Source organism: Siphateles boraxobius, unplaced genomic scaffold, assembly GCF_051911475.1.
Source record: "Siphateles boraxobius isolate OS27281-9 unplaced genomic scaffold, OSU_SipBor_1 5, whole genome shotgun sequence".
NCBI lineage: Eukaryota > Metazoa > Chordata > Actinopteri > Cypriniformes > Leuciscidae > Siphateles > Siphateles boraxobius.
In genome coordinates, this window is record NW_027509141.1 from 8,693,546 (window position 1) to 8,949,819 (window position 256,274).

Below are 256,274 nucleotides of genomic sequence, written 5' to 3' on the forward strand. Positions count from 1 at the left end.
TTGACGTAATGTAACAGCGTAGCGCTTCTGTGTTGTACGTCACACGTAGGCTCACTATTGGCCGACACTGGTCATGCGTGTGATGCGTGTGACGCACAACACAGAAGCTCTACACTGTTACACTATGTGAACTCACTCGAGGCCCACAGAGAAGGAAATGAATAGTTGAAATAAAGTCGTTATTTTTGTTTTTTTTGCGCACAAAAACTATTCTCGTCGCTTGAAAACATAAGATTAAGCCACTGTAGTCACTTGGACTATTTTAACAATGTCTTTAATAACTTTTCGGGGCTGGCAAGTTTCAGTCCCTTAGAAGCCTATGGAGAAGTGATCCAGCTCTCAGGTTTAATCAAAAATATCTTACTTTGTGTTCTGAAGATGAACGAAAGTCGTACGGGGTTGGAACAACACGAGGGTGAGTAATTACTGACAGAATTTTCATTTTTGAGTGAACTATCCCTTTAAGCCTTGTCTTTGAAACCGGACATTATGGCAGAGATGCAGGGTCACATTTAAAACCAAACATGTCACTTATAAGTATAAATACGGAGTTGATTTTGAGTATCTAGACAGTGTTTCAAGTTATTTGGTCTATATTTGCTTCAACAGCAAAAATATTTCCACATGAAACAAACAGGGTAGTTTCTGTTGCTGTATCATAGAAAAACACAGTAGTAGCATTCAGCACTCTTAAAAGCTGATTCATCTCACCACCAGTATATAAAATAATTGATTTTATTCAGCAAGGATTTATTAAATTGATCAAAAGTGACAGTGAATACATTTATAATGTCACAGAAGGTTTCTACGTCAAATAAATACTGTTCTTTTGAACTTTCTGTTCATCAAAGAATCCTGAAAAATATCAGAGTTTCAACAGAATATTAAGCAGCATATTAGAATGATTTCTGAAGAATCATGTGACACTGCAGACTCAAGTAATGGCTGCTGAACATTTAGCTTTGCATCACAGGAATACATTTGGAAAAATATATAGAAAAGGGTTATTCTAAATTATAATAAAATTTCACAAAATTACTGTTTTTTCTGTAATTTTACTATACTCAAATAAATGCAGCCTTGTTAAGCATAAGAGACTTCATCTTACCAAACCCACTTTTTTATACACTAGTGTTGGTATACTTACTCTTAAACAGATCATTTGTACAATACAACCAAGAACAAAAACAATGTATAAAATGAAAATTAAATTAGAATACAAAATCTGAAAGTCCCTATGTATACTTGAAATTTAAAAAAAATGCACAGAAAAACAAGAACGCATGCATACATAAATGTTTCCTATAGAAATTATCAACTTTAGATTTTCCTCAGTATTTCTTTGAAGAGCTTATTTTCATCTGAGAAATTCTGCACTCTTCACCCCCAAAACTGAGAAGACTAATCAATAAATGACAACACAGACTTTCAGGTTGAAATGGATAAGTCGAAATCTCATCTGACTAGAGTTTTATGTATTTCCCCAAACCCTCTCTCGTCTCTCTCATTCTCTTAGGCTATTATCTGAGGAAATCTTCATAGCATGTGCCTCGCTCGATATCTTTTTTTATTTGAAACTCACACCATTTTCTTTATTGCCCAAACATTTAGTCTATCTGTTCCTGATTAAGGAAGTTAACAGTCGTAACATCAGTCATGATACGTTCATAGGCTTATTTACAAGACACATGTCCACACACTAAAACGCAGCTATTAGCAGTTAGCATGTAGCCAAAGCTTTTCTTTAATACAATTGAAGCCACAGACTTGTTGGTGGCCCGGGACATAATAAATAATATAAATAATAAAAAGTTTTTAGGTTTTAATATAATTCATTGTTGGTTATTGTTTCAAGTTATGTTCTTGTGCTGTTTTATAGCTGGCAGTTATTTGCGTTCCTCATTTACTTTTAATCAATCGCAGGGCTTTCTGTTTTTTTCTCTCTCGCTCTCTCACTGGTAGAGCTCACAGCTGCCATATTAAAAAGCTCACTCTGAGCTTAATGCAACAAATGAGCATTTTTATTTTCCATCTGCTAAAACGTACTTTGAACTTTATTGATTTGCATGTGCTATTTTTACTTCTGAGGTGGAAGAGAGCTCTTAAACTGAGTTTAAAGCAGTTTGCTGCTATTTATTTTACCTCAGGGTTTGTTCTACAAGGAACTCCAGGTGTTTGTGGGTTGTGGTTGACCTCTGGCATACTGGCTCATTTGTAGAGTGCTTTCACTATTCTAGTCCATATGAATGCAATGTTAAACACAAAATGAGCTCTGTTTTAAAAAAAACTCACTGTCTACATTTTGCTAAGGCAAAATGGGAACTTCATAAGCAACTCAGTTGAAATTCTCTACATAGGCGGCTGGTCTCAGTAACAAACACACATCTTTTACTCTTCCTCATGTTTCAGACCTGAATAACTTCATTTCTTCTGTGGAACACAAAATCTTGGTAACAAGTTGAATTCTTGTTATAGACACACAAAAAAAACAGAAACATTTATCCTTTTGGAATGACATGAGAGTGAGTAAATGAAGACATTTTTTTTTCTTTCATTTTATGTGGTGAACTATCTCTTTAAGTTCCCTCCATTGTCAGTCTGATGTTGTTAACCTCACACAGTCTCTCTCTCTTCCTCCGGCCCTGACACTTTTGACTCCGTAATTTTTCACACACTTTGGCCGTAGCTGTCCTAATCTGCCAGTCCTGATACAAAAATAAAGAAAAATATCGATTTATCCATCTATCTATCTATCTATCTATCTATCTATCTATCTATCTATCTATCTATCTATCTATCTATCTATCTATCTATCTATCTATCTATCTATCTATCTGTCTGTCTGTCTGTCTGTCTGTCTGTCTGTCTATCTATCTATCTATCCGTCTGTCTGTCTGTCTATTTATCTATCTATCTATCTATCTATCTATCTATCTATCTATCTATCTATCTATCTATCTATCTATCTATCTATCTATCTATCCATCTATCTGCCTGTCTGTCTATCTATCTATCCATCTATCTGCCTGTCTGTCTATCTATCTATCTATCTATCTATCTATCTATCTATCTGTCATCTATCTGTCTATCTATCTATCTATCCATCTATCCATCTATCTGCCTGTCTGTCTGTCTGTCTATCTGTCTGTCTATCTATCTATCTGTCTGTCTGTCTGTCTCTCTGTCTATCTATCTATCCATCTGTCTGTCTGTCAATCTATCTATCTATCTATCTATCTATCTATCTATCTATCTATCTATCTATCTATCTATCCATCTATCTGCCTGTCCGTCTATCTATCTATCTATCTGTCATCCATCTGTCTGTCTATCTATCTATCTATCTATCTATCTATCTATCTATCTATCTATCTATCTATCTATCTATCTATCTATCTATCTATCCATCTATCCATCTATCTGCCTGTCTGTCTGTCTATCTGTCTGTCTATCTATCTATATGTCTGTCTGTCTATCTATCTATCTATCTATCTATCTATCTATCTATCTATCTATCTATCTATCTATCTATCTATCTATCCATCTATCCATCTATCTGCCTGTCTGTCTGTCTATATATCTATCTGTCTGTCTATCTGTCTGTCTGTCTATCTATCTATCCATCTATCTGTCTGTCTATCTGCCTGTCTATCTATCTATCTATCTATCTGTATGTCTATCTATCTATCCATCTATCCATCTATCTGCCTGTCTGTCTGTCTGTCTGTCTGTCAGTCTGTCTGTCTGTCTGTCTGTCTATCTATCTATCTATCTATCTATCTATCTATCTATCTATCTATCTATCTATCTATCTATCTATCTATCTGTCTGTCTGTGTATCTGCCTGTCTGCTTTCTATTTGTGTCATTCACTGTCAGTTCTTTATCTGTTGCTCAGATCTATTTGTCTGTCTGTCTGTGTTTGTCTGTCTGTCGTATGACATCGTTGAAGAGCAGTCTTTACGTTTTTGGACTGAAATCAAGGACTATTCAAGATAGTTGTTGTGGTGCAGACTTGTGCTGTTAACTTTCAGTGCCCACTTCCTGTGTTGAGCTTCTGGAATTCTCTGTCATGCAAGAAACAGCACAAGAGTGTTCAAAGAGCCTGGAGAGATTTGAGAGAGAGAGAGAGAGAGAGAGAGAGAGAGAGAGAGAGAGAGAGAGAGAGACAGAGAGAGAGAGAGAGAGAGAGAGAGAGAGAGAGAGAGAGAGAGAGAGAGAGAGAGAGAGAGAGAGAGAGTACACACACACACACACACACACACACGCACACGCACACAAACTCACCAATAGACCTCACCTCTCGGGTCCTCTCTGTCAAAGCCTGTCTCCTGATTCAACCCTATAGGGGCTTCTTAAAAGCACAAACCTGTATTTGATACACCTCCATCCAAGAGAAGCAAAGGAAATGTGCACCTGTTATGGATTTTACCTGATCTGTGCTTTTTGTAGGATCAAGATTGTTCAAATTATTTTCAAACCATTTTATTTTTGTATATTTTCAGCACTGAGCAAGCTATCAGTCTATTTTGCTAAGCCACATACACTCAGAAACACACATTAAAGGTCAGTACTATGGCTTCCCTCTGTCTGGTTTTATTGCGTACTGGAGTCTTTTGTCTGTGTTCAACAATTCAGTCAGTTCAGATGCTTCTCAAATACAGGCAGCTTTTAAGGGGGTGTGAGGCATAATGGGTTCTCTTATGTGAGTGTGTGTTTGTGTGTGTGATTGCCATCATTTTGCTTGTATGACATCAGCTATCTACCAGTTTTTTTCTGTATCAAAAATGATCTATCTATCTATCTATCTATCTATCTATCTATCTATCTATCTATCTATCTATCTATCTATCTATCTATCTATCTATCTATCTATCTATCTATCTATCTATCTATCTTTCTATATATCTATCTATCTATCTACCTATCTATCTATCTGTCTATCTATCTATTTATCTATCTATCTATCTAACTATTCTTCTATCTGTTTGTCTGTATTACATCCAACATGGATTGGAAACTCATTCTTTTTTATTTGTGTTCTTTCTCTCTTTCTCAGGTGGGGATGAAGGACAATCCTGCAGTAGATCCGATCATTCATGGTCTTAGAGGAGTGGTGCATCACGGTTAGTAGATGTTTCATGAATAGGCTATTTTAGGTTGAGGGTTTAGTATTGAAATTTATGATATGTTATTTTTGTATTAGTCACATGCATTCGTTAATCGTTCTGGCAACAACTCCTGTTAATTTGTTGATGACCAGTGTGTCTTCTACATGCTGGAATCAAATCAAACTCAAACTCCATGTACAAGCCACATGCGCTTACTGTAAAATAAAGCCTGCTCATGTTTTTGCACCTTTCCCGCAGCAGCTCGCTTTGTATTTTCCGTATGTGTTTCTATGTGTCCATAGAAATGTGTTATTCACTACTGTAAACCGTTGTGACAGGCAGATGGTCAGATAATCAAATTATTTTCATTATTGATTTTAACCGATTGGGGTGCAACGGATCAAAGTTGATCCGTTATCCGTATGGACCAGGCCCCACGGTTTGGTACGCAAGTGATTTGCAGATTAGTTAAGTTTAACCATCATGAGTTAAAGTTTATTATTTGCACGTGTTTTTTTTTTTCCTTGACAATTTACACATATAATCGCTTTTAAACCATTCAAGCGCAAGAAGAGGGGATAGAGAACTCGATCGAGCGCTGTTTCTGATGTGATACTTCAAAATGCACATAAAAACAGGCTGATGCAATAATAGCTACAGAAAGGGCCGCTTAGGATAGTTCGTGAACACCGAATTGATTCCTCTTTCGTCTCTCCTTGTGTTTGAACGGACACATACACCCAAATTTATGTTAAAATACCTGTCTCTGCAAGTATATATATATATATAGTGGTGAGATAAGCTACTACAGTCACAGTGGGTGTTGTGTCAGGCCTGGTAGAAGCTTTTATTCAACTTAAAAATAAACATAAAATGTCCAAAAAGGGGAATAAAGTGTCCAAAATAAACAGGGGCTCTGTTGTCCTCACTATGCTGGAGCACTTGAAAGAAAAGGTAGTGCTCAGGCGGGTTGATCCAGGTAAAGGGGGCGGGGTCCCGGCGGCCGCACGCGCTGCCCTCTTCGGTCCGGTGCACAAGGGGTGGCAGCTTCTTCCCTGGGGACGGCCATTCTCAGCCTGGAGTCGGCAACACATGTATCCCTGCACGGGCATATGGGTCCAGCTACTCACGGCTTGGCACGTGAGGAGTCCCTCCCCGTCCCTTCCTGGAACTACAAGGACACAAGTGTGCATGCATGGGGAAAAGAGACCGGTCTTCCGAAAAGTGGTTTGCCATTTAACAGTGCTGGTGACGAAGCTCCATTCGATTCAGGTGTCCCTCAACATGTGCCTCCAGTCCTGGTTGTTACGGCCCTCCTCCTCTCTCTCACACCCACTCTAGTTGTGAACCTGGCGACGCTGTTCCGTCACTATATATATATATATATATATATATATATATATATACTATACACACACAGTATATACCTGTCATGTATCCAGGCTGGCAAACACACAAACACCCATACATGCGTACACAAACACATTATCTACTCTGTGTCATTTTGTCTCAAGCTTTGTTGAGAATGTGTTTATTTTTCTACTTGTGTTTTTGATTGGCAATCTCTGTTGTCAGGTGATAGAAGGAAAGGTTGGCACTTAGATGAACAAAAGTGGTGCTAGTCTAAGGAAGTACAAGCTGATATACAAACAGAAAAGTACCAAAAGCTACTATTCGTCCATCATACTACTTTTTTGTAAGGGTGGGCTTTTTAACCACTTTCCAGGTAGCCTGACGCCCAAACTCACGCCATGCTCAGACACAGCATTAACCTACTCTTTATAGTTCTCTTTGTTTATTAAAATTATATTGGAGAAACTTTTTATAATGACATACTTCCCCTTTAAGATTTTATATTTTAACTGTGCTAGGGGCACCAAAAGTGATTGTACCCCCCGAAAATTACTTTTTTTATGAAGATGCTGTATGTAACTTTTTCACACTTCTAGAGCATAAAAATACCATAATATATTTGCAGATATTTAGGACACATGCTAAGTTCACATACTCATTTCTCTGAAAAACACTTCTACAGCCAGTTATTTTAATTATTATTTACACGTTCCATGTTGTCAGTCCGTTTTTTTTTTGGGTCTGTGCGATCTCGCCCACTGCCAGGTCACCCAATAGTTATTCGACACCCGGGATGCCAGTCAGCAGGAAACACAGCGTATTGCTGCCAGCAAACAAACTGGGTCAGAGATTGTAGATTCCACACAACCTAAAAAGCCTCGGTATCATCTAAAAATCTCTAAGAACAAGAGCACATTAAAACGCGGATAAATCAACACATCAACTTACAGTGTGTTAGTCTCCTCTGCAACAAATTGCGCTCGTCCATGTTGCGTGTCCTCAAACGTGCAACCCGCGTGAGTGTCGAGTCTGAGGAGGACGGGGCGGGGGAAACAACGATCTCCTATATTTTTTATTTGGACTGCAGTACCTCTTTCGACCACTAGCTGTCATTCTTACAAACTGCTCCTTTAACCTTATGTAAGTTGACCCCCTAAAAGTCATTGAATAGTTTCCCTTAATGTTCCTTCTGTCTGCTTCCAGACATTAAAAGCTCTGAAATGATGAAGACACCACCAACTGCTCCCAGCATGAACTGAACTGTATATTCTGGAATATTAAGATGAAACAGCGAGGTCTGTCCATGATTCAGACATCAGTAAATTGACATCTTTAAAGGTTTCTTAGTTAATATACTCATGTTCTGCCTGCTTTTTAGTCATCTCAGGAACATCTCTCTATGTGTCCGTGCGAAGTTTAAAGGCACGGCGAGGCTTTGATGGTAATTACCGGCCTGCGATTTGTGCTGCCCACTGAGACAGGCATAGAAAGTGAGCGCGAGAGAGAGAGAATGACGAAGTCGTGGTGTAATCCGGGCGCCGTGATACTAAAAGCATCGCACTGCCATTCTGACAAAGATCTCAGCTCTAATGCAGTGTAATAATGGCACTCACTTTAAACGGCTCCCACTCAAAAGGAATTCCACCAAGATAGTTCTGCTTCCAACTGCTGCCAAAAGTCGAAGATGATGATGCTAAATCTGATGACATTGATGAGGTTACCAAGATGTGATGATGGTGATTAACTCAATTTTTACATCTGATTTTCTGAGTTATCCACGCACTTGCAAAAGTCACTGCCATGATGCTAGGATGTTGCCAGGATGAGGTTATGCAGTTGCTATGGTGTTTTATGTGGTTTAAAGAGCCCATCCCCAAGCCCGTTCTGGTCTCGCAACGCGGCCCAGGTCTAGGGACACGAAAAATATAGTATTTTAAAATGTTTTATTTAAAATCTTGCTCTTAAACAGTTTCAAAAGGTGTATTTACACAGACTGTTTATTTTTTAATAATTTCTTTCTTTCGAGGTGCGATAAATGCAATTCAATAATTAGCCTTTGATATACAAATACTAAACAAGCAAAACTTGACATTTCATTCATTTATTTTTATAAATTACTACTGACAAGGCTTTTATTAGGGCATATTAGCATGAGAGCGCAATTCCAAAAAAACAAAAAAAACGCAGATGGGAGTGGAAAGTTCTGCGCTTGATCTACTGCAAATTAAAGAACACAAACCCAGCCGGATAATTTCCATAATGACCAACGCAATCTATCAAGAGCAGCAAAAATTAGCGTCTGGTTTAAGACATGCTTTTTTGGGTGGTAAATATTGCTGCAAACCTTAGTAAATAACCTTGCGTGATTCATTTAAATAGTCTCCTCCCATAAATTTTTACTCTGAATGGGAAACTCTTACAAATGCTTATTAAATAAGGTCAGCCGCAAAAATAACTGTCCATGCCTTTTCAGCGCTTATTTTTCATTGCGTGTCTTTAGTAAATCCTGACAGTAGTTTTTTAAAGATTTCTGAAAGACCAAATTTCGCAACCAGTTCAAGTTGGTCTCATCAGTTCAGTGCGTCGACCAACAGAAAAGCTTCTTGGTTTGAAAGAATCTTCTATGTGGACTGTGCTTCATACATCACTACGCAATTGAAATAAACCTTGCTGCCCCCAAATTTTCATCGAAATTTCGTTAATGTCGTTAATAACCTTTAGTTGCAAACTGGATGTGCTGAATTTGTTCAGGAATCAGACTACATTGGCTGTGCTATGTCTATGATTTACTAAAAAGAACAAGCTCATAAGAGTCATTCGTCAATTAAACTGCACTGGACTTGCTATGTTTCACACTGTAGATTTAGTTTATCCAACTGAATACAGTAAGTAGTGCAGGAAACTCTGTTAGAGTATTTTAAGATGGGGTTCTGTTCACATTGACAAACTCTTAACAGAGCTGAGCGAGAAATTCAGTTCCCAACCCTTCTCTGTTCCCTCTAACGTAAATCCACAGGATTTGTTGCCGGTTGCTTTCTAAAATTATATTTTCTGAGAATATACGGCTACTTTTGAATGCTCATCAATAAAGAAAGATGCTTTTTGTCCCATATTGGTGTAGTTACAGCGTCTACAGCCAAGCCTTGACCCTTTGTCTGCTCTCCTCTCGTAGAGTATCATTTCAATCAGAAGCGCATTTATTCTTCATTTTAATCAAGTCTTTCCACACCAGTCAGGCTACTGCGGCCTGTTTGCTGGAGCGTGTTGATCTTGTTTGCTCAGTAGGGTTAGAGTAGGGGGCGGTGTGAAGGAGTGTGTGTGTGTGTGTGTGTGTTCTCTGCGGGAGCTGGGACAGAGCGGTGTTCTCTCTTCTTATCCCAGACAGATAGGAGCAGGGGGTCTGCACACATTCAGAGCCGTGTCTCACGTGTCAACACTTAGACGGTTATAATTCTAACCTGCCGATCTTCTGCCACATATTTACACTACGCACAGGAAACCGAAACAAGTGATTTGCAGCTCAAATGACACTGATGCGGCTGTATGTGAATTCTTAAACCTGTTTCTCCACACTCTGACTACTAAAAATGAAGATTTTAAGCAGTGTCTGGGTAGTGTTGGCTCTTAAGAGGCATGCATCCATTTTGAGAAGCACAAGGAAAAAATTTTACACACTGTATTAAAAGCCCTCAGCTGGTGGAAGAGAAGAGCTGTCTTGTTAAGTGATCATCCATTAAGCTCCTATAAAGTAATTTCTCTTAATATTTAACCATATGTTAGAAGCGAACATGCCGTATGGAATGGCCCAGTGTGAACATCAGTGCATTTGCCTTTGCTTTAAACAGATTACAATGGAGTTTGAGTTGAGGCAACACATGCAGGCACATCATACAGGCCCTCTGGGAACATGTTACTTGCGAATCCTTAATTCAAGGATGTAAGCTTTTGTTCTTTCGCCTGACGTTAACATGAGCAGGCTTTAATGATTCTCTCATGAAGTTCATGCTTCATTTTAACGTCAGTGGCGAGGACAAATGAGGTCAGTGTAGAGCTTCGCTCACGGGTTCGCTCACGTCAGTAGTTTCAGAGTTATTAAAGATATTAAAGAGGATATATAATGGATAGCAAGGAATTACTTGCTTTTTCAGAGTATGCAGATGTAAAATGTAGATTGAGCTCCCTCTCCAGTCCACTCAGACTATTTATGGAAACAAAGCAACTTGATCAGAAATGTTCACATTTATGACATAGGAAAAGCCTGAAGGACACAGTCTTAACCCTATCACAATGGCGATAAAACACCAAGTAGTAAGTTGTTTTGAGTCAGGGACCGCGGCCAATCTTATATACCAAATTGTTGGATTGTTTACCAAAAAGTGCAGGGATAAACTCTCTAATGCTTGTTATGTCTGTGATTAAATCATAATATGCACATTAATATATGATGACCCAGACTGACATTTACATTTCACATTAGGGTCTATTTAGTATTCAGTAACTTGGCCTGCCCTCATGAACGTCATTGTAAATTACATTTTGCTACAATTCAATAGTTTTCACACGGGAAGAGTAAAGCCAATCATAATAGAGGTCAATCATAATAGAAGTTTTAAAGATGCAGTAACACAAAATGATGGTCAGAGAGATGGCAGAAAATGGGCATGTAAAACGTAATGATGTAGTTTTTTGTGCAAGAAACCTTGACTAATAGTATAAGTGCAGGGTTTTCCATACGTTCATTTATTTGTGGCGGCCCGCCACAATATCAACGCTGACCGCCACACTTTTTTTTTTTACTAAACCTATTTAAAATCGTATTTGATTGCAGAGCGCCGTATTAACGTTAAAGTGAGCAGCGTACGTGCGTCTCCATACGTAAATAGAGGCATGGAGGTGTACAACAGTGAGTGCAGGGAAGTTGTGTGTGACAAGGAAAAGTGCAAAAACAGTCAATAGTCAATTACACTCAATCAATTATTCAATAGATTCAGAATCCATCATATATTACGGTCCCAAAATCGACAACTCTCACAGCCCAAACTGAATTTTTTTTTAAAGTTGTCATCTGTACATCTGTACATAAACTCTCTCTTTCTGTATCAAATGTAACATGTGTTGTACAAGGTTTTTATCAGTCAAGATGAATTAAATTATAATAAAACTAAAGGCTAAAACATATAGAACAGCTAATATACTTACCATTGCCATTCTATTTGTAGTAAATGTCTGCACTTTACTTGCACAATGTTTGATTTGTTGTGTGTAATGCAGCCAGAAATGATGTGATCTACTTACCATCACCAATTTTATTACTGATCATTTTGTGATGATCTTCTATTACTATTAAATATTCTCTCTTGACTAATGTGTTGTCCCTTTCACCTACTCACTGTTCATTGTGTTCATTTTTTTCAATGAATTTGTTAATCATTTCATGAGGAACATGTGATGTTGTTACTGGTGTTGTAAAATTGTGCTGTATGAAAACGGGAGTTATCCCTAAAAGTTATTGGGGTAAATAAATAGCATATTTGACAGCTTCATGCTCTATGACGAAATTGTTTAATAAACCGATCCACAAGCATTATTTTGTTGTACATTATTCAACACGCCGTTTTAGTCTAGACTATAGAGATATTAAAAACTAGAAACTACTATTTAGTTCCCTTAACCGCTTTTGAATTTGAACCGCTATCGTTCAATTCTATGACAGCTGTGTTGCGTTCAGTCCAAGATGGCGGAGCTGCAGCTCTGCGCATGGGTGCGTTTGTTGCAATGGAACGTTCTATTGAGTTTCGCCTCTTGTTACTTCTATACTCTTTGCCCGTACCTCTCTCTCTCTCCCTCATGGAAAACCGCTGCACAAATCTGTCCAATACAGCGCTCTCAATGTTGGAGACCCAGCTTTAAAAAGTTATTAGCCAGCATGCAAGTGGCCTAGCTAATAATGAGAGCTAGGTTATTGTTAGAATATAGCTGGATTTTCGAGGTTAGCACGCTCTATATAGCTGGTAGTCAATATCCATGCATCGTGCACCCCATACTCGCCCCACAACCCCCTACGATACCCCCCCCCCCCCACCCCACCCCACCCCGCGCACCACAGTTACACTGTCTTTCTGTGGGAAACACTGAAGTGCATTTACAATGCTACAACAGTGTACAAAATGGCCTCTTTTTTTTCTAAAGTTTTGTTATTCTACCTACAAATGCAAAATCTCTCATCATATTCCCAGAATATTGATGTTCCTAAAAGCACATCGTGATGGTAATCCATACAACCCCAGTGGATGAATCAATGTCTTCTCAAGCAAAACTGTGTGTGTGTGTGTGTGTGTGTGTGTGTGTGTGTGTGTGTGTGTGTGTGTGTGTGTGTGTGTGTGTGTGTGTGTGTGTGTGTGTGTGTGTGTGTGTGTGTGTGTGTGTGTGTGTGTGTGTGTGTGTGTGTGTGTGTGTGTGTGTGTGTGTGCGTGTGTGCTCAACCCTCTCGTGAACATGCATACGAGAAATTATGGTTAATGGTAAAAATTGGTTTTACAATATTATTATTTTTAACACACACCTACCTTTCTGCTTCAAAATCCATTGATTCATCAACTAGGGTTGTACTGTGTGGGTTTACTGTCATGATGACTGTACTTTTTTCCATATAGTGTGGGCTTCCATTCACTGGCATTATATGGACTCAAAGAAATGGATTATTTTTGTAAGAATCTTTGTTTGTGTTTATCTGAAAAAGGAAATATGTAAACACCTGGGATGTTAAATGAAACCCCTTTAATAAACATTAAAAAAAGCATTCACAATAATGGGGCTTGATTTTAACCATTAGAAATTGTGCCTTAAAAGTAGCCCAAAATATCAACATTTCCTTACTCTTGCACTGGCTCTGCACAATCTCCCAGTGTGAGGCAGCTGATGTCCTCATGACGGACGTTTGGGCGGCGGGACTGCATGTGGCGGAGAGTCCATGGCGTGCTGGGTTCAGACACGGATGTGTGACTGGAGTGTTTGCCCTGTGGCTGTGTGTGCGTGTGACAGAAAAGCGCTCTGTGGCATCCATTACCATGCCACTGAGGCACAGCAAAAGCTTCTCTCTCTGTAGCTCTACATTCCCAGTCCAACCTTCAGGGGATTACCATTCATTCAACCTTAACTTCAATATACACACAACACAAGGCATGTTAGCCTTCCCATTTACACACTAGCCACCCAGCTGCATATAAATGAGCGCATGCTTCTGTTTATTTTGCTATCTCTCTCTTTGAGTGATAATGAGACGGCTATCAGATTGCAGTATCTCTAAACCCTGCTGTGATTTGTAGTGGCGTTGTGCGTCGCGAGTTCATGTTTGTCCTCTCAAGCCGCACCAGTCATCAAGTACTGTTCGCTCAACCAAGAATCACTTCTCTGGGGTGCATAAATCAAACCAGTGAATGAGGTCTATGTTTCTCTACAGAATGCATTACAATTCCATTGATTCAGTCTTCAAGGGACGTTTTGAAGTCTCCATTTACCTGGCCGTCGCCACTCCGATTGTCAATACAGAATCGCACAAACAACCCAACGGGACAGACGTTGTCAACACTGCATTTTTAAGGGTTGGACTGTTCAGGCTGTACTATTATCAAATGTGCAGAATTTGATTTCTAAATCAAATGCCATTTGCATGCTAAGCTCCTCTAAACAGGTTTCCCAATGTTAGGTTTGGAAAATGGGTCAGCAAGATACTTTATTCTTTGTGCATCATCCTCGCTTCGCATCAAACCAATCAGCGTTCTGCATCTGTTTATCTTGATTTCAGGCGCAATGTTTGAGCATTTGAAAATCAGAACAAGAAACACTCAAGTTGAAAGCGGTTTTGGTTTTATCATGTCGCCAGGCCAGCCATATGTTGGGCAGGCATTGTTGGATGGAACTGATAAGCGTTTCAATCTGAGGAAGATTATGGGTAGAAATCTGCAGATTGTGTCCTCTCGAGGATTGAGTGGCTTTAAAACGCTAAACGCACAAATCATCCACAGCTTGAACGTTTAGTCTGGCCCATGTCCCTTTTTGGAATAACAACAGACAACAAGTGGAGGAAAACCATTCCAGGACAAATCAGAGATTAATCGCAAAGTTGCAGCTGCTCCATTTCGCTGTTAAAATAAATAAATGAATAAAAAAAGTTTCATAACCTGAGTTTTATACTTTCTAAAGAAAATGCGTAGTTAAGGCTGATTATTGGATTCCATTCAATTCCAAGTCATTTAAATCTCAATTACTAAAAGACTTTTAGTAGACTTTTAACTAAAAGTTTTTTTTTTTTTAAGTTGCCATCAATTCCAGCATTTTGGATCATTTTCACAAAAGTTTCATGGCCCCCAGAATATTGTTTTTGTATAAATATATCTGAACATGAAATATATCGAAAGAAAGAACAGACACTCTTGCTTTTTGAGCAAAAAGCTGAGAAAGTCAGATTTTTGTCAAAGACCACATCCAGATCAGATTCAGAGCAATGATCAAAACACAGATGAATTAGATCGAGTCCATCAACACCCCCAAAGCTTCACAGTCCTAAAGCTCGTCCTGGGTTGACGTTTCATTCTGTAACGATGTATGCTGTTTAATGTTGATGATCACATAATTTTACGTATACATTTCCTCACATATCCTATCGCTTGTTTCTGCCCCTTCTTCACATGTGTTTTAATCAGGAGGTTCAGTACTCTTTCAGAAGATGTGTACAACAGTGAAAACACAGAAAGCCGGAAAATTCTGTCAATGGCTTAAAGAGTTAAGAAGGATCAGAATCCTGCTCAAAATCCTAACAATATAAGCATCAGCACTAATTATGACGTCTTTATACAACCACTGCTAACCAACAACCACTAAAATCCTTGTTCTCAACATGTTCTTTGTTGTTGTTGTCGTTCCAGAGAAAGAGACATTTCTAGAGCCCTTCGTGCTCCGAGACCTGTTGCCGTCTTCAATTGGGAGCTACTACCGTTACATCGGCTCTCTGACCACCCCACCCTGCAGTAAAGTGGTGGAGTGGATCATCTTCAGCCGGCCTGTGTTCCTCTCCTACAAACAGGTGAGTCTTTCTGACACACATATGTAGGGGGTTTGAAGTTATTCATGCTAGTCGAGGGTTTAAAAAAAACATTTATTTTAAGACATATGCCGAATTATACCAAACAAGATTGGGAACTTATTGTGCATCTTTATTCAAAGTAGAGCACAAAGTCAAAATTCCCATTAAACAGAGCGGCTGACCCAGTTTAGAAGTCTGAGGAATTAAAACCGTTACACATTTATTAGACAGAGTTCACGAAATGGACCTTAAAAGACCTCAGACTTTCACCACACTCACTCATGCCTCTCCATTTGTATGCCATGCTTGCGCACATACATCCTGTTCTCCTTCTCGGCAATGCTCCTGAGCTCTGATTGATAAGAAATACTCTCAAACTGAGAGTTTACACTGTGATAGAACAAAACCAACAGTCAAAAGTGGGGCATCTTCGTGCTAACAGGCTGCATGAACAGCTATGTGAAGGTCAGGTGAGTTAACTCCAAAGTGCAGAGGAAAGAAGCTTGGTTTTAGAGCAGATAATCATCAGAGTCTCACAATCACCACTGTTAGACTCAGATACCAAACAAAGAGAGACGTGATAAGCAGTGTTGTGCAAGTTACTCCCAAACTGTAATACATTATATATTACTTGTTACTGTTATTTAAAAGTAATTCATTACCTTACAATATTACTGTCTCAGAATTGTAATGCGTTACATTACTCCTGTATTACTTTTGAGTTACTTTCACCAAAATAACTATACAAGAGTAGAACTTAACACTCTAAAATGACTAGGGCTGTAAGGATATGCCATATCATATGAAACCGAAATCGCAACACTCAGATCCACGAACCTGCAGAATGGCGACACACCCCTTCCAACTCCCAGCGTTATCCATACCGTCCAGATCCAATGCTACCACATCTTTAAATTACTATTAGTATTATCTGAAGTTAACTTAACATTATAAAATACGTAGACCTACACCACAAAACTAGTTGAGGATAAATTATTTAAAATTTGGGAATTCCAGCGTTATGGACATTACATTTGCAGTCAAAACTTGAAATATAAATTCTCAGAAAATGCATTAATACCAAAATATTGAAACGTCTGTTTATCCATAGGCTCCTCCCTGAAAGGAGTCCAGACATTAAAAAAATATCAGTCTACACATGCGTTTTATATTTAATATTAGGGAAATAGACAGTCATGCGTGACAAAAAAAATCTTTAACTTTTAGGAGGCAACGATTTTTTTTTGTTGTAATTCTGTGAATTAGCCTACACTGCGCAAATCGGATGAAGAAGGGTTGGCTCTCCACAGAACATAAAATATTCATTTTATTTTATTTTTCGTGTTCGCATTTATGAGGAAAAAACAATGTTACAGACGTGACAGTTCTCCGTTATGGACGCGACCGCTATGAAGCGGCACTAAAAGACTGCTTTAAAACTTTCACAGAGACCTTACACACACAAAGCCTTTCTTTAAAGTGAATTTCGTTTTGTATTAATTGTATCTTAATTTTAATCAATGTTTCGTCAACCAATTGCCTGGATTTAAGCGCGTGAACTGGAGCGCGTCTCATAAATGAACCGAAACTCAGCGTATAAGGTAGCCTATTCACGGACTTGAAAAATATATCTATATTGAAATGTCTACTTGTAAACAGAACAATTCAAAACGAAAGAAAACAGACTGCTCTCTGCTTATGAAATGAAATGTGCATTTCTCTCTGGTGCATTCACTACTGCGAAGATCGCGAGTCAGCATCGTCAACTTCATCTTGACTTTATTAATAAACAATTAAAATGTCTCCTTGCTATATTTGACATATTCATAATCATTGCTTTTGCCGGTTCTTTGTGACAGCTTTTAGGTGCTTTATCGGCAGCGCCGCCGCCCTTACATGAACGCGTCACCACGGCATCAAAAACATGATTGCGTGATGAAAACATGAAAAATAGCACATAAACATAGCCTAACTGTTTAGAAAAAAAAACACAGAACGAATAGCCTAATGCCCATACGTCCATCTCGCGAATGTATAGTCTTCTTCATGCCATCTTCACCATTAGCTACTTTTCCACTGGCCAGCGCGAGCACAGAGGCCTAAATCATACCTCACGCCACTCCTGTAAAAAATAAATCGCTATACAAATATATCAGACGCTGCCATTTAGTCTTTATTTACAGACTTGGACACCACACGCGGCTATTGACTGACCACGAACAGGTAATTTAGCCTACTTGCATTTTTCATTCGTTATAATGTCTCGCGGTTTTGCTGTTTTTTGTTGTTGTTTGTTTTACAATTAAAACTAAAAGTCTGTTGTAACGCAAGCCTTACTGAACATGTACCGAGTAAAATATTACTGAAAATTGATAAGTAATGCCTTACACTACTGCGTTACAGCAAAAAGTAATATGTTACTGTAATGCATTACTTTTGTAACGCGTTACTCCCAACACTGGTGATAAGTGAGGACTAATGTTTATAATGTACAGGGAGGGAACACAGTGGCTGTTTATAAAGGTTGTTCTCCGTCAGAAACCAATCCATCTCTGGCCTCTCTGCGGCTTCTGATCTCACCGCGTGAGGGTTTGCTCTCACATGTGAAAGATCAAAGGACATCTGTACAAAACTCATCCGGCCGGCCATGTAAGATTCCATGTTATTTCAAAGTCATTTCAAGATTTATAACGGTATGGTGTTAGGCTGTAACGATAAAGTCAATATTTTAAAAGAAATAGACAAGCAGAGAACACATATTTAATTTCACACTCTAAAACGAGACGTGATGGGCGTAAGCACTAACTCTGTGTAAATCATTCCTAAAACCATTATTGCACAATTCGTAAATGAGTTTTAATTATTTAAGAATTATTTACAGATACTTTTGTTCTGCTCGTTTAACTTGAATAGGGCTTGATATGCCATTCTATTGTATTGTGATTGTTGAATGTTCAGCCAACGCAATACTGAAAATACATAATTTTTGTCCACTTGAAATTGTGGAAACTTGTCCGCAAGGTAGACAAGAGGAAGACACATAAAACGCATGACCGAAACAACAATTCTAAAAAAACATACAGTATAATAGGTGTACCTTTTCGTACAATCCAAGTCATACAATAACGGAATATTCTAGTTTTCATGAGAGTTCGTTGGTCACAATTGTTGACTAATGTACAAATTGTTAGTGATATTGACTATTTTGTTTATTATTGATATTACTATTATTGATATTTTTTACTGGCGCCACTTTAATTAGCACTCTGATAGCATATTGTGCTTTAGCTGCTAGCTACTATACCTACGCACCACTATTATAGTCACACACATTCAGACGAATGGCTATGACAGTTGTGCCATGTCTTGTGCTGTTTTTAAGTGTGCCCCCATGATGGGTTTCTTAGTGGTAATTATAACAGGTTAGTCCCCTTTTCCACATTGTTTGGACAATGGACAAAAGTCTTAAAGTTTAAACCATTTATGATGCATTATAAAGGCATTTGCATGACTTTACATATAGCCAAATGATCACTGGACAATCTGCTCAGTCATAGCCCAGATTTTGTCAGATGTGTGAGTCACTATCAGTATCCAAATGTTCTGAGCCTGTCAGAGCAAAACTGCAGGAAGTGATACGTGTACGGGTCACAGCTCACCGAGCGTTTAACAGGAAGACACAGTCCCTTCCTTAGAGCTGTAAACACTGCCCAGAGAAGCTTTCTGCTCTCATTTGACACCTCTAAAAGTTCTTTTGTTCCCTTTCGTCTCTAGGTGATTTTGTTTAAAAGGAAACACTGCTGAGGCAGATATAAGTGAGTCTATGGAGGAAGACAGTTGTCCTTCACTCCCCATTTTTCTTGCTCCTTTGTTCTTCATCAAAGCAGGAAGTAGGTCACAGAGACTGACAGACTGAGCTCTGGGGCGCTTTAAGACACGATCGATGCTCAGCCAGTCTACTGCATTTGCAACATCTGGAGCATAGGTGGACATCACACACACACACACACACACACACACGTCTTGCCATTTGCCCCTAGAATGCCCTGTTGCTGTTAGCCATAAGGGATTACTCAACCATCAGACTCCAACATGTCTTTTGAGCAGTGACGCACACACACACACCCAGAACGGCCCTGTTGCTGTGATTTCCCACCAGGGATTACTTAACCTTCATACCCCTGATGCACAGTCATTTCATAAACACACACACAAACACATCTGTCCAGGATTACTTCAGCGCTAAGAATTGTACACAATGAGAGACGTGCTTTTGTAGCCGACGCAAAATCCCAGTAAGCTGTTTAGAAGCAAGGTTTGGGCGAACGAAGGATTAATAGATGAGGATTGTGATCAGGAGATTATCCGAGAGCACCATATTGATGCAGCGGGATTCGGTGTGACCCTAAAGCACAGGAAATGATGTCACAGATCAGATTTGGTGGAATATTGGATCGGTACAGCATGTGGGAATGTAGGATTTGAAACGCTCGTGAGGGTGTGTGTCTGGAACAGATAATAAAACACAGACACAGATGCTCAGGCTGGTTTTTGTGCCACACATTTTCTTTTTTGTGTGCTATTTCACGTTTACCTAGCTATACATGACGACACCATAAACTTCTGTTGTTTTTATATAAAGCTAATTATGATTGCATCTATGAGTATGGATCAACAAAAAAATTTGATCACATTAATTACATGATATGCTTATTAATGTAGCTAATTTATTGCATACATCAATGTTTGCTGATATTACTATTCTAAATATATTTTTAATTAATTATACATTTACTCTTTATTATATTATTATAATATATATTTTATTATTAGAAATCAAATATATTTGTTAAATGTTAACCAATCAAAAGTTTAGGTCGATAAGATTTTTTACATTTTAGGTTGCATTTATTTGATCAAAAATAAAGTAAACACTGTAATATTGTGAAATATTATTACAATTTAAAATAACCTTATTCTATTTTAATATATTGTTGTTGTTATTATTCCTTTGATGGCAAAGTTGAATTTGACTCCATCCTTTAGTGTCACATGATCCTTATTTGTTCCTGATTTGTTGCTCAAGAAATGTAAACATTTGTACCGCATTTGTTTCAGTGCTTCGGTGTTGTTTTTTTCAGTTTTCATAAATTTTTAAAAAGTCTTTTTAAACAGTAATGTAATTTACATATATAATAATTATGTTTATCTTTTATATATATATATATATATATATATATATATATAATCACTCATTTTATCAACAGCTACAGTTACAGTTACTAATACACTCAAGCCCCTGCCCCTTTTGTCTCAAAATGTATTGTGCCCCTCTCTGATAATTGCAAATATAATATAGTTACGCTAATATGGAAAAGTTATATTTATCCTACCGTGCTACTGTAAAGGTTGTGGCAGCTTGCGAGTTATGCTTAACTAAAATAAAAGTATAACTCGATTTCAGCCGCATTCTGAGTCTGACAATGTCATTTGTTTATACTATCGAAGGCAAGTGTTATTAGCTTGGGGAATTACATCTAGTGAAATAAAATCTTAAGTCCATGTCCAACTCTAAATTATAAGGAATTTATATATTTGATTTCATAGTAACACTTAACAATAAGGTTCATTTGTTTATGATTCATGTATTAACTAACATGGACTAACCATGAGCAACACATTTGTTACTGTATTTGTTAATCTTAGTTAATAATAATATACCTGTTGATTGTTTGTTCATGTTATGTCACAGTCAGTGCATTGACTAATGTTAACAAATAGAACTTTTGATTTTAATAATGTTTTAGTAAATGCTAAAATTAATATTAATTAAGATAAATAAATGCTGTAGAAGTGCAGTTCATTATTAGTTCTTAACAAATTTAACTAATGAAACCTTATTGTAAAGTGGTACTGATTGCATGATAGCTAACACTATATGCATATAATACATAACATTTACAACATCAACAAAACTAAACATGAATTCCTCATAATTACCTTCTTGATTCTCACTGTTTTGTTTGGTAAAGTACATGATGATGCAACAATTTGAAGAGAATCTTGTTGAGGAAATGCACTAAAATCATTAGAGTGGTGCAGGGATGAGGTAATTTTGTTGGCCAAAACACAGAAACAGAAGATTTAGCATTATTAGCACTTTTGTTTATACTGTCTGGAAGTCAATGGGTTTTTTTTAATGGGTTTTTGGTAAATGCTTGAAATTAGGTCTGTGGCGAGCACAAGCTCAAGATATTTTTTCACTTTTTCTTATAAAATACATTAGTAGCCTAATACTCTCTTTTGATTTTTTTTTTTTAAAGCTTTCACTTGTCTTGTAAAAGGCGGTTGCTAACAAGTTGCTAAAAGGCTACAGAGATTGTCGTGGACATTAAATGTCATTAGTCGAACAGGTAAACTCATCTACTCACTAATTGGCTTTCACAGCCTCGTTGTGTTTATAATCACGCTCTTGAAAACTTTTCTAACTTTAACTTTCAGGGAAAATGTTTTTAAACAAAGACTGAGGGGCCGTTTACATGACACCATTTTCAACTGAAACGTTTTGGCCGTTCATTTACATGACAATGGCATTTTGGGGCCCTGAAAATGCAAACTTTTTTGGGTTTGAAAGTGCAAGATTTTGAAAACTGTGATGTTATGTGCACGCGTATTACATGTTCAGTCTATAGGCGTGTAGTGTTTCTTTACAAAGTGGCATCGCCAACTACTGGCCTGCAATGCATATACAGCGTTTTTAGTAGTTTTCGCAAATCCTTGTGAAAGGGGATTTTTTTTATGTTGTTGTCTGTTTGCGAAAACTTCTGTTTTAAGTACGTTGTCATGTAAACGTACCCTGAAAGAGTTGTCGGAAGCTTAGTGATGGAGACATTGAAGTCATGCAAACGTGGGGTTGTTTGAACGCTTCAAAATTCATAAAAGTTGTGTTCTAAATTATATTTAGTAATATTATAATAATTTCCCTATTTTCGTTTGATCAACATCTTTTCATAGAATGCCAAGGAATTAAAGGATAAAAAGACAAAAACAAGGAACTCTTCTTTTTTTCTTTTTGCCCTTTTTGGTCTTCCGCCCCTGCCCCTGAGGAGGTCTGTGCACGCCACTGGTTAGTGGTGTCATAAGAAGTGAAAAAATGCTGAAGATAATAAACAAAATTTAAATAAAATAAAATACAAAAATAAAATTTATCAACTTTTTTGAAACACTCAAACAATTCTGATCCAAACCTTATTTTTATTAGAACCTAAGAACCTTTACTCAAAAGAAAGAAAGATGGATGGACAGATCAAATTTTTCTTCCTAAATGAATGAACCATTTTGACATTTGAGGATGTTTTCCAATGGAGGTTTGACCATTTTTAGCTCTCTGTCCTCTAAAAACAATTCTCCAAAGTACTGTTTCTCAATGGTACAGCCTCAAACTCACACATTCCCAAACACTCAGCCTTGGCTCTTTCTTAGGGCCGTGACACCAACATCAGCCGGTCGGTGAGCGTAGGTCGTGCTAGTTTTCATGGTGTGTTCTACATGCCAGCTCTACTTAGCCTCAAGAAATATTGGCATGAAGAAAGTGATTAACATGATTGATATTCAAAATGTAAGGATGTGAGCGCTGCTTTGTTTACAGTTTGTATATCTGCAGTTAGTTTCGGCTTCTCTTTTTGAATGACGAACTATTGACACCCGCTGATATAGACAGATATTTACTGACACAGACGCAGAACACACATGCTAGTCCACAGCCGCCTTTCGTCCTTTTGGTGTGTTCAAGCGCAGCTTTTTGTCACACAGTCGGTTTCATCGCCGCTAGATCTTTGACATCGGCTTGGTGTGTCCCATCCTTTATACTAGCGTGTTTTAGTTTAAAGTGATCCATCAAATGACTTCAGATTCCACAGGATTTAATAAATGTTAAAAGGACGATGTTCAGTTTCGGCTTTCTGAAGTTCAGTGTTTTTGAGCAAGAGAGGGAAGGAGACAGAAGGTTAGTGAGGCATGGCTGAGGCAGAACTAAGACAGACAGTCGGTCATGTTTTCGGTTTTTGATCAGCCTGTGAGCTAAAATAACATTCCTCTGAGTCACTAGTTTTGAAGGAGGGAAAAGAGGGCATCTTGGGAGATGACTTACTTAAAAAATAAGAGACATATGAAAACATACTGAATTCTCTCTTTCTCTCTCTCTTTCTCTCACAGCTGGAGGCGTTCTACTCCATCTTCACCACAGAACAGCAGGACCATGTTAAATCCGTGGAATACCTGCGAAACAACTTCCGCCCACTCCAGAGTCTGGACAACCGAGAGGTCTTCAAATCCGCAGTCAAAGATGCTTGGCTGCCTGACTTGACTGACAGCCTGGGGAACCCGTACGGCACAGAGGCTTCCAAAGGTGGGCGGGCTCTCCTGACTGTCTGTTTATAAACCAGATGTTTTATATCATAGCTTTGCATCACAGATGCTGTATTCCTAAGCTTTAGACTCTTTTTAGATACAAGTTTAGATTCAAATAGATTCAGATTTTCCTCATTAGTGCTTACTCATAATGCATGGCACAACACGAGCGCGAACGCGTGCGCATCAGTGTGTGTGAGTGCGTGTGTGTAATGAGAGTGAGTAGGTGGCATATGGTGCTGTCCTCTGCTATTGTGTCATTAGACGCTCTGTCTTTACTTGCCCATTCTCTTGCTCATTTCTCTGCTCCGTGTGGCAGGAAATGCACTAGACTGCAGCTTTTCAAGGACACACTGCTTTTCTCACCTCTGTGTGTACACCCCAGATCTGCTTCACACGCTCCAGAAGACACCTGCTTTAATCGACAAATGATCAGACCATTCCATAAACACACATTTGTTTTTATATCATGGTGGGGACCACCTTTTGGCTTTTATTGGGGTTATTGTTTTTATTTTTTTTATTAACTTAAATTTAAAACAAATTACAGAAAGTATTAAATTAATAGGTGTGAATATTTTTCTACAAATATTAATATGAGATTGTTATACTTTATTTAATTATAGTAGATGTATCTAATCGAAAAGAGATGTTTAAAGAAATAAGTTGTTTGCAGGCTGTTAAATTAAATTGTTGCATTAAATTAATATTTTTGTGCATGTATTAATATGAAGTTATTGTACTATTTAATTATTGTATATTTGTACTGAGCTCAATTTGTCTTCATTTAATAAAAATGTAATATACACAGTATATAGAAGTGTATATTATATAATTGCATTATATATACATAATTCAATAATTAAAATAATTATTTAAAAAAATATATATATATTTCTAAATGTTTTGGCGTAAAAAAATGGAGATCACAAATTTTTGAATTATTGAATCTATTGACAGCTATGTTTATTTGTTACATAAGTTGTTGATTTGTTTTTTACGGGTATTGTAAGCCTAGATGTTTATATCCCACACTGCGTTGAGAAAAACACCTGTTGTATAAACTTTTCGTAGATTTCATCCTAAAAGTGTGTGTACGCACAAAAGCTAAAAAAAAACACAAAGCCAGAACCGGCACAAAATTCCCTTTATAAAATCCAGTCAGCAGAAGATTGTGTGTACATGCTCTCCCCCCCGAAATAACCATACATTGAGCTTACAATGCCTACTGTCCGTATGGTGTGCAAATATATACGCCTAGTTCATTTATTTATTATAAATCCTGATATGAGCGTGGAAATTACTTACACACATTTCTATACCCATTTTGTGCCTCACGTTTATACATCAGGCCCCAGGACTTTTTCCTGGTGTGAACTTCAATGTTACCCCTTTCTGTCACCACTTACTATGTACACTTCCCGCTTTTTTGCTGCCTAGCAACCTTGTAAAGTCACTTTTCATGGCGCTATCTGAACCACTTTTCATGTGGAGATCACAGCGACACTTGACGTTTGTGTCGAGAAGAGCATTGAAGTCTTGATGTGGGTCATGTGACAGGGATCCTAACATACTAATAAGCATCCTTACTGCCATTTCTACATCCCTTTATGAAGCTTTCCTCATAAAGGAACATTTGATCCACTCATGGATTGGCAAACAGAATTGAGTACACACACACACACACACACACACATATCCCTACTACCTCTCAATACAAACAAAGATTGTTTACCCATATTCACAAAACATTCATCCACACACTCTTTTTCTGTACGTTACCGAGCAGAATATCTTGAGGGCTTTCACAGATATTGATTGGCACTGGCATTATACCGCGGTAGCTCCTCTCATTTACAGTTCTCTCACATGTTCATAAAATCTTGCCTGGTGATCCATGGTCCAAGCACAATCCCTCATTCCCAACAGCTCTAATACAAATCACAGTGCACAAATTACAGGTCAGAAAGACCACACCGTCCTCATCACCTTGGTCAGGGTAAAGAGACGACATCTACACGTGGCCAGACTGTGTTCCTTAAAACCGGGACACACCAAGCTGATGTCAAAGATCTAGCGGCGCTGCAACCGACTGTGTTGTTGCCTCTCGTCGGCTGCGTCTCGGACAAAAAGCTGCGCTTGAACACACCAAAAGGACGAAAGGCGGCTGTGGACTAGCATGTGTGTTCTGCGTCTGTGTCAGTAAATATCTGTCTATATCAGCGGGTAGCAATAGTCTATGTTGGTCATTCAAAAAGAGAAGCCGAAACTAACTGCAGATATATAAACTGTAAACAAAGCAAAGCTTGCTTACCATTTTGAAAATCAATCACTCTGATCACTTTCTTCATTCCAGTCAGTTCATGTTATTATGAAAATATTTGTGCATTCGAAAGTGACGTAAAAGTATAACATCCTTCTGTCTGTACCGTCTTGACTTCTTTGCTTGCTTTCGTCACTAAGCTGAACAGCCAATCAGAGTTCTCCCTCTCACCAACGGCCCGATGCCTATTCAACATGCTTAATTGGCCCAAAAAAAAAAAAAACGTACGACTAGAGCCAACGGTGCGAAAACAGTCGACCGAAGGCTTGGTGTGTCCCGGCCTTAAGAGGAGATAAAGCTGGAGACAAATACTACACTTGTCCTTTCCTATAAAGCTGTAATATTGCTATTTGCTAGCTATAAAATTAGCCATAGCACGGACTTATTCTACAAAGGCATTTTATTCTAAATGTTATGGAGATTCAATTTTAAACATTGTGTTGGAATAAAATTGCTGTCTATTTGTTTTATAGATAGCATTTTAAATTGATTCAGGAAAGGAAATCAAAAATGCCAGAGTTCTTCTGTGACCGTGTATATCCATCCACTGTTGGACTTTGTTAATAGACAAATTAAATGTCGACAAGCCCAGAAGTGCCAGTAGTGGAAGGAACACAGAGAGCTGACCACCCGCACTCTCTCTGTCCCACCAGCTTGTTGACATGGGTCCAAATAGCTCCAGGTGATTTGGATTCCCAGAATTACACCCAAACTCCTAAACAGCTTCCCAGATTCCAGAGCCGTCTGAATCAGAAGTATAATTAATTTGGGTGCTTGGAAATAATTCTGTAGTACGAAGAGAGAAACGCTCCTCTTATCGTTCCCTCGTTATGCGTTTAATTTCAGCTCCGTGAAAAATTGATTGTGACACCGTCCACTGTTGTCGAAGAATAAAAAGGGAACAGAAAGGATAGAATAAGGGGAAAAGGAATGAAAAGGGTGGAGTAATAGTGTGATAGAGGCTGAGAACAGAAGCATATCAATGGTGCCTGCAGGCTGGAGCTGAACTTTTTGTCAGCTTCGATTAATTCAAAACACGTGCTGGATCATAGCTTTCCCTCATAGTAGACGAAACTGCCAAACTGGTTCTATCAGCACTCAAAATATAGTAGAGGTTCTGATTCTGATGCAGCACCAATCCCCACATGTGTAGGAACTGCGTCAACTGAACCTTTTTTTTTTTTCTTTGTTAAACATTCAATATTTCAAACTAAAGTAGACATAATCTGAGCTGTTCTTGTGTGGCTAATGCTTAGTTCTTTAGGTTTCATGATGAACCTGTAACATCCATGGAACTTTTCCATTCCACAAAAGGTTCTTTATAGTGGAAAATGTCTTTTGGAAAATGTCTTTTAAGAACGTTTTACTAAACGTTCTTACTAAAAGTGTTATGCCATTACTGCAAAAAATATATATTTTTAAGAGTGTAGGAATAGTACACAAAAATCCTGTTTATATTTTTTCGCTCTCATGTTGTTCCAAACCTTTTTATCCAGCCAATGGTATAGCATTTTCTTTTTCGGATGAACTGTTCCTTTAAACTGGTCTTATGTGTCAGCTTGTTCGAAAGAGCCGCTCAAGGTTAACGGCGTGTTTGCACTTTCTCTCTCTCTAATTTGACTTCTGCTCTCACCTTCTCTCCTTTCCTGCTATATCCCTCCATTAATCTCGCTCTCCATGGTCAACAAGCCGGAGGGCCAAAGATGGCCTTTTTATTAAACGATTCTCTGTGCATCTCTTAAGAGACCTGCACTCTTGCGCAATAACCTCTGCGACTGTGTTTCTGAGTGGGGCGAGCGAGCAGGAATGGGTTATATACTGTAGTGTTGCACAGACACATGGATGGAGAAAATGCTGTGATCAGGCTCTGCCTGTGATGATTTATTGGAATATATTTAAATCTGTCATTATAAAATGGGTAACGCTTCCTTTTACAGTACGTTAACTTACGTGTACTTACAGTGTACTTACCTAAGAAAGTACTGGGTAATATAAGGTAAGTACATGGGTTAAGATTAGGTTCAGGGTTAGTACCTAGTTATTACCCAGTGATTGTAATTACTATAATAAGTACATAGTATGTACATGGGGAACAGGACTGTAAAATGAAGCGTTACCATAAAATGTACCAAAAATATTTAACACGAATCATGCAATGGCATTGATAATGAAAAGCATTCTAGTTTGTACATTCTACTTCTACTAATTTGTAGTTAGTACTTTCAGTAGGAAGTAGCTGAAAAGGCTACAGGAAGCAATTTTTTGCGATTTAAAGGCCTGCTTACACCAAGACAAACATTCAGAGTGAAAATTTGGTATATTTGGGAAAAAAAATGTACATGTTAATACTAGGGGTGAAACGATACCCTCATGTCACGATTTGATACATATCACGATACTGAACTCACGATACGATATTATTGCGATATTCAAAGACATGATAAAAGGTTAACAAAATGAACTGTTGATTAAAATGTTAAATCTGGTATTACATTGGGGGTGGAAATGAAGAGGTTTGGATTTAGTGGTGGTAACCCAATGCACAGGACAATAGTGACGCCAGAATAAAAATATTCATGATTCTGAAGCTGAAAACAGAATTATTTTAGATGAATATTTGCACTCTGTCACTGACTAGAAATATTTAAAATAATGTAGGCCATTTTTACTGGTGCAATAAGACATTTGGCATTATCCGGACCCACAAACATTCCCCCATTGCATTATTATACAATATATTAAACATTACATATAGTAGTTAAATGGAGTACTGACAACAAAACTGTAAACTTAATGTTTTCTCGCACAGTAATTTTCATTTTGGGTGAACTGTACACAATACATATTGTCACTATCCATGATACGTATTGTTGCATTTTTGTATTGTGATATATTGTGACACGATATATTGTGACTATAAAGAAACAAACAGTGGTGCAGAACTGTGTACCAGAGTATTTCGGCTTTTCTGTAAGCATCATTTTTTATGCATTGGTCTAAACACAATTTGTATTTGAAAATGCATGCCCACGCATTGATGTTGGTGTCTGTGAACTTTCCTTTAGGGTCTTAGTGTCTTATTTTGTTAGTGATTGGAAAGTAAGCACTGCAGGTTTAGCACATATTATGACGGCAAAATCCTTTTTTACACATTGTTTGCGTTTATGGTTACAATTCATTATTGTTTATCTTTTAGGTATATGAATAAAAAAAACTGATGTGGCAGAATTGGCATCTCATTCCTAACTTTTGAAAAAGTCGTAAGAGAACATCATTAATTCATGGGCATTTATGGGCAGTATTAATAGTTCCACCTGGACAATTTTTTTTGATCACTATATTTGATGTACCATGATTTGAGACCCGCTGATTTTAATCGTGAATACCATTTAGGATGAAAATTGCAAATATGCAAATTGGGATGATCATGAGCTTTTGAACGTAATTCTTCCATAAACTGCAGGCTGTTGAAATGTCTATGAAGTCTTATTTTAAGGACAAGCTTCCATCCTCGAATGTCAAAGTCATGTTTGTGTGCTGTAATCATCAATGCATGCCATCTGTGTGAAAGCCAGTCTTTATGCAGTATGATTACGGCTGTAGTCACTATTACTTCTCTCATGATTAGAGCTAATAGAGGCTTCGGAGAGAGGAGTGATGGTAGAATTAGTTTAATTAGCATTGTTTTGGATGTAATAGCTCCCCTGTGGCTGTGGGAGGGAGTGTGTTTTGAGTGTGTGGAGGTGTGCTCTTGTCTGCGTTGCAAATGTGTGCATGCATTTTAGGAACACAAAACTAAAGAAAATGTGAGGCTTCTTCTGTCAGATTTCTCTCTGAATAGAAGCTCACCCCTACGCATCCTGTTAGCCGCCAGAAACTGTGGCACGCTCGGTGATTAAACACCTTCTGCTGGGGAGATTAACAGCAACTTGGATGATGCCGGTGTTTACAGAGGGCATGACACAATTCAGGACACGTGAAAGCCAAGTATATGTAGTCAGTAGTCTAACAGAGCCATCTAGTGGCTGTGGGATCTAAGGGCAACAATGGAGCTCAAGGTTAGAGTGGTGGCAAAGAGGTAAACACACACTTTTCTTCTTTTCGTCTTCCACACAGCATGCAGCAGTGCCCCGATCAACATGAACGTCCAGCACATGAACAAGACTGCGTTAGTGGTTCGATGGTCCCGTCCGGAGATCACCTACGATCCGCCCATCATCAGCTACCTCATTTCCTACAGCTGGACCAGAAACGACGAGTCATACGAGGAGACGTACGTCAAAGGGAGTGATCAGAAACTGGTGAGGAGTTGAATGTTTTTTTTTGTGTGTAATGGTCATCAATATGCTCACAAATGATGTTATTCGTGACGTTATACTTTAAAGAAAACATGGAGTAGCATTCGCAACACACTAAACCTCCGTAATGTGACATATTTCGGGGTTAACCCAAATATTCATTGGGAAAAAATATTGGTGAGGGGTTCTGTGTGCTTTTTGTGTTTGAATTGGTCATCTACACCACAATATCTCACAATAAACCCAGCAAATGATTAAATAAGCATCTTTAAAGACCACATGAAATGGCATTCTTATCACACTTAACTTTAATGAAATGTTTATCTAGTTTATTAGTGGGGTGTGAAATTTCTAAACTGAATTTTCAGTGTGAAACATGGTAAAGAGGAATTGTTTGGGGGTTTTTTTGTTGTTGTTTTTTTGATTATCTATACCACAATATCTCCCAAAAATTATAAAATATCCGACTTATACTTTAAAGACAGCATGATATAACATTCACAATGTGCTTTACATTCATAAAGTGACATATTTCCAATATTGTTGAGGGATTCTGTGTTTGTATTGGTCATCTATACCACAATATCTCACAATAAACCCAGCAAAGGATTAAATAAGCATCTTTAAAGACCACATGAAATGGCATTCGCAACATGCTCTACTTCCGTAATGTGACATATTTCCTAGTTAAGCTGAATTTCAGAAGGAAAATATATATAGGATAGGACCTGATTTTATCTTTCCTACTATTTTTATAAATACGCTTATTCAATTGTAATCCATTTTTCTGATTTATTGGTTCATTTTGAATTCTGCTTGTCCTTAAGCAATAACCATTCCAGGTTTCAGATTTGTGGCAGTCTGTTCTTGTAAAAACAATCTGAATGTGAGGATGTTGATATTACGTCTGTAAATGCTCGTGGATAATATCCTGTAATATCTCCTCCGCTAGAGCGTGTTTGCAGGAGCGCAGCGAGTGTGACTGTGAATAAAGTCAGTATTTTAGGTCGTCAGCAGGGGGTCGCAGCGGTAGACACTGACCTTGAGGCCCACCATTTGAAAATTCTAATGCACTAAAACTGTTTAAGAGGCGGAGATGTATTTTAGTCTCATTTCTCTTGACTTTCTATCACGCACACTCAGTGGGCTGTGAAATGTATAACAGGCTGAGATTTCTGATTCTCTAGTCCGTAGGGGGCTGCGAGGCGACGAGACAGTAGAAAGAAGCCATTTTTGTTCATTTTGTTCCCAAATATTTCAGTGTGCAATTTGAAAATGGCATTGCATCCCATTACGGAACATCATCATTAGATTCACTCCTTTCTCAAATTCCTCTCTATTTTTCATTGTTCCTCCCTCTTTTCTTTTAAGTTCTTCATTTCCATTTTTACTTCCCCTCTCGTCCCAAGATGTTGCTATCTGGGTCAAATTAGCGATTTTTGAGGGACTGCTTCCCAGATCAATAGAGAAAGAGTTTTTACTCCTTTCCACTTATAATAACCCAACACCACAGAGTAATATCTGAGTCGGGGTCATTTAAAGAATGAACTCGCATAAATCAGAAAGGTGTTGGTGCATGTGGAGAGGAACTGACGCCATTTACTTAGTGCAAGATTTACAAATCCCTCAAGCCCTCAGCACTTTTCAGCAGACCCCGGGGAGGTGAAGTGAGTTATGGTAATGGCTATTGCTCATACACTTAGGATTGTATTGAATCTTCATTTCTCAGAGATGAAATGAGGCTGCCTGCGCGAGGTTCAAACAGGCACCAATGAAGGAAATGGAGTTAAAAGGTGCCCATACCTGACTGTCGAAGTCGATTTGTTTGTCAAGTGTGTACCTGCTGAAGGCCTGCACTGCCATGCACATGTTCTTTCTTTTTTTCAAATATTTTGACTAATGTGTTTCAGCTACCAATAAGAATGAAGTGCTCCTAGCTCCTTTGAACTCATTTTAAAATATTTAAATTGAACTCTTTTCATTTACAGTCTTTATTCATAGTCCCACTTCAAACAGTTGTTCAGATTTTGTCTACTTACAGTTTCAGTAAAGCTGATTTATTATCTTGTCCTTCCTTTTACACATAATCTGTTAAAGATTAAAGGGTTAGTTCAGCCAAAAAGGAAAATTCTGCCACCATTTACTCACCCTCAAGTTGTTCAAACCTCTATGAGTTTCTTTTCTCCTGCTGAATACAAAAGAAGATATTTTGTAGAATGTCAGTTTCCAACAGTTGATGGACCCCATTGACTTCAAAGGTTTTTTCCATACTAAGTCAATGGATCCCATCAACTGTCTTATTACCCATATTCTTCAAAATATCTTATTTTATGTTCAGCAGAAGAATTAAATTCATACAGGTTTGGAACAACTTGAGGGTGAGTATTTTATGATTTTTGGGTGAACTTTCTCTTTAAAATATTACACTGAAGTGTTTGTTCAGTTCCCTAAAGCTGGGTATGAACAATATAATAAGCAAACACAGCTAATAAAGAAACTAATTAAATTTAGCGTCCTTTAATTTCATTAAACACTCAATTTTATATCAAGTAGACACTAATCTAAAGTGTACTGTGTGTTAATATGTTCTCAGAAAGATCCTAACAATGTTGCATAATTTATTGATAAAGGCGTACATTATATAAGCAGCCTTTAAAAATAAATCAGTGCCTCACTCACTGAATTCCAATGTGTTTGTGTCCCAGCTGAGCAGCTCAGAGGTGCTTTAGGTGGTAATGAATGTTATGTGAGGCAGAGACTGATAGAGACTGTCTATTTTCAATGCTAATGACTTGAGAAGAAAGGTGTTACCGTCAAGCGAAGGAGAGGAGAACAAGCTGTTCACCTTCATCCTCCTGACCTCTGTCAGAAGAGCTCACACTTCAAAGTGTATGTGAGTGTGTGTCGACCACTCATCTTTTGTGTTTTGACTGGACGCGTCAGATGATAACACACCTCCACATCACAGGCGGACTTTTTTGGAAGTATCCTGGCATGTATGTACAGTATATGTAACACTGTGTGTGTGTGTGTGTGTGTGTGTGTGTGTGTGTGTGTGTGTGTGTGTGTGTGTGTGTGTGTGTGTGTGTGTGTGTGTGTGTGTGTGTGTGTGTGTGTGTGTGTGTGTGTGTGTGTGTGTGTGTGTGTGTGTGTGTGTGTGTTTCAGGAGGTTGTCATCACACCGGTGTCGGCGGATGTGCTGTACCTGTTCCGCGTCCAGGCCGTGTGTTTGAATGACAAGCGCAGTGACTTCAGCCAGAGCATGCTCTTCAGAGGTGCAGAGCTACACTTACACACACAAAAAGATGTTTACCAATGATATTCTGGTTGTTGTTTTTAAACGTGTTGCATCTCATTTATATGAATCTACTTTGTTTTGGTAGCCAACACCACCAGGATATTCGAGGGCACGAGAATAGTCAAAACTGGGATGGTAAGTTTGCATCTGTCCAGCAGGGGGAAGCACTGTCTCTTTACTCTTTCTAATGGCAAATAAAATAAACCTGAATATTTTATTTGTATTTCTTGTATAATAATAATAGTTTATTTATTACAACGAATAATTTATAATAATTGTAATAATAATATAGAAAATGTAGAAGTATATTTATACAAAATATAATATTTTCTTTTTTTAATAATCTGAACTATGAATCAGTTATGCTTGGTAAGATAATTGCCCTAAACCTTTTAAAAGGTGTGCACAGATTTTATCTTTTAGAATTTATTTTATCTTTTTTTTTTTTACAAAATAATATAAATAATATAATGTGTTTATTACAAATAATAATTTTACAATAATTTAATAATAGTAATATATATTAGAAGGTATAGAAAAATATTTATTCAATAATTACATGAATTTAAAAAAAAAAATATATATATAGGCTAATCATATGTTTTAAAAACATTTTTTTATTTTTGAAAATAAATAATAAATGGATATATATAATTATAAATTGTAATTTATTTTAGAAAGTATTAAAATGCATATTTATACTACAATTACAAATCTGAAGTTTGGAAATAAATCCAAAGTTATGCCTGAAAACAATCATATTTAAAACAATGTCCTGAAACCTGTTGGGCCCATCGGACTCGCATGATGTGCACAGACTTTTAGAATCAATGCAGAGGTAAATAAAGTGTTTGTTTTCTTCTTCTTCTTCTTCTAGCCAACTGTCTCCCCAGCCTCCTCAGCAGACATGGCTCCGATCAGCTCCGGTTCCTCCACCTGGACCTCCTCCGGTCTTCCCTTCTCCTTCGTGTCAATGGCGACTGGGATCGGCCCCTCTTCCAGCGGGAGCCAAGCGACGGTGGCGTCTGTGGTGACCAGCACCCTCCTGGCGGGTTTGGGTTTCAGTGGAGGGGTCATCTCCTCCTTCCCCAGTTCAGTCTGGCCCAGCAGACCTCCTCCCTCGACCCCTGCACCTGCCTCCACACGCCAGACCCCAGCCACTGAACACACCTCCTCACCGGCCTCAGACACAGAGAGCCACGGGTCTGAGGACGGGGGGGAGAAGGGAGGGAAGGGCGAGGATGAGGACGGAGAAAAGAACGGAGAAGAGGAAGAGGAAGAGGATGAGGAGAAAGGCGCTGAGAGTAAAGACAGCAGAGTTCCAGACGATGTGGAAAAGCAAAGGAACAGCTCCGTGACGAAGGACCCGCCCACAGCGACACCAGATTCGACAGCCAAAGAGAAAGGAGGAAGCAGGAAGGCAGAAAACAGCACAGCGCCATCTAGTGTCCCGGAGGATGAGGTGGAGAAAAACACACACAGAACAGGGGAAGAGGACACACAGGTGCTGCCGACCGGAGAGCCAGAGAGTGATGATAATGTGACGGCGGTAATAGAGCCTCCAGACAGCATGACTCAGACCAGCAAACCCAGCAGAGGAGACCGCAACCACCTGCCACCTTTCTCTATTCACACAGGTTAGAGACTAGCAATATTTTGTTGTTGTCTGGGGTGGGGTGGGGGGGTTGCATTCGTATCTCAACCTTTTTGCCTCCAAGGTCCCCCATTGTCCACAACAATATTCAAAGGCCCCATGACTTTTTTTGCGATTTTATCCATTAAAATATTTTTATAGCTTTTATAAATAAATAAATGTATATTCATAAAATATATAAAAATGGCAATTGAGAAGGGTTACTATAGTTAACTAATACTTAAAACCATATATATATATATATATATATATAATGTATTTATATATAAATTTATATATATATATATATATATATATATATTGTATTTATAAATATATTTATATAAATATATATATATAGTTATAGTTATAGTTGATTTAGTGCTCAGGTAACTCACACACACATGCTCGCGCGCACACACACACACACACACACACATGCATATATATATATTTGTATGACTTAACTGCACCTCGTCTATGATGAGCATGTTTATATTGTCTGAATTAAAATTTTTGGTGATACAACTTTCTGTCCTGATATTATAATGAAGGAAAAAGCATCATCAGACAAATTAAATTCTTGAAAAGAAATCCTTTAGTTGTTAGAAATTATATTTTTTAATTATTTCCAAGATGAAGAAAATAAATGTTTTACAGCTTGTAAATATTTGAAAAACTTTATTAAGTAATGTAATGCTTCCAATATGCAGAAACATCATTCTTGTCGGTGGCACCGCATGAACTTTTTACTTTGAATGACGAACTTAAGCCATATCAGAGACTTGGAGGTGTACAGCCATCCTCATCACCACTTCATCAGCCGTGTGTTTTCATGTTTGCACGCGCGGCACCACTCATCTGTTCTGCAGGAAACACTGTTTAAACCCTTTTTCTTCACACTGTTTTGAGATGCTGTTAGTGTGTCCCCTGTGAAATGATAGTTTCATCTTACTCTCATTTCTTCCTTTATTTCCCATCTTCCTCCATTTCTCTGTCTCACCCTCTTCCTTATCCCCTTTCTTCTCATCCTTCCATCTTTCTTTCCATTCCCTCTGTTTGTTTCGGAGGCAGAGGGTTGGCCTAGTTTTCCGGTCCAGAGAGGATGAGAGCAGAAAACATTAAAGTAAAAAAAGTAGAAAGAAACAGAGCAACTCCCTATTTAGCTCTATGCAATGGAGTTATGTTCATCCGGGTGTGTGTGTGTGTGTGTGTGTGTGTGTGTGTGTGTGTGTGTGTGTGTGTGTGTGTGTGTGTGTGTGTCTGTGTCTGTGTGTGTGTGTGTGTGTGTGTGTGTGTGTGTGTGTGTGTGTGTGTGTGTGTGTGTGTGTGTGTGTGTGTGTGTGTGTTTGTGTGTGTGTGTGTGTGTGTGTGTGTGTGTGTGTGTGTGTGTGTGTGTGTGTGTCTCACAGTGGTGAAGCTATGGTGTTTTAGGATAACAGCATGGATTAGTTAGCAGCGTCTCTGGACAAGCCGATGGGAGCTACAGGTTTTCTGATCTCTCTGTTCTTACTTTCGGGATCTGAGTATGTGCTTTCTACTGGCAGTTTGGGACTTTTGGTGTGTGTGTGTGTGTGTGTGTGTGTGTGTGTGTGTGTGTGTGTGTGTGTGTGTTGTGTGTTGTGTGTTTTGGACTGGTCGGGTGACAGTGATCTTGCCAAGTGGGACGTGTTCCTCAATCAACACCCTTGTTGGTCCTGGAACAGCATGTATATTAACCAAGCAGGTTTTAGGGCAGGGGTTAGAGCAGAGGTCTTCAACCCCTTGGGGTCCCAGTGTCCCGCAGAGTTCAGCTCTAAGCCTAATCAAACACACCTGAACCGGCTTATCAAGCTCTTCAGGATCGCTTGAATATCACAATGCAGGTGTGCTGAAGCAGGCTGGAAATCAACTTTGCAGAACAGTGGCGTCCGCATCCCAATTCACCTACTTATACTAGGCCCTAAAAGTATGTACTGTTTTTGTGAAGAAAAAGTACATACTTTTAAGTGTGTAGCAGAATAGTAGGCTGAGTAGGACATACTACTGCATCATAATTGTGTCTTTAGCGGACAGCTCAGTTGCTTAGTTTAAGTGGATTCTGTCATCGTTTAAAATGCCCTGTCAATCATCTTGTCACAGTTAAAATCATCCACATTCAATTTAATTTAAATTCCTACCATTTCGGAAAGAAATGTAGTGGCACGTTGTTCTCCCAGTCGTGGGTCTTTTAACCCTCCTTCTGTGTTTGCAGTTTGCATAAAGATGCATTTAAAAGTTAAAGGCAGGGTAGGTGATTTGCTCCAGAAACATAAAATTTTTGTGATGCTAGTTTCTTCACAAGCAATCACTAAGTTAAGTGTTCTAAATGTATTCATATATATCTCGTCTGTGGAAGGTGTAGGACCATAAAATGTTCATCCAATCATTGCATTCGGTCCGAATGCTATGATACGATGCCCTACCTGCCTGTCAACGTATGTATTTCTACACGTCCACACACCTGCTCGCAGACATCACACGTCATCAGCGCGTTTCATGCTATTCAGAGTTAAGGTCCTTGCACACCGAGTCCGAAATTTTCATATGCGTTTTTTTAATTTTTTCGTTATTCGGTGGCTCTGAATGATCAAAACACCTATCAAAATGCTTGCTACAGATGCAAAAAACGCAGAAAATCGAACCCGATCTGAAATGTTTTATGGCGCGCAAAAGTTTCGCAGGCAGTGTGCAAACATGATTGACATAACGTAATTTATTTTTTAACGTGCGAAATTTTCGGACTGAGTGTGCAAGGACCTTTAGACAGACGTCAGTCACCGAGCACCACAACCGAAACAACTGCCACCATTTACAGTTCCTCCTGAACCAAAACAACATGCTGTTGTGTAAACTGGAAACCTGTGATGTTATACTTGGAGCGGTTTGCGACTCAAATTTATACGTTTCAAAGTCAACACTATAAACGCAGAAATGAATCTGCAGCAGTCAGGTGGTACCGGTCAGTGCTTTTTAAGTTGTTTTTGTTCATTATTATTGTAATGTTATGTGCTTTGAGACACGTGGTAGTTTACCGCCGTCTCTCGTGAAGCTTTTGTTCGCTCCCTGCTATACACCTTCATGTGTTTTGAAGGAGGCGTGTCTTTAGAGACGCTCTGAAGGGAGAGTGAGATCTCATGCTTTCAAAACCGGCTCGCTATTGCTAGCCTCTCTGAAAATGACCTACCCTACCTTTAATGACCAAATTTATCTTTACAAAAGTTCACAATGTTGTTGCAAATTAAATATAATGTGGATAACATTGAATAAAAATCTTTTTGTCAGGTTAGATACTGATAATTAATCACTCAAATCCCTTTATCTAAACCTCTCTACGAAACCGTCGGACTCGCACATCCGCCAGTTTGTTTGTAGTTTAACACTTTTTATTTGTGTTTCCTCTTCTTATCAAATCCTCATCCAACACGTAATGGGTTGTGGGCAATATTAGCCGTTAGAGTTTGCACGGATCTGCACTTCGGATTCTAACTGGAAAAAGTAGATTATCCGGGTATCTTTAGAATACTCATTTCAACATACTACGATTTGGGACACACTAATTCTAATTTCGAATACTATTTAGGATAGAGATGTGAATTGGGACTCATCATGGGTCTCCAGGAGCAGGGTTGAAAACCTCTGGGTCAGAGTTCAACTTAGAACTGGGTTTCAGGATTGTTATAGGATTCATATAAACCTAACACTTCTCTCTGTTTACTTATGATTAGGACAACCTGAGAACTGAGGATTGTTCTAGGACAAACAAAATCAATTCATCTTGAAACACTTTACTTGGCAAAATGATGGTGACCGGAACTAATATTTGACAATAACTTTAAGTATTTTTGCATTAATAGATGTTGTGTAAAATAAATATTTTATTGATTTTTTTATATAAATAAATTGAATATTATACTTTGAATAATTTTATCATATAATTGTTTTGTTAAATAATAATTATGTTGATATTTATAATTATTATAAATATTAATAATTGTTATTATTGTCTGATATTTATTTATTTATCTGTTTTTGCTTTTATTTTGAATGTTTAAAAAACAAGTTTTTGAATGTTGAGAAAGTGTTGTCTGAAATTTGTTTACTAAATTTCAGCAGTTTGTTGATCTAAATCAATTGAGTATGATTGCAATTTTATTAATGATAATAATAATAATAATTATCATTATTATTATTAGTAGTAATATATATTAATGATATATTATGATATATTAATACAAATGTGGTATCTGTAATTGATTGTTACAGTATGTTACTATATGTTATATGATACACAGATTTACATCTATATCCGCTTCATATCATCCCTGCTGAATACATAGGAGCAAGTGTTATTGAATTTTCATATTTATGCTAAATGTACGGTGTGTTCATATTAACGTGTGTGTGTGTGTGTGTGTGTGTGTGTGTGTGTGTGTGTGTGTGTGTGTGTGTGTGTGTGTGTGTGTGTGTGTGTGTGTGTGTGTGTGTGTGTGTGTGTGTGTGTGTGTGTGTGTGCGCGTGTGTGCGTGTGCGTGTGTGTGTGTTTCAGAGCGTACCGTGGTCTCCAGCATGCACCCTGTGCCTGGTTCAGGAAGGATGGAGTGGATCATTCCTCTGGTGGTGGTGTCGGCGCTCACCTTCCTCTGCCTCATTCTGCTGCTGGCCGTCCTGGTTTACTGGAGGTGAGACACTGATCCACACTGACAGATTCACTGGCGGTTTCTGTCTCAATGAATCGCTGACTACAGGAGTCTCACTGACTCTCACTGATTTCCTGAACCACTCTTTGATAGATACACGACTGATTCCGACTCTGATTGAATCATGGGGAGTCACATAGACGGATGGCTTTACCCTGATGCCACGCTCTTAAACACTTCATCTGTTTTATTGCTTTAGAGCTTGGCTACCATGTGTATTTTCGTGTACATCGGTGTGTGTTTGTGTCCGTTTGGATCCTGTAGCTGGTAGTTTATCACTCTGGGGCCCCTGGCGTCCCCGGGGCCCCGAGGGGTGGAATAAAAACCAGTTAGGAGTGTGTGTGTCGAGCATGTGTAAAGTGTGGGTGATGTGTCTCTGGTGACGGTAAGTAAGATGGAGAGAGGCCGTACTCTTCCCTTAGGGTGATGGAGGTGCTGAGGAAACTGCTGCCAGGGCCCTGTTGCCATGGTCACACCTGAGACTGAGTGAATGTGGCTTCAAACTACATATATATTGCAGTCTGTACACTTTCGTTCATACATTTGGAGTCGATAATATTTTTAAAATGTTTTTAACAAGACTCTTATGCTCACCATGGCTGCATTTATACAGCAAAAATATACTGCAAAAGTACAGTAAAAACCGTAATATTGTGCAATGTTATTATAGTTTAAAATGTAAAAGTTTCTATTTCAATATATTTTAGAATGTAATTTATTTCTGTAATTTAAAGCTGAATTTTGAGCATCATTACTCCAGCCTTTAGGTTCACATGATCCTTCAGAAATTATTCTACAACTTGAAATATAACTTTTTTTTGTAATATTTTTGACCAATGTAATGCATCCTTTATTAATACAATTATTAAACTTCTAATTGACCTGAAAACTTTCCAATGGTAATATTAATCAAGGATGCATTACATTGATCAAAAATGTTACAAAAAAATCTATTTCAAGTTATAGAATGATTTCTGTTTTTATATATACACTCACCTAAAGGATTATTAGGAACACCATACTAATACTGTGTTTGACACCCTTTCGCCTTCAGAACTGCCTTAATTCTACGTGGCATTGATTCAACAAGGTGCTGAAAGCATTCTTTAGAAATGTTGGCCCATATTGATAGAATAGCATCTTGCAGTTGATGGAGATTTGTGGGATGCACATCCAGGGCACGAAGCTCCCGTTCCACCAGATCCCAAAGATGCTCTATTGGGTTGAGATCTGGTGACTGTGGGGGCCATTTTAGTACAGTGAACTCATTGTCATGTTCAAGAAACCAATTTGAAATGATTCGAGCTTTGTGACAAGTTGCATTATCCTGCTGGAAGTAGCCATCAGAGGATGGGTACATGGTGGCCATAAAGGGATGGACATGGTCAGAAACAATGTAGGTAGGCCGTGGCATTTAAACGATGCCCAATTGGCACTAAGGGGCCTAAAGTGTGCCAAGAAAACATCCCCCACACCATTACACCACCACCACCAGCCTGCACAGTGGTAACAAGGCATGATGGATCCATGTTCTCATTCTGTTTACGCCAAATTCTGACTCTACCATCTGAATGTCTCAACAGAAATCGAGACTCATCAGACCAGGCAACATTTTTCCAGTCTTCAACTGTTCAATTTTGGTGAGCTCTTGCAAATTGTAGCCTCTTTTTCCTATTTGTAGTGGAGATGAGTGGTACCCGGTGGGGTCTTCTGCTGTTGTAGCCCATCCGCCTCAAGGTTGTGCATGTTGTGGCTAAACAAATGCTTTGCTGTATACCTCGGTTGTAACGAGTGGTTATTTCAGTCAAAGTTGCTCTTCTATCAGCTTGAATCAGTCGGCCCATTCTCCTCTGACCTCTAGCATCAACAAGGCATTTTCGCCCACAGGACTGCCACATACTGGATGTTTTTCCCTTTTCACACCATTCTTTGTAAACCCTAGAAATGGTTGTGCGTGAAAATCCCAGTAACTGAGCAGATTGTGAAATACTCAGACCGGCCCGTCTGGCACCAACAACCATGCCACGCTCAAAATGGCTTAAATTTTTTGACATTGAGTTTGGAGTTCAGGAGATTGTCTTGACCAGGACCACACCCCTAAATGCATTGAAGCAACTGCCATGTGATTGGTTGATTAGATAATTGCATTAATGAGAAATTGAACAGGTGTTCCTAATAATCCTTTAGGTGAGTATATATATATATATATATATATGTATATGTATAATTTTGATATTATTATTATAGTGGTGTGCACATTATTTATATTTTTATTATGTGTCCCTACATTAGTTGGTAGTTAAACGTGTGTTTATGGTTGGCCGTTTGCATTCATATGGCTCTCTGGGTATTGGTCAGCTGATAAAGTCTCTCAGGGGCCGTGATCACACCATGTCTCAGTTTAGCAGACAGCTCTGGAGCAGGACTGTACCAGGACTGGGCCCAAAACGGCCATCTGCTCCCTCCTGTGGTGCTCAAGGGCCATGCAGTAGCAGGGGACGTGAAATATTTTGAGATGTGTATCCATCGCAAAATACTGCATGATAACACACAAACATCCATGCAAACACACTTGACCAAGCCCAAAACCTCTCCAGAGAGAACATACATCTGTCATACCACTCGTAGCCATGATAAAGTGGACTATAATTAACACACACACTGAAAAAAACAGACATGAACTATTATTTGATGCTGTTTCTGGTTGGTCAATGCAAAGGATATTGGGAAAGTATTAGAACAGACATTAGCTGTAATATTCAGCCATTAATATGATCACAAACACTTCCCTATTGACTGTGTGTGTGTGTGTGTGTGTGTGTGTGTGTGTGTGTGTGTGTGTGTGTGTGTGTGTGTGTGTGTGTGTGTGTGTGTGTGTGTGTGTGTGTGTGTGTGTGTGTGTGTGTGTGTGTGTGTGTGTGTGTGTGTGTGTGTGTGTGTGTGTGTGTGTGTGTCTTTAAGGGTCTTTAAGTGTAATCTGCTCAGTAGACTGACTGAGATTACCCTCAGCACTACACGCTAATGTCTCAATATATCAGATCAGATATCCTTACCTTCTGTCAGTGTGTGTGTGTGTGTCTGAGTCTGACTCTCATGCAAGTGTAGATGCTTATATGTATGTCTCACCATATGTTCATATGACATTTTTACATTTAGTCATTTAGCAGACATATGAATGTCTTTTCACATATATTCTTAACATGTGTTCATTACAATCTGATTAATTATACATTATTATACAATTATATAAGATATTATACAATTTAATTGTAGCAGTAAATCATTGAATTGACATGATTTACACAGAAATATAGGCTTTATTTTGCAATTGACTTTTGGTAGAATCAGTGTTGTTATTGTTATTTCAACCTATTAAAAATCATTATTATTAATTGAAATAAAACTGGAAATAAAAAATAAACAAATTAATAAAATGAGAAAAGCACATAACAAAATTTTATATATATATATATATATATATATATATATATATATATATATATTTATATATATATATATATAAATTAAAATAAGTTTTAAAGTTAGTTTTAAAACATGCTATAATAGTAAAACGTGAAAAAAGTATAAATCTGACTAAAATAACACTGAATATATTTACTGGTGTAGGGGCATAATTAAATGTTATTTTTTAATTGACAGCCCTAGTGGAAACACTGTGTGTCTGTATATTAGTGTGATTGTGTGCAGTGTCGTGTTGTCTGAAGTCCACCTGGAAACATTAACTAGGATGTGACACTTCCTGTGGCAGTCTCAGGGAAAGTCAAATAATCATTTACACTGAAAAAGCAATGTCTTAATCAATACATTGCATAGACCTTTATTCAGAAAATAATATACATATATTATTTGAAGCAAAATTGCGTAATATATCTTGAATTATTATACATGCTTGCTAATAATTTCTGATAACATCAGAAATCAAATGTGTGTTGAGTTTCCCATGCGCTTTTATTTGTGAACCACGTGGAGTTATTGCCTATGGATTTTTCTAAATCAGTCATTGGTGAGGTTCTGATGAAACCTCATGATCTGCCCATATGTACACAGCAAAGCCTCCTGTAAGACACTTAGCCAAACAGTCACGTAACAGACTGAAACTTTTTTACTTTGAACAATTTAATGACAGTCATTGTGTTAAACAATGTGATTATTCATTTCAAATCACATTTACACCACAAATACAATCCTCTGACGCAATGTCCAGTTGGACTGGTTGAAGTGTGTGTGTTTTAAGTACCTGAAGCATTTCCTGACCGCCCTGGCTCTGCTTTTGTTCTTCGGATCGGGACTGTTGAGCATTAAGTTTCACAGTGCCTGCAGGGAGGGTTCCTCTTCAGACAGGACTTTAGCTAAAGATTGTTTACAGTGGAGAGTTGGATTTCACGAGCGCTAAAACATTACAGATCTACTACAAAGGCTGTGATTTTCAGTAAACATCTTAAATATTGGTTTGTTATTCACACCAGGGTTATTATCATTAACTAAAATTATTTAAAAAAATTCTGTCAATTGAAATAAAGCTAAAATAAAATACATTTTAGATCAATATTAGAGAAACTTAAACTAAACGGAACTTATAAATAAACTGAAATAAGTTAAAGCAGTAAAATTGCTAACTGGGAATAAATACAAATTTAAAACTGAATGCTGACTAAAACTAAGACAAAAAATAAATATAAATAGTAATAAAATAAATAAAAGCACATAGCAAAATTACTTAAAATTAAACCAAATTTTAAATGAAAATATAAAAAATTAAATAAAATAATAGATATTAAAATAAAAGGTAATTTGAAATATTAATAAGAACTATAATAGTATAGAAATTTTACAAAAATATCACATCACACAAAGGTATTGCATGGCTTCACAAGACTTGGAGGACTATAGTGCACGAGTTGCATGGACTATTTTATTGTGCTTTTTGTCTTTTTTTGGAGCTTAAGAATTGACTTCACAAATTCATAAAAAAATCCGCTTGAACTGAAGAAATTCGTGAGGGTTTTGAACAAGATGTTTGTGGTATTCTTCATTCTCTTGGAAGAGTTATTTGTTCAATACAAGAAAGGAGTAGTTGGACACAAAGGAGTGTCCATCTGGAAGGGTGTGTGTGTGTTTAGAGGGAAGGGCAGCAGGTGTCTGTGGTTTATCAAATCAGATGTGGACTGATCTGGGATCAGTGAACTGTTCACGTCTGACCCCAGCAGCTCTAGCTCTCGTGTAAAGCCTTGTGCATGTGATGTGTCAGGACCAGCCCTCTCTCCACCCCCTCTCTCTCTCTCTTCACACACTCATGGCTCTGTTTGCTCAGCGGCAGCATGCGGAGCCTACAGTCACTCACCTCTCCTAAAATCCCTCGTTCTTTGCAGGGATGAACAGCTTATGTTCTCTGCTGTGCATCAAGTACAGGTAGGACAGACGAGACTCCCGCTGGCTTATCGGGTTGGTGTCCAAAACTCCGAGTTTTTGTAACTCTAAAAACAACCTTCTCTTGTTGTCTTTCTCTTTCTGTTTGTTTATTTTTACTGGATGTGGATTTTGTTTTTTACCTGCTTGTCTATTCTCTTGCAAAGTGAAAGAAAGAGGTAAAACCAGTTTACGACTCTCAAACTTGAAACAACTGCCAATAATTCGTCCTGACAGTCTGGGTTTCTATGTTTACCTTGTAATCTGGTGTGTTTTGTTCTAAATGGACTTCATACAGATGGGTTATAGACATTTAGTTTGAAAACGTGTGTATTGTAAATGTTTCACATTTGATTTTGGGAGTAAAAGTTTCTGGGTTTGGAGACAAAATTGTCAAAATCTGTATACAGTATTATTTAATTGATTTATTTACATTCATTAATTTATTAATTTAATTCATTGTAATTATATAAAATAATAATTTTATATTTTAGAATTATGATAAAATTGTTAAATATGAAAATTTTATTAAAATATTGTGTTTGATCATTATAATAAAAAAAGTTAAATGGTTTATTTTATGTGGAGAGTTTTGGTTAGGCTGTACCTTTTTGAATAATTTTAATATAAAAACAATAACTATGACTTTAAATATATGTGTGTCTATATATGAGGAATAGTTAAAAAAAAGAAAAATTAACTTTATCATTCACTCATTCAGATCGTTCCAAATCTCTATGACTTTCTTTCCTACGTGGGACACAAAAGGGGAAGTTTAGCAGAATGTTCAAGCTTGCTATTCACTACAACAGAAATACATAAAAGTATAACTAAAAAACAACTTTTTGCATTTCACAGTAGTATATATAAATTTGTACTGTAAACACATGAGAGTGAGAAAATGATAAGATTTGCATTTTTGTGAGCTATTTCTTTAAGCAAGCATGTATATTGAGGGTCTAGTGTTTGAAGTGTGGGGCTCTAATCTATGTTGTGAGTGTTTGATTTGTTCTTTGAAAAGAGAGTTCAAAGTTCATCTTGATCCTGTCATACGTACCCAACAGACTGTGTGTTTACTCTGGTGGGGATTGTCACCTAAACCACACCTCCTGGAAACGCGCTGAACGGCCATTACGTCACTTGACCATGTCTCCTTGTCTCTCTTCCACAGGAGGTGTTTCCAAACGGCTCATTTTTACGTTGAGGACAGTAACTCACCCAGAGTTGTGCCCAATGAGAGCATCCCAGTCATCCCCATCCCAGGTAGGTGTCATCTAACAGATCTCAGATCAGTCAAATGCTTTTATATGGCCTAAAGATACAATACACTGGAATCCAGTTACATAAGGAAGAGTTCATAGATAACAAGTGCTTTGATATGATCTAATGTCAATATGATTAAACAAAACATTGTAAGTGTATTTCTTTGTTGCTTACCTGTTGCATTATAGGTTAAAGGTTTGGATTACATAAGATTTTTAACAGTGCCAAGATTGAACAAACTGTGGCTGTCGCCTTAGCATATGTGTGTTTGTGTGGAATAGACCTTATCTCTGTGTTCTCTACAGACTGTTATTCTGTGCGATTAGTGTGGAATCTAAAAATCCATTTCTGCATTGATTTTGACATGAAGTGGCTATAATGACATTTTCAGCTTATGGGAAACAGGGAGTAAACCAGCTGTGTTCACAAGCATGAGGCGTTGGGCATAGTGCCACCTTGTGGTTGATTTCATCAATATTTTCTCTTTCTTATATTGTATGGTACTTACAGTTGCACTTTTACCATTTGAACAAACTCTTAGCCTACTAAATAGTAGACTTCCTCTCACACCATGTGTTGTAGAATGATACGTCAAATCCTTTGACTTTCTAACCTAACTGTTAATTTTTACCTGGTGGTCAATAAAATGGGTAAAAAGAATCTCATAGACTTGCATTAAAAGGAACTTCCCAAGCTATATCTAATTATTATAATTATATTATAGACTTGGGGGTGGCTCATTTGACTTGGGTCAGTAAACAACCACCCAGAACACCCTAGCACTGCCTAAAGGCCAATTCACTCCACACAGACAAACGCCAACAAACATGTTTGTTGGGTTTCGTCGGATCAGTGTATTACCCCTGACGCCGTCTGTTGGCGTTGGTCGGGCTTGGTTTTCACCCAGCTAAACATGTTCAGTTTGTTGGTGTCTGTTGGGACATCCTATTAATGCCCTGACAAATACCCACAGCACCCCAGTAACAACCTAGCAATGCTCTGACGACCACCCAAAAGTCTTTAACAACCACCAACAATACACAAGCAATGTCATGACAACCACTCATAACTACTCACAGCTAACTATTCCAATACCCTAGTAACCACTCATGATACTCCAGCAACTACCAAGCTAGGACCTAACAACCATCCTCAACACCCCATCAATATTCTGGCAACCAACTACAACACCCTATGAATGTCCTAGCAATCACCTAGCAATTCCCTGACAACCACCAACAGCACCCGAGCAAATGCCTAGCTAGCAATGCCCTGGCAACCACCTAGAAATGTCCTGACAACTACCTGCATCTACCCATTGCACCTTATCAACCACCCATAACATTCAAGCAACCACCAAGCAAAGACCTAGCACCCACTCACAACACCTTATCAACACCCTGGAAACCATCCACGACTCCCTATTAATGTCCTAGCAACAACTCGCAACACACCCTGGCAACCATCCTCACCACCCTTGCATCATGGCAGTGTGTTTTGCACATATGTGCACTAGGGATGCACCGATATGAAAAATTTTGCCAATACCGATAATACTTCATATTTGTGATGTATGAAAATATCTATCTATAAATAACAGGAACGTCTGTCTGTGTGTCTGTTATTCGCATATCTCTGAAACCGTTAGTCCGATGGATTTCAAACTTGACAGGTTTCCAAGTTTGAGGTTGTTTAGATTAGAAATGCAAAAGATATCGGTAAATATATCGGTAAAAGAAGCACTTAGAAAGTTGTGGTTTAAAAATAAACATTCTGACATAAACACTCTGTCAGCTAAACATTAAGTCAGCTACACTGTTCACTTCTGAATATTATATTTTATTCATGGCCATCATTTGTAGTAGCCTATTCACAAACTGTTTGCTCAAGCGTAGCGTTTTTTCGGAGTTCACTGTGTAGCTGCTCTCTGAATCATGTAGTTAAAATTTCCATATTTATTGTATGTCATTATGTCAGTATCAGTATTTGCTTTCTACCATGCACAAATAAAAATGTGACTGAACTTTTGCTGTTTAATTGTAACAATGAGCACTCAAACACACCAAACCAACAATTACTAAAAACGCACACAAAAACTGATATTGCACGGGCACTTTGCACTAGTACTTTATGATTACAAAAACAAAAGTCTCACCTTTAAAAGCCACATCCCAAGCATTATGATGTTCTCATTATAATTTTATGTAGCCTATATCACTTGTGCTGCACATGTTGCACTTAACTGCATTTACCTTTTTTGAAGTGATTCCAGTCATATTTCAAACAATTCAAAACCATCATGGAAACAATGCGCATCTGAAGTGTCTCAGCTGAAGGAAATAATCCATTATTTATCGACTTTAATATATTGGCCAAATTTTCTTATCTGGCCGAAAATAATAACTTAAAAAATTAACATATATCAGCCGATACCGATATGATGGTTGATATAATTGACTCTTTTCTGTAGCTACATAAGTCTAGCTGCTGTACCCATGACACTCGAAGGTTGGGAATCTTGAAATGGAGTTCCTGTTTTTAAGAAAAGGTTTTCTGAAATGGCTGGCCATGTCATGTTTACTGTAAACTGGATTGGATGAGTGTGAGCTACATTTAAGAGTTTGTTGAAAAAGAAAGAGTAGATGTTTTGAGAGAGCTGTTTAAGGGAATGTGGTCTTGTTAGGTTTGTTCAGGTCCGGGTTAGTCAGTGAAGTGAAACCCAGATATTAATGCAACGAGAGCCATTGATTTGCTCGGGCTTTCCCATAAGCACTTCATTGGAACCCATTTTCATTGTTGTGTGGTGGCACGACTCACAATAACGGTGGCACAGTGCCCTCAGTCCAATTTAGGCATCTGTGTTCCAGCTTGGCGAGGACTGGCCTCGGTATTTACAAAGATCCATTTATTGTGGACAGCAGTCTCTCTCTCTCTCCGCTGGCTCCGGCTCATATGGCGCTTTGAGTTCACTGTCCTTTCAAACATGGACACTTTCCTGCTAAATAGAGCCTTCAGTTTCTGGCTGAATTTCCCAGTTTGTTTCTGGCGTCAATGGATGCCAACATTTGTTTGTTAGCAGTATTCAGCTGTAGACACTTCAGGGAAAAGACAGAAGGTGCGTGAATCACCTTTATTAGTGTTAAAGGGATAGTTCACCCGAGAATGAAAATTAGCCCATGATTTACTCACCCTGAAGCCATCCTAGGTGTATCTGACATTCTTCTTTCAGATGAATACAATCAGAGTTATATAAAAAATGTCCATGTTCTTCCAAGCTTTATAATGGGAGTGAATGGGTGTATGTCTGTAGAAGTCCATCAAAGAGCATCCATCCATGATAAAAGTGCTCCACAGGTCTCCAGGGGTTAATAAAGGCCTTCTGAAGTGAAGCGATGCGATCGTCTAAGAAAAATATCCACATTTAAAACTTTATAGACTAAAATAAGTAGCTTCCGGTAGACGGGCACAAGTAGATTTACTCCAAAAGAGTAACAAAAGACTTACAAGTTGTAATGTGGAAAAAAAAATCAAATAAATTATTATACACTAAAAAGTTTGGGGTAGGTAAGATTTATTTTTAAAGAAATTAATAATTCTATTTAGAAAAGATGAAATTGAAATTGATGTTACAAAAGATTTATATTCCAAATAATTGCTGTTCTGTCAAGGCAACTCTCAGAGAGATTGGGATGGTAATGGATATAGCAATGTTAATGTATTTGGTCTGGTGTAATAGATCTGATACAGCGCTCCTGCTGCAGAGCAAGTACAGATATTTGCTACTGCTAATACATTGACAGATAGTATGGCTGTGAGTATGTAAGACATGCTGCTGCTGCAGTCTATCAATATGCTCAGAGATATGGCGTAAAAGAGTGTTCACTTATCTTAGATGTTGTTTTCAGATGCTTTCTGAAAGCGTGCTGCAGACCGCTAACAGCTAACAGCAACACTACCGGTAGTTGAATGTTGAGCCGCAGCTCATTGGCTGCTGATACAACATCAACCAATCAGCTGTGCTGTGTAGATGATGATGCGATCGCTACCAAATAAGTTAAGGACCTATCATCCTGCGCCATCTAGAGTTTCATGCCAGAAGACAAGGAGTCAAACGAAAACAGTCTTTATTAAATCCAATAATAATGAGTTAAAGATGCTTTCAAGCCATGTCGGAATTACCGTAATTGTGGGATTCTGACTTGTAAAATGCGTTCACGTCCTTACAAATTTCGGAGAGCTCCAACCTCTACCACATGACCTCTGAGCCACCTGACCGCTGCAGTTTCATTTTGGTTTTGTCACTGAAACGCATAATTTGAGCCAGAGGACATAAACAGTTCTGAGTAGAACGTCACATGTGGTCATCTTGTAATTACGGTAATTACAACATGATGTGAAAGCAGCATAAGAAGATAATACGAAATGTTTAGAAATAAATAAAATTTTAAAAATATATTAACCTAGACAACAGTAATTTTAAATTGTAATAATATTTTCTTAAAAATCTTACCAACCCCAAACTTTTAAACGGTAGTGTGTGTAATTATTATTATTTTTTTTATTATTTAATTGTGTTATTCTAAAAGGATTAAACAATTAAATCACACCATTATTATATAAATTATTGACAACGTGATTAGTAATCATACTTGTAGTAATAATAGTCATTACATTTTTATTGTTTTTTTTAACCATAATTATACATTTTAGTTGGTACTTTGTTACAACCAAATTAAAATGAAATGATTACAGGCTTTTTTTCGGTCTTGATTTGAGTGAAAGGTTTTATCGTGATATGGGTGTGTACGTGTGTGGTGTGTGTTTTTGGTATGTTTGTTTATTTTTCTCTTTACAGGCTTAATCGTGTGTATTTTAAACTCAAGACAGATTTGAGTGACAGTTTGTTGGCTTATTGTACGTGTCTGTGGGGCATGTGAATCCGGTCAGTTTTTTGGGGGTTTTCACCCTGACTGAAGTTGAACTGTCAACTAATTGAGTTGTTGATTATCTTGAATTAAAACACAGGTGCTGTCGTTAAGGATCAATGTACCAGCACTGGAAACACTTGTATGCTTCTTTTGCTGCCAAAATTTATAGTTAAATCTATTGTTGTTGTTCATGTTATGTGGATGCAGGAGGTGAACCCAAATGCAGACCGAGTGCGATGAACACAAGATTTATTGGTAACAAAACAGGAAAACAAAACCCACGAGGGGGCAAAACACAACTAGACTAGACAATGACTGTGTGTACAATAAACTGACAATTCTTCAAATAAACGTTCACAAAGACAAGACTCTACACTAAGTACTCACGGGTAAGATATGGCAAGGTATAGCAACATAGATTCGACAACATTCCGCATAAATAGGCAATGAACCGACACTAGACAGCAAACACAAGGGGATTAAATACCAAGAAACTAACGAGGGGAACAGGTGACGCTAACAAGGCAATCATGACTAAACAAGGATAACAAGGGGGCGGGGTTTCAAGACAAGCACATGGCCTAAACAACAGACCATGCGCTTGTACATAAAACATGGGTCTGTCATGATCCTGCCACAATACTAGAAGAATACAAGGACATGATGGCAGAATCATGACAGAACCCCCCCGCTTAAGGAGCGTCTTCCAGACGCTCAAAGGGACACGAAGCACAAGAAGGGTTGGAACGAGACAGACAAAAACCAACAAAACATGGAAAACACTAATAACGGCATACATGAATAAACAATAACAGGGTTAGGGTGAAACATCAAAAACAACAGACCATGCGCTTGTACATAAAACATGGGTCTGTCATGATCCTGCCACAATACTAGAAGAATACAAGGACATGATGGCAGAATCATGACAGAATCAATGCTCCAGAACTCCGATTCGGTGACCGCCATAGGCTCTGAAACTGCACCCTCGGCGGCAGGCTCGGGTGCAGCGCTCTCGGCGGCAGGCTCGGGTGCAGCGCTCTCGGCGGCAGGCTCGGGTGCAGCGCTCTCGGCGGCAGGCTCGGGTGCAGCGCTCTCGGCGGCAGGCTCGGGTGCAGCGCTCTCGGCGGCAGGCTCGGGTGCAGCGCTCTCGGCGGCAGGCTCGGGGATTGAGGGCAAGACAGGACGGACAGGGACTTCGAGGATCTTGACTAGACACGACAAATAATCGGATATGGTCCTGGCAGCTAAGATGAAAGGCATGTCATGTTGTGAGGAAAAAGACTGCAAAACTGCAAAGCTCTCACGGCAGGCTTCACTGCATCAGATCTCGCCCTCTCAACCGCAGGCTCAGGAGTCGCGCTTCCAGCAGCAGATACAGGACAAGCGTTCACAGATGCCGCCTCAGAAACAGCGGTCACAGCTGCAGACTCAGGAACAGCGCTTACTGTTGCAGCCTCATTAACAGCACTCGCGGCAGCAGAATCAGGAGAATATGGCGATGGGAAACAGGAAGCTCCCTTCCTTCTTCTCTTTGGCCGCGGGGCAATGGTCACAACAGGGCTCGCGATCGGCTGGCCGGGCTCAACGGAAGACGAAACGGGAACAGGGAAGACCACTTCTGTTTGGGTGAGGTCAGATAACGATGACTCCGAGGGGGAATCCCAAGAAACCCATCTCCCTCGTTTACCACGGAGGTCAGCGGGTGTGGAAGACGCCTCTGGAGTCGAAACGAGATGAGCCTGGTTCTCTAGCGTGACCACCGCTAATACGCGACCCTCCTGGATCACGGGCAGCGTGCCGGGTGAAGACGACATGGTGGGAGCCTGCGAATACTTCCTTGACAAGCAGGCCACCATATCCGGGAACGGGCGGCGAACCAGACTCTCCCGTTCAGCCAGAGAAGGCAGAACGTTTAGGCCCGCGATGAGGTAGCGATTTACTAGAATCTCAGGCAAGAAGAACCGCCTCTCCTCCGCGACCCGGGCGTACTGTCTCAAGGTCCGCTCACCCTGGGAAGGAAACGGAAGCTTTCAAATGCAGACAGAGTGTGATGAACACAAGGTTTATTGGTAACAAAACAGGAAAACAAAACCCACGAGGGGGCAAAACACGACTAGACTAGACAATGACTGTACAATAAACTGACAATTCTTCAAATAAACGTTCACAAAGACAAGACTCTACACTAAGTACTCACGGGTAAGATATGGCAAGGTATAGCAACATAGACAGATTCGACAACAGTCCACATAAATAGGCAATGAACCAACACAAGACAGCAAACACAAGGGGATTAAATACCAAGAAACTAACGAGGGGAACAGGTGACGCTAACAAGGCAATCATGACTAAACAAGGATAACAAGGGGGCGGGGTTTCAAGACGAGACAACACAAGCACATGGCCTAAACAACAGACCATGCGCTTGTACATAAAACATGGGTCTGTCATGATCCTGCCACAATACTAGAAGAATACAAGGACATGATGGCAGAATCATGACAGTGCATCTTTCAAAAATGTGACACAGCATCAAAAATTATAATATTTTTGCTAATATTATCTATGCCAAAATATTCCCTCAATGCCACAATCACAATTTGAAAATTGAAAATCTAAAATTTAATTGAAAGGAACAGCATATACGTTATTGTATAATTGTATAAAATATTGAATAACAATTATATTAATAATTGTATTTATTGGTAAATCATTTTTATTTATCTTTTGTTTGTTGTTTTAGCCAAAATAATTAACACTGAAAATGAATAAAGGTCAAAATATTCTATATTTTTAATAGGCATACTAACTTCACTTTGATGGTAATTTGCTGTTTTCTTATAATAAGACAACAAAGGCGAAATGCATCTCTTTTTTGTGTCTGTTTCAGATGATATGGAGGCCATCCCTGTTAAACAGTTTATCAAGCATGTATCAGAACTCTACTCCAACAACCAACACGGCTTCTCGGAAGATTTTGAGGTAAGATCTGCACACACACGCACAATTTACAAGTGTGTCCCGTCTCTATATCTCTTCGCTCTCAGCAAACTCCCTCAGACTTTTGTAAACAGAGGTCCCATCTCATGTGGTTCCTCGGCCTCGCTGCAGTGGTTCTGTTGACAGGTTCTGGTGTGTGTCTGAGAACAGCTGGGCCGGGATCCCTCCGCAGATGCTGCTTTCTGCCAGGTGTCTGTACAGGACAAGCCAGTTGAACTCAGCCTGTGTGAGAATGAATTAGGCCATCTGAACATTGGCATCTTTTTCACACCGAGTTTGGACTCTCTCTGGTGTGTGTGTGTGTGTGTGTGTGTGTGTGTGTGTGTGTGTGTGTGTGTGTGTGTGTGTGTGTGTGTGTGTGTGTGTGTGTGTGTGTGTGTGTGTGTGTGTGTGTGTGTGTGTGTGTGTGTGTGTGTGTGTGTTAGTGCGGCGCACAAGCCAGAAAACCACAACAACATTCTGTCCGACTAATGTGATGGCAGTTTGTACAAGGATGACTGGTAATCAGTTAACAATTGAGTTCTGGGCCACAGCGTCTGCTTCTGCTTTCAGTTGCACAGGTGAATATCAATGAACGATCTAAAACGTTTGGCAAACGATGATCGCCTGCAGGTCAGAGCTGTGCACACACACATGCTGGGTTTATTGTGTCCTCTGTGGATCAGGATTCTGATAGCTTTGGCCGTGCCCACATTACTAAATTTTTGCTCAGATGCGTTTGCTGTTGCAGACAAATGTTTGAGGTCTTAGCCAAAATTGATATTTTCACCAATCATGGATGATTTTGGTATAAGCAGTTCAGCGATGAAATCTGGGCCGGTCTTCAGTTGAAAATATGCACCACAAACAGTACCTGCTTTTATTTATTTTTATTTAATTTTACGAGCTTGCTTAATGATTTATTTATTCTTTCATTTAATTTAATTTTATAATAAATATTAAGATTATATTGGGCAAAAATACTCCACAAATTATAATTTTTTTTTTTTTTGTAAAATCATTTCTTTATGTATAAATTATACAGATTTTGCTTAAATCTGTGGCCTGGCTAATTTTAAGTAGTTTAGTTCAAAGTTAATCTTATATTTAAAACATTTAAAATAAAAAACGAATATATATTTAAAAATTCATTTTGGAAGTTAAATTAAATTAAATTAAATTATTAATAGCTTGCTATGATAGGTTGGAAAAACTCTTTAAGTAGTTTAGTTCAAAGTTAATCTTATAAATAAAACATTAAAAATTTAAACGATTATATATTCAAAGATTCATTTTGGAAGTTTAAATTAAATTAAATTAAAAGCATGTTTTATTTGGTTAGAAAAAAAAATCCCAATAAAAGCAAAAATGTCCAAAAGATGGGGAAATGTAATTTCATAAACATTAATTTCTGACACTGATAAATTGCAAATAGCCAGCTGCTTGTTTTTTAGTCAGTTTGCATGGACAGTTGTCCATTTCTCACAATTTTGTATTTACGTGACAACTCAATTTTGCTACCTTAATTGTTCAAAATATAGTTCTTTAATTAATCAAAATATCAAATAAAACTTTGAATTGAGTGACAGCCCTATTGTTTTTGCCACGCACCTGTTAGTAAATACAGTTGTCAGTCCAGAACATTGTGTGAATGTAGCTTATGTCTGTTGTGTTTGTCAAAATGGAAAGGAAAATCTTTGAACTTAGTTTCAAAGTAGGTCTATACTTTCCCTCGTTCGGAGAAGAGAAATGAGTGGAGGAGAGAAGGGGAGGTGTGTGGGCCACTAAGGTTCCTCTGAGGGCCTCACTTGGCCACTTTGTTCCTCAGAGAGTGTGTGCCTGCGCTCATGTGGGCTTGATGGACATTGGGAAGTGGTTCCAGGGGGGTTTCTGGTGCTGTTTCCTCTCAATGGATTCCTCTGTGGTTCCTGACCCCTCTCTCTCGCCTCCACTACTCGAGCAGAGAAGAAGAGGGAGGACAGCTGAGCCAAACCCCCCTTTGGACGGAGCCCCCAGGCCCCTGACAAGTGGCTTTGTGCAACTGGGGCCGAAACAAGAAGCAGTGGCTGGGGTGGCAGTGATCATGAGTGATCATGAGAGCCAGGAAGGACAGGAGGGGCACAGGGATTATATGCGGCCCGGGCATGAGGGGCTAAGAGGGGGGAGAAAACTGACTCAAAGGGAAAAAGGGAAGAGGACACTTGAAGAAGTTTGGCATTCCGCTGAAAACGAGAGAGGAGTGAATGGAGAACACCAGAGAGGAAGACAGAGTCTGAGAAAAACAGTGGAGGACATGCTTATTTCCTTTTGTAGTTTTATTGTAGTTTTGTGTGATTTATTTTGTTTTAATGCTGTAAGATTCTTTAAAGACAACATAAAATCAATCATTTTATCTTTTATAAAAATGTGATTGGTTCCTTGACCCTGTTTTATGATAATATCAACTCTTTTAAGATGTTATTATTTAATTGATGTTTTTACTAAGATAGAATTACCAAATAATGTAATAGCCTAACAACATAATAACTGCACAGCTAAGTAGCAATTTAGAAATTATTGTTGTAGGTAATACAGCCTTTCAAATGTCTTAGCAACAAAAAACAACTTAATTTTATTCTGGTCAGTGTTAATGGAATAGTAAATAGCAAATAATGAATAAGCTAACAATGTTTAGTTCCCAAAACATTCTCAGAAACTTCCAAAATGTACATTTTTAAAGGGGTTATTATTTTTATATATTCATTGAGGTTCACTTTATAATGTTAATAAACGGAAGATGGATGGATGGACGTCAATAATCAATACTATACAAACAATGCCTAGTTTTGATCTTTTGCTTAATTTAATACAAATAATCCAAGCACATCATCATCATCATCATCATGTGGAGGATTGAATTAATATGTAATATTGAATTTGTTCATTAAGATGTAAGAATTTCCTAGATCATACCTATCACTGTACCACAGTAACCCCTCAGCACCAGACACTGATTCAATTATTCCAAATAAAAAGGACTTTAACCCATTCTAGAGGTTTTCAATTGGACATTTATTCACAGACATCAAAAAAATAATAAACAAATATTTGATATTTACTAAGATAACATTACATTATTTTCTTGACACTGAATTGTACAGTTTAGCATGGACTTGGACATTTGGTCAATAAAAAAACGTCTCTGTTGTCTTGATGTTCTCTTCATGTTAACCATTGAGAAACTGTACATCGAGATTGACTTTCAGCCTTCTCGTTCATCATCTCATTTCCCAGCAGGCTTCATGTTTACGTGTTTTGCATTCCGATCATGGAAAGCACACTTTTCATCATCCAATCAGTTCCCAATGTAACTGTTTTCTTTTTGAATACTTTTTCACTTAAGGAAGTAAAATGGGTTAGTTAATGGGTTGTTCATGCTGACTTTAAAGAAAAAAACACCAGCATCACATATGACATCACAGGTCACATGAATAGAATTGACAGTGGTGGACCATCCTCACATGCTGACTTTATCCTGTGACCTTATGTGAAGTAGCAGCTCTTCTCAGAATGTGAGCGGGGTTAGTTCAGGTAACCAGAAACAAACACAGTGTGTGTGTGTGTGTGTGTGTGTGTGTGTGTGTGTGTGTGTGTGTGTGTGTGTGTGTGTGTGTGTGTGTGTGTGTGTGTGTGTGTGTGTGTGTGTGTGTGTGTGTGTGTGTGTGTGTGTGTGTGTGTGTGTGTGTGTGTGTGTGTGTGTGTGTGTGTGTGTGTGTGTGTGTGTGTGTGTGTGTGTGTGTGTGTGTGTGTGTGTGTGTAAATCATCTTGTGGTTTAAAACGACCGTGTCCACACATCCTCCAAACACACAAACTAATGCACACGCTGCCAATTCTTGTTTCCTGGTACGTCAATTAAATTGTAAACTTCAACGTTTTTGTTGTTAACAGACTGCGTCATGTGTTCGTGTGTTTACTGAGAGATCTGTTAACAGCCTCGGGATGTTAGCAGTGCTGAACCTGCTGTACATGATACCGGAAAAATACAGAGAATTTGTGTAAATGCACAGGAATTGTATTTCACATGCAACAATGTATGAATTGTATCATTGTATTAGAGAACAAACTGTAAAAGCTAATTATAAATACTATTTATATTCAGTTCAAAATTAATCCAAAAAGTATTTGATCACTTTTTGGTTCATGTAGTAATTAATGTGATGAACTACGTCATCTACATCAATGCTATTAGATGAATCACTTGTTAAGCATCTGATGAATGAATAAATGTAAATGTAAACTACACCGGTGGTAACTCTGCTTGTACATCAATGTGAACTTGAGGATCACTGAAAATCTATTGTTTTGTTTAAAAAAAAAAGAAAAAGCTTAAAGGTTCATTTGTTTGCAAGCGCCACTTGGTTTGAGTATTGGGGAAAATTATATTTCTTCCTTTCCTGCTCTGTAAATGTTATGTGTATGAAAAAGAGTTTTTTGTATGATGAAAAAAATTCAAATAAAATGTATGGTGTCTTTGTGTGTGTATTGTAGGAAGTGCAGCGCTGCACAGCAGATATGAAGATCACATCAGAACACTCCAATCATCCTGACAACAAGCACAAAAACAGATACATCAACATCATAGCCTGTGAGTCTCACATCACGGAAGTCTGAGACCCCCTGTGAAAATTATTTTATTTTTATCTCTCCTTTTTTTCATTACAAATTATATTACAGCAGGGATGCATTCATTAGATCTAAAATTGCAGTTAAGACATGTATAATGTTACAAAAGATTTCTGTATCAAATCAATGTTGTTCTTTGGAACTTTCAATTCATCAAAGAATCCTGAAAAAAATGATTTCACGGTTTCCACAGAAATATGAAGCAGCACAACTCTTTTCAATATTGATAATAATAATGATAAATGTATCTTGAGATACAGCATATTAGAATGATTTCTGAAGGATCATGTGACACTGAAGACTGGAGTAATGATGCTGAAAAATTCAGCTTTGCATCACAAGGATAAATAAATTTTAAATTGTAATATGTCAAAATGTTATTGTTTTTTACTGTGCTTTTGATCAAATAAATGCCGCCTTGGTAAACTTAAGAGATTTCTTTAAAAAACATAAAATGAAATCTTGCCAAACGTTTGAACAATACTGTAAATTTCCAGCATTAGGTTTGTCCTCCTTTGCTTTATGAGCTGCATGAATTTATCAATTTAAATTCAAAATGTATATATAAATTCATAAAGAAGTCCACAATTTTGTAAAAACAAAACAATGATCTTGTTATCCTACATATTTTGAGGATGTTTCAAGTGAGCATTTTGTGCTTCAGTGGAGGCAATATTTTGTCATATTGTTCCCACAGTTTTGTTTTTGTTTGCATGTTTGAATGCGATTTTGAATTCCATATTTTGATTGTGGTCTCAGACTGTAGGTCAGACATCAGACGTGTCTCTCACTGTCCATCTCTCTTTCTTCCTCCAGACGACCACAGTCGAGTGAAGCTCAGGCCTCTGGCAGGCAAAGACTCCAAACACAGTGACTACATCAATGCCAACTATGTGGATGTGAGTGATGTCTGCAGATGTGAGGGCTTCAGTATTAATAATAACTTGACCGTGCGTGATATATATTTCTGTATCTCTCTCCTCTACAGGGCTACAATAAACCCAAGGCCTACGTCGCAGCTCAGGGTCCTCTCAAATCCACGTTTGAAGACTTCTGGCGGATGGTGTGGGAACAGAACACCGGCATTATAGTCATGATCACTAACCTGGTGGAGAAAGGAAGAGTGAGTTGTGACAACCATTACAATTTCTGAATCATCATTTGCTTCATATGGCCTCTTTAAACTCATTCATGTGCATCTCACAGAGGAAATGTGACCAGTATTGGCCGACAGAGAACAGTGAGGAATACGGTAATATTGTGGTGACGCTGAAGAGAACCAAAGTTATGGCGTGCTACACACTCCGCATCTTCACTATCAGAAACACCAAAGTAAAGAAGGTAACCATTTTTTAATTTGCCTCCCTCTCTCACGCTACTTAAACCAAAAAACACAATGAAAATGGATCATTCAACAAACTAGGTGTCATTATTTACTACGTATGTGTTAAAAAATAACCTTTGGTTAATTGGTTAATATAGACAATTTTTGAAACGCATAAAAAACAAAAAGCCAGTATTTGTTTATTATTTTTTTACCTTTCCCCGCCCATGTATTTCCAACCTCTCCTTGTTCTATTAGCAAATACTCAATTGAAATGGAAATGCATAGGTTTGACATGCAGGTACATTTACATTACATTACATTTAGTCATTTAGCAGACGCTTTTATCCAAAGTGACTTACAAATGATGAGAGCAATAGAAGCAGCTAAACTAACAATAGGACAACAATATGCAAGTGCTGTGACCCTTCACAGTTTAGTCTAACGCAATATACGTAAACTATTTGTATTCATTTCTTTTTTAACCGAACGCAATGATTAGAAGAACATTTTTTGGTCCCGAGACTTCCACAGAAGATATATGTATTTTTTTTTTAATATATATATTTAGACCACTTCCATTATTGGTTGCTATCAGGTTGTGAGAGTTTCAGGCAGTATAACAAAAAGTTTTCATGAAACACATTGCCTACCCTTACATTTAAACACTGAAAACCTTGTTAGTATCTATGGAGCACCTAATAGTTCCACAAGTTTGTCCACAAGACGTGTTTGTTAAATGTGTGTCAAATTAAACTTTCAATCCTGTTACCCTGTTTTGATTTGTTTTGCCTTCATGAGGAGTCCAAAGATCTCAATTAAAATAAATTTAGCTTGAGATGGTACAATGTGTCATATCACTTCTTCTTTGGACTTTTATGTATTTAGTGTTTGATATATAGTTTGATAAACTGTTTCTTTTGGGTTCCCCATATTAGTCCCTCATTGTTCTCACATGTGTCTTGTTGATCTAGGTCCCTGTGTATATACGCCCCAGTGTTTGCTGTGTTGGGTTGTCGGTTGTTTGTTGTGTTCCTGCCCTTTGTGTTCCTTGGTTCCTGTTTGCTTTGCTCGTTAAATATCATGCATTAGCTCCTCTTCTCCTCATGCTTTCTTTGCTCCCATGTTACACAATTCCATTTATTAACACTTCTACAATCTTTGTTTATTATTCAGATAGATATAGTTTTATAAATATCCATTTTAAAATCACCTCATCAAACTAGAAAAGGCACTCATTTAATATAATGATCCATAAAGTAATTATGCATGGTTTGACCTGCTTTCCTTTGCCTGTGTGAAGGATTGTGGCACGGTTGAGCATTAAAAGCCAGAGAGAAAAGTCTTAAGGAGCTTTTGCGAGGTCCTGGCCTTCACATCGTCAGTGAGAGTGATCTGCTTTCTCTGTAAATCTCTTTCATAATACGCAGAGCCACACCAAGGCCACCGGTGGCTCTTTTTATAGCAGCCTGTTAGATTTGAGTGTAGGTGCCAACTTTTTTATGCGACAAGGAAAAATGCATGTATGGTAATGTATGGTTTTAAAAAAGCTGACAGGCTTCTGTACAATAGTATCACACATCAGTGCTGCAAGTTTGAATGTCAAGTAAGGGTTATTTGAAGTTAGCTATTAATCGGGTGTTTGGGTTTAATGACTGTCAGATACAATTGCGCAAAGCATTATTATTTTTTTCGCTACTTGCCAGGGCCAAGTGTCTGAAAATATCCTCAAAAATGGGATATTGAGGACGATTCTCACTAGTAAAAAATGTATATAAATGGGTCAGTGTTTCAAATATATTAAGACTTTGATTATTAAATATGAAATGGATTGTCAGTTTAGAATGTATCCTTTGGGGGGGGGGGGGGGGGGGTTGTTTTTTACTTTGTTTTGTTTTACTTTGCTTTGTTTGTTTGTTTGTTTGTTGTTGTTTTTTTGACTTTGTTTATTGTTTTGCCTTGTTTTTTGTTTTGTTTTGCTTTTTGTGTCTCGATTTGTTTTGTTTCTCGTTTTGTTTTATTTCAAAAACAGCTGTGTTCTTCTTCTTTGTCCTTTTATGTTGAAGAGTCATGTGTGGTTGTGAGACTTTGGTCTGTTTATGTTTGCAGGGTCAGAAGGGTAACACCAAGGGCCGTCAGAGTGAGAGAACGGTTCTGCAGTATCACTACACTCAGTGGCCGGATATGGGTGTCCCTGAGTACACGTTACCTGTGCTCACCTTCGTCAGGAAGTCCTCTGCATCACAGACTCCAGAGATGGGCCCCATGCTTGTACACTGCAGGTAATACACACACACACACTTCCGCTGGCTCATTTAATGGCTAAAGAGAGCAGTTGTACATGTTATTAATGTGTTTTCCTCAGTGCTGGTGTGGGCAGGACAGGAACTTACATTGTGATTGACAGCATGCTGCAACAGCTGAAGGATAAAGGCTCAGTCAATGTGCTGGGTTTCCTCAAACATATACGAACTCAGAGAAACTACCTGGTCCAAACGGAGGTGAGTCACCAGTCCAAATCTGTCCTGTTTGTCTGTGTCATCTAGCATGTCTCTTAAGCTCTCTGCTGTTTTGTGTGTCTGTCTCTGTGTGTTCAGGAGCAGTATATCTTCATCCACGATGCCTTGATGGAAGCCATTCTTGGTAAGGAAACAGAGGTGCCCTCCAGTCAGCTGCACAGTTACGTTAACAACATCCTGACGCCGGGCCCTGGGGCCAAAACACGGCTAGAGAAGCAGTTCAAGGTGGGGACTATCTCTTTCCTTATGCAAAGTCATTTTGACAAGCAATTTCCGTCCAAGCTGATTGCAGAACTGCTATGCGCGACTCATTTTTAGCACATCAGAAGATATTTTTAATGCACATTTATGCGGAGAAGAATTTTGAATGAAATTGGTTCACTTTTATCGCTTAATACTTTATCATTTCATACCTGGTTTGCACACTGTGACTTATAGCCCAAGTCTGACAGGTTCTGTGTGGGTAAAATGTGTGATATGGGGTCTGCTTGAGTTTCATGAGTTTATAAAATGTTTTATTGAGCCTTGAAATTCTCACTTTTTATGGTTCTGTTTGGTACGGCTTTAAAACCTGCATATAAATCCTCATGGTGTTTTCTTTGGTAGGCTACAACTGCGGGGCATACTTCCCTCCTGTTCAGTTCCAACGATTGGAATTGCAGTACTTTAATGTCATGAATCTTTTGTTTTGTTTGTTTTGTGTTGTTTTTAACTAAATCTTTTGTTTTGTTCAGCTCGTTGTTGTTGTTGTTTTTTGTTTCGTTGTGTTTTTTTTGTTAATTGAGCCCTGAAATTCTCTCTGTTTGTGGTACATAGACTGCAACTGGACATATTTCCTTCCTGTTAAATTCTAAAGGTTGGCTTTGTCTTATGTGATGTATTCATGCTACTTTGAAATAAAGTAAAGTAAAATATAATTTTTCCTTTATGTACAGTTAGTGACTCAGTGCAATGCAAGATTTGTGGAGTGCTTCAGTGCTCAGAAAGAATGCAACAAAGAGAAGAACCGCAACTCTTCTGTTGTCCCATGTGAGTAACATAAACTAAAATATGTAAGATAATTAAGGTTTATTAGCATTATAGCATCTGTTGCCACCTAAATGTAATTGTACATCCAATTGATTAATTACTTATTGTGTACTGTGGTGTCTGTGGCCATTTTCTTTTCTTTTTTATTATTCGTCTCATACCTTGGCCTTTTATGATAATTATCTTTACTAATATTCTAGTATCCAAATTGCAACACATATTTCAAACCTGTGCTATTGCACTGTTTGAGCTAATGAGATCACATCCCTGACCTGCTCTCTTATTCTGCATCCTGATTGGCTGTTTCTGTCCCTCTCAGCGGAAAGAGCACGTGTTGGTCTCGCACCGTTGCCTGGAATGAAAGGCACTGATTACATCAATGCGTCTTATATAATGGTGAGTACTCAACACCCCCACTACAGTTAATCATTAACCTGTGCTGGATTTCAAATTAGCACTCAGTGTTCTGGGAAAAACTGATCTGTTTCACGGTTGTAAGAATGAACATTTGATTAGTTTCACAGCACCTGTGCACAAAACTTTTTTTCAAATGGTACACAGAAATGGGTTTACGCATGGCTTAAAGATGACAGGACAATGAGAAAACAGGCGTTAGGGAATCAAACGCAAACTTCACATTGTAATTAAGCATTTTTAACCACTACTAAGTGATATCCTAAGCCCTAAAGGTGATGATACACAGGGCAACTTTTTGAGCAATGTTGCTGGGCACAATGAGACACAGGGCCCACAACCGATCTAAATTATCCAGATTGAAAATTATTGCCCATTTTCAATGGGAAAGTGCTCAAGCAACAATCGCTCGGCAAGATTGCCCAGTAACATTGCTCAAAAAGTTGCCCTGTGTATCATCACCTTAAGGGTATTATTAAGGGTAACTAAATGTTGTATACTGCCTGCTGTATACTGAAAGCCAAAATAATTGATTGGTCCTTTTGTTTTTTGAACGTTTTCTTACTACTCCTAGGGCTACTACCGGAGCAATGAGTTCATCATTACCCAGCATCCCTTGCCTCACACCACTAAAGATTTCTGGAGGATGATCTGGGACCACAACGCTCAAATCATCGTCATGTTACCAGACAACCAGGGCTTGGTGGGTATTCAAGACCATCTGTAGAGTTCCCTGTTGCCTTGAGTGATATCCTGCCTCTAAGGAGGGAAGCTCAAGTTAATGTTATAGACTGTGCTCCTCAAGGTCAGCTGATGTCTTATTGTGAGCGGTGAATTGTGGCAATTGGTTGTAAGAGCATTAGTCTTACTGAAAGTCTGTGATTACTCTGTGTTGATGCTCACTCACGTTTGTTCCCGCAGGCGGAGGATGAGTTTGTGTATTGGCCGAGTCGAGAGGAAGCCATGAACTGCGAGGCGTTTACAGTCACTCTTATCAGTAAAGACAGACTCTGTCTCTCCAATGAAGAGCAAATCATCATTCATGACTTCATCCTGGAGGCCACACAGGTCTGTCTTTGGAGGAAAAGATGTGGATTGAAACTGTGTAGAATATATAAATAATAATTGTATGTATTCCATGTAATATTATGTTACTGTATATGATATAATATTATAAAATTAATTGATATATTATTTAATTTATTATTGTTATAATATCATTTATTAATTATATTGAACTATAATTGATATTAAATCATTATTAGTATGCACTACCTTTCTCTGTTTTGTGTGGGTAAGATTGTTTAATGTTTTTGAAGAAAGTCTATGGCCCTGTTTACACCTGGTATTAAGATGCGTTTTGGTCGATCGGATCACAGGTAGACGAGGGAGACTCATTCACGTTCACACCTGATGTTTTAATCCGTCTCTTTTGTCCACTTTCAAACACTTCTGTCCTGATTTCTTCGAGGGGATGGTCTTTGAGCGGGTAAATGTATGGGTTTTTTCAGATCTTTCTGTCTAATGGACAAAAAAAGCGTGTGCAATTTACATATGAACGTGCCCGGAGACAACAGAAAAACATACGGAGAGCATCAGCTTTTGTTTCTGCTCTGACAGCATCAAGATCAGCCGAACGCTGTGAGTGTGTGTTAGAAATCAGGAATGCTGAGAGAACGTTGTGCTTTGTACATTTTTATCTTCAAACCAAACTTGGGTCTTCAGCCAACAAAGTTTAAATCCCGTCTGGCTAGCACTCTTCGTGTAATGTTTACCCATTAGTTCAGTAGGCGGAGAGTCGGCGGTCTTCTGTGGCTGTTTGAACACATTCGACCACATAAGCGGTTACTCTACGAAAGCAATCCAGTCAGATGCGTTTTTGACTACTTCTGGAAATGGTCGAAAATGGACAAGCTCAAAGCATTTTAGACCCCATTTACACCTGTATTTAGCGTCATCCATTTGTGATCCGATCAACCAAAACACATCTTAATACCTATTATGCTCAACAAGCTGCATTTATTGAATCAAAAATACAGTGCATACAGTAATTGTGAAATATTGTTTCCTTCTTTGATATACACTCACCTAAAGGATTATTAGGAACACCTGTTCAATTTCTCATGAATGCAATTATCTAATCAACCAATCACATGGCAGTTGCTTCAATGCATTTAGGGGTGTGGTCCTGGTCAAGAAAATCTCCTGAACTCCAAACTGAATGTCAGAATGGGAAAGAAAGGTGATTTAAGCAATTTTGAGCGTGGCATGGTTGTTGGTGCCAGACGGGCCAGTCTGAGTATTTCACAATCTGCTCAGTTACTGGGATTTTCACGCACAACCATTTCTAGGGTTTACAAAGAATATTGTGAAAAGGGAAAAACATCCAGTATGTGGCAGTCCTCTGGGCGAAAATGCCTTGTTGATGCTAGAGGTCAGAGGAGAATGGGCCGACTGATTCAAGCTGATAGAAGAGCAACTTTGACTGAAATAACCACTCGTTACAACCGAGGTATGCAGCAAAGCATTTGTGAAGCCACAACATGCACAACCTTGAGGCGGATGGGCTACAACAGCAGAAGACCCCACCGGGTACCACTCATCTCCAATACAAATAGGAAAAAGAGGCTACAATTTGCAAGAGCTCACCAAAATTGGACAGTTGAAGACTGGAAAAATGTTGCCTGGTCTGATGAGTCTCGATTTCTGTTGAGACATTCAGATGGTAGAGTCAGAATTTGGCGTAAACAGAATGAGAACATGGATCCATCATGCCTTGTTACCACTGTGCAGGCTGGTGGTGGTGGTGTAATGGTGTGGGGGATGTTTTCTTGGCACACTTTAGGCCCCTTAGTGCCAATTGGGCATCGTTTAAATGCCATGGCCTACCTGAGCATTGTTTCTGACCATGTCCATCCCTTTATGGCCACCATGTACCCATCCTCTGATGGCTACTTCTAGCAGGATAATACACCATGTCACAAAGCTCAAATCATTTCAAATTGGTTTCTTGAACATGACAATGAGTTCACTGTACTAAAATGCCCCCCACAATCACCAGATCTCAACCCAATAGAGCATCTTTGGGATGTGGTGGAACGGGAGCTTCGTGTCCTGGATGTGCATCCCACAAATCTCCATCAACTGCAAGATGCTATCCTATCAATATGAGCCAACATTTCTAAAGAATGCTTTCAGCACCTTGTTGAATCAATGCCACGTAGAATTAAGGCAGTTCTGAAGGCGAAAGGGGGTCAAACACAGTATTAGTATGGTGTTCCTAATAATCCTTTAGGTGAGTGTATGTAAGAATGTCATTTATTTCTGTGATGGCAAAGCTTCAGTGTCTGAAAATAATTGGTTGTTCAAGAAACATTTATTATTATTATCCATGTTGAAAACAGTTATGCTACTTAATATATTTTGTGGAAATGGTGGTACTTTTTTTTTGTTTGTTTTTTATACAATCACTCTTTTCCTTTCTCTCTTTAGGATGATTATGTTTTAGAAGTTCGTCATTTTCAGTGCCCAAAATGGCCAAACCCTGACGCTCCCATTAGCAGCACCTTTGAGCTCATCAATGTCATCAAAGAAGAGGCCATGACCAGAGATGGACCCACTATAGTGCATGATGAGTAAGTAATGCTCTTTTAATCAAGATTTGCCTCTTTTAATTTACAGTTTGGCTTAGAAAACCTATATAAGCCTGATAACTGCGTCTGGCTTTAGGGGTTGGAGTGAGAGAAACATTTGCATACTAACTATCTGATATAGTATTATAGCATTTCAGAAATTGAACATACTACAAAAAAGTTTCATGTTTTGTGACTTGCTTCATTTGTATGCACTTAACATCACCAACATAATACATACTTTTTGTAGCTAGCAGACATAAGCAAATTCAGCCAAAATCAGCCTTATAAATTCTCAAACATTCTCTTTTGATACGTCAGCTTTTTTTGGCCATCCTTCATGTTCAGCTCCTTCTAGAAATTTCAAGGAGGCAGTCTCAATTTTCACTGAGTGGAAACGAAAGGCCTTCCGTTTCGAGACTACAAAGAGTTCACATTCCTTCAAGCCAGAAGTAGCTCTCTGTCAAACACCAGGGAGACAGTGAGCGCAGAAATAACTCCACAGGAGAGCCAGATCTTTGCGTCAACAGCTTCTGCAGGAGGAGCATTTGACTAGCATATCTTCACCGCTAATGAACGCAACGCTAATTAAGACTGCCATCTTTTGGAAAGCTCTTAGGGTGATACCATAGTAACATTACACATTTTGAAAAGCTCAATTAGTCCGCCATGTTTATCAGATGAGGCAAGCTAACCACATTAACATAATGAATAAACATGAAGGGGCCATTGTTAGTCGTTTTGTTGCAAAGTGATGTCTGTTGAAATTAAGGAATACTCGTTAGAGCTAATTGGATCACAGCACCTTAGTGTGTCAAACAATAGAAACCATAATGGATTCGATTCCCATAGACTTAAATATAGTGTTTATGGTGGGAGACGTTGCACTGCCGTCAGAGAGAGAAGAAATAACATAAGATGAAATGAGACAGTAAATGGCCTGTACCATGATCTATAAAAAGGAATTTATAACTAGAATCTAGGAAACTAGAACTTTGGAATTTGGTAAAATAAATAAATTACACTGTTGTATGTAAATATGGTTATGGTTATATTTATTTGTTTTAATTATGTATTTATTTTATTATTATCATTATTATTCAATTTATTTACTTAGATGCTTGGTTGAATTTATTTCTTTTTTAAAGAATTTTTTTTTTTTAAATGAATAAATACTACACTACACTTTAGTTTCATGAGAACATAAAGGTCTTAAAGTTATAAAAAAAATGTCCTCATGCACATTTTTGGTCATATTTTGCATGATTTTATATATATATATTAGATTAAAACTTAAAAGACAAAGTAAAGTAAAAGCTCTAAAATTTAAAACTGAAATAAAAATAAATGAAACCTAAATAAAATATTTAAAATAATACAAATGGCAAATGCATATAACACAATTACTAAACAAACTCAAATTGATTTGAATTGAATGAAAACTGAAAATATAAAAATAAAAGCTAATTTAACTATTAATAAATACTGTAATAGTAGTATATCAATAATACTAAAAAACCCTGTCTGACATCACCAATCCCACATTTTTAACCTCATCCTTTAACTTCTTGTCACATAGACATGACGTGTCATGTTCCAGTCAATTCTCAATGAAACAATAATAGAAATAAAAGTCCTGCCCTACACTTTATTTCTTGTTTAATATTTTTTAAACTTGGCATGACACATTATAAGGCTTTACTCACACTAGGCGATCTGAACCGTGCTGGAGGACGTTTGACCCCTAAAGTCTGGTTCATTTTCATGGTTTCACATGGTTTCACATGGTCCATGTGATCGCCCTGGCCCGCTTAAAGAGGTGGTCTCAGGCACGGCCCGATTGGGCTCGGGTGCAGTACGCATGTAGTGTGATGTACAGACTGTCGCTCTAACAGTAGAGCGCTGGCGCTTGTAACGCCAAAGTCATGGGTTCTATTCCCAGGGAAAGAAAGAACTGATAAGAATGTAAATGTGTGCGTCTGCCAAATGCATATATATAAATATAAATGTAGAGCACGAAACAGCAACTACTCTTCTGTGTCCACTACTGTTATCGTTACGACAGCAAACATCTTCTGTTACTACTTGGTTAGTATACTTTTCAATTGGAGTAAATTTAGGTTTATAATTGGTCTGTTTTCACCTTATTGATTAACATGAATTGTAGTTAGTGTGTAAAGCTGACTAACAAAGCGCTTTTCCTCATGTTTTCTTCAAAACAAAAGTGCCTAGTGTGAGTACACCCTAAGAGGTGAAATGGGTTGCACAGCATTTATGTTTATATATTATGATCTAAATGTTTGTGTGTGCACAGGTTTGGTGCAGTGTCTGCTGGGATGTTATGTGCTCTCACCACACTGTCACAGCAGCTGGAGAGTGAAGGAGCTGTGGGGGTCTATCAGGTGGCCAAGATGATCAACCTCATGAGACCAGGCGTCTTTACCGACATTGTAAGTGTTTATATTGAGCTTTATGTATTTATACTGGTCATATTTAAAGGTTTACTTCACACACACACACACACACACACAGCGTTGTTTTTGTGATTTGTGAGGACATTCTATAGGCGTAATGGTTTTTATACTGGACAAACTGTATATTCTATCCCCTTACACTGCCCTTATCCCTAAACCTACCCATCACAGGAGACATTCTGCATTTTTACATTTTTAATAAAACACTGCTTAGTATGTTTTTAAAGCCATTTGAAATATGAGGACTTAGGAAATGTCCTCATAAATCACGTTCAAGTTGTAATACCAGTGTAATACCCATGTCTTTATACACATTTGTGTCCTCACAAATCACAAAAACAAACACACACACATACACACTCACCCTCAAACCTTTATGACTTTATTTCTTCTACAGAATACAAAAGAAACCTCTGGCTGGGTGAATTTAATTTGCCAGTAAATTGACACTCACTTTAATGCTTAATAAGGCTTTACAATTTTTACCAAAACGAAATTGATCAGCAAGCATTATTTTACAGAGCCCCATACATAATATGCCGATAAAAAAACAGGATTTGATCCATGACTAATTGATTTGTTCCCAAATTAGAACAAAGTATTACAACGTGGCCACGATTTAACTAAAACAAGGAAACGGAGCCTCAAATTCATTCCCACGACTTAATTCCCAAATTAGAACGAATTAATTCAACGTTGTACTAATTTATTGCAGTTTGGGGGGATGGTGGGGGGGGGGGGGTGTTGGAAACAAATTAGTAGCAACATTTTATTAATTTGTTTCTAAACAAATTAATAAAATGTTGCCACTAATTTGTTCGCAAAACATATTAATTTGTTCCCAAATGGCAACAAGTCGTACAACGTGGTCACAATTCGGCTAAACTGAGGGAACAAATAAATAAAATGTGGCCACAAATACATTCACATGACTTCTCGAATTACAAGTTTGTAAAATGTGTCCAAAAAATTAATTCCCACAGCGTATTCATTCGTTCTTGAATTAGAAAGTATTAGTACAATGTTGTCTAAAAAAAGGGAAACATGGCCAAGATTTAATCATGGGAACAAATTCTTAATTTGTGGCCACAATATCTTTTTTTTCTTCTGGAAGTTATGCACGGGATCATATTATTTAATCCATTTTAACAGTAAAACTGTGATCCCTCGTATACCATTCAGCACTTCACACTCCAGTCCAGTAAGTGACGGAAATGTTCTCCTGCTTCTTCTGACATTTCTACGCACAAACATAAAAGTTGCGTTTCTGCCACCTACTGGACTGGAGGTGTAAGGAGGGAGCAGAGCCATGTCTACAGACCAGAATTCCATAGAGAACAACCTAGTCAAATCAGCTATCACTTTTTTGTTTTGTTTATTGCTTTCGAAAATGTCATAATCTAGTTTTCTAAAGGAAACATTCCTTTTCTCCAAAACTTCCCTCTATGCCCCATTCTATAGTCATGTTTTATGTTGTGTCCCTCTGTTTTTCAGGAACAGTACCAGTACCTTTACAAAGCTATGCTCAGTCTGATAAGCACGAAAGAGAACGGATCCAGCCCCATGTCCCTGGAGCGAAACGGCAGCATGGCCATGTCTGACGAATCGGACCCGGCTGAAAGCATGGAGTCCCTCGTCTAAAGCCCCCGAAGAGGCACTTAATCTAACTTTGTAAAACTTCAAGGACTAAGACAGACTTTTTCTGAGGCCTTTTTTGCCAGAACTCTTGGTTAAAAGAATAACCTGATTACTTTTTTACACTGATAAAAAGTTTTTGATATTTATTTTTTCGCCATTTTATGTCTTAATGTTATCCTACTGAACATTTGCACCGACGTTTTTTGAGTTCACGACAAACAAAACAAAATGAAACACAGTTCTGTCTAGTTTGCACTATGAAACTATCAGTGTTACTGCCTACTCTACCATCTCGACCACAGTCAGTCTCTCTCGCTCACTTGAGCTCTCACTGTCACGCCCTTGTTTTGACATTCCATAATAAAGCTGCTCTCCGAAGCTTGCGAAAATGACCTCCACAGAGGGAAAACGTTTTCCACGCACACCTCAGAAGCTGGAAAAAGAGATTAATCCCACGTCCAACTTGCGAAGACTCACCACAAAACGTCAGATTCACAGATGAAACGCCATATGAGTAATATGGACTGTTAGTTTTGGTTTGTTTATTTGCTTTCGCACCCCAAATAGTAGATCTATTCATTATGCTTCTAGTTAGACCCATATTTACTTTCGAAAAGGTGGTATTAAAACAGCTACTGTGAACTTTTGTATGATTCATATTCTGCTTTTAATATATATGAATATATGGTATATCATGATAACTTGTGCTTTTGTAAATGTTAACCGTCACAGTCAGTGCGCTCGGTTGAAGGACCCCCAGAGCTCATGACTTCTCTAGCACCCCCTGCTGGTTTGATTTCACCATTGCTTTATGCTGCAAGCTGCTACTTGTATCACTTGAGTCCAACCGGACAGGTAATGATATCATGTGACGCATTACCTATGGACTCATAATGTAGGAGTTAATTCTGTTATTTGCCCACTTCATTTTGTAATTTTATACTGCTTTTTTTTTTAATAGTTCTCTGTCACAAACCGTCCCATCACTTTGAGAATAATGTATACAAGTCTCTCGATGCCTTCTGTACAGTCTCATTTCACCTCGGCAGGTGTGTGTATGTGTGTGTGATATAGGTGTGTGTTGTGTTTGGTATTGGCTGGTTTTACTAGAAACCTGTAGACTCTGTCTTAACATTTCTTCAATAAACAGACTTCTTACAGTATCGAAGATCCTCAGATACGCTAGGAAACACGGTTACTGTAATATCATAAACTGTTCTCTCATGCCATACAGCACAAAGGCCTTGCTAAAGTAACATTAGAATCAGTCTTTAAAAAAAACAGGGGACCCGTGATTCATTAATTTTTACCAAAGACTAAACTGACATTCAAGAAACACGTGGGAAAGTTTTTATTTTTATTGTTGGGTAAAGCAGTTTTAAAAAGAATGTTTTTTGAAAGTGTCTGGGAAAAGGATGAAAAGGATGATTCCACAGGCAAAATAATGTTTTATGTTTTTTCTTTCTAGTTTGTCTTTGTCAAAATTGTTCCACTAAAAATGTTTGTTTCACTGGTCACCTTTATTTTTGTTCCGATTGAATGAGAATGTATACTTTTACTTATTTCTTTTGAAGAAGAAAGCTGTTGAATTTTTGTTTGTCTTTTGAAATGCTTTAGAAAGATTGAAATCGTTATGCTGTTCAAATGGAGAAGACCAACATTGAAGGTGTTTATTCTGTTAATGTCTTGTTTCTCCAAAGATGGAGGCCGAAAAATGAAGTCATATCTCTCCAACATTTGGGGTAATATTCTGACTCTGCCCGTACATCACGCAAGGTCATTGGAGCTGACAAGCTCGTTTCTAAATCTTTTCTTACCTTTATGTCCAGTGGTGTCCCCTTTTTTCCCTTTTCTTGACCTCGCATTATTTGTGGGTTGCATTTGCAAATATATTTACATTATCATGTACATATCTTTTGTTGCTTCACTAACCCATCGCTCTCTGAAAGCTTTGTATCCTGGCATATAGTCGCAAACTTTATATTTTCATATAAATCAACTTTATTTGTTTTTAGTTTTGTGTTTAGTTCTCATATTGATGGTTAACACAAAATGTCCCCAGATCCTTCAGAAGGTGGCTGACATCATATTCCAAACACACTCACAACAATCATACTAAGGCAGTGATTGTGGTGTTTCTCTTTTTTCCCCACTTTGAATCTAAATAAAATCTGTTTCATTGTCCAGAAGTGCAATAGAATAGCTCTTGTAAGAATAATCCCTCCATACAAAGCAGGTGGGTGTCACCATCATATCCTCTTTTTGTAATCTGGAATAACACACAATGGAATTTTTTCTCTTGTTTTTTTTGTTGTTTTGTTTTTGGTTGTTTTTTTCTTTTGTTAAAAGCTATATCAAAGCATTCTATTATAGTGTTATTTAATATGTAAATTGTATTGCTATACATAAAATAAAATATGAGTTTTGATGTACTTTAAGTAAATCTCCATGTTGTACATTGTGTGGAGTGAGTCTATGCTGTTTGATATTTGTTATTTGTATTTGATTGTTTCTTTACAATAGTGTTGTTGTCAAGAGACCGAGATCAAGTCAAGACTAATGCCGGCCGTACACCAAAGGATTTTCACAGTCTTTAGGAATCTTACTGGCGTCTCGGCGCGCTCCCGTCGCCTCGATCGTTAAATGTGAGGTGATAATCTCCAGTCGGCGACCCGATTTATGCCAGTCTTTCTCTAGTCTTTCATATCAAACATGTTTGATATTATCGCAAGTCTTTACTCTGACACTAAAAACTGTGAACCCAAGTCTTTAGATGTGAGCTGATAATCTTATAAAGTCTTTTCTAAATCTTTTCAAAGTCTTTAGGTGTACAGAAAGCATAAGACCAGTGTGTGTTAAGACCAAGACAAGACCTTTAGGGGTTAAGACCAAGACAAGACCAAGATTTTGAGGGGTTGAGACCAAGACAAGACCAAGACTTTTAGGGTTGAGACCAAGACGAGACCAAGACTTTGAGGGGTTAAGGACTAATACCAGTGTGTGTTGAGACCAAGACAAGACCAAGACTTTGAGGGGTTAAGGACAAGACCAGTGTGTGTTGAGACCAAGACGAGAGACCAAGGCTTTGAGGGGTTGAGACCAAGACGATACCAAGACTTTCAGGGTTGAGACCAAGACGATACCAAGAATTTTAGGATTGAGATCAAGACGAGACCAAGACTTTGAGGGGTTAAGGACAAGACCAGTGTGTGTTGAGACCAAGACGAGAGACCAAGGCTTTGAGGGGTTGAGACCAAGACGATACCAAGACTTTCAGGGTTGAGACCAAGACGATACCAAGACTTTTAGGGTTGAGATCAAGACGAGACCAAGACTTTTAGGGTTGAGACCAAGACGATACCAAGACTTTTAGGGTTGAGATCAAGACGAGACCAAGACTTTGAGGGGTTAAGGACTAATACCAGTGTGTGTTGAGACCAAGAAGAGAGACCAAGGCTTTGAGGGGTTGAGACCAAGACGATACCAAGACTTTTAGGGTTGAGACCAAGACGATACCAAGAATTTTAGGGTTGAGACCAAGACGATACCAAGACTTTTAGGGTTGAGATCAAGACGAGACCAAGACTTTGAGGGGTTAAGGACTAATACCAGTGTGTGTTGAGACCAAGAAGAGAGACCAAGGCTTTGAGGGGTTGAGACCAAGACGATACCAAGACTTTTTAGGGTTGAGACCAAGACGATACCAAGAATTTTAGGGTTGAGACCAAGACGATACCAAGACTTTTAGGGTTGAGATCAAGACGAGACCAAGACATTGAGGGGTTAAGGACTAATACCAGTGTGTGTTGAGACCAAGAAGAGAGACCAAGGCTTTGAGGGGTTGAGACCAAGACGATACCAAGACTTTTTAGGGTTGAGACCAAGACGATACCAAGATTTTTAGGGTTGAGACCAAGACGATACCAAGACTTTTAGGATTGAGATCAAGACGAGACCAAGACTTTGAGGGGTTAAGGACTAATACCAGTGTGTGTTGAGACCAAGAAGAGAGACCAAGGCTTTGAGGGGTTGAGACCAAGACGATACCAAGACTTTTTAGGGTTGAGACCAAGACGATACCAAGACTTTTAGGGTTGAGACCAAGACGATACCAAGACTTTTAGGGTTGAGATCAAGACGATTTCAAGACTTTTAGGGTTGAGACCAAGACAAACCAAGACTTTGAGGGGTTAAGGACGAATTCCAGTGTGTGTTGAGACCAAGACTAGACCAAGACTTTGAGGGGTTAAGGACTAATTCCAGTGTGTGTTGAGACCAAGACTTTGAGGGGTTAAGGACTAATTCCAGTGTGTGTTGAGACCAAGACTAGACCAAGACTTTGAGGGGTTAAGGACGAATTCCAGTGTGTGTTGAGACCAAGACTAGACCAAGACTTTGAGGGGTTAAGGACTAATTCCAGTGTGTGTTGAGACCAAGACTAGACCAAGACTTTGAGGGGTTAAGGACTAATTCCAGTGTGTGTTGAGACCAAGACTAGACCAAGACTTTGAGGGGTTAAGGACTAATTCCAGTGTGTGTTGAGACCAAGACTAGACCAAGACTTTGAGGGGTTAAGGACGAATTCCAGTGTGTGTTGAGACCAAGACTAGACCAAGACTTTGAGGGGTTAAGGACTAATTCCAGTGTGTGTTGAGACCAAGACAAGACCAAGACTTTGAGGGTTAAGGACTAATTCCAGTGTGTGTTGAGACCAAGACAAGACCAAGACCAGAACTCCTCAAATTCATCTGAAAGATCCACATGTACTGCTTGAGAAATGTCTTATAATCAATAAATACAGTTAGCATAAGACAATATATAGAACTGTTACCAATCACATGAAATCACTAACAGAAAAATACATCTTTGCATTGCAGAGAAGGCACAGAAGCTGCATCTGAATTGGTCAAATTACAACTGCATGAATAAATAATGTTGAGCTTGTTTTAAATAGATTTTTTTTCAAGATCATGTTTGCAATCGTGCTCATATTTGTGAAAACAGCTCTTTTGCTCTTGTGATATTGCTTATATGTTATAATAAAGCAATAAGCCTTGTGAGGCCATGGTTTTACCGTGAATTTAGAACAGCTAAGGGTTGAGTAATGCTTCATTTCTGATCAGATAATAAACCAGCAATTTAGTTATATCCCCGCAGTTGTGGCCTTGACTGGTCTTGAGATAAAAATGCTGAGTTCTTTGAGTCTGATGCGGACACGAGGTTGAAACTGAGACAAGACCTTCAGAAAATGGAGACCAAGACCAGACTCGAGTACAACAACACTAAGTTTACCACATTTTATGTGAATCAAAATTGCTTGCGCCACTGGCATCTTTTCATATCTGCAAATTCACATTATCTGTGATTAACCGGTGAGGGTTCAGTGGATGAAATATCCAAAAGCATAACACTGCCACCCAGCGTTCAAATTAGTTTTCGTTTTCTTTCTGGCAGGTTTGTGTTGTAGTCTGAATTTAAGTCTACTGTTTGTGACAGTAGTCTGAATGGTCCTAATTGCTGTAATCATTACAATGTCTGATTTAGATTTTCACAACTATAGATTTAAATCAAAACAAATGCTGAGCTCTGGGGCATAAAAACAATAATCACGAGGCACCAGAAGCAATTTAAGTTGAGTTTTTGCTGGAACTCATAAACAATACAAGAGACAAAGCAAAGTTAATTACAAAATGAAACAATACACAGAAGAAAGGACAGTCAGACTGAATGTCTTTAAAAAGTCAGTCACACATATACAGTAGCCTACAAAGTCTATCCATTTTTTAACCTTTTGAAATTGCATCCTATTATGATCACATTCACACAAGAAAGACTATTCTATTTGGATTTGTAGGCTGTGGGTTCCAAAAAGAAAACACCAGTGGCACCAGTTTAAGCCACAACAGCTATCACAAATGCCATCATGATGAAGTTTACAAAAATATACTAATTTTATGACAACATTTTTCAAATGGATAATTTGAAAAACCAAAAAAGTAACTTCTAGAGAAAATAAGCATTTGTGTAATTGGATTAGGCCTACATTTTTGCTCAAATCCAAGTTTTAATACTGTATAGTCTCCCAGTCTACGAAAACTGGGGGGAATATGCTTAACTACATACTTGCTTTAAAATAAACTTATTTTTATGCAAAATATAATTTTACAATATTTTTTTCTTTCTAAAATGAGGCCGTTACAATTAACATTTCCTAGCATCAAATTCATGCAACACACACGTGATACATGATATATACATGCGCCCCCACGTGCGCCCGTTTATGTGTCTCATTAGTGCGCATGCGCGGAGTCGTGACCGCGCACTTGTGTGAGACGTTTGAAACTTCTCGCCGGTGATTAGCACAGCACTGCAACCTACAGCTAACGGTGAGAGACTTTAAACCTTCTCATTATTAATAAATCCACTCTCTATTATCTTCTAGGCGTTATTACATAGTGAGATATTGAATTATCTTTTTTGAATTTTGACGCGCGAAGCGCGCGCTGTTAAAGTGAGCTCGAGAGTTAGCTCGTGAACTAATCACATCTTTAAAAACTAACCACAGTTTTCCGCCTTTCTTTTACTAAATGAACCCCGTTTAACGGTTTCTTCAGCGTTTTGCATGTTAAATAGAAAATGCTGAAACGCTTTTTACTTTGACTATTAGGATGACTAGCTAGCATTTTAGTATGCTAACAGCTTTAGCACGTGAATCATGGCCCGAGTTTCTGTCTTTAAACTCTTTCAGATACATCCAATCTGATACGGTGGTCACCATAAAACAGCAGTCGCTCACACACAGATCATAATTTAGTGTTTATTCATAAATTGTAGGTGAGATAACGTTACCTGTCAGGCCGTGATAGCGAGCTTCGGTCAGAGCAGGCCATGGATGTGTGTTGCCATCTGTCAAGATTATAGGTTTTACCAACAGTTTTAAATATCAAGGTACGGGATATGCAAAAGAAACGTTTAAGAGTAAGCCTTACGTCAAAATATACTTTTAATGCAGGTCTTTAATTTGTCAGATGCGTTCAAATACATCCGTTTACTTCATCATCAGCAGTGTTCTGTTCTCAGAATGACACAAGTGTTATAGTGATTGAGTTAGTTTTTACGGAAAGGCCTTGATGTGTTTGAATGTGTTCTATAATTTTGGAGGGTTTATTTTGAGTTATTAAAGATTATCTCTACTGCATCAGTTCTCATAGATGTTTTTATTTCTGTAGCAATCATGGAGCTCAATGATGCAAATCTCCAAACCCTGACTGAGTATCTGCAGAAAACACTAAGCCCTGACCCAGCTGTGAGACGGCCAGGTAACATTCACATTTCAGAATATTTAAAAATATTTATTGACTTTACTTTGGATTTGACCATGAGAACGCATGTTTGCAGGGCTCAACGCTAAGGATTTTTTTCTACTGGGCCAATGCATCAGGTTTTTTTTTTACTTGCCCTGCCACAAAAAAAGTTGTTGTTTTGTATCATTGACCCATTTAACCCTGTATTTAATATATATGGTTATGACACCATATTTTAAGATCCCTGGGAAATTTCTCAGTTCCAGTAGATAGGTTAATATTAGCCTAATATAAAGTTCAAACATTACTAAAGACAAGTTAAAAGTCAGTAATAATGAAGAGCAAAGAAACAAATTAGAAGCAATAGAACAAAAATATAGTTTGTTAGGTCTTCAGGTGGTATAGTGCTCAGGTACAGTAAATGGTGAAATATAAAATAACATTGCATAGTTTTCACTGTATACAATATAAATGGATCCTTATTAAAGCTGATTGACGTCCTAATGCCCAGATCTAAAATCCTGGCATGCATACAGTTGTGGGTGTACGTGAATACTTGCCAGGATGCCATTTTGACACAATTTTGCAGATAATAAGCTTTCGTGACGAGGCAGTCAGTGACAATTGTCAGTTGTCCCGAGCATAGTCCTGATTTGTGATGCATGTACAGGGCTCGACATTAAGCCTTTTCATTTGCTTGTCCGAGTAAAAAAGTTGCTTGTGTGTGTTAATTTATTCTGAAGCAATATTCTCATCAGTGTTCAATCAGCTTTGATATTTAAATCGGCATATTGTTATATCTGCACCTTTAAAGGGTAACTAAACTCTAAACCAACTTTTTTTAGTTAATGATCTGTAAGAATGGGGCTTTATTAGTACTGTTCATTGATTCAAGTAACTTTTTTGACATTTGTGTATAGTGTTTTAATTCTACAATATATGGTGTAAAAACGTCTGAGTGCTGCCCTCTTCGGGTTGAACGGTGGCTACTGCAGTTGAATTTTCCTATTGGATGGTTTGGGATGTTTGGGTGTTTGGTGACGTAAGGGGTTGTTGGTGAGGTAGGCAAGTTCCATACAGACAGATGCGTCTCAGGTGCACGCCCCCCTCTCCTGGGCTCTGCCCACTTTTCCAGCATTTTTCAAATATTGCCAGTGGGTGGAGTCAGGCTCTGACCAGGGGTTTAGTTACCCTTTAAAGGGTATCCCCTCCCCCAATCTTATTAAATGTATGCTTCATCTTTCATTTTGAATTCCTAAATTTGATCAATAAATTCAATTATTTAGAATAATAATAATATTATACAAATAAGATACCTTGCAAATGATGATACTACTTTTAAACATAACACTTAACCGCCAGTAGATGTTGGCAGGCGACCGTCTTAATGAGTGAGTCATTGATTCATTCAATCAAGCGATTCGTTCAAACGGCTGATTCATTCAGAATGAGACAAATGTTTATGAATGGGTCATTGAATCTTTGACTCAACCGATTCGTTCAAAATGCTGAATCATTAAGTAATGAAACAGGTTGAGTGTTCCTGTGAGATGCGCCATGGTTCTGCTGTGATTTTTGTTTGGAACTATTTTCGCTGCTGAAACGGAACAAAAACAGGCAATATTGCACCTAAAATGTAAGTGACCTAATTTTAACTGTTTATTGAACTGTTGTAGGAAATCAATGTCACATTTTCAATCGTGATGGTATTCAGGAAAATAATTCAGGTTGCTAAACATATGTTAAAAATATAAAAACTCCACATTTAGATTTTTTATAGGCAGTAAGTTATGTTGTTAACTGAGTGTGTGCGTGTGCTGCGCTCATTTGTGTTGATTTCTCCTCGAGAGGCTGCGCGAGCGTCAACAGGGCAACCTTACCGTCGTCAGTAATACATTTATTATCCACAATCGATCGCAACTTGCAATAATTGTAATAAAATCAGAATCATTCTCTCGGTTTAGTGATTCCCTAGTTATTCGTTTATTTTTGTTTTTGATGTTCTAATCAGGCTACTTGTCCGGTCAGGCAAGTAAAATTCTCTTTTACTTGTCCCTTCAAAAAATCCACTTGTCCCGGACAAGCGGACAAGCGTTAATGTCGAGCCCAGCATGTAGATGAAGAGGTGGTTTACCAGGTGAAGGAATTGATCATGTTTTGTTGGCTTCTCCATCTTTAGCTGAGAAATTTCTTGAATCAGTGGAGGGAAACCAGAACTACCCCATTTTACTGCTCACAGTACTAGAGAAGTCCCAAGAAGATGTCATCCGTGTGTGTTCGGCCGTCACCTTCAAGAACTACATTAAGAGGAACTGGCGCGTAGTGAGTATCCTGGTTAATATTACTAAAGCAGTCTGATGTGTGATAGGTGGATGTTCAATGTGGATTTGTGAATGTTCTCTTCAGGTTGAGGATGAACCAAACAAAATCTCTGATCCTGATCGAACTGCTATCAAAGCCAACATTGTAAATTTGATGCTGACCAGCCCAGAGCAAATACAAAAACAGGTACCCATTTCAGAAAACCTATGAGAAGCAGTGGTTAGAATAAAGTTGCTTTACCTACATACTTCTGCAGTTATTCTTCTGTTACCTGGAATAGATGCTGCAGCTGTAAAATCCACATTACTGGGTATTTAATAAACCATGTTGTAGCCTCTAGAGCAGTGGTTCTCAACCAGGGGACCAGGGCAAACTTCAAGGGGTTCTCCAGATTGCGACTCAAAATAATCTGCAACAACTAAAATAAAAATTTCAAGATACTTATTTTAGTTTACCCTTTTAACAACTGTTTCTGAATAACCAGGATTCCCCTCATTCTGCAGGGCTCACAAAATTTCTAAATCCATGATAGCCATTCGGCAGGCACTCTTCAGATTTTGGTAGCCTGACATGAATTTAACTAGCATGAATAAAAAAATAATTTTTTTAATGTAGAAAATAGGAGCCAAAACATCAATCAAAACCTTTTCAAAACACAAATATCAACAATCATAAAATAATCAATTTACAATTGTCAATACAAATATGTAGTTGGTTCTAACTGTACTTTCTATAAATTTCTATCTTTTCTAACTAAAATACCAGCATAAATCCATGAGCCTCTTAAAGTGTGGTGCTTTTAATGTGCATTAAGACAAACTATGTGCAAATGCATAAGTCAACACCATTGCGGAGTATTTTCTCCTTAAAACTCCAGTGAAAAAAATACAGTCTCAAAAACACGGTTGCAAACTACCTTGTTACCAATCACATCAAACGTGCTGACTTTATAGCATTAACTATGCTGGGGACTCTCAAGAGAAGCCAGGTAATCCCACTATATTTTTCTGTTGTTATGAAAAATAGGGTAGATATAGAGGGTGGATTATGATGTATATTACGATGTTATGATGAACTATATGCAGGGGTGTACATAAGTAATGCACATGTGACCAAAATAAAAAATGCGCTGGGTAAATAAGTTCAGACCGCTAATTTGTGTACCAACATGTTTGACAGCTGTTAATGAAAAAACAGTTTTAGATCGACACTGTAATACAGTATAAGATTTCCATTTGAACTGAATGCATAAATCTGCCAATTTCAGAGCAAAACGCGAAACTGTGACATTCACTGACTCGCCTCACACGGCAGTGCTGAAAACCGCCACTAAAGTACTTCCTGGCAACCTGCCAAAATAAAAGCTGGCTGATTTTAGGTTTGGGAATTCTTATAAAAAAATAAGATATATATATTTAATCATCCACGATCAAAAATGTCATCTCTTAACCCCTAAATGATATTATCGTGTTATCTTTGCTGACTATAAAAAATACTGTGCATCTAATGTAGGGGTGTGCGATATCCGGATTTTTTGAAAAACATATACTATGGAAGTCACTGGGGTACATCAACTGTTTGGTTACCCACATTGTTCCAAATAACATTTATTTTCAACAGAAGAAAAAAACTTATAGGGATTAAAACCACTTGGAGTAAATAACAATTTTATTTTTTGGGAGAACTATCCCTTTAATGTTAATAAAACAACAAAACACAGAGGAAATCACTCACTGCTCTTGACTGAGAACTTTAATAGTAGCTTTAATAAGAATCAATGTATCATTTATACAGTGAAGTCTGTTGTGTTTTCATATTTGTTCATTTAATTATTCTTCAATGCTACTTTTAAATACACCTACTGTAGCTGAAAAAATAAAGCAATGCTTATTTCATTTGTATATTAGGTTATGTATGAGTAATGTGTATCTTTGTTCTTAATTTTTAATGAAAAAGAAAATAATGAAGATTTTTATCCTTGCCACTTTGGCCTAAATTTCTGCCATTCTTTTTTATTTTATATTTTTTTACCTAATGCTTTGTTTTTAAAATAGGGACATTAGTTTGGCTGTAATGCTCAGACACTTGCAAAATAGTAAAACCAACATGAAAAAGAATCGTGAATTTAGTTTTTCCTGAAAAAATCGTGATATATTTTTGCCATATCTCCCACCCCTAATATAATTAATACTCAATGTAAAGCCTAGTCCTAATTGTTGTGGACCTGGAGTACCATTGCCTCTAGGAACTGGGTTGGGAAACACTGCCCTATTGATCTTCTGATGTAAATGCACACGTAGTAAGAAGCAGTAGATTTGACTTGTTTTCCCTTCTGCAGCTGAGTGATGCGATCAGCATCATCGGACGAGAGGACTTTCCTCAGAAATGGCCGGATCTCTTGACTGAGATGGTGAACCGTTTTCAGAGCGGAGACTTCCACATCATCAACGGAATTCTTCGCACGGCGCATTCCCTTTTTAAAAGGTATTTGAGACGCGAAGGAATGGATGACTGCAACGTTGTAGTCCTTTTACATAATGTGTTTTAATCTTCAGTGAATTATGTACTTTTTTAAACCTTTTTGAACTTGACCTTTACTTAAGTTTGATGTATCCAAAATTTTGTGCACTATCTCTTATCTTTCAGATACCGCCATGAGTTTAAGTCCAATGAGCTGTGGTCCGAGATCAAGCTAGTACTGGATACTTTTGCACAGCCTCTCACTGAACTTTTCAAGGTGAAGTCAATGAGCGGTTGTTATCCTGTGATTTACTAAATTCTGTATATGCTATGACCGTTACAACATATGTGATATGGAAATTTAAATGTCATTTGTTTTTTTCCTTTTAGGCTACAATTGATTTGTGTCAAACTCATGCAACGGATATCAACGCCCTGAAAGTGCTCTTCTCTTCTCTAACGCTTATTTCAAAACTTTTCTACAGCCTTAACTTTCAAGTAAGTCTGCACTCATTCCTCTCATGACACCTTTTTCATATTCTTTTTGTTACCTTTATATATTCTTTCTGTTTTTGAGAGTAACTTCTCGATTTTTCATATTTTTTTCAATTTCTTCAGGATCTTCCAGAGTTCTTCGAGGATAACATGGAGACTTGGATGACAAATTTTCATAACTTATTGACCTTGGATAACAAGTTGTTGCAAACAGACGTGAGTTTGTGTTCATTTTCATAAAATATGACAACAGCTGCAGAGGAGTGCTCATAGATCTGATTTCTTTAATACAGACTTAAAATAAGTAAAATTAAGAAAACAAAATGTAACTTTTGCTGTAGGATGAGGAGGAGGCTGGTCTGTTGGAGTTGTTGAAATCTCAAATCTGTGATAACGCTGCACTTTACGCTCAAAAATACGACGAAGAGTTCCAGCCCTACTTGCCTCGCTTCGTCACTGCTATCTGGAACCTGCTGGTCACAACAGGTCAGGAGGTCAAATATGACTTGGTAAGTGGATTGTATTTAACATGCGTATTGTTTATACATGTTTCAAGACTTTGAAACAATGTCTGTCACTAGATTCATTTTATTGTTCATAGATCTGTTAGATTTCTGTTAATGGTGCATGTTGTGTCTGTTGTAGCTTGTGAGCAATGCTATCCAGTTTTTGGCATCAGTGTGTGAGCGGCCACACTATAAACATCTCTTTGAAGATCAGAATGTTCTCACCAGTATCTGTGAGAAAGTCATCGTTCCCAACATGGAATTCAGAAGTATGTGTCAACTTGTTTTGGCAAGGTCTTCTATGTCAGTAGTGTACAAAGAAACTGGCTAATGAGATATAGTACAAATAGTTCAGAAGGATTTTTACATGTTGTAAATTGATATTTGTATGTGAATAGGTGCAGATGAAGAGGCTTTTGAAGATAACTCGGAGGAGTACATCATCAGAGACCTTGAAGGCTCAGGTCTGTTGATGCTACACTATATTGCTCAGGCACTTGGCTTTCTTGATGTGTGTAGTAAATGATGCCTACTGTCCTCAGACATCGACACAAGGCGTAGAGCAGCCTGTGATTTGGTGCGAGGCCTCTGTAAATTTTTCGAGGGCCCGGTGACGGGCATCTTCTCTGGCTATGTGAACTCCATGCTGGCAGAGTATGCCAAGAACCCTGGTGTGAACTGGAAGCACAAAGATGCTGCTATCTACCTGGTGACATCTCTGGCCTCTAAAGCTCAGACACAAAAGGTGAGATGCTATAGATAGTGTTTTGATCAAGTTGTTTTTAGCGATCGACCGATAGAGACTTTTTTTTATTACCAATACCAATTATTTGCATGTTTATGTGCCTGATAACCAATATATAGAACCGATATTTGTTTTATATCTGTTTTTGACAAAAGTTGCAAGCATGGTACAATTTACATTAATAATTGGGAATGTGCTAATTAGACTGGAGTGAGACCATAGACGTCTTTCGAGCTGTTGTGATCTTTTTTTTTGGCGCTCTAATGATGCGTGACAGTCACACAGATCGCTGTGAACCGATCACCTGTTCCGCTTTACAGCACGACAAAAAAACATGAATGAACTCAAGGGCTCGACATTAACGCTTGTCTGGGACAAGTGGATTTTTTGAAAGGGCAAGTGTAAGATAATTTTATTTGCCCGACCGGACAAGTAGCTTAACTTTAGTGACAAAAAATAACCAGGGAAGCATCGTAACGCAAGGATAATTGTGATTTTATTACATTCAATGTAAACAGCGATCGATAATGGGTAGTGTATTTCTGGTAACAGCGTCGCATTGTTTTTGTTCTATTTCACCGTCGAGAATAGTTCCAAAGGAAAGCAACAGCATTGTGTGTTTTGTTACTAAATGACTCAGCGTTTTGAACAAATCTATTGTATGAATGCCTCAATGATTGACTAATTAAGACGGTCACTTGCCGCCACCTATTGGCGGTTTAGTTTCATGTCTAAAGGTATAGCGGAGGATCTTTCTGAATTTTAGAGAAGAATTTCCAAATTTTTTAAAAATGCATATGCGCAACACTCTATTTGCTCCCTAGAGGGAACGCCTATTAAACGTGTTGAGTGACCGAGGACTCAAGACATGATATGCAATGAAGTAGCTTGTTGCATTTGCGTAATAAGTACTATGGTGAACACATTGTAATTATCGAAAATGAACACACAAGGTTTTAGAATATTTCAGCGTGATGCCGTTTACCATTTGGTCAAAAGGCTACTTTAGACAAATTGAGATGTTTACCGTGTCTTCGCGGTGCATGACTTGTGCCAGGGCTAGCATCGCTAATCATAGCTTACATTAACTTTTACTAGCAGTGATTTTAAATGGGTTTCTCCAAATAGCATGACTAACTTTACCTGTCTAGTAGAATCTTTGCGACTGCGGCATCAGTGGGAAGCCCAACCTGTGCTTTTAGCGCACGCCAGCGTGTGAAATATTCACCCAAAATCCCTCTGATCTTGTTTCTATATTCTGCGGCCTTTATCTTCTTATCATACACTTCGTATACATTTTTTCTCTTTCGACCCTCAGCCATTTTCAAAGGAATGGCTGAAACTGTAACTCATCACACATAATACACCTAAAAATTGTGCATGTGCAGAAAGCGAAAAACTACATAGGGATGAGCACGTGCGACGGCCTTACGTAAACATATCACCAGAATGATTGACACTTGGGTAGACCAATAGTATAGGCTACCCAACTGGAAAAAGAAAATCCTCCGCTATACCTTTAAGTATTGCATTTTTTTTATTTGTATATTCAAACATTTATTTAAAACATCAATCTCATAAAAAAAATTGTATTGCAGTTGTAATTTTGCAGTGCAGATTATTTAATTTGATGGGTAACAGGCCTATATTGTCTTATTATTATAACTGAATTTATTGATCATATGTAAGAATTTGACCAGGGTTCCTATGGATCCTTAAAAAGTCTTAAATTCGATTTTTGAAATATAAGGCCATAAAAAGTCTTAAGTCTTATTTTATGAAAGGTCTTAAATTTTAGATGACACTCTGACTTAGACATATCTAAATGCGTTCCGAATTAAAACTATCTAATTAGCGTATGTATATTTTAATTATTATATCTTTGTGGATTTGCTTGTTCACGTGACAATTCGCATCATTCGCGGCAGAATAACGTCTGTCTCTTAAATTTAAAGTACCCTTTATTTAAAACCTTAAAATTAGAAATAATTTCATTTAAATATTGATTTTAAAAAATCATCTCATAGCTTTATTTATGCAATTGTAAATGGAGTGTAAATATATTAATGCCGCTTCTGTGGCACCTCTGCACTGCAAAGATGGATTTTGATTGAATTGTTTAATTTGACTGGTAACAGTGGTACTGTATAGTTGTTAAATAATTACGTTTTATTGTATAATTACTGTATAATTTTATTTGAATTGTTAGTATTTGACGTAAGGTGAAGCATAACTCGAAGTTTAGAAAAAATGTCCATATATAGGTCAATCAATTTAAGGTGGCAAATATTGCCCCTTAATTAAAATAATAATTTCTGTCACTGCTGTGAACTGACCACTGCATAGAATATGAAGAATATGAATATCTTTGAGTCAGCTGTCAACAATAGGCCTAAACCAGCCATGGCACAAAGTACAAAAACACAATCAGTAAAATATCATCTAATTATGATCAACAAAACGTTGGAAAAATAGAGATTTTTTTTTAATATTGCACACCCCTAATGTACGGTATTAATTTTGATTTTATTCAGGTCTTAAAAAGCCTTAAATTTGACTTTAAAAAGTGTGCAGGAACCCTGTTGACATGAAAGATGATGCATACATTTAGTAAGGTAATAAATTCTCTTTAAAAAAAAAATAACACTCTGGGGTAAAAATCACAAATATTAGGATTTAAGTATGTAAAATCTGAAAATATTGCGATTAATGCTGCGTGCGTGCATCGATATTGACTACCAGCTATATACAGCGTGCTAACCTCGAAAATCCAGCTGTATTCTAACAATAACTAACTTCTCCTTATTAGCTAGGCTCCTTGCATGCTGGCTAATAACTTTTTAAAGCTGGGTCTCCAACAGTGAGAGCGCTGTATTGGACAGATTTGTGCAGCGGTTTTCCATGAGGGAGAGAGAGAGAGGTACGGGTGAGTGAGAGAGAGAGAGAGGGACGAGTGCGAGGTAGTGCTGGGCGAACGCGCTACGGTGCTCTGCAATCAAATACGATTTTAAATAGGCTTAGTAAAAAAAATATAAAGAATCGAGAATCAATGTGTGGTGATCAGCGATGATATTGTGGCTGTCCGCCACAAATAAATGAACGTATGGGAAACCCTGATACAATTTGCTATGTACTGTACCTGATAGTACCAGGACCCAAGTCCTGTCAAACACCCACACGATCTTATTTCTAAATTTCCACTTTGTCACAATGGCTGTTTCACATCATAAGCGTCAGCGGAGCGTGTTTTCAAAACGAATTTTGTTACCGCCCATCTTAATGATTGAGATTGTCGACCGTCACGCTTCGGATGTGAACTCTCATTCATTGAAATGGGCAGTGAAAACACGTTCTGCTCACGCTCCGCTGACACTTGTGATGTGAAACAGGCTTTAAACCAAAGACTTTAGGGGCTTTTTTTAACCTTTTAAACTACAATCATCGCACTGCAACATTCAAATCTGCGTTCATGCTGCCGCTAATCCAGAGAGAGCAGCTGCCATGAAAATGTACAGTGTGAAGCAGCTTCACAAACAGTCTTTTCAACCACACATTATTATTAATGTTACAAACATTAAAATAACGGGACAATTGTGTACTGGGATAAAAGTTTAATAGTTTGGGTATGAACATTGATATCTATATGGTAAAATAGAGCTAATCACCTTTTTGAAAGTGTTTTGACATTTGTATCTATTGTATCATTTATCTTGTTATCTTACGCCATGAGGTTGCAACAGAGACTGTTTAAAAAAAGTGTTTGTCATTGAATTATTCATTCAAGAGACTCATTCAAATGCTGATTCATCCAATAATGAAACAAGTCTTTATGAAAGAAACATTGACTCTAGTGTTGGGCGATATGCTCCATTTTCATATCGTCCTACCGTCAGCCTGTGAGATCGGCAATACATTATCGTGAGGGGGAGGGGCTTACTTATTTGATTATTAACTTGATTATTTACTCTTTAATTTGCTTGTTTTATTACTTCATTTTATACGAGAATATTTTTCTATTTTGCTAGCAAAGGTGGAGTGTTTATTACTAGGCTAGATCAGGTTATTTCACGGACCTGGTACAGTGAGGTAAAAAAAAGGTCCTAATCATTTTGTATCTGACTCGTGTATTTCAACATGTCAGCGGGAAATTTACGGACACACATGATCCTCTCATGCTGTTACAGATGCAGCATTTTGACTGTACTTCTGCACGAGATGAAAACACGTTTTAATAATTTCTAAGGTCAAGAAAGAGTCAGAGTTTGCGATATATGTCATCCCACCAGTGCTCTCTCTGTCTGGATGCACTTCAATAAGCCTAAGAACGCAGGTGTTTTAAATGCCGGGAGAAATCAGAATAAGGGGCAAAAATCTAGCTGAGTCGATCGGTTAACCATGACTTGACTTCGATAAAGGAAAACAGGTTAATGCGTTTACATGACCACATGCTTTGTCAGTTTATTCAGAATAATCGGGGTAAGAACGTGCATGTAAACGCACTCATTCTCTGAAAGTGAAAGTAGAAACTGAGCTTTCAGCATCTGTCGCTGCATTAACGCCGCGTTCTCTCAGAGACGACGATGGATATAACGGTATAGCAATGACTATCTTAATTTACTGGCTTAATATTTCTCTTGTGGACCTATATGATGACAGTGAAAAAATTAGAAGAATATTTCTTGTTAAACAAGTGTTTGAAGCTGCTTTTAATTTTCAAAGATGGCAGAGTTGTGCTGTGTTCGTGAACTAAAGACTGGCCTATATCATTTTAGTGATATTATTATTAATATTTAGTAATTGTATTGTTTTTAGAGTTATTAGTGTCATTAAACTTTTTGTTAATGTGCTATGGAAACAAAATACTGATGAACAACGATGCCGTTTTCATCTTGGATCTGTATAAGATATGCGTGTGTCTGTTAAAACAAGCACTCTTGACTATTTGTGAATGGATCACCTTGCAATTCAATTTTGATGTGGGATGTAGGTCTAGTTTTTTATTCTGTTTTAAAAACATTTTCTTAGAGGAGTCTTCTAATACACGCGTGTCGTGGTGATGTCGTTAGGAATTTAGGCAAGGCAAATTAATTGTAGTTCCTAATATTAATTTAATAACAATACTAGATTAATAATAATACTACAACTAATAATAATTTAATATGTTCATGGTAAAACGAGCCAATTATCATATTGATATTGTCAAAGGCATCTGCCATCTGCGAAATCTCAGACTATCGTCGATACACGATACTATCGTCTATCGGCACAACCCTAATTGACTCGATTCAAATTATTGTTTTTATTTTGTTCAAATTAATGTTTTGTTTTTTTAATCGACTGAAGCAGTGAACATTTTGTCAGGACATGTACATGTTATTTTTTTGTCATTTTTTTTCTTCAGAATCGTGGTAGAATCGCAATTCTTGTGATTCTCAATTTATCCGGAATTGTGCAGCTCTACTGACAGTAGGCCACAGAGAAAAATTTGTCAGTCAATGCTGATAATTAAAAGTTGGCAAATATCAACTGATATATCAACCATGGTGATTTATCTGTTGACCAATAGTCACAAAGAGCTGCAAAGCATCCGTAATAAATCGGAGGAATCAAGAGGTTTACATGTGTTGTCTCGCACCTTAATATGACTTTTTAGAAAACAAGCTGTAAAAATTATATTTACTTGGCAGTCAGATTTTTGGAGCCAGTTTCAAGAATATTTAGCATCTGATTTCTTTTTGTTTGTGAACTGTTCGTCTGAGGTCCAATCTTACAAACTTTCACTTCTGTTTTACAGCATGGAATAACACAAGCCAATGAGTTGGTGAACCTGTCTGAATTCTTTGTCAACCACATTCTAGTAGACCTGAAGTCTCCCAACGGTAATTGACGTCTCATTTAACCTTTCAGACAAATTATTTGTTACACTCACCTAAAGGATTCTTAGGAACACCTGTTCAATTTCTCATTAATGCAATTATCTAATCAACCAATCACATGGCAGTTGCTTCAATGCATTTAGGGGTGTGGTCCTGGTCAAGACAATTTCCTGAACTGCAAATTGAATGTCAGAATGGGAAAGAAAGGTGATTTAAGCAATTTTGAGCGTGGCATGGTTGTTGGTGCCAGACGGGCCGGTCTGAGTATTTCACAATCTGCTCAGTTACTGGGATTTTCACGCACAACCATTCCTAGGGTTTACAAAGAATGGTGTGAAAAGGGAACAACATTCAGTATGCGGCAGTCCTGTGGGCGAAAATGCCTTGTTGATGCTAGAGGTCAGAGGAGAATGGGCCGACTGATTCAAGCTGATAGAAGAGCAACTTTGACTGAAATAACCACTCGTTACAACCGAGGTATGCAGCAAAGCATTTGTGAAGCCACAACATGCACAACCTTGAGGCGGATGGGCTACAACAGCAGAAGACCCCACCGGGTACCACTCATCTCCACTACAAATAGGAAAAAGAGGCTACAATTTGCGAGAGCTCACCAAAATTGGACAGTTGAAGACTGGAAAAATGTTGCCTGGTCTGATGAGTCTCGATTTTTGTTGAGACATTCAGATGGTAGTCAGAATTTGGCGTAAAAAGAATGAGAACATGGATCCATCATGCCTTGTTACCACTGTGCAGGCTGGTGGTGGTGGTGTAATAGTGTAGGGGATGTTTTCTTGGCACACTTTAGGCCCCTTAGTGCCAATTGGGCATCGTTTAAATGCCACGGCCTACCTGGGCATTGTTTTTGACCATGTCCATCCATTTATGGCCACAATGTACCCATCCTCTGGCTACTTCCAGCAGGATAATGCACCATGTCACAAAGCTCGAATCATTTCAAATTGGTTTCTTGAACATGACAATGAGTTCACTGTACTAAAATGGCCCCCACAGTCACCAGATCTCAACCCAATAGAGCATCTTTGGGATGTGGTGGAAAGGGAAATTCGTGCCCTGGATGTGCATCCCACAAATCTCTATCAATATGGGCCAACATTTCTAAAGAATTTTTTCAGCTCCTTGTTGAATCAATGCCACGTAGAATTAAGGCAGTTCTGAAGGCGAAAGGGGGTCAAACACAGTCAGGTCTCCAGACTAACTTTTTTCACTAGGAGCACAGTGGCCCCCAACTGAAAATTTTAGGGGCACAACCAGAAAATTTAGGGGCACGCACAGTAAATCAACATGCTGACCAAATATTCACATTTCTACTAATTTCCACTGTATGACTAATAAAAATCTTTGATAATAGATGCAGAAATTACAATGTGCTGTTTCAAATTCAGTGTCACATTTTATTGTGCACTTTTGAAGATGCAACAAGGTATACCGACAGCACCATCGCTGTCATGTCAGTACAAATAGGAAAAAAATATACCATACATTCAGAATAAAATAGTGCTAAGTAACAAAGGGCTTAGTAACCTTTCGGTCATTTCATAGTTACAAACAATACTGCGCTGTCGGCAAACTTCGTGTTCCCCGCAGTTTTGGGGCAGCGACTGACTGCAACATTCGCAGTTCATGGAGTTCGTCTCCTTACAGTAACGTTACCTAAACAAGCTGAATTCTCGCAGCCAGTCTTCCCTAAAATGGTGAGTTCGGGCCTTTTTCGCCACACAAACCTCTGAATCACCATCCTACTGTGACACAGTAGACTGGTACTGGCACACTAGCCGCAGGTCGGAAGAACGAGTCAATAGTTCACTTGCTCATTGCTCAGACTAGGATGGGCATTTCAAGCAAAAATAATATTCGAAGATCGCTGGATATTATTCGAAAATCGCACCCCTCCATCACATGCACGCACACATGCATGTATAGGCCACACACCAGAGCATGTAAGCGGAGCGGTGTGACGCTTAAATATAAGTTAAAATCTAAAACATATGCCTACGTTTTATGTTTGTTTCATAATATAATGTTTTTTTATTTATTTCATCTATGTTGATTATATGAAAAGGGAACCGCATGAGATGAGTCAGATAGGAGCATAAGATGCCCAATATATCTGAAAACATTTTGAATGTGTCAGACATGATTTTGACCATTTATTAAGTTTTGTTTTGTAGAAAGCCTTTCTTTAAAGTGAATTTCGTTTAGTATAAATTGTATCTTCATTTTAATCAGTCTTTCATCAACAAATTGTCTGGATAAAATAAATAAGCAGCAAATATAGTAGACGATATAATCCGGACACGGAGGCACGAGCGCGTGAACTGGAGCGTGTCTCATAAATCAACCGAAACTCAGCGTATAAGATACTTGCCTCAAAGACCTGAGAAGTATATCTATAGAAAGCTTGAAATGTCTACTTTTAAACAAAATAATTCAATTCGTATGAAGTGTGCATTTCTTTCTACAGGCGCGTTCACTGTGAAGATGGCGAGTCAGCATCGTTAACTTTAGTGTTTTCTGTCAGTGTCGACTGCAAAGATAGTTTATTAATAAACAATTCAAATGTTTCATGCATAATCATTACTTTTGCCGGTTTTTTGTGGCAAGCTTTATGTATGCGTTGAGATGCGGAATAGGCAATATATTACGAAAACGCTCATTATGGTTTAGCGTTCTCTACCATATAGTATACATAACTTCAGCCGTGCACGGTAGGGCTTTGACTCCGAACTTCGTTATTCGAAGTTATATAAATTTTTTTTTAAAAATAATGATATTCGAACGAATATTAGGCAGACATTAATATTCGAACCTGTTATGGGCATTATTTTGTGTAAATGTGTTTGCTTGGAAACGTTGTTTTCAATTCAGATTCCGAGGCTTTCTCACGCCTGGTGAAGTTGTGAATCACTAGCTCATTAGCAAGGCAATTATTGGTCATCTGGGCTCCTGTAGGTGACGTAAGTCCTGTTTAGCGCAGCGCCTATTTTGTATATCAAAACAATGGCCGCGCCAACGCCTACAACAACAACTCCTGACGAGGAGTTCGAAATCTACACTCCTGACAATTTGAAAAGCAACGTGTGGTGCTACTTACATTTTACCAGGTATTCGTTCAATGTTAACATCCTTCTGTGAACGGTAAGCCCCGGCTTCTTTAATCATTTTGACATCGATGAGCTAACGTTAGACCGCTGAACTTTTAGTCATCATGAAAACAAACAGAGTATAATGGAGTGCATCAGAGCTGCATCAACAATATCAAATACATTGCTGAGATTCTCTTATTTGCATCTGAAGTTTATTACCAATAATAATGACAGGTTTGCGAAAAGTGTTAGAACTCGGTGACGGTGAGCTCGCGCAAAATACATCTTCAGCACAGGAACTCATTTAAACGCATCTGATTGGCCGATGCGTTCAACAGACATGTCTGTGATTGGCTACAATGCTCAACGCTGCAAAAGCACTTTGCAAGTACCTTTAATGAAAAGGTAAAAATATAAATAAAACTGTAATAACCTATGCACTTTTCATGATTAGGTAAGGTAATCGCGGCAGCTGTAATCTTATTCACATTTGTTTTTCTGATTAATTGTTTTGCTCGATGAGAAAGACAAGGTAGCAAAATATTTGGGGCTTTACTTAAAACATTCGGGGCTTAAGCCCCCTTAGCCCTAGCGCTGCGGCATTTAATGGTCAATATTAATAATATTTGAATATTAATAAACAAACGAACTTCGAATATGATTTTTGGGCAAAAGTCAAAGCCCTAGTGCACGGTTAGCCCTACTTATTTCACATATGTTAACCAGCGCGTCACTGCTGGGGTTCTGAGCGAGCGGCGCGTAATCTTCAGAAATGCGCTCTCGCTCTGGAGGAAATATTACCACTCCACTAACATCACATGCTCTGGTGTGAGACAATATGTATCATTTTCTGTTGTCTGAGAGATTGTCCGCTTTTAGATGCATTATTGGCATCGCCGACCTCTGGTTACATGAACGTGTCACCGCATCAGAACCAAAAACATGGGGATTTTTTTATAGACAATAATCGCACAACCTATTCGATATTCTATAATAAAATTAGGGCTGTAGTCAAGACCACCTTTGTCGAGTCCAAGACCAGGACTAGTCGAGTCCAAGACAAGACCAAGACCAAAGAGCTTCGAGTCCAAGACAAGACCGAGTCCAGGAAAGGGAAAAAAAGTCTTGTGCAAGACATTATCAAGACAATCATTTTGGGTTATTATTTGTTGATCTAAAAGCAAAAACAGTGTCAATACACCCAGTATTTTTTAGTATAGACATTCCCCTTGATATAATCTTCTAATCTAAAGAAAACAGAATGATGACATATGGTGATACCTCATAATAGCAGTGTTTTACTGTGGATCTGAAAGACGCACACTTTCACATTCAGATAGCCCCCCCCCCATCACAGGCCATTCTTGAGATACGCCTTCGAGGGGCAAGCTTATCAATAAACAGTTCTGCCGTTCGGTCTGTCCCTAGCACCCCATACATTTACGAAGTGCATGGCGCTTTCTCCCCTAAGACTCCGGGGAGTGCGCGTGCTGAATTATCTCGATGACTGGCTGGTTCTGGTGGAATCGCAGCTCACACCAGAGCAAATAAATGGCGCGCATATAAATGGCTTTTATATGTGCTTACTGGGAACATCATAAAGACACTTGGACTCGGTCGAGACCAAAAGGCATATTTGGCAAGACCAGTGGCCAAGACCGCCGAGGCAAGTCCGAGTCCAAGCCCGGACTCGAGTACTACAGCCCTAAATAAAATCAACTAATCGAATATTTGAAAATCGTGACTCATCCCTAGCTGAGACGCACATACATAGATGGTTGTTATATTTTCTCCGCCTCCTTCCCACAGACATTTACGCTCGCTCATTATCTCTAGGACCCTCCCCCTCCACACATTAGCCACTTACAGTGGCCTTTCCCTATTCTTCTCACATTCATTGGCCTGCCACACATTCCGGATTCTTTGACGCGCCCCTTCCGAGGTTAACTGTACAAAAAAAAAAGTGGGGGAAAATGAACTGGTTGCACACACTCAAATGTTGGTCGCAAAATGTCTGGAGCCCTGGCAGTATTAGTATGGTGTTCCTAATAATCCTTTAGGTGTGTGTATACTGTATATATACTGGAACTGCAGTGGGATGGTATTGCTTCGAATGAGTTTTCTTCTTCATCCCCTCAGTGAATGAGTTCCCAGTTTTGAAAGCAGATGCCATCAAGTATGTTATGACCTTCAGAAGTCAGGTAAGCACTTTTCCATTACATTGTGTGCTTTCCGTTACACAAGTGTCCTTCGTTGTGTGTGATGTTGTGTCTTCTGTCTGGTCCTCCAGCTCCCTAAAGAGCAGCTGTTGGAGGCGGTTTCTCTCTTGGTGTCCCACCTGCAGGCAGAAAGCATCGTTCAGCACACCTATGCTGCACATGCACTCGAGAGACTCTTCACCATGAGAGGAGCCAACAACTCCACCCTGTGAGTTTATACACTACATGAGAAGAGTGGTCATGCTCTGAATTTTGTGCCATTGTTTTTTGTTCTGAACTAATTCTGTTTTTCAGCATCACACCTGCTGAAATGGCACCGTTCACAGAGCAGTTACTTAATCATCTGTTCAAAGCTTTAGCAATCCCTGGCTCATCTGAGAACGAGTACATCATGAAAGGTAATTGGCTGTTTAATTTTCACAGACCATATTTGTCAACTTTATTTTGTTTACTTTAATATTCTCCTATTTACTCCTTGACCTTTTCTGTTTGACACACCTCCAGCCATCATGAGGAGCTTCTCCCTCTTGCAGGACGCTATTGTGCCCTACATCCCCACTCTCATCGGCCAGCTCACCCACAAGCTCCTCCTTGTCAGCAAGGTAAGCCAGTCAATAAATCTGCTGTCCACGAAAGGGGGCTTTAATTCAGGTTGGTGTCCAGTCAATGTGGTCCTTGTCTCACTCATGGCATTGGATTCACTGGCAGGACACACAGAAATATCCGTCCATTAAAGGGGACATTTCCCAAGCCGGACTTGATCCTAAAGGCAGGACGGAACACCTCCATGCAAATGTTTCATACACAGGGTGTCTTTCAGCATGGCACACTACCATACATTTCAGCATACTATTTTATTAGCAGAATTTCTGAAGCATGTAAATTATCAGAGAATAGCCACTCACTAAATAAAACGTGTAATATAGTGAGCTCATTTGCCAAATTTAAGACTTAACTTAATCATTTAAATAAACTGCTACTTTTTTCCCCCTTCCATTTTAAGGCAAGACACTACAGGTGAATGGGGTAATTCTTTTAACTAGCAGATATCACCATAAAACTTTCCAAATTGATTACCTACAATAAGATGAAAAAAAATGTATTACAAGTTTTCTGTAATTTAATGTTTAAATATGCAAATGAGGCAGTATCTAATTAAATATACACTAATTTGCATATATTTTAAAAAACAAAATGTGAGTATTGGATAAAGCCAGGTTCAAAATTTTTTCATTGTGTTCACATATTAGATGGGGGAAAATTACAGAGGGATTTATGGATATCTACTTTTGTTATCCTGTAAATCAGAATATACTGCCAATAAGCCTTAAATTATTTTCACCATGTTTTTTGGAATAAAATGTTATGTAAATCAGGCTAGTAATAATATATTTACAAATCCCTCTGTAAATGTCTTCATAATATAACTAGGTACAAGACTGGAAAGTTTGGTGTATATAGGTGCTACTGAAGTGGAGATTTCAGACTTGGAGTATGAGAGAAATGTCATTTTGAGAAAACGGGCGTTAAAGATTTAGCATCAGCCAATGAGAGTGCATATTTAGAGTAAAATCCCCCCTTTTACTTCACGATTGGTTGCTGATAAAAAGGAAATTTATTTATACCATATTTGGATCCAGCAGTATTGTACAGGAGAGAGAGAGCTTTCTAACGGTGTGTGTGATGACAGGGTGCAGATTGCGATTGCGGAGCAGAAGGATGATTTATAACGACAACTTTTGATGAATTTATGAGAAATCTACAGACGCGTGTAGTAAAAGAAAGACCTAAATGTGTATTTCAGACATGTTATTGACAAATATCCCAAAATCTCTAAATTGACCAGTGGGGAAAAAAAACAATGTTTTTTCCTGCCGTGTCTCGACTTAAAGAGCCACAACATTAAATGCTTTTGGGATATTTGGGCACCCTGTTGAAAGATGACTCTTTTATTATATTTTTTTTTTCTCTCTACAGAATCCCAGTAAGCCACATTTCAACCATTACCTGTTTGAGTCACTGTGCCTGTCCATCAGGGTCACCTGCAAGGCAAATCCAGACACCGTGAGCAGCTTTGAGGAGGCCCTGTTTCCGGTGTTTACCGAGATCCTCCAGAATGATGTACAGGGTGCGTTACACTGTTATAAAGTTGTTAAACTCTTAAATCTGTTTTCACACAATTGTGTGGTGACTTGCACAACCGTTCAAAGGTTAGCATTTATTTGTTAAAAACAGCAATATTGTAAAATATTTAGGGCTGCAACTAACGATTATTTTGATAATCGATTAATCGGACGATTATTTTTTCGATTAATCGATTAATCGGATAGAAATTAAATTATATATTTTTTTATTATAACTAAATAAAACCGTAAATCAGGGTATTTATGTGTAAAAGTGTACTTTAAAAAGTGCAAAAGCCACACATTGAGTTTTACTAATATCAATATTTGCATTGTTTTTAATGATAATTGCTGATGGCAAGTTGACAAACATGATTATTGTTAAAAAAATGATATCCAACATATTATGTTTTAACACAATTTTTGTTAAAACAAATTTACACAGACATGTTGTTCAGATGTGAATATCTGAACTAAAAACAAACTAAAAACATCTAAAATATATAATTCATTTAATTTTTATTTAAAATTAATTATATATAAGGAATATAAGGATAAAGAATATAATATATATTATATATATAATATATAAAAGAATATAATATAAGGATAAATTGATTAAATAAATATAGAAAGACTGAAAACAATTGTGTGAATGTAGAGCCGCAGTAGATCGCGTTTGAAAAACAATTAAAACTTAGTAGACAAATGCTATAAAAAGAGAACGGAATGGAGGTAACGTTACCCAGCAAGCTAACAGGCTTGAGTAAAGGACAGGAGAAATTATCCATTAGTGCACAAGCATTCGCTGAAAACCACTGAGTACAGTGACTAAAAAACAATATTTTACAGCTGCTGTTATTAACTGCCTTTATATTTAGTGCTTCGCTTTGTAAAGACCGTTTTAATTTAACCTATTTCTGCGGTAGCGCTATTTTAATCCATCACTTACGTTGCGAGCGAACTGATTGCGCAACCTGATGCTCGAGACAAAATACAGACATCCCAAGATCCCGGAAGTCCCGGGAGTCTCCCGCATATTGATTAGGGCTCCCTGATGCCCGCGAATTAGTTCAAACTCCCGAAATCTAGAGCGCGCAAGCAAGAGCGCGCATGCGAGACAGAGACTGCTCCAAACCGTGTAGCGCGCGCGCTCGGCAGAGCGCCTGAGGGAGAGAGACCTTGCGTGTGTGTGCGTACCAGTAAACGCTCCCCGTGACGTAAGCAGACCAACTAATCGATAATGACATTCGTTGACAACGATTTTCATAATCGATTATAATCGATTTTATCGATTAGTTGTTGCAGCCCTAAAAATATTACAATTTAAAAAACTTTTCATTTGGAATATATTTTAGTCAGGACCATTATCCAGTCTTCAGTGTCACATGATCTTTCAGAAATCATTCTAATATACTGTTTTGATGCTCAAGAAACAATTATCAGTTTTGTACGAATTTTGACCGATTAATACGATCTTTAAATGGTTTCAAATCTAATTTAAGTGATTTTTTTAAATAAGCAATTTTTCAAGATATTTAGAAAATGTTTGCTGCATGGTTAAATTACGCTTCACATAAAATTGAGCTTTTGAGGAGGAGAAAAAAAAACAAGTCACGTGCAAGTTGCATTTTTATTAGTAGGGCAATGTAAAATACTGGTAAATAAAGCAAAATGTTTAAACATTATAAACATAGCTATAAGCTATTTTAGTTTCCCTCACTCCACAACAAATTCTTTTAATTTAACTGTATTCAGAACAAAACATGAATTTGTTTCAGCTTGACGTTTATATAGCTACTTTTATTTTTTCATTAATTTAAAACGAAACTGAAACCTGATGTGAATCCAAGTGTGTCCATATCCACGATGGATGCTATTCTAATATTTAAGTAAACTAGGCTTTGCACTTCATTCGCATACCAATGTCCTCGTAAAACATCCTTCACATTCGCAAAAATGGGCTTGGCATAACACCACAGAGGCAGTGATTGTGCTGAACGGCACATATTCTACGACGGAATATTTAAATTGAGCAGTGTAACTTTTTATGTTTGGTTGACTATTTTATTTTGATAATGAACACGCTGTGATGTCACGTTAGCGATGCTAGAGCTGATATGTGTGTGAGGTGCGTGCACGTTCACTTGAATTATTTCCCTTACAACAGCAGAAACAACTTAAAATGGTCATACAGATATTCATTAGAAATGTTAAAGGGTTCACTTTTGTGTAGACTAAAAATAAAAACAAAACATTGCTTTTTAAAATAAAGAAAACAAAACAGGATGTGCTTTCTGGCTTCTCGGTTTCCTTTCCATTAACAATTTTTTGGAGTGTGTCAGAAAAATCCACTTTAATTTAGTTGAATTATAATTTTAACAAAATCTTCTCGTTCAATGGACAATAATCGGTTAAGGAACTTTGGTTGTTGGTTTGGGGAAAAAAACTAAATGAACATCCCTAGTAAGAGCAATGGTCTATATAATGTGTTAAAGGATTAAAGGCACACAAGGATTAAAGTATTAGTTCACCTCAAAATGAAAATTTCCTAATAAGTTACTCACACCAATGCCATCCAAGATGTCCATGTCTTTCTTTCCTCAGTGGAAGAGAAATTAAGTTTTTTGAGGAAAACATTTCTGGATTTTTCTTCGAATAATGGACTTTAATGACAACCAGCGTTTTGAAGTCCAAATCAATTCAGTTTCAAAAGTCTTTGAAGTGCTTCAACAGACTGTGCACGATCGCAGCTGAGGAGGAGAGTCTTATCTAGCGAAACGATAGGTCATTTTCAACAACAACAAAAAAAAAACGTTTTAACTACAATTGTTCGGACTGAGCTGATCTGCAACGCGCCGGGAACTATGTCGTCACGTTGAAAGGTCAGGCTCGATGTCATCGACGTCGGCGGAAGTTCCGCACCACTGTTTGCAAAGCGACCAATACAATTTGAACTATCCTCCTTCGTACGGTCGAGTGGGGCGGTACTTCCGCTGGCGCAGGCGATATCGAGCCTGACCTTTCAACGTGACGACGTAGTTCCCAGCGCGTTGTAGATCAGCTCAATCCGAACAATTGTAGTTAAAAAATTTAAATATAGTTTTTTTTTTGTTTTTTTTTTAAATGACCTATCGTTTCGCGAAATAAGACTCTCCTCCTCAGCTGCAATTGTGCACAGTCCGTTGAAGCACTTCAAAGACTTTTGAAACTACATTGATTTGGACTTCAAAACGCTGGTTGTCATTGAAGTCCGTTATTCGAAGAAAAATCCAGAAATGTTTTCCTCAAAACACTTAATTTCTCTTCCACTGAGGATAGAAAGACATGGATATCTTGGATGGAATTGGGGTGAGTAAATTATTAGGAAATTTTCATTTTGAGGTGAACTAATCTTTTAACCTCTTGATGATGAATGTATAGTTTGAGGACACAGTCCTGAAGCCATGTGTTTATGAGCCCTCCCTCTTGTGTCCCCTGGTCCTGCAGAGTTTGTGCCGTACGTCTTCCAGGTGATGTCTCTGTTGCTAGAGATCCACTCCAACTCCATTCCCTCCTCCTACATGGCTCTGTTTCCTCACCTCCTGCAGCCCATCCTGTGGGAACGCACCGGAAACATCCCTCCACTCGTCCGGCTGCTGCAGGCCTACCTGGAGAAAGGAGCCGCCACCATCGCCAGCACAGCCGCTGACAAGATTGTGAGTCAAGCAGAAACATCTCACAAGACAAATACCCATAATGCAGTTTACCTCACTTGAATACCCTCTCATTATAATAATTTTACCCCTCCAGCCTGGTCTTCTTGGAGTGTTCCAGAAACTCATCGCATCCAAGGCTAATGACCATCAAGGCTTCTATCTACTCAACAGTATAGTGGAGCACATGCCTCCGTAAGCAATGCATTATGAACACATGAATAAAAAACGTTGACATGTTTCTGTGCTCTATTTATGTTTTTGTTCTGTTTGTATGCAGAGATTCCATCACCCAGTACAGGAAACAGATCTTTATTCTGCTCTTTCAGAGGCTCCAGAGCTCCAAGACAACAAAATTTGTTAAGAGTGAGTGATTTCGGGCATTTCTGATTGTAGTTTACTTGCCACATATTTAGGTGGTCCCTGTGAACTACAAATCACTATACTGAACCATCACTCTTTTCCTCTTCACAGGTTTCCTCGTCTTTATCAACCTTTATTCCGTGAAATATGGTGCCATTGCATTGCAGGAGATATTTGATAGCATCCAGCCAAAGTAAGTTGCTTTATTATCGTAAATTTTAGTCGTAATTTTGCAGTGCAGATATTGTGGAAGTATTGTGTTGTGTGCTTTTGTTTAATTACTGATGTTTTCCCATCTAAGTATCTTTGTAAAGAGGGCCTATGTTTGTTTAACTTTTATTTATTTTTTTGCTGAGCCTTTCTATTTTTTCCATCTCCTTAGGATGTTTGGCATGGTTGTGGAGAAGATTGTGATTCCTGAGGTGCAGAAGGTCTCGGGGCAGGTGGAGAAGAAGATCTGTGCTGTGGGCATCACGAAGATCCTCACTGAGTGTCCTGCTATGATGGACACAGAGTACACCAAACTCTGGTAAGACATAACTCAGTCTTGTGTGCCAGCATATGTAAAATGATGAATATATGATGTCAGGGCTCGAAATTAACTTTTTTACTTGGTAGCAATTTCAAAAAGTTAGGAGCACCAGCAAAATTTTAGGAGCACTACAATTTATAAATATATATATATAAAGCATTTCAAACAATGAGAAATTTGAGAAATGAAAACGGTAGTGATGCACCTTTCATGATTTTTCATAGCAGATTCCTAATTTTTCCATTTTAAACCATGAAGGCGAGTCCGTGGATATCACACAAGCAATGTGCAAACTTTGCTAGAAAGTTATGCCGGTGAAGAACTCTCAAACCCCAGTCAATTATTCACTATACAGAAAGTGAAAGTAAAAACTGACAAGCTTTTGGCGCATATTCTCTCAGAGACGACAAGAGTTAAATCTTCAATGCTGATAACGGTTGGCCATATAGCCTAACTGTCTTAATTTATTTTCTTAATTCTCTTGTGGCCCATATAGGCTACAGTGTTGAGAAAAAAAAAGAGACAAGTAATGGTTTCACTTTATTTTGATGGTCCCTTTAACACATTCGGTTGTCTATAAGTAACATTGCACCTACATGTCTACTAACTCTCAGTAGAGTGTTAGTCGAGTATTAGTAGACTGGTAGGGTTAGGATAAGATGACATGTAGTTGCGAAGTTACTTATAGTCAGTATAGTGTCTGTTGGGGGAGCATCACAATAAAGTGTTAGCAGATATTAAGCAGACGGTCTACTAATACTCTAATGAGAGTTAGTTGACATGTAGTTGCAAAGTTACTTAAAGTCTACAGAATGTTCAAAAGGGACCATCAAAATAAAGTGTTACCAAAGTATTTTGTTTACCAAGTTGTTTTTGAAATAAGGCTGCTCTTAATTTTCATTGACTGATTATTGGAGTGTTATGACATATTATAGACTGTTAATAATTTTAATTATAGGCCTATAATTAATTGAATAATCGACCTAAGTGTTTTTAAATAATTTAATGAGGATTAAGCAAATCTGTCTAATCTTTTATTAGCGGTGATGCACTATGAAATAATTGTGGGGCAAATTAATTGTAATATCAATTTAATAGGCCTACCCTAATAATAATTGAATACATAAATTTGAAATGGAAATCCTCTTGATACCGATAGCTGATGCTTTTGACAATGTTTCTGCAGTTTTCGCTACATTCATTCTGCCGTGGTGGGCCGCCACACCAAAAATCATTCCGCCACAGCTGCAGCTTCTCAGTGACGTCTGATATTGTTATTGTTAAGCCCCACTAAAGGCATAAAACACATTGTAAAGCACCATAAAGTTTTCGTGCACTATATTCCAAGACTTCTAAAGTCATTCGATAGCATAATGTGAGGTAAAAAATAATATTTGAAATCGTTGAAGTTAATGGAAACTCATCTCTCCTCAGTCATTCTCCATTCAGCATTGAACTTTTCAATGCGAAGTGCTGCATGCTGTGACTGCGTTGCTTCAAGTGCATCATTCTGTGCACGGGTTGAGTGGCCCATAGGAATATCCCCCTCCCCCTGGGGAAATGGGAAAAATCCTAGAGGAAACACTGCTCTGGATACACATATTTCACACAGATTGTGTGAGCAGACAAGTCGCAGCTCGACCATCAAACCGTAATGTGTGAGCACATAAACCGTGAGCTGTGTTTATATCACGTGTTCTTCTAGTAAAGTACATTTATTTTTATTTGTCCCCGTGAGGAAATTTGTTTGCATGGCTATCAGGTAGGCATTACAACATACATCATACACCAAAGGAGAACCTTTAAACATACAAAGACACATACTAATACACTTAACACATATTTACCCATACCCCGCACTTTACTACCGATTAAATTAGGCATATCAGACCAGCTAAGTATCCTACCTATTTAACTTACATGTTTAAAAACTTAATTGCTTGAGGCACAAATGAAGATTTTGATCTATTTTGATCGATTCTCGTACACTGTGAGTTGGTAACCTTGCCTTAAGTGTGCATGAGTGCGAGCAATAAGTTGCTGGCTGCAGTTCACTTAACAGCCACTGCTATCGCTAATAACAAGGGTTTCTGAACTCTACATATAGCCCCTTCAAACAGAAGGAAAAGATTTCTTTACTGAAGACAAACTAATTTGCCATTGACCCAAACCTGGGTTATGTTCTTTAGGGCTCCTTTGCTGCAGGCTCTTATTGGTCTGTTCGAGTTACCAGAAGATGACAGCATCCCGGATGATGAACATTTCATAGACATAGAGGACACTCCAGGATACCAGACCGCTTTCTCCCAGCTTGCTTTTGCAGGCAAGAAAGAACATGACCCCATCGGAGATGCTGTCAACAATCCCAAAATCCTCCTAGCTCAGTCTTTACACAAACTCTCCACTGCCTGTCCTGGAAGGGTGAGTATCACTCATACAATGGTTTAGGGATCCTGATGTAATCACTAAAACGACTTCAGAATATGGCAGGAGCATGCTTTTCTTCCCTACCCAGAATACCTGCTAATTGAATGTTGAATGTTTGTGACAGGTGCCCTCCATGTTGAACACCAGTCTTCCAGCAGAAGCTCTTCAGTACCTGCAGGGTTACCTTCAGGCTGCCACTGTACAGCTGGTGTAGACACACACACACACACCAGGAAAGGGGATCTCTGACACTCTCAAGACACCCAAACTGAGACGACCAATGGGCTCAACATGAGTGGAGACGCACCGCCCAGTGATGCATGGCCAGACAGAAGGGCTTTTTAAGGGTTTGTTTTAATGGATTCTGTGCAATGAATTGGACTCAGAAAGGAATTATGGTTATGCTTGTGTGGAGGGGCCTGATCAACTCACTGGGTGGCCTCTGCTCATGTTGGCTTTTCCCCTCGTGTTAATTCAAGTCCATTCAACATTTTCTCTTATTGTTTAGTTTGCCGTCTCACCCAACTATTAATTTGTCAGTATTTTGAAATGTTGCCTTTTACAAACATTTATCATCACTTGGGAGTTGGCAGATATTTGGTGGCATCTTTAAAATCAACGGGAAAAGTATTTTCCGATTGTTCTTTTTCCTGTAGTTTTGAAGATGTTTTTACTGTAAAAAGCAAGTTTTTGCAACGCAGAAAAAAATAAGGATAAATGTCTCTTGTTGCATGTAATTTACCATGTTTTGTCTTCATGTCTTAGTTTTGCTGCTCTAGTTAATAAATAAAATGAAGCACTTGTGTAACATGTTGGTCACGTTTTTGCTTGAAAAAGGTTTATGTGCCGGAGGATCTTACACAAGCTGAAGACCACAATCACTGTATTGTGCTCAGCTGTTCATTGCATCACACGCTAAAGCTGATCTACCGTACTTCACAGATCACTGCATTCCAGGAAAGACACATGTATTGATTTTCCATAAAGCAAAGTCGAGATTTCAGTTAACAAAATGAGTTTCTGTAACATGCTAAATTTACCACTCTATCCATGGTTTATGTAAATTTCTGATTCCTACAAGCAATCTGATCAGATTTTCTTTTGCCCATTGATGATTTAAGGCATGGATTACATTCTTTCTAACACATCACATGCAATCCTTTCACAGGCCTTATACAACATGCACTATAGTAATAACAGTAGATTATGAATATTTACAAGCAACTAACCCTAAACCAAGCTCTGCATTTAACCCTATAGTAAGTACATGTAGTTAATTAAGTGTACTCTGTACTTATTTGTGTAATTACACTATAACACGTGACCAACACTAGTCGTGGGACTGCAGCTCACTGATTTAATATCCTGTCCTGTTAGTGCTGTTGTCAATCATCCTCATGCTTGAATGTGAGTGCCCATTTTAAGCCGTTTTAGTAAATTCCAAATATTTATAACGTTGAAAATGTATTGTTACATTAAATTGCAATGATGATGTCATATCAAATATAATAAATGGCTGAGTTGCATCTGTTTTGAAAGAGGACTATTGATCAGTTAGTTTGTTGTATGAACAGATTCATTATAAAGTTACAAAACAATGATTTGTTTTTTGGGTAACTTTAGTTTAGGGTCCAAATCTCACTATTAATTATGGCTTTTGTCTCAAACTCCTAATTACTGATTATTAATAGTAAAGTTTAGGTACTGTGTAGGATTAAGTGATGTATAATCTGGTCATGCAGAATAAGGCATTAATATGTGCTGTATAAGTACTAATAAACAGCCATTATCCTAGTAATATGCATGCTAATAAGCAACTAGTTAATAGTGAGAATTGGACCCTAAACTAAAGTGTTACTGTTTTTTGTTTTGGTACAGAAAAATAAAAAATATATTTCTGTCGAAGCCCATGAAGTACATTTGAAATGTTTTTTTTAAACATAGCAGGCAAAATACTTTTTTTTCCTCCTTGGAATGTGGATGGTGTGTGGAACTGTGAAGTATTATAGGATAGCTAAGAGGATTTGGCGTGACCGTTAACAGCCTGTTGGTGTTGTTTGGTCTTAATGAAGGAATACATGCACTTGTCGCCTCCCATAAAACGATATGTTGCAACATTAGCGTCCCAGGGGAGCAACCTAAAGAAAAGACACGACATAGAACGATTAATGCATAAGTTTGAGTTTTGTGTACGCTATCTCTCTTAATCCAAGTCTAAGCAAACTGGACTTTGCCAGGCTGTGTTTAGGACAGAGATGCTTACGCCCGTGAGAGGAATGCGAAGTACATAACGCGTGGGATGCAGACCATCTTCTGGTCAGCCAGAATGGCTTTCATTGACTCCTGAACACAGTATAGAGGATCCAGGGGTGGAATCAGGCCTTGAAGTTCCTTCCTGTGAATGAAGACACACTAGCGTGAACATTAGGACATTGTTTCTGTTGCGTAACAAGACGGACAGACATACATTGTGCTGTAGAGGAATAGTTTTAAAGGAATAGCAATCAAAAATAAAAATTCATTGTGAACTTGTCCTCATGTTGTTCCACTTCCAAAGCCATTTCCTTCTTCTGTAGAACATAGAAAAAATATTTTGAAGACTGTTCGTACAGCTCATTTCCAAAGCAAGCAAATGGTGATCACTGGCTCCCGACAAAAACGTATTCAGATGTGAAGGCACATTGCATTAGGTTTGGTGTTGTGCTATTTATGTTTATAGTTTGAAGTTAACTACTATTTTGAATGAGCTTTTATTTTTAAATCGTCAGCTTTCTTTTTTATTTCAGTTTTATTTATTTCCTATAAGTAATTTTAGTGCTTCAAAGTTTTTAATAAATTATAATAAACCTGGTTTGACATTAAACACCATGTCCATTCGCTGTAGGCCATATTAGGTGGCCTTAACTACAATGTACTTAACCATTTGATACAATAATATGTACATGTTGGTACATTGTAATGACATTTAAAGGTACACTATGTAACTTCTGGCCCTCTAGCGGTTAAAAACAAAACTGCATGCATTTTGAGGAACAACATTGTTTTGGTTGTGTTTTGGCATTATTGAATTATTTTTATTTGAGTTTTAGGGTGCTTTCACACCTACATTGTTTGGTCCGGACTTTCGGATTTTTCAGTTTGGTCCGAATCAAAATTACAGGTGTGAAACCTCCCCCGGACCACGGTCCGGACCAAACAGATGAAATTTGGTCCGACGAAAAGAGGTAGTCTCGGTCCGGATCAAACTGAACAAAGGTTTGGTTTGTTTCTACTGTGAAAGCATTTCTGTATGGTTCGGACTTTCAGACTTTCAGAAAAAACTGAAAAATGAGCCGTGGTCGCACGTGGGGAGAGGATGAGACAAGGTTTTGAATTGAAATATGGTCTGATGATATAATAAGAAATCAACTGGAAAAAACACACAAAAATGCAGACACTTTCCAAATATTATCGGAGAGGATAAGAGAGAGAGGGTATGAGAGGACGGGAGAGCAATGCCATCTGAAAATAAAAAAACTGCGGCAGCAATATACAAAGGCGCGCGATGCCATGAGAAAAAGTGGTGCATCGACAAATGCGAAGGACACATGTCCTTTTTATGACGACCTGGATAGCATTCTGGGCACTCGCCCAACAAGCTCACCCATTAAGGTGGTGGAATCTTCCCCATCAGCTTCAACTTCAAGTGCTACAGATAAGTCCAATACTACAGTAAACACTTCCGAAATTGGTGAGTAAGGGCCTGTTCACATACTGCGTCTTTTGCGCGCTCAAGTTCGTTATTTCAAATGTATGCGGTATGCACGCTCAATGACAGCGGTGCGATGCGCTCGTTTTTTCCAAGCGCATCCGCGCCACATCGAGATAGAAATCTTTTCAATGTTAATCAGAGTGTTTGTTCTAACTAACTGTAATGTATACTGTTGGTTTCGCAGGTAATTATGCCATAAAAATAACAATATAATTGCAACGATATACGTCTGTTCATTCATTTTGTCAAAGTTACCCGCCGAATTGACAACACGCTGACGTCAGACGCACGTCCATTTGCAAACCAATCAATGTCGAGATGCAGCCCACATAGATGATGACGACAGGACGCAAGAATATCACGTAAAGTTCTTCAGTGTGAAACCGAACCAAAACTTTCTGACAGTTTAAAATGTATCAAAACGTGAACTTTGGTTCGGACCTTGGTGCGGACTTTCAGGTGTGAAAACGCCCTTAGTGATTTATTTCCTGGTTCTCACCTGATTTGGCATCCAGCAAACATGCCAGTGTTGACGATGTACGGGCAGATCAGGGAGGTTTTCACCCCATCCACACCTTCCTCTGTTAACAAACTATGAGTCAGAGATTCATGGAAACCTACAGCTCCAAATTTACTGGCACAATAGTCCTAAAACAGGAAAGAGAACACGAGCAGTCAGTCAAAAAGCTTTTAATGTCATTGAAGGGTTGCAGACACAACAGTTTTACAACTTTTAAAAACTGTATATGTGTTTAACTTACCTCTACACAAGCAGTACTGAACAGACCAAGAGTGCTTGCAACAGTAACAATATGTCCGTGGTTCTTGGCTTTCATCTGTGGCAGAAAAGCTTTTGTCATCTGTCAAAGCAGGAAAACAGTATATGTAGCCTTGTGAAAAAGACGTGCTTAATTGTATTGACACTGCACTTGCTGATAGTTTAACTTACTGTGCTTTTACATAAACACGGGACTTACTGTGTGCACTTCAACATTTAAGATCTTCAAAAAATTCAGAGCCACCAGACCCTGAGTTGTATTGGGTCAATGACTACACATGTGATGTCCACAATAAAAATTTAAAAAAGAAAGAAAAATCTTTTCAGCAAAAGTTTGAAGTTAATAAATGTAAAAGTGTCATGTGATGTAAACATTATATATACACAAACAGTCAAACCAAAATTTATTCAGACACCGTCAACATTTCTCACATTATCACAGTTTATTCTGTATAGCTTAGAAAATGGTAATAAAATATGACAAGAACTCAAGAGTTATCAAATCAGTTGATATTTCACTGGTTTTGGCCATCCCTCTGTTAGACCGTCTCACAAATGAATTATGATGAATAGCTGTCAGATGTTCAATTTAAGTGCACAATTAGATAATACCAATTCAGCTCAACAAATTACCAAGAAATGCTTAATTCTGTTCAGTCTAGGGTCTGTAAAAAGGTTGTATTAGCAATTGAAGAAAAAACACTTAAGCAAAACATGGTCAGGTCAAAGTGTCTGAATTTTGGGTCCCAAAGTTTTATAAATAATTATTTTGGTGAACATTTTACAATATGATGTAGCCTTATTGTATAAAGGTCCAATCAAATCATCTTAACAGACTTACTGACCTTGACACACAGTCATGAAGGTCCTCTGATATCACTTCCTGTTTTATGTTGTTTTCTGTAGGTCTCTATTGGTCACTCCACATTACTTAGATTCAGCAAATGTTATATATATATATATATATATATATATATATATATATATATATATATATATATATATATATATTAACAAGCAGTGAAGCAGTTTAGTTAAATTTTTGTTGTAAGATAAAATAAAAGATTGTGCCAAACTACACCTCTAAAGCTGCGCACACATTTAGTGTTGTTTGCCGGATTTTCATTTCAATTGGAAGCGACACATTCAGTAATTTCACATTAGGTCACAAATTGACCGTTTATGTGACCGCACACTAAGTCTTTATGATATTCTGGTCTTTAGATATGACTTGGGTCCCTCCTTCAGTGTAAGTTTTTAAAACATACGTACATTGAACAATTCGTAAGTCGCATTTCTTCAAAACGTAATAATAACAAACTTCTCTCAATTTGACGTATAATTCATGCTCTTAACATGGGGTGAGTTATGCAACTAAAAATAGGGTTAAAGGTGTGCTGAAATGACTCAGGAAGCATCGTTTCGTATTATTGACCGTTTATATAATAACACTTATGCAGAGTTCTGAGCTGCTGTCATGATTAGTGACTTGATAATCTGGTTCATAATGTCCTGTTCCTCATTGTACATGTGATTTATGGTCATATGCACAATAAGCCATTTTTTTAAAACCTTTTAAATCAAGCAGATTACAGTCACTGCACTTTTCCACTCCAGCTTTAGACTGCCATTCAATATCTTGACTTTCAACAGCATGGAAACATCGCGCACAGTCACAGTCATCAGATGTACTTTGTCAACACAGGAGGCAAGAAATGCTGTCTTTCGTTCAGATGAGGCGCTCAATCCTCCTGGACATCAACCTTCCTGGAAAGTGCTCAAACACCTGAACCCACTATATAAGTTTACTTGAAAATTACTGACGGCCCTTACAAAAAATTACTTTGGTGGTTCCATAGTTCACTCTAAAAAGACACTCAGGAGACCCGTTACCACAACTTCCATAAAGTTCAAATTCAAATATATTGATTTAGCCTTTTAAGTTCCAAATATTATTTTGATGTTGACATAATAATGTTGGCCATTACATCAACTTTATATTGTATTTTAAACTTTCTGTGTTGATTGAGAAAAAAAAGCAAATATGTTGTAATTACTTAAGGAAATTGTCTTGATAACTGAAAATTCGGCAGTGGATTTCTAGTTGCCAGAATGCTTTGCTAAGCTGAATAAATGTTGACATTAAGTGTTATTTTATGTGTTTTTTAGAACAGCGCTGTTATGTTTGACATTTAAAGGAGCTTCTGTTGACATTTCTGTGGTTACCATTGTGCTGAAGAGGTTGTAGGTGGCTTCATAAACATTGCATTGATCAAATGAGAAATAATTGTGCTAATGCCATATAAGTAATATGACTTGTTCATTAAATGCTTGTGCTATATGAGTAACATTTATAGTGTGCTAGCTGCCAATTTGAACTAAAATAGATCAGATTAATTAGTCCCATTAGGGTTAGTTCACCCAAAAATGAAAATGGTCATTAATTTTTTCTTTGAAGCTTCAAAAAGTTCATAAAGAGATTGTAAAACTAATCCATATGAATTGAGCGGTTTAATCCAAATTTTGATAACCAGATTTAATTTAGCTTTTTATTCACATATAAAAATCATCAACTCACACATCGTCAGTTGTGGTAAATGGAAGCTCAAGCATGTTCGTTTGACGCTCAAGAACCAATGAGGTTCGTTCTCATGTTACGCAGCACGTTTGAGCTTCTGCAAGAACCAATGAGGTTCATTCTCATGTTACACAGCACGTTTGAGCTTCTGCAAGAACCAATGAGGTTCATTCTCATGTTACACAGCACATTTGAGCTTCTGCAAGAACCAATGAGGTTCATTCTCATGTTACACAGCACGTTTGAGCTTCTGCAAGAACCAATGAGGTGCGTCATTCTCGAGTGTCAAGTTTCGGTTGAGCTTCTGTTTATGTTTGCTGATCAATGTTTATATGTGAATAAAAGCAATACAATTAAATCTGTTCATCTTATAAAGTGATCTGAATCTCTTCAGAAAATTTGGACCCCTTGGGATGAGACGTTAAACTGAGGTCCTGATTCTCTGTGGTCTTCAAAAATCACAGGATATCCTTTGAAAAAAGAATAGGGGTGTAACCCCTTCCATGTAAAGTGCTTTGAGTACACAGAAAAACGTTATATAAATGTAACGGATTATTATCATTAAACCTCAATTCTTATGGATTAGTTTTATGATCTCTTTATGAACTTTTTTGAAGCGTCAAAGTGGTAGTTGTGTAGCTGTCAATGGAGGAACAGAAATCACTCAGATTTCATTAAAAAGATCTTCATTTGTATTCCAAAGATGAACGAGAGTCTTACGGCTTTGGAACAAGGGTGAGTAAATTATGACAGAATTTTTATTTTTCGGTAAACTATCCCTTTAGTTATGTTAAAAGTAGTTGAAACAACTTAACTGAGTAATCAAATGAAAAATTTGTTTATGCTGCAACAAATTGCGTTTCTAACTTAATTGTAGTTTGTAAATGACCTTGCAGGTCCCACTTTATATTAAGTGGCTTTAAGTACACTGTAAAAACTAAAAAGTGATCAATTGACTTAACTTAAAAATAATGAGGAAACACTTTGCCTTAAAATTATTAAGTAACTAAACTTCATGCATCAACTTCAAGTTCACAAAACTTATTTTTTCAATTAAGCATTACGTTTAATAATTTTAAAGCAACGGGTTTACTAGATTTGTTTAAGTGAACTGAACACTTTTTACACCTACTATGTACTTACATCGAAAAATAAGTACAATGTACTTATTCTGTTCATGTTGTATTGTAAAAACATTTTTGCTGTCATTGAGGTGTACGGGTTATGGGCTGGTGTGGTTGTATGGGTAGCTTTAGGGGTGGATTAAGGTGTAAGGGAAGGGTCAACAGTGTAATTACAAATGTAAACATTTATTACAGCTGTAATGACATGCAGGTGTTTTATAAGTACAATGTAAAAAAAATGTAGGCCTATGTAGCCTACACGTCCATTGTATCAAATTATTAATTTCAATGTAGGCTAAGTACTGTACATAGTAGGCTACTTAATATAACAATGGTTCATATCTAAAAACAAACACAAAAATATTAAAAAAATAGATATAACCTATATATGATATGGTTTTGGACAGTACAACATTTACATTAGGCTACAAATACTATGGTAAATTGTTTTCAGTCCTATCAAAGTACCACAAACATGTAAGGCACTATGAATAAGATAGTGGTGTCATGTCCAAAATACATAGCACTGCATGGTACTATTTGAGCACCATTGATTTAGAAGGTCTTACCCAGAACAGCGCGTGGCAGTTGACCAGAAGTGTCCTCTCCAGCAGTTCATCCGGGCACTCTAGGAGCCGCCGGCCCGCAACGACCCCCGCGTTGTTGACCAATATGTTGACGTCGCCCACCTCCTCCCGCACGCGGTCAGCGGTCTGATAGATGCTCTCGCGCTTGGACAGATCCACTGTGTACGCGTGCGCTTTGCGACCAAGTTCCCTCACTAGCCTGGCCGTGTGCTCGTTGGCTTCAGTGTTGCAGTCCCACAGCACTAGCTCGGCCTCTTCTCTGGCGAACTCCAGCGCGAAGAGCCGCCCGAGGCCTCCGCCAGCGCCCGTGATCAGACACACCTCCCCGGACACTGACTTCAGACGCGGCCGGAGAACAGTGCGAACCACCGCATGGAGGATGGTGTATGTCAGGTCCAAGAGCATCAACACTAGATCTATTATCACTATCATGTTCCTTTTATTAAAACAATGACATTCAAATGAACACAACTTCTCCAAGCTCCTTTGGTCCTGTTGAGCAGATCCAACTGTAGACTATGTGATTTGTGCATGTGGTTTATATAATCTCTGCTGGATTAACTATTGGATTTAAGAGCACCACCAATTGAGATCCTGCTCTGCTCTGTGTTCGTCATGTAAAGATACATTGCTTAGGCTATTTGCTTGTTTGATTAATTAAATCATCACCCCATCATTTACTCAACCTCACCTTTACCCATCTGACTCAGAAAATTCAGAATAGAATTTGAAACACTTTCGTAGTTTTCTTTCTTTTTCTTTGAGGTCTTGTTTATTTGTATTCATATGTTCTATGTTAATTCCCTGCAGTCCACATTTGATGTGCTACATTTTAATATCTATATATAATATCAGTAATATAGCATAAGTATGCACTGATTTAAAACTATCAAATCTAGAAAATGGCTTTAAGAAATGTTGTTTCACACAAGTGTCAAATTTCTGGGTTATGATGTAATAGATCACAATGGCATAACAGTAACAGAGAAAATATCTTTGTTTCTTGGGGACCATATGAAAGAGCACAGGAACATTTATGTCTGGAGATCATAAGCTGCCCGGAAAACTGAATCTCTGGTGCTTATACATTGGACTTATAGAGTAAATTCATTTGTATGGGAAAGGTACTAAGGCACTGTGCCAGATGATGACAGAAGCCCCTGACCCAGCTGTTAGCTGACTGCCAGAAGGAACATAGTGTTTGCAGCGATGGCTGGTGGTGGAAACACTGATCCCGGTGTCGTGCCGAAAAGTGAAGCTCCGCCGAAAATTGATTGCGCCCTGTCTCTTTACGTCTACAGCTGGATCAAACAGAAATAACGTGCAAACAACCATCAGTTTATGTCCGTGGTAGGCCTAATAGCAAAGGCATGTCTGTGTGATACTTTAACGTTTCTTTTAACATAATAATAACAATTGTGGCCAAATAAGGGTTTGCAGGTTATAGCTTAATCAGGTATGACATTTACGTGATTATAGGAAATAATAGAAGCCTGTTGTTGCCGATGGAATACGTGTTTGTATTCGGAAAACGGACTGTAGCCTAACATGACTTACTGCTGAGCTATATATAAAATAAAGACATGATCTCTTTTGCAATTATCCTTATGACTGCATTATTTTACCTGTACCAACCAATCAAGCCTTTTTTACCTGTTAAAATACCTTTAAATGTCGAAAACAACCCATAAAATGCAGTAGCCTATTGTATTAACAAGAAAATGATTGAAGCCTCTAGGCTACTTATTGCAATAAATAATGCAATCAATTTTCGGCAGACCATCACTTTTCGGCACAACACCGGCAATGTTATAGGTCAATCCCAGCATCAATCCCAGGTCGTGTTTGCGTTCACACAGAAGGCGTTCTGGCAAGGGGCTCTAGTGTCAGTAAAATACACGCTAGCCTATGGTCTAATTTTATATTTTTGTGGTTATGAATTATTTCAAAATTCTGAATTGTATGCTATTTTAATTAACAGTATTTTACCAATAATGATTCATTCACACTGAAGACGTAAAGTGACCTGAAGCAAAGTCCCTTTCAGGCAAGTCATTTCACTCAGCGGCCATATTTAAAACGCATCTCGGGCAGCTATTTCAGTCATGCAAGTGCAGCTCCCATCTCTTTGAATGGGGAAACATCATGTTCACCAAGCTTACGATTAAATTTTATATTTGAAATCCCCAATGAAATCTGAGAACAGCTGTATCATAAATGTGGTTTATTATACTCAAATAGAGTAAAAAAAAAAAAAAAACTTATTTGTCATGCTGCAGCAGCCAGTCCTAAGCGTGTGTCTCAGAACACTGACTATAGCAACCGGAACCGGAAGACAAGTTTACTTCGGCGATTGACTCTTTTATTTAGAAGGCGGGACTTGTATAGCGAATTGGACTTTCTCCCATTCATAATACAGTCTTTGCTTCAAGCGAATAAGTAAACTTTATCTTAACCATTTCACATTAAACATTTAAATTTGATGAACTGTGTGGGAAATCCCTTACGGAAAAAAAATATTTGGGAATATACTGCAAAATATAATGTGATATTTTACATAATAAATTTCCATATATGGGAAACTAGTGCCTAGCTATATTTTTTAACATACTGCAATATATTCATTTTCTTACAAATGACTGTTAATCAATAGCAAAATTATGCTGAAATCAAAATAATTTACTGCTGTTGTTTTACTGTGAATTCACATTATAAAGTCGTCTTTAACCATGCCACTGTAAGAAATTATATAGTTTAGTACTGTAATTGTTTCGAAGTCACCATTATGGTGATTAGAGTTCTATTTGCTTGAGATCTTGGACCTTGTTTATTCATATTCAAATTTCTCATCTAGCTTTGTTAGAAGTGTGACAAATAAAAACATTTGTTAAAACAATGCCAAGCTAGTAGTGATGGAAGTATTGAAGTCACGGTTTAGTATGGGTTTGGTACAGCAGGAAGGAAAAAATTACCGTTTTTTTCAACCAAATGTGTATATGTATTTAAATAAATTCTATATTAAATGTCATTTTCTCAAGGATAAAATAAATCTATCTTAGCTAATGCTGTAAACTATGGGGAGCCCTTGATTACACATTACTATAATATTAAAGGTTAAAATTAACAACAGAGCCCAAATTATTATATTCAGTTGCTATTTATTTTTAGATATGATAAAATATAATCATTTACACAATGGCTGTCATAACTTGTTTATGACTAATTTATTTAAACATACATTAATCAAGACATTACTGTCACGGGCTGGCTGAAACAGGCACGGGAAGCAGGATCAAAATGACTTTATTTAACTAGCTGCACACAAACAGGATCAGGAGAACAGGAACAGAACAACCAGGTATAAGCGACAACGACAGACAAGGAACAGACTGAAACACAGGACTTAAATACACAGGGAACAGATTAGGTAAACGAGACACAGCTGGGCGGGCGGAGCAGGCTGTGCAGGACAGGTGATCAGGGCGGAGATGACCCTTTGGGCGGCCACGGCGAGGACATACGACATACTCCTGATAATGAACAGACATAAATACTCGACATACAAAACACAACAATGGTGACACTCAACAAATAATAATTATAATAATGAAAAAGATAAATTTGGAACATTACAAAATAAACAAACAACACAAACTGCTAAAAGTGAACCAATAATAAGTTCAGCAGCACAAATAAAACCAAGAATTATGAAACTCCTCATCATAATCTATTCATGCAGCACTGCATGCTGGGTACCTTCATAGCACTGGACTGTAGAAATACAGTATGAAGTATGATATTCCAAGAGTGCGGTTAGATACAAGAGAAGTCCTACTGTGGAATTACTGTGAAAGTCATGCAATTATTAACCTGGAATATACTGCAATTTCACACTTACATTTTTAACAGTGTGGACTTTTGGTACCTAGGTCCAGGGAACTAGAACTAATAGTCGATAAAGATTTAAATCATAATTTTTTTTTTTTTACACGAACGCATCGCTTCACTTCAGAAGACCTTTATCAACCCCTGGAGATGCGTGGAGCACTTTTATCATGAATGGATGCTCTTTGATGGACTTCTACAGACATACATCTATTCACGCTTATAAAGCTTGGAAGAGCCTGGACATTTTTAATATAACTCTGATTGTATTCGTCTAAAAGAAGAATGTCAGATATACACCTAGGAAGGCTTCAGGGTGAGTAAATCATGGGGTAATTTTAATTTTTCGGTGAACTATCCCTTTAAGCAACAACACACACTCACACACACACACACACACATATATAAACAAAAAGATTATATATATATAAAACATTTATATATATATATATATATATATATATATATATATATTAGGGCTGGGAAAAGATTAATCACGATTAATCGCATCCAAAATAAAAGTTTGTGTTTACATAATATATGTGTGTGCACTGTGTATAATTATTTTGTATATATATAAACACACACACATGCATGTATATATTTAAGAAATATTTTCATGTATACTGTATATATTTATTTATAATTTATATTATATATAAATATAAATATTTTATATATAAATAAACAAAATTCTTATATGTATACATGCATGTGTGTGTATTTATATATACAAAATGATAATACACAGTGCACAGACATATATTATGTAAACACAAACTTTTATTTTGGATGCGAATAATCGCGATCAATCTATATATATATATATATATATATATATATATATATATATATATTATTTTTAAATCTAGACCTGTATCTCTTAAACACTATGCATCACCATCAACCAAGTATATATTACCTTCCAATCAGATTCCAACGAAGTGGGGTCACTTGAAATATAATATACAGTGCACACAGTGACGTCATTCGTGGCCTATAACAGTTAACAGTACGCCTTTACAGGTCTCCACGGGCGATTTAGATAAGTCATACTGTTGATTTCAGTCTTTACCGACGATTCACGTCAGTTTGACGATACACATACGTCGTTAAAGACGGTAACGTTACATACATAGGCCTACAGATATTTCAGGTAACGTTTATTTTATTGTAGTTTGTTCTTCACAGACATTTCTGACAACCCTTCAAACCCGTTAACGACTAATGTTAGACCCGACGTTACTCTCTGTAACAGCTGTTAGCGATGATTCTGTGAAACAGAAGTTACCTGCCCGTCTTCAACGACTTTACTCGTTTAATGCACACCTAATCGGTAAAATAAGCAATGAACGTACAATTGAAAAAAGTGTACGCTCCTCAGCCACCGGCCAACGTACAAAAACAGAAACACATGAAGGACGTTAGAAAGCAGCGGGTCCGGCCGATACCGAAACAGGTTTGTAATGTTATAACGTCACTTGAAACAGTTTGAGTTAAGTTTGAGTGAAGTTTGTGAACAAACAACTTTGACGTTGGCTTGAGGAAGCCTAACGTTAGTTTGAAAGTTTGAAGTAATTGTTAACGCTTGAAGTGTGAAATAGTTTAGATGTATAGAGAAAGATGTAAAATTTTTTAGTTTAAAGCAGTTTTAAAAGCTTGGAGTTTAAAGGATTTGGAATTGTACCATATTGATATATCAAAGAAAGAAAGAAAACACACACACACACAGTTGAAAGTTCAACGTAAGCAGAGATAACGTCTTTTAAAAATCAGGAAGTTTAATGCCTACAAAAACGACTCGAATGGGACTACAACGAGATACTTCCCGGGTTTTATACGTAACTAATCCATAAATTTACATCAACTCTCCCTCCGGAATATGGGAAAAAAGGGGGCATGGCCATATTTCTGCGGCTTTGTTGAAGAGGAAGAGTTAAAGTGGAGAGCAGTAGCCATGCTGTCAAAAGTGTATTATTTTCACCCAGCTGTCAGGTCTTCTGTGTTCGGGCTTCCTACGGACGCTGTAGTTCGTCAACAATGGCTACAATTTATGTTTGATTATGTTCCAGAAAATTACAATCGTAATTTAGCTCTCTGTGCTGCGCATTTTACGGAAGACAGCTTCCAGAATCTCCACGAATTCAATGAATTCAACTTCAGCTGTTGTTATCAGTCTACACGTTCTGTTGGCATTTTAACACAGTTGCCACATGTAACTTACACCTAAACAAAACGATACACAGAGTAAACTAAGTTTTGTGAATAGATAAACGGTTGTTCATTATATCGATAAAACAACTTTAAAAAACGGTATTACTCAGTCATTTATTCAGTTTTAAATGTTTAATCTGGAGAAAACCGTATCTCAAAAGCTAACAAGCAGCCATAGCATTTTCAAGTAACAGCATATCGAAATTCTTATATAGCCAATAATAGTAGCCTAGAATAGAATAGAATAGAATAATAATAATACAAAAAATGTACCATTCAGAAACGTTTTGTAAGAGCCGTGTTTGGGGAGGTTCTGGTTGACTCTCTTCATTGCCGCTTTCTGGGTCTGATTCTGGTTCAAACTGATACGGCACTATTGACACCATTATTTACATTTGACCAGAGCACATGCAACTTTCGCCTGTAAAGGTAATGGGCGTGAAGTTTCCGGACTACGTGCGCTACACAGTTTAGCCAATTACCACACACCGGCTCAACTAACCAATCTGAGCCCATTGCCTGTTTCTGAGGGAGTGGTTTCATAGAATCAGGAAGTCAACCGGTCGTTCAAATGACAGAGGAGAAAGCGGTTTACAATAAATGTGAAATTTATGAAAAATGTCATGACACAGACGGGACAGAAGATCCAATTTGCAGCAGTTTATTAATATAAGGGTAATCCAAATCGTAGTCTTCCAGGCAGGGGTCAAAATCCAAGTAATCCAACTAAACATGAAAACAAAACACAAACAAGCAAGAAAACCGACCAAGGAAGTGGTGACATCTAACAACGAATCCGTACACATACTAACACAGACAGGGAATATATACACAGATCTAACAAGACTAACAATGAACAGCTGGGAACAATGATGACAGGGAACAGCTGACTGCAATGAACTGATGAGTGACAGTGACAGACAGAATGCTGGGAAATTAAGTCAATAGTGAAGGACACCGTGATAACGAGGACCTCTAGTGACAAACAAGGGAACACAACCAGACACTGTGACATAACCCCCCTTCTACGGAGCGGCTACCAGACGCTCCACGACAACACTAAAACACAAGAGTTCAGGAGGGAGGTGGAATGGTGGAGGATCAGGGGGAGGGATGGTGGGCCAGGTCCATGAAGGGGAACAAAAACGGGAAATAACGACTAAGCCGGCGAACAGGGCGAAGCAGACAGTCCATCGGGCGGCCAGGGCGAAGCAGACAGTTCATCGGGCAGCCAGGGCGAAGCAGACAGTCCATCGGGCGGCCAGGGCGAAGCAGACAGTCCATCGGGCGGCCAGGGCGAAGCAGACAGTCCATCGGTCGCCCAGGGCGAAGCAGACGGCCCATCGGGCGGCCAGGGCGAAGCAGACGACCCATCGGGCGGCCAGGGCGAAGCAGGCGACCCACCGGGCGGCCAGGGCGAAGCAGACGACCCATCGGGCAGCCAGGGCGAAGCAGACGACCCATCGGGCGGCCACGGCGAAGCAGACGACCCATCGGGCGGCAAGGGCGAAGCAGACGACCCACCGGGCGGCCAGGGCGAAGCAGACGACCCACCGGGCGGCCAGGGCGAAGCAGACGACCCATCGGGCAGCCAGGGCGAAGCAGACGACCCATCGGGCGGCCAGGGCGAAGCAGACGACCCACCGGGCGGCCAGGGCGAAGCAGACGACCCATCGGGCGGCCAGGGCGAAGCAGACGACCCATCGGGCGGCCAGGGCGAAGCAGACGACCCATCGGGCGGCCAGGGCGAAGCAGACGACCCATCGGGCGGCAAGGGCGAAGCAGACGACCCATCGGGCGGCCAGGGCGAAGCAGACGACCCCTCGGGCGGCCAGGCCGAAGCAGACGACCCCTCGGGCGGCCAGGTCGGTGAAGACCTCTCGGGCGGTCAGGGCGGTGAAGACCCCTTGGGCGGCCATGGCAGAGGCTCTGGAACAGACACTGGCACTGGCTCCGGCTCAGGATTAGCAGACACCGGGTCTGGAACAGCAGACACTGGCTCTGGAACAGACGGCACCGGCTCTGGCTCTAGAACAGCCACTGGCTCCAGCTCTGGAACAGACACTGGCACTGGCTCAGGAACAGGCATTAGCTCAGGAACAGACACCGGCTCATGAAAAGACACCAAAACTGTAGCAGCCACAAGAACAGACACAAACACAGAAACAAACACTGGCTCTGGTGCTGGAACAGGCACTGGCTCTGGAACAGACATTGGCTCCAGCTCTGGAACAGGCACTGGCTCTGCCTCCGGCTCTGGAACAGGCATTGGCTCTGCCTCCGGCTCTGGAACAGCAGACACTGGCTCCGGCTCTGGAACAGTCTCTCGCTGGGCAGACGTGACGTTAACAGTCTCTCGCTGGGCAGACGTGACGTGAAGAGTCTCTCGCTGGGCAGACGTGACGTGAACAGAATGATGATCGAGAGAGGAACAGGCCTGTGTTTTAGTTTTTGAATTTGTGTTTTATTTTAGCCAGCAGTCGTCCGCGTGGGGCTGCTGGCAGTTCTTTATGTTTATTTTCGGTAGCCAGCAGTCGTCCGCGAGGGGCTGCTGGCGGTATTTTGGTTTGTTTGTTTTATTTTAATTAAAGTTTATTTGATTGTTCACCGGTTCCCGCCTCCTTCTTCCCTGAAAATTGCTACACTGTGCTTCTCCACTTTTCACATAGTTTATATGGGAGTTTGGATATAATCTGTTTAAGATTGGAAGGCAAATCAAGATCAAACATATTAGGAAGATCTTCCGCAGCATTGCAACAACCTCTTAAATAAAGTGCATAAGAATTAAGGGCCTTTCCATCATCTGTCTTGATATTACTCCAACTCAGGGCCTTTTCCATATAAGCATTGGTGATTTTAATTTCATCACCAAAATGACATTTGAGGAGCTTCTTAGCTTCAGCATAACCCCTTCTAGTATCCATATGCAAGCAGCTTCGGACAAGTTCCTTGGACTGTCCAGAAGTAAATTTTTCCAGATAGTGAAGTCTATCCCTATTATTGTCTGTATTATCTTCTATGCCATGTTCAAATGCTTGCATGAAAGGGCGAAAATTTTGTGGATCTCCATCGAACACTGGAATTTCTCTAGATGGGAGTAAAGTGTGTTTTTGCTGCAAGACCAGAAGTTCAGCAATGTCATTTTGCCTCCCCACCACGTTCGAAAGACTCATATTTGTAAGCCCCACGTCTGTGCAACTAACAGATGGATTTTGAAAAGTTGTAGCAGGATTATCAGATGTTGCTGTCGCATCCTCAACATTGGACTTTTGGTCTGCTACTTGGTTGAGTTTTGGAGGTTGAAACATTCTTTGCAACAGAGTTTTCGGGATAGCTCCAAGTTGAACAAATTCAAAAGATGGCGAGGGTCCTGGTGATGTCTGATCCTGTTTTGTTGATGTATTCTTAGAATTCTCAGCGCTGTACTTTTCAAGATACTCATTCATTTCGTCCTTATGTTCGAAAGATTGCTGCGAAATAACAGATCGAACTTGTAGACTTGGGCTTGCTGTTGTTGCATAGTCTTCAAAGACCTTCAGTTTAGCATCGTTTGCAGCAATGTCACATTCCAAATTTACTGTTTCCAAGGATCCACAAACACTCATCGAGCCAAGTGATAGTGTTTCGAATGTGTCCAAGAGGTCGCATAAATCTCGTAGTTCTCACAGCTCAAGTATATCATCATCGGTGTCATCAATGAGGATAAAAGTAACTGCTGATAAAGCAGCCCTTCTTGCTCGCAAAGCTGCATTAAACCAAAAACAGGCCCTAGAAATGGAAAAGGCTGCTTTGAATAGGCAGAAGATTTATTCAAAGCAGCCTTTTCCATTTCTAGGGCCTGTTTTTGTTTTAATGCAGCTTTGCGAGCAAGAAGGGCTGCTTTATCAGCAGTTACTTTTATCCTCATTGATGACACCGATGATGATATACTTGAGCTGTGAGAACTACGAGATTTATGCGACCTCTTGGACACATTCGAAACACTATCACTTGGCTCGATGAGTGTTTGTGGATCCTTTTGAACATTTATCCACATCTCATATTCACTCATAAAGTTCTCAAATGTAGCCATTATAGGCTCAAACCAGTCAATGCGCTCATTTCGATATCTCTGATATCATCAGATAGTTGTTCTTGCACAAGCCTATGAGCAGTCTTAAATTCTCCAAGTGACATAAAAAATGTCTCTGCACTTCTTTTTATTGATTCCACATCACAACCCTCAGCAAGCAATGCCTTTACTTCATTCATCCTACATGTGCACACACCAAGCCTTCCCCTACGCATAGAACTGAGGGATCCAATGCTTTGTTCAACTCCATCCTTTTCATTTTTGGACACTTCATCAGCCATGTTGAGCACAGAGTTTTGTCTTCAAGTTTTCACCTTTTTGTTACAATAAAGCTCAAGTCTTGTTAAAACAGGTGTAGCGTCAAACATACTTTCCCTCATAGCCCCTTTTATTATCTCGGAGTCATCTCAAGATATGGTCATTTGCTCCTCCGGAAAGCAAGGCCAGTTTGATTCAGGTAGTCAAAGGAATTCTGGACCATTCCACCATATTTCTGAACCAAGAAAGGAATCGATCGACAGGCCGCGTGATGCCGCATCTGCAGGGTTCAGTGAGCAATTCACATAATGCCACTGAGATTTCTCAGACAAATCACGTATTTTGCAGACTCTATTTGCAACTTATGTTTTGAATCGTGTTGTGTCATTAAAGATATATTTTAAGACAGATGTGCTATCTGTCCAAAAAAACGGATTTTGTGAGTGGAATTTCCATTTCTCTCTTGAGCATCCTATCAACAAATGTTGCAAGGACAGCTGCTGCCAACTCAAGCCTGGAGATAGTTACAGGTTTTAATGGAGCAACTCTGGCCTTGTCCAATACAAAGCCAACATGAACATCACCACTGATGTTGGTAAGGCGCAGGTAACTACCAATACCATACCCTGATTCACTCGCATCACTAAAGTGATGTAGCTGGGCAGTTTTTATTTTGCCGTAACTTGCTGGTTTGAAACATCTGCAAATACTTAGGTGGTTAAGTTTGTCTAAACCCTCAAGCCATTCCTCCCAGTATTTTGTTAAGTTGTCTGGAATCTTATCATCCCAACCACAGCTGACTTTGCAAAGTTCCTGTTGGATTCTTTTTGCAGGAAGAATCAATGGGCGAAAAATCCAATTGGATCTTAGATGGAATTCACAGTAGAAAGAATAGTCCTATTGGTAGACTGTTGCTCCTTTAAGTTAACCTTAAAGAAAAAGGAGTCTTTTTCAGTACTCCACTGAATTCCAAGAGCTCTTTCCACAGGGAGTTTATCAATATCAGGATATAAAGCCTTCACATCTTAGTCATTCTCCTCTACTGGAATTGAAGCTAGGACAGAGCGACTATTACTTGTCCACTTTGTCAGTCTAAATCCGCCGGTGGCGCAGACCGCTCTCAAGTCTCGAATCAGGGCAATAGCTGCATCCTCATTGGGTAAGGAAGTTAGGCAGTCGTCAACATAGAAGTTCCTTCGAATGGTACTAAGAAGCTCTTTTCCAATGCTGCCCTCATTGTCCTCTGCCGTTTTCTTGAGTGCATAGTATGGGAAAGGCTTGTCCGCATCATTAAGAAGTCTCTGTATTCCATCCTAAAACAACAAGCCTTAGATGAAGAGGGACTACAGACAGCACTCTGTGAGGTAGAGGCTATAGTCAACGATCGCCCTATCACCACCATATCTGATGATATCACCGATCCCGAGCCTCTTACACCTAATCATCTCCTACAGAAAGGAAAACCGATTCTGCCACCTGGATTGTTCATAAAAAGTGATTTATATTCAAGACGGAGATGGAGACAAGTCCAGTATATCAGTGATCTATTTTGGAAGAGATGGACAAGAGAGTACCTGCCACTGATGCAAGAGAGGCAGAAATGGCATGAAGTGCGAAAAAATCTTAAGCCGGGGGACATAGTTCTTATAGTGGACGATACATCACCCAGAAATTCTTGGCCTATGGGACGGATCACAAAGACCTTGCCTGACAAAAGAGGACATGTTCATTGTGTCTTGGTTAAAACAAAGTCCAACATACTGGAAAGACCTATTAATAAACTATGTCTTCTTCAAGAGGAACCCTAAATAGTAATTTCAGTTACTTGCAGAGTTGACATGCTCTCTTGATGAAGATAACGATCACCACTTTTGGCAAATATTTTTTGGACATATTTCGAACCTTTTTCATTGATTTTTCCATTGGATTATTTTTGAATCTTTTTCTTGCAGCCATCCATGCAGCATCCAGCCTGGTATTTGTGGTAGATCCAGCGGGACATGACGAAGACGCACAAACCCAAGCATTGGCAGCCAGTAGATTTAGGTAACATTTTTGCTTCTTATATACTGTTCCTAGAAAGATGCGTTACAAATGAGGAAAAAAGGCCTGAATGTTTTCCCCCTATTGTAAAGAGGCACACTTGTTATTTTTACTGTCGTCAATATACACAATGCAGCTTCTCCATCAGATGTTGGAATGTGGCTGAAGTCTAAAAGGCGTAAGACTTGTTGTAATACTGTTTTTTTTATTGCATTTTCTTGAACACTTACACAACAATGTACATCACATGGGTTACGTGGTGGTTGGAAGGACGAGGATGAAAATGAAACAGGATTTATTCTAACAGAACTGGCAGAAACCACAACACTCGATAAACCTTAACGAGAACGGACACTGAATAAAGGAAAACACAGGCTATATATACATAGACAAACAAAGGGACATAATAAGGTGATTAACTGAACACAGGTGAATGACGTGATGAATGACAAGGAGCAGGAAAACTGGGAACAGGACTGAACCAAATACACAATGAAGGGGGGAAACTCAGGAAACCAGATACAGGACAAACATAACCCTGACAACATGTCTGTAACAACACATATAATGTACAAAAATAAAACAAACAAACAAACACCGGGGCTCAAACTTACTTTGGCCTATTTATTTTTCTAGATTTAAATTTATAATAACATAGAAATTAACTTTAATCTGCATTCTTTTGCTATTAATATTAAAGAGATATTAATAAAAATACTAGTGACCAACCTGGGTTACAACTTCATGTGTTTTTTATGCATGCCTTATGATTGAACCACTAATTAATGCAACCCAAAATAATGTATGGTGTCTCATATCAAAATAATTGTCACTTAATTTTCTGAATGTTAATGTACCATGTCCTCCTAACTTGCATTTTCTTCATTTGTTACAATAATCAGAGTTTAGTGACAGAAATCCTTTCCCTCTCATATTTAGACATCCAGATTGGTCTGTCCACGTTCAATGGATGTGACCAGAGATTTTTTAACCAAATGGATTTTGAATGCAGCTTCCAAAAGTCAAAAATTAATTATATTTTTTTACATTTGATACGATCACACAGGTGTGATTAGAGCGTTCAGGGCGGCACATCATCAACTGCTAAATTCAAATCTGCGTTCGCGCTTTGGCTGGAGCTGAACCAGAGACAGACATCACCTGTTCAGTGTTTTCAGCCATGTAATGTTTATTTTATATTTCTGATATTTGCACATAACTAGCAAAAAAAAAAAAAATTTTAAACTTTTTACAGTAACAGATCATGTAACAGATACAGTACATGATCAAAGTTCGTCATTCTCTGCTGACCTCCAGAAAAAAATACAACTTTTACCACTACCTCCCTCAGTCATGCATCTCTCTGATGGTTTGCTCAGCCAGGTATGTAGTGATGTTTACACGACAACGATGTACATAACAATCCCCGTTTACATGGATCTGCGAAAGTGACCAAAAAAGGCTGTATTCTGCTGCCAGGCCACTAGTTGGCGATGTCACTCTGTCAAGAAACATCCCGCGAACACGTAATACGCATGCGTGAACGTGTAATAGCATGTTCTTGTGTTCCTCTGATTAAAGCTCCAGTAGGTAGCTTTTGTAAACAAATATTTGTTAAAACTCTCATTATGTCCTGAAAGTAGAATATGAGACAGATAATCTGTGAAAAAAATCAAGGTCCTCTGGCTCCTCCCTGTGGTCCTACTGCCATTTGCAGAAATACACCGCTCCCGGTCAGAAACAACCAATCAGAGCCAGGAGGAATGTCTTAGCAGTGTCAATTACACTCGTGTACGCGCTGATCACCCCTCTCTTGCACAGCGCGAGCGGGTATACCGTCGTTCGTGACTCTCCTGTTCAAACTCGTTCATCCAAATGAACGAATCTTTTTTCGAGTCATTTCGTTCATTCAACGAACGAAATTACACGAAAAAAGATTTGTTCATTTTGAACGAGTCTTTTTCGGAGTCATTTCGTTCATTCAACGAACGAATGACTCGAAAAAAGATTTGTTCATTTGGATGAACGAGTTCGAACAGGATCGCGAACGTGCATCACAGAACAGAGCAAGGCGAGCATTTGTGCTTATAAAACTAAAAGTTTTTTATTTATTTTTTAAATGACCGATCGTTTCACTAGATAAGACCCTTATTCATCGTCTGGTATCGTTTAAAGCCCTTTGAAGCTGCGCTGAAACTGTCATTTGGTCCTCGAAACGTTTGTGTCCTATTGAAGTCCATTATATGGAAAAAAAGCCTGGAATGTTTTCATCAAAAACATAATTTCTTTTCGACTGAAGAAAGAAAGACATGGACATCTTGGATGACATGGGGGTGAGTAAATTATCCGCAAAAGTTTTTTTTTAAAGTGAACTAATCCTTTAACGTTATCTTAGTAGCTATAACTTATAGAAAGAGTGCAACCTTATAAAGTTACATGTATTGCAAAATACATAATGATTTGAGGACCAACTTTGTAGTCAAAGTATGGGCAGGCCATAGTCAATGTAAAGCATATTGTTGATGTTTCGTCCCTATTAGTGAATGTTCCATAACTGTTTATAATCCGCCGTCATCGGTGGTCCTGCTTGCTAGCCTGCGCGTTCACGTCAGGCTCCGCTGTGGGGGAGGAGCTGTGGAGGGAGGAGCTGTGGAGGGAGGAGCTGTGGAGGGAGGAGCTGTGGGGGAGGAGCTGTGGAGGGAGGAGCTGTGGAGGGAGGAGCTGTGGAGGGAGGGGCTGTGGAGGGAGGGGCTGTGGAGGGAGGAGCTGTGGAGGGAGGGGCTGTGGAGGGAGGAGCTGTGGAGGGAGGAGCTGTGGAGGGAGGGGCTGTGGAGGGAGGAGCTGTGGAGGGAGGAGCTGTGGAGGGAGGAGCTGTGGAGGGAGGAGCTGTGGAGGGAGGAGCTGTGGAGGGAGGAGCTGTGGGGGAGGAGCTGTGGGGGAGGAGCTGTGGAGGGAGGAGCTGTGGAGGGAGGAGCTGTGGAGGGAGGAGCTGTGGAGGGAGGAGCTGTGGAGGGAGGAGCTGTGGAGGGAGGAGCTGTGGAGGGAGGAGCTGTGGAGGGAGGAGCTGTGGAGGGAGGAGCTGTGGGGGAGGAGCTGTGGAGGGAGGAGCTGTGGAGGGAGGAGCTGTGGAGGGAGGGGCTGTGGAGGGAGGGGCTGTGGAGGGAGGAGCTGTGGAGGGAGGGGCTGTGGAGGGAGGAGCTGTGGAGGGAGGAGCTGTGGAGGGAGGGGCTGTGGAGGGAGGAGCTGTGGAGGGAGGAGCTGTGGAGGGAGGAGCTGTGGAGGGAGGAGCTGTGGAGGGAGGAGCTGTGGAGGGAGGAGCTGTGGGGGAGGAGCTGTGGAGGGAGGAGCTGTGGAGGGAGGGCTGTAGCGCAGCAGAGAGCAAGGGGGTTGGACCTCTAAGTTGTGCTTGTTCAAATTTTCAGGCTAAGTCAACATTTTCTCAAAACTCCCTACTGCAGCTTTAACCATCCCTATTATTTATTGTAAAACCTAAAGAGTTACAAATGCCCATTATGCATATGTGTTAGTTAGTGGATACATGTGGTGCGCTACTGACCTTCATGGCCAAAATCTTAACTCTAGAACTCTTTATTCATTTGACTGCAATGTCGAATAAATTAATGACAATCAAATGTATTTTTACTCTCTGGAAGCCAGACTGAATGAATAAACACTGTTGCTGCATTCCTGACATGTTTAAAAAGTCACATAAGCAAGACACATCTACTATTAAGTGAACCAAATCATCATCCTCTCTGCCAATACAAATCGTGATGATTTAGTCTTGAAGGCAGTCGATGCACAAGCTTCACTTTTTTAGCACTTTGATAATAGCTACAGAACATTATGTTAATGGCTGCAGGGAGCTGAAGAGTCCCTGTAGTTTAGCTGTCACTATGCAGATCCTCAAGGAGGAAACAATTAAATAAAAGAAAATCGTCTAAAACTTTTGAGAACCTTCAGCAAGTAGGACAGGATGTTCTGAAAACCTGAAGGAATCGATTCAGGAACAGTGTCCATCTGACTCTCATAGTAAAATATTCTCTTTAGTTACTACATTGCCCACTGAATAATATCCATGCGGTTGCTGTAGGATTTAAATGTGGGCAAAAGTCATCTTTCATTATTGTCAAGCACTGAAAAGTTTGTTTTTTTACTTCGCAGTTGGGTCTAACAAGACATATACAACAAATAACACTAAATGTCCATGATCTTTGTTGTGTTTGAAATCTTTATTTCAGTAGAAATCGGATGTATATTAAGGAAAATGCTGATTTTAGGTTCTGTTAGGTCACAATAATATTTTATTATTTTAAATGCCTTTAAGTTTTTGTAGTTCACTTATAGCAATGTGGTGTGACAAAAAGTTTAAAAGTATTATATGTATAGTCTCTCAATGAATATGTGCTCAAAAAAATGTATATGTAATTATACAATTAGAAAACTGTTAAATGAATCAGTTTCTTGGATGCCTATGGGGTTGTCATCGACACTCACACAAGCTCTGTAGGCCTATATGAAAACACTTGCACCTGTTAGACCCTTTTTGGGACAGTTTAGTTATTTGCCTGCATGCGTGGACACGGACAGTTGAGCTCAAATGGGGTTGGCTGTAAAGTGGTTTCATATGAGTGACGAGTACATGTTTGAAGAGCTTTGCACATTGTGTTTGTTCTTATTGCTGCAAATCTATCAGAAGGTGTTTTTCAAAGCGTCACTGTCTGACAATGAAAAGAGCTTCATCGAGACCTCAACAACTCAAAGAGCAGCTCCTGCAGGCCGTCGATGCTCAACATAACGTGAGTAAATACCCATGTTGGATATGCATCACTGCTAGCAACTGTCACTTCATTTAGTCATGCATTTTAAATGGCATTTTCTACCCATTCATCCAATGATTAATGAGCTGTATGTACTTTTTTAATGCCTGTCTTTGTATATTTATCTCATAATCAAGACTTTTTTTATTTCTTTAATTAATTAAGGTAAATTAGATGGGGTTTTTTGTCATTGAGACGAATGACAAACAGTATTGCCTTTTACCTGAATAATTATTATAAGGATGCATCCTTTTATAACTGACATTTCACATTTGTTACAATAAAGGTTGGTTTTGTTTTATTTTAAATTTCGCTGAAGTGGTTTTTTTTTGTGTGTGTGTGTTTTTTAAACAAGCTCCCTGGGGACTTATTTCACAGATTTTAACAGCAATGAGTATGCAAGAATGTCACATTTGCATTTTGAACCATAACTGAGACCTGAAAGTGTCACTTCTCCAGGTGCATGTGTGAGAGTGGATTCAAATACACGAGGCCTGTTTACTTTCATGAATATGACCAACTTTCTGACTGGAACTGACTTTCTAGCATACAGAAAAATTACTAATCCATAATCAATGTAAGTCTTTTTTAATGAATAAAGAATATTATGAAAGCCTGAATTGACATTAGCAATACTTCTGTCAGCAGATACAGAACATGATGGCTTTATTGGATGTGATATGCTGTCTGGAAAGTTACCCCATGACTAAAGAGGCTCTAGTGGTAAGATGCTAACTATGTTTACACTGAGTTTATTATCACAACAGGTGTGTATTGTGGTATGGTGTGTCACACTGAAACTAAGAGTTAAAGACTGAAATCATTCTTACTGGAAGGAGATGCACAGGGCCTTCAGAAATGCATTATATATAACAAAAAGGTGGCATTTATATTTGAAGGAAAAATAGCACAAGCACACTTTTCAAATGAAACATTTAAAAAATATTGTGACAATTTGTGGTTGTCAAACAGTAGTGGCACATGTCATAGTTAATGCGATGAACTTCACCCGTGGTCATATGTCTTTTGGAATTTATACAAAAACGTATTCTATTTAATTTGATTATATTATTTTAAATATACATTTTTTTATGATTTTAAATATACATAGACTATTGCTCAAAGGTTTGGGGACGGTAAGAATTTCAAAATGTTTTTGAAAGAAGTCTCTTATGCTCACCAAAGCTGCATTTATTTGGATTCAACATACAGCAAAACTAATATGTATGAAATATATTTTAAAGGGGTGGCAAAACACAATTTCACTTTTCTAACTTTAGCTAGTGTGTAATGTTGCTGTTTGAGCATAAACAACATCTGCAAAGTTACAACGCACAAAGTTCAAAGCCAAGGAAGATATTTGCTTTTAAAAAAAATCAATTTCTAAGGACTACAGCAAACGACCGGTTTTGGACGACATTCCATGGGATATGCTGACGTCAGCAAATCCCATTATTTACATAAACCCCTCCTCCGAGAATACTTAATAAGCGGGGCGAGGCCATTTTATATTGCTGTTTTGGAGATGAGTTGTCGCAATGCCGTCGAAACGCTGCTGTTATTTTTTTATCCGGATTGCAGGTCCACTTTGTTCAGCCTTCATAGGGACTGTTGGAGTTAGGGATCAATGGTTAAAATTTATTTTTAACTCGGTCCCTCATAATTATTACTCAAATCTCGCTCTCTGTGCTGCACATTTTACGGAGGAAAGCTTCCACAATCTTCGCGAGTTCAATGCAGGATTCGCACAACGACTTGTGCTGAAAGATGGAGCAGTTCCAACTTTAAGAACAGAAGCTTTTGTTTACGAGCCAACCCCTGTAAGTATTTATTTTTCGTCGATGTGTTTTCCTGCAATAGTTCGTATTGTTAATTGTACGCTGTTTGGCTCTGCTGGTTTGTTAAATGCTCAATCATACTTCACGTTATCCGACAAACACCTAACGTTACAAACTGTTTGTTTTTTTATCTGAACAGCGAACTTGGAATTAGTGTAAATTATTCTTTGATTAGAGCTTTTATGTTTATCTACATGCTTGTTTATCTACAGGCATGCTAAACATGGTTCTGTGTTTGATTTGGCTACTGTAACGTTAGTAAAGCCAATGTTTCATGTTCATTTTGGGTTAATAGTTCTGGCGAGTGGCGACAGATATTTGGCTACAATCGTTCAAATCGTACAATCGTATTTGGCTAAAAATTCAAAAGTAACGGTGGCATACAGTCAGAAACGACCACTATAGATCCGCAGTCTTTACTCAAAAAAATCCCTTTGAGAGCTGTAGTATAATTTGTTAGAACGATTATATGAAATTCTTGTTTATGAAGCTTATTTTTTTGTAATTCTATAATAATTAGTACAATTAAATAACAGCATATCTAAAAAGTAATGAGAGAACAACAAAAAACAAACCTTTCTGAAACGTCGTTTAACAGCCGTTCTTGAACAGGATCTGCTCGATCATCTTCACTAACGTTTCCCCGGGTCCGATTGGTTTTACTGACGCCATTGTTTATAATACACCAAAGCACAAACTACCGGTAAAGGTACGGGGCGTGACGTTTCCAGGAGACGTGCACTAGACGGTTATCGAATCACAACACACTGGGCCAGCTAACCAATCTGAGCCCATTGCGTATTTTTGAGGGACTGGCTTCATAGAACCCGGAAACCATCCGACCGTTTTTACAAGGAGGGGAAGAGCAGTGTAGAATAAAGGTAAAATATTGAAAAATAATGCAATTTTTTAAAAAACGAAGCATGAACACATGTTACAGTGCACCCTACAAACACAATAAAGCCTTCGAAAAAATTCGTTTTACCACCCCTTTAAAATGTCATTTATTCCTGTGATTGTAAACCTGAATTTTTAGCATCATTACTCCAGTCTTCAGTGTCACATTGTCCTTTAGAAATCAGTCTAATATGCTGATTTGCTGCTCTAGATACATTTATTATTATCAATGTTGAAAAAAGTTGTGCTACTTAATATTTTTGTGGAAACCATGATAAATTTTTCTTTGATGAATTTCCCTAGAAACTTTAGAAGAAAAGCATTAATAAAATAAAAAAATTGTAATGACGTAAAAATTCTACAGTGTCTTTGCTACACATATTAAATGTACTAAGTGTCAACAGTAAATTATACATAATTACATGCAACTAACCCTCAACCAAACCCTACTCCTGACTATAACTCTATACATGTTGTTCATTAATCTTACTCAGTATATATAGGGATAGTTTACACTCAAAATTTAAATTTTGTCATCATTTACTCACCATCAAGTTGTTCAAAACCTGTAAAAAAAATTGTTCTTCTGAACACAAAGAAAGATATTTTGAAGAATGTTTGTAACCAAACAGTTGTGGTGCATCATTGACTTCCATAGTATTATTTTCCATAGGGTGAATTTAGGATGATTGGGACACTTTCCGCCATTGAGATGACTTGGAAAAAGTGTCCAAATCAACCTGAATTCTCCTGGAACAAGGTAACAAGGACACTGCAAAATTAAAGTGTAACAGAGACTATACATGATGATGATGATGATTGTATGTGAAATTGTTTTATTCCAGGAAACCAGGCTTGGAAAGTTGATCAACGATGTGAGAAAAAGAAGCACAGACGAAGATCTTGTTAAACGTTTAAAAAATCTTGTACGAAGTTGGCAGAGGTTGGCTGGAGTGAATGAAGTCACGGAAAAAGGGCTCTCAAGCTTTGTGGATTTAATTCCCACTGAACGTATTCCTGGATCAGCACAAACGCTCACGGGAAATTACAGCAGAGCTGTTTTTCACAATAACATGAGCAAGAGGGATGAAATGTCTCAGGGTTCTGTACCAGGTAATACCATTAAATATCCCACCAATTTTAGAAAGAGTAAAATACCCGTCCGTGCCAACAAGCATTTACAACAATTCACGAGTTTGAGACCATCGCTGTCCAATCAGCATTCCCACGACCGGCACATGTCCCAAAGCCATGCCACCTCTGCCAGTCACAGTTACACAAAGCATCTTATAGTGGCAGAGGAACCAGCTCAATTCACCTGCATTACTTCTAGTCTACCTTTAAACTCCTCCATCCAAGATTCACACATAAAGATGCAACAGCCTTCAGACCTGCTCAACATACTCAAGCCTGCTACGCTGAACGTTAACCTCTATGAGGTCTCCAGCACAGTGACAGACACAAACATAACGTCTGAGGTTACGAAGAATCAGCATAACAATCGTGGACGTCCTGCAGAGGAGGACAGAAACAAAACTACACAACCGCAAGCAAGCAAACCAACATATGACCCTCAGACTCCACAAATCATACCTGTATCAAGCAAAACATCCGATTGTCAGAGATCAACAGAGAGTGAAATCCAAGGCAGTGAGCATATGAAGCAAAACCTTTGTTTGGTCCAACAGACACACTGGAGAGAGATGATTCAGAGTAGCTTGCTGACTTCAGAAAGATCAGGGATGGGCTTTTCTGTGGCTGAGAAATTCAAGCAAGAGAAAAAGAATTCAAAAGAGTGCAGAAAAAGACACGCGTTTATACCAGATGTCCCTGTTACAGAGCTTCCCGGGGTCAGCCGAGAGATCACCGAGAGAGACCTTGTCAGGATACGCAGGCATCGATGGCATGGTGTGAATGGCTGTTATGATAATAGAAATAACTGGTATGACTGGACTCAGTCCATAACCCTGGATCCATATGGGAATGGGAGTAAACTTAAGATCTTGCCTTATGTTACCATAGATTACAGACGTTGAGTCTTCAAAGGCACATTTCTTAAATCTCCAAATGAGGATTCTCAACTATTTTAGACCAGTATTTTTCTCTAGTTGGGTTTCTCTATCCTTTATGGTCCATTGCAATGGTGTGCAAAAAATAAAAGTATGGCTCTATGACATGACGTGCATATTTTTGTAGTGTATTATTTCCTTTTAAAATAATTTGATAAATTCATGACATATACAATTTAATTCAATAAAACCTATTTAGTTTAAATTCATTTTTAGTACATTTAAATAATACATAATTGTATGTTTTGCTGACCAAAATGACAGGTGGCGCAACTGTCCGAACAAATGAAAAATAGACTAAGAAAAATATTTAAAATGGTGTCTTAATAATAAAAAAATTTAAACTAAAGACTATAGCATCATTTTAGGTTTAAAACCTTTCATATAAACCAATGTTATAAATATCAGTAGTTCTAAAGTAGTTGAGATAATTGAAAAACTTTTGTCCAGCAATTTGAATGTCAGGGTGGCACAACTGCAAACATGGATCTTCTTTTATTATGAATTTGTTAAGGTAATAATAGTATACATGATAATGCATCATCCAGAGGAGCCCGACTGATCCTTGAAACAGAGTGAAAAGGTTTGTAGATCTCTCTCAAATACTGGTAAAAACAGCTAATTTCAAGTATGGGTAGGTTGGTACACTTTCCATGTCAGGTGGAACAACTGCAGTATATACATGCAACTATTCGGTTGTACAGCCTGACATGAAAACAGTCAAAACAATTATTTAAACACCTTGAAAAGTTATTTTACAACTGAAACTTGTTTAAACATTGTTCATAAGTCCAAATTATGCATTTTGAAAATATTTTAAAAAATCAATGACCCATATACCATACTGGATATATACTATGAAACCTCTGTCCTGACTTTGAACAATGTATACATTTTTTATTCCTGAGGTAAAATATAATATGCTTCGAAATAATTTAGAGCATTGTTTACACTTTCAGTATACGAGACCGACAAATGAATTAGAATGAAAACTGCAGTTCCTTAATTTCTCCTGTAGATGACTTAATTTACCTACAAATTTTCATCGGTACAGAATAATAGAAGCGCCTTGGCTTTCATGCAAGCAAAACTATTTTGTACTGTTTTCCTCTCATAATAACTTTTTTAAAAATATATAATAGCAACCTGTAGTACGCTTTATAGGACTTTTTGTATTGCACTTTTCTGCAACTGATGACTTGCCTAGACCTAAATCTTTTTATGACGTCTGAATCATTTACATAATATATGTAGCCCCTAAAAGGACCTGTGGTGGTGATGGGAAAAATATAACTCTCGCAAACCTTCAGACAGTGTAAGGAAGGAGCTTTTAGAAGGAAGTAAATTTTGGGGGAAAGCAGACTGGTTTAATTAAATCCGCCATCCAAGCTTTATATATGATGCTGTCGCATGTCATTTACGCTGGTTTGCATTTTAAGAGAGCACAATATGTGTATAATTGCGGGAAGCTCTTCAAAATGAACCCCGTGTAAACAATGCAGACTGCACACCTCTAACAAAAAAACTCCAGGTTACCATGGTGAATTTTCGTAGGGGCGTGACTTTAGCGTTCTCACGTGACTCCTCCACCAGCGATTCCTCCAGAGTAGACGTCGCGTCGTGGCTTGCGCTGAAAGATGGCCGCGGTGGAGCAGCGTCCGCCCGTGCGGGAGGGAATGCGGATCGCGGTGCTGTGTCTGTGCTGGTACACCGTCAGCTCGGGCGGCAACGTGATCAATAAAATCATCCTCAACGGCTTCCCTTATCCGGTCACGGTCTCTCTTTTCCATATCGTCTCCATCATCGTGTTTCTCCCGCCGCTGTTGCGAGCCTGGAGCGTCCCGCGAGCGGAGGTACCGGCCCTCTACTACCGCTGGTACATTCTGCCGCTCGCCTTCGGGAAATACTTCGCCTCCGTCTCGGCCCATTTCAGCATATGGAAGGTCCCGGTGTCGTATGCGCACACTGGTAAGTAACGGGGGGCTTTCGGTTATTCTTATCGGCTGTAACAGGCCTTATTATTAGAAGTCAATGAAAGTGAACGCAACTAGCCAACCTGTTCGGATGTGTCGATTTTGCTCGGTTCTTTTAATCGAGTTTAAATCAATGTGCGTTATTGCTGTTTAACCCTTAACCACAGTTGGGATACTAACCATCTGCGTTCCCCCCGACATTTAAACGCCCACTTTCATCCAAACACAAAGAAACAAATTGAAATGATGATTTAATGATTCATCGGTAATTGCTTTACGATCGAGCATTGATAACATTACACTTTATTGAAGTATTCTTAGACTACGTCACTTCCGCACTTTTAATACGTACTGCCACATCATCCACCTGCGTGGCTGTGCAGACTAGTTTGGGAAGCTTCAATTCCTTTTGTTTATGTATGAGACAAGTGACGCCCATTCTTATCAAATCCTGCTGTAGTAATCATGATAGAAGAACAACTTCATCTGTCAAATGTACAATAACAGAGTATAGCTGTGTATAATGCCATGACCTGTTCAGAAAAGCATTGAAAAGTATTTAAATCTAACTTAATTCGCATTTCACACAGTGACAGTAGCGTCCTGCAAACTGTATTAAGCATGTTATCAGCATATATATATCCTATCTTTTATGAGCTCTTCAATTTTATCATTTTATCTGATTGATTGTCTTGACCATTGGCTTGTTGTGGCTTTTGCAATGTTAGGCTGCGTGCCTCCATTCATTTTCATCATCTACAATAACTTGGTAGGGAAACATAAAGTGATATTGAATTTTAGTTCACCGAATGTATTTCAAAGGTATGCAAAAACTTGTAAATGTAGACATCTGTGACTTTTGCCTGTTCTCTATCCCCCCCCCCCCCCCCCCAGTTGTTTGTGGTCTCTTAACATTTTAAAAGCATAACAACAAAAATGCACTGACTTTAGACATTTATTCAAATATATATATAGAGAGAGTACATTTGCCAAGTCATCAAAAATCTGGTTTTGTCTATGTATGCTAAAATGTTTTTACAAAAAAAAATTCACAAGGCTGCAAGTTTTTTTTTTTAAATCAGAAAGCAGGCATTAGGATATGCTTGTCATATTGCTTCTGGGTTATTAAACTCCTTGCTGATTTAAGTGATTTTCTACTTGGTTTCCATTTATGCAGATTATTTAGTCTAGTCAGCTTTTCTGTTGGAAAAACATTTGGTCACAGTTTAGTTTAGGGTCCAATTCTCACTGTTAACTAACTATTAACTACAACTTTTGCCTTAAACTCCCAATTACTGCTTATTAAAGGTGCAGTAAGTAATTTCTGAGAAACACTGTTGAAAGTGGATCGGACCAAGCACCACAACAAGCCATTCAGCAGTAAGGGTGTACTAATTAGGGAGAGGTGCATGTGTTGAATGATTACGCGTGCAAGCACAATTATCCATGAACTTGATAAATGTTGCAGGAATCTTCTACTATCCACAACCAAATGCCTTTCAACTTGCTTGTGCAAAATTAAATGAATGTGTAGCATTTTGTACAAATAGAGACATTTTTATTTGTGTGAAATTTCACTTTAAACATTGTCTTTTTAACAGGCTATAAGGAAGGAAAATGCCCTTAACGTGAAACTTTCCACGTCGCGTTCATATAGGCTCTTGTCTTGTCTGTATATAGTTTTCCTCCCATAGAGCATATTATAAAGAAAAAGCTTAAAGTTTATGCAGTTAGACGGTGATATTATATATTGCACATAAAGTGTTTTATAATGGTTTTCTATGGGAGTGGTTCTATAGGTGTTCATAATCTGATTTAATCTGTTTGCCTCTACAAAGTATGCTCTTTATTAATAAGGTAGGCCTATATTGTGTACTAAATATGGTGCTTCATTATCACTTTCTTAAGCCACATTAAGCGTATTATGGCGAAGAACGCTCGATTACGGTGCCGTTATCTGTTTTAGCAGCTACTGCCATCTTCTAGCGGTAGCAGGTTTTCTCAGACAGCTGTGTGTGGATCGTGCAAGGCTAAACCGGCGAAATGAAAGTCTCAAAATCCAAATGAATCAAATGGGATCGGCTCAGAAACGAGTCAATGAATGAACGCTTGCCACCTGATCCACAAATGCACATCTTACTTGTTAAATGCACAAATTCTGACCTACATTAATACAAAATCAAGGTTTTTTACTAACAACTATGTGTCTATTTGTACAAAATGCTGCACATTCATGTGGTTCTGGATTTTGCACACAAGTTCCTAGTTTGAATGTAGTGACGCACATTTGTGAATTTGTCAAATAGATGGATAGTTGTGCCCACGTTATACTATATTCATCCCATAGTATGGGTACAATCCTTTTGGGTTGGGGCGTGTTTGTTTTGGTGATTTCAAATATCAACAGCATTTCTCAGAAATCGCTTAACGCACCTTTTAATAGTTCGTAAGGTAGTTGTCAAGTTTAGGTATGGAGTAGGATTAAGGGATGTAGAATATGGTCATGCAGAATAAGGCATTAATATGTGCTTTATAATTACTTATAAACAGCCAATATCCTAGTTGTAAGCGCTTTATAATTACTAATAAGCAGCCAATATCCTAGTTATATGCGTGCTAATAAACAACTAGTTAATTCCGTTTGCAGAGACATATGATGGATTTGAGTTTGTTTGTTGCATATATAGCTTTAAACAGCTGTGTGTTTTAAATATGAAGCAGCATTAGTGCAGAAATCAGCAGGGAGAGTTAGAGCTGTCGCGATAATCGCAGTATTGTAGTTCCGCGCTACTGACAGGCCAACCGCAGGGATGCAAGTAACCGCAGCAACCATGATATTCGCATGTTTTCTTTTTTCATAAGGATTTACCCTTCTAGTTTTGAACTTCGTGCCATGTGTATTGAATGTTAAATACGTTAATAATGATAACAAGACTGTTTATCATGGTGATACAGAGGCTTCGTGGATTTGCACTTAAGCCTAATAAACAGACAGTGAATGAGAGATCGACTGAGGTTTTGCGATTACCTGCGTTTGTCTTTTAGGTCAAGTCATATATATTTGTGAAAAGGTTGCCGTGTATCAATTGAATCAATGCCATTTGTATGGGGTTAGGATTGTTGCATTATTCCAAACAAATAGATTGAGATTCATAAACAAATGTAGAGAGATTCACAAAAAAATATCAAATTCACAAATAAATAGATTACGATCCACAAATATATGTAAAGTGTTTAACAAAAATGTATAAAACTCACATATAAATAAAATGAGATTTGCAAATAAAAAAATATTTACAAATGTGTATTATATCACAAACACAACTCTGCCTAGCATTTATGTGTGAACCGCTTTCTGTGCATTTGTAAATCACTGCACGCATTTGTGAATCTCTTGTGCATTTGTAAATCCCCTCGCGCATCTGTGGATTTTAAGACACTTCTAGCGTCGACGTGCTGACAAATCCACAAATAAGTAACTCCACCCATCGTTTACCTAAGCCAATCAGATAATGGCCACATTGAGCTGACCAATCGTAGCACGTTCTCGCTACAACCAATAGCGTTAGGCTTTACACTCAGGGCGAGAACTAGGGTTGGGTATCGTTTGAATTTGAACGATTTCGATTTCGATTCCTTGTTTCGATTCCGGTTCCTAACGATTCTCGATTCCGATTCTTTTAAGAGGCAGGGTCAAAAAAGTTTAGGATATTTTAAATGAGCTAGCTAACCAACGATCTTTCTGAAGGAAATAGTCTAACCTTCTCCATCAATTTTTATTCTATGAACTTTTTACTTTTTATGAATTTCTCACAGGATTGTTTTCAACTACAATATAAATATCAAATCTATGAACTTGAATATAAATATTATGAATATATTTTCACAGGGGTACACTTTCCTCAAGAGAGCTTTATTTTTGAAAACCTCATGATAACACATTTACACATGAGTGTATGATGCTGCAGGTACTTAAACATGTTACCATGCTCCCACTGATGGGCTAATCTAGTGCAGAATAGCAAATAAACAATAAGAAACAACTTGTAAAACCTTCGTCATCTGGCGAGGAGAGAGCAACCAGCGAAATAACCTGTGCTCCGAACAGCGTCGAGAGCCCTTTTGGAACATATCCATGCCTTGGTTTGATGCTACGTTCACACCAGACCCGAATAGAGCGTCTGGCGCGAGTGATTTCAATGCAAAGACGCGTTACGCGCGTAAAAAATTCCTGCGGCGCGAATGGGGACAGGCCCGCTTTTCAGTTTATAATGTCTATGTTTAAATAGACGCGAATATTCCTTTTTTACGTGCGTCAATTTCGCTCTTGACGCACAAATGTATTCAAAGTGTTCAAGCGTATAACTAGACGCGGTAAGCGCGCGGTAGGCGTAGGGGTCATCGTCGCCGTATTTGTGTCCACCATACCCTTCGGAGGCGAACCCAGTGTGGCGAGTTTGTGGTTAACGCGGCGCGAATTGACGCCAAAGTTCAGATTTTTCAACTCGGGCGGCAGGCGCGTCAATGCACAAAATGCACCATTCCACAAATTACCGCGCCTATCTGCTGCTGTGGGAGACTCGGATTTACTACAGGACTGCCACGAAGGTAACCAATATTATCTGCACATTTATTGAATGGAAATGTTTCCGATTCACATATGCAAATTATTCTTCAGATGGCACCTTTATAGCAATGTGTGTGCAGTCGATCGCTCCGATTACATTAGGAAAACCGGCTATCGCTGCAGTTGCGTTTTAATGTTTGGCTGGTCAACTGCATCATATGGGAACCTTATACCTGGTAGACATGCGGATGATCCTGACCCATACCGCTGGCATTGCGCGGCTCAAAGACGACTGGCTTATTCCTGAGGGGTCTGTCAGTTCCCTTTGGAAAGAACCAGTTGCCAGGAAACCAAGTGTTGTCAGCACCTGCAAGGGAACGGTAATTGCGTGGCTCCTCGCTGTCTCTCTCTTTAGATTCGGACCCAACTCCGCACAGAGCTACAAGAGGATAGCCCTTGGAAATCTGAAACTGCTGATAAGCCAGTCATCATCCTGGGCCAGAAAATCATTGTGGTCCCTAAAAATTCGTTCTCTTCGGATTCTGCCATTAGCAATGTCCTCTAATAAGGCCAAAGCTGCCATTGCCATAGATTAAGGGTTGTATCAATTTGCATATGCTTTTATATGTTCTTACTTAATTGCATAATTGATAGAATATTCCCATAAGGCTCGTGTGACAATATATGTAAATTATTTTATAAATTGCAAATTAATAGCAATGCTTCCCACAGGTGGTAGTGCGATAGTCTTGTAGAACAATTCGCCGTGTAATGTTTGCAACTTAACTTCATTGCCTATAAGAGTCGCCAACGGACAAAAACTATGAGAAATGTATGTATGCCAGACATGAAATTGGCGTGGAGGAACGCACATTCTCACAGTAATTTCACTGTTAGTACATCCGACCGCGAGCATGAAAGCTGGCGTAAGCAAAGTTTTTGTGCGTACGCAAGATTGACACATGAGGCCCCAGGTGCAATCACAAAATTTTACAGAAGAATATGACTGTGACAAAACTTATGGCTGATGTTATTAGATGAGTGAATGCATGTCTTCTTTCCATTGTCTACTTCCTAGTGAAGGCCACCATGCCCATCTGGGTGGTTCTGCTGTCACGGATTATCATGAAAGAGAAGCAAACCACAAAGGTCTGTCTTCCTCTAAACAGTTAGAAATAAGTCATGTATTTACTGGATTTATAATGGTTTTAATAGTCACTGAAGTTTGGATTATTTATTTGCATGTTTCTTCGACCAGGTTTACGTGTCTCTAATACCCATCATTGGAGGTGTCCTGTTGGCCACTGCCACTGAATTGTCCTTTGACGTCTCTGGATTGATCAGCGCTCTGGCAGCCACGCTCTGCTTCTCGCTACAGAACATATTCTCCAAAAAGGTTCCTATTTCTATTAGGTGATGTATTTAAGTTAGAGAAATTCTGGGATGAGTTGCTGTATGAAATGATTTTTGTGTTTGTTTTAGGTCTTGCGTGACACAAGGATTCACCACCTTCATTTACTGAACATCCTGGGATTCAATGCACTTTTGTATATGCTGCCCACGTGGATTTTAGTGGACCTCTCCTCTTTCCTGATGGAAGGAGACCTGGTAAATATGTTTTTTATGAATATGAAAAAAGAAGGTCTTTATGTGTAAATCTGTCCAGAAATGTCCAGGTCATATCTGTCCCAAAATCAAAAGAAAAATAATTTTGTCATTGTCCTCCTAAACCATTGTAATGTAGAAATTAAATTACAATGGGTTCTGTTCGAACATCATGATTTTAATGCAATAATTTTATTTGTTTTAAAATTATCTTAATTTTAAATTCAGTAAAACAAATTGTACTTTACTTTTTTAAATTCAATATGGTAATATTTTTTTATCTTTACATGAAACAGTTAGGGAAGGTGGTGGTGTTTTTAATTGTGATGACATTTTTTGACATTCTTTTGATCAACAAAGATGCACACTGTAAAAATAAGTTGCTGTTCCCTAAATTTAAGTACAATGAACATGTTTAAGTAATTTCGACTTAAATTACATTAAACTGGCTTTAGAAAATGAGTTGGATCTTGTTGAATGCTACTTAACTTATTTTGAAGAGTTAAAGCAAAGTAAAAACAGAAGGCTGGAGTTGATGCTGAAAATTGCCACCCTTGCCATCACAGGAATTACGTCGCCTTGTAACATTAAGTTACATGTTGACAAGCCACAACCTTCACATGCTAGCATAAACGCTTCCGATAAATTATTTGTTAGTAAAGCATCTACATTAAAAAACCACTGTTAAAGCGTTAGTTCACCCAAAAAGTGTGTCATTAATTGCTCTAATTTTTGCAAATTCTGTCATTAATTACTCACCCTGACGTCTTTCTAAACCCATAAGACTTTTTTTCATCTTCGGAACACAAATGAAGATCTTTTTATTGAAATCTGAGAGATGTCTGTCCCTCCATTGACATCTACACAACTACCACTTTGACGCTTCAAAAAGTTCACAATTGAGCGGTTTAGTCCAAATTTTCTGAAGAGACTTGATCGGTTTATATGATGAACTGATTTAATTTAGGCTTTTACTAACAACGAACATGTCTGTGATTGGCTACATTGCTCACTGTTGCAAAAACGCGTTGTAAACAGAAACCTTTGACACTCTCCAGAGCACAAATACGCACTGGTGCGTTTGCCAAATATGATACTATTACAGAGAGCGCTGATCCTAGACCAGCAGTTATGGACCGCTTTTCCTTCTAGCAGCAGCGGGGGAAGGCTTACCCTGCATTAGATGCAAAACAATTTATACATTTTTTTACATATTTTATCTTTAGATATTTAAATGACAGTCCCGCAAATCATTTTATTCTTCTGCAATCCGCACACACAAGTGTTTTACCACCTGCACTCAGCCATCAAACCTTGTCCCGCGCCACACTGTTGCGTCGGGTCCTGCCAGGAGTGCAGGTGAATCTCCTAACTCACGCCCACGCTCATTTTTTCTCTGTTCTCTTCTACAGGCGGAGATTTCCAACTGGACAGGAACAATTGTGCTGCTCTTCATCAGTGGTATCTGCAACTTTGCACAAAACATGATCGCTTTCAGCGTTTTGAACCTGGTCAGCCCACTCAGTTACGCCGTAGCCAACGCAACAAAGAGGATCATGGTCATCAGTATATCCCTACTGATGCTCAGGAACCCCGTCAGCACAACCAACATTTTAGGCATGATGACAGCAATACTAGGTGTCTTCCTTTATAATAAGGTAATTTCCTTTTTTAGGCATATCATTACACAAATGATGTACAATTGCAATGCAAAAACTGATGTCAAATGAACTCGAATTGTTTTCCTCACCAGGCGAAATATGACACCAACCGGGAGGCCAAAAAGACACCGCTGCCAGTTTCAACACGGGATTTGGTGTCATTCGACAAGCCCCAGTCTAACGGGACCGGGCCCTTCACACACAGCTCAGACTTTCAGCACGGTCGGAGCACGGTACTCACCGACCACTTTCAGTACAGCCGACAGGCCTACACAACCAATTACAACTCCAGTCAGTATGTGGTGTGAGTCGAGCACTTCGAAGGACTCTAAAGACTCGTCTCAGACCCCCGTGCTTCAGAGGATGCATCTTTCATACGAACAAGGAAGAGTCGAAATGACTGGAAAAGGAATGTTTACTCACAAAATCCTACTGCTTTTCTTTTTCTTTGGTTATTTATTTCATCACAAACCTTTGCTTGTGTTTTCACATTTATTTTATGAGGAAATTCTCGGTGGTATGTGTAGATTACAGGAAGGTGCTGGGATTTTTGTTTTATTATTGTTTTTGCACAGGATGCATTTCAATGCATTTCAGAATGTAGCGTCTTCATCGCCATTATGTTACTATGAGTGAAGGACAGACAGACAAACAGTCATTTAACGTACACTGGGTCACTGCAAATACAACTGCGTCAGGGTATTAGTTAATGTTCGGATTTTGCGTTTTATTTGTAAATATTTTATTTATTTTTATAGGTGCATTGGTTGACCATATCATGGACTGAAAACACCCCCTTTGAATTTTAGAATGTCTAATGTCTGTGAAGGAGTCCCTTTTTTCTTTCCTCCTGGGGTGTTTAAATCATACAGAGGTCACTGTACAAGATCACTTGAATCATGGTGTACATTCATATGCATGATTATTATTTTTTGTATCTATTTTTTTTGTACTGAAGTGCTGACAGGACTTCTTCGATACAATGGCCATGACTTATGGGTCAGTATAATACATTTTGAATAGGAAGGTTCATAAAACAACTTAATATTTTTGGAAGCTGACATTTCAATTTGTATAAAATCTTAGTTCCTCAAACTGCAGTCTCATAAAAAGTCTGAGGACAGTTTCTAAAAACTGCTGATCCCTCGACAGTGAAATTTACGAGAATGCTCTTGTTAAAAGCTGCAATATTTGAGGGTGTAAAACCTGAAGTTAACAGAAACTGTTGACAAACTGGGGCTAAATATGCTCAAATGAGTTAGAGCTGAGAGTACTACACCTTTATTAGTAGCTGAAAGCATTAATAAAGTAGCCAGAATATATATAAAAAAAAAAAAAGGTGGGTTATTTCATAAAAACTGATTTTGAGATTTCTTGTGGGCCTGCTTTTTGGGTATAACTGACCCGTTATCGTCTTTGTTCCCAAAGTTATACCAATTTTAGCAAAATGTGTGAGGTGTTTTTTTTATTTTTATTTGTAAGCTAGCTGTTTTATTTCTCCATTTCTATGCTGTGTCTTGCTGCTGGAAAGTTAGACACATTTTTGGCTAAAAGCATGCACATTCTTGCATAACTGCTAAGAGAAAAGAACTTGGGGAGTTCTTTTTAAAATATATATTTTAAGTGTTGTATATTTTAAATGGCATCATGATATTTTTCACAAGGACAAGGTTCACGTGACATTCTCTCTCTGGATTTCGAGGATCGGTTCAGGCAGATTCTGTAGGCTGTGGGTGTGGTCTCTGCATTCTGTCTGTTTTTATTGGTCCACACCTTTTGCTCTTTCATTGTGACATTACTAGAGGTGTGCAAATTTCTTCTCTGCTGATTTTCCTACTTATTGCTTGTAGGTGATTGGTTGTAAATGTATAAGAAATACTGGGCTGACACAACACCGTTATTAACAAGATGCGAGTTAGCACTGGACTCTCAATGTCTCAAACTGAGATTTTAAAGAAATCTACATAACTTTTGATTTTTGTGTTGTATTATACAGTAAATAATTGTAAACTGAGCCAAAACCTTGGAAATATTCAGCTCAACAGAACCAATTTTACAATGACTTTACCTTCCCATTCAGAATATAATGCACTACTGTAGTATTTGATAAGTTTCCAATATTTAAGCTCTTAGACCTTTTCCCTGGGAGATTCATGTCATTATAATCTGACAGTCATGTTGTGTCACATTTAATAGTTTGTTTGTGTGTTTTTTCCATTTGTTTTTCTATGGTGTGGAAATGCATTGTCACACTTTCTGTGTTGAGATAGGTTTGCCTTCAGCCAGTGTTTATATGATTTGATTTTAAGATGCCTTGGTACGGTTAATGTTGCATTTTTTTTCTTGAAAAACTTAAAGGTTATAAGATGACATATTTTTAAATGTGAAAATAAAGAAGATTAATTGATAATGTTTGCTGTCATATTTGTTTGGTGCTTTGTAAAGCAGAATCCTAAAACTATTTGTTTCAATTAAATTTTGAATCTCATTTTTTTTATGTGGATTTGAATGTGTGAACGCCACTAGGCAGAAAATTGTACAAACACAAAAATAGCATTGTCCATTTTGTGTGTAATGAATGGCATATTAGCTACGCTATGTTTAAAATATCATACAGAGAATTACATATTCTGGGGTTTGAGCTAGAATTCTCAAATGTAGTTCTCATGTAAAAAAAAAACAAGTTACAAAATCAAGTTGCTTTATACAGGCTATAATTCCTAATTATGTTTAATGGCTTACAGATATAATTATTTTAGTAGTTGTTGTTTGCATTGGGGGGGTTTATTCCTTAATTTACCTTAAAACTGTTGGGTCAGAGACCATAGTGTGTGTGTTATTGGCCAAATCCTTCTGTAAAATGTGTATGTGTATATATATGTATAGGCTACTATATATATATATATATATATATATATATATATTAGGGGTGGGAATCTTTAGCCAACTCACGATCCGATTCCAAAACGATTCTTGATCTACTTTTTTTAATCAGTATTTTTGTTAGGTTTAAAAGAATAAAAAGATTGTGTTGATAAAATCCACTATTGTGTTATTTCCCCTATCTGACCGACAGAGGGAGATAAAGCTCTTTCTGGCTCAACTTTACTGTCTATGGTTTCGATAGGAGAGAACTTCACTGTAAACACAGACAGACTACGTTAGGATTTCTTTACTGCAACAAAATCAATGGGAGTCGAAGGCAATTTTGTTTTCCTTTATTTATATTTAAAAATGTATATTAAAATATTCAGACTAAAATAAACGACAGCCCAGGGCCATCAAACTAGAGACTCTGTACACCTATGCATGTCCGTCAGAAAAGGGAGTTTATTCAAGTTGTGCTATTGGTACACTTCTTTTAAAGTAAAAATAACTCTACTTTTTCTGTACTTTTCAGAAATATAGGCTACTTTATGTTGCTGCTACTCAGAAATATACTTAAAATTGCACGTATGCTTAGACAGAAATACTTGGGTAGACTGAGTACAGTTGAGACACTTTTTGCGTTTTGATTTTTCACAAAAATAGACACTGAAAAGAAGCGAATTTCTACATGACATGCCACATGACATTTCATTAGCTTGTAGACTAAGATATCATCAATCAATATAATGAACTGAACAGACTTGCATATTTAGCTGATTATTGCTGCTGAAAAATAGTCTTGTTTTGGTCTGTAGCCTATATCGGTCGCACCGAGAAAAAACATTTCGAGTTCTATAGACTGCCAAAAGTTAAAGACAAGAGTGCAAAAAACAGACAGGGATTAAAGTGAAAAAAATTCTTCTGACTTTAATTTTTTTCTGGCCAAGTCATATTCCTTTAACTTTATTTAAATAGTCGAGACCAATAGCGTTTTAAAGGAAGATGTTGTAAACCGCTTTAATATTGCCAGTTTGCATATTTTAAAAGCTATTTTAATCTATGAAAAAAATGACTTAGCTTGACAAATACTCAACCATCTACATAACTTTTTAGTGCATGTTTTTATTTATCTTATAAGACCAAACAATGCTAAACTACATTAATGTAGTTTGTTCCATGGCAAATCGTTTTGGCTGAGGGCAAAGTGAAGTTTCATAACTTTATATATTTAGGCTATTTAACTTTAACTTTGTAGCCTATTAGAGAGCTGACTAATGTTTGACTGAATTGTTTGCTTTATTGCTCATTGCATAGCTTCTTGAACACACAAATCGTATCTGAACAGTTGCGATACACAGTGTGGACATAATTTTAGATCAGATTAATCAACATTTTAGCCATAGTCAACGCTTCATTTACACTTGTGGCTATGCTGTGCCTCTCTCAACCACAAACGCCTTAATCTGTTTCCCTAAATGAAGCGTTGACTATGGCTAAAATGTAGACGTAAAGTAGTTAACCTTGGCTACATTCACACTGTCAAGTCCAAATACGATTATCTTTGTATCCGATTAATCTGATCTAAATTATGTCCACACTGTGTATCACAACTGTTCAGATACGATTTGTGTGTTCATGCAGCTCTTTGGCAATGGTGTTGCGTCGATAGAGGGGTTTGCATTTGCAATTAGAGACACCTGCAAAAGATTCCGAGGCTTTTAAAAACTCCCAGCCTGTTTCATTACTCAAAACCGCAATCATGGGTAAGACTGCCGACCTGACTGCTGTCCAGAAGGCCATCATTGACACCCTCAAGCAAGAGGGTAAGACACAGAAAGAAATTGCGGCGTGGCATGGAGGCAATCAGCCTGTGGCACTGCTGAGGTGTTATGGAGGCCCAGGATGCTTCGATAGCGGCCTTAAGCTCATCCAGAGTGTTGGGTCTTGCGTCTCTCAACTTTCTCTTCACAATATCCCGCAGATTCTCTATGGGGTTCAGGTCAGGAGAGTTGGCAGGCCAATTGAGCACAGTAATACCATGGTCATTAAACCATTTACCAGTGGTTTTGGGACTGTGAGCAGGTGCCAGGTCGTGCTGAAAAATTAAATCTTCATCTCCATAAAGCTTTTTAGCAGATGGAAGCATGAAGTGCTCCAAAATCTCCTGATAGCTAGCTGCATTGACTCTGCCCTTGATAAAACACAGTGGACCAACACCAGCAGCTAACATGGCACCCCAGACCATCACTGACTGTGGGTACTCCAGTGCTGCTTCTCTGTAGCCAAGGTCAGGCACTTCTGCCGCTGTTTCTGGTTCAAAAGTGGCTTGACGTGGGGAATGCAGCACCTGTAGCCCATTTCCTGCACACGCCTGTGCACGGTGGCTCTGGATGTTTCTACTCCAGACTCAGTCCACTGCTTCCGCAGGTCCCCCAAGGTCTGGAATCGGTCCTTCTCCACAATCTTCCTCAGGGTCCGGTCACCTCTTCTCGTTGTGCAGCGTTTTTTGCCACACTTTTTCCTTCCCACACACTTCCCACTGAGGTGCCTTGATACAGCACTCTGGGAACAGCCTATTTGTTCAGAAATTTCTTTCTGTGTCTTACCCTCTTGCTTGAGGGTGTCAATGATGGCCTTCTGGACAGCAGTCAGGTCGGCAGTCTTACCCATGATTGCGGTTTTGAGTAATGAAACAGGCTGGGAGTTTTTAAAAGCCTCAGGAATCTTTTGCAGGTGTTTAGAGTTAATTAGTTGATTCAGATGATTAGGTTAATAGCTCGTTTAGAGACCCTTTTCATGATATGCTAATTTTTTGAGATAGGAATTTTGGGTTTTCATGAGCTGTATGCCAAAATCATCAGTATTAAAATAATAAAAGACCTGAAATATTTCAGTTGGTGTGCAATGAATCTAAAATATATGAAAGTTTAATTTTTATCATTACATTATGGAAAATAATGAACTTTATCACAATATGCAAATTTTTTGAGAAGGACCTGTATATGCACAGCCGCGCTCTATCTGCGCCGGTTTTCAAAAATAATAATGTTCTGCTTGTCCGGCACTTTGCAACAACACAGCCTTGTTTCGGCAGCAACTTTCAGCATGTTTCCTATAACAACGTCTGGCGTTTACATTTTACATGGCGTGAGAAAGTCACATACCACGCGAAATCCGACCAGAGCGTTCAGACTGAAGCAGACTTCCTGATAAGTGATTTGAATAGGATTTCAAACCACATATGGATGTAGCACTAGCTTGAAACGGATTTCATGTGCTTTTTTTGGACTGACAATCTGAACGTATAGCCTATGTCGGGATAGGAAATAACGTTAGAAGGAAGGATAGCGGTGCGGTAAGGGCGAGAGAAGCTAGCTCGTTCGTTTTACCTCATATTAACATTAGTTCATCAAAATTCCGCGCTCCTTCCTGCTTACGAAGGCCTTCTCTATAAAATTTCGCAGCTTCCATGTGTTTTTTCTGTAGTTTAGAAATCATAAATTAGTGTAACAATGTGTATGCTACAGTAGCAAATAAACAGTGCAATCCATGCTGTTGTTTACATTCAAGTATCTCCAATATTAGGGGTGTAACCAGTGGTTAAAGTGGGATTTGGTAGGTGGGGGAACCCTCAAATTTTGTGTAGGTGCAACAGGGAAAAATGACTCACCGTGGGACAACATGTGTATCGTGGTATAGGAATACTTTTTGGGACAAGAGTGTCACTGTGGCACCACATATCACAATACTTATGTACTTGATATTAGATTATCATTAGATTTGATAGATGCATTAGATTATTTGTTAATACCTGCTGCTCTCTCATCTTAATCTTAATTTTTCTCTCAGTCTCCTTATCCTGCCATATTTCTTCCCCTCCTAAAGCTGAACTTTGATAGTCTTTTCAGTTTCGTCTGTGTCTGTGAAGAAAGTAAACATATAGGCCTAGCCTCAACTGATGAGTTTTATGAGTAATTTTCTTAGATAAGTTAATTTACTCAAGGCTTTCAGATCAGCATTGCCAATAGGTACCTTCTACAAGCTTTGGAATTTGAAAAGTAATTTTAAATAATACAAATTATAGGCTACGTTTAACGCAGTTAGTGGAATTGGCAGACGTTCCCTCAGGCATGCGTTGTGGAAACGCTTCAAAAAAGCATTCTCATGTGTAAATATGCAGCATTAATGCACGGCGATTTTGAACGAATATTTAATGTCGATAATGGTTACATAATATTAAAACTAATCCTGCTATTGATATCTTTGTAAGACTGCCGACCCTATAGAACAGTGGCAAGGGAAAACAATGTCCGTCTAAATATCGAACATTATACTAACTTTACCGCGCTCAACCACCGTGAGTGCATTTCACGCATTTAAATCACTCGCGTTCAGCGGGGAGGTTGGTCGGCCAGTCGGTCCATCTCGGGACCAGCGAGATTCGTTGAGATTAATGAATCTATTTGTTTAATAATTTATCTGAGAATTTAACTCTCATAATTTAACACAAAACTGACGGTTCGGTTCTTCCCACGGTTTTGACGTCTCGGTTCGGTTTCGGTTCGGTGGGGTGGAGTTGAGACACTGATTGAGCGATTACACGACTTGTCATGCCTTTCAGTAAGTATACTGTATCTTTCAACATACCTTCAGGGGTCCATTCATGTTTATTCTGTAACTGAGGAAGAGATGATTGCGTTTACTCACGCTCCGCACTGCCGCTTGAGATGAGGCGCTAGTAGGCCTACAGCGATCTGTCAAGCCACAGCAAAGAGTGCCAAAACGGCATTTATTGTTTGAATTTCGTGATCAGATAGACAGAATTTGAAAGATTACACCTTGCTTATTATCGAAAGTAACAAAACATGGAGCTTGCTATTATATGGTGTTAAGTGGTTAGGCTGCAAAACTGACTTCGTTGTGTACACAAGACATGAGGTCCGATGACCCAGGGCTGGGTGGTGGAGCGGGGAGCGGGGCGTGTTCGGTTTGCCATGAGAGAATCGCTATTCCTATTGTGGGTTCTGTATTGCGTTTTTTTGGTTCGGTTTGAATATCGTTACACCCTTATTCAATATGGCCGCGCATCCGGGTAACTGACCAAATCGTGACGTATGTGCAAACTGTTAATGCAGAGCCATGGATGCATTTACACTGCAATAACAATTGCGTAAATAATGATATGAGATTAATTTTTTTAATATAACATTTTGAATATAGAAATATGAAATGAGAGAATCGATGAAACATTTAAGTATGAAACGAAAACAGCCAGTAGGTGGTGCCAAGCCACCGTCTTAACCAGTGAGTTCAATCGTTAAAGGGTAACTAAACCCCTGGTCAGAGCCTGACTCCACCCACTGGCAATATTTGAAAAATGCTGGAAAAGTGGGCAGAGCCCAGCGGAGGGGGGCCTGCACCTGAGACGCACTTCTTTGCATGGAACCTGCCACGTCACCAACCACCCCTTACGTCACGAACCACCCCAAACATCCAATAGGAAAATTCAACTGCAGTAGCCACCGTTCAACCTGAAGAGGGCAGCACTCAGACGTTTTTACACCATATATTGTAGAATTAAAACACTTTATACACAAATGTCAAAAAAGTTACTCGAATCAATGAACAGTACTAATAAATCCCCGTTCTTACAGATCATTAACTAAAAAAATTTGGTTTAGGGTTTAGTTACCCTTTAATTCAGACGATTCGTTCAGATAGACTACTGATTCGTTCAGTAAGAAAACACCACGTGTTGCTTAGAGGCGCAGCGGTTCTGGGGAGTTTGGAACTTTTTTCTTCTGAAGAAGAAACAGCAAAAAAGAAAGAAAAATTATTTTTCAACACTCTTCCCATTTTTCTTCCAATCTTCCATATTTTTCATCATGTTATAATAAAATTATCACATATATAGGCTTTTTTTTACACCATTTTTAATTGGGGCATTTATTTATTAATTGTGTTGTTTGCAGGTGCATTGGCGGTGGTAAACCAACCAAATAAACCAATTTGGGGGTGTTGATGTACTCGATCTACTACATCTGTGCTTGGATCATCGTTTTGAATCCCATCCGGACGAAAATGCGATTTGCTTAGCCTTTTGTTTAAAATGTTGCTTTTTTTAATCAAACTTACCCACATACAAGAGTTGATATAGAAGGATGCACGAATAAATACTACAATAAAATGTGTTTTAAAATGGAAAGAGTTAAAGGTAGATTTCAGGTATAAAAATGAATACCTAAATAGGAACATAGTATACTTAAAGTGCAAAAATAAAATATATATAGTAAACTGTAAGTATGATGTTACTGATTCGTTCAGTAAGAAAACACCACGTGTTGCTTAGAGGCGCAGCGGTTCTGGGGAGTTTGGAACTTTTTTCTAATGAAGAAGAAACAGCAAAAAAGAAAGAAAAATTATTTTCCAACACTCGCCCGTGTGCTAGTATATCATATTATGTTATAATAAAATTATCACATATAAAGGCTTTTTTTACACCATTTTTAATTGGGGCATTTATTTATTAATTTTGTTGTTTGCAGGTGCATTGGCGGTGGTAAACCAACCAAATAAACCAATTTGGGGGTGTTGATGTACTCGATCTACTACATCTGTGCTTGGATCATCGTTTTGAATCCCATCCGGACGAAAATGCGATTTGCTTAGCCTTTTGTTTAAAATGTTGCTTTTTTTATCAAACTTACCCACATACAAGAGTTGATATAGAAGGATGCTCGAATAAATACTACAATAAAATGTGTTTTAAAATGGAAAGAGTTAAAGGTAGATTTCGAGTATAAAAATGAATACCTAAATAGGAACATAGTATACTTAGAGTGCAAAAATAAAATATATATAGTAAACTGTAAGTATGATGTTATATTTACTTAAAGAAAACTTGCAAGTACAATTGCAGTATAAAACTACTAAACTAGTAGTTTACTGAGAGTATGGGCTACTTCAAGCTATACTTTCATAAACTATAAAACAAGTATTTTACTTGTAAACTATCAGTATACACCTATAAGTTCACTTGTAGTATAGTTGCAGTACAAATGAAAAACATAGTTGTAAACTGTGTACTCAGAGTTTACTGTTACACTCAAAGGTGCTCTAAGCGATGCCGGGTGACGTCACTTCTTGTTGTAACGAGGACGCTGAGCCTGAGTGAGAATCCATGTGCGGAAGTTTATTAAAGACAGTTTCCACAAACAAATACAATAAGGCAGGCAGAGGGTCAAAACCAAGGTAGCAATCAGATCTTTCAACATACAAAGGGGAGTTCCAGAAGGCAATAGTGAGTAGGCAGGCAAAAGGTCCAAGCAAAAACATCAGTCCGATCAGGCAACCAAAACAATGGGATAATCCAGAAAATCGAGAAACAGATAACCAGGCAGAATCATACACAGTAGACAAGCATTTGTTCGCAATGAGTATAAGAATGGTCTCTGGTTAAATAGCAGTCAAACAGGAAATGAGTGCAGAAGAAGCAGAGGGAGGAGAACACAGTCAGTACTCAGGTGAGGGCGCCCTCTGCTGGTTTGGCATTACAGAACCCCCTCCTCTAGGAACGACTCCTGGAGCTCGACGTGGGCGTCCCCGTGGTCGGTCAGGTCTGGCTCGATGAAATTCCTCGATAAGAGATGGATCCAAAATGTCCCGGGCGGCTACCCACGATCTCTCCTCAGGTCCATAGCCCTCCCAGTCCACCAGATATTGGAGCCGACCCTCTCTTCGTCTTGAGTCTAGTAACTCATTCACTTGATAAGCAGGAGTTCCATCAATGTCCAATGGAGGTGGTGGTTCTGGGGTCTCATGACCAGGGTCAGCATTCGGGTGGACCAGTTTGAGGAAGGAGACATGGAAGGAGTAATTATTTAGGTAATTATCAGGAAGCTCGAATTGGTAAGTTACCTCATTAATTCTCTTGAGAATCTTAAAAGGGCCAACATACCTTGGACTGAGCTTCCTGCTTGGCAGCCGTAACTTGATGTTTTTTGTCGAGAGCCAGACCTGTTGTCCTTGTTGGTAGGGAAGATGTGGGCGACATCGTCTGTTGGCCTGGAACTCCTGTGTTCTCACGGCCCGCTGGAGACGGACGTGTGCACTGTCCCACACCCTCTCGCTACGTTGGATCCAGTCGTCCACCGCTGGGACTGAGGAAGGTTCGCCAGACCACGGGAACAAGGGAGGTTGGAACCCCAGGACGCACTGGAAGGGGGTCAGGCCTGTGGATGTGTGTGTGAGAGAGTTCTGAGCATATTCTGCCCAAGGTAGAAACTCAGACCATCGATGTTGTTCTCGACTGCAGTAGGTTCGTAGGTATCTGCCGATTTCTTGGTTGAGGCGTTCAACTTGGCCGTTGGCTTGAGGATGATATCCTGATGTGAGACTTACGTTGATATCCAGTTGTTTGCAGAAAGCTCTCCAGACTTGGGAAGTGAATTGTGTGCCTCGATCGCTGACAATATCTTCTGGGAGACCATATACTCTGAAGACATGGTGGAACAGGGCTTGGGCTGTTTCCATGGCGGTAGGTAGTCCTTTTAATGGGATTAGACGACAGGATTTTGAGAAACGGTCTATAATGACTAGAATAGTGGTACAATTGTCGGAGGGAGGTAGATCAGTGACAAAGTCTATGGATAGGTGGGACCATGGGCGTTGTGGGATGGGTAGTGGTTGTAGGAGACCGGAGGGTAATTCTTTAGGGGTTTTGGACTGGGCACAGACTTGACAAGACTTTACATGAGAGGCGACCTCTTTGGCCATTGCAGGCCACCAAAATGAATTTTGTAGCAGACGTATAGTACGAGAAATACCGGGGTGGCCTGCACTAATAGAAGTGTGGATCCATTACATGATACGTTGACGTAGACATCGTGGTACGTACTGTTTGTCATGAGGGCAGTGAGTGGGTTATGGTTCACGTTGTTGTTCTTGTTGTAATTCCTCCATGATGTCCCAGGAAACTGGAGCGAGGATGACAGTGAGGAAGGATGGGTTCTGTGGTGAGATGTTCTGTGGGAAGGTCGTATCGTCTGGAGAGGGCATCTGCTTTACAGTTCTTACTGCCGGGCCGATAGGTTACTGTAAACTGGAAGCGGGTAAAGAAGGGTTAGGGTTAGGGGTTAGGTTAGACCCCTAACCCTAACCCTAACACTAGCCCAACGAGCTTGACGTGGGTTAAGACGTTTTGCACTTTTGATATATTCCAAATTTTTGTGATCTGTGATGATTAGAAATGGGTGGACCGCCCCCTCCAACCAATGTCGCCACTCCTCGATGGCTGCCTTCATGGATAGCAGTTCCTTGTTCCCCACATCATAATTCCGTTCAGCGGCGGTTAGTTTCCTTGAAAAGAATGCGCACGGGTGCAGTTTGCCTGGTTGACCGTGTCTCTGTGAGAGTACTGCCCTGATTCCACAGTCGGAGGCATCCACTTCTACTATAAAAGGTTAACTGGGGTCTGGGTGTTTCAGAATGGGGGCAGAGGTGAATCTTTCTTTCAGTGTGATAAAGGCATTGTTGGCTTCTTTATTCCAGCTTAGCTTTGTGGGTTTACCTTTTAGAAGTGATGTTAGTGGGGACGCTATGGTGCTGTAGTTGCGGATGAAACGTCTGTAGAAGTTTGCAAAGCCTAAGAATCTTTGCAATTCCTTGACTGTTGTGGGTTGGGGCCATTCGGTGACTGCTTGAACTTTTACTTCATCCATTTTTACTCCATGGTGACTTATGTGGTAGCCTAGGAACGAGGTTTGATTAACATGGAATTCACATTTTTCTGCTTTGACATAGAGCTGATTTTCGAGTAATCGAGAGAGGACGATTTTAAACTGGTTGAGAAGGTCCTTGAAGATTTCATTGATGAATGACTGGAAGATGGCGGGTGAGTTGGCCATCCCATACGGCATAACTTGGTACTCATAGTGCCCCCTGGTGGTGAGAAAAGCAGTCTTCCACTCATCACCTTCTCTTATCCTAATTAAGTTGTAGGCACTTCTTAAGTCCAGTTTAGTGAAAATGGTGGCTTCCCGCAGCTGTTCTAGGGCAGAGGGTACTAAAGGAAGGGGATAACGAAATTTGACAGTCACATTATTTAGTCCTCTGTAATCGATGCAGGGTCTTAGTCCTCCATCCTTCTTTTCAACAAAGAAGAATCCTGCAGCTGCTGGAGATGTAGATGGACGAATACAACCTGAGTGCAGAGCCTCTTTAATATAGTCTCACATTGCTTGACTTTCAGTATGTGAGAGAGGGTAAACTTTGCTTTTGGGAGGCATGGCATTTGGAAGCAGATCAATAGCACAGTCCCAGGGTCGGTGTGGTGGTAGCTGTGTTGCCTTGGTTTTGCTAAAGACTTCAGAAAGATTGTAGTAATAGGCGGGGATGTTCACAGTTTTGTGGGTATCTGGACTTTCAATGCTGGTTGTGAGACATGGTTGGGGTTCAGTGGGGAAGCAGTGATTTAGACAAAATGTGGACCAATGAGTCAGCTCACCATGATACCAGGAAATGTCAGGGTCGTGAATAGATAGCCAGGGATGTCCCAGGATGAATTTCGAATTTGAGAGAATCAACGATATACAATGTGATAGACTCTTGATGCAGCAAACCAACATTAAGTGTGAGAGTTTTTGTTTGATGAGTGATCCCCTCTCCAATGAGTGTATCATCGATGGCCTTGATTTTGATAGGTGGGGTACATGGTTGCATGGGGATGTTATACTTCGTGACCATGTCCTTGTTAATCAGATTCAGAGCAGCTCCATATTCAATCATCGCTGTTAATTCAAGAATCAACGTGTCAATCTTGAGAGTAATGGGTAAGGTAAATGATTTGTTACTGAGTAAGGAGAAATGTTCGATATTTACCATGGGAACAGCTTGGGATTTGTATGGACATCCTAGACTGCGATGGCCTGCTTCACCACAGTAAAAGCATAACTGATGTTGCCGACGCCTCTCCCTTTCCCCTTCAGAAAGTCGGGAGACGTTGAGTTGCATAGGTTCATCGTGAGTGTGTGCCTCGATAGTGACTGGAATCTGTGAATTGCCCTGATTTTCTCTGCTGCCCTTGCGTTTCGGAGCTTGTCTCATGGCAAGAGTGACAAATTCAGAAAAAGAGGAATTCTCTCCTTTACAAGCTAGTTCGGTTTGCAGTTCCGTGTTGAGACTACGGTGAAAAATGGCTTTTAAAGTGATATCATTCCAACCACTCTGTGCAGCAAGTGTTCTGAATTCAATAGCATATTCAGCAGCGGTGCGGTTACCTTGTGTGATGTTAATGATTTGTGTTGACACATCTTTGCCTCCGGCGGGGTATTCAAACACTTCACGGAGTTGCTGGATGAAATAATCCACTGAATTTCTGAACCGTGAATCAGAGTCCCAAACTGCTGCAGCCCAGTCGATAGCTCTCCCCGTTAACAACGTCATTAAAAATGCACTTTCCTCTCCTCTGATTCGAATTTATCCCCTTGATGATCAAAGTACAGTCTGATTTGACAAATGAAGCCCTTACATTGTTCAGCAGTACCATCAAACTTTTCAGGAAGAGCAAAGCTTACCGTCTTTGGCGTTGTCTGTGGGAGTGATCGGATGTAGTGCGTTAGATGTTCGTTGACTGATTGGAGCTTGGTTAGTTGTTCCTGGTATCCCTTTAACATATCGCTTTGATAAGCGAATGCTGCTTGCAGATTCGAAACTTACGCTGGATTCATGGGAGGCGAAGTATTCTGTAACGAGGACGCTGAGGCTGAGTGAGAATCCATGTGCGGAAGTTTATTAAAGACAGTTTCCACAAACAAATACGATAAGGCAGGCAGAGGGTCAAAACCAAGGTAGCAGTCAGATCTTTCAACATACAAAGGGGAATTCCAGAAGGCAATAGTGAGTAGGCAGGCAAAAGGTCCAAGCAAAAACATCAGTCCGATCAGGCAACCAAAACAAGGGGATAATCCAGAAAATCGAGAAACAGATAACCAGGCAGAATCATACACAGTAGACAAGCAGGATCAACAGGAAATAACGCTCAGTAAGAATAGCTAGACCCTCCCCCCTCCTCATCCGCGCACTAACCCCCCAAACCCCACCCCCCAAATCCTTCTTGTCGGTTATTGGCTGGAACAGTTTGTTATGTTTTGTGGTGCTTGTTAGCCCAGTTTGTTTTTGTTGCCGTTTGTGGAGCCTGGGGTGTCTGCGGAGGCCGTGTTTTTTTTTTTACAGTGTGTTCAGGGGACAGACTGCTAGCGGATAGTGAGGAGATGTTTGCTGTATGTGACAAAAAATGTCCTAAAAAACGTGTGACATCGCTTAGAGCACCTTTAAAGTAAAGGCTACTTATACAAAGTGGGCCAATTTAGTCCCAAGTAGTTTTGAAACAGTAGACTTACAAGTAGCCTATACTTCTATTACATTAATATTAGTATAAGTACTACATAAAGTATACTTCAGCTTTACTTAAGCATACTTAACATGAACTTAAAGTATACTTATTTTTTTTGTAATGGTAACAATATTTGTCATGTTTTTGTTTGTAAATGGAAAGACATGTTTTTTATTTAAATGCGTCTCAGCCTCATATAACCCGTAGATAGGCGTATATGTAAATGCAGTAGCCCAATGGATTTGTCTTCATTCATTTATATTTTACTTCCTGCTGTAACAAGTGTGTTTGATCTGTCATCTGTGCTTCAGGAAACTGCTGCAGTCTGCCTCTCAGTTCAGCCGTACTCATATGACATGAAACTTTGGAGATAAAACACATGGTAAGGACACCTTGATCTTCTTTCTAATGAAACTACCATAAATGAGCATTTTCTATGCTCCACATAATCATTACTGATGAAATGTTTATGTTTACAGCGCATACTATCAAACCTATCATAAAATTTACAAACCTAAAATCTAATCAGTCATTGCTCATGTTATAAGTTATTTTTATTTTTACTATTATAAGGCTGTTATTTTTTTATTTTTTTAAAGCAGACCATTGCACAAAGGCTGTGTACATTGTACAATCACACAGTGATCTGTTGTCCAATATTTTTGTTCATTATTATCGGCATCAGCAGCTGAGACCCCTAAATACTATGTGCGTTTGTTTGAGTTATTCAGAGATCTGTTTGCTCTGAGAAGCAGTGAGTGAGGATACTCTAATCATTTTTTTATACCATAAGATAATTTCTAACCCTGAGGTAATGTAATTCAGTGTTGTCTTGTTACATGTTGTTCATTCTTTTTTCACACTGTATACCTTTAGCAACTTTCTTAATGTCCTTTCAAAATGATAATGAAACAATAAAAAGCTTTTAAATGTACCTGGAAAACTTTTCCATACCCTTAAATTTCACACTCTGCACATAATCAATTTTATATGATTATAATTTAGGCCTATTATAATAGAAAATATAATAGATAAACACACACACACACACACACGCGCACACACGGCTGGTTCACCATCTTTGTTGGGACTCTCCAGACGTAATAGTTTTTATGCTGTACAAACTGTATATTCTCTCCTCTTACACTAACTCTACCCCTAAACCTATTCATCACAGAAAACATGCTAAATATTTACATAAAAACACACACACACATATATTGAATTATTGAACTTTGGCCTTAAATAAGTGATTACTAAAATGTGATTGTTTATGTAGTTAATCAAACGCTGGGCAACCACCATAGACTAGAGATATTCTGATTAGTGGTCAGTTCATAATCGTATGGGGTTTTCAATAACTGATTCGTACAACTAGATTTTGGTAATAAACTCATGCCTCACTTGATGAATTTTAAAAAAAATGAAAACAAAAAAATGGACTTGTGCTTCCTTTCCCCTATAATATAATAGTGTGAATATTAAGAATATTATAGTGTTATTTTAACGGGTGAGTGAATGATAATGGAATGTGGCTGGAACGGATTAGACAAAACTTTTGTTTTTCTTTTGTCATTGACACGAGTTGCGTTTTTAGCAAGGCGTGCAGCTGAAGGCTCACTATTGGCTGCTGTTTCTATAGCAACCACTGTTGATTGATGTGCTGTGCAAAGGTGTGTGGTTGAAGACACTTCCTGTGCCTCACTATTGTTCTGAATCTGCTGTTCACTTCATGACAGTTCATTATCTTCCCTGCAATGTTTGATGTCGTGAAGCTGCAAAAAATATGATGCAGGTTAGCAGATGCATCAAATGTGTGTACACACCATTTAAAGAATGTAATAAGGACAAATCAGAAACATTCACTGCCCAATCTTAATGAATCTTAGAAGATGCTATGATAACAGTGTGTGGTCTGAGGTCTATTATAGTCCATTCTGCTAACACCACAGAGATGGTATAGTTCTGCTAAAAACTTCTGCCTTCCCCTACTGATTTTGAACAAACAAACAACAATGCATTCTATTGAAATAAAGTCCTCTGAGCTGAAGGTTTCGGGTTCATTACAAGTTAAACTATCCATAGCGTCTGTGGCCTACTGTCGATTACCACAGAAAATAATTTTGACTTGTCCCTCAGTTTATTAGGACAAACAAAGATGCAAATCAAAGAAAGTGATTGTATTAATGCGCTTACAATGGAAGTCTCATTATTTTTTATTAAATATGGTGTTAACAAAGGTAAACCTGAAGTGCTGTTTGGAACATTTATTTTCTTCAGTAATCTGAGTGAAACAGGACTTGAAATATTCAATTCAAGGCTTGGTCATATTAACGAAATTTCCAGTATCCACTATCAATAATAGTGATGGGTGTGCAATTTGCAATTTCAAACCAAGTAGCATTCGGAAAATTTGCATAAAAAACCTGATGCAAAATCTTTATTATGAAATGTTTTACCTTTACTGGATTTTGCTGAGCAATGTTAAATGTGACCAAGGATGAGGTTTGAGTTTATCAGTCGGGAATTGATTGGTTCTTGTAAAGTGGGCATTACATACAGTACTAGAACGGAGCCAGATGGTTGGATGGGGGAGTCTGATAAGCAAAAGGAATAGACTTTTTTTTTTTTGATATTCTGAGATTTTGAAGATAGACAAGACAAAGAATGTATATTTAAAAAGTAAAATAAAAGAAAGTTTAGCAGTGCAATGCCTTGCCCCATAGACTTCTTATAGTCAGTGAATTAATGCTAGTCAGTTTGTATGGGGTTTTCAATGACTGATTCCTATAACTAGATGCCTCAGTTGATGACTTATTACAGTGAATTATTGCTAGTTAAAATGTGTTTAAAACTTCGATCTATCCATCCATTCGTCACAAGTATTCATCACCCTTCATCGCTATTGCTCAGATAGTGATTTTATTTGAGAAAATTCACACCTGCTCTGTTGCCTGCACGCAAACTGTTTTTTCCATCTCACACTTGCTAATATTAAGTGGTAAAGCACCCACAAGGTCAGATGCTGTTTATATGGATGTTTATATGACAGAAGCCATCAGTGCTACAACCGTGTCATGTACTGGTTGTCCTAGTTTCTCTCGGCAGAAACACAACATTTCAGTCTAACAGTCTAACATCACAACATCTTACTGCAAATGATTAACTCCGAATGGTCGTTTTATTCGTAGGGTTGATCTGCTACTTATTTAATAACAGATTGAACAGGATGTATTTCTTTTGTATTTTCATAAGTGCACTTTTTACTTTTTTCATAAAGTAACACTTTTACCTTTATAATACACTGACAACCACCTTAAAAACACAAGTCACACAATGAATCAAAGTTCATCACATGAAGCTTCTCTACAAGTTAAGGTATAGAAGTTATTGTATAGAAGTTGCACAGTCATGCACACACATATAAAAAAAATACCATCATGGTAACATGACACTAAAATAATGCAATAAACATTAATTTAACAACACAGAACAAGAAACCCTAATGTACATTTAAAAAGTGTTTTAATGAAAAATCATCAAATGTGAGCACAGAATATTCAGGAAAATTTCAATTTATGTTTTTTCAGTGTAAATTATATGATGACTTGACTACATTTAACAGTATTTTACTGTAAAATTGCATGAAATGTCTCATTAGATCTATTACATTTATCACCATATAAAGCAAAGGAAGATACTGGTAACATGTTAACAGGTTTTTACCTGTGAAATGCACAACTCAAAAGGGAACTTGAATTTTTTTAGAGCTCTAATGAGAATTAATCTTATTTTCTTTATAGGAGGAAAATGTGGATGTCAAGGCCCTCCGGGCCAAATTTCACGCTCAGTTAGAAATGGCAAGTTCCGGAGGTGTATCCGCCATCAAACCTCACACGGTTGGTGCACTGCCAGAGACTTTAACCAATGGAGTGCTCCGAAACAAGACTTCAGTTGTGCCTCCAAGAGCAATCGTTCCTCTGAACTCTTTAAGTGAACCAAAGATGTTTCACTCGGGCCCTCAAGGAGTGTTTCCAAGACCTCCTCCCGCTTATCGTTTAGGAGCCCAGGAGACTCCTAAAATGGCCCCTACAGAGGTCAATGTGCCGAGCAGAGTCAAACTGACTGGAGAACTTCTTCAGAGCAAGATACTAAAACAGCAAAGTGACATGAAAGCGTCTTCTACTTTCAAACCTCCACTGCCGAGCCAAAGGAGCATATCGGAGGTAGTTCCGCTAAGAAAGCCGCTTCCCAATGTCGGGCCACGACCGTCGAAACCAAAGAGGCCTCCGTCTGTAAATCTGGATCACCTTCGGAAAAAAGCCCCCGTTGTTCTTCCCAAAAGACCAATAGAATCACAATGTTTGAAAGGTAGGAGCCAATGTGAATGGAAAACAAATGGCTTTTCAAACTTTTATTGCATACACATACAAACCAGTAATAAAAACACATCACTCATCAATAAATATTTGCATTTATTGGTCATTTTACCTATGATCTAGTACAGGAATTTATAATGTTAGCTATTGTTCATAGCCTTTTTCCATGACATGTTAAGCAATACTTTGTGTTGAATAAGTTTGAACAGAATAGCTGTTTTACTTGATATATTTGTGTTTGATCAGGACCAGCAAGACCCCCAAATAAACCCAGCCAGTGGACACCATCGTTTCCAGAATTGTGAGTAATATCTGGTTGTTCAATACGTAGTTGTCTAGATTGCCAGTTTGGAAGACAAGGGAAAGCAAACTGTAACAAATGTCGAATATATCTCAGAGGTGTAAAGTTTTCCATATCAGTATTGTATCTGTGAAGTATAAAGAGACAATAATTCTGAATTGCACAGCACAACACCTTCAATTCTATTGTGTCGCTTTATGCATGCAACTTACTGTGCAATCTTTCATCCTGGAAGTATGTGGGTGTAAAGCACGCTCTGTGGCATTTCCTGACTCTTTTTGTAGATTCTTATGAAACCAGCTCAGAAAAGCATGTATTGTGTTGCATTATGTTTTTCGGTTATTTTTATCCCACTGTATTGTCATTAGTGAGTGAAGTATGTTCGTTGTCAATGAGTCTGATTGGGTAAGAATCTGATCAAACTCATTTGCATTTGCATGTGTTGTCTGGATCAGAGATGTGCCCCCGGAGCAGGAAACGTATGATGACATCAGCGCACTCCCACCACCTCCTCCCCCACCTCCCAAGCCAAGAGGTAAACATGAATATATTCTTATGAATTTTGCTTGCTGGGCGATAAAGCAGAAGAAAGGAATCTCATAGAGTTATATTGAGCGACCCAAGCCATATCTGGAGATCAGATTATCATAGAGACTCGAGGGTGGGCTCTTTAAACTCATGCCAGTAAGAAACCACCTAGAAACCACATAGCAATGGGCTAAAAATAAAACCACAAAGCAGTGTGCTGGTGACCATTCACAACACCCTAGCGCTGTGGCGGGCAAAATATAATCAAATGTGTTGTGTGTGTGCGTGTGTATTTTTTTCTTTACTATGTGAAGCAGATAATTAAAGATTTATTTCTATACGAAAATGCATTCACCAATCCAGCATATATGTCTTCTCATGTTGCAGACTCATGGACTGACAGTTACCCTTCTCAGCACGAGGTGGGTTATTTTTGCGTGTATGTGTGACAGAACGAGTGAAAGCGAGGATGTATGTTTAAGGGTCTCCATGTGCTGTGGTTACAGTGCTGTTGTGCAGTCTTGCATGTGCTCTAATATGCTTTTTCTTTTTGTATTGTAGGACAGCGATCAAGATATCTATGAAGACCCAGACATGTAAGTCATGCATTGATCCCTCCCCACTCCACCCAGACCATTACTGAAACTGAACTGCAAAAACAGCTTGTTCACAAATGTTCATAATTATGATCCCACAAACATGAACACATTAAAATGCACCCCTATAGCTAAACTAAGGACTTCAGACGTATGTGCCCTCTGGAAGCTTGCGTTCTGCAAGTGAACGGCGCCTTGTGGTGCCATCCCGAAGTCTAAATTAATACCCATTTTTGTACTGCACATTATAATGTGGTGCTAAATTTATTTGTAGTGTTGTATTATTTGTAATGTATTTGCTAGTGTTTTAAGTTTAGGTTTGGGGGTCAGTAAATATGCAATGATGCATTAACCCAAAGTGACAATAAACTGTTTCAAATGAATGCTGTTCTTTTGAAATTTATATTCTTCAAATAATCCTGATTTTTTTTAAATCAGTTTCCACCAATAAATAAATAAATATACAGATCCCCCCCCAAATTGATAATAACAAGAAATGTTTTATAATAACAAGAAATCAGCATATTTGAATGATTTCTGAAGGATGATGTGACACTGTAATGATGCTGAAAATTCACCTTGGCATCACAGGAATAAATTAGAATTTAAAATATAATAAAATAGAAACAGTTATTTTAAATTGTAATAAAATTTCACAATATTACTATTTTACTGCATTTTTAAACAAATAAATGCGGCCTTGGGAAACATGAGAGTTGCCTTTTTTTAACTGTAGTGTATTGAAAACCACTTGAAATGGTTTATTTGTTTATCTTATTGACCTTTAGATGAAAATAACTACTGGCTTATTGGTATCTGCCTCAATTTTAATATTAGTGCATCCCTGTATAGAAATCTAAAAAGTACAGTAGCAAAAATACTGTAAAAAAAATACTTTCAATTGTAAGGGTATAAGATGGTCATGCAAATCTTTAGTTCAAGAAATCTATAATCTATAAATAAATAGCTTGTTATATTTCATTTATATGTTCTTACAGCCTCAGCCTGCCGAACAATCACTTAAATTATAACCTTTAAATTTAATGTTCACCCTAAAATTAACATTATTCGGTTACACTTTATTTTAAGGTGCCATTGTTACAGTGTAAGTATATATTTAAGTACAGTGTAATATTAATTAACTACATGTACTTACTATAGGGTTAGGGCAGGATTAGGATTTGGTTGAGGGTTAATTGCATGTAATTAGGCATAATTTACTGTTATTACTATGGTAATTACATGTAACATATGTAACAAGAACACTGTAAAATAAAGTGTTACCCATTATTCTTTACTCTAACTTAATTCACTCACCCTCATGAAATTACTCTTTCCAACAAAATGAAAGCAAACAGAGACCGGTGAGTGTCAAGCTCTTAAAAGAGTAGCATGAACATTCTTCAGAATTTCTCCTTTTGTGTTCCACTGAATTTGGTTTGAACTGTTCCTTTAATTTTAACCATAATTCTATATGTTGCAGACCTGTTCCTGCTGAGAGGAGAGTCTCAAAAGAGAATAAAAAGGTAGAGCTGGACAAGAAAGAACTGAAGGAAAAGCAGAAGCGGGAAAACGAGTATAGAAAAAGATTTAAGGTAACAATTTAGTCTGTTTTGAAGCTAAAAAGAGGCAGGATGTCATGAATGTGTTTATGTGCATTTTCGCATGCTTCCTGCAGACATTAGCATGTTCATATTAGCATGTTTGATCACACAGCTGAATGGACCTATTGAGGTGATCCACATGGCTTGTGTGCGAGACGACTGGCAGGGAGGAAAGAATGACCTGATGGTGCGACAGGGGGAGAGCGTGGAGATCATCCGTGTGAACAACAACCCTGAAGGGAGATGGCTGGCACGAAACATGAAGGGCAGCTGTAAGTCAAATAAACTTAAGTTTGCATAAGCTGAAGTTCTAACTGTGACATGATCATGTGAAAATCATGTTTACAGCAAAGCACTTACAGTGGAATTCTACTCCGCTTTAAATCAGACACAGAGCAAGTGACACAGAGCACCGTTCACACACCAAGAACGATAACTATAAAGATAACTATAAAGATAACATCGGGGTGGTGATGGCGCAGTGGATAAGACACATGCCTTTGGTGTGAGAGACCCCGGTTCGAATCCACTGTGAGACACCAATGTGTCCCTGAGCAAGACACTTAACCCCTAGTTGCTCCAGAGGCGTGCGACCTCTGACATATATAGCAATTGTAAGTCGCTTTGGATAAAAGCGTCAGCTAAATGAATAAATGTAAATGTAAATGTAAATAACTATATTAGAGTCCACACCAGTGGACTATATCGTCCTATTTATTGTAAGTGTGTTGTCTGTTACTTTAAATGTTCGAGCTCATTTCAGCAGGGTGGATTCTGATTGGCTGTCATTGTTTTTATTGTTTTTCAGCTGGATAAAATCGTTCTGAAAGTGATTCCAACGATATCATTTCTCTGTGGCATTATCGTTATAGCTGTGGTGTGCTCTGCTATTCATTAATATTGAAAACCATTCTTAGAACTATATCTTTAACGTTATCTTTATAGTTATCGTCCTTGGTATGAACGGGCCACTATCCTATCGAGAGAGAGAGAGAGAGAGAGAGAGAGAGATGTGCCAGAATTACCTGAGTATGTGCTGCGTCTCTCTACTAGCTATGAAGCTGTGACTTTAATTACTTCAAAAACAGCGACGTTATCACCTCCCGGCTGAGTAATATAATGTAGTGATTCAGTAGTGAAGCTAATTTATTAATAAAAAGTCACGGGGCAGCTTTGACAACCAGTTTCTGTGCTCCTGAATGTTTCTGTGTGTGCTCAGCGCGATTTCCGATCTGTGCGCGAGTGCCGTGTGTGCGCCTCAATGAGAGCAGCGCATTAATATTATAAAGGTGTTTAAACTGACTGGGAACTACATGTACATTAAACAGTTTTAATGCACACCCTCCAGCCAACCAGAATCGAGTATTCAGACAGACCATGGTATATTTGAACTGTAAATATTGTATAATTATCCTTTTGGCTGTGGGACTGCAGTTCTAGGTGGAAGAACTTTGGTTATTTGTTATTTAAAAGACCCTTTCTGGTATCTTTGCCCATACTGTGAGATTATTTCACAATAGTGTCATGTTCAGTTGAATAATGGTTTAGTCTGTACTTATGAAATTGCTTTTATTTCAATGTCTTTTCCCCCAAAGACTTCCATTGTAAGTGCATTACTTTAAACACATTTTTTTTTTTTTTTTTTTTTTTTTTTTTACAAATGAGTGGAAAGAAGAGTTTAAAAAACAAATTACTTGACATTACATAACTTACCGTTCCGGTAAAACAACAGACTTCTCTCTGGTGATGTATTCGGTGATCGTGATTTCACCAAGTACTACATGTTCCTGGATCAACATTCCAATTAACCAATCAGATATTAGGGACAAGTTTACAGTTGGAAATATGTCTTGCTTGGCAAAATCACGATGACTGTTGATTGTACTGAACCAAGTCCCCGCCCTACATTTGTTCTTTTTTCGATATTCCCATTCACTTGGACATATGTCACAATATGAAAAAAGGATCTGTTTCTACTTTCATTTTAGTCACAAATTTTTACATATATTTAACTACAATGTAACTCAGAATCTTCTTTTATAGTCTTTCTAGCCATCAACTTGGCTGAACATTTTCTTAATAACCAAAGAAAAAAACAGTAAAATATTAATAAAGTTATGAATGTGTGTTAACCATTGCAGTTGGCTACATCAGTAACTCCTGTGTGGATGTGGATTATGAGGAAGTGAAGCGTAAAATCCGTGGTCAATCCGCCCCGTCTTTCCACCCTTCCGATGGCCGGGCCATCGACCCAGAGTTTTATGATGATATCGGCTCGAGCGACCAACTGGACAGGTGACACCCCAAGCCTCATGTTGAGGGAAGACAGAGGTGTCTTATAATGATACTCATATTGTGTGTTTTTTTCTTCTCTTTGCAGCAGTTTTCACAGTGATGGTGAGTTAACATACACAGACTAATCTTTTAGAGGGGTTTTATGCATTGGTTCGAAAAGTCTTTTTCCAGAGATTTTTATGCATTGGATTGATATGTTTGGGTTCTGCTATTCTCAGATGTTTATGATGATGTGGACCATGAGTTTCCTCCTCCTCCCCCAGAGATCAGGTGTCTATTGTCTTTCTTTCTTTTGTATCAACAAATGGACCGTAGTCAGCAATATTTCATTTTACACAAATGAAAATGAGGCTGTGAGAGAACAGATTGCACTTAGAAAAAACATCTCTATATGGAACCTTTAAAGTCCCCATGAAATCAAAAGTGAAGTTTTTTGTCTTTTAGTTTGAATATGTTACAGTAGACTCAATGTTATCTATAAGCTAGTGTGCTGAAAAACTATGGCAAAATTTGTGTCCCGCCCCATACATTAAAAATTGACGCTGAAGCTGTGGCTAAAATCTGTCACTTATTCACACATTTACTACTTACTAAAAATTCAGACAGTGTTAATATACTTTCCATTGGGGCGAATGAAGTCTGGTTTCACGTTAGTGTCACGCGAACCCCTGCAGCGCACACACAGTCTGCTCCGGTCCGGAGACACGATAACACAGAGCAGAGTGTGAAAGATGTGCAAGTCGACGCGACGCAGACGCAAGTCGACAATGCTGTATTTTAAAGGTATATGGAGTATATTATGAGGAGAAACGGGTAGAGATTTGGAGGAAACTGGGGCTTTACTGAGCTCAATGGCTCTGGGCGAGCTTTGATATAAATCAAATGCTATTGGCTATTTTAAAAAAGGGGAGGAGCTGTTCGATATGTTATTACCTGTATTCCTGTTTCAGTGGAAATTAAGTCAACACTAAATGCTGCTTGTTTCAAGGCACTTCAGTGGGGCTTTAAGGGTTCTGTCAAGTGCTTCATTTATGGGTTTCTATCATGGGATCATTTTAGGGATTTAATTTAAATTATATAATCATAGTTTATTTTGAATAAAGTTTGTGAATCAAACAGCTCGTAAACATACTTTATGACTAGAAAAAACGAAACAATAATTCATTAAACATTATGCAATCATTTAAGACAGTTCCCCTTTTTTTCATAAAGGGATTTATTAAATCGAGTCAAGAACCCCAGGGTTCTATATAGAACCCCCATTTTTTCCGTCCGTTTAGTGCGTTCTAGTGTTGTGAGCCTTAGTGTCGATCACTCGGATGGTGGAACTACAAAATACGAATTGAAAATTATAATTTAAAAAACCTAGGTTGCCAATATTTGATGTGACTTAGAACATCACAGACTCATTTTCATTTACTAAATGTGCGGCCACACGTTATTTGGGGAATTTTCGCAGGTGAAATCCAGTCATTTCAATAGGAATCCACGCAATTTGTAATTTCGCTTGAGGGTGAAAGATTTCCCCATGCAGATTTCACAGTGAGTTCAAGTTGGTCACGTAGATTTGCTGCGTTAACCATCAGAAAGCTGCTTGGCTTGAAAGTGAGTTCTGTGTGATGTGTGCTTCAGGCCTGTACATCGCTACAGCTACACTTTTGACAACAGACAATGGACCTGCTTTTGCCTGCAAAATTTGCCAAAATTTCAGTGATGTGACTGCACCATAAGGCATATATGTCTGTGTTGTGTTTTTGTCTGTGAATTGTTTTCCTTTTATTTGCTATTTTTGTGTCATATTGTATGTATGAAAGCTGCTGAAGTGTCCCTCTTCAGCTTGATGTGCTTTAAACAAAACTTTCTGAACCCATTTGAATTGTATGTTAATGGTTAACTAAAGTGCAAACTACCACAGAGGATAAAGAGCTTTTGTTTTAGCTTCCTTAACCTGAGGCCAGTGGCCTAAACTTAGCCACTAAGTTAAGACTGACCAACTAGCAATTAGTTAGGGCTAATCAGTCTTACTTTTCGGATACCCTTTTATTTTACTGCCATAAAAAAGTTATAACCTACGGAGCTCCTAAAGGGACATGGTGAAGAAAAAAAATTAGATGGGAGGGAAACTTATTTGGCAATACTTTTGCATTCTCTCGCAAATGATTTTGTGTTCCCACAAGAAACTTTGCGGTCAAAGTTATTTTTCCTCCCATCTCATATTTCACCATGTCCCCTTAGGGGCTCAAAAAATAGATGGCGACTAGTCTAAGCAGTTTATGCAACTGGCAACTGGAGTACATCAGATTTTTTATTGACTATTAATCATTAATCATATAATGATCGCAATTTATATGCATGAATTATTTTTTTAAAAGCTTAATGTTTCTTTTGACTTCAGAATAAATCAAATCTCTTTTTCTTTCAAAATTAACTTCACACCCTGAATGGTTAGGTGTTTTTTTTAAATTATTCTTTTAAATGTTCTGTGTTCTAGTGAGCATCATGCATATGAGAGTTAATATTAATGCCATATGTTTTTGTTTAGCCATGATCCGAAAAAGGCCAAGCAGCAAGAGAAAGACTTTAGAAAGAAATTCAAGGTAAATCTATCTTACTTTTGTCCATGTTTTTCCATGGTTTAGCTTCAATTCTTGTTCTCATTGCCATGAGGAGCTGTAAGGTGTCTTAAACTGTAAAATATAAAAGATATCAAACTATTTAACAGTTTGAAGGGCCCATCCAAGTTCTGTACAGCATGATGGTGGACCCTAATGCCAGTTTGAAGAAGTTTGGGAACAAAGAGCTTCCGGTGATCCGTGGAGAGATTCTTGAGGTTATACAGGAGACCAGCAAGAAGCGAGTTCTGTGCCGTAATAAAGAGGGCAAATGTGAGTCAGACACCTCCTGCTGGGAAATATATGCTATTGAAGCTTTGTCTTCTGTCTTCAGTTCTATTAAAACCAAGAGCAGCACAGTGATATAAAGATCATATTTTATAATACAATCATTTACCATGATTCAGTTATTTTATACTCTTTCTCTTTGCACAGATGGATATGTGCCCTTGAATTACCTCCTGCATGAGTATGTATTCATTTATTTATATACAGTAATGCACAATCCCCCGGTTTCATACACAAGGCATAAGCTGTTTGAGCTGCCTTAACTGAAAGCAACTTACATAAAAATACGTCAGTGCCGTTGTTTTGTTTCAAGATGCACAGCAGTAATGTTTCTTCTCTAAGGCACATTTATAAAAGCTACTTAAATGTCCTAATTAAACTAATCCTGGCTTAATCTAATCAAATTGACTCTTTTATCCTCTGTTAACATTTTCAGGGAGAATGATGTTTATGATGACATTGACACTGCTTCAGGTACATCATTTTCTCCTAAATTAAATGTTTTACTTTTTAATGCTAGCTGTGGTAGTATAAAAAAATGTTTTATTTATTTTATTTGTAATTATAATAGCAAATGATTATAAAAAAATGTACATGATTTGAGTTATTAATTGTGTATTTGTTTGTTTAATGGCAGATATATATGACAATGATGACAGCTGACCTGTTTGAAGATGATGGGTCTCATCCATATAAAAGTGTTTTTACCTGAGAAAGTAAAAAGAGACTGAACCTCATCTGTTCCCTGTAACAAACTAATTAAATGGTTTGAACCTGTTTGCTTCAGGAAACTAAAGCTCAAAGTTTTGTATATTGTAGAAATAATTATTATCAAACATTATAATTATAAGAATTATTATTATTGATTTTTTTAAAGATTTGTAATTATCATAGGGATGATTTAATATTTGTTAGATTTGATACCTACTGTTAGATCTTTCTCTTTTGTGGTATTGACATTCCAGCACTGTTAAAAAAAGGGAAAAAAAGAAATAAAGTTTTATATTTCCTTTTATACATTTATTTACTTATTTATTGGTGGTTCATTATTCACTTGTAAACGTGTAACTGTACTGTGTCGCTGTGTAACTATTACAATAATGATGCTAGTCTTTCTTCTTCTTTCAATGCAATGCCAAGTGTTTGATTTGCCAACACATCAGCACATTTTTTAATTAGAATTTCTTTTTTTTACAAAACCCATATTTTTCTGAAGAACAAAATTGTATTGTTAATCTTTTAATTGTTTTGACAAAGTTTTACATGCACAAGACATACAAATAAAATAAAAATAAGAACACATATATATATATATAGCTAAAAATATATTACATTTTCTAATTCTGATCTCACAGTGTACTTTGAACCCCTTTCAAATATGAAAACACAAAACAAGTAACGGATTTTTCAAATGTATGTAAAGGACAAAACATTTATTTATAGCCTACTGTATACATATATGCAACTGCAGCCTACTAAATGTTGACTTTTTGTTATTGTTTTTTATTTTTTATTTCACATATTCTTAAATATACAAATATTTTGTACGTTTTCCACTGTGTTAAAATAAAGGCCCATGAGTCATGACGTAATTCCCCGACACAAGTCAAATCGGCTCTTGGTTGCTTTGGTCTGACGTGAACACTGAACATAGATAATTTCCTGTACGAAGTCCACTAACCTATTGCAACACTGCTGCTAAAAGGATGAATTTTAAATGAGTTTAAAAAACAACATCGCCTTAAATGTGCTTTATATTTATTACATTCTTAAAAGTTATTAATGGATGTACCAAATCACATCTTTCGTCTGAGAAATTTACAAAGTGTCTTCGCATGATTGCGTGTCTGCAGATGAAAATTTAACTGACGAATCATGCAGAGTTCAGTCGAGTCCTTCATAAATGTGTTAGAGTCATACAGAGGAAGAGATAAAGTGGTAAGTTTGTATTTACGCTTCATCAGAACCCCATATAACGTTAATAGACAAAACGTATTACAACGTCCATTGCCTATAAACTTCACCCCTTTTATTATGTAATCAAATAACAGTAGGCACTGTGTTACAAACAAACAAACTTAACAAAATAATACAAAATAAAATGCCAAATTAAACTGTAAAATACGATATTATTCCCATTTTTTTCTGTTAATTGTAGAAATTATATAATATGAGCCATTTCAACACACACACACACACACACACATATATATAGAACAACTGATTAAAAAAACAAAAGAATGAGAAATATAAAATGATAGGCTAAACTGTAAGATACAATATAATCCCTTACATTTTTTTATTCTCATCATTATTTATATGTTTAAGAGATTTTATAGGGGCAAATCTGGTTAAAGAATCCTGTCGGTTTGTGTTGGACGAATTTACAGTGCATTCTTACTCTTTGTAAATCTTGTTAGAAATGCACTATATACAAGGAATAAAGTAACCAGGCACATTACTCATTCCCAGTTATCCATACATGCTGATTGGTGACATCATATGTGATGGTATCAGTGCAGGATTTGCATTGCAATTATATTATCATTTATTTCCCCTGGGTCTAGATAAGGACCCTCTGCTATGGCTCTCAGCTGGTAGGTGGAGTTCTAGCTGAAAAGAACTCCCGGTCTTCACTGGGGAAGAGTCTCCTGCTGTTCTCCGCTCAGTTGAGTCACTGCAGAACCACACTGAGGCTCTTTGATGACCTGTCCATGCTGGCATACTCCACAAGCTATGGGTTAGGAGCCTCGGTGAGGACACAGGATGGCTCTGTTTAATTGAAACTGGAGTTTTGAAGGAAATTCTGACTTAATGGCCTTTTTTTTTCTCAGGAGGAGGACGCTTTGGTGCGCTGGATGTCAATTCTGAATAATATAGCTGATCAGTTGTATTACCCCTGCGAGCACATCGCCTGGGCCGCAGATGCAGAGCTCATCAAAACCAAATCTGACAAGTGGTGGGTGCTGAGCACGGGCCTCTGGGGCATGTCACTCATCCTCAACATACTCAGGTAAAGTGTGTAGGGTCCAGAGGTCTGAGAACACATTGAACATTTTTTTATTTTATCCGAAAGGATCAAATCACTGCACTCAACAGACTCAGGGTGCAGGGATCCGTGATAACAAATGTTTTTTTTAAGAAAACACAAAGATCCTGTATCAGATTTTCCCCTACGCACCGGACTTAAGTTTACCTTAAAGGGGTCATCGGATGCAAAATTCACTTTTATATGGTGTTTGCATATAAATGTGTCTTTGCAGTGTGTTGACACAACCACCATACTATGAAAAAAAACATTTACTCCTTTTTTTTAACCCTCAAAAAGTCGAAACACTCTCAATAATCTGGCCGTTTGGATTTTCTGAGCACTATGATGTCATAATGCTCATGCTCCGCCCACGACCACTGAAGGACTGTCCCTTATTAGCATATTTCTGCCCTCAGCCATTCGACACCCCCCATGGGGGGGTAAAAAGGGTGTTGTTTTACACATCCATTGAGGAATTTTAACCAAAGTATATTACAAACTTTACATGATCACCATAAAGAATCATACCAACTTGTGGAAAATGGCCATCCGATGAAAATGGCCATCCATTTAATAATATTTATACTCTCGTCTATAGTCGACAACTGGCTTAGAGTCGGATGACGTCTCGTCCCTATTTACACTAGTATCCGGGAATAAGATCTCTAGTGTCTTTTAACTTGCTGCACAGCAGTAACCAGACAGACTCCAGACAATGCCTTCGGATATGCTTTAATCACGGCCGGAGGATCTCAGACCAATTTCAGAGAGAATCCCACCAGCAAAAAGAATACAACAGTTTTTTATGAAATTGGATAATGACAAAGGTGACATGAGACATCACATCATTTTCATACAATATGATTGGTTCTTTATGTATAATCCACCAAACCCTTCTGTTACCAGGTAGAAGCTTTGTTACTCAAAGTCATGAGTTTACATATTAGACATCTGTCTAGTTTCATTTACCATTTTGTTATATTTGGAGATGATACACACACACGCACGCACGCACGCACGCACACACACACACACAGACTGAGTGTTTGGGGACATTTCAGGTTTCAAAAGCATATAATTGTTAATCCTGCAAGAAAAAGAAATGTTAGGTATGATTAATAAAAAAAAATTTAAATTTTTTATTAAAAAATCACCAAAGATTGTCAAATGTGGAAAACTACTCAATAAAGCATACAGTTCATTTTATTAACTTACAACATACAATTCACAAAAGAGTAAAACACATTAATCCCACACACGCAAAAATGGAAGGCTGTTTGACACATTAGGCAACAAATTCTGTTCATTATTCAGTATCGCAATTCACCATCATTAATTAGAATCAGTTACAGTATCAGTACAATATAATTCGTAAAAAGTAAGGATACAAATGACAATTCAGATTCCTAAAACTTTATTTAAACTTGGAAATAAAGTTTTAGGTTGACATTTCTTATATAGCCTAAGTTATGACAAAATCCACCAATGAAAAAAAAATTGTTATAGAAATACTAACCCTGTATCCTTTACCTCCTATATAGTAGGTGAACAGCAGTTTGTAAATAAGTTAACTTGTTAGCTGATGGTAATGGTTAACTGAAACTGAAACCATTTAAAAAAAAATTTTACTTGAAATATAATTATTTACAATTAAAAAATTTATTTTAAATAAAAAAATGTAATAACATTTCACAGAATAATATTGTTTTTACTATAGTTTTGATGAATTAATGCATTCTTAGAGAGCTGAAGAGACTTTGGTAACACTTTATTTTACAGTGTCCTTGTTACACGTTACGTTCATATCAGTAAAAAGAGTAAACTGATATGAAAATCAGAGTAATAATAGTAAATTATTCATAATTACAAGGAACTAACCCTAAACCAAAACCTACTAACCCTAACTCTATAGTAAGTACGTTGTTAATTAATATTACTCTGTAACAAGGACACCTTAAAATAAGGTGTAACAGAGACTTCTTTCAAAAACATTCCAAAAATGTATTTAGTGAGGAAGTGTTGTATTGTTTTTCTTTAAACTAGTGCTTACAGACTTTAAATTAATATGCGTTTGTTGTTGGTAAATTGCAAAAATCGTTGTTTTTAGATCCATTAGATCCATCCAGATTCTGAAGAGAAAAGTGCAGAAGTGTCAATGGTCTGGTTCAGCTGACAGCAGGTTGGTGTCAAGGTTTAGCTCTGCATGTTAATGTTCCCATATTCACTGCCTATTGCATAAACACAGAATGGCTCATTGTGCCTGATTACCAGGGAGGAAGCACTTTCTCAGAAAGCTGCGCTCCGGAGGCAGATCAGAGGGGAAGTGTTCAGTATCCTGAGCAGTTTGGCAGATCTCAGCAATGCCGTTCATTGGATGCCGCCTGGATTTCTGTGGGCTGGACGGTTTCCTCCATGGTTGGTGGGACTGATGGGAACGGCCTCCTCTTTGATAGGTCTTCTACAGATGAGCTCCAGTGATCAAGGAGCATGTACCTAAAGCATTACCTGACATATCTTCTACTGTTTGTAATGTATTATTTAATAATTGATAATTATGTTTAACAATGTGCAATTTATACAGACTCACTGATAAGTCTGTATTTTGAAATTCCGTTAACTTCTACTCTGGTGAATGGTTAAAAAACAATGTTATATTCAATTGTAGATGGACCTGGATAAATGTATTTGTGAACATTTTTATACAAGTAATGTGAAAATGCTTCAAGTATAATTGCGAAATAAATTGCTATTTTTTTCAATGACTCTGTAAAATGTGAAGAACCCTTTCATTTAACAGTTACATTTTTAAAAGTCTAAAAAGTTTTGAACGGTAAACTCTGTATACCTCATTTGACGACACGATGGATTGATTAGTCGTGTCTTGTTTGGATGCGCATGCGCAGTGAACTTGTTCTCAACTACGTTAAGGTTTTGAGAAGCTGCACAATAACACAGTGTTAACCGAATAAAAGTTTTTCGTTTTAAACAAAATGAATCGCGTCAGTTTGTAAGGATGTGTTACTGAAACACGACATCCTTTTGACCGGCTTCAAGTTCCAGCCTTTTAAGTGACTGGACAGGATTTGCTTGATGTTTAGTGATTATTGTCAGTGATCTAGTTGAAAGGTAAGTCGTTATTGAATAACTTAACACTAAAGTTAATTTACAGATACTTCTCATATGTGTGTTTATATCATCAGAAATTAGGTTTGCATGCTTTGTATAAATAGTGTCATGCACTTTGATCCATCCACGTACACAAAGTCAACCCAGCTGATGTGTGTGTCTTATGTTATTACAAAATGCACTTTATCTTTAATAATAACTTAAATTTTATATAGCGCCTTTAAAGCAGCTTCTTAAGGCGCTTTACATAACAGAACAAAAAAATGAAAATACAACACACACACAGGAGAGACGAAAAACAAGTCAGGAACTGTTAAAAGCTAACCTAAAAAAGCCTGTGCATCTCTGATATTTGGAGGGAGTGCATTCCAGAGCGTAGGATGAGAAAGCCCAGTCCCCTACAGTCCGCAACCGAGTCTGTGGGACTCCAAATAGACCAGCTTGTGAGGAGCGTAAATTAAAAGCGCAGACAGATAGGCCTACAGACTTTATAGACAACTCTGTGATTTACATTACCAAAAAGTGATTGTACAATGATGCATTGACTACCTTGATACGTGGGCACTATACAGGTCCTTCTAAAAAAATTAGCATATTGTGATAAAGTTCATTATTTTCCATAATGTAATGATAAAAATTAAACTTTCATATATTTTAGAATCATTGCACACCAACTGAAATATTTCAGGTCTTTTATTGTTTTAATACTGATGATTTTGGCATACAGCTCATGAAAACCCAAAATTCCTATCTCAAAAAATTAGCATATTTCATCCGACCAATAAAAGAAGTGTTTTTAATACAAAAAAAAAAGTCAACCTTTAAATAATTATGTTCACTTATGCCCTCAATACTTGGTCGGGAATCCTTTTGCAGAAATGACTGCTTCAATGCGGCGTGGCATGGAGGCAATCAGCCTGTAGCACTGCTGAGGTGTTATGGAGGCCCAGGATGCTTCGATAGCGGCCTTAAGCTCATCCAGAGTGTTGGGTCTTGCGTCTCTCAACTTTCTCTTCACAATATCCCGCAGATTCTCTATGGGGTTCAGGTCAGGAGAGTTGGCAGGCCAATTGAGCACAGTAATACCATGGTCATTAAACCATTTACCAGTGGTTTTGGCACTGTGAGCAGGTGCCAGGTCGTGCTGAAAAATGATATCAGATGGAAGCATGATGTGCTCCAAAATCTCCTGATAGCTAGCTGCATTGACCCTGCCCTTGATAAAACACAGCGGACCAACACCAGCAGCTGACATGGCACCCCAGACCATCACTTACTGTGGGTACTTGACACTGGACTTCAGGCATTTTGGCATTTCTTTCTCCCCAGTCTTCCTCCAGACTCTGGCACCTTGATTTCCAAATGACATGCAAAATTAGCTTTCATCCGAAAAAAGTACTTTGGAGCACTGAGCAACAGTCCAATGCTCTTTCTCTGTAGCCCAGGTGAGGTGCTTCTGCCGCTGTTTCTGGTTCAAAAGTGGCTTGACCTGGGGAATACGGCACCTGTAGCCCATTTCCTGCACACACCTGTGCACGGTGGCTCTGGATGTTTCTACTCCAGACTCAGTCCACTGCTTCCACAGGTCCCCCAAGGTCTGGAATCGGTCCTTCTCCACAATCTTCCTCAGGGTCCGGTCACCTCTTCTCGTTGTGCAGCGTTTTTTGCCACACTTTTTCCTTCCCACAGACTTCCCACTGAGGTGCCTTGATACAGCACTCTGGGAACAGCCTATTTGTTCAGAAATTTCTTTCTGTGTCTTACCCTCTTGCTTGAGGGTGTCAATGATGGCCTTCTGGACAGCAGTCAGGCCGGCAGTCTTACCCATGATTGCGGTTTTGAGTAATGAAACAGGCTGGGAGTTTTTAAAAGCCTCAGGAATCTTTTGCAGGTGTTTAGAGTTAATTAGTTGATTCAGATGATTAGGTTAATAGCTCGTTTAGAGACCCTTTTCATGATATGCTAATTTTTTGAGATAGGAATTTTGGGTTTTCATGAGCTGTATGCCAAAATCATCAGTATTAAAACAATAAAAGACCTGAAATATTTCAGTTGGTGTGCAATGAATCTAAAATATATGAAAGTTTAATTTTTATCATTACATTATGGAAAATAATGAACTTTATCACAATATGCTAATTTTTTGAGAAGGACCTGTAGAATACCTCTATACTTTCGTTTGCTTTTTTCATGCTTTTGATGACGAACTATTATTATAAAATGTGGAAATACTATGTATGATAAAAACCTTGACTGGTACAGTGTGGGTATGTTTCGAACTCTCCAGTTTTAATCCTGCACTTAATCTGTTATCTAGGTCGTTTTACATGGACCAAGGCTCTTCTGGAAAAATGAATGATTTTTAAGAGTTATTACTAAGGCTAAGAGTTAGGCTACTAGTAGTAGCAATGGCAGATGGTTTTCTTTACAATGGAGATTTGGAGTTGGAACAGCGTTCCCAACTTGCTTCTCCTGATTCCTCCAAGTCTCAAACCGAAGCTTCAGCGCCGGATGCATATTGGAATCCTGATGGTTCTGATTACTCAACTAACCCTCCTGAATCCACAAATTTGCTCAGTGAAAATCTACAGAGCCCTGAGTTGGAGGATCTGGATTCCTATAACCCAATCGAGCCCCCACCATTGGACTGGAGGTCCGACTCCTCCAGCGAGGCCGGTTTGTTTGTAGAAAGCTGTTCGTTAGGAGATTTTGAGGCTCCTGGATTTTTCAACACAGAGTTGAATGAAGACACAATGTCTGCAGCAAGTGATTGCGGAGCTCAAGACTTCAGCGAAGCTTCTGACAAAACCGAAGAGCTTTTGTTTCAAGAAATGTGTGAGAACAAGCCTGAAATGAGTGTTTTTCAAAAACAGGATGAGCAACGGGAAAGAAAAGAGAATTATGCAGAGGATAGAAAATTGTGGACTCAAGATACGAGGAAAGAGAAAAATGAAGAAAAAAGTATGAAACACGATATTGAACACTCACACATTCAAAGTCTTCTCACTCAACTGCATCTTTTTCATCCATCAACTCCTTTCGATAGTCCCAGCCACTGCACCCCTGATGACTCGGCCAATCACGGCGCTCTGCATAATTTGCATACTTCAGCGGGGGCAGCTGCTTCCTCCCATGGGCTTGAGTTTAGTGACCGATCAGCATGTGCCGATGCTGACAGGAGCATCCCTGAAGCTTTGCTCTTTTCCCATGAGTATCAGAAAGATCTGCTGCAGCTGCTAGAGGACCCAGAACCTGAGGAACCCAGAACTGGGTCGCTGTTCGTTCACACACCCCTGGTGACCCCTGAACATCAGTCAGGTCTCAGAAGGCAGAGCAGTGATGCAGATGAGATGATCTCCATATCTCACAGCGAGGATGCTTGGCACAGACACCTGCAGGATGAGCTGTTGGTCTCAAGAATCACAGAGGAGGATCAGTGGGCGGCGTCTGAAAAGCGGACAGTGGATCAGTCCGTCTCCCCAAACAATGATATGGTAACTTTTTAGTTCTTTTTAATTGCATTTAGTTAGACTGTGTTCCATTTAAGGTAGATGTGGGATAGGGATAGGCATAGTTCTTCCAAAACTTAAAAAAATTGTCATCATTTAGGCTACTCACCCTCATGTTGTTCCAACCCTGTGAGATTCTGTCTTCTGTTGAACACAAAAGAAGATATTTAAAAAATAATAATAAAAAAAAAACCTGTTGGTATCGAGAAAGTTGACAGCACCCATTGACTTCCATAGTTTTTTTTCCTACTATGGAAGTAGAATGGCCACCGGCAGCTGTCTGGTTACTAACATTCTTTAAAATATCTTCTTTTGTGTTCAACAGAGGGAAAAAAAACTCATACAGGTTTGGAACAGCTTGAGGGTGACTTAAGTACGATGAACCATCCCTTTAAAATCTCAGACTTTTGACCATAAAGGTGTTCCATTGCTTGACAGAAAAGCTAATTTAAAGCATTTTACACGGCTTTTTCTATAGAAGTCAGTTTGGGCCATAGAATAAAAAATTAAGGTAATTGCGACTATATATTTTTGACTTTATTTATAGCAATTCTGTGTTTATATCTCATAATTTAAACTTTATTTTTCAGAATTGCGTGTTTATAGCCAAAATTTAGACTTTTTTCTTGCAGTTTTAAGTTTACAGCTCTTAATTTTGAGTTTCTCAAAATTCTGATTTTTTTTTCTCTCTGAATTCAGATTATCCCCCGGTAACAAAGACAAGCGTAGTCTCAGACTAAAATGCATGTTTGAGCTGTTTTAACTGAAAAGCAACTTGCACTGCCATAAAATATGTCAGTGTCATTTGTGTATTAACTCGTATTTCTATAACATTATAAACTCAACATTGCAAGCAATACTTAAAATTGTATAATAAAAAAAGGCCAATTACCTTTGTGCATTTACCTCCATATGCTTAGATTACATAATGACAAAATCTGATCAGGTGCCTTAGATCTCCAACGTCATGTATGACATCATATACCCATATCTTGGGTTTGAGTTTTGGATTTACACATTAGTCGGAAATTGAGCTTTTGGTGGTATTTTTAATGCAAAGTTGAATGGAACACAGCATTGGAATCATCAAGAGTTTAGATGCTTATTTGATTTGATTTTTTCGTTTAACAGGAATCGGAGACACAGCCAGCTTATAAGAATGGTATGAAACTCAATGTAAAGTATTTACCTATTGTATTTATTTTCGGAGCTCTTGTGATGTAGATGGTAAATAATGTCATTCTGTTGTTGTTCTAAGTGCCTGGACCATGTGACCCTGAAGACCTCCTGGATGGGGTGATCTTTGGAGCTAAATATCTTGGATCTACACAATTACAGTCTGAGAAAAATCCCTCCACTAACGCCCGGATGGCCCAAGCACAGGAAGCTATGGATCGTATCAAGGTTAAAGAATATTATTTATTTAAAAAAGAAATTTTAACTTTAATGTTCAAGTTCTGTTTGCTAAAGCAAGTATCACAACAGGACTCAATGATAAAGATTATTTCTGCAGGCCACTGATGTGAATTTAAAATTATGAATTTATTAATTTACTAAAGCCTAATTTGCATGTATTATTTATTATTAATTTTAAAATTTAATTATTTATCAATTTTTCGTACATTTTTTTTCATAAAATGCTACGTTTTCTATTAAAGGAAATTCTGCAATAATAGCTGAAAATTATACAGTTATTATAATTTAACGGGAACTTCAAGACGGCAGTAAAAACTTAAACACTTCTGCTGGAAAACGATAACATACAAAACATTGCAAAACATTACTGATTGTTTTTTTTTATTGAATATATTAGTGGCAGTTTTACTTGGACCAGTAAGGAACGGCCCACAACACCCTTTCATTGGGGTTTTACACAGGCAACCGCTACTCGCGCTTTCTTCAAAAATTCTAAAAATCTAGTTTGACTATTAACATGGCTAATACAACATATATGTGCATTTATAATATCTAGGCACCTGAAGGAGAGTCTCAGCCTATGACGGAGGTGGATCTGTTCATTTCCACACAGAGAATCAAAGTACTGAGTGCTGACACACAGGTTAGACAAAAGACATACCTGACAGTCATATATGTCTTGACTTGAGTTCCATTCTGTGAGTGCTGTCTACTCTGACGTGTGGCTGATTTCTCTCTTGCTTCCAGGAGGCCATGATGGACCATCCTCTGCAGATGATTTCATACATCGCAGATATTGGGAACATTGTAGTTTTGATGGCCCGCAGGAAGCCAGCCAATCGCAAATCGGCGGACTCCGCCGCTACCTCTGCAGCACCATTGAAGAAGTGCTGGATGATTTGCCACGTCTTTTCTTCAAATGATGTGAGTCAAATATTTAGTCCAGAGCTCGTGGCTGTTCTGTAGTCAAGCACCAATGTCTTGAACTTAATGCGCAACAGCCGCAACTGGAAGCCAGTGCTGAGAGATAAACAGTGGTGACACTTGGGCTCATTGAAGACAAGACCTGCTGCTGCGTTTTGAATCATTTGAAGAGGTTTGATTTCACATGTTGGAAGTCACTCTTAAATGTTGCACATGAATTTGTGTGATGTCCACCTGGACAAAGAGTTGGTAAAAATGTTACATTGTCATTATTATAGGGTTTTCATTATGCATTTACGTGTAAAGATGTCTTTTGAGATTTTAATTTGATCTAACTTTCATAATCCCTCACTCTTTATGTGTGTCTTCTTTAGGCTCAGATCATTGCACAGGCCATTGGTCAGGCTTTTGGCGTTGCATACCAGCAGTTTCTGTACACTAACGGAATTAAAGCTAGTGATCTGAGGCCAGGCGAGTACAGCGATTACCTCGGCACTCAGGAACTTTATAACGGAGACCTGGTTCACTTTTCTCGCTCTGAAAACATCAGAGAGGTGAGGATGTCTTGCCCTCTATGTGGATCTGTGCTGAAAGCTGTTGCGCCGAACACTTTTTTTTTTTTTTTTTTTTTTACTTTAACATGGCATGATATATAAGGGTAGAAATTTGTCAACCGGTATAGATTTTGGATAACAGTCTCTAATGTGGTTACGCTCATGTGACATTGCAAAAAATCATATTATTTGAATGCGTTTTTAAGGCTTGTAGTTTAAAAACATGTGAATTCTTTTTTTTTAACCGTTCAAGCGCAATAAGCAGCGAAAGAGAACTAATTTATCTTAAAGGAAAACTCCACTTTTTTTGCAGCAGGCGCAATGATATTAACTGCAGCTACACAAACTAAGTGACGGTCACGTTGGAAGTTACCTAGCTGGGGACTATTTTCAGGTGCTGCGTAATATCATTGCGCCTGCTGCACCCATGGTTAGGCAGCAAAGTTCCTTGATTATTACGCAGGAATGAGAGTATAGTTCCTAGCCATATCGTCCTAGAAAATCGCAACTTTTCATTTTCCGTCAGTCTTAGTACACGATGAAACTACAGAAGAGTCAAGGTTTAAATAGGAGAAATATCGAAACTCTTTAGTAATTTTTTTGAGAGAGATGCTAACGGACTAATCAGGTTCAATGATCTATGCTAAGCTATGCTAAAAGTGCTACTGTCAGACCCGGAGATCGGCTGAATGGATACGAAAACGATACAACTCAACTGTTTAACTCTAGGGGAGTTGGAAAATGAGACTATTTCCCAAAAAAAGTGGAGTGCTCCTTTAAAGACTTTTTTCCATTTTATTGTGCTTGAACGGGCAAATTTACACACTTATTTTTCAAAATGCTTATCTTTGTGAGTATCTTCATGAAAGATAGGGAGTATGTTTTTTAACTTATGTTAGTTAGGCTGGAATTAGTTTTTGGTGGGGATATTGAAATTGGTGACAAATTATGAAATTTCATTTAAATAAACGGGATATATCGTTGTCATGAAATAAAATGACTCGTATCGTAATGAAAGATTTTGGTCATATTGCCCACACCTAGCTAGATAGCATGAATAAAACCCATTCCCCTCTTTTTATTTTTAGGTGTGCATTTCAAAAAAGGCAGGAGATATATTAGGCGTTGCAATTGTGGAGTCTGGCTGGGGCTCTATCTTGCCGACAGTGGTGGTAGCCAACCTGCTTCACGGCGGCCCGGCAGAACGGTCCGGCGAGCTGAGCATCGGGGATCGCATCATGTCCGTTAATGGCACCAGTCTAGTGGGCCTCCCCATCGCCACCTGCCAAAGTATCATACGAGTAAGACCAACCAGAAATGAAGCATTCCACAACAATTAAAACACTCTGCATCTCGTGCCAAAATATTGATTTTTCGTTTACACCAGGATTTAAAGAACCTGTCGATGATAAAGCTCAGCATCGTTCACTGTCCACCTGTCACAATGGCGATCATTAAGCGTCCAGACCCCAAGTATCAGCTGGGCTTCAGCGTGGAGGACGGGATTGTAAGCAACTGTTTACAACCACTATGTTGGTGAAGCTGTGTTGAGTATATGACATTCTGTTTCTGTTAACATGACTTCTGCAATAGATTTGCAGTTTAATGCGAGGAGGAATAGCTGAGCGGGGCGGCATTCGAGTCGGTCATCGAATCATTGAGATCAATGGACAGAGTGTCGTTGCTACACCTCACGAGAAGATCATCCACATCCTGTCCAGTGCTGTAGGAGAGGTAGGAGGAGTGTATTTCACTTTAAACAATATTGCACACTTTTTACTACAGTAAGAATGAAATGAAATGCTTCTAAAAATCAGGATCTAATCATTCAGATTTAAACACACTCCAAAACATCTTACTCCAAACGTCTTAAATCGGATTTGAAACCAAATATGGATGTGGTTTGGATCTGGTTTAGTTTGTTTTATTGCTGTTCATACTACATAAAACAAAAATTTTGTCAAAAACGTTCACCAGTATAGCTTTTTTTCTAATTATTAAATTCTAATTACATTTAATATTTTTTTTTTGTGCAATTTACTTTTTCACAATTAACGTACATCCAAGTCTAACAGATTATCGAAAAATAAATGTAGGGCATGAACTTGGTTGAATGGATCTGTTATTGATTCGATTTTGAGATGTGGACACACAAAAATGGAGACAGATGAACGTGAGCGGGGTTTTAGCTGACTAAATGATTGGAGAAGTTCTGCATATGTTCTGCAACACCAGACAGTTTCACCCAGAAGATCCAGTTATGACTTTTTGATTACGTGGATGAACGACTCGGTTACTAACGTAACCTCGGTTCCCTGAGAGGAGGGAACGAGTATTGCGTAATGCTTACGCTATGGGAAAACTCCTTTTCTCGAGAAATATTGAAGTCTTTATGTAAAACGCATTGCAGCTGCACAGCATACAGTAATGAGCGAGGCAGCTCGGTCATTGGCTGTGCTGCGGCAACTTGCACGAACCAATGACGGGGCGACTCTGAACCCGCTTCCAATGAGCGTGCTTCGCGTCCACGCGCGTCAGAGCCCGCCAGGATGGGCGTGGCCAAAGGCTATATATTGGGCGCCCCGTCGTCTGAGTTCTTTAGGTTCAATCGACTGAAGCAAATTGACCAAGCACAAGCACGGCAGATTACGCAATACTCGTTCCCTCCTCTCAGGGAACCGAGGTTACGTTAGTAACCGAGTCGTTCCCTTTCGAGAGGTCTCTCCTAATGCGTAATGCTTACGCTATGGGAACGCCATGTAAAACGCCGTGCGTGCTGACTTCGCATCTATTAAGCCGGAGGCCGGTGCCTGAGCTTTTTTTTTATTTTTTTTTTTTTTTTTTTTTAAGCGAAGTAATTATCCTACGAGCCAGCCGCAGGCGGGCTTTATAAAGGGACAACGTGGAACGGCCCAAAGGGCGTCCAAATATACACACAAGCACATTTCTATGTACTATTATGTATGAAAAATCCTCCATATCAGATGCAAAGATGTGATTTTATGAGGGAGGAGATAATGCTCAGCATGTACACACCTCAGCCTATGCATAGTTAGACCGACAGTATGTTAGAGTGCAATGAGGGGACCTGTAGGTTATAAAACCTGATAAATGTGGACGGTGAGGCCCAGCCTGCAGCCGCACAAATATCTTGAATGGGTATCCCACTCGACCACGCCCACGAGGAGGCCATGAGCTCTGATGCCCAAGGGGCACTGAAGGCCCTTGGCCTCATAAGCCAGTGCTATAGCATCAACTATCCAGCGCGATATTCTCTGCTTTGATACAGCCAGACCCTTAGTGCGGCCGCCAAAGCATACGAACAACTGCTCTGTCTGTCTGAACGGGGCAGAACGTTCCAAATATACTCTGAGTGCCCTGACCGGGCAGAGTAAATTGGCGTCACTTTTGTCTGCTGGGGACGATAGCGCGGCCAAAGATATCACCTGTGCTCTGAAAGAAGTAGAGAGCACTTTAGGAATATACCCGTGCCTTGGCCTGAGGACAACCCTGTTGTCGTTAGGTCCAAACTCCAGGCAGGAAGCGCTTGATGACAGCGCGTGCAGGTCGCCCACTCTCTTGACCGAGGCGAGAGCCAGCAAGAGAGCAGTTTTGAGCGAGAGCTGTTTAAGGTGCACAGTTCGGAGGGGTTCGAACGGGGCACGCTTAAGTGCGTCCAGGACCGTGGTCAGGTCCCAAATCGGCACCGAGGGGGGGCGTGGGGGATTTATCCTCCTGGCGCCCCTCAGGAAACGAACAACTAGGTAGTTTTTCCCTAGTGTGCGTCCTTCGACCGGCTCATGTGATGCCGCTATGGCAGCCACATATACTTTGAGCGTGGAGGGGGTGCGGCCTGCCTCCAACAGCTCTTGTAAGAAAACGAGCACACTCGGTACTTCGCATGTGTCAGGATTCAGGTTCCTGGGCTTGCACCAGTCACTGAACACCTTCCATTTCTGGGCATATAAGCGCCTCGTAGAGGGCGCTCGTGCCTCAGTGATGGTTCTCAACACTCCACTGGGGAGGTTCCCGGGAATCCGTTGAGGGGCCACGCATGGAGGGCCCACAGATCGGGGCGGGGATGGAGGATCGTCCCGTTGGCCTGCCTGAGGAGATCTAGCCTCAGTGTGATCGGCCATGGGGCAGATTGTATCATCTGCATCAGTTCTGGAAACCACGTCTGGTTTTTCCAGAGTGGGGCTACCAGGAGCACTGCACATTTCTCCTCCCTGATCCGACTGATGACCTGGGGTAGCATCGCAACTGGAGGGAAGGCATACAGCGGGCGGCTCGGCCAGACTTGGGCGAGCGCGTCCGTGCTCTTTGAAAAGAAGAGGGGGCAGTGCGTATTCTCCTTGGAGGCAAAGAGGTCGACCTCTGCTCTGCCAAAGGTTTGCCATAACCACTGAACCGTCAGGGGGTGGAGAGACCATTCTCCTGGGAGAACTTTGTCTCTGGACAGCATGTCCGCTCCCTGGTTCTGAACGCCTGGCACATGCGATGCTCTCAGCGAGCGCAGGTTGCGCTGGGACCATAGGAGGAGCTCCCTGGCCATCGAGTGCAGGGAGCTCGATCTGAGTCCACCCTGACGATTTATATGCGAGACTACCGTCATGTTGTCCGTTCGGACTAGGACGTGCTCGTCCTTCAAGTACGGGAGCAGGGCTCTGAGAGCCAAAGCGACCGCTTTCAATTCCAGACAGTTGATATGTAGGCGCTTCTCCGGGTTTGACCACAAGCCGGAGACAGGCCTGCCCTCGTAAACGGCCCCCCAGCCTATTTTGGAGGCATCTGTCGTGATCATTTTTCTCCTTGTGTTTACACCCAAACTCACGCCGGACTGATACCAGTCGACAGCTTTCCAGGGCGTCAGGGCTTTTATGCAGCCGTGATTTGCCCTGATTAAAAAGTGGCCCGAGCGCCACGCACGAGTGGGGACACGGCTTTTGAGCCAGCGTTGGAGAGGACGCATGTGCAACAATCCTAGTTGGAGTACAGCTGATGCTGAGGCCATGAGACCGAGCATCCTCTGAAACCGCTTGACGGGGGCGCGCGCGCCCGCTCTGAACGATGTTGCAAGGCGCCGGATAGTGAGCGCGCGCTCTGATGAGAGGCGCGCCGTCATCTGCACTGAGTCTAGCACTATTCCCAGAAAAGAAATATTCTGGCTGGGGGATAGCATGCTCTTTGCAAAATTGATTTTTAGACCTAGGCACTCTAGATGACTGATAATCCAAGACCTGTGTGTCACTAACTGGCTCTCTGATTGTGCTAGTATTAGCCAATCGTCGAGATAATTCAGTATTCGCACTCCCCGCTGTCTCAGGGGGGAAAGTGCTGCATCCATACATTTCGTAAATGTACGGGGTGCCAGTGACAGGCCGAATGGTAGTACTGTGTACTGGTATGACTGTCCCTCGAAAGCGAATCTCAGAAACGGCCTGTGATGAGGCGCTATTGGAATGTGAAAGTAAGCGTCTTTCAGATCCACTGACAGAAACCAATCCCTCGGGCGAACTTGCGCGAGGATATGCTTGGTAGTTATCATTCTGAACGAACGAATCATTAAAGCTTTGTTCAGATGTCTGAGATCTAGAATGGGGCGGAGACCGCCATCCTTTTTCGGGACGAGAAAATAGCGGCTGTAAAAACCTGCCTCGCTCATAGAGGGGGGGACTGTTTCTATAGCGCCTTTCTCTATCAGTTTGAGCATCTCGGTGCGTAGAACATGTGAAACATCTTTTCTCACTTTCGTCTCTACCACCGCTGTGAAGCGGGGCGGTCTGCGAGCGAATTGAAGCAAGTAACCGTGTTTTATTATGTTCAAAACCCACTTCGGCATGTCGGGGATATTTTCCCAAGCTTTCGCTCGCACAGATATGGGCTGACTGCTGGCTGGGGGCGTGTCGTAGTGACGTATGGCTCCCGTCAGCGAATCGTTCTGTGTTAACACCGAGCTTACAGCTCTCAGCGGCGCGGACGCGCGCTGAGCAGCTCTGCTGAATGCCGAGTGCAGGGGTGCGTGTGAGATTACAGGCACGCTCGCTGTAATGCTCACAGAGTGAGATGGGGCAATGTTTGACACTGTGTGCATAGTGCTTATGGGTGGGGGTGCATATACTGTGGTAGGCACGCGCGCCACTTTCATAAAACTTCCCGCTCGTGGCGGGGGGTTTTTGGCCATATAAACAGTGTTTGTGAGTTGGGGTGCGTACATAACAGCGGGCACACGCGCTACTCTTATACAACTTCCCGCTTTTACTGGGGAAGTGTTTATAACTGTGGGAACAGTGCTTGTGTGTAGTGGTGCATACGTAACAGTTGGCACACAATCTACATTTATGGAGCGTCCAGCCTGAGCTGGGACAACATTTGGCACTGCGTTGACAGTTTTGAAAAGTGGGAATGCGCACTTTGGTGTGGACACGTGACCCTTTAATGACACAGGCAGAAAATAGCTCTTTATGTGATTTCTGTGTGTCGCCGTAAAAACGGCGTTTGTTTGCAGGTGGGCGAGCTGTGTGGCTGGCACATTGACTGCTGTATAGACATTTCCAGCCGCCTGTAAGGGAACTGGGTAATGCTTTAGGCGTTTTGGAGAGAACGGTCCGGCTTTTGCGAGACACGCGCTCTCCCTTTTCCTCCCTGTGGCTAGGAGGACTTACGAGGCTCTGGGTTCAGCACAATCCTGGGCCGAGGTCCCCGTCGCTCGGGCGGTTGCTTCCTGTTGGCCGAGCGCGAGCGGCGTCGAAAATCCGTTTCAGGTTTGGGCTGAGAAACGGGGGGCGCCGTCTTAGCTCGCTGCTGTTGAGGCGGCCGTTGGCGGCTCTGCGATGAGCTAGATCGCTTAGGCAGGAAGTGACGCATAGCCTGTGAGTCCTTACGGGCTTCGGTGAAGCGCTCGGCGAACTCCTTCACCGCTGGTCCAAACAGGCCGTCTTGGGAGATCGGCGCATTGAGGAAAGACGCCTTATCTGCATCCTTCATATCCGTTAGCGTCAGCCACAGATGGCGCTCAAGGACAGTCAGGTTAGCCATAGCACGGCCGATGGATTGGGCGGTGGCTTTTGTGGCTCGCAGCGCTATGTCAGTGGCACTGCGCAGGTCCTTAAATGCCTCAGGCTCGGGTCCAGACTCGTCCATACTGCGGAGAAGTTTGGCTTGAAACACCTGTAGGACAGCCATAGAGTGAAGCGCTGATGCAGCTTGGCCGGCGGCGGCGTATGCGCGACCGGCGAGAGCTGACGTGGACCGGCAAGGCTTCGAGGGATGAGAAGCCTTAGCTTTCCATCCAGCGTTGGAGGGTGGACACAGGTGGTTGGCCACGGCCTCCTCGAGGGGTGGAGTCCCCTCATAGCCTCTTTCTTTTGCGCCGTCCACGGAGGAGAGCGACAAAGAAAAAGAGGGCTTCAGGCGAGCGGAGTGCGGGGCTTTCCACGACTTCGTGAGTTCGTCGTGAACTTCCGGGAAGAAGGGGGAGGGTCTTTGTCGAGGGGCCTGTCGGCGCCCCTGCAGGAACCACTCGTCCAGTCGGCTGCGGGCGGGTTCTTCCGGGGAAGACCAATCGAGCCCGAGGTCTTCCACGGCCTTGGAGAGAACGCGGACGATCTCTGAGTCCATGCTGGAGCCCGCGCTCGTGCCCGCTAGTGTCGACGGCGCGGGGTCGAAAGACGAGCCCGGCCAGTCATCGGATGCAGCATCGCAGGAAAAGCTGTCATCCTTGTCATCGTCATCCCCTGACGCGCCAAACGAGACGAGCCCCATCGCTCCGCTGGAGGGGTGTTGGTCCGCCTGTGTGAACTGGACTGGCGGCGGGGAATCTTCGGGTGGCGGTGAAGCACGCGGGGATTGACCCGGCGTGACATCACTGCAAACCACGTGCTCAGGCAGCCTCTGTGAGCGGCGTTTTTTCTTTCGCGGCTCGACCAGAGGAGATGGCAGCACGGAAGAGGTGGGCTCTTTCGCGGTGAAGACGGCGAAGCGAGCGCGCAGCTCGGTGAGGCCCAGGGCGTCACACTCGGGGCATCCGCCTCGAGTAAGGGCAGCCTCTGCGTGGTCCGGTCCCAGGCAGCGGGCGCAGATGATGTGGCGATCCCCGTCTTGGAGAGGGCCTCAACACGAAGCGCAGGAAGGCATTTGACGCCTTTAAAATTGCTCTTTTAGAATAAAAGTGTCGCGGGGGCGAACACTGATTAGCTTTGCAAAAAGGATATAGCGATGCGCGCCGGATGGCTTAGCAGAAGGGTGATCGAAGGCGGCTGTAGGCGCCGGCGTCCTCGAAGCAGTCCTGCTGTAGGCTTGTCGACGGCGGCGGCGGCGAAAGACTCCAACAATCCGGAGGATCAGCGAAGAGAAGGTTCTTTGCTGAAGGAGATTAAATCTAAAGAACTCAGACGACGGGGCGCCCAATATATAGCCTTTGGCCACGCCCATCCTGGCGGGCTCTGACGCGCGTGGACGCGAAGCACGCTCATTGGAAGCGGGTTCAGAGTCGCCCCGTCATTGGTTCGTGCAAGTTGCCGCAGCACAGCCAATGACCGAGCTGCCTCGCTCATTACTGTATGCTGTGCAGCTGCAATGCGTTTTACATAAAGACTTCAATATTTCTCGAGAAAAGGAGTTTTCCCATAGCGTAAGCATTACGCAATAGGAGAGACCTCTCGAAAGGGAATCGTACCTTAGCTTGCATTTAAAAAAGAGATGGGAACAGTTTTCATCAGTAGTAAACTTTTATCTAATTTTTAACAGATTCATCTGAAGACTATGCCAACATCAACCTACCGTCTCCTGACTGGCCTAGATCAGCCCGTGTTCCTTTAGGAGGCGGATCCTCTCAGGTTTTCTCGTCACATGCAAGTTTACCACTGAACACCTGACTGAAGTGTAGAGAAGTTATTTAAACTCTGTCCTTTAGCAGATGCATTAAAGCTGAACAGTGTAAAATGTTACAAAGATCATGGACCTATATTTTAAAGCTGTTTTACAGCTGATTATTTAACTGCTGGTTATTATGTGTACATTTGTTTTTGCTCTTGCTGCTAAGCCAATGTGCCTGAAGACAAGCCTTGTTTTTGAATGACTATGCATTAGAATCCACACATTTAAAATTACTCTTGAGCCTTCCATCTCAAGCTTCCAGCACTTCTGCAATATCTCATTACGGATTTGATGTTCAGTGGTTTTAAGGGTTTACATGCTCTTTACAGAGCTCAAGACTTGTGCCTGCAAAAATGAACGGACCTTGATTATGCCAGGGTTGTTTTTAGCTATATAGAGAAAGGTATATTTTAATAACTGCTGTATTGAATGTTTATTAAAGATACATCAAGACATTCTTTCTTGATTTGAGTGTTTAATTGTTTAAAGAGAAAAAAGATATAGTGCTGTTCTAAGGTACTGAAGGTATCTTATATTTTGGTAACACTTGATTTTACAATAAGGTCTCATTTGTTAACATTAGTTAATGTATTAACTAACAACGAGCAATACATTTGTTTCAGTATTTATTCATCTTTGTCGACTTTAGTTAATAAATATCCAACTGTCCATTGTTTGTTCATGTTAGCTCACGGTGTATTAACATATAATAATAATAATGTTAACAATTACATCTTTTTTTATTTTAATGTTTTAGTAAATGTTGAAATTAACATTAACTAAGATTAATAAATGCTGTAGAAGAATTGTTCATTCTTAGTCCATGTTAACTGATGTAGTTAACTACTAATTAACAAATAAATCTTGTTTTCTATATACTGTATATTATTGTATCTACTTCATTATGTAATATCTTAATTTTTTAAGATATTGAGAATGATAATTTTTCAAGATATCGACAATGCTCATAAGATATATGCAGAATTATAAGATGTAGAAAAATTTAACAATAATTACATTTCCAGACAGGCTCACTGTACAGGTACCGGAAATTGCGCAGGGCTTATGTAAAGTCTAAATGGGCGGGTGCTAAATGAACACAAAGAAAATGATTGGCTACATATTCTGAATGTAGCGCTCTCGATTGGTTACAAGCTCAATGTGGTTTCAATGTTTTGAATGGAAGCCCCGCCCATCTCGGTGCTTCCTCAAAGTGATCTTGTAACACCGGCAGCGCGCACGGCCACGGACTGCAGAAAGACTGCAGCAGACCAGCTAAATTCATGAGGCTAATGAAGTTTTGGATAAAACGAAAGGTAACAGCTTTCTACCCGTGAATAATGTGTTGTTTATTGACATCAATAGCGAAAGTTAAAGCTACGGTACTGTGAATGATTCGAAATGATATGACCTGCTATGGACGGTTCATTAAATACTAATGACAAATGATTGTATCCTAAAGTATATCTTGCATTATAGAATACAAGGGGAAAACTAACAAAATGATTTCGAATTAAAATATGTAGAATATACTGATCAAGTAAGGCCTTATTTCTGAAGGCCTATAATATTTCAAAAATATTTTGTTTAGTGTATCCAAATAAAGAGTGTGAAGATAATTATGTCAGTTACAATAAACAATCTATAGTTCTGTAGATATTTAAAGGATTTAAAATCAGCAGTGTAGACAATTATTTAAATGTTTTGTTCAAATAAAAGCAGCCCATAATAATTTCAGTCACTACATTACCATTATCTTTGTCTTACACAAGCTGTATTTTTCTGTTCCCATTTTAGAGGAGATTTATTTGTCTTGGCTCTGTTAAGCCAATTAGTATAATGAGGGTTTCAAGAAAAGGAATTTACAGTCAAAGCTGAGGAGATCATGTCTTTTTAACTTTCAACAACTCATCCATTCATTTAAAGGAGGTTGTTCACCCCCAAATTAACATTTTGTTGTAAGCAAGAAGCTCCAATTTGAATATGTGCATACTCAAATCAAACAATGAGATTTGAGAGCTACAATTAAACATTTTCATAGTAAAACTATTGTTTTAATTCAGAAGACTTGGAATATATTTATGGTACTTTTACAATGGTGTTTTTTGAGATTGACAGCCCCTGGTCACCATTAACTTTAATTGTATGGAGTGAAAATCTTGCATATCATCTCCTTATGTCTTCCATATAAGAAGCCTATTTACTGAATTGAAAGGCTTCTTGGCTTCGAGTGTAAAGTTAAGCCAAGTATACGTCATTGTATTTGCACGTTGGAAGAATAGAACCATTTTTTTTGTTGTAGGTTTCCTCTGTTACCATGGTTGCGTAGTTCTGTGCCGTCCATCATGGCCATTGGAACTCAGCTCTATCTGCTGCTGTGGAAAAACTTCACGTACCGCAGGAGAAACAAGGTGACGTGTCCTCCAGCCGTAAAACACTTACATGTCAAAACACTTGACAGTTGAGTGAGGAATGTCATTAAACATGATCTTTTTTGTCTCTTTATCTTTCCTTACAGATCCAACTGATTATTGAACTTCTGTGGCCGCTCTTCCTCTTCCTCATTCTCATTGCTGTCCGGCAATCACACCCGCCATATAAACAGAGCCAATGTAAGTGATGCCCTGTGAGCGAGAGTTTTGCCCTCCTCTTTTGGCAGGTGGCAGGGAAGCAAAGCTGATTAGCTACACTGAAAATCAGGACATTGTTGAGCCCTTGTGACATTGTTTATAAGCATTACCTTTCTGACGGCTCATCTGAAGAAAATGTAGTCCCAATGACGTGATTATTTTTTAAAATAAATGAAATGAATGTTGCACATTTCTCTAATAACTGGGTAGATATTATAGGTGATGGAAGTCATGGGTTTATATATTTTTTTATTTAACATTGGTCTTCTTAAGCATCCCAACCAGGCAGACACAGCAACACTGGCTTATGTTATATACTTAAACTTTAAATGTCCGTCCTATCGAAGCCTGTTTCCACTTCAGAGTAAAAAAAAGAAGGTATATGTGTATCTCACAACTGTGACTCTATCAGTAGCGGCTCCTGGCCGTGAATTTAGTTTAGGGCAGACTCTGGGTCTTAGCACTGGTTTATGAAAAACATTTTGAAAGTTTTATATTCTAATCGCTGAACACGTCAGACACACTTTTGGCAGAATTCAAATGTCCTTGTGTTGTTCAGCCTGAGAGTGGCGCTCGACAGACTTTAGTATCCACGACAAATGCATAGAATGCCATCTTAATAATGCCTTAATGTAGTATTTATTGCCTCCGAATGTTGTTTATGAATAATTCAAGTTGTGGAGGAATACCAGTGAGGAAAACAGTCACGTCTATAATAACAGAACTACTGTAGGCTATTCAAAGGCTATTCAGATGAGCATGTTTGAACTAAAGGATACTTTCATTAATTTCATACGCTGCTCCACATACGAAGAACAGCCAACTAGTTACTGACCTGATACAATTTGGAAATTTGTGGGGAGCTGTAGAGCTGGTGAGGGCTCCGAGACCGGCTGCCTCGCTTAGTGTCATGATACATGCGTGCTGAAGCCATGCCGCTCTAAATTTTGCTATTTAAACTTTACGACTTAAAATAACCTCAAAAATATTTGTTGCAGAATGCTGAACATATTTACAATTTATTATTAATTCAGTGTATATAGAGGTCTATGTCTGGATTAATATTTTGGTGCCGATACAGACGGGCCGTGGCTGGTTAGCGTTGTGACTTTATTTCTTATTTCAAAATAAGGATTTTTTTTTCTTTTATCTGAAGTGGAAATTAGCTTCCATCTTGTTAAAGTCACCATGCAATCAAAATGCACAGTTTGTTTTGGAGTATTAGAGTATTTATTATAAATGATTTATCTAACCCAGTGGGCATATGATATCAATTTAACATCAATATGACATCAAACATTATGTCAAAATGACGTCACGAAATAGGTCAAAAATGAAAGTCATATTGACATCAAAGTGTCGATGTCAATTTGATGTCAAGATTTTGACTTCTGCTGATGTGATTAATTGAGTGGTGATTGGCCAATATTGAAGACACCTGATGTTAACAAGCAGAATCAATGAAGGAGAAAATCACAATTTTAAGTCACCATTTTGGTGATCAATGTTTGCTTTAGTTGGGCTCTTGACCCTAAAGTTTTTAACTTTAGATTTTGTTTTGCTGCTGAGACTGAGTGTTGAACAGCCAGAAGAACAAAGAGTAAAGGTGATCTGATGGTGTTGGTTATGTTTTGACATAATCATCATTTGACTTGAGTCACTGAACTCATTTAGAGTCTAATCTCTGACTTAGATTTATTTTGGTCATTACAGCATCACAGTGATTCTACAGCATAAGATCCTGAGTTTTTAATTTAATCCAAAGGATTTCCTAAAAGTAATGATAAAACAAATATGTATTTTAGGCACACACAGACATCTAGAATCAGTGTACGAATCTCAACAATGGTGACAAACAAAATATTCAATTAGGAAAAGGAAATTACTAAAACAAATCAGATCATAATTTATTCATACCGCAATGCATGATGGGAGCCATGAATGAGTTTTGATTGGTGGCACCCAGAATGCAGTGCAACTTATTATTGTCACCCTTGTTGAAATTCACAGGCTGATTATTGATGTAAGTGTGTCTAAATAAGTCTTCCGATCAGAACAACTTTTAAGACATATTTTGGATTATATTGGAAAAAACTGATCATTGTTTGCTATAGAATCATAGTGTTGCTGTAACTAACAAGGTAAAGACACTCTAAATGACTTCAGTGATTCAGATCAGATTATGTCAAAACATAACCAACACCACCTGATCCCTTTTTCTTAATGTTCATCTGGCAGTGACATTTACATCAGCCAAACAAAATTGAAATATTAATAGTTTAGGGGTCAAGAGCCCACCTGAAGTAAACACTGATCACCAAAATGGTGGCTTAAAAATTATATTTTCTCCTTTGGTGATTTTGCTTGTTAACATCAGGTGTCTTCAATAATGGTTATCAAAAAAGCATTAAAATGCCAACAAAGCATGAAATCAAAATAACATAACATTTCAATAATAATATCAAAATGACATCAGCAGAGGTCAAAATCTTGACATCAAATTGACATCGACACTTTGTCGTCAATATGACTTTCATTTTCGACCTATTTCGTGACGTCATTTTGACATAGTGTTTGATGTCATATTGATGTTAAATAGATTTCAAGGTGCCCGCTGGGAACCATGTCATTAAATTTTTTTTTTTTTACTTTAATTTAAAAAAAAAAAACGCAACGTCTCTTCTCTGATGACAATGATAGCCAGCCGAGTTTCAGTTCTTTCCCTCCAGGAACCAGGAAACGATCGTAGCAATCAGCAATGATACGATGATCCAATCAATTCCTAGTGGACAAAACCAAGTCCTACTCTAAATTTTTTCTCAATCGAGAACTCGCAAAAAATAGGATCACAACTACCAACTTTTAACTTTATGATTACTTTATTAAACTATATACTGAAACCTAGTGGGGTGGATGCACGCATCACACAAAAACAAAAGTTTGAGAATATTTATACCTTTGTTCCAACCACACCCTACAGGCATTTTTGTCATCCATTATCTATTCGTTATGCAAATAAAGGTGTCCAATAAAATCATCTCATCTGAGTGTACAGTACACATGTAGGTAGGAGGCCTTTTACAAAGAAAATATTTTTGTTTTCTGTTGTGCTGCTTTTCCATTGTTTTTTTATGTAAATGTGCACCAGATGGACGTCTTTTCTGCATCTTGTGCATGACACGGCAATCTAAAAATGTAACACTCTTTTAAAAAAACGTGTCTCATGATTTAAAATGCAAGTAGCGCCCAAGTGTACATTAGAAAGAATACTTTTTTTTAATGTAAAAAAAAGTTAATTGTTTATTTTAGGTCATTTAAATGTCTTTATGTTTTGAATGTTTTGAACATGAAATGTTGCTGATCTTTTTTTTTCCATTTCAGGTCACTTTCCCAACAAGGCCCTTCCTTCAGCAGGCACACTGGCATGGGTTCAGGGCATCATCTGCAATGTCAACAATCCCTGTTTTCATCACCCCACTTCAGGAGAAACACCCGGACGAGTGAGCAACTTCGACAACTCCATGTGAGATGCTTTTCTGTACAGTATCTCAACACTGTATCATGATTTTTCTTTTCTTTGGCTTTGGTAATTAACGGAGGTTTATTCTCTCGTTTTCAGACTCTCTCGACTTTTGGTCGATATCAGGACTGTCCTGACAATCAGTGGCAACCGGACGGCCCTCTCCGGCCTTCAGGACCTGTCGCAGGCAATCCAGAGACTCGGGGAAAGACCAGATGCCTGGCCAAGTACGTCATGTTCATCAAATGTCTCATTGTAGAAGATGGTCAATATCCCAGTTGTTTCTCAAAGACATATGAAATGGAGAGAAAAATGGAGACTTGTTTAAAGACTCCAGTAATCTTACATGTGTCTCTCAGCTAGAGATCTCAACAATGTCTCAGGTTGTGCTCAGATACCAAACTGAGAAGGCTTCTCTGGCAGATCTCGCAGAGAGGAAATAAGGCTGTTGTTTTTGTTTTAAAAAAACTCCCATAATCCTCTTTTTTTAATGATAACAGCAAGTACACATTCTGTGCCTTGCACATACAATGCAGATCCTGAACAAAATGTGGCCAGTAGGTTAAACCATTTTCCTTAATGTATTATTAACAAAATTAAACTTTTTAATATAAGCCCACTGTACTTTGATCTTTGTAGATCTTCCAGTTGGAGAGTATCTCAGAGCCAATGAAAGCTTCTCCTCCTTCCTGCGGACAAACACCAGCATCTCCTCAGCATCTGTCGATCAGTTACTGAGGGCACGACTGAACCTCCAAGTGGTAAGAAAGAACCTTTTTTCCACTTTCTAAAGTTCTTATAATCGTCCTCTGGAAACCTAGATTCTGAGCTGGCCTAATGACCTGAATGTAACTTGACAGTGCAAGCATTGGTTTTTATTTGTTTTTGTATTTACCTGAAATATGTGATTGGATAACCTCTATTTTATACAGATATTTATTGTCCTGATACAAAGAAAAAATCTGAAAAATAAAACTAGCAGTTTATATTTGCAACAACAATGTTGCCCCCAGCCCAATTACTTCATTAGTTAGAGCTACAGATTTTTCATGTTTAAAGGTCAACATGAAATTAAAATACGCCCATCTGTTTTCTCAATGCATGTTATTGATCACAATTCATCCGTTTATATGTTTTATTTTTTCAAAAAATGTTGATCACATAATTCTTAATCAAATTTCATAGCTCAATCTGGTGAAACAGTCAGTGACATTTTTATTTGTGCATGTTAGAAAGCAATTACTGATACTGACATAATGACATAGAATAAATATGGAAAATTGAACTACACGATTCAGGGAGCAGCCACACATTGAACTCTGAGAAAACACTACGCTTGAGCAAACAGTTTGTGAATAGGCTACTACAAATGAAGGCCGTGAAAGAGACTGTGAACGCACTGAATAGGATGTGTTTAGTTGGTGAATAGCATAGGCTTCTATTAAACAGTAGCGATAACGTTAAGCGCACCAGAATTAAATATATAATATTCAGAAGTAAACAGTGTAGCTGACTTACAGATTCAGTTAACATCCACAAATGAATAAGCGCAATGATTCAGGGAGCAGCTACACAGTGAAAAAACACTACACTTGAGCAAACAGTTTGTGAATAGGCTACTGCAAATGACAGCCGTGAATAAATGCAATATTCAGAAGTAAACAGTGTAGCTGACTTAATGTTTAGCTGACTGAAGGTGATGATACACAGGGCAACTTTTTGAGTAATATTGCTGGGCAATGTTGCCGTCAACGGCCAACCAGGTGAGACACAGGGCCCACGACCGATCTAAATTATCCAGATAGAAATGTATTGCCCATTTTCAATGGGAAAGTGCCCAAGCAACAATCGCTCTGCAAGATTGCCCAGCAACATTGCTCAAAAAGTTGCCCTGTGTATCATCACCTATAATGTTTATGTCAGAATGTTTATTTTTTAAACCACAACCTTCTAAGTGCTTCTTTTACCTATATATTTACCGATACCTTTTGAATTTCTAATCCAAACAACGTCAAACTTGGCACTGCACTTACTCTTGCCCGTAGCAAGACACCTGTCAAGTTTGAAATCCATCGGACTAACGATTCGAGAGATATGCGAATACAGGCACATAGACACAAAGACAGACAGACACGAAGACAGACGTTCCTGTAATTTATAGATAGATTGACTGCAAGCTCACATTCCATCTGCCTCCATCCAATCAACAAGTAGATAGAACCAAGCAGCAACACCCCCGCACACACACTTTTTTTTTGGACAGTCTGTTTCTCTCGGTTACATGTCACATGAAAAAAAGGTCTGTTGCTACTTTCCTTTCATCATGACTTTAAAGTTGGCATGAAATTAAAATTTGTCCCATCTATTTTCTAAATGGGGTGGTGATGGCACAATGATAAGACACATGCCTTTGGTGGGAGAGACCCGAGTTCGAATCCACTGTGAGACACCAATGTGTCTTTGAGCAAGACACTTAACCCCTAGTTGCTCCAGAGGCGTGCGACCTCTGACATACATGGCAATTGTACAACGTAAGTCGCTTTGGATAAAAGCGTCAGCTAAATGAATAAATAAATAAATAAAAATGTATGCTGTGGATTTTATCAGTTTTTTTGTTTTTTTGATCTCTTAAAATTTAATAAAAATATAATAATGTCTTCCGGAGAAAAAACAGACTTTTTTCTGGTGATGTATGCAGGACTTCTCCAATCATTTAGTCTACTTAAAGGGGTGGTTGATTATGATTTCACTTCTTTAACTTTAAGTAGTGTGTAATGTTGCTGTTTGAGCATAAACAACATCTGCAAAGTCACAACGCTCAAAGTTCAAAGCAAAGGGAGATATTTTCTTTTAAAGAAATTGCTTTTTAAGGACTACAACAAACAGCTAGTAGGGTCCACACGACATTCCTCCCGGGTTAGTGACGTCACGAACCCTAAAATTTACACAAACCCTGCCCCCGGGAACGCGATTTATAGATTATCATGACAGAATATGATAATCAATGACTAGCAGATATCTACAAATAAGCTACATAAATTCATCAACTAACCATTCAGAAATGTTTTCTACAAGTTGTCACTTCTTCTTGAGTCTCTCCACCTTTGTCTGACTCCGGTTTGAACATGAAAGGCTAAAAGTTTTAGAAATTTTCAGGACACAAGCTGTTGAAGCTCCTCCCTCTGTTCCCGGGAGCAGCAGCTCATTTGCATTTAAAGGGACAGACACAAAAACGGTGCGTTTTATGAAACTCAAAAAGTGACAATTTTAACATGCTTTATAAAAATATCTGTGAGGTATTTTGAGTTAAAACTTCACATACACACTCTGGGGACATCAGAGACTTATTTTATATCTTGTGAAAAGGGCATTATACCATCCCAGTCCAATCAACAACCAATGAATAGAATCAGATCCCACCCCTAATTTTTTTTCTTTATCCATAATCAATGTCACAATATAACTTTAACATTTTCATAAATGTTTATAGTAAATTGATACATGAACATCTTGTTTTACAATTTTTTGCCCACAAGGTTGCATTAGCAGGTGGAGGAATGCGTCTGTCTGATATCGTCTGCAATTCTTCACTCTTGGGTCTTTACCTCACCACTGAGGAAGGAGATTCTTTCACTGAACTCCAGGGGGCGCTGTGTTCTGTGCCCTCAGATGTAATGCAGAAGGCAGAGCAGATCTTCCTCTCTCAGCTGGACTTCAGCAAGATCCTCACGGTTAGTGGGCTTATGCTTTCTGCATTTATTCTGTTTAGTGATGGGAGAAACAAAGCTTTTCAGAACTTCAAATCTATTGAACCAATTGTTTTGCAAAATTATTCACAATTTCGAAATCCTCAAAACACCACAGCAAAGTTTTTGAAGATGCAGTTTCTTTACATCCACTGAGAGATGCCACCCACCCAAACGTATAATTTTCTTTGATTTAAATATCCACACAAGACTCCCACCCGGTCATCACATTACAATTATTCCAATTCTCATTATTTCCTTAATAGCCTATACACAGGCTTTACTCCCTTCGAACTAAAATGGTCTCTATTTCCGTCACTGCAACTTCCCGAACATGCACAACAAAACTTAATTGCTTCCTAAGCTAATTTATGAGTCTTGTGTCATAATCATAGCACTTCACAGCCTTTACATATCATATAATGCTTAAACAAGTGGACCCACCAACTGCGTAGCTTAATGAGAGTCTGCAAATTAGTGCCAGACGGAAAATGAAGCTTAAAAATGTTCACATTTTAGAGAATGTAGTAAATGTTTCCACAATTAATGATTTATTTCATCGACCCTTGACCCACCCGCAATATTCAGAATGAAAAATGCAAAAGAAAAAATCAGATTTTTTTTTTATTACTTGGCCCACCTGACCCACAGAGTATTTGCAGTGTCCGTGGATATAGCCACGATCTGTGCATCACTAGTGTAAATATCACAAACATTTTTATTGTCCATTTCATGACACCAAGTAATTAAATACCATTAAATATGAATTAGCATATTTAAAACATAATTTGTGTTATTCTATTAATTTGTAGTGCTTGTTTTGTGTTTTTAGGCTGGGTTGGCGAACTAGACCAATTAGAAATAATTAACTTAATAATAATTAAGTTCTCCTTTTTTATCACATGTAGATGTGTCCTAAAATTAATTAAATCTGAACCTACATTATAAAATGGAGATCAGTTGAAACAATTTCAAGTATGACAACTTTAGGTTGTTAATTGATATTCATTAGAGACACAGACACAATGTTATAAGCATCTAAGATATGCTTCTTCTGTTTGAATATGCATACATATATCCTGTAGATTCAGAAAATCTAGACAGGTGGAGCTGGGGGAGGAGAAAGGTTTGAGAGTGTGCTGAAAGACCAGTATGCAGTGAACACAGAACAAAAGGGTTACTTGTCTAACCCCGGTTCTCTGAAAGCGTTAAGTGAGGTGTCTCACTATAGAATAAGCCTCTTCCGCATTTTCCTCAGAAGCCCTATTACATTACGCCAGTCCCAATTGGCTGGCAGACATGACGTTGTGTCTGGGAGTGGCTTTCCCACCCCTCAGTGTAAGAGGAGCGACCCAAAGTCCCTACGTTATTCAAAGTGCGCACACCTCTTCCTTGTTTCGAACAGCAAGGAGATCTGGACACCTCACTTAATGCTATCAGAGAACCGGGGTTACGCAAGTAACCTATTGTTCTCTTTCAAGCATAAGTTTCTGTCTCACTATGGGATATCCTAATTCCTAAATTGCCAGACTAAGTGGCTTACCACCTCTAAGGGAGCGATAACTCCATGAGATGATGTTATACTGTGTTATGTTATTATGTTTTGCAACATTTTTGGGAGTATACAGTGAAAACTTTGAGTTTTGAAAATGGAAAGTGCTTGTGACTAGTGGGTGGGTGTGCACCACTGCACAGCCTCTTGTGCTTTTCACTGCTCTGCTTCCCCTGGCCCAACCCGGCTCTGTTCCACACAGAACATCTGGGAACTTCAAAACTCGTTCCTTGTTGAACGCTGAAGTGTCTGAGGGTCAGGAGCTAGCTGTTGGCTCCTTTCCCTTGAGAAGACCCAATCAAACTGCCTCCTCCTTCCTCCTCGCTCCCTGAAGATGAGGATGAGGAGCTGGCTGGACCGTCTGAGCTGTTGCAGGCGGATAGTTCTTCCTAGGCCAGGCAGTTCTCTGTTCCGGTACTCCGCTGCATTCACATTCTGTCTCTGCCGTCTAGGAATGCGAAAGCTGGGGGGTGGGCGCGCCGTAACAGGTGGTGGAGGGGGTGCAGTCTGCGTCTTTCTAGGCATAGAGAGTTGCAAAACCTCATCATCTCTCTTCTTTTCCTCGCATCTCTTTTGCATCGGTGTCAGATCTGAGCCAAAAATGCCCTCTGTGACAACCAGTGCGTCTAGGATGGCTTCTTTTTCCCTGTCAGACAGATTAGCCAAGTTAAGCCATCGTCCTCTCTTGTGAATGACCATTGTGGTCATGGCTTTGTCCGCGGCTAGAACTGCGCATCTCTGTAGATGCTTGGTATTGACTGGAATTGATCCGCCTTAGGCTGGCAACATCATATTTGCATCCGACGTGCGCTTTGGGTGCAAGTGCGGAGCAACTAATTGCTCCATCCCCTCCACATCGAGAGCGAATCCTCCCTGCACGGGTATCTTGCTACTAAATGGTTTGTCCTTAGAGGTAACCGCAACCTTGGAGCTCTATTAATACAGGAATAAATCGGCTGCCTTTTACCCTTGTATCGAGACTGCGGTCTCCGCTACCACGGCCTGCCACGGAATATTTATTTTTTCTGCAGCACGTTTGCACACATCTTGCAGATCAATACTGAGAAGCGGAGAGGATGGTGCCCCCTCAAGGAGGCAGCAAGGAGTTGTGCCAGGTTCTCAAGGGGGAGGAAAGGGAAGTCCACAAAATCTTCCTCTTCTTCAGAGAGAATAAAGTGTGATTGTCCCTCTTCCTCGAAATCAAGCGCATCCTCTTCCTAGTCTGTGCTAAATACTCTGGGCAGAGTGTGGAGTGGCAGCTGGAGTGGGGCTAGGTGGCATGAGTGGATCCTGGCCCGACAGGCTAGCTTGGTGTGGTAGCCTGCGGACAAAGGCTCTTCATAGTGAAGTGTGCGCCGTGTTCACAGGAAGCGGGATTCTCGATCGCCAATTGGGCATGTTTCAGCCCAAGACATGCAGTACACACCTGGTTTGTGTCCTTGTATGAAATTTTGTTCCCACATGAACAATGTTGCACAGAATCTCCCTCATTAGCCGAGATAGTCTACGTTGCCTACCGAATAATCCTTGCAATCAGCTGGAATGCAAATTGAAGAGGTTTTTGAATGTCGTACTGACGTTGTGTCGCTCCTCTTATACTGAGGGGTGGGGAAGCCACTCCCAAACACAACATCATGTCTGCCAGCCATTGGAATAATGTATAAGGGCTAAGGGCTAAGGAATACGCGGAAGGGACGTATCCCATAGTGAGACACCGAAACGTATGCTTGAAAGAGAACCAGACAATTTAAATGTTGAGCAAGCAAGTTCATTGGCTGCAGAATCAGCAGAGGCCAATCAGCTTGTGCTGTGTAGTAAATTATGTGAATGTTTACAGATTGCGAGTGGCCTGCCAGTGCCATCTAGAGTTTCAGGACTGAACTAGATATATATTGGATAGTGGTTTATGGGATCACCAGATCAATGCCCTCTAGCAGCAAACCATCAAAATGTATAAATATTTAAATGCCAAGGTGCGAAACAATACGATGTAACAAAGCCTCGTTTTCTGAAATAATGTGACTTGACGGGTTTTATATGCACTTTGGAGCAAAGAAGAGAAACTCAAAAGAGGGACATTTTTCATTCTAGAGATAATTTGATTTGATTGGACAAAATGTAGCATTAGTATTTTTGGACCGTTTTCCTGGAAGAGAATTGTATATATGCTGAATGTTAATGTATTTATTTGTTTCAATGCCATCTGAAATCTCTGTTTCATATTTGAACTGTTTAAAAAAAAAAATTTAATTCCTTTCAGAGAGACAGACTGCAGGCAAACGCGGCTGATCTCCGACTCATAAGTCGGTCTGTATCCTCTGTAACTCAGGAACTAGCTTCAGTAATGGATGATGTGAGTCGTTTTTGGATATATTAAGTTTCACAATTACTGTTCTAATGAAACATTAATCTTGCCTTTTCCTTTCTCAATGAAACTGCATGACAATCACTACATATCAAATGTTGGAATAGTAAGGATTACTATTTTCTATTTTAATATATTTTAAAATGTAATTTATTCGTTTGATGCAAAGATGAATTTTCAGATGCATTACTCCAGATTCAGACACATGATCCTATAGAAATCATTCCAGTATGCTGATTTGCTGCTCAATAAAAAATTCTTATTATTGTTAATATTGAAAGTTTTTTTTTTGTCACGGTTTCCACAAAAATAGCAACATTTTCAGTATTGATAATAATAATATCCATTATTAATAATTCAGCACCAATAATTGAGCCCCAAATTTGAATGATTTCTCAAGGATCATGTGACATTGAAGACTTGAGTAAGATGCTGAAAATATAACTTTGCATCACAGGAATACATTACATTTTAAAATATATTAAATTAGAAAACCCTAGAAAACGTTTATTTTAAGTGGTACAATTTTTTTACTGTAATTTTTGATCAAATAAAGTATAAGAGACTTCTTTCAAAAACATTGAGAACGTAATTATTTAAAATGATTTAATTATCATAAAACATTTGACCGATTTTGTTCATGATAGTTAAATAATACATTTTTAATGCAAATTATGCTAGATGTCCATTTTCACACCACAGCAATGAATCTGTTTCTCTCTTCTCCCTCAGATCTCCTCTCTGTCCAGTTTCTCAGAGCTGAATTCAGAGATGAGGCTACTGACACCTGAAAACCGTTTAGCACTGCCACGCGAGAGCTTTCGTGCCTTCTCCAGAATCATGTGTGGACACTCAGAGGCAGGGGGAGAGAGAATCCCTTCATTCAACTGGTATGAAGATCAGGACATCAAATCTTTCCTGGGCAGAAACATGTCAGAGGAGACAGACCTTGAAAATAACAACAGCACCAGTAAGATGACTCATTTATAGAGGTGTAACGATGCGTATGCATCGATCTTGAACCATGGATTTTTGAATCGTGAATCATTTGTTTTGGTCAAGAATTGATTTAAAATTCAAAAAATCTAATTAAACGTGATTCAGTAAAGTAGCATTCTATATTTTAAAGTATATAAATATTAAATTAGTTACTTGCATTAATTAATTGAGATGTAGTGTGGCATCATTCGTGCCCTCACATACACACAATGCACTCTTTACTACCTTTCACTGGATTGCACTTACTCTCCGTTTTATCAGTAAGCCTTATTGACACTTTTCTAAACAGATTTCTGAGCACCTCATGTTTGGTCTCTTCTCAGGATGTCAATTGAGCAGTGGACAGCTCTCTCACATTAGCGCTATATTCTCAGGTCAAACACACAAAGTTGCCAACTCCCTCTGTGGCCACTGCTACTGAAATAAAGTGCTGTTATTGTGTGAAAGCCTCACAATTTTTTTCTCTATGAATTTTTTTGTACAGTTTTACATTGTTTATTTGGGCAAGCAGAAAACATTTAAGGGGTCTAAGGATATTTTTTTATTTTATTTGCTTATAAGACCTTGAAGAAACTGAATTTATCAGATAATATTGAAATATTTCGATTGGTTTACTGACTCAGGGTTCCCACAGTAATGGAAACCCTGGAAATAATAGGGAATTTTAATTGAATTTAGAAACTTATGAATCAGGCAGTCTACCCAAAGATTCACATTCCAGTTTGGGCATCAGGGGTAACTCAAAAAAAAAAAAAATTGATATTGAAACCATATCAAGCTTTGTAGTTTAACAAATCCTGTCTGATTTTCTTTTTACTTATAGCTCCATTTTGTGAAAACTTGATTCGAAGTCTGGAGTCGAACCCTCTCTCACGGATTGTGTGGCGAGGCATTAAACCACTGTTCATTGGAAAGCTGCTATACACGCCAGACACACCAGTCACCCGTACAATCATGTCACAGGTACCGCCCCTCTCTGCTCCCTCATCCTGTGTCTGTGCAATATGTCTGTTGTTCAAAAATACAATGTCTATGATGCTATCCTAAAATTCTTGTTCCTCCAGGTAAACAAAACATTTCAGGACTTCCAGATTCTAAATGATGTGCAGGCGGCGTGGCAGGAAGTGGGTCCCAGAATCAAAACCTTCATGGAGAGCAGTGTAGAAATTCGGCTTCTGCAGGATCTTCTGAGAAGGCCTGAGGTGGCGGTAGTTGTGAACCTTCGTCTGGAAAACACGTCTTGGACGGCCTCTCGCATTTCCCGGTTCCTCTCAATGCCTGACCCAGATACACCCCGTAGGAATGGAGCGCCGCCCACCTGGTTGGATCTATACCAGGATTTAGACAACACCTTCAGCACTCTGTCAGAACTCACTAAGGTACTTGCTTGCTAAGCCTAGCAGCTTATGCTAAGCCTAGCAATCTACAGCTTATGTTATGACCAATTAAACCAGTAAAGCTGATTTTGCTTGGTTTCTGTTCAAGGACACTAGTAATGGATCTGAAAAGGGTGTCCTGTGTATATGTATCCTTAAAGTCGGCATGAGTCGGAAGTTCTAATAGTCTTTTCTTCCCTATTGTGACGTACATCGAGTGAAATGGGTTTTTGAACAAGAAAAGATGTAGGGTGGGATTTTGTCCATTTAGGAATTGATTGAATGGTTAACATGGGTAATATCACGTGTGTTCCTACCCTCACACCAGTAAACACGTCATCAGAGAAGACATGAGATGTTGCTGCAAGAGGGAGGGGAATTTATTTTGATTAAAGTAAAGAATTACTATTAGGATAAGTCTATGAGGAAGAGAAGACTTTAGAGTCCACGTGAAACACATAATTCCATGAATTTTTGAGGTTTATATATTTATCCTTGCACACTAATTCATCACCTTCTCAGAAGCTGAACGTTAGAACAGATAATCGTCACAAGCTACTTTTCTTCTATTGATGCACACTTAAAAAATCCACTACGAATAGTTGCCTACACCATCTATACTATTTGCTATTCCTCTAGATTCAGGATTCAAGATATTTATTGTTATGTGCACAGTAAAAACACCACGGTTTAGACCACACAATGGAATTCTTTCTTTGCAAGTCTCCCTTACACAAAAATATGCAATTTAGTATATACACAAACTAAATATACAAAAATATGCATAAATTAAAGAAAATGTGCAAATATACATTGTGCAACAATCAAGGTAACAGTCAGTGAGGATCATAGGGAGTTAGAGTTTCATGTGTTGTTCAGGAGTCTAATGGCTTGTGGCGGCAATTTGCATTGAATTTTGGCATACAACGAATTATGACTGAATGCTGACTTCAACCTCATAAAATGTCCAGTAATAAATAACCAGACGTTACACCACTTTGAGAAAGGAGTATATAGACAACTTTAATGAATAATTAATATAGGTGTATCAACAAAATGATGTCACAAATGGCACATATACTTTAGGTTGAAAAATTATTAGTTGAAATAAAATTGCTATGTATAAAGACTACTACTTTACCTATGACCCTTTATAAATGGATCTAAGATTCTTTAGAGCCAGGCTGGGTCAGACAATATATACTTATAGCAAGTATTGTCATATATTGCCAATAACTTGCATTTGAGACAGTCCACAGCATTAATATTGATGGTTGTCTATCTATACCCTGTATTGTTCCAGTGCTTCTCTTTGAATAAAATTGAGGGTTTGGCCACGGAGGGTGAGCTAGTCGAACGAGCCCTGGAACTGCTGGAAGATCGTCAGTTTTGGGCCGGAATAGTCTTCCTCCTCCCAGACCCTTCATCATCCTCTTTGCCTCCTCATGTCAAGTACAAGATCCGCATGGATATAGATGATGTAACCCGCACAAACAAGATCAAAGACAAGTATATTGAAATGTCCACACACACACTTAAGTTTATTGAGAAATGTAGTTATGTAGTGCTTCCACGGTCAACTGTTTAACAAAGCTGATATCATGTTTTATTATTTAACAGATTTTGGGATCCAGGCCCGGCTGCTGAACCATTCAGTGACCTTCGCTATGTCTGGGGCGGTTTCATCTATGTACAGGATTTAGTTGAGAGAGCTGTGACACATTTGCTCACTGGTAAAGAGCCAAACACTGGCATATACGTGCAACAGATGCCTTACCCCTGCTTTGTTGATGATGTGTGAGTATCACTCTTCTGTTTCACACCACACGTTATTCCTCAATCTACACCAATAACTCTGCGCTAAATCCATCACTCATTTTTCTGTATGTGTATTATTAAACATTCTTTTTATAATTCATGTTAATCAATATTATTTTATAACAATTATTATTAACTTTTTATGACATATAAAGCAAGATTGGTTGAGGCTGTAAAATGTAATATTTTCCCCCTGAACATTCATGAATTAGTAATTATTATTTGTTTAAAAATCCATTTTAAAACACATAGAATATAATGATTAAGATAATCAACTGTACATTACCATTCAGAAGGTTGGGGCTAGTAAGAGTTTAAAAAAAAGAAAGAAAGTTAATACCTTTATTCAGCAAGGATGCATTAAAGTGACATTATAGTCATTTATAATGTTATTAAACATTTCTACTTCAAATGCTGTTCCAACTTTCTATTCATGAAAGAATCATGAAAAAAATAATTATGGTTTCCACAAAAATATTAAGCAGCACAACTGTTTTAATATTGATAATAATAAGACATTATATTTGAGGATCAAATCAGCATAGTATAATGATTTCTTAAGGATCATGTGACACTCAAGACTGGAGTAATGGTGCCAAAAATTCAGCTTTGCATCACAGGAATAAATTATATTTGAAAATATATTAAAATAGAAAACAGTTATTTAAAATTGTAATAATATTTCACAGTAATGCTGTTTTTACTGTATTTTTATTTGAAAAAAAAATACATCCTTCTTTCAAAAATATTATAAACTCTTACTGACCCCAACGGTATGATAGTATTTGTATTCAAGGTGTAAGGAAAAATGCTGGTCCCACTTTATATTAAGTGGCTCTAAGTACTATGTACTTACATTGAAACTAATAATTTGATACAATGGACTTATTGTGTACATACATGTTTTTACATTGTACTTATATTTTGAAAATACCTGCATGTAATTACAGCTGTAATTAATGTATGTAATTACATTTGTAATTACACTGTTGACCCTTCCCTTACACCTTAACCCACCCTTAAACCGACCCATACCACCACACCTGACCCTAACCTTACCCGTATCACACCTCAATAGCCGCACAAGTGTTTTACAATACAACATGAACACAATAAGTACACTGTACATATTTTTCAATGTAAGTACATAATACTTAAAGCCATAAAGTGGGAGCAAAATGCTATTGCTTTTTACTTGATATTGAGTCATACAAATCATTCACATTTTAAAACTTGTCAATTACCTTTTTTCTCTTTTTTTAGTTTTATACGTGTCCTGAATCGTTCTTTGCCTCTGTTTATGACATTGGCGTGGATCTATTCTGTGGCTATGATCATAAAGGGTGTCGTTTATGAGAAAGAAGCTCGTCTGAAAGAGACAATGCGTATCATGGGCCTGAGCTCTGGGATGCTGTGGCTCAGCTGGTTCATCAGCAGTTACCTGCCCTTCCTCTTCAGCGCTGGACTCCTTATCGCCGCCCTTAAGGTGAACACAGTGACAGCTGTCCTGAGCCCAAAGTGACGCTCCTTTAAAGCTTATTTTCTCTCATCTGTCAAAAGAGTCCTCTGTTTGATCTCTCTGTCTCTCTTCTCTCTCCTGCAGTGGGGAGATATCTTACCCTACAGTGACCCGGCTGTTGTTTTCTTCTTCCTGACTGCATTTGCTACAGCTACCATCATGCTTTGCTTCCTCATCAGCACATTCTTCTCACGTGCTAACCTGGCAGCAGCGTGTGGAGGACTCATTTACTTCACCCTTTACCTGCCATATGTGCTGTGTGTGGCCTGGAGAGAATATCTGACCAGCACACACAGGATCTTAGCGGTGAGAGCTGCTGCCGTTACACGTCTTCACACAACACATATAATAATATATACGAGAATGAGATCTGAAAGCTGCAAAGGAGAAGATTATTAGAAAATAGCAGCTTAAACAACTTCTGTCTGTTTCTAACAAATCCTGCAATTCAGACGTCTGAAGCAATGCCTTGTTTCCCTGCAGAGCTTCCTGTCTCCAGTGGCCTTTGGTTTTGGCTGTGAGTATTTCTCTCAGTATGAAGAGCAGGGTGTGGGGATCCAGTGGTTTAACTTGAGATCCAGCCCCCTGGAGGGAGACAGCTACAACTTTACCACCTCCATTGTGATGCTGTATGTAGATGCAGTCATCTATGCACTGGCCACTTGGTACATTGAAGCTGTTTTTCCAGGTAAAGCATCGCTCTGTGAGCAAACCCAAAATTATATCCATGCAGTTCTAGCTGTGTCTTCCTTTGATAATTAACATGAGTTTGTGGATTCATCAGTGAGTGTGTTTAGATGTACGCTACGCTAAGTTTTGGGTTGGTGAGATTTTTTAATGTTTTTGAAAGAAGTCACTTATTACTCACTAAGGCTTTATTTGATCAAAAATCCTGTAAAACAGTAATATTGTGATAATACATTAATTGATATACACGGGGTGAAATTTATTCCTGTGATGGGAAAGCTGAATTTGTAGCAGCCATTACTCCTCTCTCAGTGTCACATGATCCATTTTTGTGGATACCATTATACCCCCCCCCCCCCCTCCCCTGAATTATTTAATGAATACAAAGTACAAAAGAATAGCATTTATTTGAAATTATGAATATAACTGAGAATAAAAATGTAATTATTGGATTTTCAATTATCATATTATTTGAAATCTTTTATAACATTATAAAAGTCTTTTTAATGCAATTTAATGCATCCTTGTAGAATAAAATCTGAACATTAGTGTACATCATGTTGGAAACTTTTCCTTCAGAGAACAGGAGACGTTGGGATATCTTTCAAAGCAGAAGTTACTCTTTATTGAGGACTTTGCTATTGCAATTCTGTAGTCATCCAAGTCTAACTAAGGCAGTATACATTGTAGTTTATATACCTTTCAAGGGGGAGGGATTTACATATAGGTGAACAAAGCATGTAAATGTAAAGTACAGGAATCAGCACGTTACCGGAAATTCCACAGGCCGGATCTCGTCAGCATAAAAGTGTGATACAAATGCAAATTTTCTAATCCAATCAGCCGGACTATCCGAGAGCCATTAGAACAAAGTGAGAGTCTTAGTAATCTGACTCAGTTTCTATACTATTGTATTTGAATCTAAATTAAACATTTAATAAATTTGTAATACAATATAAAAAAAGCTCATTATTAAAAAAAAACTTTAAATTAAATGAATAGACAATGCAAGAAAAAGAGATTTAAATTATTGAGTTTAATCCCCAGACATTCCTGTTTCACAGACAGATTTTGAGTGAACTGACAGAAGAATGGTAAAGGTATTTAAAAAGCTAAAGTGGGGTAAAAATCTAGGAAAGTAGGGTAAATATCTAGGTCAATCATAATAACAATGGTACTGTGTTGGGACATGTCAAACAGAAGTTGTTTTATAACTTCTCGGCTGATTAAACATAGTATATGAGAGGTGTATGATTGTGCATGTAAACACAATCATTGTGTTAAATTAGTCTGTGTGAAAAAATGTCAATAATTGGATGTTTCACAGGGCAGTATGGGATCCCCAGACCGTGGTATTTTATCTTCCAGCTGAATTACTGGGGTGGGGTTCCATTAGAGGTGGGGTTGCCCATTCCTACAGCACCTACAGAGGAAACAGATGGTAAGAGCATCAAACTACTAGTGGCGCTGCGTTTGTAATACAGAAGTTTTCTGTATTTGTTTTAGGACAACATATTTGGATTAATACTCTTTGTTTGGTTTAGGGTTAGTTGCATGTACTTATGCACAATTTATAGTTATTACTATTGTAACTGCATGTAACATATGTAACAATGACACTGTAAAATAAAGTGTTACCACTATTTCTTAATTACAGATCGGATTGAAGCTGAGCCGCCAAGTCTGATTCTAGGAGTTTCCATAAGGAACTTAGTAAAGATTTATAAAAAAGGGTCCAAGCTTGCTGTCAATCACCTCAACATGAAGTTCTATGAGGGCCAAATAACCTCTTTTCTGGGTCACAACGGAGCTGGCAAGACAACCACTATGTGAGAGCTTAAAAAATGAATCTGTACAAATATGTAACATTTAACCCGTTCTTTAAACTAAATTTAAATCGTACTAAATTTACTTTATCAAGCTCTAACTAATTGATTAGCTTATTACTGCTATTCATTCAATACTTCATGATGTTTTGACTCATAGGTCCATTCTAACAGGACTGTTTCCTCCCACTGCTGGTACGATATACGTGAAGGGAATGGACATTCGCACAGATATGGACATAATCCGCAGTACTCTGGGAGTTTGTCCCCAGCACAACGTCCTCTTTGACATGTAGGGCACCAGTCAACAAAAAACAATAAGAAAATGATACCGTGATCATTTTACTTGTGCTTTGTTAATTCTACTCTGAGAGTTTTTTGTTGTTGTTGTTGTTTTATAGTTGATACCAATACTGGTTTTTTTTTTTTTATTAATTGATTATTTTTAACTGACTATTTTATATATAATATAATATCAACATTATTAACATGGTACCACCATAGTACTCTCTTTGTTATCATAATGCAAAACATTTGTGTTGCCACATGAGACAAGCTCAAACTTTCTATACTGTATTTTTTTAACATTATTGGTGTTCTCTTGTATGTCATTGAAGCCTGACAGTGGAGGAGCATGTGTGGTTCTATGGTCGAATGAAGGGCATTAGCATGGAGGAGGTGGAGAAAGAGATAAATTCACTTCTGGAGGATGTGGGGTTACAGCACAAACGACATGAGCAGACTAAAAACCTTTCGGGTAGGTTAAAAAATATATTCATTTCAAAGCCAATCACTTGTTCAATATCTGTTATGGTATTCTCTAAACTGTGACCTCTACCATTTATTTGGGCTTATTTTGTCTTTCTTGACAGGTGGCATGCAAAGGAAACTGTCTGTTGCAATCGCTTTCATCGGTGGGTCAAAGGTTGTGGTCTTGGATGAACCCACAGCTGGTGTGGACCCCTACTCCCGCCGCGGGATTTGGGACCTTCTGCTCAAATACCGTGAAGGTCTTTTAAAGCTTTGCCTTTTGAAGACTGAATATAATCTACTGGTCTGTCGGCTACCAGACTTAACATCCTTTGAATTTCAGGCCGCACCATCATTCTGTCCACACATTACATGGACGAGGCTGATCTCCTTGGTGACCGCATTGCAATCATTTCCCAGGGAAAGCTGTGCTGCTGTGGAACGCCACTCTTCCTCAAGGCACGTCTTGGTACAGGATACTACCTTACGCTGGTCAAGAGAGAGATGCATAGGACACCGAGCAGCATCAGCACTGGCAAACTCCCTTCAACTGCAGCAAGCAAGGTGAGATGTCCCACATGAAAATCAGTAGCCAAGAGGGTTAGGGCATATATTCCAGTTCCTATTGAGTATCTTGATTTAGCACATCAGTTATATCAAGGCTTCCCAGACTTTTTTGTCAGCTGAACCCCTTGGACGTACAACTTCAGTTTCTACTTCAAAGCAGCTCTCCGGCATGTTCATGTTTTCACTCGCGTCTGACCTCGACGGACTGAACAGAAGAAATGAACCGGAAAGATTTCCATGCCAATAAAGGCGGAGCCTCAGAGCACACCTATCCATTATGTAATCGCCACATACCAATAGTAGTTTGAAGGTGTTTACCTGCTGAAAATAACTTTTCCATAGTTTACTTTGGCAAGCTGTTTCGAACTCCCGAAAACAAACTCCAAACAAACTTGGTTTTGGCCTGATTTTGTACGAAATGACTTCACACCAGTTTGTTCTTTGATTTTTGCCTGAAGTATGTCAGGGCCTTTAGGCAATAGGTCTAAGGTTATGTAGTTTAAAAGTTGCAAGCATTATTCGTAAATGCACAGTAAACATCAAAGTTAAGAAAGAAGAAGGAGAAGAAATTGAAAGGGAGTGTCGAGAAACTGAGTTAGCAAAGATTCATTTTGTGATATACTCACAGTAAACTTTTTTTTCGTTCTTTGCTTACTGGTAAAAGGAAGTTTGAAATACCTTCGCACCGGTATACTGTTAGTAAACATCCTGACACCACTTACACTGATGAAAGTGGCATGAATATTTCTGCATGTTTTCCACTCAGTAATAAAATAAACACACAACAGAAATGACAGGGGTGAGAAAACAGCTGTAAAGAAAGCATCTGATCTCAGCGATGTGGAAATGTTTGCTTAAGCTCTACAGTTCGGCACTCCTGTCAAGTCACGTCATGTTAATTTATACCACTTTATACAATATATTGCTTTGACGCCACAAATATCATAACGGTTATCTATAGGCCTACCGTATTTGAGACATACACTACCGGTGGCTAATAAATAGACAGAAATCATTCTAATATAATGATTTAATGCTCAAAAAAATCATTCATTATTATTATCAATGTTGAAAACAGTTATGTACAATTTTTTTGTCACGATTCTTTGATGAATAGAAAGTTCAAAAGAAAAGCATTTATTTGAAATTGAATCTTTTGTAATATTATAAATGTCTTTACTGTAACTTTTGATCAATTTAACTCATCCTTGATGAATAAAGGTATTGATTTCTTTTATTTCTTTCCCCAAATAATAAAATAGAAAATTCTTACTGACCCCAAACTTTTGAAGGGTAGTGTTTAATGTTACAAAAGCTATTTATCCATTCCAGATAAATGCTGTTCTTTTGAACTTTCTATTCATCAAAGAATCCTGAAATAAAAATGTAAAAAACTGTTTCTGAAGGATCATGTGACACTGAAGACTGGAGTAATGATGCTGAAAATTCGGCTTTGATCACAGGAATAAATTACACTTTACTACAGTATATATTCACATAGAAAACAGCTGTTTTAAATTGTAATAATATTTCACATTATTACTGTTTTTTTTTAATCAAATAAATGCGGCCTTGGTGAGCAGAAGAGACTTCTTTTAAAAACATTAAAAATCTTACCGATCTAAAACCTTTGACCGGTAGTGTATATTCGAGAAAGGAATTGCAAACAGAAAGATGTATAGCACATGGAAATTTAATGTCGGAGTGGGATTTGAGCGAACCTTGTTTTACGGATGTGCGTGAGCGGTACATGAGTGGAGTGTGAGTGATGCACACTGGCATAGAGCAGAATATTGGGCAGAACGTCACATCATTCCGCTTTGCTCTGTCACTATGTCCCTGCAGTTTCCTTACGAAACCCCACTTTGAAAAATCTGAGTCATACAATGCTCTCCTGCTTGATTTTCACCAGTTCTCTGTGTTTCAGGACAGCGAATCCTCATTAAGTGATGACACGGGACTGGGCAGTGAAGAGAATGGATTCGGTGGGTACAGCTTTGCCTTACAGGAGTTGTTTACATCACGTCTTAACATATTGTCTAATCTGCCCTGCTGTGTCTATTCTTAGTGTTGCCATGCTTTTTAAATCCGGGCCTCAGCATTATCTAAGGGCTCTGATACCTTCCTGTCTTAGATGTTGCTGCCCTAATGGCTCTTGCACAGCAGTACGTCTCTGATGCTCAGCTGGTGGAGGACATTGGCAGAGAGGCGGTTATCAACTTGCCCCATGCTGCCTCAGAGGACGGCAGTCTTGCCCTCTTCCTGAACGAACTGGACAAACGGCAGGGCGAGTTCGGCGTGGTCAGTTACGGGTTGTCAGACACCACATTAGAAGAGGTGAGACAGTTCTGAAGCACAGTTTGTTTTTCCCCACTGATACATTCTGTAAAAGGATTTAGCCCTCACTAAAGTTCAAGGTTGTGGTATACGTGTCCGTCAAAGGCCAGTCATTATCCCTTTCAGACGGCAATAGAGGCAAATCCCTCTTAAACCTTGGTGGGTTCTAACATTAGTTAAAAATAAACAGCGACTAAGAAAGTGTTTATCCCCATGGCTGCTTTTGTAATTTAGTAAGTCTTCCTGCCATGTGGAGGCAGAAGGGGCTTTGCCAGACTGTAATATTTAACTCTGCCTGTATATTTTAGATCTTTCTGCGTGTGGCAGAGGAGACAGGTGTGGATGCGGACCCTGAGGAGCCGCCAGCATCTCCAGGCCACCAGGGGGCGCCATCTGAGGATCGAGACACAGGTAAATGAGAAATACATTCCATACCTGCTGAGCCAAACAGATAAAATCTGTGGCCCGCTGCATAAACGGTTTAGACTAATCTTACAAGTTAGTCATCTAATCTTTTATTTAGGACTGGTCATAACTTTCTTATGTCAGTTACAGAAAAAATTAGATTTGAATCCAAAAAGTAAGACTGATTATCCTTTAACTAACTGCTAGTTGGTCAGACAGTTTCTTAAGACATATGCTGAATTCAGAACCACATACCAGTATGCTAGTATGCGATTCGTAATTCAGCAACAGTCTTAACATAGTGGCTATGCTTATGCAACTGGGCCCATTTTGCATACTAATGCTGTATTCCATTCAAAGTCGAATGTGGGTTGATGAATAAAGAAACGAAATTGCAACTAACATCTTTGCAGGTGTTCCGTTGCATAATTTCCATACATTACACAATGCTATGCAATGCTAGCATCTGTTGTGTAGGTGTATGTTCATAAAAAAAAGATAATTTACATTGTTTTACATATCTATCTCTGCAAATATTTGCTAAACTGAGTTTATTGACAAGCAGGACATTTTAACAGAACTGTCACTTGTCTATCTTATGTCATAGTTCATGTACATGTACAGTATTTTATGTCTTGCAAATGTATACTGTTGTTTTTCCTTGATGTAAATGTTAGATGTATTGAATGAACATTGCTGAAAATTTTACTGACTTAAATATATCATCAAAATACAGTTATCTAGCTGGAAAACATGATAAATTTGCGAAGGTTCTGTGATAGGTGATTTGTGATTAATTAAAATGGGTTAAAATCATAAACAAATCACCATATTTCATAATATGCTAAATTATATTTCCAGATCAAGTTAATTGATGGTTTTAGAGCTGTCATGGAGTTTAATTATAGTCTGTTATTATTGTATAAAATTTATATTTTCTGTTGTAATTGTTTGTATCAGTGTTGTTATTGTTAAATAAAACGCTTAACTTTATCGTTAATTGAAATAAAATATAAATATTTGATGAAAAAAATATTACATTTAAAAATGTAAACTTTTAAAAAAGAAATTAAATATTAACTTCGCTACCAACAGAAAAAAAAAGTTTAAGGTCAAGAGTTAATGTTACTGAAACTAAAACTGAACAAATGTAATAAAAGTAATTCAAAATATGAATACATGTTAAAATAGTATATAAATAATACTTTTTTGTATTTATTTAAAATTTTTGTTTTTTATTTGTTTCTTGAGATAATATGGTTAAATGATTGAATACAATTAACTAAAAATATTATTATTATTATTATGAATATTGTAAATTATTACTCTTGAGTTTGTCATGAATATAGCCTTTGATGCTGGAATGGCATTCAATAATAAATAAATAATAAATAAAACATTTATATCAATAAAAGTTCTAATTTTTTGTAATGAGAAATATCAGTATTTTTTTTTCCTGAAATAGAAGTAATAAAGGGAATATACCATTTTTTTCTGTGGGACCAGGAAAATTTTAAGTGGGCTAGTGGGGTAGAAATCTGGGCCAGCAGAAACAAAACATACTAAGATGATAGCTTGCATCTAATTGGGCATACTATAAGCATATAAGTACACATTTGAGGATTAGATTTGATTGTGTCATGTATTTTACAGATATTTTTGTTTGTTTTGTTTTGTTCTTTCCTCTGCTTCGCTGGCAGTACGGAAACAGCCAATCAGGAAAGGTACAAAATAATTTAGTGTTGGCAGCAGTAGCGCAGGTCAGAACAGCTGTAATGAGACGTCATTAACCAGGAGGTCTTTCTCTGGCACACAGAGGCCCAGGAGACAGAGCCGCTGAGCGGGGACGGCCAGGGTGGCGGTGCTCCTCTCACAGGCTTCTTCCTGACATGTCAGCAGCTTCGAGCGCTTTTCACCAAAAGACTGAAGTACACTCTTCGCAGTCGCAGAGGCATTTTTGCACAGGTACACAGTTGTGAATACAATCATTTTGAAATTATCGTCTAATAATTATTCACATTTGACTGATTTTGTCAGTTCCAAAGTCTACCAACAGCCTTGTCAATGGATAACAAAGATTTGTTTAAATAAATGTTGAATTCATTTTGTGTCTTACTGCATTATATAAGTCAACCTATTTACTTTTTCTTAAATGTTCTGGTTTAAATTTTCTTGGTGTTATAGTGCATCAGTACAGGTTATTCCAAATGGAAAGAAAATCTCTCCGCTTTGACAGCAGTAATTTCTAAGTAATTTGACAGTAAAGTTAGTAATTAATAGTACATGTTGTTCCTTGTCTTCCACTGAGGTTTTTTAAGGTATCTTTAAGGGATATATATCAGTATCAAATCAGTTTCAGATCATACCAGACTGATGTTGGATATTCTAATACCTTTGCTGCCATCCAACACACACTTAAAGATTATCTTTAAAAACATGAATAGTTAATATGTCTAAATTAATTTATGGCACTACAGTTCAAACTTTTGTGGTAAGATTTAAAAAAAGAAAAAGAAATGAATACTTTTATTTAGCAAGGAGGCAGATCAAATTGATCGAAAGTGACAAAATGTTTAGAAATATTTATATATTTTTAGAATGAAATAAAAATCTATGCTTTATATTTTATAATATGCTGTTATTTTTACACGGTTCTTTTTAACTCTTTTTTATTATTATTATGGTTTCAGCAAAAGCATTGAGCAACTGTTTTCAACATTGATAATAATCAGAAATGTTTCTTGAGGATCAAATCAGCATATTAGAATGATTATTGGAAGACTGGAGTAATGATGCTGACAATTCTGCTTTGCCATCACAGGAAAAAATTACATTTTAATAAAATAGAAAACAGTTATTTTAATTTTTAACAATTTTAGTGGTCTTACTATATTTCTTTATTTTCTTTCAAAAAAAATCTATACAATCCTAAACTCAAGTTGTGTACAGCAAGTAAATAGACCTCTCTGTTTCAATATGTTGCATTTTGTGTAATAACAGTTGATTTATGAAGCCATCATGTTTTGCAGATTGTTCTTCCTGCAGTTTTTGTCCTTATCGCTCTACTCTTCAGTCTCATTGTCCCACCCTTTGGGAAATATCCATCCCTGGAGCTCCAGCCGTGGATTTACGGGGAACAGTTCACCTTCTTCAGGTACTCACTCAGAGATGGAGAGTTTCAAGGAAAAGTCTGCTGTCACCTGCAGATCTCTTACCTATTGTCTCTTTCCCATAAAGCAATGATGCCCCACAGGACCCAGCCATGCAGAACCTCCTGGATGCCCTGCTAGATCCACCTGGGTTCGGTACTAAATGTATGGATCCGAGCAGGTACGATCCCTTTCATTAGGAATACAACAACATTAAATAGGCTATACTGTTTAATCAATGTGACGGGATGCTTTATTTTATGCTTTCTCAGTGACAGAGAGTGTTTAGAGGAAGCTGAAACAAAGTTTGTCCGGCCCCAGATTCCTTACAGCATGTGGCAGCTCTTTCACAAAAGCAACTGGACTGTAGAAAAGCCGTCCCCTGACTGTGAGTGCAGTACTGAAAATATCCGCAGAATGCTGCCGGAATGCCCACAGGGAGCAGGAGGAATCCCCCCTCCTCAGGTCAGTAAAATACACTACTGTCCCAAAGTTCGGGGTCGGTAAGATTTTTTAAAATGTTTTTGAAAGTCTCTTTTGCTCAGCAAGGATGCATTTTTTATGAACAACACAGTAAAATATTGTGTGATATATTGTGGAATTTTTGTATATGTGTGCAAATTTAATTTATTCCTCTGATGACACATCTCATTAGTTTCACATGATCCTTCAGAAATCCTTCTAAAACTCTGATTGGTGCTCAAGACACCTTTCTTATTATTATTGATGTTGGGATGCTTAAACTTTTGTGGAAACCATGATACATTTTTAAGGATTATTTGATGAATAGAAAGTTCAAAAGAACAGCTTTTATTTGAAACAGAAATGGTTGTGTAACTTCATGCACAGTATGTTGTAAGATATGTATGCTAGCATTTACCATAAACAGTTAGCATGTTCCCAGAAATAATCTGCCATTGCTAATAAAGGTATTTAATATAAATAAGCAAAAAGCAATAAGTATAATATTTTAACATCAATAAATTAGAAATTAGAACACTTGTCAAAAACACAGATTTAAATGGAATAGACTGCTTTTTTTTTCTTTTTTCTTTCATTTTTGTACTTACACCTCCACCGTTTCCTCATGTAGATCAAACAAATGACTGGTGATATCCTGCAAAATTTGACAGGTCGCAACATTTCTGACTACCTCATCAAAACATATCCCCAAATTCTGAAGAAAAGGTTTGATTTTCATTTATTGTTTTTTAAAATACTCTATGATATTGTTTTGACAGCACATATGTGTCATTTTTGTCTCTCACATACAGTTTGAAGACGAAAAAATGGGTAAATGAATTTAGGTGAGTGGATTACCATCCAAGATCCAAAGATTCACCATTTAATTTCAGTTTGATTTAATGTTGGTTTACTCTCTGCTCACCCGTCGCAGATACGGAGGTTTCTCTCTGGGAGCTAAAAGCTCTCAAGCTGTGGATGAGCCACATCACCTAGAGGAGTCTGTTTTGGCTATTAGAAGACACTACAACATTGCAGAGGTGTGCCATCTAAGTTTTTGGGTGATTAAACAATATTTTGTTGAGTGTGTTTATGTGCTGGTACCTTGGCTGGTTTAAACCCGTCATGAAGAGCTGACTCCTAAAGTTTTTTCTGAGAGGTGCTTACTTCACAGCAGTGAGAGAAATTCAGTTTTTTACTAAATGACAATATTTGCCCCATTAAATTAATTTTCAGTGACATTTTTACCTCTATAAGGGCAATTATTGCCAAATTTGTATTATTAATAAAATTAAGATTCAGTTAAAATAAGACCCTGCTGGACTGTTACCAATCAAATGAAAGCAGAGGTGCAGAGAAGCTGCATCTGAAGTGGCATTTCTGTGTTTTTAGGTGGCATAAACACATTTACACTGCAGTTACATATGGTAATAGTATGATATGTTTTTTAATTTGATATTTAAATATGAATTATCATATTTTTTTAATTATACTTAAAAATGTTTAACTAAAATTGCCAGTAGATGACCGCAAGTTTCAGTCTCAATGAGTGAGTCGAGGCATTCAACTGGTTCATTGAAACAGCCGAGTCATTCAGGAACTAAGCAAGTGACTTCTTTTTGAATTGGTCATTGAATCGTTCGCTTCATTAATTCAGAAATTAAACACCACCACTGTGAAGACAAGAAGCTCGAAGACACACAACAGTTCTGCTGTTTCTTTGTTTGGATTTTTTTTATGGCGAAGTAGAGCAAAACTAATTATTTTGCATATAAAATGTAGCTTGTGTAATATTAACTTCTTGTTTATTGAACTGTTCTATAAAATTAATATCACATGTAATATTGCTTAACTATATATGTTATACGTTATAAATTTAAAAGACAAAGGCTTTTTTGCCCCCATATCCTGAATTTTAAAGGCATTCTAACTGCATTCTAACGGGCTACATCTTGCAGTGAAAGTGTACACTCTTACGGCATGTTTTTCTTTTTTCTTTTTTGAGTGACACTACAGTATTAATTGTATATGATGTATATTGCACACACCTAGTGGTTGGTAAAAGGGGCAAAAAAAATCGTATAGACTTCCACTAAATGAACCATGTTTTGCAACCAGAATGTCATAGAGACTAGAGGGCTGGGCTCTTTTTACTTGAGACAGAAAAGAATCACCCAAAACACCCTTGCAACTACATAGTAGTAGAGCTAAAAACATTCAGAACATCTTAGCAACACTTGGCAAACCCCCTGAGTACCCTAACATCATAACTGTCAGTTTTGCACTTTTGTTCTTTTACAGAATGGCTCTTTAGATCAGCTCCTTCACAGACTACCAGATGTCCTTATAGGACTCACCAGCCAAAACAATGTGAAGGTGAGTAAGACACCTGTGAGAGACCTCTCTCAAGCTCAAGCGTCTCCTGATCTCTTCATTCAACTGTGATGTGTTCTCTCACAGGTCTGGTTTAATAATAAAGGATGGCATGCCATGGCATCATTTGTGAATATTATGAACAATGGTCTCCTTCGTGCCAACTTGCCACCTGATATGGAAAGACGCAAATATGGAATAACAGCCTACAATCACCCACTCAACCTCACCAAGGAGCAGCTGACAGAGATGGCCCTGTATGTAATCTTAGTTTGCTGAGAGGGCTGAGGGGGGATTTACTAAAGCGGCCTTTTCATTATCTCAGACAAACGACAGACAGGATCTAACTTTTGCGCTAGAGTGTATGGAACCGCCAGACCGGATGGGATGTAATCTATTCAAAACTATTAGATTAGTGAGAATTACCAATATTTTTACACTAAAACTTTTACTGCCACTAAGGGACAAAATGCAACAGTCGTATGCAAATGCACAAATTTGGATTACAAATTATTCCACCCTCTTATAGCCTTGCTTGCATTCATCAATTTAACATCCAATTAACTGAATAAACTATTCAAATGAGGTAATGATACAAAAAGCTAAAAAAATAGAAATACTGTGAATGAATTGAACCAGCGCAACTGTTTAGCGGAATCATACCTAAGTTTTCATGACACTGTCCTAGGAAAAAGTGCAACTCTGGTAATTCGGCAATGCTTTTTCTCTTTCTGATCTTTGCAGAATGACTACCTCAGTGGACGTTCTGGTGTCCATATGTGTTATTTTCGCCATGTCATTTGTTCCTGCCAGTTTTGTGCTGTTCCTTATTGAGGAACGAGTCAGTAAAGCAAAACATCTGCAGTTTGTCAGTGGAGTGAAGCCAATCCTGTACTGGACTACCAATTACGTTTGGGACATGGTCAGTTCTGCAAGTTTGATGTGGCTGTGAAAGGTCTTAAAATGGTTATTCAATGGTTATCAAATTGATGTCACATTTGTGTTGTTCTTGTTTCAGCTGAACTATACAGTACCAGCCGCTATGGTGGTCTTCATCTTCATCAGCTTCCAGCAGGAATCATATGTATCTGAGAAGAATCTGCCTGCACTGGTGCTCCTTCTTTTGCTCTATGGGTGAGAAATTATTAAATCACTGGGCATTTACTGGTTCAATTAGCACATTAGTACACTTACTAACACTGCTGACAAATATATCATATGTTTTGTTTTGGTGGTCCCCAGCATGGGATCTGGGGTGCTGGTCTCCCCACAGCCTGTTTTAGCAGTTTAATCAGTTAAACTTCCTTGGTCAACCATACTGGTCCACCACCTTGTCCAGCTCTAACCAGCATAAATCAGTAGTGTGTTGTTTGTTTGTTTGTTTCTGCTGCAGTTGGTCTATCACTCCACTCATGTACCCAGCTTCCTTCATCTTCTCCGTCCCCAGCACGGCCTACGTGGTCCTCACCTCCATCAACCTCTTCATTGGCATCAATGGCAGTGTCGCCACCTTCGTCTTGGAGCTATTTATCGATGAGGTGAGGGACATAAACCAAACAGATACTGACTGGTTAACCTGATTAACCCATGTAAAACATGTTCTTGGGTCAACATCCTTAGTTTTGGAAAAACATTCCTATCAACCGTTTTTTACTTGTATTTAATTGCATATACACTACTGTTCAAAAATGTTGGGTTGGTTGTTTTTGAAAGTAGTTTCTCATGCTCGGCATGGCTGCATTTATTTGATCAAAATGACAGTAAAAACAATAATATTGTGAAATCTTATTACAATTTAAAATAACTGATTTCTATTTTAATGTAAAGTGTAATTTATACTTGTGATGGCAAAGCTGAATTTTCAGCAGCCTTCAGTGTCACATGATCCTTCAGAAATCATTCTAATGTGCGTATTTGGTACTCAAATAACAATTCTTATTTATACAAAAAAAAGGTCCAAGGCAACTGACACACTCTGATGAAGGCTGGATGGCAGAAATCCATCAGTGTGCAGTGTTTTATTTATTGTTTATGTTTCTAGAGTGAGCCATGGTTTGAAAAAATGCTTTTATTTTAACTGGAAGAAGTCCCTTGGATCCTTTTTTCTATAAGGCAAGGCAAGTTTATTTATATAGCACATTTCATACACAATGGTAATTCGAAGAATTATTTAATGCTTTACATAGAAGAAATTAAAATAATCAAAAGAAATTAGAATAATTAAAACAGTTTAGAATACAAAATTAAATAAAATACAATACAAACAGTCGGACGAACAGTGGCACAGTGCTCATTCAGTAAATGCACAGTTAAACAGATGTGTTTTGAGTCTGGATTTGAATGTTACTACTCTAGGAGCACATCTGATCTCTTCTGGAAGCTGGTTCCAGCTGCTGCTGGCATAGTAGCTCAAGGTGTACTCGCCATGCTTAGAGTGAACTCTTGGTATTTCTAGCTGATGTGATCCTAATGATCTGAGTGATCTGATGGGTTTATATTAATATGAATTGAGGTCATAGGCCATTGAATAATTTATATACCAGTAATAATACTTTAAAATCAATCCTAAATGTAACTGGGAGCCAAGACCTGAGGACTGGTGTGATATGTTCATATGTTCTGGTTCTGCTCAGCGTTCTGTATGAGCTGCAACTGTCTTATGGTCTTTTTGGGAAGGCCAGTGAGGAGTCGATTACAATAATCCACCCTACTGGTGATGAAAGCATGCACAAGTTTCTCTAAGTCTTGACTGAAAACAAAGCATCTAATTTTTGCAAATTTTTTCAGGTGATAGTATGCTGATTTAGTTATTGCTTTGACATGACTACTGAAACTAAGGTCTGACTCCAGAGACACACCCAGATTCCTGACTTGATTTTTAGTTGTTTGACCCCTAGACTGAAGGTATGCATTCACCTTGAGAACTTCATCTTTGTTTCCAAACGCAATAACTTCAGTTTTGTCTTTGTTTAACTGAAGAAAGTTTCGGCACATCCAATTGTTGACTTGTTGACATGGAGTTAATGGGGCTGTAATCGTTAGGCGATAGGGCAGAGCTGTGTGTCGTCTGCATAGCTGTGGTAAGCAATTTGGTTCGTTCTCATTATTTGGCTCAGTGGGAGCATGTACAGGTAGAATAGGAGTGGTGCAAGAATTGAGCCTTGAGGGACTCCGCATGTCATGGATGTCCACTCAGACTTATGGTCTCCTATACTCGCATAACCTCTGCCTCCTAAGTATGAGCTGAACCATTTTAGAACTACCCCAGTTTTCTAGCCTGTCAAGAAGCATGTTATGATCGACAGTGTCAAATGCAGCACTGAGGTCGAGTAGTACCAGCACTGATAAAATGCTTGTATCAGTATTTATCTTTATGAGCGCTGTCTCTGTGCTGTGATGCGGTCGGAAACCAGAATGAAAATTGTCAAAGTATCCATTCGAGCTTAAGATTTTGTTCAGCTGATTGAAGACAACTTTTTCAATGATCTTGCCTATGAAAGGAAGATTTGAGATCGGTCTATAGTTGCTTAATATGGTCTTATCCAGATAGCTCTTTTTCAGGAGGGGCTTGACAACAGCAGTTTTCAGGGAGTTTGGAGTTTCTCCAAGGTGCTTTTTGTCTGCCACTCTTCTTCCCGACTTTCACAGGAGCAATATCATCAATTACACTTAACTTTTTAGTTAAAAGAATCAAGGAGAGTCAGCAGATATGCTTGGTGTTAAAGATATAGCCTTCATAAATAGTACACTAGTGTTCTCATTTAAGCATCACTTCTTGACAGACACAGATCTAGCTTCAATGGCAGGAGAGATCAATATATCAAAGAAAATACAGAAATGATCCGACAGTGCTACATCCTTAATAACAATCGATGAAATGTTTAGACCCTTACTGATAAGTAAATCTAGAGTGTGTCCACAATTGTGTGTCCATCTACATGCTGAGTTAGATCAAAAGTTTTTTAAACAGTTTTGATTTCTGCATTATCTATGTGAATGTTAAAATCTCCAGCAATGGCAAAACAGTCAAACTCTGAGGAAATTGTTGATAGCAGTTCTGTAAAGTCCTCAGCGAAGGCTGGGGAGTATTTCGGAGGCCTGTAAATAATGATAAGTAAAATGCGTGGAGCACCTGTTAACAAAATACCCAGATATTCGAAAGACGGGTAATTCCCAAATGATATTTGCTTACATTGATAGACATCTTTAAAAAGAGCAGCTAAACCTCCGCCTCTTCTAACAGCTCTGCAGACACTCAAAAAAGTAAAGTTAGGAGAGGCTGTTTCTTTGAGGACTGTTGCACTGCAGCTGTCTTCTAGCCAAGTTTTATTTAGAAACATAAAATCCAGGTTGTTTGTGGTTAAGTCGTTGACTAGAAGTGATTTATTTTTAAGTGAGCGGATGTTTAAAAGTGCTAACTTAAGAGTTAGTGCTGGCTGGGCGATTTGACCAAAAATTTATATCACGTTTTTAAAAAAAAGAAAATTATTATGCCGGTTTTCCGGTTTATGACGTTTTTTTTAACGTAACACCATTTAAAAATATATTTTTAAATATATTAAAAATTAATATCATAACAAAAATATACACCGGTTTTCAGTATGAACCGGTATACCGCCCAGCACTATTAAGAGTCTGACTTTTTGTCCCCACAGCAATCTTAGTTTGGCGTGTAATAAGCACCAGATTAGATGGGTTTGCTGTACGGCTTTTGTAGGCCTTAGACTTTCTATGTTGATCATGTTAATAGAACAGCAATAGAGAAAGATACAGGCCCACTGGGTTCCCGCTTGTTCTGTAAACATTTGAGAAAGTTACTGTTATCATAGCGGGGACCCGACACATATCACTGAGAGCTGGTATCAGTTGTTTTTGGTTCACCTCGAGCAGATGGAGGAGGGTGTGGCCCCGGGCGTTGTGGCAGAGGCCGAAGAGCTCTACAAATATAAGTTTAAAACCCAACCAAAGAGCATCTTCTGGGATTGCTTAACAAAGGTCCTGCCAGCAACCAGCACTCCAAGATGATTTCCTTGAAACATTTCTTATTATTAATGTTGTAAACAGTTTTGATATTTAATATTTTTGTGGAAACCATGACATATTTTATTCCAGGTTGTTTGATTAATAGATCAAAAGAACAGCGTTTATTTAAAATAAAAATTCTTTTGTAACATTATAAAAGTCTTTACTGTCACTTTTGATCAACTTAATGACTGCATCCTTGCTGAAAAAAATTATTAATATCTTTCAAAAAAAGTATTATGGTAATACGTATAATATATATACGTCTTCTACTAATGCTACTTGTTATTTATTTCTTCTTCTCTTTATTGTTACTATAGTAATAATAGTAATAAAATATGTATAATATAAAATATGAAATCAAACCAAACATTCATTAAAAATCATGAAAAAAAAATTAAATGAAAGCAAAAAATAAAAATTCAATCTCTTCTTTATTTTATTTGCATGTTGTACTCAGCATTTAAATGAGGTCAACAGGATCCTGAAGAAGGTCTTCCTGATCTTCCCTCACTTCTGTCTGGGTCGAGGTCTCATTGACATGGCCAAGAACCAGGCCATGGCAGATGCATTTCAGCGGCTGGGTATTTTTACAAAGAGCTCTCTCACTGATAAACAAATATTTCTGCAATAGGCATGAACAAGATGAATTCATTTTGTTGATGTCAACAGGAACCAAACAGAATCTGGACCCTTTATCCTGGGATTTTGTCGGGAAGAATCTGTTTGCCATGGCGATGGAAGGAATTGTGTTCTTCATCTTCACTGTTCTCCTGCAGTATAAATTCTTTGTTAATTTTAGGTACATTTGTATGTTTAAATATCATGATATTGAATAAATTAACACACATATATATATATATAGCTGTGTAGTTGTTCCCGATAAATAAATAGTTTCCCTTCAGCCGATGGTCGGGGTTTGTGCTGCCCCCCCTGGGCACAGAGGATGAGGATGTGGCGAGAGAGAGAGACCGTGTGAAGAACGGTAGAGCTCTAGGAGACATTCTCACCCTCACAGACCTTAGTAAGGTACAGAACCACACAAACAGCTGTATTAGATGCTGTTTGGTCTATTCAAGGGTAAAATACGGACTCTTTGTGTCTCTGCAGGTTTATAAGGCAGGCAGGAAACCAGCAGTGAATCGGCTTTGCTTGGGCATTCCTCGGGGAGAGGTAAGTAGAATGTCCTGGAAACATTTATACTAGCACCTTGTTTTTCTGTTGTTATTGTTTAAACTGCTGCAAGTGTCTTCTTTTCCCATTCCAGTGTTTTGGGCTTCTTGGTGTTAATGGGGCTGGGAAAACCTCAACCTTCCGCATGCTAACAGGAGACACCCACATTACTTACGGAGAAGCATTTCTTAGCAACCACAGGTGAGACCATTGACGTGATGAACATTATGAAGCAATATTTTTTTTACAATAATTACATGGTCATTATTCCCACTGTATAACTGTTATTAAAGTTTCGCACTTTACTCTGGCAACTACCCACACAACCCCCTAACATACATGCATTTGTTTTATTTAGTGTTCTTACAGATATGGAGAAAGTTCATCAGCTGATGGGCTACTGTCCTCAGTTTGATGCCATCAGTGACCTGCTGACAGGACGTGAGCACCTGGAGTTCTACGCTCGCCTCAGAGGAGTGCCAGAAGCTCATGTTGCAAAGGTGCAGCATGCCCCAAAATCATTATTATTATAAAAGTGCAATCTGAGAACATAATACTAGTTATCAGGGCTAATAGAGCTAAGGGTCTCAGGGATTCCAAGCTTGTTTCAAATGGACCCTATAGTCATAATATATTTGTATATAGTAGGGGTTTGAGACCCCTTTTCTAAAGGCTGTGACACGCCAAGCTGATGGTTGGTCATTGGCCAATGTCGGTCCGTCATTAAGCATCTGTCGGCCTAGTTTTTGTTGTGTGTTCTACACCTCTGGCACTAGTCAAAACGTCTGCGTCTTGTTGAATCGCTGTGGAGCCTGTCAGTTAGAGAGGTCACTCCGATTGGCTGTTCAGCTTAGTGAACAAGTGCTGCTCAAAAACAAAAGCAAGCAAATGACCAAGTCAAGAGGGTGCAAACAGAAGGAGCTTCTCATTTTCATCTTCATCTCATTTGTGATGATTTTCATCTAATCCATCTGTGGTGAATGAGATTTGTATAGTCTAGTCCTCTGATGCCGTTTGATGTGATTGGTCCATAAGCACTGTAGCTAGCTTACAGTCCTTTTTCATGCCTGTTCTGTAGGTGGCGCAGTGGGGAGTGCAAAAGCTTGGTCTGAGTCAGTATGCTGAGCGAGAGGCTGGGAAATACAGTGGAGGAAATAAGCGCAAACTCTCCACCGCCATTTCCCTTATTGGAGCTGCACCTGTCATCTTCTTGGTATGATTTTTACCATCACACTGTTGTATGATGTAGCTGTAAATGGCATTTTTCACCCTCATCTGTGATTGTCAGGATGAGCCTACGACTGGGATGGACCCGAAGGCCAAGCGCTTCCTCTGGAACTGCATTCTCAGTGTGATCAAAGAGGGAAGATCTGTTGTTCTCACCTCTCACAGGTAGAAGACACTATTAAAGTTTCATATAGGTAGCCTCAATTAATGGAGATGAAAATCAAATTTCTAAACACTTCATAGATATTATTGTGAATGATTCATCTATGTATACATTTCATTTGTAACTCTTTTTTTTTTGAGTGAATCTGGTGAAATGAAAGTTCTCTCTGGTGTTGTATGCAGAAATTTTTCAATCATTTAGTCAACTTAAAGTCCACCCCTGCAAACTCATGTTTATCTGCCTAAATTTTTGAGTGCAATGGCTACATCTCTAAATCTAGTCAATAACCTATAAACAAAACCAAGCCATGAGAAACTGTAAAGAACATTGCCATATTTATGTACACAAATGCAGAAGTTCCCACCAGAAGATCATCTGATTGATATGTAATACATCCAACAACAGTTTTTGTTTTTATGTGAAACTTAGTCCAAATATAAAGTTTAAAGATGCCTTTATGCAGCGCCGCCGCTCCCACCACACGCATCACGCGCTGTGCGTAGGGCACCAAAAATAGCCTAATGAAAAATCAATCATCATATCATAGTCATAATAATTATAATGGCGATATTATTTCAGTATAGAAATATTATTAGGCACTTTTTAGGAATGTATGTTTTAGGAAGGTGAAAAAGTACGTCTTAAGATGAGATTTAAAAGTACAGATAGATAGGGCATGCCTAATAAAGGGAGGAAAGCTGTTCCACAGTTTCGGTCCAGCAGCGGCAAAAGCACGATCACAACGTTTTTTAAGTTTTACTTTAGGAACTGTGAGACGGCCAAGGTCACAGGATCTCAGGTTTCTAGATGGAATGTACAGAATCAAGAGATCCGTTAAGTATTGAGGTGCCAAATTATTCAGGGCTTTGTAGACAAATAATCAAATTTAAACTCAATCCTATACGTGACAGGAAGCCAGTGCAGGGACATTAAAATAGCTGTTATGTGGTCGTACTTTCGCTTCCCTTCAAGCAGTCTAGCGGCTGCGTTTTGAACCAATTGTAGACGAGAGATGGAAGACTTTAAGTCTGCCATCTTAGAGAAATCAACTCTCTGAAAGATATTCTGATATCAGATTAACTTCACATTTATGTTTCCACCCTGATGGTTCTGCTGTCTTTTCAGCATGGAAGAGTGTGAGGCTCTGTGCACCCGAATGGCCATCATGGTGAACGGCAGGTTCCAGTGTCTGGGCTCAGTTCAGCACTTGAAGAACAGGTAACAGTTCTGAATGAAACATTAGCTTAATACGTGCAGCTCATTATGTACTGCATGCCGTTTTAAAAATGTGCCTAATTTTTGTCATACGACCTCCATGTATTGCATGTTTCATTTTTTTTATTTCATTTTTTTGCTTGTGGCGTCATTTCGGAATTAAACTATTATTTGTATAGAGATCAAATAGTGATTCAAGAGGTTGTGGATGATTTAATAATGTAAATAAGAAAACAGTATTGTGGCTGATTTCACTTTCAGTTAATTTAGTCTTAATGGAAAATAAAGGTCAAGAAAATACAGTGTATACTACAAAACTAATATGAGTAGTAAGCAATTCCGCACATGTCAAGTCACGTTTATTTATATAGCGCTTCACAGTAATAAACAAGGAAATAAAACAATCTGTGATGCAAACTTCAAATATAAGACAAATTCAAATTCTGCTGTAAGGCAGCTCAAAGAAGACAATGGTGTTATTATTCAGCTCAAGTCAGTTCAGTGTTTATTCAGTTCAATTAACTGTAAATGTTCAGCAATGATGAAACGAGTTCAAATTAGCTATAAGCAGTTCTACACAAGGCAATAGTGTCGTTATATAGCTTGAGTCAGTTCAATGATTCAGTGAAGTCGATGTTGCGAAATTCGTCAATAATGAAACAAATTCCATGCAGCTCTACGGAAAGCGATTGTGTTATCATTCAGCTCAATTCAGTTCAAGTTTTGTTCTCATCGGATAATGATAGTCCAGTCAAATCAATAATATTACTGAATAGTAAGTGTCTTTTAACAATGTGACAGTTAACATGTTTTCATTTCTGCCCTCTTTGTCTTTCCTACTAGGTTTGGAGACGGCTACACAATAATCCTTCGTTTGTCCACCCCGTCTACAGAACCATGCCCAGTGGACACCTATATCAAGAACTCCTTCCCTGGGATCCAGTTGAAGGAGAGACATCAGAATGTTCTCCATTACCAGCTGCCATCACAAACCTGTTCGCTCGCTCGCGTCTTTGAGGTTCTGTCAAATAATAATGAGGAGCTGGGGATAGCTGACTACTCAGTGTCACAGACTACACTGGATCAGGTAAGAGTACAGTACTGAGACTCCACTCCAAAACCTGGTGAGCTGCCTTGCTGTCTATTGCCTTCATAGGCTGCTACCTTCTAAGACAGCATACTAAATGTCATGGAACCTCATACATGACCGATTTTTACACTAAACATAGGCAACTCATCAGACAAATAGCTCTCCTCAATAGACTTGACTATTGAGACTTGATTTCAATAGAAATGTGCATTAGCGTGTTGCTAAACTAACAATACTTTAATGAAATCAGCACATAGGGCTGCAAAATAATGGTTAAACTGATGATCATGATTATTTTGCTCAAAAATTATAATTGTTATTATGATAACTTCATCACATGGGAAGTCAATAAAAAACATTTATATTGATTTACAATTGTATTGATAAGACTAAAGTAAATTATACTTACTATTAATACGACTTCTGGTAATGCATGTTTTTTTTTATAAGCAATTCAGTTGTAAATGAGACAAACCACAGATTCAGGCCGCTCCACAAATGCTAATTTGTACAGACAGACTGCAAAGAATGATACTTATCGTTGTTTTGTTCTTTTAACCATTTTCAGCTTTGAACTGGCTAAACACTAACAAACAGATGGCAGCTATGTTATTTGTATATAATTACAGCTATGTAATTTTCAACTGCTTTACTTAATGAAAACTGGTAAAACCTTATGAAGCTTCTCTCAAAAGCTAAAACGTGAAACAGTGAAATTCCTAATATTAATATTCCAATAATGTTACATTTTTACTTTGTATTGTAGCACAGAGGTTGATCATGTTTGGATTTCTTACAGTTAATCACAGAGAAGTTTCACATGCAGATTTAGTTGCAGCAAATCACACACACAGCCTCATGAAGGAACACAGACTGTCTGTATGACACTTTCATTCAAGAAGAAGGGGCAGTTCTCCTCTGGCCAACAAACAAACAGTGTATGATTATGATTCAGGCAGCATTACAGGTCAGAAGTCAGTTTGGATCGGAACATTATATTATGCAGTTCATCTGATTGAAGATCGAAGTCATCACGCGCGTATGGCAACAAGTTTTTTTTGAGGATCAGGACTGATGGCTGTCGTGACTATGAGGCCTTCACCGGGGAGAGTCTAGTTGACACAAGCTCTGCTGGCACTTCAGGAATGTGTTGTGGTCGTGTCCAGGCGCAAGTCCGCCACCTGATCTGGATACGGCCCAGGTCCGCCTGATTACAGTAAACCTCGGAATAAACAGAAAGACTAAAATTCTTTTTATGATGTAGTGAGTACATCAGGTGTTATAGGAAGTGTTCCCGGTTCCGGCTGACCTAATCTATGCAGCCTAATAATCATTTAACTGATTTGAATAATAGGAATGTATAGTGTTCTATGTGTATGCCAATCTTGAAGAGATGTGTTTTTAATCTAGATTTAGACTGACAGAGTGTGTCTGCTTCCCAGACAATGTTAAGAAGACTTTTCCAGAGTTAAGGTGCTAAATAGGAAAAGCAGTCGATTTTGATATTCTAGGTATTATCAACTGGCCGGAATTTTGAGGTTGCAATAGACATGAAGGACTATAATGCGTTAAGAGCTCGCTCAAGTACTGGGGAGCTAAACCATTTAGTGCTTTGTAAGTAATCAGCAATATTTTAAAATTTATACGATGTTTAATAGGGAGCCAATGCAGTGTTGACAGAACTGGGCTAATATGGTCATTCTTCCTGGTTCTGGTAAGAACTCTAGCGGCTGCGTTTTGGACCAGCTGTAGTTTGTTTATTAAGCGTGCAGGGCAACCACCCATAATAGCATTACAATAATCTAGCCTTGATTTCATCACGCATTAACTAATTGTTCTGCATTTGTCATTGAGAGCATATGACGTAATTTAGGTATATTTTTTTAAGATGGAAAAATTTGGTTTTACAGATACTAGACACGTGACTTTCATATGAAAGATTGGTATCAAAGAGCCCACCCATGTACCTAACCGACAACGAAGAATTGACAGAGCAGCCATCAAGTGTTAGACAGTATTCTAGGTTATTGCTTGAGGACGTTTTTTGTCCAATAATTAGAATGAATAATTTCAGAATGCAGCACTAAGATCGAGTAACACTAATAGAGAGATACAACCACTATCAGATGATAAGAGCAAATCATGTGTGACTCTAAGGAGAGCTGTCTCAGTACTATGGTAACGTCTAAATCCTGACAGAAAATCCTTGCAGATACCATTCCTTTCTAGAAAGGAACATAGTTGTGAGGATACTGCCTTTTCTGGTATCTTTGACAGAAAAGGTAGATTTGAGATTGGCCTGTAATTGACTAATTCTGTAGGATCAAGTTGCGGTGAGTGATTTTGTGCCTCTCTGGGATGGGAACACTAGCTGTCACTCATTTGTAAATCGTAGGCTTCTGGTTGGGTTGTAGACTCGTAAGAGCAAGTAGAAGTAGGTGGAGGGTGAGTCTATGGTAGATTTTTAAGCAAGCGTCAATGCCTTTAACTTGATGCGAGCAGCGAGTGGGAGCCAGTGCAGAGAGATGAAGAGAGGTGTGACGGGCTCGTTGAAAACAAGACGTGCTGCAGCGTTCTGAATCATTTGTAGAGATTTGATTGCATATGGTGGAAGTCCAGCCAGAAGGGTCACTAGAAATGACCAGGGCCTGGATGAGAATCTGTGTTGCATGCTCAGTTAGAAAAGGCCTGATCTTCTTGATGTTGTGTAGTGCAAACCTGCATGACCAAGCTATCTTTGAAGGTCAGCTGGCCATCCAAGGTTATTCCAAGATTTCTGACTGACCTTGCTGGATGGTGAAATCATGCTGTAGAGTCGGATTGGCAGGGAAGTATTTGCCAAGTTGAGCTGCAGGTGATGTTCTTTCATCCATGCTCAGATGTCTGTCAGACAGCTTGAGATTCGTGCAGCTACTGTGGGATTATCTGGTTGAAATGAAAGGTAGAGCTGTATGTCATCAGGATAGCAATTGTAGGAGAAACCATGTGCTTGTATGATGGGTCCCAGTGATGTAGTGTATATGTAGTAGGGGTCCAAGAACTGAACCCTGAGGAACCCCGGTGAGATAACAGAAATAAAAATATGCTTTCAGGACAAATAATCAGCGGGGCAAATATCGCAACAATTATTTTTAATTAATCGAGAGAAGCAGAAATCGTGAAGCCCTAATAACACATGTAACGTAGTCCATTTTAAATTTATTATCTATTTTTTATTGATTCTTTAAAATATTGGATGAAACATTAATATTTATTTGCAGTTTGTTTGATGCAGAGTTTGATGCAGTGAATTATGGCATTGCCTTCTCCACAGAGGATATATGCAGGTGCGATCACATTTACTGTTGTTTGGCGAATGTTCGATGACGAAATCCAGTAAATTCAATAGGAATCTACGCACTCTGGAATTTCGCCTGAGGATGAATGAATATCAAGTTAAATGAAGTTGGTCACATAGATATGCCGCATTGACCAAAAGATAGCTTGCTTGGTTTTGAAAGGGACTTCCATGTGTGCGCTGTGCTTCATATACACTATTGTCAGTGGACCCTTTTTGCCTGTGAAATTTTGCTAATCTGACCACACTTTTGGAATCTGACCAGTAGAAGATAAATTAGAACAGCCTTGTGTCAGGAGGCATTTCACTTGGTTTTGGAACAGGGATTGTTTCTCACAACTAAGACTGTTTTCCTCCTGCAGGTGTTTGTTAACTTTGCTAAAGACCAGACAGATGATGATCAGCTCAGGGAAGTCACAGTAAACGGTGGATCCGTGGCGATTCAAACCAACAGACTTCAGCGGCCCACAGACCTCAAACTAGAGAAATGCGGCAGGTCTTCCACACCACACTCTCCTTCAACACCCTCTACAGATCAAGGTGCTTGCTCAAAACAAACCCGTGTACCTCCATCTACTGGTTTAAAGACCAAAAAGAATAAATCAACCAGTCCATCAGTCTCAGGACAGCAACAGCAGATCCGGATGGAACCTGTTGGCGAGGCAGCTAATGGATCAAAAACTCCTGAAGACCAGATTCCTGCGAGAAAAGACCCATCCACGTTATTTATTGTCAGTACCAAAACACAGGAAAGCAAAGTGTGAAAAAAACAAAGACATTCAGAACAAACAGTCATGATGCGGATCTCTGGTGATCTTTGGTGCCTTCTTCACATATAATTTTCAAACATTTTTATTTAGTTACTTTAAAACCAATCAATTATTCAATCTATTTGACTGTCCTGGTAACTCTGCAATTCCTCATTGATTGAATGTCTAGTCCTTATTCTTAAACTTGAAAATGACGCATGGCATCATTGGCAGGAATTCTTTCCCAGACCTCTTTAACGCATAAATTATGCATATTATTGTCATGATGTGAGTTGCATCTCTGTATAGTATATTTGCTTTGTGCAACCCAGTATGAATAGGATTTTTGCTGAATATGTTACATCATAACAGACCTCTTTTTTTCTACATGTATGTAAAGGTTAAATGTTCAATGTATGGTATCAAACTCATACAGCCTTCATGTGCTCAATATATTTATTTATTTGCAGATTTTTTTTGTACTGTTTTAGATTTATTTATCTTTATTCTGTGATGCACTTTAGCCTAGAACAATTCTAATATTTTAGTCTGGATTATCACTGTATCTCTTCACTGCAAAGATTGTCATAATGATTGATATGTAGCTTTTTTATGTAGTATTTATTGTATGTACATACCAGAGATATTATGTATGAAATTGTTATGTTTGCAATCTTATGTGTATGACGCTGGATAAAAAGCTAAAATGTTTATATGCAAATATATAAATCTGGTTACTGAAGTTTGGTGTTCCCTAACTTTCCACTGTTTTATATTTAAAAAAAAAGCTGTATAGGGTGAAAAAATTGATTTGTGTCCTTTTTATATTCACTTAACACAGTAACTCTTTTCAAGGTTGCATATATATATATATATATATATATAAAATGTATCTTTTTGTCATAAGCCATAAACCAATCTGGTAGTAGAAGATTGAAGAATGGTTTCTGTTACACTGAGTGACCTTGTCTTGTTTCTTAAAAGCTACACGTCAGGGGAAATTATGTTTGTGAATCATCATGGTCTCTGACTATATCTCACTTTTGACATTGCGGAGACTTTACAACTTACTGTTAAAGCAAAATATATTATGTTTAATCTTTGTTGAAAAAAACAACAACATGAAAATATTATTTATCTAAATCTGAATAATAATATATTTAATTTTGTACAGATATTTAGTACTCATTGATTATTTAATAAAATCATTTCCAGTCAGATCTTGATATAAAGTTGGCCTAATACCTTGACAGAATCGTAACATGTCATACAATACGTAGTACATATAGTGGTATAAATTGATCATTCTTTTATAATTATGCATGCAGTATTTCGATCTCGTTGAAACATTATATTCGATGTTTGTACTTAACTCGTCACACCTCATGTCTATTTATTAAAAAAAGTAAAAATGGTGAAAAACTTCAACTGAATATGGTTACCAATCGCAGAATCTATGATATACACTTTTCCTTAAACGGCCATATAAATGTTAACCTAAAATTATATTATATTAGCCTACATTACATTATATCAGGGCTGGACTGGCCAGCGGGCATACCGGGCATTTTCCCGTGGGCCGACGTGCTTTTTGGGCCGATACAGATCATTCTTTTTTTTTTCTTTTTTCTTTTTTAATGTATGTCTAAACGGCCCATAATACTCGTACATCGGCGGCCCATTCGTTTAGTTTTGCTTAATTGGCGGCGCTGTGATCTTTGTGCCGGTGTAATGCACTGGACAAAAAAATCAGCGTAAGTTTTTTTTTTTAACAGACCGGCCCATGAAACGCGTAGATCAGCGGCCCATTGGTTCTATTCTTGATTGGCACTGGGCTGGTCCAATCACATATTTAAACTCCTCCCCTTTTGGGCTCTGAGCGAGAGTGCAGTGTCACTGTGTATCTGTCAAAGTAGTCAGAGATGGAGAAGAAACGAATGTAGTAATGTGCAGAGAAATAGCGTGAAAAAAAGAAACGGGTCCTTCAAGTGTCTGATGATGATAATGAGGAGGATCAGGAGAGAATGAGTGAGTGTAGAGAACTGTGGTAAGCAGAACTAAGCTACTTTCAGAACACTGAGGCGATGAGTGTAGGAACCTATTACCCAGTTACGCATTATTTACACATCTGCATAGTTGACGATTACGCATTTTACTAGAATTGTAATCAGACGCGTTTGTAAACCATGTTTTCCGCCAAAATAAAAGATCATGTGTTTATCTCTTTCAAGCATAGAAATTAGTACAAAACTAATTATGAAAGTTGCTTTTACTTTTCAGTGCATTTGTTTTACAATATATGGCTATTACCAATATATGGCTATTACCATCAATGATATTAATGGAATTAATATTATAATTATTATTATGTAGTAGTTTAATGCAGACAGACACTATATCACAGCTAAAAGAGTGTTGAGTTTTTCTTTGTTCAATTTGCACACTGATTATGGGTTGGAGCTCTTAATTTTTAACTCTCAAAGTGCACCAGATTTATGAATTTAACATTAAAAAGCACAATTTTTTTCTTACAGGAGGCTCCCCCGAACCCCCTAAAGGGACAGAGGTCCACCCACCACAGATTTACCAAAAATCCTGTGTCAAAACACTGGTATTGCTATGCCAGTGCAGCTTATAGCTTGTTTTAGGATTCATCATTGTGGAGTAGTTAGATTGTATTTTACAATTAGTATTTATTTCATCTATTAACTTTTACTCATTCCTACTCACTCATTAGGCTATGGCATTAGTGGTTTTAATAGGAGTTAGTATACATATTCAGGGGCGTGAAAAGATCGGTTGTGTTTATGATTATATGTAGTTATATCATATAAAATGCCCGGGCCGATTTTTAGTCCCAGTCCAGTCCTGCATTAGCCTATATATCTGTCAAATCGAAGGAAGCGTATTTATTGGCTAAAAATGTTGGCATGGCTGCAGGGTTTCCCAAGCCCCGCCCAATCTCTCTATCACTAGTAGCTTTTAGCCATCGCGGCTAATGCCAGCTGTTGTTGACCTTTTATGCTTATAAAATTCTTTGTTTGTGTCTCTTTCGTGTTTCTTTGTGAGAAGACTTTGAAATGGTTGTGTTAAATAGCAATAACAATGAGGAACAGGATGTAATGTAAGTGTATTTTTAGCTTGTAGCCGATAGCTAATGCTCCTATTTGTCAATTGTTTTTGTTAGCCGGCCAAGCTCATTAAAAACAAACGTCAGATACATCTCTCAAGTCTTCGTTTCATCTAATGTTTTACATGAATGAACAATAATAAGTGATATACTTGTTTAAAACTGTGGTAACAGTTTGCGATGGAATGACTGTTAATGTCATATAAATGAATGTTGAGCTCCTCAGCTAAATGAAAGGTCATTATACACGCAAAAAAAATGTAAGGTTATAATTCAACTAAGGAAAGTAAACTACGCTGGAAATAGCAGAGATTTCTGAATAAACTGCAAGAATAAAAACCGTATTTCGCATCTGATCTGATTTCGTGCATGTAGGTTATTTAGTATAAATGTATAATGTACTATTTACTGGGTTCTCTGTAAGTTATCCGGGGCAGATTCTACACAACAAAATAATAATAATAAAAGAGACAGCTAAAGTTTGCATATGTTTTTGCAGATAAGCTGTGACCTACTTCCATGGTAAAGCATCTGGCCTGTGACTAGAGCTTTAAATAAATGTTCAACCATGGGTCTCCACAGAAGGGTCTGTAGATTCACTACAGCAATGCAATGTGGAAAACTACCTTAAAATCCACTAAAACATTGTGACAAATTTAAAGTAAATTTTATTCCGTACATTCGTATAGGAGTAAATTTTGTGACTCAAGATTGTGACAATGGAGTAAACCCTTTGTGAGAATAGTTTAGTGAATCAAGACAAATCTGATTCCTGTTTGTCTTTCAGCCTAAATGAGCGGCGCTGCTCATCTCTACCCAACTCTCCTGCAAAACGAGTTTCTCCAGCCAAAAAGAAGCAGTTCTTTATTAACCAGGCTATCCGGAACTCTGACCTCACTCCCAGAGCCAAGGGCAGGAAGAGTCTGCAACGACAGGAAAACAGTGAGTCTTGCTGTTTGTGTTTTGTGTTTTTTTTTTAAATCATCATTTATACTCAGCCTAACGTCATTTCAAACACACTTTTTCCTGTGGAACACATTAGAAGTTTTGCAGAATGTTCACGCTGCTCTTTTCCATTATAGTGAAAAAATACAAAAGTCTGTTTGATGGTTTATGACTGTAAAATGGCACTAATAGTTAAATCATTTTTAGAATTAAGGTGTGGTAACATTTGTGATATTTCAATGTATGAAGCACTGTTTAAATCCAATAGCTGTCTGTTGGTCAGCGCTGCGAATTTGCTTTGAACTGAAAATTTGCCCTCACGCGAAACTCCACAGTGCATGGATTCCCATTGAACAGACTAAAATTTGCCTGTGAACTTTTGCTAAGCAACGGTAACTGCACTTTTATTGTAGCTAAATCAGTAGAGCAGCTCCAAAGGCATGGGTTCGATTCCCAGGGAATGCATGAACTAATATAAACACTCACCTGCCACTTTATTAGGTACACCTTGCTATTACCGGGTTGGACCCCCTTTTGCCTTTAGAACTGCCTTAGTTCTTCGTGGCACAGATTCAACTAGGTGCTGGAAACATTCCTCAGGGATTTTGGTCCATATTGACCATAATTCACCAAATCCTAAAGGTGCTCTATTGGATTGGGATCTGGCGACTGTGGAGGCAATTTCAGTAAAGTGTGACATCATTATCATGATCAAGAAAACAGTTTGAAATTATATGAGCTTTGTGACATGGCACGTTATTCTGCCAGAAACAGCCATCAAAAGAAGGGTACACTGTGGTCATGATAATAAAAAAAGGAATTACTTATGTAGGCTGTGGCGTTTAAACAGTGCTCAATTTGTAAATTGAATTTTCTGTTCATCCAGCCAACAGTATTAGTCGTCTATCAACTCTCAGAAAGGATATTTTTCATAGCCACAGAAAAATAACTTTATTACTGGGTACAGTGCTATTCAAAAACATGAAGCCTAGCTGTAATCGCATCTTTAAAGACACTTTGATTTGCAAGCAGGGATTACAGAATCAATACTCATGTTAATGTGCACAAAAGTTTTATTTAACTAAATCACGAACACACAAGTCTAAACATACACGCAATCATGCATACATGGGTATAATAGAAATTGAAAGTGAATTAAACTATGAAATGAATCTATGAAACGTAACCACACATAACAGTCAGTTCCACCTGAACAGGACCATCAGTCTGTAGCTTATACTAAACCTCTGTTTATTTCGTTAAATGTACGATATTCTTGCAATGCCTTTACTGAACGAGCGTCCAGAAGCAGTCTCAGGAAAACGTCTTGATGGTTCAGTAGTTCGATGGTGGTGAAGTTGCAATCGATCTCTTCTAGGTTGAATTAAGAGATGAACTTGCTGTGTTAGTCTGACTCGGTTATGGTCGAGATAGTTACAGTAGGGCTGATTGTAAGAAAGGTCACGTGGTCAGACCGGATGTCTCCGGTTCACACGAACAGCAACCAGAAGAAGAAAGAAGAGAGGGAGGGTCACTACGACAGTGACCTTTAACCTCTGTTGAGGTCACACCTCTCGAGTGTGGCTTGTTTGTAAGCTGGCAGTTTGTGTCTCTTTATGCTCTGATTAATGTAACAAGTATACGATGCAGACTATAAGGAGGTGACACACCAATGTGTGGGGCATTAAAACAACGATTATTTTGATTGGAATCATGGTACTAGCGGTGTTGGGATGTATTGGAATTGACGATAACCGTGATATAAAAAAAATGAAATATCGTTATCTTGTTGATTAGGGGTGTCGCAATATACCTGTGATGTAATGGCGATAACTGTAATATTTCAAATGTATAGTACACGTATGATAGTATGGCAGGTAAATGATCCAGCAACGTACAGTAAGTGTCAGTATTGCACCTTAATGCTGGTTGACATCTGTTATAAAAAAACAAGCAGACAGCTCGCAGCTGCTACTCCCACATAAAAGCATGTCGTCGGATATGACAGAGAGTTACCCGCACTCCCAGTTCGCTCGCAAGTGTGGACGTTTTTTCCATGAAAATGACTTGTGAATCACCCCAGTCTGCAGGACTTGCTGATCAACAGTGAGCGCAAAATTGGGCAAACCCACCACAAGCTCTTCACTCACCATCACCGCCTGGGTAATCTTTCAGATTTGGCCACTGTACAGAGATTAAGTTGCCATTATTTTGCTAATCCTGAAACGTGAAATATTACAGTAACCTGTTAACTGCTGATGCCTTTCTGTGTTTTATTATTTTTTACATCCCTGTAGTCCAAAAATGTGCTCATTTGGATAAAAGCTATACTTCAAATATCTTTAGAGAGCGGTCAAATATTTTCTATTCTTACACAAAATAGGACGATGTGAGCACTATTGAGCGCTAAACTCACATGTAATTTATGTTTCATTCATACTCGACACCGGAGTGCGCCCTCGCGCAGAAAGTCCACAAGTGAGACTCAAAATTAATGAGTTCCAGGAAGGACAAAGACATCCAGCGATCACTGTAGATGAATAAAACGCAGATAGATTTTGACTGATTAAGCATGGAGAATTAACACACCATTGCGACAGTATTATGGTTTATCTGTGTTCTTAAAGCCATCCCAGGTATTTTTATAATAATAATGTACATTTATAATGCAATGCCAATTGACAGAGATCTGGAGATCTGATCTCACCATCATCGAGTCCATCTGGGAATACAAAAAACTGAGACAGACTAAATCCAGAAGAACTGTGCCAATGTATCCAAGACACTTGAAGAAACCAACCTGCAAAGCTAAGTAAATATATGGTAATAAATAATGCGCTTTAAACCCTTTGCGTTTAAAACAGTTTTTGTCCTAGGTTCACTTGCACATAGTTTTTTTGGGTAGCTTTGCAGGTAGGTTTCTCCAAGTGTTTTGGAGACGTTTAGTCTGTGTTAGTTTTTTCTGTTTCTTCATGTAATCACAGACAGACTCGATGATGGTGAAATCCGATCTCCATGTGGAGCATACAGGCTGTTGTCAGACTTCTTGTACATACAAAAATCTCACTGGATTTTTACAGTCAATGGAGAGAAAAAAGTTTAGTCATGACTTTGTAATATTTCGCAAACTCTGCTTCTGCGTAGCTCGTTTTCTGGTCAATCTTTTGGAACGGGACGATTGCTCTAAAGAGGATGGTGAAGGGCATGAAACAGCCTCGCCAACCATCTTCACTGAAGCCTGCTCTAATGGAAACTATGTGGAGGTAAAGCATGTTTCTTTAACTGCTCTCAGTTAAGGGATATTTTGAATTCTTTAAAACTCTCTTTCATGTCTCTCAGTACTGGAGTGATTTTATGAATCGTTCTGGGGAGGAGCAAGAGCGACTCTTGGCTCTGCTGGAGGAGGAGGCTCAGAGGACCCACTCTAAGAGCCATAAAGACCAAAGAGAGGGTCTGACATAATTTAATCACACAAACTCACTTTGCATCCAATAAAAGAGAGGGTTGCACATCAGTTTATTACATCACACACATCTTAAGACTTGTTTATGCTTGACGTATTCACTTTAGTGTAGACCACTACTTCGCATGCTGGAGAGGCATTTGTACTTTACATCCTCTCTGTTGCCCTTAGCTCCCTTAAAGGTTGTATCAGCGATTGTGGGTGAGTCACTTCTGTTTGTGTTTGAATCGAGATCCCAAACAAACCAAGTTAGCTCGCCCCTCCCTCAACGAATTCCAATTCGTCAGAATCAACTCGCTCACTAGCATGCCAATCTCACACACTAAATCCCTACAATCTGATATTCGCTAGAGCTATCCGAGTTTAGTCGAGCTTCACTCATATTTTTTAAAGAATTATATTTCCACACACAGTTCACATACAAAAAAGTCAGCACTAGAAGCTACTCACCTGTCCAGAAGAAACAGTGCAACCTCAGCGTCCGATTTAAAATTGTTCAAATCTTTGAATTCTCTCCACCGTTCAAAAGCCTTCCTAATTATTGTTCGTTTCTTTGATGAAAAACGAGGGTATTCCCTCGCCCTAATCCTCCTTCTCTTCTTGGGGATTGCCTCTTCCATGTTAAATGTATCTGGTCCGTTGATAGCATAGGGTTGATAGACACTGCCTTATTCTTCAGCTCCGACTTCGCGTGCAGGCGCCGTGCACGAGCGCAAAAACAAACAACACCCGTCCCTGTCGGTGATTGGTTAGAACACTGTTTATTTTGATTTTGAGTGGTGGTTGTACCCATTTGTTTTTGTGTGCAGATCTCAGAGCCTAGGCTGCCTACAGAGACGCGGTTTTTTGACAGCCTGCTTATGGGGCGGGCAGCTTGTGGATCGTTAGGAAAGATTAGATGAATGTGATCATTTTTGTTTGGGCCTGAAATCGCTGATACATTCTTTAACCTATGGCTCTAAACTGCACTCGAGCATTTCAGTTTTGTACAGTTCGCATTTTAGAGACTTAAGATCAGGGCCGTGGACACATTTTTGGGAGCGGGTGCTTAAGCTAAAAAAAAAAATCATAATTATCCTACTATAACAATTACATTCAAAAATTAATTACATAGTGAAAAATATGAAGTGAAAAAATGAAATGATAAACTGAAACCACCAGTAGGTGGCAGCAAGTCTTAATAAGCGAGTCAAAGAATAATTTTCTTCACTGATTTGTTCAAACTTGCTGATTGAAAACACCTCTCTGTATGTTGCAGAGAGATGCAAATGTTCTCCTTTGTTCTGAACTATTTTTTTTTTCGTGAAAAGAGAACAAACAGTCAAAATGAGTCAAGATTAATTTCAATTTGTTGTATTAAAATTAATCTTACATTTGCAATCGTGCTGTTATTCGGGAACCCCACTCCCACTCTGCCCTAAACTCAGGCACTGGTTGAGCCAGAAGTCGGGACGTGTCGGAACATTCAGAGCAATGTTACGATAGTGCCACAGTATTTGCACTCTGTATAGGTGAATTTATGCATGATTTACTTATGGGTGTCTCTGCCGTTAATCGATTTGAAGTATTCCAACATGAAAAATTACACTCTTAATCTTTATTAATTCAGTGATTGACATATTTGTGAAAATCATTCTCCTATCCTTTGAGCAGTAAATCCTGCTGTCGGGGCTCAGGAATGTTTCCAGAGGATTGATCGAAGGCTGCGTGCGACGCTGAGACGCAAACAGATTCCCATGGTGACGCTCTTTGTTATTTGCTTGATCTTTGTCTTTTGACTTTTAACAAGTACTCCCCCTATATCCCTTTCTCTTGTCCTATCATTTCCTTTTTTTCTGTCTGATATCTGTTCATCTATTTTCTTTTGTTTAAGGGAGTGTTGGGGGGTCTGGAGTCCGATCTGCTGGGATTCTTCATGGCATGTCCACAATCAATTTACACTACCAAACTCAGCAGCAGGTGTCCACTAAATATTAAGACCACCGCTAACTATTAAACATGCATGTTGTTTGATACATCACAAGCAGTAATGTTGGTATATTAGTAGAATACCATGTTTTGATTCAGGTGTGTCTGTTTATTCAGTTATGAGCGACTTCTCCTCCATGCCATCTGCCAGTACATGGATCTGACCTCTGCTAGTGAGTGAACTTTATTACTTCAAGCATACACCTGTGGTAATTTACACACTTATTACTGTAATCCATGTAACATACCGGAATCTGATATTATCCCATGTAAAATATTTACATCAATAGTCTACATAATTAAACATATCACAACAATCCTCTTTTCCAAACTTTTTTTTTTTAAATCTGACCATGAATATTCTCATTCATTTGATTTCATTTGATTGTTTGAATTAATCTAACATAAGAGGAGGACAAAGATATGACAATACATTTTTAAAATACTATCTCTGGCTTTATTTCTCAGTGTTATTTCAGGGTTTTGATCTTCTCTCAACTGAGAAAGAGCACATCCTGTATTTTATTGTATTATATAATAACTATTTAATATTACATCTAAACTTGCTATGCTAGGCATGTTGCAAATTAATTGTTCTATGAACCTCAAGCTTTTTTTTATATATATTTGTGTATTTTGTGCTACTCCATAATGATGTTCTAGTTGAGGTCATTTGTAGTGTAGGTATAGGGCCCAAACATAACCTCAAGCCCAGAGGCCCCCAGCCCCTTAAGTCCTGCGCTGTGTGTGTGTGTTTGTTTGTTTGTTTTTGTGTGTGTGTGTTTGTTTGTTTGTTTGTTTGTTTGTTTGTTTTTGTGTGTGTGTGTGTGTGTGTGTGTGTGTGTGTGTGTGTGTGTGTGTGTGTGTGTGTGTGTGTGTGTGTGTGTGTGTGTGTGTGTGTGTGTGTCCGCGCGTGCTAAACGTGATGCAGCATCCGTTTAGAACGGCGATTGTCTTGTGTGTAAAACATTCATTCATGTGATCAATTTTGAGCATCCAGATGGTATTATCCCACATATCTTGTGGAGCAATCTCTGAGTATGCATTTATTTGTCATAAACTGAAACAGACTTCAAAGATTTCTTATCCTGTTGCGCCCTCTTTAGGCCATGATCAGTGACTAGTCGACGTCAAGCTTAAAGCGTCGAGGCAGACCATTAAAGTCGACTAATCTGTTCAACCCCTAGTGTGTACTGTAAACTGTAGTTTGGTTTTTAACAACCTGGGATAGCAGGTTAACACCACTGGCGATATGAAATTGCCCCTCAAACTTTTTCATATTTTAATGTATTTTCACAACTAAATGTATAAACTCAGTTTTACCTGTATCTCTTGCAGACGACCTAAGGAAAAACTAAAGTGTGTGATTTTCTGCAGGCTCTGACTGTAATGGTGCTCGACAGACTGAGGTAGTCAACAAACAGAAAGAGTTCCTGCCTCCGCAGACTCTGCTCTCTGCCTACCTGGAGCAGTTTAGCTAAGCTGCTATGAATCCTGGCCACAACCAGTACCCCAGAACCGGCAACACTGCCCCTGACCTGGCCAACATGAACTGGGCGTGTGGCATTATGTCATAGGACCTGACCGGCAAGCCTTGCCCTTTAGGAGAGACTGCGCTAACTAGAGTGATCACTGTACTCAGTGTCGCCATCTCTTACATTTACTTTTTCTGATGTTTTGGAGCACGTATTAGTAGATGTTGTTACATGATCTGATTCTTTTTCCATGTTCCAGACAGAATTATACTCTCATGGCATCTTTTTATACAAGTATGAACATAATTATGTATGAACTCTAGAAGATGCAGAATATGATTGATAATTAATCATTTTTGTTGTTGAAGTTCATGATCTTTACATGAAAAGCCACATATAATCAAAAAAATCTAAAACTCAGGCTCCTACAAAATCAGCACAAATCTCATGATGGTTATGCAGTTATTGTATGTGTGTACCCGTTCAACATTTACTTCAGCCAGTCCTGCCTGACAAGAGGGATACGTAGTATTTTTTATATCCAGCATTCTATAACTTGAATTTTGAGTGAAACAGTACTTGTCTTGTTTGTTCATCTGCTGTTATCAGGTGTCACACATATCTTTTTTTTTCGGTTAAGGATCTGCCAACATGCACTTAACAACTATGCCTTACCTGTACGCCATATTTGTCAATTTTGCATTTTCATATATATTAAGCTTTACATCAAGGTTGTTATGGTTTACATAAAGGGGAAATATTTTGATGTTTTATACCATCAAGGGTCCTGAGACACTTGAGCTGTTCTTGCATTGGTGTTTATAACCAAAGTAAGTGTGTGTGTGTGTGTGTGTGTGTGTGTTAGCAGAACATGAATATACACTATAGAGCGCTTCACTGTATTTAGTTTTTGTCTGTGGTAAGTATCTGTTAAAAAAATGAATTGAATGTAAATCATTTGGACTTAACCATGAAAATAAAAAGTTCTGTTTAAGCTTGGCTTCCTGTATTCACGTTGATGTAAAAAATTAATTAACAAATAAGGTTTAAAGGCTTAGTGAAAGAACACCAATGTCCTTTTCAAGTTCAAATTCTGTCTCTAGTTTCAACACAAAAACAAATAATTTCAATAATTTACTCACTTTTGATCCAAACCTGAGGGGAGAAGGAAAAAAAATTGAGGAACAAATGAAGTGAAATGAGAGTTAATATTAACTCTGCTCCCTGTCAGAAACTGCAGGACACAGTATTATTATTATTAGATTACATTATTAGTTTGAGAAATTTGTCCATAGATAACACTTTGCTGTAGTATTGCATGGGCCGCTGTGGTTCAAAAGGTCGACGGTTCGATCCTCGACTGGAGCATTTCTCTAACCAAAAACCCTAACTGAAATATTACCATATGTTTTGACTTAAATGTATAAAAAGTTATTACTATATTCATATGTATTGTTTTTGTGTATGTATGCATTTTACATGTTTGCTTGAGAAAAAATACCCAATTCATTAATACAATCTAATTAAAAAATTAGAACTGAAAGTTCTGCAATAATGTAATTGTCTTCTCTGATTGACTGTTGGCAATAAATAAAGATAAAGGCCTTGCTCTTTAAATATATTACACATTTATTACAAAATATAGTTATCTCTTTCTCTCACACACACAGTAAGCATAGCACAGATACAAAGGAATTTAATAATTATATATAAAATAAACAAAATACAAAAAGTAATAAAGGTAGAAGATTCTGGTCAACTGCTAAAAAAATCAACACACAAAAAAAAAATCAACACACCTTGCAAGGCTCACATAAAAAACAGTGTTTTATTTCTGTTATGTTGATTTTTTTTTTTAATGCCAGACCTGTTATGTGGGATTAATATTGAACAGTTACATCAACAAACTAATAGAACATGACTGAAGTATTTACACTTATCTACACAGTAGGAGACAAAGACAAACCAATCTATTTCTTATCTGCCCTCTTCCTCCGCATCTCCTCCGTCTACTGGTCAAATGGAATACCAGCATATTTACCCATAATACTGGCTGTGGCCACTTTCCTTGTTGCGGGGCTGTTGGCACTGACTGCAGTTATTTTTGTCAACTTTCCAATTGTAAATCCTCCGGGCAGGTGGGGGGTCGGAAATGTGGCCAGCAGGAGCAATCCGTTAGGATGCATAGGCTTGTGAGGTCAAAAACACATACTCACTGCTTGTCCTGCTGTAGGCCTACTTTGAAGCAAGTGGTACTGATGTTGAGGGCCCGGTTGTGGTGGTGCAGCAGTGGAGGGTGGAGGGTACCTGTACTGGTGGGAGAGTTACGGGAGCAACAGGAATGAAGGCAGACAAGTTGACCCCCTGGAGCAGAATATTACATCCCTGCCTCTTCAGTCGCTTGTTGTGCCACTGAATAAGAGTTGTTGGATTAACATCAAACAACTGCAGAGTAGAGCTCTGCATGACTGCACCATTACCCAGGACTAGCTGTCTGATCTTGCTGTAGTCTCTGAGAATTAGAGT

General features: G+C 38.6%; 10 protein-coding genes across 14 annotated transcripts in view; 9 read left to right on the top strand and 1 right to left on the bottom strand.

The window, feature by feature from the left end:
• Window positions 1-74,955, top strand: part of ptprga (protein tyrosine phosphatase receptor type Ga) — a 290,375-nt gene extending 215,420 nt beyond the window's left edge. Inside the window, exons 6-29 of the mRNA XM_077202673.1 lie at window positions 5,059-5,125; window positions 15,388-15,545; window positions 23,760-23,952; window positions 30,394-30,578; window positions 33,742-33,850; window positions 33,959-34,008; window positions 34,751-35,510; window positions 40,074-40,206; window positions 46,823-46,914; window positions 54,736-54,827; window positions 59,353-59,449; window positions 60,304-60,386; window positions 60,476-60,610; window positions 60,694-60,828; window positions 62,921-63,093; window positions 63,177-63,312; window positions 63,409-63,555; window positions 64,266-64,359; window positions 64,679-64,755; window positions 65,348-65,476; window positions 65,695-65,841; window positions 68,266-68,408; window positions 70,720-70,855; window positions 72,374-74,955. Coding sequence (XP_077058788.1) covers window positions 5,059-5,125; window positions 15,388-15,545; window positions 23,760-23,952; window positions 30,394-30,578; window positions 33,742-33,850; window positions 33,959-34,008; window positions 34,751-35,510; window positions 40,074-40,206; window positions 46,823-46,914; window positions 54,736-54,827; window positions 59,353-59,449; window positions 60,304-60,386; window positions 60,476-60,610; window positions 60,694-60,828; window positions 62,921-63,093; window positions 63,177-63,312; window positions 63,409-63,555; window positions 64,266-64,359; window positions 64,679-64,755; window positions 65,348-65,476; window positions 65,695-65,841; window positions 68,266-68,408; window positions 70,720-70,855; window positions 72,374-72,520 — 3,618 coding nt within the window. The 3' untranslated portion in view covers window positions 72,521-74,955. The remainder of the gene's footprint in view (window positions 1-5,058; window positions 5,126-15,387; window positions 15,546-23,759; window positions 23,953-30,393; window positions 30,579-33,741; window positions 33,851-33,958; window positions 34,009-34,750; window positions 35,511-40,073; window positions 40,207-46,822; window positions 46,915-54,735; window positions 54,828-59,352; window positions 59,450-60,303; window positions 60,387-60,475; window positions 60,611-60,693; window positions 60,829-62,920; window positions 63,094-63,176; window positions 63,313-63,408; window positions 63,556-64,265; window positions 64,360-64,678; window positions 64,756-65,347; window positions 65,477-65,694; window positions 65,842-68,265; window positions 68,409-70,719; window positions 70,856-72,373) is intronic.
• A 3,811-nt stretch (window positions 74,956-78,766) lies between these two features.
• Window positions 78,767-107,499, top strand: cse1l (CSE1 chromosome segregation 1-like (yeast)). The gene is made up of 25 exons (XM_077202674.1): window positions 78,767-78,903; window positions 79,747-79,836; window positions 82,001-82,143; window positions 82,228-82,329; window positions 84,482-84,627; window positions 84,790-84,880; window positions 84,994-85,101; window positions 85,222-85,314; window positions 85,440-85,607; window positions 85,744-85,873; window positions 86,003-86,068; window positions 86,147-86,349; window positions 92,144-92,228; window positions 97,472-97,533; window positions 97,623-97,759; window positions 97,846-97,949; window positions 98,056-98,153; window positions 99,529-99,679; window positions 103,164-103,372; window positions 103,467-103,564; window positions 103,650-103,735; window positions 103,844-103,925; window positions 104,115-104,261; window positions 106,454-106,685; window positions 106,816-107,499. The coding sequence occupies exons 2-25, from the start codon at window positions 79,752-79,754 to the stop codon at window positions 106,903-106,905; spliced, it is 2,916 nt and encodes a 971-aa protein (XP_077058789.1). The 5' UTR covers window positions 78,767-78,903; window positions 79,747-79,751; the 3' UTR covers window positions 106,906-107,499.
• A 1,105-nt stretch (window positions 107,500-108,604) lies between these two features.
• LOC143711293 (retinol dehydrogenase 10-like) lies at window positions 108,605-116,005 on the bottom strand. The gene is made up of 5 exons (XM_077202675.1): window positions 115,492-116,005; window positions 111,204-111,302; window positions 110,942-111,090; window positions 108,955-109,086; window positions 108,605-108,829 (listed from the first exon to the last, which is right to left on the bottom strand). Exons 1-5 carry the CDS (start codon window positions 115,939-115,941, stop codon window positions 108,706-108,708), a joined length of 954 nt encoding a protein of 317 aa, XP_077058790.1. The 5' UTR covers window positions 115,942-116,005; the 3' UTR covers window positions 108,605-108,705.
• A 4,938-nt stretch (window positions 116,006-120,943) lies between these two features.
• LOC143711295 (amyloid-beta A4 precursor protein-binding family A member 3) lies at window positions 120,944-197,593 on the top strand. 2 transcript variants are annotated; one of them, XM_077202678.1, is made up of 11 exons: window positions 120,944-120,961; window positions 183,748-184,924; window positions 186,071-186,101; window positions 186,198-186,343; window positions 186,912-186,998; window positions 187,103-187,279; window positions 187,654-187,833; window positions 188,922-189,134; window positions 189,221-189,340; window positions 189,427-189,567; window positions 196,582-197,593. In XM_077202678.1, the coding sequence occupies exons 2-11, from the start codon at window positions 183,839-183,841 to the stop codon at window positions 196,651-196,653; spliced, it is 2,253 nt and encodes a 750-aa protein (XP_077058793.1). In that variant the 5' UTR covers window positions 120,944-120,961; window positions 183,748-183,838; the 3' UTR covers window positions 196,654-197,593. The 2 variants fall into 2 exon arrangements, with proteins under 2 accessions (XP_077058793.1, XP_077058792.1); XM_077202677.1 differs by lacking the exon at window positions 120,944-120,961 and adding an exon at window positions 181,177-181,430.
• Window positions 132,599-137,721, top strand: LOC143712020 (mediator of RNA polymerase II transcription subunit 26). Of its 2 annotated transcripts, none has more exons than XM_077204249.1 (3): window positions 132,599-132,780; window positions 133,447-133,524; window positions 136,382-137,721. In XM_077204249.1, the coding sequence occupies exons 1-3, from the start codon at window positions 132,709-132,711 to the stop codon at window positions 137,570-137,572; spliced, it is 1,341 nt and encodes a 446-aa protein (XP_077060364.1). In that variant the 5' UTR covers window positions 132,599-132,708; the 3' UTR covers window positions 137,573-137,721. The 2 variants fall into 2 exon arrangements, with proteins under 2 accessions (XP_077060364.1, XP_077060365.1); XM_077204250.1 differs by having other exon boundaries at window positions 133,450-133,524.
• Window positions 139,190-149,818, top strand: slc35e1 (solute carrier family 35 member E1). Its single transcript, XM_077202676.1, has 6 exons — window positions 139,190-139,573; window positions 145,224-145,294; window positions 145,404-145,541; window positions 145,628-145,753; window positions 147,163-147,408; window positions 147,504-149,818. The coding sequence occupies exons 1-6, from the start codon at window positions 139,243-139,245 to the stop codon at window positions 147,717-147,719; spliced, it is 1,128 nt and encodes a 375-aa protein (XP_077058791.1). The 5' UTR covers window positions 139,190-139,242; the 3' UTR covers window positions 147,720-149,818.
• LOC143711297 (uncharacterized) lies at window positions 162,971-176,288 on the top strand. 2 transcript variants are annotated; one of them, XM_077202679.1, is made up of 16 exons: window positions 162,971-163,052; window positions 166,474-167,041; window positions 167,296-167,350; window positions 167,806-167,885; window positions 168,266-168,300; window positions 168,440-168,474; window positions 169,958-170,069; window positions 170,191-170,350; window positions 172,220-172,373; window positions 172,459-172,475; window positions 172,592-172,643; window positions 174,916-174,970; window positions 175,096-175,258; window positions 175,421-175,454; window positions 175,710-175,747; window positions 175,911-176,288. In XM_077202679.1, the coding sequence occupies exons 1-16, from the start codon at window positions 163,050-163,052 to the stop codon at window positions 175,934-175,936; spliced, it is 1,587 nt and encodes a 528-aa protein (XP_077058794.1). In that variant the 5' UTR covers window positions 162,971-163,049; the 3' UTR covers window positions 175,937-176,288. The 2 variants fall into 2 exon arrangements, with proteins under 2 accessions (XP_077058794.1, XP_077058795.1); XM_077202680.1 differs by having other exon boundaries at window positions 172,462-172,475.
• On the top strand, window positions 176,903-181,295 carry pex11g (peroxisomal biogenesis factor 11 gamma). The gene is made up of 5 exons (XM_077202681.1): window positions 176,903-177,211; window positions 177,841-178,026; window positions 178,108-178,286; window positions 180,412-180,483; window positions 180,576-181,295. Exons 1-5 carry the CDS (start codon window positions 177,149-177,151, stop codon window positions 180,799-180,801), a joined length of 726 nt encoding a protein of 241 aa, XP_077058796.1. The 5' UTR covers window positions 176,903-177,148; the 3' UTR covers window positions 180,802-181,295.
• Window positions 197,594-197,909: 316 nt separating the features above from the next.
• Window positions 197,910-243,542, top strand: abca7 (ATP-binding cassette, sub-family A (ABC1), member 7). Of its 2 annotated transcripts, XM_077202683.1 has the most exons (49): window positions 197,913-198,026; window positions 199,013-199,121; window positions 199,229-199,322; window positions 202,722-202,863; window positions 202,960-203,087; window positions 203,500-203,621; window positions 206,397-206,591; window positions 210,419-210,511; window positions 211,256-211,493; window positions 212,346-212,485; window positions 212,587-212,901; window positions 214,202-214,407; window positions 214,519-214,695; window positions 215,980-216,202; window positions 216,320-216,541; window positions 216,719-216,923; window positions 218,250-218,363; window positions 218,580-218,751; window positions 218,909-219,040; window positions 219,366-219,505; window positions 219,621-219,758; window positions 219,842-220,062; window positions 221,993-222,050; window positions 222,200-222,402; window positions 222,711-222,813; window positions 224,508-224,531; window positions 224,624-224,772; window positions 225,837-225,961; window positions 226,045-226,137; window positions 226,229-226,421; window positions 227,050-227,144; window positions 227,231-227,263; window positions 227,353-227,458; window positions 228,720-228,794; window positions 228,879-229,048; window positions 229,536-229,713; window positions 229,810-229,925; window positions 230,185-230,329; window positions 234,274-234,397; window positions 234,486-234,615; window positions 234,719-234,842; window positions 234,924-234,986; window positions 235,081-235,187; window positions 235,345-235,486; window positions 236,065-236,199; window positions 236,275-236,378; window positions 237,502-237,594; window positions 238,435-238,678; window positions 242,381-243,542. In XM_077202683.1, the coding sequence occupies exons 2-49, from the start codon at window positions 199,056-199,058 to the stop codon at window positions 242,780-242,782; spliced, it is 7,017 nt and encodes a 2,338-aa protein (XP_077058798.1). In that variant the 5' UTR covers window positions 197,913-198,026; window positions 199,013-199,055; the 3' UTR covers window positions 242,783-243,542. The 2 variants fall into 2 exon arrangements, with proteins under 2 accessions (XP_077058799.1, XP_077058798.1); XM_077202684.1 differs by lacking the exon at window positions 224,508-224,531 and having other exon boundaries at window positions 197,910-198,026.
• A 1,131-nt stretch (window positions 243,543-244,673) lies between these two features.
• r3hdm4 (R3H domain containing 4) lies at window positions 244,674-254,742 on the top strand. The gene is made up of 9 exons (XM_077202685.1): window positions 244,674-244,814; window positions 245,302-245,891; window positions 246,685-246,839; window positions 249,987-250,105; window positions 250,182-250,293; window positions 251,959-252,044; window positions 252,179-252,264; window positions 252,391-252,446; window positions 253,651-254,742. Exons 2-9 carry the CDS (start codon window positions 245,848-245,850, stop codon window positions 253,752-253,754), a joined length of 762 nt encoding a protein of 253 aa, XP_077058800.1. The 5' UTR covers window positions 244,674-244,814; window positions 245,302-245,847; the 3' UTR covers window positions 253,755-254,742.
• The last annotated feature ends 1,532 nt before the right edge of the window (window positions 254,743-256,274 follow it).

Coding starts and splice junctions, on each gene's coding strand:
- slc35e1 (XM_077202676.1), top strand. CDS start 139,243: ATGGCCGCGGTGGAGCAGCGTCCGCCCGTGCGGGAGGGAATGCGGATC. Junction 139,574..145,223: donor GGTGTCGTATGCGCACACTG/GTAAGTAACGGG, acceptor TCTACTTCCTAG/TGAAGGCCACCATGCCCATC. Junction 145,754..147,162: donor TCCTGATGGAAGGAGACCTG/GTAAATATGTTT, acceptor TCTCTTCTACAG/GCGGAGATTTCCAACTGGAC.
- abca7 (XM_077202683.1), top strand. CDS start 199,056: ATGGCCATTGGAACTCAGCTCTATCTGCTGCTGTGGAAAAACTTCACG. Junction 218,752..218,908: donor GCTGGCAAGACAACCACTAT/GTGAGAGCTTAA, acceptor TTTGACTCATAG/GTCCATTCTAACAGGACTGT. Junction 224,773..225,836: donor GCAGAGGCATTTTTGCACAG/GTACACAGTTGT, acceptor CATGTTTTGCAG/ATTGTTCTTCCTGCAGTTTT.
- LOC143711295 (XM_077202678.1), top strand. CDS start 183,839: ATGGCAGATGGTTTTCTTTACAATGGAGATTTGGAGTTGGAACAGCGT. Junction 189,135..189,220: donor CCTGCCAAAGTATCATACGA/GTAAGACCAACC, acceptor CGTTTACACCAG/GATTTAAAGAACCTGTCGAT. Junction 189,341..189,426: donor TCAGCGTGGAGGACGGGATT/GTAAGCAACTGT, acceptor CTTCTGCAATAG/ATTTGCAGTTTAATGCGAGG.
- cse1l (XM_077202674.1), top strand. CDS start 79,752: ATGGAGCTCAATGATGCAAATCTCCAAACCCTGACTGAGTATCTGCAG. Junction 82,144..82,227: donor TTAAGAGGAACTGGCGCGTA/GTGAGTATCCTG, acceptor TGTTCTCTTCAG/GTTGAGGATGAACCAAACAA. Junction 103,565..103,649: donor ATAGTGGAGCACATGCCTCC/GTAAGCAATGCA, acceptor GTTTGTATGCAG/AGATTCCATCACCCAGTACA.
- LOC143711293 (XM_077202675.1), bottom strand. CDS start 115,941: ATGATAGTGATAATAGATCTAGTGTTGATGCTCTTGGACCTGACATAC. Junction 111,303..115,491: donor ACTGCCACGCGCTGTTCTGG/GTAAGACCTTCT, acceptor CTGCTTTGACAG/ATGACAAAAGCTTTTCTGCC. Junction 111,091..111,203: donor TCAGTACTGCTTGTGTAGAG/GTAAGTTAAACA, acceptor TTCCTGTTTTAG/GACTATTGTGCCAGTAAATT.
- r3hdm4 (XM_077202685.1), top strand. CDS start 245,848: ATGGTTGTGTTAAATAGCAATAACAATGAGGAACAGGATGTAAT. Junction 252,045..252,178: donor GACGCAAACAGATTCCCATG/GTGACGCTCTTT, acceptor CTTTTGTTTAAG/GGAGTGTTGGGGGGTCTGGA. Junction 252,447..253,650: donor CATGGATCTGACCTCTGCTA/GTGAGTGAACTT, acceptor GATTTTCTGCAG/GCTCTGACTGTAATGGTGCT.
- pex11g (XM_077202681.1), top strand. CDS start 177,149: ATGCAGAGTTCAGTCGAGTCCTTCATAAATGTGTTAGAGTCATACAGA. Junction 178,027..178,107: donor GCTATGGGTTAGGAGCCTCG/GTGAGGACACAG, acceptor TTTTTTTCTCAG/GAGGAGGACGCTTTGGTGCG. Junction 178,287..180,411: donor CTCATCCTCAACATACTCAG/GTAAAGTGTGTA, acceptor CGTTGTTTTTAG/ATCCATTAGATCCATCCAGA.
- LOC143711297 (XM_077202679.1), top strand. Junction 167,351..167,805: donor ACACCATCGTTTCCAGAATT/GTGAGTAATATC, acceptor TGTCTGGATCAG/AGATGTGCCCCCGGAGCAGG. Junction 174,971..175,095: donor ACTTTAGAAAGAAATTCAAG/GTAAATCTATCT, acceptor ACTATTTAACAG/TTTGAAGGGCCCATCCAAGT.
- LOC143712020 (XM_077204249.1), top strand. CDS start 132,709: ATGAAAAGAGCTTCATCGAGACCTCAACAACTCAAAGAGCAGCTCCTG. Junction 132,781..133,446: donor CCGTCGATGCTCAACATAAC/GTGAGTAAATAC, acceptor TACTTCTGTCAG/CAGATACAGAACATGATGGC. Junction 133,525..136,381: donor TGACTAAAGAGGCTCTAGTG/GTAAGATGCTAA, acceptor GTTTTATTCCAG/GAAACCAGGCTTGGAAAGTT.